The sequence below is a fragment of the Culex pipiens genome, chromosome 2 (genome assembly GCF_016801865.2).
Source record: "Culex pipiens pallens isolate TS chromosome 2, TS_CPP_V2, whole genome shotgun sequence".
NCBI classification, from domain to species: Eukaryota; Metazoa; Arthropoda; class Insecta; order Diptera; family Culicidae; genus Culex; species Culex pipiens.
In genome coordinates this window covers 42844216-43132573 of record NC_068938.1, presented here as the reverse complement: position 1 = coordinate 43132573, position 288358 = coordinate 42844216, and the positions used below count along the sequence as shown (strand labels likewise).

At 36.0% G+C, this 288358-nt stretch overlaps 4 protein-coding genes, 2 long non-coding RNA genes and 2 pseudogenes across 7 annotated transcripts; 3 read left to right on the top strand and 5 right to left on the bottom strand.

Moving 5' to 3' along the window:
* Window positions 1-53917: 53917 nt before the first annotated feature.
* Window positions 53918-55911, bottom strand: LOC120420897 (uncharacterized; annotated as a pseudogene).
* On the top strand, window positions 53936-54397 carry LOC120420896 (uncharacterized; annotated as a pseudogene).
* A 33876-nt stretch (window positions 55912-89787) lies between the features above and the next one.
* Window positions 89788-90528, bottom strand: LOC120420889 (uncharacterized). The gene is made up of 2 exons (XR_005605912.2): window positions 90098-90528; window positions 89788-90031 (listed from the first exon to the last, which is right to left on the bottom strand). It is a non-coding gene; the product is annotated as an uncharacterized LOC120420889 (long non-coding RNA).
* A 42014-nt stretch (window positions 90529-132542) lies between these two features.
* LOC120420903 (uncharacterized) lies at window positions 132543-133114 on the bottom strand. The gene is made up of 2 exons (XR_005605913.2): window positions 132883-133114; window positions 132543-132776 (listed from the first exon to the last, which is right to left on the bottom strand). It is a non-coding gene; the product is annotated as an uncharacterized LOC120420903 (long non-coding RNA).
* Window positions 133115-155963: 22849 nt separating this feature from the next.
* On the top strand, window positions 155964-160023 carry LOC120420891 (protein transport protein Sec61 subunit alpha). Its single transcript, XM_039584013.2, has 2 exons — window positions 155964-156153; window positions 158112-160023. Exons 1-2 carry the CDS (start codon window positions 156147-156149, stop codon window positions 159533-159535), a joined length of 1431 nt encoding a protein of 476 aa, XP_039439947.1. The 5' UTR covers window positions 155964-156146; the 3' UTR covers window positions 159536-160023.
* Window positions 160024-163436: 3413 nt separating this feature from the next.
* Window positions 163437-191385, bottom strand: LOC120420890 (uncharacterized). 2 transcript variants are annotated; one of them, XM_039584011.2, is made up of 8 exons: window positions 191197-191385; window positions 180112-180308; window positions 179864-180051; window positions 179689-179784; window positions 172524-172751; window positions 167689-167855; window positions 167183-167623; window positions 163437-164183 (listed from the first exon to the last, which is right to left on the bottom strand). In XM_039584011.2, the coding sequence occupies exons 2-8, from the start codon at window positions 180287-180289 to the stop codon at window positions 163850-163852; spliced, it is 1632 nt and encodes a 543-aa protein (XP_039439945.1). In that variant the 5' UTR covers window positions 180290-180308; window positions 191197-191385; the 3' UTR covers window positions 163437-163849. The 2 variants fall into 2 exon arrangements, with proteins under 2 accessions (XP_039439945.1, XP_039439946.1); XM_039584012.2 differs by lacking the exon at window positions 191197-191385 and adding an exon at window positions 190513-190850.
* Window positions 191386-196383: 4998 nt separating this feature from the next.
* Window positions 196384-271891, bottom strand: LOC120420900 (ubiquitin-conjugating enzyme E2Q-like protein 1). The gene is made up of 5 exons (XM_039584022.2): window positions 271851-271891; window positions 206633-207737; window positions 197687-197822; window positions 197278-197627; window positions 196384-197191 (listed from the first exon to the last, which is right to left on the bottom strand). The coding sequence occupies exons 2-5, from the start codon at window positions 206974-206976 to the stop codon at window positions 197107-197109; spliced, it is 915 nt and encodes a 304-aa protein (XP_039439956.1). The 5' UTR covers window positions 206977-207737; window positions 271851-271891; the 3' UTR covers window positions 196384-197106.
* Window positions 271892-285136: 13245 nt separating this feature from the next.
* Window positions 285137-285885, top strand: LOC128092638 (angiopoietin-related protein 2-like). Its single transcript, XM_052706894.1, has 2 exons — window positions 285137-285708; window positions 285768-285885. Exons 1-2 carry the CDS (start codon window positions 285137-285139, stop codon window positions 285883-285885), a joined length of 690 nt encoding a protein of 229 aa, XP_052562854.1.
* The last annotated feature ends 2473 nt before the right edge of the window (window positions 285886-288358 follow it).

The window sequence follows — 288358 nt, the reverse complement described above, 5'->3', positions numbered from 1 at the left end:
CATTTTTGCCGATTTACATGTATGTAACCCCTTAAATGGAGACATAAACTTTGACAAAAAATATATAATTAACGGATTTAGATTTCTTTAGCAAATGTTTCAAAATATTCCTGGAAGTTTTTTTTTATTAAGGACATTCCAACATTTTTTTGTTTTTTTTCTTTTTTTTTTGAGCACCCTTATTCAAAGGCGGATTCCAAAACGCTTTAGAATAAAAATAATTTGGAGCTTTAAAAACACACAAGACATGCAAAAAAAACTTGCTGTAAAAAATGCTTTTTTCATGTACTATCAAAATCAAAGTCACCCTTAAACGTTACATCACTACTTTGGCGACCGAAACCAATGATATTATTGAGATCGGTGCTCAAGCGAACTGAAATGTGTTGAAAGGATAACGTTAAAGCCATGAACCGAATAGCTAATGGAGAAACAGGTTCTGGCAAAGAGTCACGTGGCAAATTCCTTGATACTTTTTTTGTACATGTTATAATTTGTGCATTAAAAACTCGTTTTGGTATGTTTTTGTTGTTATTATTTATTATTGATCTGATAAAACTGATCGCTTTCATTATCATTATCTTTTTTTAAGCTTAACTTGAACGAATCCATAAACAATTTGTTTTTAATGTTTCGAATATTGGATTATCACCTTTTTATTTTATTAAAAGTGTAGTCAACCCCAATCACCCTTGCGTGATTGACGGTCTAATGTTCTGAAAGACTATACTCACTCATATATCTTAACCCATCGTACATAATGTTATGGGCAAAGTTATGCACCAATATCATTACGATGTGCGATGATTGATCGGCACATTGCGCCCACTCATCTGGAGAGGGTAAATCAACAGATGTTTCTTCCATTATTGGATAGATTAGGGTGCCCCTAGTAGTATTAAAAAGTACTTCTTATGCTCAGAAAAAAATCACATGAAATGAGTGTTACTATAAACTGTATTTTATTTGAAAATAAAAATTTGAAATATAAGTTATCCTAAAAAAAAACTCCAAAAATAGCTTGAACTTTATCGATTTAGACAGAAGAGAAAGATCACCGCTGATGTGATGGGAAAATGTTCCCAAAAAGAAGATAAATGTATGCCAGCTTTGCGCCTCCACCCTCGAACCTTCTCGCCCAGATGAGAAGCATCAATTTCATGTCGATATTGACCCTCGACAGGCAACAACCTCTTCTCGGCGTTGGCAGCATCACCATCATCATCCAATGGAAAACGCATCGATATAATGACGCGCGTATGGGAACACATTATAATATCAAGTTTACCCATAAAAGTCATTTATCATCCGCATGGATCTGCTTCTGCTCCTTGCCGTGGCGTGAATCGGTAGCTGTTCCACGTTGGCCTAGGAAAGCTCTGAAACATACTATAAAATTAAAAAAAAAATGTTTGCTCAAATTAAATGACAAAAATAAAAAAAAAATCTATTTTCACAATCATTGAAAATATTTCTGAATCATTAAAATTATTTCCCTCCGTGTTTGCACTGGAAACTTGATGCTGCATTACACCCATCAGTCTGCAGTCTGCACACTCACCGGCCCTTAGTTGGAGCCTTTTATGGCATATTAATTCAAAATTGCATCAGGAATTGCTTCACCGGAACCAACGCAACGGTCCGAAGAGCATATGCTCAACTAGTGGGACGGACGGTATTGATGATGTTTACCCACTCGTTTAATATCGTTATGCTGTATGAAGAGAAGGTTTGAATGTGTGCAGTCGTATGCATTTAGCGAGCATTTAGCATGTATCTAGTGAATTAAATGTGTTATTTAGTTTGCTGTTAGATTCAGTTTGACTTCAGTGTGTAAGATGTTTTAAAAAGTAAATTTATAATGTTCCCCTCTATTTTTTCTTCAAAACTGCGTTGGTTAGAAAATTGATGGGAGGCAGCCATTTTATTTTAAGAATATATGTTATGATAATTATTTCACGTTATTTTGTCTTATTGCTAGTGTAACTTACAATGCCTTATTTTTGATTAAAAAAAATAATCCACATCCTTTTTTATTTTTATTTGTAAGCTTGATTTAAAAAAGTTTAATTTTTTTGTGAAGGATTCCTAAATTTCACACAAGTTTTATTGTTGCCATACGATTAAGTTTTATCAAGGTGTTTTCAACCGAAATCAAAGATCAATAGCAAGAAGTGAATTAATTTACATCGAACTTTTAGCAAAATAATTTGCTTAAATAGTGGAAAAAGAAACAAATTATTATTAACCAGCCAAACATATGAGAACTTACACTGAGTAATTCTCGCTGAAAGTGGACCACTATTTACACAAGGTGCTCAAAAATCAAAAGCAATGTACTTTTCCAATAGCCCCCACCAAGTTATGAAAGAAACCATGTTTGGTTGGTTAAATTTGTCCTTACCTCGGCGCCACGAAGCTAAAACATTTTTTTAAATTGGTATTTTTGTGACATAGACGCGTCCACAAAATTGCTCATAACTTTGCAAAACTCCAACGAACCCTTGATGTTTAGGGGTGTTTCGGAAAGGAAATGAGCAGAGCTTTCGAATGCACTTGTCAGAAAAATACCGTTCCATACATTTTTTAGCCACAAAACACCAATGTATTTTTAAAAGTCATTTTTGAAGGCCGGCGCCCCGCTTTATCGAAAAACTGACAAATCCATTCGAAAGCTGAGACGATTTCACATAAAGGACCAATAAATCTAAGGTGTATGTTCCTCCTATCTTTTTTAATCTAATTTTGATTCTGCGAGCGCAGCGCTCCGTTCGCATTTCGGGCACCCAAAATGTTGCAATTTGCTTGCCCCATTTTAAGGTTTTGTCAAACAATATAGGTGCTCACTTTTTAAATGATAGTTTATTGTCCAAGGATCAAAATGCACTTTCGATAATTGACCAATATTTATGTTTTTGGGTTCTTCTAGGCAATTTAATGTCGAAAAATTGTTTTTTTTTACTTTTTTTTTGTAAAATGCTCACTTACAATTGGGTGGACTTTTTTTCAGTAGAAATAATGAATGTAGCATGTAGGAAATTTCACCACGGAAATTTTTCTTTAAAAGAAAACGTAATTTCGATACTCCAGTGCCAAGATATTTAGTTTAAGTGAGAAAAAAGTGCCAATTTTACAAATTTCTCAGAATAACCAAGCACGGTCTATTATTTACATGCGGCATATGTTTTGGAGGCCAGAGTATGGTTTCTTATAGTTATTTTGGTCGCTCAATTCGGATCTGGAATCAAATTTCAGATTAACAGTTAAATTTAGAGCCACGCCCAAAAGTTATTTGTGGTAATATGCTGTAGTTTTAATCGCTAGTGAATTCGGTCATATTTCATCTTTCGCTCACCTTTAATTGATATTTAAATTACGGATTATTTAATGGAGATTGTTTTTTTCAACTTCTGATTGTTTTGAGAGGCCTCGTGGCGCGGTGGTTAGCGGCTTCGGCTGCCGATCCCTAAGAGGCTATGGGGAATACATGCAAATAATATTTGAGCGTGGCTAAAATATCACTGTTCACTGCTTATCTAAATTTTGATTCCAGATCCGAATTGAGCGACCAAAATAACTATAAGAAACCATACTCTGGCCTCCAAAACATATGCCGCATGTAAATAATAGACCGTGCTTTGTTATTCTGAGAAATTTGTAAGATTGGCACTTTTTTTCTCACTTAAACTAAATATCTTGGCACTGGAGTATCGAAATTACGTCTTCTTTTAAAGAAAAATTTCCATGGTGAAATTTCCTACATGCTACATTCATTATTTCTACTGAAAAAAAGTCCACCCAATTGTAAGTGAGCATTTTACAAAAAAAAATTAAAAAAAAACCATTTTTCGACATTAAATTGCCTAGAAGAACCCAAAAACATAAATATTGGTCAATTATCGAAAGTGCATTTTGATCCTTGGACAATAAACTATCATTTAAAAAGTGAGCACCTATATTTTTTAACAAAACCTTAAAATGGGGCAAGCAAATTGCAACATTTTGGGTGCCCGAAATGCGAACGGAGCGCTGCGCTCGCAGAATCAAAATTAGATTAGAAAAGATAGGAGGAACATACACCTTAGATTTATTGGTCCTTTATGTGAAATCGTCTCAGCTTTCGAATGGATTTGTCAGTTTTTCGATAAAGCGGGGCGCCGGCCTTCAAAAATGACTTTTAAAAATACATTGGTGTTTTGTGGCTAAAAAATGTATGGAACGGTATTTTTCTGACAAGTGCATTTGAAAGCTCTGCTCATTTCCTTTCCAAAACACCCCTAAACATCAAGGGTTCGTTGAAGTTTTGCAAAGTTATGAGCAATTTTGTGGACGCGTCTATGTCACAAAAATACCAATTTAAAAAAATGTTTTAGCTTTGTGGCGCCGAGGTGAGTACAAATTTAACCAACCAAACATGATTTCTTTCATAACTTGGTGGGAGCTATTGGAAAAATACATTGCTTTTGATTTTTGAGCACCTTGTGTAAATAGTGGTCCACTTTCAGCGAGAATTACTCACTAGTTAGTCGTAAATCATGGTCGCATGACAGCCGCAGAACAAATTCCCGGTTGTGGTCAAAGATAGCGTTGAGTTTCCGACTTAGTTTTCGAAGACTTTGGCAGCCAAATTAATACTGAATCTCACTTCAACTCGAAGTCGAAACAAAAGGATACTTGATTTTATTTCAGAATTAGGCCGTTGCAAATATTTTTCAAAGTTAATGACAGTGACAAAGTCATGCGGATTGCATTATATCAACTGAAAAAAAAATCTTTGTCGCAATACCTGTTTTGAAAGTGTAAATCAGGAGAAAAATCTTACCGGTTAAGTAATATTTTAATTATTTATTTATTTATTTTCTTAGAATACTAAACAATATCTCAAAATGCTTCAAAAAATAAGGGAGCAAAAAATATATTTTTTCATAAACAATCACAATACAATTTTAAACCAAACAAAATGAATCTAATAAACACATTTTTTAAAGTAATCTTTGTTTTTCTGTCTTAAAATCAATATATGAAACTTATTTGCAACACTAGTTTATTTATTAAAATTATTAAAATAAAAATAATTTCATGAAAAAAATATTTACTTTTTCATCTTCCATCATCATTAGTTCTGGCCCGCGGGGCCAAAAGGATTTGACGCCCCTGATCTATAGCTATGTTTTTTTTTTAATGTCTGTATTTATCGTTAGAAGCTATACACGGCGTGTTTTCTGGGCAACCTTAAGGAGAAAAAATAGTCATCGCTACTTTCAATTGTGTCTTATAGGAAATTTTCTCAGCTTTCCAATGCTTCTAAGAGCGAAATGTTTCATCGAGAAATTTCTGAGATATCTTTATTTTAAGTTTTTTGTTTTACATTCCTTTATCATTTATTGGAAGTTTTTAAAAACAGTTCAGGAAACTCGCAAATTATGTGTTTTATGTGTCATTTACTCATTAAAATTTGCAAAATAAGACAAGAAACAACTTTGTAATAGGAAGCAAATCGCTAAACATTTTAAAAATTAAGTTTTAATCGAGTTTTTTGAATATGCGAGATTTATTCAGAAATTTAAATCAAAAAACCGTATTAAAATATATGTTTACAAGAATTAAGAGATTATTACATAATTTTTGTGTACAAATATCAGCCGTCTGCTCTGATTTAGCTTGGATTTAGCTGATAAAACCGAAATTTTTGCAGGTTTGAGATTGTTAAGGGTAATTAGATTTTTATGAATAAATATCATATTTCATATATAGACAAAACAAGTTATTAACTCGAAATTGAACTACAAATTATTGTGGACAGTTTTGGGAGAAATACTATTCATGAGTATTAAAGGTTTTTTTATTTATTTTTTTGGTATGAAATGATCAAGGAATCAGCAATATTATAGAAGTCTTATCTGTTTTGAAAACGTTTTACAAGTACCTTGAGTTTTGTTCAAATATTTTGTAATGGAGGCTTCTGTTTGATTTTTTGTTAAAATTAATATTTTATTTTTGCTTCAACCAAAAAAAAGTTTGTGAAGGTGTTTTCAACATTCTCAGTTGAAACACACGTATTTTATTGCTACTTTCAAATGCATTTTCAACAGTAAAACATTTAAAAAATATATATTTTTACTTTTTACTCATGAAAATATAACTTTTGAAGCATGCAACAGTAATTTGTAGTACATTTCGATTTTAAATCATGTTTTGTATCTCTGTTCCTGGTTTATGTTTGTTTAAGGAAATATCATATTCATTCACAAAAATTCAATAATACCCTAACCAATCTCACACATGCAAAAAAATTGTTGAATTAGCTAAATCAGAGCAGACACGTCATATATGTACAAAAAAAATATGTAACAATCTATTAATTCTAGTAAAATTTTCATTTCAATACGGTTTTATGATTTTAATTACTGAATTAATCCCACAAAATCAAAACTCAGTTGAAATATAATTTTCGAAATGTTTAGCGATTTGCAACCTTCTACAAATTTGTTTATTGACTTATTTTGCACATTTTTTTGAGTAAATGACCAATAAAACACATCATTTGACAAGTTTCCTGAACTGTTTTTAAAAAGTTTATAATAAATTATGAAGGATTTTAAAACAAAAAACTTAAAATATGAATATCTCAGAAATTTATCGATGAAACATTTCGCTCTTAGAAGCATAGGAAAGCTGAGAAAATTTCTTATAAGACACGTTTGAAAGTAACGATGACTTTTTTTTTCATGATAAGGTTGTTCTAGAAAATACGCCGTGCATACTTATCACCATTATTTTGCGTGAAGGCGATCAGAAATTGGTTCAACCGTTCCGGAGATAAATATGATTTTATGAAAAACAAGTCTTGCCCGACCAACTTCGTTCTGCCTTTTTTCGTTTGTTGACATTTTTAACTTTTTTGCTTATTCAGCCTCCTGTGATCAAAATTTAATTTTACGCAGCTTTTCCCATACAATCTGCAGATTTTCCGGAATCGGTTCCAGAGTTGCCAAAGTTGTAACTTTTTGGCGTAAGAACCTTCCTTGGACTTATACGAACCCAACGCAACAATAACCACCTCGATCCGACGTTCCGTGTTGAATTGATTCGCGTTCGAACAAAACCGTCGAAATTTTTTATATATGATGTGTTTTTTGCGAAAATCGTCAGAAAGTGCCATTTTTTACCACACTGGTTTAAATAGGACCACCCTTATCGTAAACCAAAACATTATGAGTGTTATGAGTGTGTGTTATTTTGGCCATGAAATTTCGATGCCAAATTTTAGCAAAATCGGAGCACTGTTGATCTAGATCTAGTTGATTTGATGTGGAATCACTGTTATATAAAAATGTATTTGAGGACCGTATCTCAGCAACCACGCTCTTGCGTGCACCAGTTCATAGGGAAGGCCCCTACAAAGTTTTAGACACATCTAAATATACAAATAGATCAATTTCCGGTTTTGGTGGAGAATTGTCTAGCCAAAAAAAAATAATAACATAAATCCACACAGCTGGAAATGAAATCTGTATGCTGCAGTGTTTTAAAAGTCTGAACGTTACAGACAGCTATCAAACGAATTTTCTTCAATACAGTAACGTTAACTAATGTATTATTTATCTTTCCAATATCGCAGCACGGATTGCATCTCTAGACTTTTGCTTCTGTTGAGCCAACGCGTATGAGAAAAGTTCCTCGCCTCAGCACTACAACTTTTCAAAGATTTCAGAAAAGCACTTCTCTTTTTTCACTTCAAAATTTCTGTTTAAGTTTCTGAGTTCAAACTAACGCAAACTGCAAACCTAACTCAAAGCCAGAGTAATGCTCGGCTCAACTCAATCTAACCCACCGACCTTTCCAACCGGAGTCAGCTGAACCAAATCTATGAAGAAAAATGTTTCGAGAAACAAAGCTGCACCAACAACCGTTCGGTTGGTGTTCCAAAGTTCACCAGAAGACATCTGGACTGAGTGGAGGGGAGCATTGTTTAAAGTGCATCGGGCCTGCGGCTTGAATTAATGACCACCACCAGAATCGCTTCCCGCGTCCGTGAACTGGCGGGAATCCGGAATCCGTCCGGGGAACCCTTGTATGAGTTATGCCTTATCGCTAATTTATGACCCCCTCCCCTTGAAAAGAGAGACACTTTGTTCGGTCACATTTTTTGGACCTTGGAGAGCAGTTTTTTTTGGCTGTAGGGGAACTCCTCGTGTTTTCGATGCAACTTTTGGAAATATACAACACGAAAATATTTCCGTAAAAAGGAGAGTAATCCACCGAAATTAAGTTAGTGGGAAAATTATCGCGCCAGATTTATAATCTGTACATTCGTGAAAACTGCACAGCAAAGCCAGACGACTGTGCAGAGCACAGTAGAACTGCTCTAGAGGCGATAAATTTTGACTATGAAGGATGATGCACTCTCAATTGTGGCTGGTCTAACCACTGTTAGGATTGTTTTAGTGCACGGATGATTCATACTTTTGCTCGGTACAGCTGTGAAAAATTGTTTTGATGGAGCGCAAAAAAGTGCAGGTTTTCATTTACAAGTGTTTAAGAATCCAATTTACGTGCTGTTGTTTCATTAATTGTTATTTTTGTAGATAAGATGCCGAAACGATCAAATACTTTGTTGTAATTCTTTCCTCTTCGCTGTTCACTGAGCTCTACTTTTGCCACTTTTTAGTTTCTTTTGTTTGTCAAAACCATAATAGAGATCTAAAGACGTGTAAAATTTATAAGTTGTGGCGTCATGCTAAGCAGAAAGTAAAAAAAAACTAATTTACACAGCTAAAACAAACTGATCACACTGCTTCGAACCTTCAAATACCTCACAATTTTCCCCATAATCCCAAACCAGATCCATAATCCAATTAAACAAACTTTACCTCTTCTGAAGCGATGTGGTGCCACGTAAGGGTGTGCGGTACAGGACTAACGACTCTGCTAACGAACCCAGCCAGCTTTCCTGAAGCAACGTCGTCGTCGTCGTCGTCTTGGTCACCCATATAATCTGGCCAAAGCCCTTCTCGGCGGAAATTGAATTACGCCACCCAATCCTGGTGGGAAACTCCTTTCACCACAGCTCACCACTTTCCAAATTCCAAATCTGTCCGGGCACAATTGTGCCCGAAAGCTCTCTCTACATCTCCGGAAGTCCTTAACGAGCACCTCTCGATTTGAATTTACTTTCCAACCCGTTCCACCAGAGTTTGCCACGGCGAGGAAAAAGTTCGGTCAACCTTTATTTCCAAATACTTCGTCGACGAAGACCATTTACCGCATGTCAAGTTTGGAAATGCTACCTATATTTTTTTTAAAGGAAGTTAAATATCCTAATGGAAACAAAGCGATCATGATGATTCTTCGAATTATGAACCAAAATTTAAAAAATAAACATTTTTTGCAGTGCTCATAGTTTAGTACCAGGGTGATTCTCTACCAACTCACACGAAATCGGGAAAAGTTGCCCCGACCCCTCTTCGATTTGCGTGAAACTTTGTCCTAAGGAGTAACTTTTGTCCCCTTACGAACCCTTCAATTTTCGAACATGCGAAAAAAGACATGTTCTTTTTCAATAATTTGCAGCCTGAAATAGTGATGAGATGGAAAATTGGTGTCAAAGGGACTTATATGTAAATTTGGACACCCGATTTGATGGCGTACTCAGAATTCCGAAAAAAAACGTATTTTGCATCGAAAAGAAAAAAAATTAAAAAGTATTCAAAAATATGCCATTTTCTGTTACTCAACTGTAATTTTTTTTTTTTGAGTATGTCATTTTAAGGGAAAAAAAAGTTTTGAAAAAGTTGGTCGTCGTCGAAAATGGACGTTCACGGTCACCCGCAACAGACACGAACAACGAAATAAAGAGAAACACAAAAAGTAACTTTTTCAAAACTCTTTTTCGTAAAATCGCGATAACTCGTGATGGTTACAAGCAAACCCCTTATATTTATACATTAGAGTGTAACAAAAATTACTTTTTGGCGGGCATTCAAGGGTTTGTTCCGGTGGGCATACTAAGCCCAAATCTAAAATATGAGCTTGATTGGACGTAACAGGAGCTGGCGCTCCGCCCTTCAATTTTAAATGGGATTTAACCCGTAAAAAAAGATTTATGCAAAAGAGATATGCGTCGCGCCTCGCGACGCCCTAGACGCCATTTGATTTTGCCGAGACCGATTTTTCGAAAAAATGCCAAACTTTGAAGGTCTGTACCGAGCTCCAGGGTGCTCCAAATTTCAATGTTATATATACCAAAAGATGCGCAAGGATCTGGCCTACACGCCAATGATGTTGAAAATAAACGCTTCAGTGGCCAATGCCTCCAAAAGTGACATTTTTGAAAAAATCTCTTTTTACGGGTTAAATCCCATTTAAAATTGAAGGGCGGAGCGCCAGCTCCTGTTACGTCCAACAAAGCTCATATTTTAGATTTGGGCTTAGTATGCCCACCGGAACAAACCCTTGAATGCCCGCCAAAAAGTCATTTTTGTTACATCCTATTATACATATACAATTTTTTGTAATTGTCTGTTCTACAATTTTGTAGAGCAATAAAACAACAAAAAAATAACCCTGCAAAGTTAGAAAAAAACACGAAATCTCAAAATGAAAAATTTTGTTCTAAATGAAAATTGACCCTAGATTCGAAAAGTACATTAAATTTCCCTTAAATTAACATGTTCCAAAAAATTTTACAGTTGAGTAGCGGAAAATGGCAAAGTTTCACGCAACTCGAAGAGGGGTCGGGGCAACTGCTGTGTGAGTTTTTGGAGAATGACCCACTAAGGAAATTTACTTTTTCACATAGAGCTTTCCCCCTCACTATTCTTCCATTGATGGCGGCTAAAAAGCCGTTTAAAGTTATCCTGTTTTTCTCTCAATTTCCGCCGATACTGGAGAATGAATGAAGCGGTTTCACCATGGCATTGCTGCCGTACATCCCAGCAACAACAAAAGCACGATCTTCATGTTTGAAGATTTTATGTGGATTGCGCTTTGGAAAACGAGATTGCTGCAGTCTGCCAACGGTCCATAAGGTCCGAAAGCACACCGGACAAGCTCCATCTTACGATGGGGCTCTCTGTGTTGAGCCAAAGCGGTTATCTCGATGCAAATCTATTCCGGAAAATTTGTGAAATCGAATGCATCACAATGCACTACGATTGGATTGTAATGGATAAGGATGGATTGATGAGAACTCGTCCACACTGGCGGTTGATCTTTGAGCAATTGAATGCAGTAGAAAAAGTTAGCATAAGCGCACAGTAAATAAAAATATTATTACATCAACGTTATTCCATGTGGTCTATTTTATTTTTTCTAATGTGCATCGAAGCCAAGAATGGCATTAACGCCAATCCCATAAAGCTCAAAATCGTTTTCACCGTACAATGCAATGCAGCGCATTCTTGAGCTGTTAACTTGACCCATTACAGTAAATGGAACAGCCAACATGGTTAGATTGTTCGAACGACTATGATTCCCATGGCTTTAATTTCGTGGAGCAACTTTGCATTCAACTGTAGATGAATTGTTTCAGCTCTTGATGATAAACGTTGAGAAACTTTAGAAAAATGATAAAAATTGATTTCAATTGATTTTCTTTTATTCGATCCAACAGTGTTCGGCCTTCACGTCCTAAGGCGCACCCATACAGTTTTGGCAGATGTCCAATACTACACAGAAATTTGAATAATGTTCGCTGTTTTCAAGATATAGCCATCTAATTTTTTTCTAACTAAAAAAAAACGGCGTTCAACTTTTGCCTTCCTCACTTTACTGAGGAAAGGCTATAAAAACACTCGAAAAATGAAATTCCTAATTCGACAACGTAGACCCACCTTCTCGTATACCTATCGACTCAGAATCAAATTCTGAACAAATGTCTGTGCGTGTGTATGTCTGTAAGTCCGTGCACCGAAAAAAAATGCACTCGATTATCTCCGATCTGGCTAAACCGATTTGGACCGTTCTGGTCTCATTCGATCCGTCTTTGGTTCCCACAAGATCCTGGTTAATGTTATGAAGTTTTGTTAAGTACTTCAAAAGTTATGCTAAAAAAACGATTTTAGCCAAAGTCCGGAAGATTGTAAAAAGAGTGGTTTTGTAAGATAACCCGTCATATTATACATTTTTAGAAAGGAATTTAAAAGAACTTTCCAATGAGCAAAAAACATCGAAGATCTGACAACCCTATCAAAAGTTATCAGCACTTAAGTGTTATTTATACACTTTTTTGAGGCCGGATCTCAGATATTTCGATGAAAATGATGTCCGGGTCCACCATGTGACACGTCGTTAGTTACATAAATGAAACCTTTCAAATGAGTTCAAAACATTGAAGATCTGATAACCCTATCAAAAGTTATGAGCACTTAAGTGTTGTTTGTACACTCTTTTGGAGACGGATCTCAGATATTTCGATGGAAACGGTGTCCGGATCAATCTTGCAACCTATTGTTGGATGCATAATCAAAAGACCTATCCAACGAGACAAAAGAAAAATAAGGATTTGACAACCCTATCGAGTAATGAGTATATGAGTTTTATTTAGAGGACATTTCTTGAGTTTTTTTTTGATAAGGTCCTATAAACAAATGTAAACATTGAGTGTATCCCGCTTACTCCGATGGGCTTTGACATAAGGTGTGAAAGGGATACACTCAATGTTTACATTTGTTTATAGGACCTTATCAAAAAAAAGTCAAGATTTGTAGGTTAGACATTTTTATTTTACAAAAAAAAAACTATATTAATGTGAGGAAGGCATCAACCACCTTAGGTGGATTAAGTAACGTTTTTTAAATAGTGTCCTTGATGTTGACTAAATTTAGTTCTAAAAGTTCAGAAAATGTCCTATACATTTGTTAGCAAAACACTAAAAATTGGACCTCTGGTTGCTGAGCGGTTAAAAGAGACTAACATTTCAAAAAGGCGTGATTGTGAAATTTTGGTATTTTTGAAATGTTTGTTTTGAATTTTCCATCTTCGAAATATTTTTCACGAAGCGTTTCAGTTTTTACATGAAATTAGATTCCAGATTAAAAGTCATCGGCCAAAATTATTATAAGATAGTATACTTTGGCCTTTAAGTAATAGGTAGGCTTTACTTGTGAATTCTAAGATATTTTGAAAATTTGCACTTTTTTCTTCACTAAAACTCAAATATATAGAGTATCAAAATTGCATTTTCTTTGAGAGAAAAATGTCCGTGGTGAAATTTTCTACAAGTTGCATGTATTGGTTCTACTGGGAAAAATGGGCTACCCAAATTTATAGAGCTTTTTTGACACAAGTTTTTAATTTACAAAAAAATAAAAAGTTTATTTTTTCTTTCTTTCAATTAATAAATTTTACACAAATTCTAAGAAAATTAAAGATCAATTTGCAGTAGCAGTAATCATGTTCATAGCATTTTGTGATACTCCAAAGTATTGGAAAAAATGCTAATTTTCCTAATTGTTTCTCAGCATGAACTGTAACTATTGGATAATGATAATAATAACGATAGTGATTTTTATACTTAGAACGATTACATCTCAACCCAAATTTTTAAATCCGGTGTTTAGGAACCCAGGAATCAAACTAGAACAGCAAAAGGCACAGTTCACGACAACAGGCATATCTTATAATGTTAGAGCTTTCAAATGAAAGCTTAAGCTACCAGTGCAACACATAAATTCCATCCAACTAAGTTCACATTTGGAAGGATGTGTAATTTAATCCAAGATCAAATTAATTATCTTTACGAAATCGGACAGCACAATATATAATAGCATTCAAGGAGCAGCCATCGTTGAAGCTCACGAACCGGTGCAGAGATCTCTGACCAGGTGCAATCGTACTTTAAGACTCGTGTTCAAATCACTATAACTGTTGTTGTCAGATCTAGAAAATAGCAAGGCTGCGGAGTTGGGTACATTTCGGAGGTTTCGCAACTGCGACTCTAAGCCCTGGAAAGTAATACAACAACTTGTTTGCATGGCTGTTGATGACAACAATTCGTCGCCGTCGTGCTAACTTGTCGTACGTGCATTTTGGACCAAATTGAGTTAATAACGCCATTTTGTGCAGCTAACAATGCCGATTCCAATCCTGAGATATTCAATAAAAGCCGAAAAAACTCCGTGCATTGTTGTCGCTCTTCATATTAAAGAAGTTTCAATCTTGTCGTGCTATCTTGTCACTCCCTGGAAATTTATGTAAGTGCGACAACTGGCCAAAGGGATTTCAGGTCAGAACGCGTTTGACGCACGTACAAGTCAAACTACCGTAAACATTTGTAATTATAACTCGGGACTCCAGCAACCAACTTCAACCAAACTTCGGTACAATGCACAGAATGGTCAGCCAAACAAAACGTGTTTGTTATTGTTTACAATGCGTGCTCTGGTTTTTATTTATTCAAGGTCAAACATTAAAACGCGTTTTTCTCGGAACGTCAAAATGGCGGGTGCGACAAGATAGCACGACGACGTCGAATTATCACTCGATTGCTACCACAATAGTTTGAAAATTTAAATAAATGAAAATAAATCTATGAAAAAAAATGTTTATTTCAATTCTAATTTAAAATAAAAATAAAAATTTGTATGAATTGCAGCTAAAAATAAACAAAAAACTTTTAAAAATGTTATGAGATTCCAACGAAGAATCAATAAATTCAATTTACTCAGCGGCATTTTCAAACCCGATGAAGAGTTCAATTACGGTCAATCAATTCCAAACAGTTCTGACGCAGGTTCATTCGGGGAAAAGTAAGCACCACCAGTCCGGTCCAGTCTAGTCCAGCTAAACCCCCAGATCAGCCACCAGATAGAGATAACGGTCGAAGGGTGAAGCCCCGACAAGGGGAGTACAGATGAGCGGATTACGTTCTGGTAAGCCTCACCGAACCATAACAGTATCATTATTATTCATGATGAGGAGGAAACGATAAATATCAAGTGATTTCCCTGATTCAATCATTTATTGGTTTTAGCTTGTTTGCTCCCTCTCTGTTGTTTCTGCACTAGTTGAGAGAGTGGGGTTTTCCGATTGGATTTGAATGTTGTGTGAATGTTCTTGGTTTGTGATATTGGTAAAATGAGCTTGATAATTCGAACAGAGACTAATTTGCAGTCGAGTATGTCGATAGCAAATTAATCAAATTTCGTGAAAAAATGTTCACAACACACAATCAAAACTCAAGTGATACACCCTAGTTGACATACCAATGAATCAAAATTAATTGGCTAACATGCAATCGACACGTGACAACTTAAGCTCGTACTATATTAGTTAAATCATTATTGAATTGCATACAACAGCATGCTTGATATTCCTGGAAAGTGCCACACATGTACCCGCAATCCGCACTCCGTTCAAATGTTTGCACATGATTGGAATTGCAGTCAGATTGATTTACAAGCTCTTTTGCAAGCCCTCTCCTCGGCTAATGAAGAGCAAACCTTTGCTAGCTGGTATGCAAATGATCTTTAGAAATGCAAAGTATCACCTGAATTGCTTTCCTAATGAGATAACAATCTATAACATCAAGTGGAGGTTCTTTGAGTAGGTATTGAAGTTAAATAGAAATATAAACACAAGAACCCTTTGGATATCAAGCTAATTGGAAGGTGTGGTTTAAAGATGAACTTACTTAGCTTTTTCGCGGTGATAGTGTTAACGAAATTATGTGTCATGATATATAGATGAAATTTTTTCCATGTAATGAAACAATAAGATTTTTTTCAGGAAGCTTTTTCAGACTTGTTGAAAATTTTGTATTTTAGCGCCCCTAAAAATAATATTAGAAATTGCATATAAATTTTGTATTTTAGCGCCCCTAAAAATAATATTAGAAATTGCATATATTGAAACCGTTAAATAACGCTTTTATGGCATTTTCCAAGAGCTGCCTGGAAATTAAATATCATCCTCCACAATCAACAACAATCAAATTCTCAAGATCATCACCACTGCCTTCCCAGAACCCAAACAGGACAAATAGAACAAAATATGTTTGAATTGGTATTTCATACAAAAAGTCATATCGCCCCAACTGTGTCGATGAATATTCATAAACTGGCCATGGGACGATATTATATACGGAGTTCCACCGCCCCCCACAAGAGTCATTCCTTATCGAAGATCCAGTCAGCATCAACGGCCTTCGGATGGTTCCGACGACACAACCACCACGTGTCTGTTCCGTCCGAAATAGACTTTTTCCAAGGGACATGCTCTGTGTTATTGCATTCCACTGCCATCAGAAAAAGCAGAGGAGCTTCCGGGCGCAATGCAACCAGGGTCAGGTTCAACGTTCCCCGAGGGATGTGTACACTTTGTGTCCGGGCACACGTACCAGGGTCCAACCACACTGAACGGCACTGGGCTGGGACTGGCAGGGGAATATACACACAATAATGTGGGTGTTGCTGGTGTCCCTGAAGAGTCCTCTTCTCCAGCGGAGATTTGAGCGCACAAGGAATGTGAACTTTGCAGGGAATCAATTTTATTGCCTGCGAATAAATCCAATTAAAGTATGCTTGTGAGTGCAACGGGGTTATTACTTTCACAGTGCAACAAAATGTGAAAAATTTTAGACCCTTTAAGGGCCTTACATCGTGTTTAATAAAACAATAAAAAAAGGTCCTATAAGCTATTCTGTTTAATTTGTTTAAAAGACTTTCAAAAATAATTCTCCATAAAAATTTTCTCAAGACCTCGCTCCACAAGCTGAATATTGTTCCTTGGGCTATTTTAGGACTCTGGGCCAAATAAGAGCAAAATCGGTCAACATTTACCCATTGATACTCGATGATGAAGTTTGTATGGGAAAAATCGAAAAAAAATTATGGAAAACCCAATTTTCTTACAGTTTGGCGATACTTCCATCCAAATATTCCCAAACGTGAGATTCTTGTTGAAAATTTAATGCTTTACAACATTGTAGAACACACCAAAGCTGTAAAACTCGATCCTGAAAAGTTATTAGCAATTTAAAAAAGTCATTTTTGTAAGAAAAACATTTTTTTCACCAACTTTAGGCTCGGGTATTAATGGGTTAATCTCAACCAATTTCGCTCAAAATTTGCACAGATGCTTAAAATAACCCCAAAAAAACCATTTTTTGCTTGTGGAGCAGGGGTCATTTTTTCTGGGCACCCTACTGTTCATACAAAAATGGTATGTAAATATTCGAAAATCTGTAAAATTTGAAAGAATTATGTGATCGATTTGATATCTTCGGCAAAGTTGTAGAGTATTGATGAGGACTATTCAGAAAAAAATAGGTACAGGAAAAAACTTTGTTTGTTGATTTTTAAATTAACTTTTTCACAAAAAATCAATTTACGAAAATCCATATCTTTTAATTTTTGGATTTATCATAGAGGAAAAACCCCAATTTTTGAGACATAGAGAAGTAGGGACGCCAAGTTATAATTTAATGAAAATTATTTTGTGGAAAAGAAGAAATTTTAGTCAACCAATATTTTTGACTTCAGTTTTAATGTAAAATCAAATTGGCAATCAAAAAGTATTTTTGAAGATTTTTTAATAAAGTTCATCGTGTTCAAGATATAGCCACTTGAAGATAAATGTTAACTGAAAAATACCCGTATTTCGATTTTTTCGAGATGTTAGTCTTGATTCCAACATTTTTAAAATATTTCTTCGACAGGATTATAAAATTTCACAAATGTTTCATTTTTCAACATTGAAAATTGGACCTCTACTTGCTTAGATACAATTAAACGAGCCCAAACAAGCTAAATATGATTATAAACACAGGAAAATGCATTTCTAATAGTTTTATGTTGATTGGACTCCTATTTCCATTCAAATTATTAAGTTTAAGAAAAAGTATTTATTTTGTCCCCTGGTCAATTTTGAGGGTGCCGGGGAGAGGGAACCCAAACAGGGGTAAATAACACGGGAATACCAAATTTTGGTATTACTTGGGCTAATAACAGCGACCAAAATGTGCCCTTGGTTGCCCAGTAATAGATGGTAAAATAACATGAAATCATACCAAAGTCTTGTATGTGAAAGGGCACAACAAAACCAAACCATGTTATTCCAAAGGTAAAATAATACCACAAAATAAAATCATTTCAATACCAAGTTGAGGTCTTCTGGATTTTTGAACATTGCTTGAATACCAAAACTTGGTATTGCCATGGTTTTATTTTTAGGTATTCCCACGCCCTTGGAAAATCAGATTTTGGTATTCCTGTGGTCTTCCACAAACATGATTTTGGTATGATTTCATGGTATTTTACCATCTATTACTGGGCAACCAAGAGCACATTTTGGTCGCTGGTATTTGCACAAGTAATACCAAAATTTGGTATTTTCTTACCATTTTTAGTGCAGCAGTTGCAGTTTGTGAAAAACGGAAATGATCCATATGCAACAGCCAAATCTACTCACCTGTTGATTCCATGTTGTTCTTAGTGATATTCTTCACCAAATCGAATTCATTTGTCATTGATGAACGGCCTGTGCTTGAAGTTCTTGAAGCTTCTGAAAAATAACAAGATTGAAAAATAAGTGTTATTAAAATGAAACTGGATTGAAATTCACCAAAATTCAATAATCTGTCGATTAACTCGTTTTTCAAAGTATTTGGTTATCCCGACTTAAAGAAATTTCAACGTTTTTGAAAAAAATATTAGTGAGTATATCACAAAAAAAAAATCAGCTATAACATTTTTATGTTTCAAGTCATTTTAGCGAAAAATTAATTATCTCGCCAAAATTTTTAAAAAATTTCCATAGTTTCAGAGAAAATTGATGAAACCTTTCAATACCAAAATGTGGCATCTTGACTTAGAAAATTTTTCACAATTTCAAGTCATTTTGTAGAGGGTATATCAAAAATGTTTAAAATCAAGTTTGAAATTTCCGGTTTTCAATGAAAGCATTCGCTTTGAGACATCATTTTAGCGCAAAATTAATTATTTTGTCGAAATTGGTCAAAGTTTTCCTATAGTTTCAGAGAATTTGATAAAATACTGTAATACCAAAAGAATACCAAAATGTGGTGTTCGACCATTGACAAATTCTGCAATTTTGCAATATCAAAACAATACCTTAAATTGGTTTGATACCACATTTTGCTCTTGCATAATCCTTAAGACAAATTTTCAAGGGTACAGGAATACCAAAATTTGGGATTGATACCAGAGAAAGGTATTATTATGCATTTCCCTTGTTATTTACCCATGCTCGGGGAACGACATAAATTTTGAAAAATATTTGCATCGGTCTAACGATAATTATTTTTTTAAAACATAGCAAACATCACAACCATCATATTTGTCTTACTAGCAAAAACATTTTGTTTCAATTGTTGACTAGTGTAGGGTTTTAGAAATCCTATCATTTACCAATCTTTGGATTAGATTAATGTGAGATTTGACGAAAACAGAAATAATCAATTACTTTAAATACTGACTACAAATATTTTCAAAATATCGAAAGGTTTCCTAGTGTAAATTAGTACATTTCCAACGAGGTTTACCGAGTTAGATAAATACGACGAGTGCTGAAAAAATCAAGTTTTGCAGCTAGTTCCATACAACATCTTTTGCAATTCTGAAAAATACCTTTTAGATGTAACTTTAAGACAACTGTCTATGTGTTTGGTCGATTCACCGATGAAATCAAAACAATATTGAAAAGTATAACTTTTCGATACAAGCGCTGAAAAGTTCAATTTTTCAGCACCCATTTTTGTGTTGAAAAGAAGAACTTTTCAGCAGTTTTATCGAAAAGTATTACTTTTCGATTCTTTTATTTTTAGTAGAGAAAATAAGACCTTTTCGTCATGCGAGAATGACAGGAAAAGTAATTAGTTTCACAGTGGTCCAGGTCACAAAATTAAGTGGAAAATTGATTTTCCGAAAAATGATATAGTTTTGGAGCTTTGGTGTCTTCAGAAGAGCTGTTGCAAATAAAAAGGGGCAACTTTTGGTTTCGTTGAAATTAGGGTGGTTCACGATTAGGGTGATTTTGAAAATCTAACTTTCCAGGAATATTTTTGGGATTTTTTTCGTCTTATAGAAAGTTGTTGGATTTGCCAATTAAAGCAACTTTTTCGAAAACACCAAAATTTTACCTTGTAATCTACGCCTCCTACGACCAAATTTATACAAAGCATCTGAGCAAACCTTCAAATATCAGTTTTTTGAACGATGATAATTTTACATAGAAACCCAAAATATGACCAAAAATCGATATTTTGAAGATTTGGGTCAATTCCGAAGGCAGAATCGGATGCAGCGGGCAAAATTACATGGAAAAACATATAGTTGGACAATTTTCGAATTTCGTTAGGGTGGCCCCATACACTTTACCTTTGAAAATTAGACATTTTCAAATCAAGATATCTCGAGTTTAAAGAAAAATACCCCTGGGTTTTTTCCTGCGTTTGTAGTGCTAGATATTCCCTTTCGAATGCAATGCGGCGCTTAAAATTTGGCCTACGCTTTTTAGAGATATTTAAAATTTAAAAATGCATCTTTTTTACCTTTAAATGGCTGTAACTTTTGACCCTGAAGTCCAAATTGACTTGTCAAAAAATAAAGATGTTTGTTTTTCATAGCTCTAAAAATGGTTAGAACTTCACTTTTCTCGGAAACTTTAAACTGAATTTTGAAGGTTCGCTCCGATACTTTCTCTTAATTTGGTCGTAGAAGGCGTAGATTACGAGATAAAATTTTGGTGCAAATCCAACAACTGTTTAGATGACGAAAAAATTCTCAAAATATTCCTGAAAAGTTAGATTTTCAAAATCACCCTAATCGTGAACAACACTAATTTTCAACGAAACCAAAATTTGCCCCTTTTTATTTGCAACAACTCTTCTGAAGATACCAAATCTCCAAAACTTAACCATTTTTCAGAAATCAATTTTCCACATAATTTTGCGATCTGGACCACTGTGCAATGGAATACACTCAAACCCCGTTGGTTTGACACCAACTGTTGTCAAACGAATGGGGTCACTTTTTAGTTTGACACCCCTTTTACACGGAGTTCACACATACTACCAAACGTTTGTTTTGATAGTGTGCGTGAGCGCCGTGTAAAAAGTGACAGTTCGTCACTTTTTAGTTTGACTTTGACCAACCAACGGGGTACAAACTAAAAAAGTGTCAAACGAAAAAGTGACCAACCACCGGGGGTTGAGTGTAGCAATAATGTATAATTTTATTTTTTTTTTTTTTTTTTTGCTCAGCAGATTATACAATAGATTTATTTGTTTTATTCGTATTTTGATACATATTTATCTTTCGTGCCCCCTGACTTTTGTAGATTATTTCAAGAAGCGAGGAGATAAAAATATATTGAATAAATTTATTAGAAAAAATCTTACCAATATAGAAAAAAAACGACGAAGTTGACCTTAAAGCTGTCGGCAACCATTGCTAGTACCAACCACTAGTGTCTTCCTTTTTATCTACAAGGACTTCGCCGCCCTGGGCTCCTATGTGTTTGAAAGTATGGCACGGAGCGACGGCGCCAAATACCCATATTTACACAAAGAATTTTAGAGCGCTCGCCGCGGGATTCGAACCGGCGAATATAGAGAAAAAACCTTACTAAAAATAAGCATTACTAAGCATCAATAAGCTTAACAAAAAAGTTAAAAAAAATAATTCTGATGCCTTATCCTGTGATTTAAAAGCTAATCAATTAACATTAAAATTAATATAAATGCAGTCATTAATAAGACGGAAACACATCAAACAGATGAGTTTTAACAATATACATTAGTGTGAACCCAATCTGCAAGTTTGCAGATCAGTTTGTTCCCAACGAAGTAATCAAGTGTAAATTTCAAAGTATCATACTAGCAGTAATTTTTGCCCCCTTGGAGAGGTTAGCGCCAGGTGGGAAAGCATCCGAGAAAAGTTTATTCTTCCAAAACACATGATCTGGAAATGCCAGACTTCCGAGCATAAGAGTTGAACCGACTCATGGCATTTGGCACATCACTATAGGGAACACTAGCATACGGAGTGAGCTGTTCACACACACACACGAATTGAATGAACTAATGCCAGTACAGCTGTTTATCGCTTCGATGAGCTTCAGTTATACCCAATGGACTCGTGTCATTCACTGAGGGAGGGAGGGTTGAGTTCGAAACCAGATCCCAGAACCCAGTTAGATTGAGCGAAAGTATCGTCGGTTTCCAGGTCAGTGCGGTTTGGCTGGCCGAGCATTTGGGGAATTGGTGTGTGGCAGTTGGTGTTTTGGCAAATAGAGCTTTTGATGATTTGCAACATGTGCTCTTTGGTGATTGGATTAACTTTTGTGAAATATGAGATATTTAAGTACTTTTTAATATTTATTGACACATTAGGTTGTTCCTAAATCATGTTCAATCTTCCGAAACAATAATCCGATTTTTCTCAGATTTCACCCAAGCTTGGATTGCTCCTTTGGTTTCTTTTATTTTTGGGTTCGTTTGTTTGCCCTAACCAACCTTACGCCAAGTTTGTTTTTCCCTGAAAAACTCCGTAACCGGTAAACATTTTTCCCATCCGATAAATCGACCGATGGCCGCACGCCTGGCCGAGCACACGCCAGAGCTTTACCGAGGCAATAAATTCTAATCGAAAAACAAACAACCACCCCGAAAAGAAGTCATGCATCATTAGCCAACAAGGCACCAAAAAAGGAAAAAAGGGGAAAAGTTTTTCCTTTTTGGCCCCAGCCCCAGCTGCTGCCAAGCCCCGACTCAACTCCACCCAACAACAACCGATCAACCAAGTTTGGTAGCGAAGAATCTTGTGAATTTCAATTAAAAACTCGTTTGATGTCCTTCGGTGCCAAATCGGGTTCGGGAGGCCTTCCCCTAGTTGCCTGATGCTTGAAGTAGCCTACCTTCGGGGGCGACTGGCAAAAGTTTGCGAATCTGGCTGGACATGAAGCATGAAATGTGTTTGGAAGTGAAATTTGGACCGAAAAAAAACTTGTTTCTATTTAAATTGTGACGAGGGTTAATACGAAACGTATCCCAACATATTTGTGTTGTTCATTTTGGTAGGCTTTAAAAAGTTTGAAATATTTTGTGTGCAAAGGTTAAAAAAGAGTAACTTCCCGAGCAGGGGTAAATAACACGGGAATACCATATTTTGGTATTACTTGGCATAATAACAAATACCAAAATGTGCCCTTGGTTGCCCAGTAATAGATGGTATAATACCATGAAATCATACCAAAAAACTGTATGGGGAAGACCAAAGCAATACCAAAACGTGCCATTCCAAGGGCAAATTAATAACAGACAAATTACAACTTTCCGGGTAAATAAAAATCTCGTTGGACAAAAAACAATGAGAATTCTCTATAGAATTACAACGGGAATTCAATTTGGCTAATGGGATTGCAATGAGATATGGGTAGAATTTTGATGCTATATTTAAATCCTTCGAACAGGCAGGAAAACGAAGTCTTGCTTGGAGAGCCAAAAAATATCAGGTAAAGAAAACTAGAGGAATACTGGAATCGAACTCATGACAGGTAAGGTGCAGACACCATTTTAGTTACCCGTTTACCAACTGAGCTATCAACGCTTGTTGAAAACGTGCTGCTGCTGCATCAACATGTTTTAGCTGCAGGCAAAAATATCAGGAAATTCAAAGAAAGAGAAACAAACTAAACCAGAACGAGCAAGGCTATAGCCCAGGCAGCGTGGCATTTTTCGTGGGATTTTTGAGGATGCATGATTCCAACTGAATAGGATTCAACACAAATTCAATATTAAAAGGATTTTAGAACGAAGTTCGAATACCACATGCATACCAACATTTTGGTATTGAAAGAGTTATTTCATCAAATTAACAAAGATTGACATTATTTTTTTGAGTTTATCGATTATGACGCAAAATGCACACAATGTTAAATAAAATCCATTCAAAAATTTTATTTTTTTCACGTTAAACCTATTGTTGTCGTAAAGTTAATCGTCTAAATATATAAATGTTTTTCTTATCAATTTCAAATGTATCAGCATACTTTGAAGAATGTTAAACATCATTTAAAATAGTTTTTTTTATGAATCACCTTTATTTTATAATTTTTTATTTAAAATACCTTTACAATACCAATGTATGGTATTCCCTTAATTTATAAAGATCATCAAATGACTTTTTTAGACCAAAATAAAAAAATTGGCTTTAATTTGGAGTGGATTTGCGTTTTAAAGTATGTAAGTAAGTAACAGTATGTCAAAATTCGATTTTTTTCTAACATTTGCTCAATAACAAAACAATACCAAAATTTGGTATAATACGACAGATTGGTATTAACTTACACTTCTAATCTAATCTAATCTAATCTAATCTAATCTTATTAACTTACACTTTAGACATTTTTTCAAGGGCTCGCGAAAACCAACATTTGGTATTGATACCATTTAATGGTATTATTTTGCATTTCCCTTGTTATTTACCCATGCTCGGGTTAATAGTAACTTTTTTACATGAACAATGTGGTAAATTTTTTTTCTATATGCTACGAGACTGAAGGAAAAATATATTTTTTATTATTAGGCTTAGTGATTTTTCACGCTCGAAAATAGCAAATTTCACGGGGACCTCAATTTCAATACACAAAATTTCACGCAAATTTCATGGAACGTGAAAAATGTTAAAATAACTCTGAAAATCTTTTGTTAAAATAACAGAAACTACTTTTTATGCTTCCTTATATTTTATTCTTCAATAAACTAAAAAAATCTTCACTGAATTTGAACGTTATACAATAAAAAATTTCATAACTTTCAACCAGTTTCCACCTGGTTTATGGATGAGCTCTATTTATATTTTAAAACAAAATGCAGGGCATGCGTATTAATATCTATTGAACTACTTTTTTAATATTTGAATAATAAAGCAAAAACGTTTTCGCTGAATTGCTTCTGTTTTATCAGTTTACATTTTATTGAATTTCATATCAAAGCAAGATTCAACGATCTTGACCAGCCAAAATGAGTAAAATAGTTTGAATTTTCTGCGACATTTAGCCCATTCAAAATAATTTTTAAGGATTTCATCTCTCTTTTCAAAAACTTAATAAGGCTTTCTAGACCCAGTGAAAAAAATATAATTTAAACCAAAAATGACAAACTTCTCGTCACAGTGTCCTGATGCAAACAATGATCGAGCTCGAGCTGTCACAGCCCTGCGAAGTATGTTGGCTGACATATCGGGCGGTCAGTCAAAAAACCAAGCTGGAAGTCGCCTGACAAAAAAAATCTTTTGCTGGAAAGAGATAGGAGATCTGATGCAAACAATCTCCCAGCAGCCATGTAAACATTCTTTGAATGTGTTGGTAAATTTCTGACAAGAAAGCCTTATTTAAAATCAATAGGCAAAAGTAATATAATTTGTAACAAAATCAAGAACAGAAAACAAAAAAGGCGGAATTTTTTAACTTTCACGGGAGTAATTCCAAATAATCAAATATCGTTAAAATTAAACAGAACTTAGAAAAAAATCTGAAATGTTTTTAAAAGGTGATTTCAAAGATAAAAAATACTCTTCATTTAATTTTGGATAAAACAAAGCTTATTTCTTTTAATTTCTTCTGAAATTTAGTAGTAAATTTTTTACTAAAGCAAAAAAATTACTAAATTTTGTTAGTTCCTTAATAAACTGAAAAATCTAAACAATTCTTCAAATGGTTCATATAAAAAAAATACTTAAATCTCGGATTAGTTTTCAAAAAAGCCGTAAGAGCCAATGGTAAACAAAGCCTTTTTTGCATCGGTATTTGACCTACAAATTTCAAAAATTCTTAAGACGTCTCTCAAGTGCCTCAAACTAAAAATAAATGAAATTTTGTTACAATTGGTAGAAAAACAAATATTAGTGCGGGAAGTCACGGTGGCACGGCTTTTTGAAAACTCATCCGAAAAATAGTCTTTATGGTTGTAATATACATGTGATTTGAAAAAAAAAACAAATTTGAGAATATTTATAAATTTCAAGAATTTCACACCGTCCGCCAAATCATCAAAATTAATTAACTCGATATTAGGAATTGAACAAGGGTATTTACTCGCTCAATTCTACAGTAGTTCTTTAAATTATTTTGTTTCCTATTTGAGTTTGATAGAATATTTTGAGAAAAATCGTTACAGTTTCACACAAACATAAAATTTCACGGGATTTCGCGTAAAAAGACACATTTCGCGAATTTTACGCAGTCCGTGAAATCGTGAAATTTCACTAACCCTAGTTATTATGTACCCATTATCAGTAGTATTTTACCTGGAAGAAGGGCGTGAACTTTTTAAAGCAAACTAACCTCGCCCTCACCGTCAACCTAGAAGCAAAATTTGCAAGATTTTGCACACATCCTTCAGGCAGCTTAGAGGCAGCACTGACTGGCTCAACAACTCTCGCAAAAGTTTGCAATTGTTGCTGCAACCAGACCTTGCTTTATGGTTACCACGACTTTTCTCTGCAACAGAGAATGAAGCCAGAACGTGTTCTCCGGATGGCTTTTGGGTGCCGGAATACGGTTCCGGGAAATTAGTTACAACTTTACTGAGAATATCTTTGTTAAATTTGTTTGAAACAAATTAAAAGCAAAATTCGATTTTTTCAGCACCCTTCGTATTTATCCAGCTCGTCAATACTTGGAATACTTGGACACTGTTACGAATAAATTTTAAATTAAAAAAAAGCCAGAACTGGTAACCCCACTCGTATTTACACCCCGAAAAGGGTGACTGCGAAGGGCGGGTAAAAAGCCCAGTGACGAACCCCCCTGGGGTGGAGATGGCGGAAGGTAGTTTTGCTTGTTTTCTGATGTTGTGCACAAAACAACAACTTTGAGCAAGCGAAATGTATGTTATTTGCACCGAGGTGTGACACAACATATGTTGCTGCCTAGGGCAGGAAGAGAAGTAGGAGTTGCCTCTAGGCCAAAGACCCCCCACACAGCAGTTTAGAACGAAACCTGGCCCGGGTGTTGTCTGATGTTATGCCGGGGACGAACGTCGACGGAAGCGACAAGGCCGGCATGTTACGTGTCTTCTAGTTTCTAGAATCAGTTTCGACAAAATTTGTCTTCTGGGAAACAACGGCCCCAACAACGTCGTCGTTGCCACACCGGCCGGGGTGGGAAAGTGAGGGCGAACAGTTTGTAAAAAATGGGTAGTTTTACGCGCAAAGTTTGGCCCCGAACTTTGTCACATGGCTGGAGTGAATTGCCGGTCCCTGGGTTCCTCGGGGCCACTTTTAAGCTAGACTGCCTCACTGCTGTGTAACGTATAAGTTTTCAGCTGTTGAACTCACTGACACCTCATGCGCTAGATTTCGTTTTTAAAGTTTTGAACATTCGCTCGATGAACTTTGTTGGCTTGAAAATAAAAATTAAATTCATGCAATAGTAGTTTCAATAATAAATTCAAAGCTTATGCTTATTAGAAAGTTTCTAACATTTACTTTCAGTGAAACTATTTATATATTCTCTTGGCTGCTTGCATCGATTTGAATTATGAGAAAATTTGCATTTGTAGTGTTATCTATTGATTCTTTAGCACATTTCTCAGAAAAAAAAAATGCTGATGTAGTTTTCGGCAACCCTCTTAATATGTTACATCAGATTTTTGTGAGAATATCCAAAAAACTATACAATTACATCAGTTACATTATTTTTTAATGTTTCGATAACTGAGTCATTCAACCTCAAGCATTCAAAGCTATTAACATCAACATTTTCTGAGGCTTCAAACATTTTTTTAAAGAATGCGAAACTTTTAGGTGGTGTCAACACGAAGTGGCTGGTCTGATTTGGAATAAAATCAAGATTCTTGCTGGTTTTAATATTATCAACCACCAAATTTAAACTTGATCAAAATAGCTGTTTTTTTTAAACACAGAATCATCTTGTATGCTTGTTTTAATAAATGAGAATTGTAATGAATTTATCAATTCACTTACAAAGAGTCGAAAATAAAACTAAAAAAAAGGCTTTGCATCTGGATCTGCATCAGCAAGTCATCAAATTCGAAATACTCATATCTCGGAATAAAATTTCTTTAAACTACTGAAATTTAAAAAGTCTTTATAAAAACTAGTCTAACTAAAGACTTTATAAATAAGAAATAACATGTTTAATGGAATGCATCTCAGTATCTATAACTGCAAAATATCTGATTTTTTTACAATCATCAAAATAAAGAAAAGCGAAAAAGTTTGAAACAACATTTAAAATAGGCTTAAAGGTAAAAACTACATGAGCAAACCTTCTGTTACTTATCCCAAAGAAACTCAACAAGTGCGTCCATCCCGAGATAACCCAGGATAGATTTCTAAGGATTTTTCCGAAACTGGGAATTCCTGAATAATATTTTTTGTCCAATTTTCCAGGAATTGAAAAAAAATTGGCCTGATACATAAAAATTCGCTGTGAAAAAGCAGAATTGATGAATATTCAGCTTTCCACAGGAATATTGAAGTATTTATTTGTTTAATGGGCGTATATCAGCATTAATGGCTTATTACAGAAAATTGCTGAAATTTAAGTGTACAGATCCACAAAAAAGCTAAAATCTTTAAATATTTTCTTTGTATGTTAATTTATTTTTGAAAGAGTGGGTTTTATGTATACTCATGTTCATGTTTTTCAATTCAGAATATTTTTTTTGTATTTTTATCATTTTTTTCTGACATCTAGGCCGAATCAAAACACTTGTAGCGAACTGGAACGGCTGTTGAAGCCATATTTTTCAAAAAAATATATTTTTGATTGATTTCAGTTAAAACAAGTCAACAAAATTAGTATACCGATTTGCTGATTTAATATTGAAAAATCTACTGGCTCTTTACATTACCTAAATGGAAATAAGAAAAATTAAAAATGATATTTAAAACACAATTATTGAACTTATCTTTAAGTTAAAATGTAGCTAAATGTAATTTTCTTTGATTTTATTTCTTTTCTTTTTTCAGACATTATCGAAGAGATAAACAAGATATGTTCAAGCTTGTCAAGTAACGTAAAAAAGTAGATAATCAAGATTTTTACAAATATTTAAATATTACTATCTCATTTAATCTTAATCTTAATCAAAATGAAATTAAATATGTAGTTGATTTTAAGTCCAAAGCACAGCAAAGTGCATACTAATTTGAAATTAAACAAGCTTTTCAGCTCCCGTCATCGTGACATTGTTTTTTTGTTATTTGGAGCCATTTTGCATCAGCTTTTTTTCATGCAAGTCTCCATATAGTTTTGAAGGTTGGTCATACAAAAAAGCATTGTGATCGTTCGAAAATCTGTATTGAGAATGCATTTTCTGATGCATTTGGTGTTTGGGAAAAGTTGTTTTTGCACTTTTTAGAAGAAATAGAAATAGGAAAAACTCACGACTGTTTTTCTTATTTTTGAATACTAAAAGTTTAATTCTCGAAATAAATATTTTAAAGTTTTCGATTCTGTTTAATGTTTTAGGAGACCATAAAATGCAACTTATTTTTAGAATTAAATTTGCAATCAAAAACTACTTTTTGATAAATTGAATCCAAATCATGGGTATCAAAAGGTAAACAATCAAAAACTGCTCAGTTTTTGAAAATTTGCACTTTACTATAAACATAATTTCTGACTTACAGAATTAGGAGTATCATTTTTAGAGTACTTAAAACACTTATTTTGGACATTTTCATATGTTAAGTTAGTAATAGGCGTCATCCATAAAGTATGTCACGCAAAAATCGGCCAAAATAGAAACTGGATTTCACTTATTTGCATAAAAACTTTGTCCGGATCTATCATCCGATACATCGTTCCAAATGAGTCTAATATATCCAACCTTGTCTGAAGTTATAACCACTAAGGTGATATCTATGTATTTTTTGTACACGGAGAAAAAAAAAGTTTCCAAAATCGTGAACACCCGTTCATGAAATTGGGAACCACGAACAAAGTGTTCAAATTCCATGGTATGTTTTTGAAAATCGTACCATGGCATTTGAACACTTTGTTCGTGGTTCCCAATTTCATGAACGGGTGTTCACTATTTTGGGAACTCTTTTTTCTCCGTGTAGCCAGATCACGCTTTAAGTATGAAAACTATGTTTGGATCCATATTTTGACATATCGTTAAATTGGTCTGGATCTGGCGATCTAGACTCAACATATAACCAGTTACATTGCTTTCGAAATAATGTTTGATGTTTTGACTTTGAAATTGTATTATTGTTAAACATCACTTTACAAAAAAATACTGTGTTTTTCTTGTTCTCCTTGTTTTTTTTTTAAATGCTATCTTCTATTGTGCTGTTTCGTAGCCTGCATTCTTTCTCAATCAAAACAATCAATCATTTTTTCAGCATTATAGAATGAACCCATCGCAAATATAAAAAAAAAAATATCATTAAAATACACATAAAACTGAGCAGCTTTGCATAACATTTCTTTTATTCTTATGAAAACATATCTATATCAAAACTCGGCACAAAAGTCTTTTTCTAACAATCGGTCCCCTCTATGTTTACCATCAAAACACAAAATTTTCCAATACCAATTTCGCCTGTTTTCCCCGAAACCACAGTTGCAGTCCATTTATTGCTTTTGCAACGGCAAACAAAGTTACCTCGTGCAAACACACTCCACAAAACCATGAGCAAACACACACAATCCACCGCCAGGCGCACACGTGGCTCGGACGACAAAACCTAGGGCTAGGATTATTAAGTTTCGGCTAAGCCGACAAATATTTCATTCAACCGTACCATAAAGCACGGTGCCATTGTGTGGAGCTCTGGTGCAGCTGGCTTGCAACATTTGTTGGAATAAAAGGGGAAGTTGTCTCATTATTTTTTAAAGTCTTTTTCAAATTAAAAAAAACCTTCTTTTAAATCTGATGAAATTCAAAGTTTTGTTTTGTTTTGAAATTAGTCAAGAGAACAAGCAAAGGTGATCTTCCCCTAGTCAAATTCAATTCAAATGAACTGCAATTGAGCATCTTGTAAAAGGACATTCGAAATGCGCAGTTGAACGCACCGAAATCCAATAATGCACACACACAGTTCATACAGCAAATGATTAAACCTGCACTCCCCAGAGGGGAACCGTGCCTCACACTGAATAAAGCACTAAGACGAATGGTAATTTCATTCAATTAAATGTTATTTAGCACTGGCATTCATTTAAATAAAATTAAACAATCTAAATGTAGATGAAGTTAAATCGAAAATGAAACCAAACTCATTCGCTTTTCTCTTCTGCCTACATTTGCCAGTGCACCAACTCCACGTGACAATCTCCAAGGAGCACCTCATCCGCAGCCCCAGATTCCTTCCCCTCCCCACCCCCCGTACAGTGACAATAAAACGAACCGTTCAAGTCAAGTCGATAGCCACGTGAGGCAGGGGGTGAGGGGCTGACTTCCTGGGGGTGAAAATTAACACCACCCACCGGACCACGGGACCTGGCTGGCGTCTGTCAGGCCACCACCAAAGAGGCAGCAGATACCCCGAGGGAGTTGAAACAGGAAAAACAGGACAGGACTGACTGGAACGGGACCATTGGAATCGGAGCTGGTTCGGAACGGGAAATCGGTGGTGGTGGTGGTATCATGGACGAAACTAGAGAGCTATAGCGACATGACAATTTTATACTTGTTGGTAATTGTACACCATGTATTCCAGCTAGACAGGACGTTGTTGTTGGTTGCTTGGGATAGTGTGGGGAGCCAGATTTCTTTCGAGGGTTGGAAGTGGTGTTTTGGGAAGGACAGCATGAATTAAAGATAAATAAACACAATTATACAAGTTGTGTAAAGGCACTTTATTTCGTTGATAGATTTTCTGATCACTTTCGTATCTGTTTGTGAAACTTTGAAGTGATGATTCCTTTTGTTTTTTTTTAAACGAAGTAATTTTGAGCAACCTCTACTCTGAGAAAAACCAATCTAATCCACCTGTGTTGTCGGTACCTTCCTCGTAACTTACTAAAAACATCTTTATAGATCTTAAAACCAGAGCTGCCCAACCTTTTGACCCTACGGGCCAGATCTGATATTTCTGAAGCAGTGGTGGGCCGGAAAAAAAAACGTTTGATAAAATAAAAGAAAAACAAATCAAGGTGTTTTTAAGATCGCTAAGCGTTGAGGTTTCCTGTGTTAATAGGACCTTTTCCAATAAAGCTCTAGAAATTAAACGAAATAATTTAGTACCGTTCCAAATAAGATTCACATATTTTAATTTTACGAAATTTGGTATATTTGGGTTATTTCAAACTTGTTTTGTAGAAAATTGTATTTGTTAATTGCAATGAAAAAACCCTGATATCATCAACTAAACAATACTAAATCTTATTTTGTCGTTGCAAATATTTCTGCTCCATGATTTTTAAAGCCATTTTAAATCTTTTAAAAATATTCTCAGCGATCTTGATTTTCAAAGTGGGTTAAAAGGGTTGTGTAGGGGACATCTTAAGATGACTTCGCTGAAAAAATCTCGTTCCTAGAACAAATCCTGTCATTTTGGCAGCAGTCGAAAGTTGAGGTACGTTTTTGGCCAAAAATGGCATCTCAATAAATTATTTTTCTAATATTTTTGTTGGAATTGCTTAAAAACTACCCAAATGTTTGAAAATCTCCACTTCAAACATTGTAGTATGTCAATACGATTCCCTCGAACAAGAAACACTGTTGGATGACTTGTTTTTACCATATCGTTGTATTGGAGCATCATTTTAGTTTCATTTGACCCAATGTCACCCCCTCTAAGGGGTGAGATTGGGTTAATTTTCAAACTATTGGCATTTAAGGTAGTGTTCATCAAAATCCACCATATTTTGGGAAAATGTTAGTAAACTATCTAAGAACAAATCTACGTTGAAAGATTTTAGATGTTATTTAAATTATATAACGAAGGTGTATCGTTTTTTGACCCATAGTCACCCCCACTGACGGTACCATAAAAGCGAAAATTTAAATATATTTATTTTGGGATTTCAACTTTTAGTTAAAAATTTTAATCTACTACTTTACCAAAGACACCAAATAAAATAGATCAAAAAATCTCATCTCAAGATACAGATTTTGATATATTTACGTACCCATTTCGAATGACCTGCCCTAAACATTTATGGAGACTAATATGGAAAAACTAATAATGCAAAATTGTTTCTTTTGACATAGGAAATGTATGGTCAAAGTTTCAACGAAATAAAACAAATATAAACATCATGAAAAAATTGCGAAAATCTGGAAAACTCTTCACTTAAGATTCAGTTTCCCCCTGGGAGGGAGAAGCGAAAAATATTCCTATTCATTTTCTGGTTGTTGTTTTTGTTTTTTTGTGCAAGATAATTTCTTTTCCTATTTAAATTTCCAGTCAGTCGTCATCTGCCCTTCTTGACAATAAAAATTTTCTTGCAGCACATTTCAAAACAGTGCTCAAGATCGTGCATGATTCATGTGATGCAACTTTCTCCGCCAATTTTTTTTTCTCATAGCTTATTTTTATTAGGTCCTCTTCGGTTCCAAGACGAGAGTAGGACCGGAAATCATGAAAGTTACATAAAAAATAATGAAAATATTTTTTCAACTAATGACAGCAAGGGTCATTTCACACCATACTTGCAGGACATGAAACCGATCACTTTTACTTTATCTGGGTGGGTTTGCTGCTTTTCAACTGGGTGCTGAACTCGTTGAAGATCTGTCATTCTCCATTCTGGTTGCAATAAAATGCAAAACCCGAGCTGTGGAGGAAGTGAAGTGAATTCGCTGTGACATGATCATTCCTCCGAGATTCCGGCTTTGCAGAGTGATTGTTTGAAAAACGGTGGCTTATGTTAAATTGAACGATCTTAATTTTTAGGCAAATTTTACCAACAATGACTTATTTCCAAAAAAAAAAAACAAAAAAACAAAACGTTCTCCTTCCTTTCTATTCATGTCAACCTCCAGCTCGCCGTTTTTTCCCTCTTTGTTCCTATTTTCGTCCAGAGAATTTACTTCACTTCCTCCAGAGCTCGGATTGTACTGAACGATTTATATATTTAAACACATTGACTAACTACTCCTAACTTAATAAGTCTTATAGTTTAAGCACATGTATGTAAGACATAACATTGTTTGATTTATGGTCATATTGGAAATATATCTCATAAATACATATTTTCAACTAAATCTCATCAAAAATTTGCAAAAAATTTAAAAATAAATGAAGTTAATTATTTTATTTTCGTCTCTTTTGTATTTAATGAATTGTCTCAGTCCAAAAAAGCATTTGCTAATATAAAAACTTTTTTAAATTTATTTTCCTTCAAATACAATACTGCTCTAACCAAATAAGAACAGTAACAAAAATTGAAGGCGGCTCTCACTGACAGTTCGCAAGTGGCTGACACTGACAACTAGGTGCATTTTTCTCCGCCCGACTCAGGTTTCCCCCAAATAAAATAAATAGCCTTTCTTACTCCTCACAAAAAATTGGTCAAATAAAAAAAAACCGTAAACAATTGACGTCTGTCATCAAATTTGGTTTTCCCTTCCTTACCTTACTGAGGCAAAATTTGACCTCCTAGACCCGCCTTCACGCATACATATCGACTCAAAATCTTTTTTTTTCTAATTTTGTGTACGGTGGGCAGTGCTGTCAACCAGCGCGGCGCTCATTTTTGGTTCGCGGCACATTTTTCGTTTGTAGTGCTTTTCAGTTACGGAATTCGACAAAATGGTGTTCGAAGCACTTGTAAAACTCACCAACAGCAACATTTCTTTAGAACATTGTACAGCTGTAAAATTCATACGCAAAAAGTTACAAGAAGATTTCAGACCTCAGGACCAAATGGTTCGCGATGCTTTCGTTTGCCTAACGCATTTTAAGTTGTAACTTTTTTTTTGTATTCATCAAAAATCAAAAAAAAAATGTGCCGCGAACCAAAAATGAGCGCCGCGATGGTTGACATCAATGGTGGTGGGATGTTGATCAAAATAATTGCACTCGATTATCTCGGGACTGACTGAATCGATTTTGTCCGTTTTGTTTTCATTCGATTCGTCTTGGGGTCCCATAAGTCGCTATTGAATATTATATAGTTTAGTTAAGTAATTCAAAAGTTATGCTAAAAAAACAATTTTGACTAAAGTCGGGAAGATTGTAAAAAGGGTGGTTTTTGTAAGAAAACCCATCATGCCATACATTTAGAGTGGTTACTATAATACCTTTCCAATGGGCCCAAAACATCGAATATCTGACAACCCTATCGAAAGTTAAAAGCACTTAAGTGATATTTATTCACTTTTTATAGACCGGTTGTCAGAGATTTTGATTAAAACGTTGGTCGGATCTTTCAAGCCACCTATCATTGGATGGGTAATCAAATACCTCTAAAGAGTCCAGATGAATGCAAATCTGACAACCCTGTCAAAAGTTATAATTTCTTAAGTGTTAGTTAAGCAGATCTCAAATATTTTGATGAAAACTATGACATGCTACCCATCGTTGGATGCATAATCAAAAGAACTTTTCAATGAGCACAATAGATTGAAAATGTCAGAACCTTATCAAAACGTTAGTAACGTTTTTAGTATAGAACCACTAAAACCAAAAGAGGCTTGAAAAGAAAACAATTATCCCTTAAGTGGGAAAGACTTTAGACATGGTAGCCAGACCTTAAAAATTTGAGTCTTGCTTGGAAGCTCTTTTGTTTATTTATCCAACAATCATACGACCGATTGAATAAAACATAGTTTTGATACAGATAACACCGACCAACAAAATTTCTAGCAGACTCAACTGGAAGGGAAGCATGAACTTTGGGTTCACCAGAACCACATGCACTTTGAATTTTTCAAAAATATTTAGACAGGGCGGAATGGTTTTTCTCCAAAGTTTGTATGGAGAACCAGTGTTGTTCGGTTCTCCCACACACAGTCGATGGTCGATTTTTAGGGCAAGATTACGGATAACAATAAAATTGATTTTTAATTCACGAAATACCTATCAATACCATAGCAAACCACATCTTCCCACCCCAAACGCCTACGATTTGCTTGTTCAGCTGTATCGTCTTGCGTCGCGTTGCATTGTAGCAGCAGCAGCAGTCAGTGTTCGCTTCGAACTCCACATAAACGAATGAGTGAATGACATTTTCTTCGCTCTACGACTATGTTGGTAGTAAATAACGATGCGTCAGATGTCTCAGCAGCGCTCGAGTACTGTGCAGTATAGAGACCAACTTTCGAACCCAGTCTGCCAAGCCAATCAGGAATCGAGTCGGAGGCTTCCGTTGATAGTGATAGTGGCGAGAGACAGCCGGGTATGACACTTAACTTTTATGTGCCAATGGAGCGAACACTTTTGCAGTCGACAGGAAACAGCATGACGACAACACAAATAAGCTTGCCGGAGCATATCACGACACAAGGCCAACTAGGAAAACGTTGACAGTTTTGTCAGTGAGGAATCAGAGCAGAACTTGTTCTGGAAACTCGATCAATGGAGACAACAATTGGCATAAAATGCCTTGCATAAATTTGTATGACTTTCGCTAAGTACGGTATTAATTGCCTTCGGTGAACTCCAATCAATTGAACAGATTAGCTCGTCAACCTTAATTGGCTCGGTGCACGAACCGTTCGGAATCATTCGTGAGAAATTATCGGAAGCTTCCCGGTAATGACGGTTCCATCATCAGCTGCCAGAATGTCAGCCCTGGCAGTCGCTTCCGGGCAGAACGGTTTTAGTCCAGGGGGGAGGAAGCGCGTTGAAGCAGTTCCGCTGTAATCCGGCAATTTATTTCCAGCCCAGCGGGATACCTCCGCCAACCGACCGCCGATCTACCGAAAGGAGCTCATCCTGCAGCTGGACTGGGATGGGATGCGATGAAGAGCTCATCGTCTTCGGTTGTGGCAGCTGTGCTGTGCGGTGCAGTCGAAACGGAACGTGAGTCCGGTGGTCTGGGGCTGAGAACCCTGCCAGGACCCCACGGCCGGGAATGGGAAATTAATTTGTGTTGGGTTTTTCTTGCCAGTAGTAGGAATTCATACAAAATCGGTTTTTTTTTATTTTTCGTGTCGACGACCACGACAGGTCTTCAGAGGGTCACCGTTGAGCGGCTATTCCTATGGCGTTTATTCCCCTTCAATCACCGACAAGGCGCACCAGGAATGGTCGGCGGTTGCGGTGGGCTGGCGGCTGCGTGATGAAACAAGTCCTGAATTATGAAGCCACCGACTCGTGTTACAGACCCAAAGCGCAATACGATTCCCCGGCAATGCCGTGCAAGAAGCAGCGCGGAAGAAACGGAGCAGCTGTGGTTCTGAATTATGAAGCAGCTCAAAAATTTCGGTCCGGATTAGTGAGTTCAACTTATTACATCCAATTTATCACTTGGCCTTCCTCAACCCCCACCAGCAGCGCTGGCTGCCCGGACCAGAAAAAGAGCAACGAGTTGTGGCACTGTACCGAGTAGGTATGTGCCCGAACCTATCTTTTTCTGGTCAAATTTGGCAGCTGGCTGAGGAAAATCATCTCCGGAAGAAACGTAATTTTACGCTGGGATGGCTTTGGCACTTTTCGAGCAGTGACTGCATTTCACACGTGCACTTCCAACCGGGCACAACCGTAATTCCGTAAAGTTATGCTTTTGCTGCGCCGGAAATGAATGGTGTTGGCCAGGTCCGTGTTCAAAAGAGGTGGAAAAATGCCCAGATTAAAAACTCATTTCAACAGTCAGTGTGACCCCCTGGAAAGGGTTGTTCTGTGCTGTGTTTCACTTCTGTGAAACTTGCCTCATTGTCAATTCAAAAGGAGCAATTGTTGTTTGCCACCACACCCCATTCCGTGCAACTCGTGCAACTAAATGGCTGCAATTTTTGATGCTGTAGTTTCTAAAAAGACGAGCTTAAAGTGGAATTCCAGCATGGAAAGAATGAAGTTGTACGATTTAATGAAACAAGTTGTTCTATATTCCTGTTTAAATGTGACATAAATCCATAAACCTTGGAGGGAAGAGGGGGTGGTTCAGCGATTGTCCGCGCTCTATATTTTGGAGCGATTGTCCATGAGGGAGGAAGAAGGGGGGGGGGGGGGGGTTATCGTTTCAAAAAGTGTCCACGTGGATTAAGGATGGTCCTTTGATAACAATATGGAAAAAAAAATTCACGGTCAGATCTTTAATGCACGGTTTCAAAGGTTTAGAGAAAAACATATTTCAGTTTGTTAAATACAATAACGGTTATCTTGTTTCAATATAAAATGTTTTTTTTTTTCGGAAATAGAAACAAGTTTTGAGGTTATGACATGGTTCTATCCCAAACAAATGGAAATATTTGACTTATTTTACTTAGAATAATTTAATTATGGTTTGAAACTCTATTTATTTACAAATTTATTCCGGCATCCTAATTTTTTGACATTTGTTCAATTGTGATCCTAGCTCAATGGTTCTCAACCTTTTATATGCATTCTTCCTCGGCAATTTTCACGAATTCTATTTTCATTTTGCAATAGGTATCAGTGATTTAGGTTTTCATAACTATAGTAAAAAGGACTCCTATTTTTTTAACGCACAGAACAATATTCAAAAAAGATCAATATTTTTTTAGAAGATCTGATCATATTTGAAAGAATGCAAAACTCACAAGAAATAAATATTAATATTCTAAAACATAAATCAATGAAAAACTCACAAAATATATACTATTATTTTTGCAATTCCGTCGTAAAACTATTTACTTTTCCTGGCATTCTTAAACGACAAAACGGAATACTTTTCGTTACCAATGGAAAATTAATACCTTTCAATACCAGTGCTGAAAAGTTCTACTTTTCAGCATTGAAATGGGTGCTGAAAACTTGAACTTTTCAGCACTGGTATGCCCACCCATGGATGTTTGACATACAATTACATTCAAAGAGCGTTTTTCGGACTTGCAAAAAATGTTGTGAGCAACTAGTTGCAAAATTTGATTTTTTCAGCACTCGTCATATTTATCCAACTTGGTAAACCTATTTTAAATAACTTTTTCAGCACGAGTCGTATATTAATACAACGAAGTTTACCGAGTTGGTAGAATAAGACGAGTGCTGAAAAAATCCATTTTTACACATTTTTTGCAAACCCGAAAACGCATTTTGAATGATTTTTTTTTGTCGAACATCCGTTTTTTTCATAAACACGCCTTGAACGGTGAAAACAATTAAAAAATGTTATTTTTCGATACTAGTACTGAAATGTTAAATTTTTTTGATTTTTTGTTTTTGAAAATGATGCCAATACATTCAAAGTGAAATTGTTAAAAATTAAAACGAACACAAATTAATCTTCAAAGAAAATGTCTTCTAGGTACCGTAAACCAGGGAATATTTCGGAGTAATGTTTTTTTATTTTTGAATATTTTCCAACCGGTAAGATTGTTTGCAAGATTATTATTTTTAAAACATTTTCTGGGGTAGGCAACACAAGGTGTATGCATCTATTTCTGAAAAATGTATTTTTCGAAGGTATTTGGGTAATTCTCTACCAACTCACACGAAATCGGGAAAAGTTGCCCCGACCCCTCTTCGATTTGTCCCTGATCACGAATCCGAGGTCCATTTTTTGATATCTCGTGACGGAAGGGCGGTACGACCCCTTCCATTTTTGAACATGTGAAAAAAGAGGTGTTTTTCAATAATTTGCAGCCTGAAACGGTGATGAGATAGAAATTTGGTGTCAAAGGGACTTTTATGTAAATTTAGACGCCCGATGTGATGGCGTACTCAGAATTCCGAAAAACGTATTTTTCATCGAAAAAAACACTAAAAAAGTTTTAAAAATTCTCCCATTTTCCGTTACTCGACTGTACAAAATTTTGGAACATGTCATTTTAAGGGAAATTTAATGTACTTTTCGAATCTACATTGACCCAGAAGGGTCATTTTTTCATTTAGAACAAAAATTTTCATTTTAAAATTTCGTGTTTTTTCTAACTTTGCAGGGTTATTTTTTAGAGTGTAACAATGTTCTACAAAGTTGTAGAGCAGACAATTACAAAAATTTAGATATATAGACATAAGGGGTTTCCTTATAAACATCACGAGTTATCGCGATTTTCTACAACTACAACTACAACTTTGTTGAATATTGTTACACTCTTAAAAATAACCCTGCAAAGTTAGAGAAAACACGAAATTTTAAAATGAAAAATTTTGTTCTAAATGAAAAAATGACCCTTCTGGGTCAATGTAGATTCGAAAAGTACATTAAATTTCCCTTAAAATGACATGTTCCAAAAAATTTTACTGTCAAGTAACGAAAAATGGGAGATTTTTTAAAACTTTTTTAATGTTTTTTTTCGATGAAAAATACGTTTTTTCGGAATTTTGAGTACGCCATCAAATCGGGCGTCTAATTTTACATAAAAGTCCCTTTGACACGAAATTTCTATCTCATCACCGTTTCAGGCTGCAAATTATTGAAAAACACCTCTTTTTTCGCATGTTCAAAAATGGAAGGGGTCGTACCGCCCCTCCGTCACGAGATATCAAAAAAACGGATCTCGGATTCGTGATCAGGAACAAAAGTTACCCCTTAGGACAAAGTTTCACGCAAATCGAAGAGGGGTCGGGGCAACTGCTGTGTAAGTTGGCGGAGAATTACCCATTTTGAAAAAAAAAAAACAGTTTCGTTGAAAATTCTCATTTTGAATTCCGAGGTTTTTTAGTTTTTCTAGTTAAAATCAGATTTAAGGTGTTCAAATTTTAATTTTACGTCAAATGCAAAATCACTAAGCTTGCTGATACAGGTTATGAGCAATTTCGGTCATTTTTATTTTTTAATCCGGCAGAAACTTTTTTGTTGCCTTCGGTATGCCCAAAGAAGTCATTTTGCATCATTAGTTTGTCCATATAATTTTCCATTCAAATTTGGGAGCTGTCAAAAATCTGTATCTTTTGAAGGAATTTTTTGATCGATTTGGTGTCTTGGGCAAAGTTGTAGGTATAGATAAGGACTACACTGGACGAAAAAATATACACGGTAAAGTTTTTTTTTGTGGTTTTTAATTTCAGTGTTTGCCCATGTTTGCCCACCTTTGAAAAAAATATTTTTGAAAAGTTAAGTCTCACCCAAACAACCCATCATTTTCTAATGACGATATCTTGGCAACTGATGGTCCGAATGTAAATAAAGGAAAAAATCGTGAATTTTCCGATCTTTTCGAAAACAATATTTTAATTTTTTTAGATCAATACTAATATTTCAAAAGGGCGTAATATTAAATTTTTAGCGCTTTTGAGATGTTAGTCTTGTTTTAAAAAAAAAAATATTTTTTTTCGAAATGATCGGAAAATTTTGCGAATGTTTCATATTTTAACTTGAACTATTCAGCACAAATTTCGAAAGGAACATTTGCCAATATTTTTTACAATGAATTTACTTAACTCATGGACGTTTGACATAAATTTCCATTCATAATGCGTTTTTCGAAATTACATAACATTTTGTAAGCAACTCGTTGCAAAACTTGATTTCTCCAGCACTCATCGTATTTATTCAACTCTGTAAACCTCGTTGGATAAATGTGCGACTCGTGCTGAAAAAAATATCACATTTTTGTTTCCTATCACGATCGAGAGTACTAAGTAGCAAGGAAAGTAATTAATTTGACTTGAAACTTTAATTAGATTTTTATTTCTCAATTCTTAAAACTGTCTGCGTAAAATTCATTTCAACGAATTAATCTAATCCTCACCACTGGTACTTAAACTCCACGTCGCAAAAAAAATCCAAAAACCCATCTCAACATCTTCCATACACGCCCGGGTGACACTTTTTATTCCACCGCTAATGAATAATGTATTCGCTTAATCTCGAAAACTCCGTCAAACACATTTGTAGCTGTCATGTACGGCAGTCCTTTATGTGTCATTTTTCGCCTCCCAAACTCCCCCCCTTCCCCACTTTTCTAACTGTCCTCGTCATATCACGGTGGCTGTACGGCGACAAAGACGACGGCGGTGGTTCACCAACTTTTGAAGCTCAATTTCTCAATTAGTATGACTAAGACGACAAGTCGAGACAAGCGCCGTTTCGTGGAGAAGCTTTTGACTTCACTTAATCAGTAATGAGTACCGGAGCAGGGAGGGGAGAACGAGGAGTTCACTACCCCTCTTTTCTTATTACAAGTGTCAGTTGGGGAGGGGAGGGGTCTTTTTAATCCCCGCCCTCCCCCCACAGACAAGTGAAAAGCCGTCAACGCTGCTCATCTCACTCATTGTCCTGAACAAAAGCAACTTGGACTGGTGGAGGTGGCTGCTGCCGGTGATGATGGTGGAACAAAACGAAAACTTTATGAGAAGAGAAACGCTCGTTATCTGACAGCTTTGAGAGTGAAAGAAAACCGGGAAAAAGAGGGACATTAAAAACTTGCCACTCTTTTAACCTTGTCTGCAATGCGGAGAGGACATCAATGGGAAAGTTATATCGTGAAATTTACTGGACGATCGCGTCTGATGGAAACTCGCAGTTTGTAACATTGTGACATTTTACGAGTCGAATTCATAATTTCAAAACAATGTCAGGAAAGAGATATTGTACAAAAACTTCATCTAGTACCTTCAATGTAAAATTACGTTTTTCTTTACTAAATGTAAAACTAAAAGTTTCGAATTTCACATTGTTTCAATTATTAAAAAAGATTTTTAAATTCCACAAGCAAAGAAATAAAGCGAAAAAAATGTAAAGTAATGGACTCTTTCAAATGACTTTTTTATAAGTCATATACATATGACATTATAGTAAAGTGAATTCCTTCAAACGAATCAAGTAATTACATCAAACGCAGTATTTCAATTATTCGTCGAAACACATCACCCAATACAATTTGCTTGATGAGATTCATTCTCATTTTCCGAAAAATCGCACGCACAAACAATCAATTCTCAAATGACAAAATACCAAACAGCAAAAAAAAAACAAAACAATTGAAGCGTTTGTTAAACTTATTTGCATGCATCCAACCCCTTTTTTGTTGCATCGCTCCTACCCGAAAAAAAACCCCAGAGCTTTTCCCTCACGTGGCCAAAATGAGGCGAAACGTCGACGGCCAAAAATCAAAACGATAACGAGTCGGAAAAGCCAAAACGTGACTTTGCTCGAGTTTGCTTTTCGTTTCGTGTGTGTGTATTTGTGTGTGTGTTTTGCATTTGACGAGATGTGCGGGTATGCGTAAAAGTCACTTTTTTTGTTGTTGTTAGCCAAATGAAAAGTCCTCTCCACGGGCCGAATGTACACCCTCATGTTAAACAACAATTTGTTCGTTTGGTATAAGCATTGAGTGGGGTGGTCATTTCAAGTTTTCAGGATTTTAAAATGTTAAAAAAATCACCTGATTTACCTTAGGGTGGATGGTATCTTTCTAAAAATAATTTTTTTTTCTAAAATAATAATTGCCGACCTAAAAATGTATTCTAAATTTAACTTCTTGTATTTGTAATTTTTATATGATTATCACTTCATAAATATTTTGAACTCGATTAAAAAGTCTTTTGATCATGATTGATCCAGACATAATTTTCATTAGATTATCTGACTTATAACAGGTGTATGAATGCTCAAAACTTTTGATAGGGTTGTCAGAACATTAGATGGTTAATATACGATGATTAAGACCCCCCTTGATCAGGTAGATGATCAGGTCATCACTTTCGGGAGTTTTTGGATGACCCATAAAAATCCAACGTACCCCAGAATATCCATCGCGGTTCACTGAAGCTATCGGAAGCTATACCGATGGTTAGTTCACCCATATAGACCCCCGTTGATCAGGTTGATAGCTAGGGCATGACTTCCGGGAGTTCTTGGATAACGAGATTTGTGGATGGCTCCTTATCCGTGTTTTGTGGATGACCCCTTATACAAATGTATCATTTATATGTAAAAAAAAAAGTACATTAAAAAAGAAAATGGGGTTACGCCAAAACCCCGCAATAACGCTCCCCCGATTTGCGCCAATTAGAGCGTTATTTGGGGGGAGCGTTATTTCGGGGTTTGAGCTCAATTCGGGGGGCGCAAAACGGGGGAGGCGCAAATGGGGGGAGCGTAATTCGGGGATTTAGTGTATTTATAATCTTCCCAGTTTAAAACCAAAACGTTATCTAAGCAAAACTTGATGATATTCAAGGAAGACTTATGGGACCTGAAGATGGATCAAATGACACCAATATCGGTTAAATCGGATGAAAAAAAGATTGATCATCCATACACACACAAAAAAAATTGCCCAGAATTTGATTCTAAGTTGTATGTACACATGAAGTTGAGTATAAAAGGCCCATTCAAGAAGTTAATTTTACGATTGATTTCAAAGCCTCTCCCAAGTGAGGTGAAGAAATAGAAAAAAAATAAAAACATTATTATATTAATCGTGAGTTTAAATATAAAAACTAAACTATAGATTTTAACAGAGATAGAATAGTTTGAGCATTTTTTATTAAAAGCTTTGAAAGCATTACAGTTAAATTTCACAATGTGTGCAGGCGTTACGTTTTGTATTTCTTCGATTACTCTAAAATGAAATAATATTTTTGCAATCTCGTTGAAGCTAATTGTAGATTGGAACAAGACGAACAAATTGCTCCAAAATGATTGCAAAAATATTTAAAAAAAAATAGGTGTAACTGTATTTTTCAATTCCGTTTATTTCATTGGTAAATAATCAATTCACAATTTCGTACTTAAGTAAAAAAATATTAGAAAAAATTAATAAATCAATTCAATCAACTCATGATTACGTATTACTTATAAACTAATAGAGATTTGAAGTTCTTTTCAACTATGATTTGTCATTGCTCCGGCAGAAGTCTCAGCGCGTAGTCGTGTTTTTTCGTGCTCTATCGAGTTGTGTTTGGCGCGTTTTTCACGGCGATTCCGAGGCGTGTGCGAGCGGACAAGCCCGTTCCGGTGGTCAGAGGAGCCACAATCTGGTCGTCGTGGACACGGCGGCGGTGCAGAGGCGGAGAAGGAACGAGTTCCCGAATCCGAGCAGCAGCAGCAGGAGGAGTGAGCAGCAGCGGCTGCGGCGGCAGCTGAGACGAGAGACGGTCGTTGGTCGGTGGAATCGGCCCCGGAGAGTCGACTGCGGTCGGCGGACCAGTTTTCGGCCAGGCCAGGTCGGAGACATCCCCGTTGTTTACGTGGCTGGCAGCAGGCAGCACAACAACAACAACAAGCGCGCGAAAACGAGCTTCCCGCGCATCCCGCTGCGGGCGGCAGCCAGTGCGGCCAGTTCGGCGGTGAGTGTGAAAGGCGAGTTTTTTGTTTGCTTTTAGTTTTTTTTTTTTTCTCATAGTTTTTTTTTGTTAGTCATATTTTTTTTCTCTTCTTCCTTGGGTTTTTTTTTTCTTTTTCGCGTAAATCTTGATTAGCTTTTGTATTAGTTTTTCTTTCGTTTTTCATTCCAACCATGGATCCGGATGAGGACCAGGTGGAAAAAATGTCCGAGTCCGAAGACTGGGACACGGACAACGAGGGTGAAGTTGATCCTCTCCCAGGAGTGCCTTCTAACCAAACCGCGTTGGAACTCTACGGAAAGGACACCAAGGTCGTTGTGAAGGGCACTGGTGGGCGCAAGGCGAAGAAACGCAAGTCTCGACTGTCTCCGAAACCATACCCAAAACCTGATCCCACTTCCCCTCCAACACAAAAACCGGATCCAGCTCTTCCACTGAATCCAAGTCCTCTGGTCCCAACAAATCCAACTCCTATTCCAACGAACCCAACCCCTCCGATCCCGCCAAATACGAATCCAATTCCACCGGCTCCAACCCCTCCGATTCCGCCAAATCCGAATCCTATTCCACCTCCAAATCCAAATCCACCAGGTGACAAGGAAAGACCAGTTCAAGCTCGCGCTCGCCAGTACGTGGGGGGCTCGCAGACGGAGTGGGTGGTCTTCTTCCGGCCCAAACAAAAACCCCTTAACTTCGTTCGGATCACAAAAGATCTGCATAACCATTATCCTGGGCTGGTACAATGTACTAAGCTGAACAAGAGCAAGCTCAGCGTGATCGTGAACTCCGCGGAGGAAGCTAACCAGATCGTGAAAGACATTCGGTTCTGTGTCGAGTACCGTGTTTGGATTCCGGCCCACAAAGTCGAAATCGACGGCGTGGTGACCGATGACAGTCTGTCGCTTGTCGACCTCTCAAGGGCGGTGGGACGCTTCAAGAACCCTAAACTTCCAGCTGTGGAGGTACTCGAGTGCCGGCAACTGGGCAACGTCACCACCGAGGGTGGCCAGAAGAAGTTCATTCCTTCTGCCTCGTTTCGGGTGACTTTTGCAGGGTCAGCTCTGCCGGACTACATTGAGCTGTACAAGCTTCGGCTTCCAGTTCGATTGTACGTTCCGCGTGTGATGAGCTGCGAAAACTGCCAGCAGTTGGGACACACCAAGACCTACTGCAGCAACAAGAGCAAGTGTTCAAAGTGCGCAGGCCCCCACAAGGACGTGGAATGCCAAAAGCAGGCTGAAAAATGCCTGCTTTGTGGCGGGGAACCGCACAAAACTCGGCAGTGCCCAAAGTACAAGGAGCGCGAGGACAAGATGAAGCGATCCTTGAAGGAACGCTCCAAGAAGTCCTTCGCGGAAATCCTTAGTCAGGCGAACCAATCCAATCGTTTCGCCCCCTTGGCAGATGATTCGGGGGACGAGGAAAACGAGGAGGAAGTCCTCTTCCGGAGAGACGAGGAAAGTGACTCTTCCGGACCAAATCCGAAGCGCAACAAGGTTTCCAAGTCCACAAAAGCCGCTGGCGGCAAGGGTAAGGAAAGTGACTCGTTGAACTTCGAGGAGGATTTTCCTTTCGGTCCGTCGGGTAAGCCCGCTCCGAAGCCCGCTCCGAAGCCGACACCGAAGCCGGCACCGATTCCTCTCAAGCCGCTGAAGCCCGTTCCCAAGCTGCCAAAGATCCCCCTAAAACCGGTTTCTCAACCGAATCCGATCACCGATGCCTTCAAAGGAGTCCTTCCTTTTTCCACAATCGTGGAATGGCTGTGCTCTTTTGTGAGTGAACCGACGCGTTTAATCATAAAGCGGTTTGAGCCTCTCGCTAGACACATCGGGAAACAGCTTGCTACCACGATGCCCCTCTTGTCGTTCATTTCCTTTGATGGGTAATACACCAAAAACGAAAAATGGCATCTCCTTCCTACAATGGAATTGTAGAAGTTTAACCCCCAAGTTAAACGATTTTCAACAATTCGCATTCGAACGGGACTGTGATGTGTTTGCGCTGAGCGAAACGTTTCTTATCGGAGATGAGACGCCAGCTTTCCGGGGGTACAACATCATCACAGAGAGCAGGGCAGGACCAAATAGAGGTGGAGGCGTACTGATTGGGGTCAGGAAATGCCACACTTTTAGAAAGGTCACGCTCCCGAAGCTAGGAGGAATCGAAGCAGTCGCAGTACAGGCCAGGATCAGAGGACTGGACATTTGCATTGTGTCCGTCTATGTTCCCCCACAGGTGTCGTTAACTCGACAAAAGTTGTGGGGTATGCTTGAGCTGTTGCAGGCACCGCGACTGGTTCTGGGTGACTTTAATCTTCACAGCACCGAGTGGGGAAGTCACAAGACAGACCCTCAAGCATATCTGATTCATGAACTGTGCGACGACTTCCAGATGACCCTCCTAAACAGGGACAAGCAAGTTACGCGGATTGCAACACCACCAACGCCAACTACGTCCGGTACGAAGGCGAGTGCCATCGACTTGTCGCTCTGTTCCAACAGTTTGGCAGTTCTCTGTGACTGGAACGTGCTTCAAGATCCTCGTGGCAGTGATCATTTGCCGATCGCTATTCTGGTTAGCCATGGCCCACAGCAATCGACAACGGTGGAGATGCCTTACGATCTGACGCGAAATATCGACTGGAAACAGTACGCGGAGGCAGTCTCCATTGGAGTTGAGTTGCGAGCTGGGTTGGCACCGCTTGAAGAATATGCGTTTCTGGCTAATACGATCTATGACAGTGCGTTACAAGCTCAGACGAAACCCGTCCCGGGACCATACATCCGAACGCGCCCTCCACTTCCCTGGTGGGACAAGGAGTGTACGGATCTCTCGGCGGCCAGGTCTGTAGCTTATGTGGACTTCTGCAAGTGTGGAATCCGAGCGAACTTCCAAAAGTACAGAGCTCTTGATCGCAGGTACAGTAATACTCTGAAGCGGAAGAAGCGAATGTACTGGCGGGAGTTCGTTGAAGGACTACCAGCAGATACGTCCATGAGCACTCTGTGGCGCGTTGCGAGGGCCATGCGTAGAGGTTCCGTTCCGAACGAGAGTGTGGAAAAATCGGACAAGTGGATATTGGATTTCGCCAAGAAGGTGTGCCCGGACTCGGTGCCGACACAACCATCATTCGACGTTGTTGATGGGAGCGATGCTAATCCTCCCTTCTCGATGGTAGAGCTCTCCATAGCACTATTGACGGGCAACAACACTGCTCCTGGTCCGGACAAGATCAAGTTCAGCTTGCTGAAGAATCTTCCGGACGTCGCCAAGCAGCGTCTGTTGAATCTGTTCAACACGTTCGTGGAGCAGAACGTAATTCCACACGAATGGCGACAGGTCCGGGTGGTTGCCATTCAAAAGCCCGGTAAGCCGGCGTCCGACCACAACTCGTATCGTCCAATCAGCTTGCTGTCGTGTCTACGCAAGTTGCTGGAGAAGATGATCCTCGACCGCCTCGAACCATGGATGGAACGAGAGCACTTGCTGTCTGACACGCAGTATGGCTTCCGGAGAGGCAAGGGAACAAGCGACTGTCTAGCCTTGCTGGCCACAGGGATCGACATAGCCCGTGGTAAAAAACAGCAAATGGCTTCTGTCTTTCTAGACATCAAGGGTGCATTCGATTCAGTCTCCATCGATGTGTTGGGAGTAAAGCTGCGGCGGAGCGGTCTCAATCCGACGATGTGCAACTTCCTCATCAACCTGTTGTCAGAAAAACATATGCACTTTGTGCAAGGTGATCTGGCAATCACCCGGATAAGTTACATGGGTTTGGCACAAGGCTCACGCCTTAGCCCATCCATGTATAACTTCTACGTCAGCGACATCGATGATTGCTTGACCGGAGACTGCACCCTTATACAGTACGCAGATGACGCAGTGGTTTCAATCGCTGCCAAGAAGGAAGTCGATCTGCTAGAACCCTTGCAAGATACCCTGAACAACTTGGCCCATTGGGCAGTTGAAAAGGGTATTGAATTCTCTCCGGCGAAGACGGAACTGGTCGTTTTTACGGGGAAGCATGAACCGCCGCAGCTCAATCTTTCTCTCTCGGGAAAGACTATCGAGCAGTCGGACCACTTCATGTACATGGGTACCATCTTCGATCAAAAGGGAACATGGGGGAAGCACATTAACTACCTGAAGCAAAAGTGCCTGCAAAGAACTAATTTTCTGCGCAGTGTCTCTGGCAACCGGTGGGGTGCTCATCCTTCTGACCTGCTTCGACTGTACAAGACAACGATACTCTCGGTGCTGGAATATGGCAGTTTCTGCTTCCAGTCAGCTGCGAAATCACGCTTGTTGGTTCTCCAGCGGATACAGTACCGAAGTCTTCGCATTGTCTTGGGATGCATGCACTCAACTCACAACATGACCCTCGAGGTCTTGGCGGGAGTATTGCCTCTGCGAACTCGTTACTACGAACTGTCTTACCGGTTCCTGATCCGGTGTGATTACAGGAATAAACTGGTAATTGACAACTTTGAAACGTTGCTGAACCTTCACGTTGAGTCTCGGCGCATGCTTCTATACTATGACTTTATGTCATCGTGGGAGTGGAGCCCGAGCACAACGGTACAGCGCACGCCTCCGTTAACCAACAGCACCCTGATTGGCTTCGACACGTCCATGAAAGCCGATACTCGCGGTATCCCAAACCATCTTCTGCGGGGAGTTGTACCGTCGATCTTCGCATCAAAGTACAACCATGTTCCTCCAAACAACAGATTCTTCACCGATGGCTCCAAGCTCGACGGCTGTACGGGCTTCGGTGTTTATCATGAATCTTATCAGCTGTTCTTTAAGCTGAAGGACCCGAGTTCGGTTTACGTCGCAGAGTTAGCCGCGGTTTACTGCGCACTGCGAATCATCGAGACCATGCCACCTGACCACTACTTCATCTTCACCGATAGCTTTAGCTCTGTTGAGGCTATCCGGTCTCTGAAGCCGACCAGGGAGTCTGCGTTTTTCCTCACGGAAATACGCAAGACTTTAAACAACCTGGCGGCTCAGTCCTTCAGCATCACGGTGGTGTGGGTCCGCGCTCATTGCTCGATTCCGGGTAATGAGAAAGCGGACTTGCTCGCCAAGAAGGGTGCTGAGAGTGGAGACATTTTTGAAAGGCCAATTAGCCTACAAGAATGCTACGGTTTGCCGAGGCAGCGTGCGCTCCTGGATTGGCAAAAACAATGGGACGACGACGCCAAGGGACGTTGGATGTATTCCATACGACCTAAGGTGCAAAGAAAAGCCTGGTTCAAGGGAATGGACTTGACGCGTGGATTCATCAGAACGATGTCCCGCCTTATGTCGAACCATTACTCGTCCAAGGCTCATCTTTACCGTATCAACATGAGTGATACAAACTTATGCGACTGTGGGCAGGGTTATCAGGACATCGACCATCTCGTATGGGCGTGTCCAGATCACCAGGCTCACAGAATTAAGTTGAAAGATACCCTCAGGGCCCGAGGAAGACCACCAGAAATCCCGATGCGAGACGCGTTATCTCAACTAGACCTTGATGTTCTCTATCCGATCTATCAGTTCCTCGTAGATTCCAAAATATCCATTTAGTTTTCTTCCAGTTAGTTTTCCTTCAGTTAGTTTTCCTTCAGTTAGTATAACTCGCCTTCACACAAAGCCGTCGTTTCTGGATTGCACCGGAAGCAAAGCAAGAACGCCCCAGCAGCTGGACACCGAGTTGCGGCTGAGGACAAAACGCAAAGGCCAGAAGAGCCAACCAAGACCCCTACACAATCCCCCTTCCCATCCCACGCCTTGTCTTTAACATCAATCCCTTCCCTACTAACCCCGAGTAGGCCGCGGGTAATCGGCTCCCCTCCCACTAACATTTACACACAAGATCCTCTGTAATTATTAAGTCAAATGTAATTACAAAAGCCGACTCGGTCCTAACCAGGTCCCAGTACCGAAAAGGACCTAATAAAAATAATTTTATGAAAAAAAAAAAAAAAACTATGATTTGTGCTTTAGTTTATTTTGATGTAATTGGATATTCTAATAATGGATTTGAAAAAAGATGCAAAAGTGAAAAAACTTTTGAATAATAAAACCTTCAAAAAATAATACAGAGAAACCTCTTTTTACGCGATGCGTTACGTTTTTCTAATTTGTCGATTTTTCTGGAACGACACAACATTTTTGCAATCTTTTAAAAGCAATTTGAAGGTTTTGTTCAGATCTACAAAGCGCGTTTTGAAGCTTGCAAAAAAAAATGTATGGTTTAAGAGAAATCGACGAAATAAAAAACGTAACGTCACTGCGTAAAAAAAGATTTCTTTGTATTTTTTGCAATTATAAAATGTTTTATGAGGGAAAAACAACCCTGTAAAAAATGATATGCTCAGAAAATTTCCTAAATAAATTGTTTATTGGACTGATAAAAACAATTTTATTACCATCCGCACATTTGAAAAATCTAAAATAGAATATTTTGGCTCTAATATAAGGCTAAGTTTTAAATTAAATAATATTTTTTAAAACAACAGACAATTTTTAAACAGTTTCAATTTTGAAAGTCAAAAATCGTAAAAATATCCAATCGCAGTTTTTTTTTCAATTTGGAAACTTTGTCGATGCATTTCCTATGTCAAAAGTTGGAATACCTTTTATATGCCTTGTTCAGTTGTTTTGCAATCGTTAGTTTTCAAAATATGGGTCATTCCACCTGAAGTGTGCAAGAAAAAATGCAAATTTGAAAATTACCATCTCCGATTCTGCTCAAATTTGGCAGAGCTGTTGAGACTATCAAAACATGCAAAAATCCCGAATTTCATCCAAATCGGACCACTCCCTCCATTTTTGTACCCTCCCAAAAAATCGACTTTTTGGCGATTTTTGATTGAAACCCCTATCTTCAAACGACGATAACTCAGGAATCACAAATCTTAGAGGGTCGGTCTTAGACTCAATTTTGAAGGAAATTGGACGTAGAATCCATTTCCGTGATCAAAATTTAGATTAAAATATGTTTTCTACCTGTATTGCGCAATTGAAAACTTCAAATGGCCGTATCTCAAAACAGCCCTATTTATTTTTTAAATTTGACCTCACCATCGTATTTCCCGGCCAATTTTACATAAGAATCACTTATCGACAGAAAGGAATATGTTTCGTTCCAGAGATATCGAATTTTAAAGTTTTAAGTATTTGAGATTACCTACATCAGCTACACTCGCCGCATCTGCTAGAAGCACTCAGTCGTTCTGATCAATAATTGCTACCTGGGGTTCGGTAAGATGAATTATTTTTATAATTTTATACGACTTTGAGACAATCAATACCTTGAACAATCTATGTTTTGTTTAAGGAATATTTATTGGGTAATTTTTAATGCACTGTTTTTCCTGATCTCAGTGTTATTGAACCATATTAAGTAAAATTTGAACTTTTATTTTTTTTGCAAATGCTATACCGTTTTTACAATACAATGTTCAAAAATTTATCATTATTTAACTATTATTTTTATATTTTTTTTAATTCCTCATTTCTTCTCACTTTATCAAATTATTTCTTTTATTTCTTGTTTTATTTGAAGCGAGAACAAATGTAGAGCTGGCTGTAGTAGATGAAATAATGTTCATGGGTTCTAGAGCTTTTGCCATGTGCGGTAGCGAAATAGTGCCATTCAGCAAAAACCCCAAAATCTGCCTTACGGTTTAAAAGATTGGTCATATTAAACCGATTTTTTATATTGTGAGCAATTTTCATCTGATAAATTGATGATTTCTTTCAATTCTGGTACATTTAATTTCAAAAACAAAACTATACACTTCTGATACATGTGGACAGCAGCTGTATCGTTTTCCAAGATTTCGAAATGATTGACAAACAAAAAAGATTATTGTTCGGACAGTGTCGAAATCAACACAACTGAATTTGATCTTCATCTGGTAATGAATCAGATTAAACTTTGTGATTTTCTTACATTTTTCAGTTTTATACTTTCCAGCAATCCTCCTCCTTAATCATGCTTCACGAGAGTTTTATTCATGTCAATTCATAATGTTTAACACGATAAGGTTTCGTACACTTTTTCTTAAGTGATACTTACAAGATCAATTGCAATTTCCTGCTAGCTCTGCGGGAATTCCATTCTGCCCTGTATTGCGTGCACGAGGTGGTCACTCTACATATATTTCCTATATGGCATATGTTGATCCGTAGTGCATCCATATTTACGGTCATGCGTGATTCCTACATGCGATTTTTTTCAGTGTGGTTCTCTCAGCTGTCATTGACATGGCGCGTATTGTTTACAAATATGAAATTTATTGGAAATAATTTTTCATCGAGGTACTCCGCCGGTTCCCTTGCAATCCTTTTACTGCGTAACGACAAGCGGACAAAAAAAACGACAAGCGGACAAGCGCCACGGTAGACCAAGCCTCGGTTGCCCTACGGATCATTACCCTCACCCTCGCGTCTTCCGAAAACCGCCAACTAGCTCGAGCAAACAACATCAACCAATTCGCCGTCACGCAACAGCTCAATCTCCAGGTCCAGCTCGCTTAATCAAACCTCCGGCGAGGGCATCAACAAATCCAACTACGTGTGCTGACCGTCGGAGCACCTGCAGCACCAGCAAGAATCCTCAGTGTTCGTACTGCCACCACGCCAAACTCCAACTTTTTCACAGCAGCAGCAGTTCTGCCAATCCGATGGCCACTTTGGATACGACTCCCACCGACGCAAATGCCACCCCGCCACTCACTTTCCGGGATGGTGGTGGAAACTTCCCGTCTGCCGTTTCATCAACGCTGTCGCAGTTGCGCTTCCGGCAAGCGTTCAACCAAGAACTTGCCGCCGTGCAATGTGCCAACACCACGCCCAACCGGATCGAAGGAGGCCGTGCGGAAGATCGAGGAGATGAGTCGCCAGCGGTGCTGGAGCGGCCTGCCATGAAGACTAACTGCTCCTCCGGGCGAGCGCTTCGTGGAAAGGCCTTCTACAGGACTGTTTTGTACTCGAGATTCTAGCAGCCTGAGGAAAAGTATGCAATCTGTGGCCACCTCATCATGAAAATGATCCTGCAGGCAAAGGGCAAACTTGAGGGCAAGTCGTACCATTCGGAATGTTTCCGGTGCAGCATGTGCAATGAGATCGTGTACGGCTACCTGTAACAGGTGGAGGTGGACTTTCAGGTCTACCGCTTCAACGATTACCACAGCATATTTGCTCTTTTGCGAGCTGCGGAGAAGGAATTAATGATTGTGATAATTTTGTAGAAAAAAATGAATCATTTCTTATAATTTTTCAAAATAATAAAAAAAAATTGGTGGCGGTTGGCTATTTTGACTGCGTCTTCGCGCTGAGCACGAAGAACTCTTGAGGAAATGGGTTATGACCCGGAACGGTGATTGGTCCAGGATGACTACTGATTGGGAACGGTTTGCGCATTGGTTTGCATCCGATCTTTCTAGGCGTGCGGCTAGTCTCTTTTCCGCTTCTTGAACAACTTTGATAGGGCTTCCCCAAGAGCGCTGCAAAACTGGGCCTTCAATACCGACTTCAAACGGCACAGGTGACGCCCTAGTACGGTGGCAGGTAGGACGCGAAACGAAGCGAGAACTTTTTTGTGGGTATGTCGCGGTACGGGACGGCACAGAGCGTGTGTTCGTCGGACTCGTTCATCTCGCACGCTTGGAGGATATTGCGGACCACTTCGAGACGGGGTCTTAGTTCGAGGAGGCGTCGTGCGAAGGAGTCTGAGGTTTTGTAGTTTTTAAACTTGAAAAGAGGTTGGAGGTTGACCTGGGTGAAGTAGGCGGCCAGCTCGCAGAATCGCTTCTGTTCGCCGAGGGTGTGTAGACTGACGACGTATTCGCGACAAATGGTTAGGAGTTGTTGGGCTTCGGCAATTTTTTGGCGGGATTCGACAACGAGCAGGGCGTGCAGAGAAGTATGTACTGGTGATTTTCGTTGGTTGGACATTTAGTTCCTTCCAGTTTCGATGGGGATGGGCTGTAAGAGGAACGATCCTGAACGGACATCATGTCCGGCGAGTTGGGAGTTGATCGATCACATGTGGGGCGGTGGAAGTCCTCTCGGAGGTACGGCGTAGAAGCCTTTGTCACCGGCGGTGCTGGTGGAAATCTTTGCCACCAATTCCTCGGGCAGTTCCAGGTCTTCGTCTCCAACATCCCATCCGGCGACTCCACAGCCTACGGATCGTCATCGTCCTAGGCGTTCTCGAACAATTCGTCGACACGCATCCCAACCGCCTTCGTCGGCAGCTTCGACGATGGTATCCGTTGCGGCCAGCGCCTTGTGAACGGTAGCAGCTCCGCGCGGAATCATGGTTCCCTTGAAGAATCCCTTCAAATCCGTCAACAGCGGTCAGTTGCTTTCGGACTGCTAGATCGAAACCGGTGGGTGGAGGAACTTGGCATCCACTTGAACCTGCGGAGATTGTTTCGGCCAGCGCAGTCGCGTCCTCCTCCAATCCGTACGTTACAGCCTTAACCGACTCACGTTGTTTCTGTTTTGGTTGTGACATTTGCTGCTGATGTGTAGAAACGTCACATTCCACACTGATCAAAATTTCGTTCAAATTCTCGTGCATGCCGTAAATACGTATTTACCAATATTTACGGTAGTCGCTCCGTATTCCCTACGGATCAACCATGTGCCCAACCCCGTGATTGCGTGTCGTTCTTGCTCTGTCCTGTGAGCTAATTTGCTAATGATTATTTGGGATGAAATCTTATTTCAATAAATAAACAGGTAGCAGCTATTGATCAGCGCACCCGAGTGCTTCTAGCAGATGCGGCGAATAAAGCTAATTTAGGTAATCTCAAATACTTAAAACTTTAAAATTCGATATCTCTGGAACGAAACATATTCCTTTCTGTCGATAAGTGATTCTTATTTAAAATTGGCCGGGGAATACGATGGTGAGGTCAAATTTAAAAAAATAAATAGGACTGTTTTGAGATACGGCCATTTGAAGTTTTCAATCGCGCAATACAGGTAGAAAAATGTTTTATTCATGATTTTGATCACGGAAATGGATTCTACGTCAAATTTTCTTCAAAATTGAGTCTAAGACCGACCCTCTAAGATTTGTGGTTCCTGAGTTATCGTCGTTTGAAGATAGGGGTTTCAATCAAAAATCGCCAAAAAGTCGATTTTTTGGGAGGGTACAAAAATGGAGGGGGTGGTCTGTTTGGATGAAATTCGGGATTTTTACATGTTTTGATAGTCTCAACAGCTCTGCCAAATTTGGGCAGAATCGGAGATGGTAATTTTCAAATTTGCATTTTTTCTTGCACACTTCAGATGGAATGACCCATATGCGTTTATCCTCTCCATTCTTCATCGGTCTGATGTCCGAGCGGGCTAAGGCGCCAGTCTTTACTGTTGGTGCTGGGTTTGAATCCCGACGGTTGATACTTTCTTTGTGTTTACAAAAATTGTACATGCAACTTGTAATATTAAGTGCCTTTATGAAGAAGGTGATGTGCATGCTTTTGCATGCGATTTAACTATCGGATTTTTTGCTGTGTAAGGCTTAATTTTGAAATAAAATAATATTTTAAAACAGTTTCAATTTTCAACGACGAAAGTCGAAAATCGTGAAAATATCTTATCGCAGTTTTTTTTCGATTTGGATTTTTTATATTGGGATTTGGATATTTTTATTTGGATAAAACTTTGTCCATGTATTTCTTATGTCAAAAGCTGGAATGCTTTTTTTTTAGTTTTTGTCCCTCGGCTCTGGTCGCGGGACAAAAAAATCAAAAAAAATGAAATGACAAGCCATAGTCTCAACTTTTAGATGAAAAAGTGTTTGAAAATGCAATATACACTTGTTCAGTTAAGTTCAGTGTAAGATTTGACGAAAACAAAAATTTTGAGCATGAGCATGGTTGACTGCCAATGAGCTGCTACTCCGTTATTGACAGATCAGCTGAAGTTAAACAATGAATCAAAAATGATCGGTGGGAGCCAACCATCCGTTCACTGTTTAACCTCTGAAGATCCCTACTTTATTAGTCAATACCGGCGCCCTCCCAAGAAGCCTGAAATTCAACGAAAGGGAGGAATGTTAGTCCGATAATTGAAGTTGCAGACTCATCAAGCATACAGCTTTTCGCTATATACCTGTTGATACCGCATGAGACCGTTGAATCCAAAGCATCTCCTTCAAACATCACGTGATTAATTTTTTGTTGGGTTAGTAGGATAAGGTATTGGCTTTTCGATGCCTCCCGAGCTACGATGCTATGGGGAGGACTTTCATAACAGACCCGTCGGCGACTTTTTCTGGTTAACACACAAAATCACTCACACACAGTTATTTTGCTCCACTATTATCTCGACGTTGCAAAATGTCAGCGCGTCTTTCGATCATTATATATAAATGGCTTTTTCACCGTAAAAAAATAAAACCTTATTATAAAACTGGGAAAACAATTTACCCGACGCCGTGCCTTCCGATCAACGTTGATATAGAAAGGGCTATAAAATCACAAAACAGTTAATTAAGATTACACAAGCACATAAAACACGAATAACCCAACGAAAATGACGCTCAAGACGCAAATATTTCAGTAAGGCAAGAGCGTGGCCTCGTCGCAACACACAATTCACGACAAAAATACGAAACAAAAGGCCCACAAAAAAAATTCACTCCGAATATTTTTTTACGACAACGCGCTCCCTTTGCCAATTATGCCACTCTCATTCGATTACCACAATCACTCACCCCATAAGAACAGCGACACAAAAGCACACAAAAAAATTAACCTGAATAATCACGACATCGCGTCCCCACTTCCAGCGCACCACTGATGCTGAGATTTGACGAAAACAAAAATTTTATCGAAAAAAAAAGTTTCTGTGGTACTGTACATCGAAAATTTACAATAACTCTAAAGATTTTTGAATAAACCCAAAGATCTTAAAAATTATCCTAAACGAATGGAAATGCATTTTTAATTGAATTTTGCACTTGTATTTCCATCAAAATATTGAAGTTTTTCATGTGTACCGGAAACATGACTTAAAAAATATTTCTGGAAAAAATCAAAAAAATGTAAGACTTAATTTCAAAACCATTTTCAGATGAAAAAATCAAATTTTCAATCGAAATTTACTGCAAACATTTTTTGATAAATTGCACAGTTCCAAAATTATAGGCATTGACGTGAAATTTTTTGAAAATAATTCAATTTTTTTTTTGCGCGGGTGAATTTTCCTCGAAACTATATTGAAAATTAAAAAAATCTAAACATTTTTCGAAAAAAAAATCCCTGTAAATACTAACTAATCGTCGATGTCGTTATATTTTCGTGTTTCCAATCCATCCAACCACCCTCACGCAACGCACGTGTGCACGGGGCTTGGCAGTCATGTCACATGTACGTCGGTCCGTTTTTGCGCAAAAGACTAAAAAGCCTGGCGTAACAGCACAACATCAAAAAAAAGAAGGCTCCTTCTCATAATGTCATCTTGCCGAGGTTAGGGTTGCAGAACCTGCCCCGGCCGCGACAAAACGTGTTTAATCCCGACGGCTTTTGTTTATTCCATTCGCTGTCGAGATTTTGCTAATTTTCCCCTGTTTTTCTCCTTTGAGCTTTTTTTTGTTGATGTATTGTGAGTGGGTGCGTGTGTGTGTGACATTCTCTCTTGTTTCTGTCTTTTATGAGTTTGTTTGCGACGGCGATGATGCTGATAATGATTTTGGTGGTGGTGGTGGTGAGGGGAGGGGAGAGGCACTTCTTCGTTAACGCACAAGTTTTGTTTGAGCAAAAGTTTTCCCTCTTTTCTGCAGTAACAATGGCAATCAAATTGGTTGTTTCTCTGCGTGCGTGTGTGTCTGGGATTTGTCCTTTCATAAAAATAAATCACATCTGGAGCAATAAACTACACTAATTCAAATCCGATTCCCGGTACGGCAATATATTGCAGCTCAACAAAACAATTGCTTCCAAACGACTGTACCATTAAACCGGTTTTCTATTTCACAAATGTACGCAATAATAAACCATCAATCAGTGTTGTGCACACAGCTAGTTTTAATTGCCATGTTTTGAAAAATTGAAAATATTTTTTGCTCTAACTATTTATTATACAAGCAATTATTTATGAGCTGATTAAGTTTGTAAACATTTTTTACAGAATTTATTATAAATTTATTTATACATTTCGTCAACCAGATATTGAACTCTGCCGGTGACATGTCGATTCAACAAACAACTCCAGAATGAATGGTCGCTTTAATGGGTTGCAGTGATGGTCATAAATATTAGCACAAATCTGCCCTTTGCTTTTGGTGCATTAGTTCACTCAAATGCAAAAATCGTCGAATCGAAATGGGACTTTAAAACAAACAACTTGCATTGATTAATGGATTGCCACTCTCGGGGGGATTTGGTGTCGTTTGTTTGTCAAACAGGTTAAAATTTAAGCAGAAAAAAAGGGTTGAGGTTGTTGTTTGGTTTGGTGAAGAGTGACTAATTGATTGGAACGCGTACCAGCTGATGCATGAAAGAAATTGTATGTCAAGCGTAACCAGTCCATTTTTAACCTTATACTATGTTCTATTTATGTTTTTTTTTGCTTTAAAATTTTGCAAACTTGTTTAAAAAAAAGCTGGATGCAAGAATATATTTATATGCAATCGTAATTCAAATCACAAAATACTTCTGCTTTTGACATACAGTTACAAAATCTGTCGAACACAGAGTGCTGTCCAGAGTAGAGTGCATCAATCAAATGTAAATTCCTATTGTGACTAGACAATCCGTAAAAAAACATCGGACTGGAAACATCAACACATTCCACGTAGCAATTAATTTCACATTTATTGAAAAGAGAGCTGCAGAAAAGCTCCATTGTGACGCCGGACAATGTCGAATGAACGTCAGTGAAGCTTTATGATTTTGCAATCTGCAAATGGAATCCTTTTATCACTCTCAATTGCAGTAATGTACTGAAAATCCATATTAAATACCCTGGCAAAGAACAAAAAGAGTCTGACATAATGTCGACATTATTTACATTCAAGTTAAAACCATCCGTCATGAAGCACACAAAAAAATCTTTACAAAATTAATATGTCGTGATTGATGATTTTAATCCATTTTGCAGCGTACCCGATAAAAAAAAAGCCATACGAATTCCCCTCCTCTCGCCTTCTTCCTTCGACGACAGGCCCCGAAACCCTGATCGCATAAATCATTCCGTGATTCTTCACCGCCCAACAAAACCCTGCTGGAAAATGTACCGGCGAAGAGTCCCCAAATTCAAACCTGCCAGGCTTGATTATTTGTCTCTTTCTGCACTTTCTAAGACGAATTATTTACGACTTTCTAGGAAAGCTCGCCTTACCTCGCCGCACCCAGCATTTCTTTAGGGCGGGGAAAAGGGGGCTGATCCAGTAGGACATCTCGTAGCCAAATCTGACAGCTCAAGTCGGCACATAACATTTCGGGGAAGTCAATTGCTTATCCTTTTGGAGAGCATTTACTTGAAATTTAGTTCTTTGAATGGAGCGGTTCTCTTAAGAATCAAAAAACTGTTAGGTTTATTAAAACCGTTTATGTTTCATAAAAAAATCAACTGAGAAAAATTTAATCAAAATTACAAGCAAGCAGAGGTTATGATGTTTAATATTATACCATCAAGATTACCTTGTTTTAATGTGTAATCCTTGATTAAATGGGCTTTATTTTTTTATTATATAATATTTCAGCAACAGCATTGATCATATTTTGGGTTTTTATGATAATTTTACATAGAAACCCAAAATATAATCAAAAATCTTTTCTTTTTTTTAACACCTTGGCTCAATTCTGAAGGCAGATTCAGATCCAGTGGGCAAAATTACATGGAAAAACATATAGTTGGACAATTTTGGAATTTGGTTAGGGTGAACCCATACACTTTTTCCTTGAAAATTAGACATTTTCAAACCAAAAAATCTCGGCTTTAAAGAAATTTCCTCTGAATTTTTTTCAGCATTTATAGTGATAGGTCTCCTCTTTTGATTGCAACCTGGCGCTTACAATTTGGCTTGCGCCATTTCGAGATATTTGAGTTTTAAATTTGCATCTTTTTTACCTTAAAATAGCTGTAACCCATTTCTACGCTGGCTAGCCGAGCGCGAGGTACCTCAGCTTTTATCGACAAGCCCCACCCTGAAGAACTTTTGCATCCAACGTTATTTAGAACTTCCAAACCCTTGTCAAATGGACAAGGACCCAGCCCGTATATAGTTTGACAGTAACAGTATTCCTAATTCCAGTCATAGCTTACCAAGCCTTGATTGCCTAGTGGTTAGCATTTTTGCTTACCAATCCAAAGGACGGGGGATCGAACCCCGACTCGAGCGACTTTGATTTTTCGTTCATGTTCCTATACTTTCTCGTTGGGAGCAGATGAGAATCGAACCTAGGACAATTCGCTTACAAAGCGAACACCGCAACCAGTCAGCCACGGCCGCTCCTTCGTTTTTTAGAGCTCTAAAAGTGCCTCCAACATCACTTTTCTCTCAAACTTAACTCTGAATTGCTACGTTCAAAAAACTGATTTTGGAAGGTTTGCTCAGATGCTTTCTCTAAATTTGGTCGTAGAAGGCGTAGATTGCGAGATAAAATTTTGGTGTCTTCGACAAAGTTGCTTAGATTTACGAGCCCTTTCTAAAACTTTCTAGAAGATAAAAAAAATCCCAAAAATATTCCTGAAAAGTTTGATTTCAAAATCACTCTAATAGTGAACCACCCTTATTTATAAAAACCAAAAGTTACCCTTTTCCATTTGTAACAACTCTTCTGAAAACACCAAAGCTTCAAACATCACCATTTTTCGGAACATCCATTAGCCACTTAATTTTGCGATCTGGAAGTAGTTAACAAGTTATGCATAAAATGTGTTTTCGTAAATATCCGGATGTCACAAAAGTGATCTATCTAACGCCATCCCCATCATATTATATATCATTGAATAGATAATTGAAAGACCTATGCAATGAGTCATAAACATTGAAGATCTGGTCATCCTATCGAAAGTTATGGTCACTTAAGTAATATTTATGTACCTTTTTGAAGCCGGATCTCAGTAAACTTGATGAAAATGATGTCCGGATCTATCTTGTGACACATAATTTGAATAGGTAATTGATTGACCTATCCAATGAGTTATAAACTTTGAAGATCTGGTCACCCTATCTAATGTTATGGCCACTTAAGTGATATTGATGTTCTATTACGAAAAGGTAATCGATTCTATCACTCGAACCAAGGTAATTGAAAGACATTTCAAATTAGCTAGAAACATTGAATGAACCCGAATCGTTATAATTCTGATGACCTTAAAGACCAAATTCATTATACGACTCATCTTTGTAAAGATTTCAGGTCCATTGACAATCAAATTATTGTTTAACATTAATCTCAACTTAAATTATTGCAATGTGAAAAGTGTGAGGAAGGCATTTACCACGTAGGTGGATTCAGTTAGTTTTTTATGTATTATTACTAGTACTTTTTATCTGTTTTTTTTTTTGCAGCTGGCCATGCAGAAAAATGCAAATATTTAAAATCGGTAATTTCAATAACAATTTTCGGCTCGATCTTGGGCAAAGATTTAGGGTTTGTTTAGAACTCTTTAGACAAAAAGATTAGACTTTTAAAATATATTAATATTATTAGAGTGTTTGTAAATGCCTTTCCGATAACTTTCCAACAATAACTTTCCAATAATATGATTTGGTGTCTTAGGGAAATGTTTTTAGTTGTGCCATGTGCCATATTTTGACTAACGGATTTGGCGAATAATCTACCTAGTTGTCAAATAGAATTTTTTTTTGTACAAAATTTTGTTTTGACTTCAGTAAAATTGTTCCAGAGACCATTGAAAAAAACTTCGTCCAAGACACCAAAATGTTATCTCTCAATGGTGACTTTTAAATCTTGTTAATTTTCTATCAAAATTTAAAAAATAGTCCAAAATCAGCTTACCGATTTGCCAGAGTTTCTCGGATGTATCGCCCGAGCCATCGACCGGCGGTCCTGTGACGGTTGAGGTTACACACTTTTCCAACAAACCCTTTTCAACGGGAGCGACTTTCTATAGCCCAGAATCAAGACGCAATCGTACGTTGGAAGATACGACGATAACCGTTACACCCCTCGTCACTGGGAAGCAGTTTAGACGGAGGGGGGGGGGGATGAGCCGAGTTGTCACCGTGTTTGATATATGCGAAGAAGTTATCTATGTTTCGGATTGGGGGGAGTTGGGTTGCCAAGGTGAAGAACTGGCTTGCCTTTATCACAAATCAGTTCAACTGAAAAGCGACTCACTGAATGTGGGAAATCGTTTGGGGCCGAACCACACGCACCGAGATTTTCTTGGCTTGCGTGGGATAAATCTATGGAAAAGGGTGATTTTTTGGTTCTTGGAAGAGATCGAATAATAACACATTAATCAAAGCGTCGAATAAAGTACGACTCAAGCAGCTGTCAGCTCGGTGAACGTGGGAAAGGTAGTGAGGATTTTGCACAGACATGATAAATGTGGGAGTCTTTGATCAGGTTGTAGGAAGCTTTCGACCGAGTTCATTGCTTGATTGTTGGATAAGATTAGGCAATCAACTCTCAGCTTTATACAAAATACGCATCTTATCTCATATGAAGAAAATTGTAGTATTTGCAATAAATGCAATGTTTTGTTAACTTAAACAATTAAATCAGCCAGAAACAATATTTGAAAATTTATTTTATCTCTACTACTGTACACTGCTTTCGATAATCCATAGTTTCCATTTACAATATACTTAATATCGATATTTAAAAGCTTGCACAAAATTTTCCAATCCGCATTTACAAAACGACCTAATCTCCTTCCAAAATTGGTTTAATGTTTTAATCTTCAAAGTGTTTCGAAAAGAATCATACGCACAAACGCCCAGGTAGTTCTTCATAACGTTTACCTCCAGGGAAAACATGCGCCTCGTTAACGAGTTTAAGGAGAACGATTTTTCATCCCTCCCATCAACATCAAGGATTGCTTGCGCTTCTTACCGTGCCGGTATAGTGCTGCTTTCCGCCGGAAAAGCTCCCCTCAAATCCGGCGAGGAAGAGAGAAAAAAAAGAAACTACCCAAAAGAAAAAAACAATGACTCCGAATGATCCCACTCAATTTAAACTTTAATTCAAGTGCGACGGAAAACGGAAGCCAACTTGAGATCATCTTTCAGTTTTGCTGTTTTCATCTTCATTCGTTTTTTCACTGTTTTGCTCTTTTTTTCTGACAACCTCAGCAAAACAGAGAAAAGCCCGCACGCATAGCTTCGGGTATGATGAGGGAGCTTTTCTGAGAGGGGTCAGTGGGTTAAAATTTGACAGCTTTTCATTTTTGTAACATTAATTTACAGAATTTGAAAGATTTTTTATGACTGTACTAATATTCCATACTAATATCTCCTTCATGACCCAAGTTACCCCAAATACTATCAGGGTAGTATCAGTAGTAGCATAAAACAATTTTCTTCCCCTTATCCTCCCTCCCTCACAAGCAATTGCACACCGCGATGGAAAAAAATGGCAAGGGGTCTGCCAAAGTTGAGGAGAAGTTTGCGAGAGGTGGAAAACTGGGAAGGTAAATGATCCTCTTTATCTTGGCGCTATTTTATTTCCAACTTTTACGAATATCGTCTCCTCATTTGGAAGGAAAGTTTTATGGCTCGTAAAAATAAACGATACCTGAAGCCCCAAGTACTTTTTTTTCCTGTTGGTCCGAACTGGCTGGGCCCGGTTGTTTGTGCTCCATTATCGGGGTGCTAGTTTTCAGACCAGCGGTTTTTTTTTCCACCAGCATTCCTCGAGGCTACCGGGGCTTCCTCAAGGACCTTTTTCCAGGGGGCTGTGGACGGCTGGAACAGGTTGGAGTAGCTCAAAAAACACATCTATGAGCGTCAAGCAGACGGAACGAGTCTGTTGATGTTATGGGAGCTGGTAGGGATGTTAAAGATATGTTTAAAATACGAAATCCAAGTTTTTTATTATGAAATTTATGAAATTTGACGAGATTTCTAAAAAAAACCTGCAATAAAAATACAAGCTTTTTCTTTGAGATTTTCAGATTTTAAGTTAAAGGCAAAGGTATGAGAAAATGGACGAGCTTTCCGTTATTTTTGTTAAGACTGGAAAATCAAGTCTCCTGTATGATAATGACCAAAACAAATCAAAAAATTGCCAAATCCCCTGTTTTCAATATTTATTTTTCAAAATCACTGGAGCTATATCTTCCAAAAGATGGGACTTAGAACAATGGAATGGAGACTGTAATGATAAAACCGCTCAGGAAAACCGCTTTCAGCACTCGGATTTTGAATATTTTAAGGTATCCAAAATCGAAAAAAAAATAAAAATTTACTTAAAATGTTTACTTTCCAAAACTATGATTTTAATAAATGATTTTGTATTTTTCGAGAAGATTCGAGATTTCGAGGAGCAACATACCATCCTGGATTTTCGGGAGACTTTTTTAAACAACTTAAATTCAAAAAAAGAGCGGACAATCGTGGGCTCACCTTTAAATTTTACTTTTAGTTAAAAATTTCATAGAAATAGCGTGTATTAATATTTCAGTCTATTTTTCAGGAAACTTGACAAACTTCGTATAGATTTTCTATGACCACATTTTGATACTTTGCAATAGCTTCTAGATATGAGAATTTTAAAATGCCGCTGACTTGAAGAGCTCCTCTTCAAACTTTTTAGTACTTGGTCTGTTTGGCGTGGAACTGCTCTTCAGTTTAATTATTCATAACATTAAATTAAAATCATGTCCACATTTATTCAAAGAAAGTTAACATTAACAATCGTGAATGATTTCAGTTTCAAATAAAATTTATTTTAACTTTTTTCTGAGCTCTTCACTTAAGGAGGGCAATAAATAACAAAAAAGGATACATAAAATTGAAATGTTCTATAAAATACAATTTTAAAAATGAGCAATTCTCTACAAAACCAGAAATGGATTTTATATGTATTTTTTGATTAGGCTCAAACTTTTTGGGGGACTTCCCTATGACCACAGAAGCTATTTTGTGTCATTGGTTCAACCATACAAGTCTCCATACAGTTTTAGCAGCTGTCCATTAGGGTGGTCCAAATCCGGACTTTTTTGGGGCTACCCCCTGAAATCAAAGATTGACCCATCACTAGGCTAAATTCCAAATTTGAGCTCATTCTGACCACGGGAACCCCTCCCTCCAATTGCTTAAAGTTTGTATGGGAAAAATCGTCAAAATGTATGGAGAAAAGCAACTGTTTTACTTTTTTACCTGTGGAAGGCGCCATAATTATCCGATTCTTTCCATTTCTCAAATGTAGAACCTTCATTAAATTTAGAACAACTTTCCCGATGACACCATATTTTTAGGATTTTTTCCCGCGAAGTTATTAGCGCCCAAAACTGACCATTTTTGCGCGGCCAGCTGTAAGGGGCTACCTAACAACGATGTTTATTTCCAATTCGTACACGCACGTGCTCTCTCTCAGGTTCAAACTCTCTCACAAGCTTGCTCGCCTGCCTGCTTGCCTGTTTACCTACAAGCGCGCGCTGTTTCTCTGCTTGGACTTTTGTCGTCGTCGTCGTTTTCGTTTGCTATCCGCTGCGCTGCGTTTCTGGCATGTTTATTATAATTTTCAACTAAAATAGCAGGATTGTTTTGAGATATATTCAGGATATAAATTCTTAAATTATGTCAAAAATAAAAAATTAAAACCGCGCTGAAAAAAATAGTTTAAAGAAAAGACAGCTTAGGCTCGATTAAAAAATTACAGCAAATGTCATAAGAACAGGGTTTGTTTGTTTTTCCAAGCATTACACGCAGTTTTTCGTATATGCTAAAGAAACATGATAATGATTCAATTATTTAAAAAAAACCTTCAGGTAATACAAATGTTGTTTCTTTAGGTAGTTTGCTTTAACAAAAATATACTTTAGTACAAATCAGAACAAATCAAGGCAATTTTACAATTATTGCTGCAAATTTTCATTCATACTCTCTAAAATTATTTTTTTATTCTTTCTGGAAATTTCTTTCTGTGTTCCTAGACCACCTGCAACAAATATTGCAACTGTTTATCATTTTTTGTCAGTTTACCTGTAAATTTTTCGATTCAGGAAACATCTCTTTCTGCACAATCGTTAACTACCTTCAGATCTTGCAGTTGCGGCCTTCCTTTAAGATACTCATTTGGATTCAGTTTAAAAAAAAATCTAAAGAAAATTCCTTCCCTTTTTATCAAAAAAAAAACTGCATGGTATTTCTTGTAACAAAAGCAGATAAATTAAAATCCAAAACGTTTGCAGTTACACAGCTAAAAAAGTAGTAATCCAGCTGCGTGTAAAAGGCCTGGGTGTAAAATAAATATTGCATTATTTTATGCAATTTTATGTGATTTTACACCCTGAAATATGTAGCCCAGGCCTGCCCAACGTCCGGCCCGTGGGCCGGATCCGGCCCGTGCAGCCATTTTATCCGGCCCGCGACGGCTTTCAAAATATTTCTATGATCGGCCCTTAAGGCTGTTCATGAAGTATTAAATAAATAAATTTATTGTCTGAATTAAAAAAAATTAAGCATGAGATCAAATTTTAACATATTCATTTTAATATATTCATGTTTGAATTTAATTCTTATAATTTTTATATTGATATTTTTTAACTGAAAAATTGTGCAGGAAAACAAAATTATCCATTTCGTAAAATTGTGAAATTTATGAAAAAACTTGGATTGTTGTCTTAAAATTTACAAAAAGAGACTAAATGTTATTTCTTTCAGTTTTAACTGTGTTTACTTCAAATTGAAGTATTTTTCTATTTTCTTTTTTTAAATAAATAAGTTAGCAAAACTAATGGATTTTTCCAGAACAACTTTTCAGTAGAAAGTTTTTTTTTAAAAAAAGCTTAAAAAATCAAAATATTCATACTGAAAATAGATCGCTGCAAAAATTTAAAAATATTTAAAAAATATCAAAAACTTCAAAAAATTGCAACGATTATTGAAATTTGAATGTTTTTTTTTATAAAAAAAAATTTCAAGGTATTTAATTGCAATCGTCAAAAACAATATCTATACAATTTTAAACAAACAAAAATTAAAATAAGTCAAATAAACATATTTTTGAGTGTTATATTTGTTTTTCATTCTTAAAATCAAGATATATGAATCATATTTGCAACACTAGTTCTTTTATGTATTTACTTTAAATGAACACAATCATAAGAAAATTGAAAAAAATGTGTTTACTTTTTCAACTTTTATCAAATATTAGTTCCGGCCCGCCACTACTTCAGAAAAATCATATCTGGCCCGCAGGGCCAAAAGGTTGGGCACCCCTGATGTAGCCGATCAGTATGGGAAACTTACTTGACTTAAATGTCAAGCTCATATATGCGTTTATCCTCTCAGCTTTTCATCGGTCTGATGGCCGAGTGGGCTAAGGCGCCAGTCCTTACTGATGGTGCTGGGTTTGAATCCCGTCGGTTGCAACTTTTTTTTGTGTTTGCAAAAAATGTACATGCAGTGTGTAATATTAAGCGTTTATTTTGACGAAGGTGATGTGCATGCTTTTGCATGCGATTTTACCATCGGATTTTTTGCTGTGTAGGTTTGGATCAGAACAGATGACGATTCATGGATGAACTAATTCATCAAATTTGTATTCTCTCTCACACGCTCTTATAATATGATATCTATTGTTGATGACATATTACATTAAATTTTATATCTCAAAACAAACCTGGTATTTTAGTTCAACATCATAATAAACATGTCAAGAACGCAGCGCAGCGGATAGCAAACGAAAACGACGACGACGACAAAAGTCCAAGCAGAGAAACAGCGCGCGCTTGTAGGTAAACAGGCAAGCAGGCAGGCGAGCAAGCTTGTGAGAGAGTTTGAACCTGAGAGAGAGCACGTGCGTGTACGAATTGGAAATAAACATCGTTGTTAGGTAGCCCCTTACAGCTGGCCGCGCAAAAATGGTCAGTTTTGGGCGCTAATAACTTCGCGGGAAAAAATCCTAAAAATATGGTGTCATCGGGAAAGTTGTTCTAAATTTAATGAAGGTTCTACATTTGAGAAATGGAAAGAATCGGATAATTATGGCGCCTTCCACAGGTAAAAAAGTAAAACAGTTGCTTTTCTCCATACATTTTGACGATTTTTCCCATACAAACTTTAAGCGATTGGAGGGAGGGGTTCCCGTGGTCAGAATGAGCTCAAATTTGGAATTTAGCCTAGTGATGGGTCAATCTTTGATTTCAGGGGGTAGCCCCATAAAAGTCCAGATTTGGACCACCCTACTGTCCATACAAAAATGGTGCGTAAATCGAGCAAAACAATATAAATGGGCCAATGTCGAAGTGTAAACAAGGAGTCTATCCTGCTCACGTCAGTTGATGTTTACATTAGGAACGAGCAGGATAGAACCTTTGTTTACACTTCGACATTGGCCCATTTACATTGTTTTGCTTGAAATATTCGAAAATCTGTAACTGCTGAATGAATTTTCTGATCAATTTGGTGTCTTTGGCAAAGTTCTAGGTATTTCGGAGGAACATTCAGAAAAAAATAAGCACACGAAAAAAATGCCGATTTTTTCATTAACTTTTTTTGACAAAAAGTCAGTTACCAAAATCTGCTTTTTTTTATTTTCGAGATTTTTTTATAGTTATAAGGTATGATTTTTTTGAAAAATAGTGATTTTTTGAAAAAAATCAAAGTTTCATACATAATTTTTTTGATCTAATTGTTTTTTTTTTTTTGTAAAATTGAATTTGCAATCGAAAAGTACTTTAAGCTTTTATAGCCACCATTATTAGCAGTTTTTTTTTTTTAAGTTTTTATTTTATTTTAAAAGTTCGGAAAATTTGCTACATAATTGTCTGAGAGATATTGAAGATTGAAACTCTGGTTGCTGAGATACAGCGGCTAAATGAAAAAGAAACAGGAAAATTGGTGTTTTCTAAGTCTCACCCAAGCAACCCTCTATTTTCTAATGTCGATATTTTAGCAACTAATGGTCCCATTTTCAATGTTGAAAAATGAAACATTTGCGAAATTTTCCGATCTTTACGAAAACAATATTTTGATTTTTCTAATCAAGACTAACATTTCATAAAGGGATAACATTGAATTTGTCATAACTTTAAAAAAAAAGGACTTTATTAAAATGTATCAACACGTGTAAAGTGAACTACTTGAAGATTTTTTTCAAAATATTGACAGAAACGTAAAATGTATGTCCTTGTATGTTAAATTATGGCCTTGATGCAAGTCATCACCTTTGATATTGATTTAAATGTACAAAAAATAAAAAAAACCAAAAGTGCATAATTCACGATTGCTTAACTTAAAGGAAATTACTTGTAAATTTTTGAATTGTGCAATAAATCAAAATTAAATATTATCAAAAAAAAGTTGATGTCACACAATTCCACGTCCAATTTACAAAAAAAACAGTGGTCGATGGATCTTCTATCAATTCAATCTAGTTTGAAAAAATGGGTTTACGAAAAAAAATACTTTAAAAATTTACCTTAAAAATTTAGGCCATTTCGAATTTACAGAGTTTTTTTAATGTCCAATAAACAAAACTTTTATTTTTTGCTTATTTGTGTTTTCGAATACCCCTGACTTAATTCGGTCTCAAAAACACCCAAAAAGGAAAAACTTTAAATTCTGAAAGCTCTAGTTTAAACTTTATTAATATTCAGTAATCAATATACACTGACAATTTTCCAGCATCCCTACATCGTTCCCCAAAACTAACCCTCCTCTTTATATTTTACGCTTTTTGAGGACTTAACTCTTGCGATGCCGTACACCACCCTGACCCCAGCATGAATCATGATAAGTGTGTGAAAGTTTTCGGAAAAAGTGGATGAAACTCCCCAGGTGATGCACAAGATTAAACCGAACACACACAGTCTTATGAAAGCAACTCGGGCAAGCAAAGCAAAAAAAAAGGTCTATTTGACCGTCATTGGCCTAGGGTTGGGTCCAGGACATCAACATTCCGTACCGGTCCGGTGTTTCGTGCCTGCCAGAATGCGACTTTGAAGAGTGGTTGATGTGTTTTTCGGCAAGCTGCATGCTTTTTGCTCCGAATCGGATGTGGATTCAGTGCGGCCACGTGTTGCGCGCTTCTAGTTTTGAGTTTTTGCTGCTGGACCATGGCCATGGCCACAAAGTCCGGGCCTTGCTGCAGTGGCCCCGACGGCGGCAGGGGGACTAATCCACCCTGGAATGGGAGCTCGGATTCGGGACGTCCCAAACCGGACGGGGCGGAGTATATTGATTTGAAGATTTGATGAGGATTCGGCTGGGGATTTTATTTGCTCGTAAAAGCCAATCGGTCCCTGATTGAAGGGCGTGTTTATGGACCGGAGGGTGCTCGCGTTGGGTTTGCTGGAACCCAGCTGGACCGGGCTGCGGGACCACACTCATATGACCGATATCGGGAAATGTTGAAGAGCGAGAGGGGGACTTTACAGCTAAGGCTAGACAAACATGTTTGTAAATACGGCGAGTGGATGTGATTTAACGTTGACTTCCGATGGGATACAGACGGGGTTTAAAATTTGCACAATTTATTTGAAGAACCCAATTGCAAAACCTCTGGTTAATAAAAGTGTTTTATATAAATACATTATATTTAAACAAAATTGTAGTGTATTAGGACAGCTTGGCAAATAGGACGACTACAGACTACAGCAAATTTTATCCTCTTTAAAAAAAAAGAGAGAGTGTTCATATGAGAAATGAACTTAATATCAAAAGAATTAATTCTGAACAAACCAGAAGAGAGAAAAGTTTTTTGCCTTCCTCACTGAGGTAAGGCTATAATCCTGCTCGAAAAAGTAACTTTTGAAAAACAGCTCGTAGACCTATATTCATGTATACCTATCGACTCAGAATCGAAAACTGAACAAATGTCTGTGTGTGTGTGTGTATGTGTGTGCGTATTCCCCTTGGTGCTCAAAATTCTTGCCAAGTTTTCTCGGCACTGGCTGATCCGATTTGAGTCAAACAAGTTGCATTCGGTCCGGTTTGGTGCCCCATACTGCACTATTGAATTATTTGAAGATCCGATAAGTAGTTCAAAAGTTACGTATAAAAAAGTGTCAAAGTTGCGAATCGGGTGCTGGAATTTTGATGCCGGATCTCACTTAAATGCATTTAAACTATGTCCGGATCCATCATCCAACCCATCGTTGGTTAGGTAATCGAAAGACCTTTCCAATGATTCTAAAACATTGAAGATCTGGCAACCCTGTCTCAAGTTATGACCACTTAAGTGATATTTATGTACTTTTTTGAAGCCGGATCTCACTTAAATGTATGTAAACTATGTCCGGATACATCATACGACCCATTGTTGGTTAGGTAATCGAGAGACCTTTCCAATGAGTACAAAACATTGAAGATCTGGCAACCCTGTCTCGAGTTATGACCACTTAAGTGATATTTATGTACTTTTTTGAAGCCGGATCTCACTTAAATGCATGTAAACTATATCCGGATCCATCATCCGACCCATTGTTGGTTAGGTAATCGAAAAACCTTTCCAACGAGTCCACAACATTGAAGATCTGGCAACCCTATCTCGAGTTATGACCACTTAAGTGATATTTATGTACTTTTTGAAGACGGATCTCACTTAAATGCATGTAAACGATGTCCGGAACCATCATCCAACCCATCGTTGGTTAGGTAATCGAGAGACCTTTCTAACGAGTCCACATCATTGAAGATCTGGCAACCCTGTCTCGAGTTATGACCACTTAAGTGATATTTATGTACTTTTTTGAAGCCGGATCTCACTTAAATGCATGTAAACGATGTCCGGATCCATCATCCGACCCATCGTTGGTTAGGTTATCGAGAGACCTTTCTAACGAGTCCACATCATTGAAGATCTGGCAACCCTGTCTCGAGTTATGACCACTTAAATGATATTTATGTACTTTTTTGAAGCCGGATCTCACCTAAATGCATGTAAACGATGTCCGGATCCACCATCCGACCAATCATTGGTTAGGTAATCGAGAGACCTTTCCAACGAGTCCACATCATTGAAGATCTGGCAACCCTGTCTCGAGTTATGACCACTTAAGTGATATTTATGTACTTTTTTGAAGCCGGATCTAGAGCGTCCAATTTCCCGTCCCGGGAAAAAAATTCCCGGGAATTCCCGGGATTTCCCGAAAAATAATATTTCCCGTTTCCCGGGAAATTTGTAAATTTCCCGGGAATTCCCGAAATTCAAGCGGAAGTACACATTTTCCATACTTTTTGGTCCAAATTTTTTGAAAATTTACACAAAAAAAATGAGAGAACCTAACATAATTTTATTCATTTTAATCTACTGTGCATATTGAACTAATAAGAAAAAATCAGGTTCATTTCAGGTGTATTTCAGATAATATTTATTGTAAAACGGGGTAACAATGATAGGATTTCATTCTGTTTTTATATTTTTTTTTCCAACTGGTAAGGTTTGTCTCAAGATTATTATTTTGTAAAACATGTACTGGGGTAGGCCACACAAGGTCCATGCACTATTGTTGGAAAAAATGTTTTTCAATAGTATTTGAAAAATAGTGGCGTTGAAAATTGTATTTAGCATTTTGGGGTGACTTTGTACAAAGTATTTGTTGTTAAAATCAGATTTAAAGTGTTCAAATTTTACACAATCACTAAGGTTGCTGATAAGTTTTTAAGAAGGAAAAAAATCAATGTGTAAATTCACATAACTTAGTTTATAAGCTGTTTAACATAATACATATAAATTTTAAGTGAAATTGATAAAAAGTCAAAATTTTGCCTGGAAATCGTTAAAATGAGTTTTGTTGATAAAATTACGGTCTAGAACAAGTTATTTGCCATGAAAAACATAATTTCTACATGATTTTTTTTTGTGCTTTATGAGTCAACGTTATTCTTAAACATAGTCTCTTGAAATGGTAACAGAGACAAATTTAAAAGCATTTTATGGTTGAGAAGCTTGGATTTTACTCACTGATTCAAAATTTGATTTAAAAAATAATACTTCTCAACAAAAAAAAAATCAATAGATTTTTTTTGATTTGGTAGGAGTTGAAAGATAGCATATAAAATTATAAAATTTCAATATTTTTATAAGGTTGTATGATTTTTAAGCCATTAATTGACCCCCACACTCATTTTGAAGATTAAAGTTTCTGTTCTATACAATTTTGTAGCAAAATATCAATCAGAAGCAGGATAAGATCAATTTTCGACAAATTTAAAATTTCCCGGGAATTCCCGGGATTTCCCGGGAAATTTGTTAAAAATTTCCCGTTTCCCGGGAAATTTGTAACCCCGGGAAATTGGACGCTCTAGCCGGATCTCATTTATATGCATGTAAACGATGTCCGGATCCATCATCCAACCCATCGTTGGTTAGGTAATCGAAAGACCTTTCCAACGAGTCCACAACATTGAAGATCTGGCAACCCTATCTCGAGTTATGACCACTTAAGTGATATTTATGTACTATTTTTGAAGCCGGATCTCACCTAAATGCATGTAAACGATGTCCGGATCCATCATCCAACCCATCGTTGGTTAGGTAATCGAGAGACCTTTCCAACGAGTCCACAACATTGAAGATCTGGCAACCCTGTCTCGAGTTATGACCACTTAAGTGATATTTATGTACTTTTTTGAAGCCGGATCTCACCTAAATGCATGTAAACGATGTCCGGATCCATCATCCGACCCATAGTTGGTTAGGTAATCGAGAGACCTTTCTAATGAGTCCACATCATTGAAGATCTGGCAACCCTGTCTCGAGTTATGACCACTTAAGTGATATTTATGTACTTTTTTGAAGCCGGATCTCACTTAAATGCATGTAAACGATGTCCGGATCCATCATCCGACCCATCGTTGGTTAGGTAATCGAGAGACCTTTCCAACGAGTCCACAACATTGAAGATCTGGCAACCCTGTCTCGAGTTATGACCACTTAAGTGATATTTATGTACTTTTTTGAAGCCGGGTCTCACTTAAATGCATGTAAACGATGTCCGGATCCATCATCCAACCCATTGTTGGTTAGGTAATCGAAAATCCTTTCTAACGAGTCCATAAAATTGATGATCTGACAACCCTGTCTCGTGTTCTGACCACTTAAGTTATATCTGTGTACTTATTTTTCTGGACCTAAAAAAAATAGCTGAAATATGTGTCTAAACCACTCATATTACCCATTGTTGGTAAAAAGTGAGGAAGGCATCAACCACATAGGTGGATTAAGTTAGTTTTTAAAATGGCGATAACTCGTTATGGTTACAAGCAAACCCCTTATGTTTAGGCTGCATATTATTGAAAAACGCAACATTTTCGAATGTTTCAAGAGATACAGAGAAACCTCTTTTTACGCGGTGGCGTTACGCTTTTTGTTTCGTAGATTTCTCTTAAACCATACAATATTTTTGCAAGCTTCAAAAACCATTTTGTAGATCTGAACAAAATCTACAAATTGCTTTAAAAACATTACAAAAATGTTCCGTCGTTCCAGAAAATCGACAAATTAGAAAAAAAGTAACGCACCGCGTAAAAAGAGGTTTCACTGTATCAAAAAAGAGCCTCGGATTCCTGATCAAGGACAAAATCACCTCATAGAACAAAGTTTCATGCAGATCGAAGAAAGGTCGGGGAAACTTTTCCCGATTTTGTGTAAGTTGGCAGAGAATAACTCATAGATTCATCAGTATCTTTTTATATTTTGTGGAATATTTTCGGGGGGCAATCTAGACACACTTTGAAGGATTGACTGATCATTTGATTATGTGAGCATATTTTTTTCTTTGAACTTGATTGTACTTTACAATTTTGTTTGCTTGTAATTTGCTCATAGAATTTTCGCAACAATTTGTTTTTAACAAGATTTTTATATAACATTATTCCTTAAATATAGATTAAAAATGAATAAATTTCTAAAATTACAAATTCAATAAATCGAATGATTGAATTATGTTTAACACTTTAATCCGGCATTAGGCAAATGTTAAAACAAAATATATAGAGGTGTCTGAATCACCCAAATGATTCATTTTGTTTGTCTACTTAAATGCTTTCTGATTACTTCTTATAAGTGTAACGCGAAACTTTGATGAGTTAATTTAATGAAAAAGAAATTAGGTTTGCCTTCTTGGTCATAACTATTATTGTATTGAATAGCTACACACTAAGATTTTTTTAACCAAATTCGGTAGTTGAAAAATCAGAAAAGTTTAGATCGGTAAACCAGCTGTCAAAATGAACAAAAGGTGAATGGGCGGATTTGGTCCAAGGATGTACACAAACGGGAGAAACTTTATTCAAAAGATCTCGCCAAGACATGAAAAAAAAGTCTTCTGGACGAACTCTCTAAGCCCCGGGGTTCAAAAGTTACATGTTGTTGAAGTTTGAGTATTTTGGGTTAAAAAGACCCACAGATCTTAACTACAGGGAGTCCTAAGATGACCCAGGACATTTCAAAACATTAACAAAGTAGTCTACCATACTACCTGAAGCTATGCGGTTATAATTAGTGGTAAAAAATCACTGACCTCTTGCTTGTTACGGCGGTAGACCCACCGGTCTTAACTTCAAGGAATTCTTGGATGACCCAGAACATCTCAATAAGTTGTTACAACAATGCACTGTAGCCTTCCATACTAACTGAAGCAGTCTGGGTAGGATCCGTTTTCAGAATCTTCAAGTTTCGACTTGTTTCTATGGTAAGTCTCATGTTAAACGGTTCAAACGTAGAAAGACAAGAGAAGTCATATTTCAATCATGCTAAAACATATCAGAACTTATAGTTTTTGCTGATACGCGTCGAATGAAGTCAAGATGATCGAAATCCATAATAAAATAAGGATGTTATCAGTGATTTTAGAAATAGCAAAAATAATTTTTTGTACATTTTAACCCAAAATACTCAAACTTCAACAACTTGTAACTTTTGAACCCCGGGGTTTAGAGAGTTCGTCCAGAAGACATTTTTTCATGTCTCGGCGAGATCTTTCGAATAAAGTTTCTCCCGTTCGTGTACATCCTTGACCAGCTCCCATACAAATTTGCCCATACTCCTTTCGGTTGTACGAAAACAATAATGATCTTCATTACCGAAATTCGTTTTTTTCGACATTTTATTTTACATAAATATAAGTTTTAAATTTTTGTTGATTTTATTATACATAAACTTTACAACTAGCATAATCAATTTAAAAATGTCAATACACAATCTGGTAAACATTTGTTTACCAGAATTAAGGCCGTTGCAAATATTTTTTGAAGTTTATGTCCCTCGGCTCTCCGTGGCAGTGCGTGGCCGAATGGTTACTGGTAAATTAAAAAAAATATATTAAAATTTAAATTACAAGCCGAGGTTTCAACATTTGAATGCTAAGATTGTTTAAAAATGCATTTTACAGGCGTACAGTTGCTTTCTAATCTTTAATTTTGAAAATATCGAGGTATTGACGGAATTTTTTTGTTCGCAAAAAAAAACTTTTCGTGGGACTATACATTGGTATTTCATGAAAATTTAAAATTTCAAAGGAGTTCAAACATGCTGAATATGATTATAAACGCGGGAAAATGCATTTTAACTGATTTTCAAATGATTAAACTTAAATTTTCATTAAAATTTTATTTTTTTTTAGGAAAAAAAAAATTTTTGCCCTCTGATTATTCAGGCCAACTCTGAAGGGGGGGGGGCGACATAAACTTTGAAAAATATTTGCAACGGCCTAATTGTTAAGAAAAAAAAGTACCGCAGGCTTGGAACCATAGAGAAGCATGAACAAAAATGTTGTCGCCGATTTATGATTTGTAGAAAATAGAAAATTGAGCAATTACAATTTATATCATTTTTTAATGCAAAATCAATTTTGCAAACTACCCGTTTTTAAATTTTTTAAAATAGTTTCCATGATTGTCCATTTCTGAAATATTAGGCAAAATATTTCATGGTTGGCCCTATTGAAATGTTAGTCTTAAATCAGAAATTCACTTTTTTTCGAAGGGATCATCAAATGTCACAAAATGAAACATTTCAACATTGAAAGTTGGACCATTATTTGCTGAGTTATTGGTAGCTCGGTATTTAAAAAAAAATCGAAGCACGTGAACTTTTCAGGAAACTTTAAGTGGCTTTATCTTGAAAACGGTGCACTTTATCAAAAAATCCGTAAAACAAATTTCGATTTCAAAAGTTATTTTAAAATAAAATCTGAAGTCAAAAAGAATGTTGACCAAATTTTATTTGTTTTCCAAAAAATACTATATTTTTCAGAAAGTTATAACTAGGCGGCGAAATATTTGTCCAAACATCTATATGGCTCCAAAGCTGTTTCTTTTATCCTCTAAAACATATAAAAATTTTAGTCCTGCTAAATACCTAAAATAAAACTTTGCCGCAGACACCAAATAAATCAGAAAATTCCTTCAAAAGGTTTAGATTTTCGAAAAATTTCCTACCTTTTTTGTATGGAAAGCTGCCAAAATTGTATGGAGCCTTGTATGAGTGAACAAATGACGCAAAATGGCTTCTTTGGTCAAGTTTAAACCATATCAAAAAAAATATAAACTAAGATCCATTTCCGGCTCAGGGGGACCAAAAATTCACGGAAAATTGCAACGTAATTTATGAAATGGGCCTCATTTAAAAAAAATCTAAGTTTGTTCCTTTGCGTGATGAGTGGTAGTAAATAAAGATTTCTCCTGAAAAAGTGGGAAATCACATACAATAATTCCTTTTTTTAGGAGCTTTCTAAATCGGTTAGGATTTGAGAAAGATCCAGGAGTTTGGGGTTGTGGTCTCATAGTAGCCAATATGTCCCAGAAAATGTCTTCAGAAATAGCTGATCTCAATTTCAATTTTCTATTCACTTTATTTATTCAGTTTTTCCAATATTAGTTTTGAAGATACAGTACAATGTTTTGCGGTATCCTTTCAGCTATGAATAACGCATTTATTTCAATGTTTGCAAACAAGTTGGTTGTAAAAGGAAACAGAAAACAGTAAAATATCAGTTAAATTTGCCATCCTAAATTTTTGGGACGCAACGACTTGCAATTCCAGTTATGGTTTAAGGTGAAGCCGTTGATCATTTTCGAAGAAATTTGATCATCACTATAAAATATTCTGTATTAAATTCAATTTAACGAATTTCAGCACCAAAATGAATCAGCATGTGCCGGTTGTTGCCATCTTGAAGCCACTGAAGGAATTTTTGATCTAAATCAATTGTGCTTCAAAATTTATATAATTTTGTGGCACAGTCATTGACGTCCTAGTTGACAATCATTGAATAATGACGATTTCCATAACTTTACAAGGAATGGGATAATCGTTACCAAAAGGAATCAGCATGTGTAGGGCACTATTCTAAACAACTTGTTGATGGAATTTTGTTAAAATATTGAAAGTGACGCAAAATTTATATCTTTGAACGAAAAATCATGACAATGATGGAAGTCTTCACGTTAAGCACATGGTCAGCACAATACTTTAGCAACGAACAATTTGCTAAAACGTCCATTTTCAAAAACGAACTGAGAACTCAATGAAACCATCAACCAAGCTTTCTGAACCAGAACCACTTTTATGTACTTTCTGGCTAAGTGCACTGATCCAAATCCTGCACGCTGAAGCTAATTAATAAAATAGAGAGCCGTTTTTTCTATCCTCATTTCAATTCACCCCCACCATGATACTTGAGCGGGAAAGTGCTGAAAGTGGTTCCCATAAATTTTCCCGCTCAGTGCTGTATTATGTGCATACATTAGAACACTAAAAACGCCATCATTAAAATGCGAATAAAATGGCGCATGAGATAGTGGCCCAGGCAGAGTGCATGTGAATCATAAACGAGTTATCTGCTGGCTGGCTGGATGAGAGAGAAGACTGTTTTCTGTCGTCCAACGATGCCGGCCGGATTCTGTAACGGAGGCCACGAACCATAAGGTGGCTGCCGGCAAGGTTCTTTGTCGTTCGGAAAAAAGCAGGAGGCACGATAAGGGTTGACACTGGGAAAACATTTTCAGACGTCTATAACTAATATAATTATTGCAAAATTGAGCAAAATGGTTTAACAGTATTATCTATTATCTAAGAGAAAATATTTGAGCTTTGAACCATGAAGTTTAAACATTAAAAACAAACTGAAAGTCATAATAGAAATGCAATAGTCAAAACGTTAAAACAACATCGACAAATTAAATCAACAAACACGATTCACTAACGCTCAAATATAAACGGTAAAATTCATAACTAAACCTACGAGTTGCGGAAACGCATCAAAACGATGGTAAATTTTCCCCCAACAAACAGCGTTGTGATTTCAACGGATCAGGATAAACAAAAGAAGTCTACTCGATTTGTGAGTTCATATTATACGAATTTGAACACTCAACATCAACATGGTTGCATCGTGCAAATTCAAACATTTACTGTTCGTTGCATCACTTATTGGTATAACTTTTTGTATTCAAGTTATATTTTTGAAGTTATTTTCCTAAACAAACAATTTTGCAAATATTTTCCGTGCACAATAGAGTGCCAAGAAGAAATGGCGGCTCAACAATCATTGATTTTTTTATGAATCTAGCATTACTTGTGATGTTTAGACTTGAAGCATGTCTTACCGACTTCAACTCTTCAAGAACCAATCGATTAATATTTACCTATTTTCTCCTATTCTCTAAAATGCCTATTTCTAGCTAGAATACCCCAATGTCAGCAATCAACTTTTGAGGCAAAGTTCGAAAACATTTGGCCATTTATTTCGGGCACCCTAGTGCACGTGGCACAAGCCACCAAAGTTGGGGCGCACATTTAGAGAGAATTTTCCCGCCCGGTTCGAACGGTACCAGCAAAACTACCGAGATACAGCTTTGGCGATAAGAAATGAGAAATTTTCATAATTTATTATGTGATTATGCAATACGCATCGGTTCTTGTCTAATTTGCTGCCAGCAAAGCCAACTATGAGAGCATTCTAACTTGGCGAATTCCCACATCTAGCTGCTTGCAGACTTGAAGTTCAAATTATGCATATATGTGACTGTAGGCGGTGAGCCAAGTGGATGCTGCTGGTTGGCGGAAAGTTCGGTGGTTTGTGCCTAGTTTTGGCAAATAAAGCAGCTGTTCGAAGAAACGTCATTATCGCGTTTCGGAGGGTATCGGTCAGGGATGTGAGAATTTTGATGTTTTCCTAGGTATGCTTTCTTAAAGAAAATGTTATTTGTTTTTTTTTTTCAAGCAATTATCAAGAAGTTTAGTAATTTTTTATGGATTAAATTTATTTATTTATTTATTTATTTCTTCTCAACAGGCACTTATTTTGCCCTAATGATGCTCTTAAACTAAAACTCCAGGGCACCACTAGAAATAATGTAAAACGAAAAAAAATCTCGAATTTGCTCTTGGCGGGAAGGAGTAAACTAACTTTGACTAGAACACTTAATTTGAATTGTAAAATAAGACACATTCTCCGGCCTAGTATACAAGTGGGATAACTTTAAAACTTAATTCCATGGCAAAATGGATGTTGTGATTGGATTTTAATAAGTAGGTAAGGCTTATGAAACTGTATAAACTCCACTTTGACGCAAGTAAAGTATTTACTTACAATCTCAAAATACCATATTTTCAAGCTCCCCAATCACCTTAAAACCAAATTCAAGCAATTTACGAGCTAAAACAAGAGTTTGAAGGTTTATTTTTATGCAAAATTGGCTGAACTCTTCGAAAAAAAAAACTTTCAAAAGTACACGATTAAGGTTTAGGGGTAAACACTTTTAAAAACTAGTCAAAAATGGTCAAAGACATCTTTTTTTAAAACTCGTGAAGAATACATGCAAACCCCTTATGCTTCTATATCAACATTTTGGGTTTTGTCTGCTCTACAATTTTGCAGAATATTGGAGCTTCCTAAAAGTTACAAAAAAACCCGTAATTTTAAAATGATTTTTTTGTTCATAATGAAGAAAATACCACTCCGGGTTATTGCAGATAATTTCACATTCGATTTCCCATAAAATGACATGTCTCTCGATTTTTGACAGTTGAGTAATGAAAAATGGCAACGATTTTAAAACATTTTTTTTTATGAAAAAACGTTTTTTACCGATTTTTGAGTTTTGAGCTACAAATCACTGAAAAACTTGTTTTAGTAAAAATCCACAAGAATAAAAGGGGTCTTACTGCCTGACCATCACAAGATATCAAAAAATGGACCTTGGATTCAGGATTAAGGACCAAAATTACCCTTTAGGGTAAAGTTTCACGAATTTTATGTGAAGTACTATTCGATTGCAATATTGATTTTACATCTTAAATACAATCGAAAATATGCTCATTTTTAAATTATTTTTTTTTTTCAAAAATCAGCTCGAGATGGCAATTTTTGTCATCTTAAACATATCCAAATTAGAAATTTTGTTCGCGTAGTTCAATTTCAATTTTCAATTCAACAAAATTTCTAATTTGGATATGTTTGAGATGACAAAAACTGCCATCTTTCGGGCTGATTTTTTTTAAAAAAATATGTAAGATTGAGAATATTTTCGAATGATTATAAGATTTAAAATCAATTTTGCATCGGATAGTACTTGACGTAAATTTCGTGAAACTTTACCCTAAAGGCTTTTTAAAAAGGGTTTTAATATTTGGGAAAATCCGGGAAGACCTCAATTTTTTGATCGACTTACTGTCTTCGGCAAAGCTGTTGGTGTTGACGAGGATGAGGCTGATTGACCATTCCTGAATTTTTTTTCGAAATGTTCTGAAAATTTCCAATAAAGTTGCCGAAGCGACATTGAAGATTAAACCTCTGGTAGCGGATTAAAGGAAAAAAAAACGAGAAAATTTAAATTTTTAAATTCTTATCGAAACAGGTCCTTTTTTCTAGCACCAATATTTCTGAAAGTGATGGTCCTATTTCCAATGTTTAAAAATGAAACATTTCGATGCCGGTAAGCTCTTTTGTACTAAGCTTGCTGGAATTGCTATCTAGATAGAAAAAGAGAGCCCATGGGCATCGATTTGTAAAAAAAATGATCTCTTCGTTTTTTTGTAGCATTATGGAATCTAAAAAAACATTTCAAAAAAGTTGAATATTCAAAATTGCATTCTTTTTAAATGTTAGAGTTGATTTTAAAATAAAAAAATCGTATAAATAAGAAAATTTCCCAAATTATTCATGTTTTAACATTGAAAATAGGACCATAAATTACTGAGATATTGGCACCAGAGACTAAAAAGCTATTTGGATGAGACTTAAAAACTTCAATTTTCTTGTTTATTCTTGTTCTTGTTTATTAGTCTGTCCATACAGGTCAATAATTTTTCTCATGCAATTTGAGTAGAAATTTTCTGAACTTCTCGAACAAAATATTTATAGAAATGAACAATCATGGACACTTTTTAAAAAGTTAAGCTTTACGTGTTTATATCTTGAAAACGGTGCATTTTATCAAAAAATCTTTAAAATACTGTTCAATTGCAAGCTTGATTTTGCATTTAAAACTGACGTCAAAAACTTAATAGACTAAAATTTATATTTCTAACAAAAAACACACTTCACAGCTAAAAAAGTAGTAATCCAGCTGCGTGTAAAAGGCCTGGGTGTAAAATAAATATTGCATTATTTTATGCAATTTTATGTGATTATACACCCTGAATTATGTAGCCCATCAGTATGGGAAACCTACTTGACAGAAATGTCAAGCTGATATATGCGTTTATCCTTCCAACTTTTCATCGGTCTGATGGCCGAGTGGGCTAAGGCGCCAGTCCTCATTGTTGGTGCTGGGTTTGAATCCCGTCGGTTGCAACTATTTTTTTGTGTTTGCAAAAATTGTACATGCAGTGTGTAATATAAAGTGTTTATTTTGACGAAGGTGATGTGCATGCTTTTGCATGCAATTTTACCATCGGATTTTTTGCTGTGTTTTTTAAATCATGATTCGACTGCAATTTTTTCCCAATACTTTCTCATGGCTCAAAATTTGCGGTTTTTTGTCCCCTTGAACATATCAAACAATTAAAAAAAAAAACAAAACGGATTTTGAGAAGCTAAAGTTTTGTGAAAAAAAAGTTTATTTAAAAATCGGTAATAACATTTTTTCCGAGATACTTTTTTCTGATTAGTTCTCGTCAATACTTTAAACTTGTTATCCTTCATAAAACATTTTCAAAAGTTATAGATTTTTGAACATTTACGTACCATTTTTGTATGAACAGCTGCCAAAATTGTTTGGAGACTTGTATGGGTAAACTCATGACCCATAAAGACTACTTTGATCATAGAAAGCAGTACACACAAAGTTTCACCCAAATAAAAAAACGAAACTAAAATATAGTTTCCAAAAAATGCTGATTCTTTGGAGAATTGCTCCTCCGTATTTGTTTAAAATTTGACGATATACGAAATCGAAACTGCACGGTATACTTATTTGAAGCCCCGAGAGATTGAGCATAAACATTCTTCAGTTGTGGTAAAACTGACTTCCAAAAGAAAATATAGTTTTTATTATTTCAAAATTGAACTTTTCAGTTTTTTTTTTGTAGAATGTTCTGAAAATGTATGAATGAAGCAACATGTTTAAAACGAAATTGAGGTTTCCGTTTAACAAGAAAGTAAACTCTTTGGTAACTTCTACCAATGCTCGAAACAAAAAAAAATCATAACATTTTGGTTTTGATAAACCCAATAAACTGTTTTATTTTACCACTCATTAAATTATTTTCGTTATTTTTTTAGAATGGAAACGTAGCTATATTTTTTTTAATGTTTCTCTTTTTAACTAACGATATAGTTGTAATTTTACTGAATGAAGATAAATATTCCAGATTGCTCATTATCAGACACTTTTATTGTCAGGTATTTGATATAATGAAAAATCAAATTTATGTTGAAGGTGGCAATGCTATCAAACTATGTTATCTGTTTTGAAGCTATTTTAATGGAATTTAACAGTAATTTGGCTATCCATATCTAAAACGTAACAATCAAGAAAATCAGGAATCAGTTTAAAAAATCCATGTTTTCACCAAATTCTTCAAATAAATTCATTAACCTGATGATCCCCAAATGATTTCCATCTCTGCCCTCATCAAATCCACGAGCTAACGAGTCTGCACATTAGTCTTGCACGTGTACACTAGTACACCCCACACACCCACACACGTTCACAAAAGTTTCATCGAACTCGCTGGCTAGAAATTATCCTCGAAACAGCGCGTGGATCGTTCGATGAATTCAAAATGAGCTTTTTCCTCCGAAGCAGGGTGGGAGCAATAGTGTTTTCCTCCAAATAATTTCTCTACGCCGCACGTTCCGCTTCAATCACAAATAAATTCAATCTGGCATGAAATGACATTCAATTTTCCAAGAGCCACCACCAAAACAGAAAGGAGGAGGAGGAGTGAGTGCCGGGTGTCAAACGGGGAAATTCGCATTGAAATGCATTATTCTGTACCGTTGCTGCTTCTTTTCGATCGCACACCCAAAATGGATTCCGACAAAGAATCAAAAGTGTATAGAGTTGTGTGCAAAGTTCTCCGAGAAAGACGAACTGCACCCTTTTGGAAACAAGCTTTCTTTCAAAATAAGGGGAAAAATCGAGGGAAAAGTGGGTGAAGGGGAAAAGTGTTTGCATTCTGACGTGGAAATTGCATCAACCATCTGTGATGAATGTTGTGTGCGAAAGTTGGTTACCCGAGGATGGAACCGGTGCTATTCTTCCAACCGACCTGCCAAAGGACGGAATCTCGAATGGGAGGATTATTCCTGAAAAAAAAAACCCTCGTTGGAAAACTATCATGTCGTTGAACTTCACGTCAGAAGTTGAACGGCAGCGAAATTGCTCGTCACTCAATCAATTATGTTTGAAAAAAAACCCAAAAGCAAAGTTAGGTAAGCTGAAATTTTAATCACAATTAAATTAAGTTTGAATACTTAACATAATCTGTCAATTTAACTGCATTACACATTTAAAGCCTGTCTCCAATATGTCACTTTTTAAATGTGAATGTTGCTTTGGCCAATTTCAATTTCGACTAGATTGTTAAACTGATAAATGCATAATTTTTATTTTAACAAACTCTTGAAAAAAGCATGTCCCTCTAAACCAGCAACTCAAGCCTAAATGTTCCCAGAACACCACCAAACATTTCCGTTCGCAAACACTGGACCGAACAATCGGCCGACCGAAACATTGTCCTTCCACAAAGATTTCTCGAAAAAGTAAACACTCTTAGCGGGATTGTTTTTCTGCAGAAAAAGCTGCATATTTTAACATCGAACAATACAGCATTTCTTCACGGAAGGCTAGCTTTTGGGGGAGGAAAAGAAGGAAAAAAACAGAAGCAAACACAACATAGTCAACAACAACAGCAGCAGCACCAAAAGCCATAAGAAAAGGTCGAGGAAAAATCGCGCTCTTTCTTCAAACTCGAATGGGAACCGCTATGCTAACAAAGCGCGAAATATAATCAAACAAGCAAACAGATCAAGTTCATAGAAAATCAGCACATTTTTCATCGCATCGCATCAGCTTCAGCTGGGTGGGTGGGTGAAGAAAGTGGACAACAGCACGCTGTTCTATTCACCACCCCCCCTCAAAGAAACCGGAAAAGCTTCCTTATCGTGCTTTCGGAGCGGAGCGACCCAGAGACAAGATATAGCGGAAGCATGACAGGCGATAAACTGTGCATAAATAACTTGAGAGAATTCTGAAATTATTTATCGATGCCATTGTCACCTATAACACGGTCTCAGGAGGGAAATGAGCAACCGAGAGCCGAGGCTGAAGAATGGAACCCTAGATTAGAATGGAAGGGGCGCAGTGGTGGCAATAGATTATTTCGAAAAAAATATCTGCTTGAGCAATTCTCTACCAAAACCGGAAATGGATTTTATTTGGATTTTTTTATTTGGCTCAAACTTTGTGAGGGCCTTTCCTATGACCAAAGAAGCTATTTTGTGTCATTGATTCGCCCATACAAGTCTTCATACAATTTTGGCAGCTGTCCATATTAAAATGGTACGTAAATATTCGAAAATCTGTAACATTTAAATGAATTTTCTGATCAAGTTAATTAAAAAACGGCAATTTTTTTCCGTGTACCTATTTTTTCTGGATATTCCTCAACACTACCTACAACTTTGCCGAAGACACCAAATTGATCAGCGAATTCATTCAAAAGTTACAGATTTTCGATTTATTTACGTACCATTTTTGTTTGGACAGCTGCCAAAATTGTATGGAGACTTGTATGAGTGAATCAATAACACAAAATAGCTTCTTTGGTCATAGGGAAGGCCGCCACAAAGTTTGAGCCAAATAAAAAAATACAAATAATAAAAATATGTCACGGATTACTTAAATTTCTCAGGATTACTTGGAATATCCAGAAACTATTTTGGCTTACTGTCTAGCTCTAGCTGTCATTATATACCTATTTTTAATTAGTCTTTTCAGAACCTTGACAGCCGTAAAAAGCATGCTTGTATACTTATTAAATTCTATTTTTGATGCTTTATGTTCTATGTTTTCTTAGATTTTTTTTTTCATTTTTATTGTTGGAAAATATAAACTTTAGAATGCATAATAAGGTATTAAATTTGGGTAATCCTCCGCCAACTCACACAGCAGTTGCCCCGACCCCTCTTCGATTTGCGTGAAACTTTGTCCTAAGGGGTAACTTTTGTCCCTGATCACGAATCCGAGGTCCGTTTTTTGATATCTCGTGACGGAGGGGCGGTACGACCCCTTCCATTTTTGAACATGCGAAAAAAGAGGTGTTTTTCAATAATTTGCAGCCTGAAACGGTGATGAGATAGAAATTTGGTGTCAAAGGGACTTTTATGTAAAATTAGACGCCCGATTTGATAACGTACCCAGAAATCCGAAAAAACGTATTTTTCATCGAAAAAAAACACTAAAAAAGTTTTAAAAATTCTCCCATTTTCCGTTACTCGACTGTAAAAAAATTTGGAACATGTCATTTTATGGGAAATTTAATGTACTTTTCGAATCTACATTGACCAAGAAGGGTCATTTCGGTGCCCTCTCCCCGTGCCCATACCTTCACACTTAGGAGACCCGGGAGGCGGAGTCTTGTCGCAAAAGGAACGATACAAGCCTGTGGATCCGTTGACGAAACCGCAAGGTTTAAGAGGGCCACATTATAAGGTGTTACGTCGATTCCATGAAAACTGTCTTCATGCTTTTTTGTGTGATATCTGTGTATAACAATTTTGCCCGTTACTGACATTTACCGACATTATTGACGGCTGTTTGATTGTATTGCAGAAAAAAATCTTAACAGAACAAGGATTGAACCATATAGTTTTTGGTAGTTGATCCGACACGCTGCCACCACGCCTTGGAGCGCTTGATGACGTGAGAGGACAGACCACAAACATATTCTTCTTTCTGAACAGTTGCTTGAGTCTTGTTGGCTTGAGAATGTTACATTTTGAATTTACAGGGAAAGAAAATGAGACGGTTCCAAAGACACTTTTTCGTGTGAAAACAATAATTATGTTCGGACCACGTCGCTTTTGCCTCCATTCTGTTTTCTGTGCTGCGTTGAGCCTAGCAAACTTTGGGGCTTGCTAGCAGCTCGAAGAAGCGGCGTGGCCAAGAAAGTCCTGTGCACCCCCAGGTTCCCAGGTGGGAAGGCAGAAATTAATTTGTTTCGAAACATGAGCGAATATCCATTAATTCCGTCGTCGAGGGCTGCTCCTCCAGAATGATGGCAAATTGTTCCCACAATGATCAGCCCACCCCCACACTCGAACACGCATAGCTTCGGTGACAAACACAATTTCACGAGCGCACACAACATTCGAAAACGAGCAACACATTATCTAAATATAAACAACGCGCGGGTAAATTAGGGAAAATTAATTATTTATTAGAGGAAAACCGTGTGTCTCCCCGCGTCGACAAATACAAAGCTGATCATCGAAAGTACACATACAAACACACAGACGGTGGCAATCAACGAGGGAAATTAGATTACGCCGGAAATTGAGGATGTCACACTGCTGCAAGATGGAGCCCAGCAGTGTTGCCAGCCAAAGTTATATCTCGTTGTACACATTAACGGTGCGCGGGGTGTGCGCAGGCAGGGTAAAAACGAGCGGTTGGATTGCGTTGCCAGATGGGACCAGGATTTGTAATTTATTATTCATTGCCTTTGCCGAACCACTGGCTGCCAAGTGACTGAAAATGGGGAGGCCCATTTTTCGACGGCATCGTGGGATATTAATATTATCTCTCCTTTCTCCCCGTAATGCGAAAGCGATCTGAAAAGCTGTGTAATTTATGCAACGTCTCCAGGGTCTCCAGGCAACTGGTGAAAGATGTTAATAAAACTTGTAAATACCATTAACGGAAGACGAATTGTTTAGCAAGAGTATGCTTGTTTCAATTAAAAAGACCACATTTGACTAGAACTGTAATATGACCGACTTTATTTAACTCTAATATGACCGAAAATGTCCTTACATCTAATATGACCGAATTGAAATTTCTTAAAGGCTAACGTATGACCGGTTTTCGACTTGTCAGCATCACTGCTTGCAGCTTCCAGTTTGACAGCAGCACTTGCCCGATTCCTGCCTGCAGCTGCAGTTGCACTCAGCACTGCAGGGCTTGTTAGGTCCACACTCGGCAGTGCATCGGCAATCTGTTATGAAATTAAATTATTTTCAAAATTCAAATAAATAAAACAAGTTTGTCGAAAAAAACTCACCATTTCCACAGCATTTGCAAGGCATCTTGATCGGCTATCTGTTTCAAACGTTCCAACAAAAACACCAACAATTCTTATCTCGAACTCAAATGGAAGCTCGTTGCAACTTGCTCAGACTGATACCAGAACATGGCCGGGGTGTTGAGTTTTATAGACAAGTTTAAAGCGTGTGCAACACCTGTCCCAGTCCGGGGTGTGTGCCGTGTGCAAAGACGTTCTCTGTAGACCACGTACAAGCGGTGAATCATCGTTCGAGACGGTCTTATCAGCCCTCGCAGCTATCAGTTTTGGTATGATGCCGGGGTGTCACGTTTGAAATTTAATTCTGTTTTGATTTATTGATATATTGATGGAAATTGTTCAAGAATGATCAAAATATAATAAATCAAATAAAACAAACAAAAATTACCATTTTGGACATCCCTACAACATTGCTAACGTCGTAAAAGAGAAATCTGCAGCAAACAGCCCTTATTTACGTTTTATAAAAATGTACGTCGCAGTTCGAACTACGATAAGAAAGGTTTAATTCGATAAGATACTTTGTATTTAGGGCTCTACAAGCAATTGTTAAAGCATTTATACATTTTTCGGTGTAGGCAGAAATGATGGGATCTTTAAAATAACTGCTGAAAACTATTTGTCTACAACTAACTTTTACAAAAAAATATCAGTTTCGTTTTCAAAACGAAGAAATTGATGGATACTTCAAATTTCGAATTGTATTTTTTTCAACAATTATACAAAATATTTTTTATTATATTTTTAACATGTCAGGAAAAAAATAACACTAAATTCATTGGGATTTGGAAGTTGTTAAACAGTAGCACCTTTATAATTGTTAAAATACATGCTGTGTTTGAAATTTTAAATCATATTTTTTTTTATTTTTTTCAAAATATGACAGGGCCAGTTCTAGTAAACGTATAAGAGTATAGAAAAAAAACAAAATAGTAAGAATAGGTCAAGAAGTTTCGGTGCAATCTCCAAAAGTTTCCGAATGCATAGTTGCCATTGTACTGATTTTAGTTATTGTTTCAGACAGGAAGTTATTTTTATGAGGTCAGAAAATGTTATATCATACGTATCTCTTCTTTTAATACCAAATGGAAAATTATCGTTAATTATGCCCTGGGGTTTATTGAACATGACTTTTAAGATATTTCAGACATACCTGAATGACTTCTTGTCAGTCGAAAAAAATCGAATTCCAAAATATTGTTTGAGTTTTTGGAGATTTTTAAGAGTCAACACTAGAGAAAAATGAAACAAGATGAACAAAAGTGCTTATTTTTGGTACTAAAAGTACCATGCTACTCCATCGAAATGAGTTCCCAGTACATTTTGGTGAAGACGCATGGTGCTTTATAATGAAAAAATGTACCGAATTTTGATTTTTTTATATTTAAAAGAATCATATTTCAGAATCCTGTTAATAGATTTTCACCATTTTGGATATTTTACGTAAAACATCCTGAAAAATATGTTCAAGCTGTTAGCTCTTAGATCCCCAGACCTTCAAATTACCAAACAAAGTTTTCATTCGATCTGTAACTGTATAGGGACCATCCATAAACCACGTGGACACTTTATGGGAGGGGGGGGGAGGTTTGCCGATTGTCCTCGCTCAATACAAAAAAAGTTTTTTTTTGTTTGAAAATTGTCCTCGATGGGGGGGTTGCGATTTTCAAAAAAGTGTTTACGTGGTTTATGGATGGTCCCATACAGCAATATACTGAAAAAGGCCTAGTATTTTTTATTAAAATCCCAACTAATATAATTTCTTTTAAAACGTGGTTAGCTGATATTGAGTGGCGGAGATATTTTTGGAAACTTTTGGATTACCCGAGCAGATGGAAATAACTTGGGAATAATATTTTTTGATATTTGAAAATACTAAGCCAATTACATTTTATGTTATTTATACAGTATTGCCTCGGTTTTGCACGCCTCGGTTTTGCACTGCCCCGGTTTTGCACCGTTCAGCTGCCTCGGTTAAGCACGGCCCAGTGCTTAACTGAAGCACAGAGCTTATGGGATTTTGGCTATATGGGAGACATTGGCTATAATTCTATGAATAATCATGCAAACATCAAAAAATTATAGTGTTTTGGAATCGGGATGATGTCAGTTATCCATTAAAATTATTATTTCATGACAATTTTCACAAAAATACGTATTTTTCATGTATTTCGAAAATGCATTTTTTTTCTCTAAAAAATCCAAAAATATATTGTTATAGCAATATGGGTATCAAATGATCAGGTTTTTTTAATACATTTTGGATGTAATAACAACGTTTGATACCCACATTATAAAAACGGAAATTTTGAGTATTTTTTTCGAAAATACGTAGTTTTGTGAAAATTTTGAGTATTTTCTAAAAATGTTGTTATAACATTCGAAATGTATGAAAAAATCCCGATCGTTTGATAGCCATATTGTAAAAATTGAAATTTTGAGTATTTTTTTCGAAAATACGTAGTTTTGTGAAAATTTGGAGTATTTTCAAAAAATATTGTTATTACATTCAAAATATATGAAAAAATCCCGATCGTTTGATACCCATATTGTAAAAATTGAAATTTTGAGTATTTTTTCGAAAAAAACGTAGTTTTGTGAAAATTTTGAGTATTTTCTAAAAATGTTATTATTACATCCAAAATGTATGAAAAAAATCTGATCATATGATACCCATAATGCAATAACAATATATTTTTGGTTTCTTTAGAGAAAAAAATATGCATTTTCGAAATACAGGAAAAGTACGTATTTTTGTGAAAACTTTCATGAAATAATAATTTTAATGGATAGCTGACATCATACCGATTCCAAAACACTATAATTTTTTGATGTTTGCATGATTTTTCGTACGATTAAAGCCAATGTCTCCCATATAGCCAAAATCCCATAAGCTCTGTGCCTCGGTTATGCACGCCTCGGTTTTGCATCCCCCATATGCGGTGCTAAACCGAGGCACGACTGTAACAAGATTTGTTATTCGTCGCTATGATTTTTGTTGTTATTGGATTTTTATTATAATAACAGACTAAAAACATTTTTAGTTATTCTTCGAACAAATCTTTGTTATTCTTTTTTGTTATTTTAACAACTAATCCGATAATTCCAATAACAGATGCTTTCATAATAAATTTTTTTATTCCAAAATTGTTTTGGCTTTCAACCAATATCAAACCAATAACAAATTTTGTTATGATGACATAAACTGTTATTAAACCATTATTCAAAAATGGATTTTTCAGCAAGATTACATAACACTTTCTGTTATTTTAATTTTGTTATTGAAATGGCATGAATTTTGTTATTACCGTCAGCCCGGGTACCCTATTTGGATAACTAAAATACGGGTTAATTTATTTTGGCCAAGGAACTCCCATGCCAAATTTTAGCCAAACTGGAGCACTTCAGATCTTGAGTTTGCTGTTCGACGTGAAATTGCTGTATTAATTTCTTCAAGATTGAAAATCATATGATAAAACTGGTTGATAACATGAACTCTAGTTTTGGGTGATTTAAAGAAAAGTCTTCAACATGTTTAGGGCAAATTACAAATCGAATTAAAATTTTGGAGCGGTGTTAAAAATGACGGAAAAAAATATCGTTTCAAATTGATTACTTTATTTGAAGACCTTGAATTTCCGTAGAAATTGGTTTCCCGGGCAGACGGTAATAACAAAATTCATGCCATTTCAATAACAAATACTGTTAAAATAACAAAAGTGTTATGGATTCTTCTTGAAAAATCAACTTTTGCATAAGAGTTGAATAACAGTTTATGTTATCATAACAAAATTTGTTATCGGTCTGTTATTGGTTGAAAGCCAGAACAACTTTGGAATAACATTTTTTGTTATGGAGGAATACCGCCAACTGTTATTGGGATGATCGGATAAGTTGTTAAAATAACAAAAAATAATAACAAAGATTTGTTCGAAGAATAACTTAAAATGTTATTAATCTGTTATTACAATAACAATCCAATAACAAAAATATCATAACGGCGAATAACAAATCTTGTTATAAATAATATAAAATGTTATTGGCCTAGTATTTTCCAATATCAAATAATGTTATTCCCGCGTTATTTCCGTCTGCTCGGGAATCCAATAACAAAAAAAATCATAACGACGAATAACAAATATTGTTATAAATAACACAAAATGTTATTGGCCTAGTATTTTCAAATATCAAAAAATGTTATTCCCAAGTTATTTCCGTCTGCTCGGGTTAGATAACCCGGGCAGACGGTAATAACAAAATTCATGCCATTTCAATAACAAATACTGTTAAAATAACAAAAAGTGTTATGGAATCTTCTTGAAAAATCATTTTTTGCATAAGAGTTTAATAACAGTTAATGTTATCATAACAAAATTTGTTATTGGTCTGATATTGGTTGAAAGCCAAAACAACTTTGGAATAACATTTTTTGTTATGGAAGAATATCTCCAACTGTTATTGGGATGATCGGATTAGTTGTTAAAATAATAAAAAATAATAACAAAGATTTGTTCGAAGAATAACAAAAAATGTTATTAGTCTGTTATTACAATAACAATCCAAGAACAAAAAAATCATAGCGACGAATAACAAATCTTGTTATAAATAACATAAAATGTTATTGGCCTAGTATTTTCAAATATCAAAAAGTGTTATTCCCAAGTTATTTCCGGCTGCTCGGGAAACAAAAAATATTTTTTTTGAAACTTTTTTAAATCAAATTAAACTAGAATCCAACAAAGAAGTACATTAATATTTATACCGAAAGTTTTCTAAAAGAATGTAGATTGCAGTAAAATCGTTTAAAATATAGTTAAATAGTTACTCTTCCATAGACTCCCCTGTTCAAACATTACATAAACAATACAACAGCCCTATTTGAACAAACTTCTTAGAAAACTCCCGAAACTACACTCTGCAAAAAGTTCTTGAATGGTTCTCTACGCAAAAACCAATCAAAACTGGACTGGACCAAGAAATGGACCACCCACAACTCACAGTGTGTACCATCATCGTCCACGAGTGCCTCCCAGCGACCATAACTTTAGTTCGACCATCAGCGGCTAAGCCCTAAGCATTTCCATCGGCAAACTTTACGCAAAAGCTTTTGCATGATGAAATGCAGACAAAAAAGGTTTACCGGACTGAGTTTGTTTTGCGGGGGCGGATTGCATCGGGCTTGGCCGTTTTCTGGAGTAAAGATGGAGTGGATGCAAGCAGTTCCCAAGAAGACAAAAAAAACCCTCTAAAACGGCCATAACCAAGAGCACAAAGTTAAATATTAGCTGAACCATCCACCGCAGCTCAGCATCGGGATGCTGGAAAGTAGCCTCGGTATCTGCTTTATTTTACTTTTTCCCGGGGAGCTCTAGCTGTCTCAAACGTTGTAAAAGTGATCCTCTCTCTCGCTCTGGGTGCTCCTGGTGCGTTCTGGAGCGCCTTTCATTTCTCAACTTTAATAATGCTTTGCTCAAACACAGTGCACACTCTCTGCGGCCCATCGATGCGAATGCAATCCTCAGCAAAATTAGCACTTTATGTCTTGGTGTTTTGTTTGTGATTGTTTTTGTCCCTATTCAAAAAGCCATTTGTATCATAGTTTGACCGTCAAAAATTCTCCCCTATACAAAAAAAAACATGATTTTCAACCTATTGAAAGTAATTCTTAAACTGCATTGAAAACGCATTTATGTTACACACTCTGTATATTTTGTATTTATATTGATTTTTAACATTAAGACCAATTCTTAGCACTAGTTTACCAAGCAGTCATTTCTTCAAGTTGAACTTTGGATGGATCTGATCATTTTCCATGTTTTCCAACTATTTGAAACACACGAAAAACATATTTTTACACTAAAGTTCTTATTCCAAACATATCTGTGAGCAGAAGTTGTAAAATGAATAAATGCTGGAATTTTTTATTTTCCAAAATAAAAAAATGCAGGTAATTAATCATTCTAAACGGAATTTTATAGTAAAATCCCAAGTAACCAAACAGCACTAAAACAAGTCATTGTTTAGCACTACAAGCGCTTTACCAGCTGTGGGTTACAGCTAAGAAGTTTTGACATCTGCACTAAAAGCGCTTTTACAGCTGATTTGCAGTCGGTTTTGGACTTTATATTTCTGATTTCCATCTGGCTTCTACTGTTGTTGATCCAACTCTGCACAAAAAGTCAAAAAATTGGGAGAAGCAAAAATGTTGCTCTCTCTCCCTCATTTTATATTTATTTTTATTTCCGTTTGCTTAGTTCTCTCTCTTTCACACCAAAAATACAGCAGTGTTGCTAGCAGTAGCATTAAAACAGCTGCATTTCAGCTTATACTACAGCAGTTGTTTTAGAGCTGTTTTATAGCTAACTTGCTGTTGAATGCTAATAAACAGCCAATTTATGATTTTTCTTAGTGCTGGATGGTTACTTGGGATGACTCTTGTATACATTCAAACCCCGATGGTTTGACACCAACTGTTGTCAAACGAACGGGGTCACTTTTTAGTTTGACACCCCTTTTACACGGAGTTCACACGCACTACCAAACGTTTGTTTTGATAGTGTGCGTGAGCGCCGTGTAAAAAGTGACAGTTCGTCACTTTTTAGTTTGACTTTGACCAACCAACGGGGTACAAACTAAAAAAGTGTCAATCGAAAAAGTTACAAACCACCGGGGGTTGAGTGTATGACCTCATATTGACAAAAGCCGAATCTGCAAGTATAAAATTATATATTAAACGGGACATTTAAAAAGAGCGTTGTCCCGTCTCGAAAAATTACAATTGTTTAGTTGACAATGATTCGTGAAATCCAATTTTCATCATATTTCGGATTCTCTTCGTATTCCAAAAACCCCTTAAAATGCTTCTTAGAAATTGTATATTGGTCAAGAGGAATCAGAGTTACGACTGACGCAAGCTTGCGTTGTCCCGTCACGTAAATTTTTGGGTCAAGGTCCCGAACATGGGTAAATAACAAGGGAAATGCGTAATAATACCTTTCTCTGGTATCAATACCAAATTTTGGTATTCCTGGACCCTTTAAAATTTGTCTTAAGGATTTTGCAAGTGCAAAATTTGGTATCATACCAATTTAAGGTATTGTTTTGATATTGCAAAATTGCAGAATTTGTCAATGGTCGAACACCACATTTTTGTATTCTTTTGGTATTACAGTATTATATCAAATTCCTCTGAAACTATGGGAAAATTTTGACCAATTTTGACAAAATAATTAATTTTGCGCTAAAATGATGTCTCAAAGCGAATGCTTTTATTGAAAACCGGAAATTTCAAACTTGATTTTAAACATTTTTGATATACCCTTATAACTTTTTTATAAATTTTGACGAGACAATTAACTTTGCGCTAGAATGACTTGAAACCCAAAAATTTTAAAGCTGATTTTATTTTTTTTATATACCCACAAAGATTAAAAAAAAAACGTTAAAATTTCTCTAAGTTGGGATAACCAAATACTTTGAAAAACGAGTTAATCGACAGATTATTGAATTTTGGTGAATTTCTATCCAGTTTCATTTTAATAACACTTATTTTTCAATCTTGTTATTTTTCAGAATCTTCAAGAACTTCAAGCACAGGCCGTTCATCAATGACAAATGCATTCGATGTGGTGAAGAATATCACTAAAAACAACATGGAATCATCAGGTGAGTAGATTTGGCTGTTGCATATGGAACATTTCCGTTTTTTCACTAACTGCAACTGCTACACTGAAAATGGTATGAAAATACCAAATTTTGGTATTACTTGTGCAAATACCAGCGACCAAAATGTGCTCTTGGTTGCCCAGTAATAGATGGTAAAATACCATGAAATCATACCAAAATCATGTATGTGGAAGACCACAGGAATACCAAAATCTGATTTTCCAAGGGTGCGGGAATACCTGAGGTAACATCAAGTTTTGGTATTCAAGCTTTGTTCAAAAATCCAGGAGACCTCAACTTGGTATTGAAATGGTTTTATTTTGAGGTATTATTTTAACCTTGGAATAACATGGTTTGGTATTGTTGTGCCCTTCCACATACAAGACTTTGGTATGATTTCATGGTATTTTACCATCTATTACTGGGCAACCAAGGGCACATTTTGGTCCCTGATATTTGCCCAAGTAATACCAAAATTTGGTATTCCCGTGTTATTTACCCCTGCACGGGTTTCCTATGTATCTTTGCCAATTTTGAGAGATATCCGTTAACAGTTAGGGATCACTTCAAAAATAAGAATACATTTTAGTTTTTTTTTTTCTGAAGTTCTTATTTCACCGAGAATTCTTCACATAAAAGCTTTCCATCGACAAACGGGATGTAGAAGTTTCCCACCCCCCGATGGACGGGAAGTAAGCGGATTTTCCGTACGGTACACAGTCCGAAATGCACCGGCACTTTTCCCCGGTACCGTCAGGTCAAAGACGAGCGATGGCATTGTTGGAAACGCAGCAATTTAGAGGGATTCCCTCAGCGAAGATGAAAAGTAAATTTGTTTGCGTTAGAGCTATTGCCAATAAAGCGAAGGAAGAGATTGATGCATTGGTTTGAATCGAAGGAAATACAATAACCATTACTTGACATAGTTGTAAACTTAGCCAAAATAAAAATAACTATAAAAATAATCAAATGAGTCCCAAATTATTTGGAATAAAAACAAGCAGCAATTCTTCACCGAAATAAACAGGAAGAAATTTAAAATGCTCATCTTCTTATCTTTCTCCACTAAATCGCCTCGTTTCTGGGTCAATGTGAAAACTTTCTAAAGTATTGACTCTTTTAATTAGAAGCAACTTTCCATACAAATTTTGCCCTCCCTCATCCCTCGGGGCCCAAGCCATCCGCGTGCCACCAAGTAGTGGGGCACTAGTTGTGAAGTCGTTGTGAAAACCAAGTTGTTCCGAGCGCTGCATCTTCTTGTGCCTCACGTTAGTGCAAAATAGGAAAATACAATTAAAAAGTTTTATCTGCTCCCGGTCGTAGTTCTTGATAAACTTTCCCCGCCCTCAGTTCCATGGAAAAACGAGCGAGTGAAACAATATTTGTCTTAGAATCGTTTCTTTTTTCTCCTCTGGTTTCTTGGCACTGTTTGGATCCAATGTGGCTTAAGGTGGAAGGTTTCTGGAAAGAAACGTGGAAAGGGGTAAGTTGAAACAGTGATTTTTCTAATGGGATTAAAAATCCAAGTTCCCGTTAATTAATATCTACCATGAACCATATTCTTACAAAGTATTCTACATGTTTTTTTTTCTGCAATACACTAATTATTTGCGACGTCAGTAGTGTGAACAGACTGAAATATTCTAAATTTTTGAACACTGATCCGGGTTCGCAACGACTGATTATTTTTTAATCTTTCTGGTTTTGGCGAGCAGTCTTGTCGAAAAAGAAAAACAGATTTTCTCTACTTCACCGACGTTTCGGCCTTTATTTTGAGGCCTTCTTCAGGACAACTATAAACCCCCTGAAGAAGGCCTCAAAATAAAGGCCGAAACGTCGGTGAAGTAGAGAAAATCTGTTTTTCTTTTTCGACAAGACTGCTCGCCAAAACCAGAAAGATTTTTGAACACTTAAAAAAAACTCTGCCAGGACGATCCACTCAACTCATCAGTCCTCATCATCATTTCACACTAATAAACTGTCACACTTGAGAGGACGCAAAACCGAAACGGGAGGGTGCCAAATGATACTTCAAACAGAGGAAACCGAAAACTTTCAACCCCTCAACTGATTGTTGAACATTTTCGGGGAAAAGTGCTCTCTCCAGGGTAGCACTGGAAAACAAGATCCTTGAGAAAAACTTTTTCGAGCAGCAGCAGCTTGGTTTGCGCCAATTGTTGCTTGTTTGAAAGTTTTATAGGGGACTGTTTAGTTTGGATGCGTTCGATAAATTTGAGGAAATAAAATGCTATAGGATTCGTGACTAAACTTTTCCAATTTCGGTGAATTTAGGTTCAAAATGGCAACGCGTTTGAAGACATAATCGTGATAAGAATAGTATTATTTTATTTTTAGCAATCTTATCTTTTTATAACTCTCCATAACAGAAATACGAGCAATACTCAAGATTTTTGCAAATCTATTAATCTCAGTACATTAATTTCCTATGTCATGTATGTTTTCCATACACGCTTCCTAAAAAATTTGTGAGTTGATCATACAAAAGAGCATGTGAATATTTGATAATCTGTAAAATCAAAGTATTTTTTCAATCGATTTGATGTTTCGGCAAAACGCGAGAAGCATCTATTTATTTAACTTTATATTACAAACAGAGAAAATCCACCCAAACAACCTCATTTGAAATGTTAGTCTTGATTCAAAATATTAAAAAGTACTGTTTTCGAAAAGATCCGAAAATTCCACAAAAGTGTCATTTTTGGCTTTCAACCAATATCATACAAATAAAAAAAATATTATGATAACATAAACTGTTATTAAACTCTTACCCAAGCAGACGGAAATAACTTGGGAATAACTTTTTTTGATATTTTAAAATACTAGGCAAATAACATTTTATGTTATTTATAACAACATTTGTTATTCGTCGTTATGATTTTTTTGTTATTGGATTGTTATTTTAATAACAGACTAATAACATTTTTAGTTATTCCTCGAACAAATCTTTGTTATTATTTTTTTTATTTTAACAACTAATCCGATCATCCCAATAACAGTTCGAGGTATTCTTCCATAACAAAAATGTTATTCCAAAGTTGTTTTGGCTTTCAACCAATATCAGACCAAAAACAAATTTTGTTATGATAACACAAACTGTTATTAAACCCTTATGCAAAAATGGCAGTGGTGGCAGTGCGTGGCCGAATGGTTACGCTGTCCGCTTTGTAAGCGGATGATTCTGGGTTCGATTCCCATCTGCTCCAACCTTCCATCGGATGAGGAAGTAAAATGTCGGTCCCGGCCTTGGGCTTCATCCATAAAGTACGTCACGCTTAAATCAGCCAAAATTTACCCCCCCTCCCCCCCTTTGTCACGCTTTTCCTATACTTATAACATGCAATGTCACACTTGCTCAGACCCCCCCTCCCCCCCTAGAGCGTGACATACTTTATGGATGACGCCTTGGTTGTTAGGCCGTTAAGTTATTCCAGGTGTAGGAGTCGTCTCCATGCCATAAGTACAAACAACACACCAAACCAAGCCTACTCCGGTGGAATCGCTGGCGGCGGTTGGACTCGCAATCCAAAGGTCGTCAGTTCAAACACTGGGGTGGAAGGTTCCTTGGAGTAGAAAGAGGTTTGAGTGCTCTCCCCATTCAAGCCTTCGGACTCCTAGGTTCGAGCAGAAACTTGCAATAGAGACCACAAAAGACCCGGGGGTCGTTAATGTGGATGGTTTGATTTGATTGCAAAAATGGATTTTTCAAGAAGGTTCCATAACACTTTCTGTTATTTTAACAAAATTTGTTATTGAAATGGCATGAATTTTGTTATTACCGTCTGTCCGGGTGGCTATTTACAGCAACCAATAAGCATGGGCTGATTTAAAGGTTCTAAGAATTGTTTATGCCTCGGACATAAAACCTGGTGCCAATAAAAGCTAAATGGCTTTCAATAAGGATTTGTGAAAGTTTTAAAAGAGTCTTGAAAACCCGATGGCAATGTCATGCCAAACGGTTTTATTGAGTGCTACTTTAAAAGCAAGGGTGTTTTAGCTGTCATGTGCCATTAGGCATGCAAAAAGCTTACAAAAAGCGGCCAAATAGCAATGCATAAATATGGCGCTAAACGCGTGGTCTAATTGAATGTGATTGACCGCCATCTTGGTAGAAAAACAAAAGCAATAAATTTGTTTACTATTTGAAGAAACCACACATTAATGCTGAATTTCTGACATAACTAGTACAACCATCAAAGTTCAAAAATATGTTGATATTTTTTTTCGAAAAGTTGCACAAAAAATTTTTTACTAAAAAATGTTATGACAAGAGAATTATTTTTGATGAAGCGAGTTCATTTTTTTTTTTTTTTGCTCTAACTCCCCCACATTTATCGATGAAATTTTAACCGCAGCTGAAATTAAGCCACCAACTGTGAAACATAATCTTATTGTAATTAGCTCCAAAACATATTTCGTATTTCGTCATCGCCATTTTTGCAAAACATCGCCATTATATCATTTGGCATGACAAAGACTTATTTTTTGCCAAAATAAAGCCTGTCTGACATAAGACATTTAAAGACTTATGAAATGTCATTGTCATGTCAACTCATGTCTGGGTTTTAACAAAGGTTTTATTAAGACTTTGAGAAGGTTTTAAGGATTAAATTGTGAATCCTTGAATTCCTATGTAGGTTTTATCAAAAAAGACCGTGACAACCTTTTGTGGGTGTCCTTTGGGTCCAGAGATTTTTGGGATTTCAGACCCCCCCCCCTCCCCCCTGTCACGCACTTTTCCTATACCTTTAACATGGGCTGTCACAAACCCCAGACCCCCCCCCTATTCATGGACGTAATTTTTGAACGAACCCTTTCGGGTTTTAAGAGAGGTTTATAGAGGTTCTGGGGAGAGATTTTGGGAAATTTAGTTTTTGTGAAAAAAAATAAAACTTTGCCGAAGGCACCAAATTGATCATTAAATGTCTTTAAAAGTTACAGATTTTCGAATATTTACGTTCCAATTAACGTGCCAAAATTGTATAGCGACTTGTATGGTTGAACTTATTTGATGTAATCAACTCAATTTTTACAATTTTAGTCTACCGGGTGACATTGATACAAATTCATTACAAATTAATTTGTTTCAAAGTCACCCCGGTTGTGCAGTTCGAATAAATAAAATAATTTATAAATTATTTTTCAAGAGTTGACATTTTTAAAATTAGCTATCCCATCCATGATGAACAGTTCTTTGAAAAGTCTGAGTTCTAAAAATAATTTTAGAGATTTTCAACTCTTTAAATGCAAACTTATCTTGATGGTTGTAGTTTTTTTGTGAGTTTTTTTCTTTCTAATGTGTTTTGTTTTTTTTCTATTTTTAAAAACAACCTTTTTTGTGAGTTTTTCCATTCTTTGAAACATGGGCAGTTTTTTTAATCATGCTTTTAAAATATATTGTGTTTTTTTTTCGATTTCTTAAAACATACGCGGTTCTTTAAAAAAAGTTCTACTTCTAAAATATTTTGTATGTTCTTCGACGTTCTGTCCATCCGATTTTTTGTCCATTTGACCCTATATCCTTTGACGTTATGTCATGCATTCGTAAGACAATTTTATCAAAAAATAAAATTGTAATATACACGGCAAGGTTAATTTATAACCGCACTACACTTAAAAGTTCCAAAATAGGAACATATATCCTGTCTTGAGAATAGTTACCCTTAAATTTTTAGCTAATTTTGTTTATCCAGTCTTTAGATATCGAAGAACATGTAGATAAACGAGGTATTGTCAGAAAAAAAAAACAAGAAACAATTTTGACAGTTCAACTTCAACTAACTTGATAACAAAGAATATCAATCAAGTAATTTGTCACATGTGTTGCTTAACAATTTCCCCACCACTAATTAAATCAATCCCACATCTCTCTCTCATTTCAACCAAAAGACCATCCTAAACTATTCATCAGTCTCGCCGGCTCTTAATTACAATTTCTCCAATTTGTCTCGTCTCACAGCATCTTATCACTTCATTCGAGTTCAACCCGTCGACGACGTCGATTTCAACGGCGTCTCAGCCGCGGTGACGCAATTAATAAACCTTCCCCATTTGCGGCTTCCCGGTGCGGTGCCCCAACGAAGAAGCGATTATCTTCCAGCTGTTCTCTGTTGGCCAAATGCTTCCCTCCGTGTCAGTCCAACAACTCAGAAGTTGGAACATTAGCCTTCCACTAAGCATTCCACTTAGCGCTGGATGTATTTTTGCTCCTCTTTTTTTTTTGGAAGGAAAAATCTAATCCGCGCTGTATGTGCTCTTGGAAAACTAATATAAAAATTCCATTTCCAGCATGAGTGGTTAACGGGAGGAATCTTTCTCTTACTTTTTGCTTTCCATCCCATCGACTACTTCACAATTTTCTTCGGACCGTCTTAAGAAAGTTGGCCTGAAGGGAAAACGAACCCCGACTTCAGCGAAGAGATGAGCTTTTTTCTTCTGGAGAAAAAAATAACACAAACTCGTGCTGACCAGTTTCAGCACACAAAAAAAAAAGGTCACCAAGGGTTCGCTCGTGACCGAACCCCGATGGCCACCCCGGGGCTTGGACCCGGATCATCATAAGAGCACCCAAATGCAACGAATTGGTTCTCGAAAAGTTGAAGACTGAACGATTCGTAGCAATAGACTTATTTATTATTCAGCAGAAATTTTCAAACGATGTGCATTTTTATTAATCCAGCTCAACTTCTAAAACATTTCAAATGATTAAACTGAACTTAATATTCAAGCACATAAAAGTTAGATGGTGTACATTAGAAAACAGAAAAATGCCCAAACTTTCTCCCAAAACTTTTGCAAACGCAAAACACTTCGAACACAGAATTTAACCGGCAAAAGTTTCCTCCGGCTTTCGCCAGCAAAAAAATCGAAAAACTGCATCGATTCGGGCGTAATCTCTGGCCTCGAAAATGTACCCAAAGAAAACAACCTCCTCGCCACCTCGCTCGAGATTGTTCAACGAGTAGCTAAATATTTTATGAGACAATTAACTTCGGAATGCTGCCCCGAAAACTTGAGAACACAAATCTCCAAATCATGGAACACCACTAATAAAGCGACGACGGCGCCACGCCAGCAAAACCCCTTCTCTTGGACCTTGTTCGAACTCGCGTTCGCCATCGACCACTAACGGCCGCGCCTCCTCCCTTTATGGGTAGGGGAGAGTGGTCACTGATAGTGAAGCGCATTTTATAAACTCTTTTTTTAAGCCCTTCACTACCTTTGACTTTCCTATACTAAACTGCTGGTTGCTAAGTTACTGCCACAAGATTGCAAGTTTGCATTTTGTTTAAAAGAAGTTTATCACATCTAGTTAGCCCTCATTTTTCAATTCGCGATATCTCGGAAACTATTGCTTAGATTTACAATGTTCGAGATCAAAAAATCAAAAAATGTCTAAAATAAACACTTTACCTTGATTCTAAATTTTCGGAATTATTCTTATTGAAAAGAGCAAGAAATTCAAAAAAAGTGTCATTAAATGACCCCAAGAAAAAGTCGACCTTAAATATGAGTAGAAGCCTTAAAGAACTTTCGGAGTGAATTAGAATTTTATGATCCAACATGGCGGCAAAAATGGCGGAGATGATACATTAAAGCAATTCTCTACCAAACCGGAAATGGATTTTATTTGTATTTTTTGATTAAGCTCAAACTTTGTTGGAGCCTGTCCTTTATGTCATTTTTACCCAAAACAAGTCTCCATACAATTTTTTGGCAGCTGTCCATACAAAAATGAATGAATTTTCTGATCAACTTGGGCAAAAATGTTCGTATTGTTACATAGGTACACGGAAAAAAATTGCCGATTTTATACCTTAACTTTTTTTTCACAAAAAAACAATTTCCCAAAATACTATTTTTTGATTCTCAAATTTTTTTGATATGTTTTTGGGGACTAAACCCGCAAGTTTTGAGCTATGGTGGCGTTCTTTTTGTGCTGTATTCGTGATCGTGTTCATATCATGCATACGGTGAGGGGGGTCATTGTGCTAATGAATATTATTGCGCGTCAGTGTCGTGTGAGCAGCAGCGCCGGGAAGATGGATTTTTGTGGCGTTCTTTTTGTGCTGTATTCGTGATCGTGTTCATGTCGAATTATGTGGAAGGTGCGAAGCCGCGTTTTAGGATTCTTGTGTCTTTGTTGTTTTATTTGTGTTTCCATCTGGAGTATTAGTTTAAAATTATTTTCATTTTTTACAGCTTCCTGGAATTATTTTAAATCAAATGTTTACATGTAAATTTGTCTACTCACTGTATGATTTATTTAAATGTTCATATTATTCCTTATCCTATTCCTTTCCTGTAATATAACATCTCCTCATACCATATATGATCAAATTGCTTAAATTAACGAAACTTTCTTAAACACCATGGGAACCATCTGGAGCATTTATATTTTAAATAACTGTTTTTTTTACAGCTTCCTGGAATCATCTTGATTGTATTTATTATAATTATTATATTTATTTTATTTACTATATTTATTATATTTATTATTTATCATTATTACAAAACTATATGCTTATTAGATAATACACTACAGACTCACATTCACACTTACAAACATTCAAATCATTAAATACATTACGCACTCAACCATTTTCATCGGCCCGATGAAATTCCCCTAACCCCCATTCCAAACCTCCCAAAAATATTCCGTTCACTTTTAAAAGTCGCATGGGTTCCCTGCACTTTTGCCACTAGTGAACAACAAAAACATCCCCTCCCAAATCCCCACGGGACTGTATGGGCGTAGCCTTGGAGCACAGTGTGGAAATTTACGTTCTTAGATATTCTTGGTTGTACCGGGCAGCAATCAAATTGTCTAAGAATATTGAATTGACCATTGTGGCATCCCCTACAGCGTGGTGCAGACCCGTTATGCTATACTATGCTTAACCCGCAAGTTTTGAGCTATACAGAAGTATGGTCAAAAATTCTGCCGCCAAATTAAAAAAAAAATAGTGAATTTTGAAAAAAATCGAAATTCCACAAAAGTTTGCAGTTTTTTTTTATTTTAAAAAATAGTGACCATGAGTGACCATTTCTAAAAATATTTTTTTTTTTGAATAGTTCTGAAAATTTGCTATAAAATTGTCTAAGAGACATTTAAGATTAGACCTCTGGTTGCTGAGATACAGCGGCTTAAAGAAAAAGAAACAGGAAAATTGAAGTTATCTAAGTCTCACCCAAACAACCCTCCATTTACTAATGTCGATATCTCAGCAACTTATGGGTCAATTTTCAATGTTAAAACATGATACATACGTGAAATTTTTCGATCTTTTCGAAAACAATATTAAAAAAAATGAATCAAGACTTACATTTCAAAAGGGCCAAACATTCAATATTACGCCTTTTTGAAATGATAGACTTGACTTAACAAAAAATAAAATTTATGTCGAGTACGCCATTGCATTTTACGTCAAATCTTCATCGAATTTTGCTAACTAAACAGTTGACTTTTTGTTGATTATTCTCTTAGGAAAATGCATTGCAAAACAAGGTTTTCCAAAAATCAAAAAAGGGTGGTGCCAGGAGTGCGGGGGTGTACCAAATGTCCAAATGTGCAGTAATTAACCTAATCTAAGATATGGGGTATCTTTGAACAGCTTACAAATTCAAACGGGGTAAGAGTTAACTGACACATATGAGAGCGAATTGAGCAGGAAAGGGAAAGAAAGTTGCAAAATAACTTTCGAAATAGCAAATAGATGGGGGATAGTAAGAGGACGCAGAAATAAATAACTTATTTTGAAAAAAATTATGAAGATAAATGAATCTCTTAAACACATAACAAAAATTCATGGCAATGTTAAATATGGAAATGAAAACACATTTTTGTCTTTGAAAAAAAATATTATTGCCTGCCCGGGCAGACGGTAATAACAAAATTAATAATATTTCAATAACAAATCCTGTTAAAATAACAAAAAGTGTTATTATTTTAACCTGAAGTTCAACTTCAAGAAGAAAAAATAATAACAGTTTCTGATAAAATAACAAAATTTGGTATTGAAGTGATATTATATTGAAAATGTTTAATAACACGCCAATAAGAGGAAATGTTATACATTTCAAAAACTCTCCTAATAACAAAATTTGTTATTCGTTCGGTATACTGACTTAGAAATAAAATTACCACAAATCGCACAAATGGAAAAGTTTCTAAGTGTCCATAACACAATCTGTTATTATTTTTTCTTTTGTTAAATACATATGTTTAGATCTTTGAGATAATTTTGTCTAATTTCGTCGGGGTCAATATTTTGGCCATGAAATGGGGTCCTTAAGCTAAAATTATTCTAAAAAGCTGAAATTTTGAAATTTGATTTTTTTTATTATTTGATATACCCCCTAAAGGACTTAGTTTAAAATGGTTAGACCTATGGGATAATTTTGACCAATTTCGTCGGGGTCATTATTTTGGCCATGAAATGGGTTCCTTAAGCTAAAATTTTTCTAAAAAGTTGAAATTTTGAAAGTTGATTTTTTTAATTATTTGATATACCCCCTAAAGGACTTAGTTTAAAATGGTTAAAACTATGGGATAATTTTGACCAATTTCGTCGGGGTCATTATTTTGGCCATGAAATGGGGTCCTTAAGCTAAAATTATTCTAAAAAGTTGAAATTTTGAAAGTTGATTTTTTTAATTATTTGATATACCCCCTAAAGGACTTAGTTTAAAATGGTTAGAACTATGGGATAATTTTGACCAATTTCGTCGGGGTCATTATTTTGGCCATGAAATGGGGTCCTTAAGCTAAAATTATTCTAAAAAGCTGAAATTTTGAAATTTGATTTTTTTTATTATTTGATATACCCCCTAAAGGACTTAGTTTAAAATGGTTAGAACTATGGGATAATTTTGACCAATTTCGTCGGGGTCATTATTTTGGCCATGAAATGGGGTCCTTAAGCTAAAATTATTCTAAAAAGTTGAAATTTTGAAAGTTGATTTTTTTAATTATTTGATATACCCCCTAAGGGATTTTACTAAAATTAGCTAGAACTATGAAATAATTTTGACCAATTTAATCGGGGTCATTATTTCACCATGAAATGGGGTTTCAAGCTAAAATTAATCCGATAAATTAACTTTTGAGAATTCTTTTTTTTTATTTTTATTTTGTTATATTCCCTAACGGAATTGATTTATTTATTGAGAATTTTTGAAGTGTGAATAACAAAAACTGTTATTATTTTCACAGAGCCAGGAAGTCGGAGCTGACGTTGAAGTTCGAGCTGGAGTGGGACCTCGGAGACTGCATCGGATTCATCTAATTTTCAGCAACTTTTACTTGGAGTCGGAATCTGTGAAGTCGGGTATTTTTGGAGAGCTAAAGTCGTCGTTGACGTCATATCCTGCATCCAGTGTCGGAGTTGTCTTCAAAGTATGGATTCAAAGTCGCTTGGAGGTACCCGACTCTGCAGCCCTGACTAGTACAGAGGAGTTATGGCAACTGCAGGTTTATTTGCAAATTACAAATAAACCAAAACAATAACTTTTTTTGTTATGGAGACATACCAGTTCAATAACATTTTTTGTTATTATGCTGCTCCACCTCTCCGCACAAAATAACAAATCTTGTTATTCCTTCATGATTCCTTCTGTGTTATTGGTTTGTTAATGCAATAACAACATAATAACAGTTTAAGTTATTCTTCGAACAAATCTTTGTTATTGATTTTTGTTATTTTAACAACTAATCCGATCATCCCAATAACATATTTCGATCTTCTCACAATATCAAAAACTGACCTTCCCAAGTTATTTCCGTCTGCTCGGGTGCACAATTGTGGTTTTTTCTACTTCAATTATTATTTTACAAAAAAATATATAAAGTTAGAGTTTTATGTGAAAAGCTCCTTCAAACACAGGATATTTTACAGCTTATAACCATTGAAAAAAATCTCTTGAACTGCAAACTTTGAACTTTTTTCCATAAAAAAAAAAGTATGTTAAAATGTGAAAAACATGTTAAAATGCTTGAATAGAGAAGCAAAAATATAGTAAATTGAATTTATCCTGCGGAATTTCAAAGTATCTCGATTGTAAAATACTTAAATCAAACTTAGTTTAAGTATGTGAAACCTATTAAAACATTTAAAATAGAAAGCTACTTTCCCCTAGCTTTTCTTATTTTCCATGAAATGAAAAACGAAGCAAAAGGTTCATCGGTGCGGCCGTCGTCGCCGATGGTTTTTGCTACGGAGAGTGCTTAAATTTTACAGCCCGAGGGCCCGCGCAGACCGTTAAGATGTTCCATTTCAGATATGTTGGAGGCTAAGCTGCTGCCGTCTCCTCCACCTTGAAATGCTTGAAATTTCGCTGCCAAAACGTCGTCGAACCGGGCTACGCAAGAAAAGCTTGCTTTAAATAAAACTGAGATAGATTAGAACATATTTTGCGGGCTTTAATCTCCGAGTTGGTTTATTTTTTTGGCTTAAATAAATGATGTCTGCGTGGAAACTGCTCTCAATCATTTAGATTTTTAATTGAAAGTATTAATTTAAGCATCTTTTCAACGTTCATGTTACAAAAATGTGTGCTGTTGACAGTAATGTTTGCTCAGCATACCGCATAATCAATTATTCAATTAATTAACATGTTGCCTTACGTCCACCTGTGGCGCCCTGTTGTTTGAACTGAATCAACGTTTGATGAGTTTCCAATTATTGCATCAATGTGATGCTGTACATTTCTTGGAATTTTGTAAACTATTGCAACAATATCCATCAACCACAGCACATTGAATGGGCAAAATTTATTACGGTTTCCTGTTGCGAAAAATATCAACAATAAATAAATATAAATGTCTGAACATGACAAGGCTGACACGATGGATGTGCAATTCGTCGCTGTCGTGCTAATTTGTCGTACGTTCACAGATCCCCAAAATTCGATCGCAATCCTGCATTTTTGTCACTTTTCAGATGAAAGAAGTTTTAAACCTTGTCGTGCTCTCTTGACACAGCCTGAAAATTGATGTAAGTGCGACAATTGGCCAAAGGGATTTCAGATCAGAACGCGTTTGACACAGGAACGAGCTCGGCTACCGTAAACATTTGTAATTATAACTCTGGACAAAATTCAACCAAACTTCTGGACGATGCACAGAATGATCAGAATGAACGTCAAAACGCGACGTACGACAAATTAGCACGACGGTGTCGAATGTGTGCAGAAATGTGTTTCAATTGATCGCAATATCTCATATGAAATTGAACATTGCATTGTAAATATTTTTTTCAATCTAATGGAAGGCTGAAAGGTATTCTCCAAAACCTTAGGCACTCTACTGTTTATCATGAAATTATTACAGCAAAATTCACGTTTTATACTAAAGTCCCAATCACAACCCAGGAATCATATGATGCCGCACAACTCAAACAACCAATATCTCCCCGTCATTGTGCTACTTAGTAGCACCTTAGAAAGCGCGCCAAAAAGCCGTCTAATAAGCCGAAAGATTACATTTTTATTTGCTTAGTCGCTTTTTTGTTCGCGCAAGACGCCATCATGTAAGCTGGGTGGAGGGCGGGAGTGTACTCCTGGAAGCTTAATTTTCCACTGAAAAGCTTCCACGCTGCCATCGTCTCCACATTGTGGCCTCCTTGTTGAAGCTTCTCCTTCCAGTCTGATAAGCTTTCGCGTAAACACAAGCAGCCCTTGGCGGAAAATAATGGCCGCAAGGTACTCACGCGCACACACAGATCTGCTTCGTCGGTTCTTCTCGGCATTATCAACAATATTCTGGCGCCATCGCGCTATCTTGCCACACGTGGATTTTAAGCCTGAAATTACCTTAGAAAATAAACATAAATCATTAAAGAAGTGTCAGCCGTCCAAAATGCATGAGAATTTGTTTTTTATCCATGCTTAAACATGCAAACACGTAGGAGCAATTCTCTACGAAATCGGTATTTTTTCCTCAATTTTAATTTTTGTATTTTTTAATCCGGCTGAAACTTTTAAGGTGCCATCGGTATGATCAACGAAGCCATTTTGCATCATTAGTTTGTTCATATTATTTGCCATACAAATTTGGCCGCTGTCCATACAAAAATGATGTATGAAAATTAAAAAATCTGTATCTTTTGAAGGAATTTTTTGATCGATTTGGTGTCTTGGGCAAAGTTGTAGGTATGGATAAGGACTACACAGAAAAAAATTATACACGGTAAAAAAAAATTGTGGTGGACTAATTTTTTTTTTGCGTTTCTCTTTGTTTCGTCGTCCGTGTCTGTCGCGGAAGACCATGAACGGCCATGATCAACGACGACCAACTTTTTCAAAACTTTTTTTCGTAAAATCGCGATATCTCGTGATGGTTACAAGCATAATTGTCTGCTCTACAACTTTGAAGAACATTGTTAAACTCTTAAAAATAACCCTGCAAAGTTAGAAAAAACACGAAAAAAATACCCTTCTGGGTAGAAAAGAACATTTAATTTCCCTTAAAGTGACATGTTCCAAATAAATTTATTGTTGAGTAATGGAAAATGGCAGAGTTTTTAAAAGTTTTTTAGTATTTTACGTTTTTTTCGCAATTTTGAATACGCCATCAATTCGGGCTTCCAATTTTACATAAAAGTCTCTTTGATCTCAAATTTCCATTTCATCACCGTTTCAGGCTGCAAAATTATTAAAAAAAACACCCCTTTTTTCGCATGTTCAAAAATGAAAGGGGTCGTACCGCCCATCCGTCACGAGATATAATTTTTTATATATATATATATATATATACAGCAATTCCCCACGAAAACAGCATGGAAAAAAACAAAAGTCCTCGGATCGGGCTCAAAATTTTTCTGGGGGTTCCCTGGCCGAAATAATTAGACCCGTATTTTTTTGTTTGGCCATTAGGGTGACCTACGCCGTGTTAGGGTGGTCTAAAAAATGGCCATTTTCGTCGATTTTCGCAAAAACCCCTTTTTTCGAAAAATCATAACTCCTCGCCATTTTAACCGATTTCAATTGTCTTATACGCAAATGAAAGGTGATAAGTTGGCCTTTCAAAGAAAAATAGTAAGAAGTTTCAAAAATCTAGCCTAACATATGAAAAGGGCGTTAAAACATTAAAATGCCGTTTTGACGGTGTCTGGACCGAAGAGCCTATGTCTGGAAATATTTTTATCGGATTCCCCGGACATTTTTACATAACATACTAAAAAATGGGAGGAGTTCATTAACAGGATTCCGAGATATAATTTTTTGAAAATAAAATCCGTGTTTTTTGACGCGCCGTGCGCAAAATCCGGAGAATGACGAAATTGGCAAAAAATCAACTTTTTTCACTAAAACTGCAATAACTTTAAAATTTCAGCGGTGACCTATACATGTCTGGGTACCAAAAGTTGCGTCTTTTAATTACGAAAATTTTGGTACCCAAACATCTATAGGTCATCGCTGAAATTTTAAAGTTATTGCAGTTTTAGTGAAAAAAGTTGATTTTTTGCCAATTTCGTCATTCTCCGGTTTTTGCGCGCGGCGCGTCAAAAAACACGGATTTTATTTTCAAAAAATCATATCTCGGAATCCTGTTAATGAACTCCTCCCATTTTTTAGTATGTTATGTAAAAATGTCCGGGGAATCCGATAAAAATATTTCCAGACATAGGCTCTTTGGTCCAGACACCGTCAAAACGGCATTTTAAAGTTTCATACGCCCTTTTCATATGTTAGGCTAGATTTTTGAAACTTCTTACTATTTTTCTTTGAAAGGCCAACTTATCACCTTTCATTTGCGTATAAGACAATTGAAATCGGTTAAAATGGCGAGGAGTTATAATTTTTCCAAAAAAGTGGTTTTTGCAAAAATCGACGAAAATGGCCATTTTTCAGACCACCCTAACACGGCGTAGGTCACCCTAATGGCCAAACAAAAAAATACGGGTCTAATTATTTCGGCCAGGGAACCCCCAGAAAAATTTTGAGCCCGATCCGAGGACTTTTGTTTTTTTCCATGCTGTTTTCGTGGGGAATTGCTGTATATATATATATATATATATATATATATATATATATATATATATATATATATATATATATATATATATATATATATATATATATATATATATATATATATATATATATATATAATATATATATATATATATATATATATATATATATATAATATATATATATATATATATATATATATATATATATATATATATAAAATATATATATATATATATATATAGATATATATATATATATATATATATATATATATATATATATATATATATATAAAATGAAATTTGCAATCAAAAAGTACTATGGTGAAATTTTGATAAAGCGCACCGTTTTCAAGTTATAGCCATTTTAGGTAACTTTTTTGATTACAGTCGAGTTATTCATTTTTTTAAATTAGTGCACATGTTTGCCCAGTTTTGAAAAAAATATTTTTGAAAAGCTGGGAAAATTCTCTATATTTTGCTTCTTCGGACTTTGTTAATACGACCTTTAGTTGCTGAGATATTGCCATGCAAAGATTTAAAAACAGGACAATTATATTTTCTAAGTCTCACCAAAACAACCCACCATTTTCTTATGTCAATATCTCAGCAACTAATGGTCCGATTTTCAATGTTGAAATGTGATACATTCGTGAATTTTTTCGATCTTTTCGAAAACAATATTTTCAACTTTTTGAAATTAAGACTAACATTTCAAAAGGGCGTAATATTGAATGTTTCTGCCCTTCAAACACAGGCTGACTGGGTGAGAGACAACCACGCTTACCCCTACACCACGGGTCCCGGTCCCATAAAGTTTGAGCCAAATAATAAATACAATAATAAAAAATCTCTAAATCGGCCGATTTCGAAGCTCATATTCATGAAAAAATAGTTAATGAATTTTGATCAAATTACTATTTGTATACTTCATTTTAAATATATATTTTTTTTTATGAAAGTGAATAAGATTATGTAAACTTTGACGCCCAATTTTACGGCGAACTCAGAATTCGAAAAAAAATCTTAATTTTTCTTCGAAAAAATTACAAAAAATAGTTTCAAAAATTCTTTCATTCCTCGTTACCTGACTGTAAAAAATGGGTCATGAGGAGGAGGGAAAGGGAATTTTTTTATTTAGAATAAAATTGTAATACATCGTGTTTTTTTATAATTTTGCACGTTTTTTTTTAGAGTGTAACGTACCGCCCTCCGTCACGAGATATCGAAAAATGGAGCTCGTATTCGTGATCAGCGACAAAAATTACCCTTTAGGACAAAGTTTCACGCAAATTGAAAAGGGGTCGGAGCAACTTTTTCCGATTTCGCGTGAGTTGGCGGAGAATTACCCATAAACAAAATTCATAATCCTGAAAAAGAAATAAAAGATCATTAGAATCACTTCAAAGTAAAATAGTAAAAAACCATATCTCCACTTAGGGCCATTTCCATTTGCAAAAACCACCCCCAGGACAAAAAAATATGCTGGTCACTTCTACTCTGCAGGTTGGTCACGTTTCCCGATAATGTGTTGGGTGACGCCGGCAACCAAGGCTTCTGGGCTCGTGAAAGCTCAAAGACCCATAATTACCATCAGCGGCAAAAACAATCAATTAGTTCGACCTTCCGGGTACCGGGTAGTGTGGCTTGAATTGATCAGCCGTCAAGGGAACCCAGCTTAGGGGGTGACCGATTAGGCCCATCGGGAGGATTAGTCACTTCTGAGAATGCTAGGCAATTGTTTTCTAGGGATGGATAGTAATTACACGCTGGGGATAGAGTGTTGTTGGGTCATTTGTATCGCAAGTATTGATAACGGATTTAAAAAGTGTAGAAAAGCGAGCAATTGATAAAACAACGTGTAAATTATTAAATAAAGTTTTGCTACTTTAGTATAATCAGATTACATTTAATATCTGCACTCGGAAAAGCTGCTTAAATAAAACATTTAACCTATTTGTTGCGACTAATTAGTCATTATAATTCCGTGATTATACGTCGATCAAAGGTCCCACAACCACGTACTTTTTTATCGTCACGTTTACTTTGTCGCGTTCGGCACACCGCGGTGCGTGATTTTTGTGAATTTCCCTGATGAATTATTCAAATATTTTACAGCCGATTTTTCCCACAACCACCCAGAGGCAGCGCCGGCAACAGTACACCACAGCCCCCAAAACATTAATCAGCCTGGCAAAAGGCAACGCAAGCAAAAACCTGCCCCCGAGAGAGAGAAAAAAAACAAACCACGTGCACGAGGACGACGACGTGTTACTCATATACTATTCAAATGAGGGCATAATGTTTTAATTGTTCATCCGCCCATGCCGTGGTGGGGGGAGGTAACCAAATTAGACATTAATGACTTAATCGCGAGTGCTGCTGATGTGAGTCCTGAAGTCCTGAAACGTGCAAAGGCAGTTTACTCGATAAAAATTAGGCAGATCTGCATGAAACATGAGTTGTACTGTTTTTTTTTCTTGAAGAATAGCAATGAGGGTTAGGTTACAATAATGTGATTAATTGGAATTGTTGGACGAAGTTTGTTTTTTTTATGATTTTTACATTTGCAAAACCGGAAATGGATTTTATTTATATTTTTTATTTGGTTCAAACGTTGTAGAGTCCTTCCCTATGAACAAAGAAGCCATTTTGTGCCTTTGGTTCACCCATACAAGTCTCCAATTTTGGCAGTTGTTCGTACAAAAATAGTAGGGTCATTCCACCTGAAGTGTGCAAGAAAAAATGCAAATTTGAAAATTACCATCTCCGATTCTGTTCAAATTTGGCAGAGCTGTTGAGACCAGCCATGCCAGATATACAGATAAATCTGTATTTTACAGATTTTTCGATCCCAAAAATCCCAAAAATCTGTATATACAGATTTTTCTAAAATGGTTATATTTGAATGTTTCAACAATTTAGTAATTAATTTATGCTTTAATATGATTAAAAAGCCTAAATCTGTTGTTATAATTTCTAAAATGTCTTCTATGGCTTCGAATTCGACAAGATACAGATAAAATACAGATTTATTTCCAAGAAAATACAGATCTACCACAAAATAATCTGGCAACGTTGGTTGAGACTATCAAAACATGCAAGAATCCCGAATTTCATCCAAATCGGACCACCCCCTCCATTTTTGTACCCTCCCAAAAAATCGACTTTTTGGCGTTTTTTGAGCGAAGCCCCTATCTTCAAACGACGATAACTCAGGAACCACAAATCTTAGAGGGTCGGTCATAGACTCAATTTTGAAGGAAATTGGACGTAGAATCGATTTCCACGATCAAAATTTATATTAAAATATGTTTTCTACCTGTATTGCGCAATTGAAAACTTTAAAGGGTCATATCTCAAAACAGCCCTATTTATTTTTTAAATTTGATCTCACCATCGTATTCCCCGGCCAATTTTACATAAGAATCACTTATCGACAGAAATGAATATTAGCCCGGGTCAAAAAAAAATAAAATTGCTCAAATCAAAAAGTATATGAGATTGTCCGAAAGAGTACTCAAAATGGGGCCTCCAGCCCAAATTTCAGCCCATTTGGTTGAAAATTGGCTTGCCTTGAGCAGGAACAAGTTTAAATGGGAATTAACCCGTAAAACTTGAGCAATTGGGTACATTGCTCTGTACAAGTCTGTCGTTGAAATTTAACGACTTTTGCATACCATGGGGTCCTAGGGGATGGTCTGGGGAACAATTCCTCTGAAGGGTGCAAGATGATCCGAGGCCTCTAATCTTGCCTAGAAGCAGATTCATTCCTGCGTCGCCGAAATTCTCATGGTCCCAGCAAAATGTACAGGGATAAATCAAAGCACACTGAGAAGGCTGCCTCGATCAGAGGACGCCACATGTCAATCAGCCACCACGTGGCAGGAGGGTTTCTCCAATTTTGGCTTTAAAAGTGGTTCTGTCAATGTTATAACATTTTATTTAGTGAGATATTTGTGCAAAAACACTTCATAAACGTCAAATATCATTTTAAACTCCATTTCCCACGTATCCTCCTGCCACGTGGTGGCAGATTGACATGTGGCGTCCTCTGATCGAGGCAGCCTTCTTAGTGTGCTTTGATTTATCCCTGTACATTTTGCTGGAACCATGAGAATTTCGGCGACGCAGGAATGAATCTGCTTCTAGGCAAGATTAGAGGCCTCGGATCATCTTGCACCCTTCAGAGGAATTGTTCCCCAGACCATCCCCTAGGACCCCATGGTATGCAAAAGTCGTCATTTGTTAACGGCTGACTTGTACAGAGCAATTTACCTAAATGCTCCAGTTTTACGGGTTAATTCCCATTTAAACTTGTTCCTGCTCAAGGCAAGCCAATTTTCAACCAAATGGGCTGAAATTTGGGCTGGAGGCCCCATTTTGAGTATTCTTTCGGGCAATCTCATATACTTTTTGATTTGAGCAATTTTAATTTTTTTGACCCGGGCTAATGAATATGTTTCGTTCCAGAGATATCGAATTTTAATGTTTTAAGTTTTTGAGATTACCTAAATAAGCTTTATTCGCCGCATCTGCTAGAAGCACTCGGGCGCTCTGATCAATAACTGCTAACTGGTTATTTATTGAAATAAGGTTTCATCCCAAATAATCATTAGCAAATTAGCCCACAGGACAGAGCAAGAACGACACGCAATACAGGGCAGAATGGAATTCCCGCAGAGCTAGCAGGAAATTGCAATTGATCTTGTAAGTAACACTTAAGAAAAAGTGTACGATACATTATCGTGTTAAAAATTATGAATTAACATGAATAAAACTCTCGTGAAGCATGATTAAGGAGGAGGATTTCTGGAAAGTATAAAACTAAAAAATGTAAGAAAATCACAAAGATTAATCTGATTTATTACCTGATGAAGATCAAATTCAGTTGTGTTGATTTCGACACCGTCCGAACAATAATCTTTTTTTGTTTGTCAATCATTTCGAAATCTTGGAAAACGATACAGCTGCTGTCCACATGTATCAGAAGTATATGGTTTTGTTTTTGAAATTAAATGTACCAGAATTGAAAAAAAAATCATCATTTATTCAGATTAAACTGGCTCACAATATAAAAAATCGGTTTAATATGATCTTTCAAACCGTAAGGCAGATTTTGGGGTTTTTGCTGAATGCCACTATTTTGCTATCGCACATGGCAAAAGCTCTAGATCCCATGAGAATTATTTCATCTACTACAGCCAGCTCTACATTTGTTCTCGCTTCAAATAAAAGAAGAAATAAAAGAAATAATTTGATAAAGTGGGAAGAAATGAGGAATTAGGAAAAATATAAAAATAATAGATAAATAATGATAAATTTTTGAAAATTGTATTGTAAAAACTCTATAGCATTTGCAAATAAATATTAAAAGTTCAAATTTTACTTAATATGGTTCAATGACACTGAGATCAGGAAAAACAGTGCATTAAAAATTACCCAATAAATATTCCTTAAACAAAAAATTGATTCTTCAAGGTATTGATTATCTCAAAATCGTATAAAATTATAAAAATAATTCATCTTACAGAACACCAGGTAGTAATTATTGATCAGCACGACTGAGTGCTTCTAGCAGATGCGGCGAGTGTAGCTGATGTAGGTAATCTCAAATACTTAAAACTTTAAAATTCGATATCTCTGGAACGAAACATATTCCTTTCTGTCGATAAGTGATTCTTATGTAAAATTGGCCGGGGAATACGATGGTGAGGTCAAATTTAAAAAATAAATAGGGCTGTTTTGAGATACGGCCATTTAAAGTTTTCAATTGCGCAATACAGGTAGAAAACATATTTTAATATAAATTTTGATTGCGGAAATCGATTCTACGTCCAATTTCCTTCAAAATTGAGCATAAGACCGACCCTCTAAGATTTGTGGTTCCTGAGTTATCGTCGATTGAAGATAGGGGCTTCGCTCAAAAATCGCCAAAAAGTCGATTTTTCGGGAGGGTACAAAAATGGAGGGGGTGGTCCGATTTGGATGAAATTCGGGATTTTTGCATGTTTTGATAGTCTCAACAGCTCTGCCAATTTTGAGCAGAATCGGAGATGGTAATTTTGCTGAGATGGTAATAAATGCTGTTCCGCTTCAGATGGAATGACCCAGTATGTAATTTCGAAAACCTGTCAATTTTGAAGGAATTTTCTAATCGATTTGGTGTCTTCTTCAAAGTTATAGGTATTGACGAGTACTATTAAAAAATAGTAACAATTTTGCGATTTCAAAATATGCATTTGGTTTTTACTGAATATTTCTGTTCTAATAACGGGAAAATCATTACATTCTTCTTCAATTAAACATTAATTCTATGAAAACGCACATCCAAAGCTACGCCCAAGTCTTTATCAGTATGCTTCCTGTTCCTGCAAAAGGGAAGCACCAGAGAGCAGAAACTTTTCGAAATACCCTGAGGTACCATCGATGGTGGCAAAAAGTTTGCCCAGTGGCTGTTTCCAGAACAGTTAGTTGCTTACAAGCCCTGACCATATAAAACACACACAGAAGACGAAGCGCACCGCACCGAGGCTGCAACTGTCGAACTTGTTGGTTGAAAAGTTGAACTGAATCGATGTTGACAGCTCGCCCTACAGTTGCCAACTCAGGCGCCCTTTGATGGCCAAGTGGCGTCAGTGAATTGGGAGATTTCTTTGGAAATTGTATTTTCCACCGTTGAAAAGTGGCGTTTGCGTCATCCGGTAGAAATTTATCAACTGCGTGATGAAATTTAAACTTTAGTTTCAATCAACTAATTGAGTTCTGTTTCGGGATAGTTGGAGGAAAATTATGGTACAGTTGGATCTAATCTATTTTCGTATTTTCTTACACAAATTGATTGGCATTAGTTCAACTATGTAGGTGCGCTTTTACTTGCTGGAATTAGATGTCCCTTCAAAACTTTTGAATTAGTTCAGGAAACTGTAAGTTCTTTTAATTTTATATAAATTTTCAAGAGTGAAACTGTATTCAACCTCTTAACAACTAAGTGTAACCAATTAAGTCAGCTACCTTTATTGGCCCCATCAATTGTTCGCTTAATCCACCCTAAATCGTCTCCCGGTTAGGGAGGCTCGACCCCTCCCTGGAACCTTTTACGACCGTAAAACACGCCACTATTAACTGACCAAGGCTTGTGGCCACCAGCGTCAAAGCGTTCGCCGTTCAAGTGGCAAATTCACACATTTTCCTTCCAATTCTGCACCATAATACATCCACTTTGATCTGTGGCTGGAGATAAGCCCCTGCGGCCTAAGAAAGGGGAATTGCCCTCGGGGTCATTGTGGGTTGTGGATAAATTTCTGGGTTAATCCTTGACCGGTTCGGTGTGCTGTTCTGGTGGGGGGACTGACCGACCGCACGGTTGTGTTTTTTAAGGGGATGGAAAATTTAATTCCATTTAGTGATGATTGTGGCCAGAATTGGTGTTGTTTATTGGATTTAGGTAACTTTAACCGAAATTCGGTGATTAGTCACCAGTGTGACCTGAGTGTTTACCGGAATAATACCACTACCGTTCAAAACAATTAGGAAAAGCGGGTTTTAGAGTTGAAGTCACCAAATATTTTATAATGTTTATAATATAAACACGGACGTGATATAAAGTAGAGGATTAAACTACTGAAATTACTAGATCTGCAAATATTAGATTTTCGTCCCAGGACCAGAGAAAATGGTAGACAAAAAATAATAAAAATCAAAGTTAAAAAAAAAATTAGAAGCTGCTTTTTTGCTGGTGACATCTAGTATCCTTGGAAACGAACTTGATTTTCGTTGACAGAGAGTGCTCATGTTTTGGCCAGATGCTAATTTTATTCGTACAAACAACTCCTGAAAATTTCAGGCAGATTGGTGAGGTCCAAACGACGTCCCATACAAAGGGGTATGCCCTGTTCGTGGACTCGCTCTTAAAATTTAAGCGATGATCTATACATGCTTGGGTACCAAAATTTTCGTAATTAAAAGACGCAACTTTTGGTACCCACACATGTTAAGATCATCGCTTAAATTTTAAAGTTATCGCAGTTTTAGAAGAAAATAATCATTTTTCCCGTTTTCGTTATTTCCCGTTTTTGCGCGCGGTGCTTCGAAAGACACGGTTTTTATTTTCATAAAATTGTGTCTCGGAATTCTGAAAACATAACTTCACCATTTTTTTAAATGATATGTAACATTTTCAGAGATAGGCTCTTTGGTCCCGAGACCTTCAAAACATTATTTTAAGTTTTCATTCTACCTTTTCAAATGTTACGCTAGATATTTGAAACTTCTGACTTTTTTTCCTAAAAGGCTATCTAATACCCTATCGTTTGCGTCCAAGACAGCTAAAATCGGTTGAAATGGTGCGGAGTCATGATTTTTTTTTTTTAAAAAAAGGTAGCTTTTGCAAAAATCGACTAAAATTGCCATTTTTTGGACCACCCTAACACGGCGTAGGTCACTCTAATGGCCAAACAAAAAAATACGGGTCTGCGACTTACAAAATACAATATTTCAAATCATGCCTATTATTATACAAAACACTGATTTCTCAACTTATCAAATGCTTGACTTAAAAAGTGGAATTTATCTCGAAAAATCTATTATTTTTTCTGTTTAGAAAAATAAATTCATTTCACAAAGTATCAAACAACCAATAACTATTCTTCCTGGTATGATCAACCAGTACAACATCCGCCAAAGCAACACTGACATCTCAACAACAACAACAAAAAAAACAACATTTATTTTCCTTCGGTGTTTATACTTTTCTTCGTGGACTGCTTCCAGCCATGTAACGGAACTCTGGGAGAAAACTGACATTCGAATCTAATGAACTTAGACCCAGGCGGAGAAGAACAAAATAAATAAACTATGGAGTAAACGAAATGGGCAAGATTTTTTTCTTGTTTTTTTTTTTCTGCGTTTCGAATGTTCATAGCGGTGTATTTGTTTTCAAAGTAAGACATTTTAAACCAGTATTTTTTGTAAATGCTAGACATATAAATTCATGTTGAAAATAAAGATAAAGCATAACAAATTCGTGCCAAATAATTTTCAAACAAAAAAATTCTACTCAGAATCAACAAAGATTTATTGAACAAATACACAGCAAAAAATCCGATGGTAAAATCATATGCAAAAACAGGCACATTACCTTCGTCAAAAAAGACACTTACTATTACATGTTGCATGTACAATTTTTGTAAACACAAAAAAAAAAGTTGCGACCGACGGGAACCCAGCACCAACAGTAAGGACTGGCGCCATAGCCCGCTCGGCCATCAGACCGATGAATATTTGAATGGCATATTCCAGGATGTAATATTACATAGAATTTCATAAAATAATGCAACATTTATTTTTCACCCAGGCCTTTTACACGCAGCTGGATGACTACTTTTTTGCTGTGTACAATGAAATAATTGAAAATAATTTAAATAAAAAATTTAAAAAAATCAGCTGATAAGAAATAATCCTGAATAAATAGTATTCTAATCTAATCTAATCTAATCGAACACAAGCGCAGCCAGTCCGAAGCAAGCATCCTGGAAGAACTTGTGGTAAGATTACGCCTCAAGTCCTTTCTTGTCAATATTAATGATTACAGTACATCCGAGTTACCCCGAAAATGTATAGCAAAAATTAAAGCGGCCAGGCCTACTGCGTTGCATTAACCGCAGAGACAGATTCTGTGAACGGATCACATTTCTCAGAATCATCAGGGGAGGAAGGATGCGTGGACATACCGTACCAAACGCTCCGAATCAGTTGTGGTGTGGTGTGTAAGTGTAATTTTGGCAGTTTAAATATTTAGGGGAGGGGGGGGGGGAGGGGAGGGGGAGAAAATAAGAATAGGAGAAAGGGAAGGTGGGAAAGGGATAAAATGGATATATCATTTGATCAATAGAATATTTTGTAAAATAAAGGAAAAAAAATCATCAATCAAATAATGATAGATAAAATGGATAGATCTCACCAAATCGAGATTCTACAGCTCCAGCGGGGTTTGAACTTATCATCAAATGCCACTTGAATCGTAATTCTTCTGAGACTTCTGGACTTGAACAGGACTACAGTAAAGTAGCGGGCAGCAACAATCAAGGTTAAAGTTCTTCCAGCAGCAATCCTGGTACTGCTTGACCGGCAGCAAAGGCATCGGACGCCGCAATTTGGTACTGATCACCACACGATGCATTTAGTCTGCTACTGCTGGCCGGATTGGTAGATTGGAATAGGAGCATGATGACCACTTCATAAAGTGCTCCTGCTGTTGCTGATCCTGCCTTCTTGTTCGTGTAATCGTCATCCCCATGAAGAGCATCAAGCCGACGAGAAGTTGAAATCTGGGTTTTGCTATTCCACTGACACTAGCTCAACCGCTAAAAAATCAAATTCCAAAAATATGACAGCGAAAAAAATATACGTCTGTACACGCTCTCAGATTACTTCGATCCCCCTGAATAAATAGTATTTTTCAATTATATCAAGCATTCGTTTTTTAAATATTGAGACATTGTCAAAATTGCATGCAGATTTGAAAAAAACATTCATTCTACGTAATTCTTCCTACTCTGATGTTGAAAAACGACCGAATTTAGTCAGCTTCTTATCAACTACAACTTTTTAACTCCTTGGTGATTCTCTTGCGTAGCGTTTGATTTTTGCGAATTCGTCGAAAATTGATATCATCAATTGAATTGGATTTTTAGTATAGCAATTTTAAACCATTTTTGTCCAAAATTTTGATGCTTTTTATTGGTTTCGTTTCAATCAGACTCAAGGTCAATAAAGTTTCAATTTTACCCCATTTTATCCCCCGGCAAAAACGTCACATCCCAAAAACGAAAAAGGAAACGAAAACTTTTTCAAACTAAAAATGTTCAATAAAGTCTGTTTCCGAGCTCTAGTTGCTGCTGCTAGGCCCGGCCTTCCCAGGAATCTTCTTCACGAGGGTGCCATCCCACGCCTGGGAATGTTACCGATACCGGAGCAATGCAATACTCTTGCCAAAGTTGCCACTGGAAGGCACGCGTACACTCGGGCGGTGTTCCATCATATTTGTTGGTAAAATATACAAACTTTCTGCTCGGTTTGCTTTGATGAGAAATATTTTAAAATTAAAATTATCGAACTTGAAATTTCCTGGAATTTTCAGTCACCCTAGCAGAAGGCAACTGTGCTGATTCCAAGAATGAAAAAACAGAAATGAACATTTTCGCAAAACTTTTACAAAACGGAAAAGAAGTTGGCAAAGAAACACAACTTCAGGTGTGTTTGTGTGTATTGTTCTGGGAGGAAAGGAGATTCCCCGGAGGAAACTATGCCATTTTCCCTGAGCACGACGCGGGAAAAGTTTCGCTCTGTTGCCACCCTCGTGATCTCTTGGTTGTATTTATACTCTTGTTTGTTTGGACTTTCAAGTTGCACCCCGACGACAGGCCAGAAGAATGAACTTTCTGACCATGGCCGGGACTTTTGACCGTGTTGCGCTGCATGGTGCAACATATTTGCGAATCTGTGGTTTGTGGGTATGTGTTGAATTTCACACATACATAAACTTGCACACACAAAAATGTATAAACACACATACAAAGAGTTTGCCAGAGCTTATCTAGATGTGGCAGATAATGTTTGCCTAATTTTGAAGTAGATTACACGGTGGCTTACCGATCATGAATCAAACTGTAGTGGCTACCTCTACGGTGAGTATTAGCTAACAATGTTAAAACCACTATTCATCATAGAAATAATTTATTACCAAACAACCAAAACCATATAATTACATGCAATATTTTCATGTGGTGATCTGTAGTGGCACCCAACTGCAATTTTGACCTGCGTTATTTTTAATAACTAATTTGATACGGGTCATTTATCAAGTGAACCCTTAAATGGGTAATTGTAACAGGATTGGGATTACAACAAATCTCTCTAAATATACATTGTAACACCTTCAGAAACAGGTGCGTAAAAAGCAATTAAAACAATATCAATTTAAAAAAAAATCCATCTCACTTAAAAGTTTATACGCTGACCTCAATGCTGGATCAAAACAATTTTTACACCCTAAGCGAAATATTAATTGCATTCCGTAATTGTTGCCACCAAAACCCCATTACACACGTGATGTAAACCACCGATTCAATTACTAATTGATGTTTTTATTTCCAAAACGCGGTGGGTGTGGTGAACCTCAGCGCTTTCATGAGAGCATACTTTGTTTTGCAGTGGCTTCAGTTGACCTGTTTCAGTGAACGTAATCATTCGTTTGTGCTGTTTTGAAGTTAAAAAATATATTATGATTTTTTTTTTTGCAAAATTAAATTACATTATTTTTTAACAAATAAATAAGCTTTCAACATATCGTCGCTTGTGTGCTATCTTGTGACACGTGCTATCTTTGTACAGCAGACGTTTCACAATGTGGGAAATTCTCCGTCTACTCATCGTGAATTGTCGTAATTTGTAATTTTTGTCCCTGATCAGGAATCCGAGCTCCATTTTTCGATATCTCGTGACGGAAGGGCGGTACGACCCCTTCTATTTTTGAACATTTGAAAAAGACGTGTTTTTTTATAATAATATGCGGCCTGAAATGGTGGTAATTTGGAAATTTGGTGTTAGAGAGATTTTGCATTGAATTTGAATTTGCATTCAAATATCAACGAAGACCAAATTGAAAACGTATTCTACCAGGACTTTGTTTACTACAAAAAATTCAGATAATGAAAAAACACACTTTGAAAAACGGTTCAGTACGAATGAATGTAATTTTAAAAAACATACATTGTTATGAAATGAAAAACAAAAAAATATGTTTTGCAAAACATTTGAATTAAAAATTTGTATAACATTGAGTAAACAAAATGCAAAAGAACAAAATTTAAAAAAGTTTTTGCAGCTAAAAAGCGTAATTTAAACTCTTTGCATAATTGAAAGAAAAACATACATAAAAACAGTTTTTCACAAGATTTTCTTTAAAAAATATATTTTATGAATGCCTTAATCGTTCGTTAGAAAGAAAATATTCATGGAATTCAAGTAAATTCAAAATTAAAAGAGTAGGATACTGCAGTTATTCTTCTAGCCAACATGATTTGAATTTCATTTATTTTTACCTTCTTGTTTGTTAAGATCTTTATTTTATTTGATTTTAGAGTTTTTCAATCTGAACTATTTTAATAAACTTTACAATTAAGTTGCAATAAGTTCCAAAAGATTTATCTCCTTTTGAAATAAATAGTTTATTTGTAATGCAATTCTACCAATGTACTAATGTCTATTTAGGGCATTTTTTTCTTCGAAAACTTACTAAGTTGAATTATACTTTCATTATCTATAATAACAACTTGACTACCATTTGATTTTGATGGTAGAATTCCTAAAGAAATTTAAACAGTTCGCATAAAAACTAAGTTGGTCTTGTTCTTCTTATTTATAAAAAAAAAAAACACTAGATTTCTACGCACTTTAAATCCAAAAAAAATCAGATGAAAATTCTGGGGAAGATACCCCGGGTCTAACCTGTTCGCAGCACCAAATAGGACCTAATAAAAACAAGTAGGCCGTAGCAAAGATTTTGGAGGGGAAGGGGGCAAAAAAAAACAAAATTTAAATTACAAGCCAAGGTTTCAACAATTTGATGAAAAAAGTATTTTAAAATGCATTTACACCAGTCCTGAGTTCAAACATGCTTAATATGATTTTAAACGCAGGAATAGAAATTTGAAACGATTTTCACTTGATTAAACTTCTATTTTCATTGAAATTTTGAAGGTTTTCGAAAAAAAGAGATATTTTGGCCTTTTATTTTAAGGCTGACTTTGAAGGGGTGGCTAGGGGGGAGGGGGGTTCGGCATAAACTTTGAAAAATATTTGAAATGGCCTTATGGAGAAAAATATCATAGGTTGATTAAGTTATTCAATTTTTCATCTAGCTGAAATTAATATTTAAATAAAACAAAATTTAAAATGTTAAGTTAAAAAAATATCGATATTTGCAAAACATTTTGATTACCGCAGCAGGGGTGACATTGGTTCTGGGGGGTGAGATTGGGTCATATAAATTTCATTATTTTTGTATGAGCCTATCTCACCCCCAGACCCAATGTCACCCCTGATGACGGTATCTGTTAATATTTTCCCAAATTTTATTTTTTTCGTGTCATTATTTGATAATTTTATTTGTTAGGACACACGCAAAAAATGAGTTCGCGTAAACGTGAACAGAGTTCATGCCAACGGAAACCAGGAAGAAAACTGTTAAACTTTTATGGTGAAAAATTCAAAATTGCACCATGAAAGTTGAACAGGTTCTTTCTGGTTCTCGCTGGCATAAACTCTGTTCACGTTTACGCGAACTTATTTTATTTTTTATTTTTTTTTGAGCGCAACCAAAACTGTACTGTCGAGCATAGCTCATCTGCCGCAGATATTATTAAAGGTTTAGATCAAACAAACCCCACAGTAAGGATATTTACTCACATAGTCAAACGAAATTTCATGGAGTGATTTCCAAATTCTTCATCACAATGCATTGCAATTGCATTCGGATGCCTTACTTGAAAGACAAGTCGTTCCAGAGATTTTTCCATTTATTTTGATGCCTCTCGAATCACAATTCGATGTTTTTTTTCGTGTTTCGTACGCAAAGAGTTTCCCACTTGAGCAAAAATTAATTTCGGTGTTCACGTGGCTTCCGATTTTAATCCGAAAAAGTCCTCTTCCCAACTCAACCTCCAACCCACTCCGCAACCCACAACCGAGGAGGCTGACTTTTCGCCTTTGTTTGGTGGGCTTTGGGCTGACTTTTCATTAATTTTTGTCCACCACCCCGAATCTGACCAGAAATGCATGCATGCACATCAGCACTCAGGTCAACGGGGCGGTGACGAGTTCGGAAATCGCACGTGCGGTCTTGTTCACAACAATTTCACGAACCAACCCCGCCCCCTTGGCCAGCGATAAAGATAACGTTGAACCAAAATAAACTGCTTTTAAATCACGTTTCGCGTTTTTGCTGAAATGGTGCTTTTTTATTTTGTTGTCGCTTTTGCGTCCTTGTTGCATCGGAACAACGCCCGAAATGGTGACTGCACTGCACCCGGGGAACACTCTGGCCAGTAATAGTGTTGATCCTGGGACCGGTCGTGCGAGCTTAACCACCAGCAGCACCGCCGCTGGTTATCTGGGATCGATGGAAATCCTCCGGGATATATATGAACCGAGCTTGCGGGGCGGTAAATAGCGGGCGGTGTGAAAATTGGAAACTTGTTGAGGAAATTGTTTGGTTTTTATGAATTTTTTTAAATCAAGCTTTTCTTTTGAAAAGGTCCACAAATAGATAATTTTCTTAATTTCCCCGAGCAGACGGAAATAACGTGGGAATAACATTTTTTGATATTTGAAAATACTGGGTCAATAACATTTTATGTTATTTATAACAAGATTTGTTATTCGTCGTTATGATTTTTTTGTTATTGGATTGTTATTGTAATAACAGACTAATAACAGTTTTAGTTATTCTTCGAAAAAAAATTTGTTATTATTTTTTGTTATTTTATCAACTAATCCGATAACATTTGGAAATATTCTTCCATAACAAAATATGTTATTCCAAAGTTGTTTGGCTTTCAACCAATATCAGACCAATAACAAATTTTGTTATGATAACATAAACTGTTATTAAACCCTTATGCAAAAATGGATTTTTCAAGAAGATTTCATAACACTTTCTGTTATTTTAACAGTATTTGTTATTGAAATGGCATGAATTTTGTTATTACCGTCTGCCCGGGTCGTAGATTAGACCAAATTATATACATTTTTTTTAATATTTTTATTGAAAAGATCAAACGGAGCGTTTGGTACGGTATGTCCACGCATTCCTCCTCCCCTGTAGATTATGTGGTATGTGTTTCGTTCACATAATCCTCTCTGTTTGAAACACAACGCAGTAGGGCTGGCCGCTTCAATTATTGTAATGCATATTCGGGTGTTCTAGGATGTACTGCAATTATTAATACTGACAAGAAAAGTGCTTGGGGCGTAATCTAATCACAAGACTTTCCAGCATGCTTTCGTCGGACTGGCTGCGTTTTTGATAGATTAGATGGGGAGGATGGGGAAGTAAATGTTGGCCCCGGACTAACCTAAAAAGGTTAGGTCGTTAGCTCAGTCCAGGTGTAGGAGTCGTCTCCCTGGGTCCTGCCTCGGTGGAGTCGCTGGTAGGCAGTTGGACTAACAATCCAAAGGTCGTCAGTTCGAATCCCGGGGTGGATGGAAGCTAAGGTGTAAAAAGAGGTTTGCAATTGCCTCAACAATCAAGCCTTCGAACACCTAGTTTCGAGTAGGAATCTCGCAATCGAGAACGCCAAGGCAATGCTGTAGAGCGAATAATTTGATTTTGAATTTGAAGGTGAAAACTGTACAAAAATATTTTTATCGACTTGAATTCTTTAAACTGTTGCCCGATTTTAGGTTTTTTTTTAGTAATTGTAAGTAATTTTCTCAGCGTTGGAAAAAACATTTTTCAGGGGTGCTTTTCTTTTAAGAAGTATTTTTGAATTGCATAAAAATTAAAAGAAATGGAAGATTTAAACAATAAAATTAAAGAAGCTATAACTACAAAATTCATTTCATTCGACGAAAACGTCACATTTTATGACATTTTTCGCAGCAAGCCCGTAGATCATTTTTGCCCGCGTGTAAACATTTCAGCGATCTGCAGTTCTCACCAACACATATAATTCTGGTGCGTCCCCGAGCAACACTCCAGAAAGAAGAATATGTTGGTGCTCTTTCACTCACAATTCATCAAGCGTCCATGGCGCGGTGGTAGCGTGTCGGATCTATAACCAAGGAGTTGGTGGTTCAATCCTCGTTCTGCTAAGGGTTTTTTTTTGTGAAATACAACCAAAAAGCCGTCGGTAATAATTGTCGGTAACGGGCAAAAATGTCATACACCTATATCGCAAAAAATGCATGAGGACAGTTTTCATGCAGATTCTGATATACTTTTATGCCGTCATGCATCACAATCTTGCGACCGCCGTTTGGGTGTATAACCTACAAGTTTGCAGAAGACACCAAGTTGATCAAAAAATCCCTCCTCAAGATACAGAATTTTATACATTTACAGACTCATTTCGTTCGATCAGCCCCAAAAATTGTATGGCGACTCGCATGACAAAACAAATGATGGAAAATTGCTTCATTTGACGTAGGGAATGCATGGAAAAATTTCATCCAAATCAAAAAATGAAAATTAAAGAAACGCGAAAAAAATTACAAAATCGTAGAAAACTAACGTCATGATTCGAATTCCCTGACGCTTCGAAACCCGGACACCCCATCTTGTTTTATCAATTATTTAAATATAAGTTTGCATAATAATTTTCAAAACTGTGTTATTTGATGAATTCTAACACCAACTTTCATTTCAAATTGGTTTGGACACTGTAATGCCAAAACAATTAAATAAAATAAAAATACGAGTTTACCAAAAATGAGAAACATTTCACTGAAATATTTCAGAGGCGTGCGAAGCACCGGGAAGGCAAAGCAGAAAATTATGGTTCTGATTTCTTTAAATTCTAGTAAAATTCTATACAAAGTTTCGATTGTTTTGATGTTAACAGCTTATTTGAGACCTAAAGAATGCCATTCACTAAAATTTCAATCCAAATTTGTGCGATTCGTAAGAAAAAACGAGTGTCCGGAATTCGAAGCAAAAGTGTCCGGATTTCGAATCAGCTTCTTTCAGTGTCCGGGATTCGAAGCACATCAAGTCATTTTAATTTTAAAATTCGGATGAAAAATTGTTAGAAAATACATATTTTGCATGATTTCTCTTAAAATTAACTGTTGATTGACAACTTATTTCATGATTTTTTGCCCGCTAATACAAAAATGATATGCTACAAATTGTCCGGATTTCGAATCATAACCTTACTCTTAACTGTAACTTCGAGTGTCAGATAAGTTTTTTTTTTCCAAAAATATCCCAGACAAAGTTACCGAAAAGTGTCTCCGAGCAATGTTTATCCCGTGTGGAAAACTGCAATGCTTTGAATTCGCACATGGTGTCTGCTTTGTCAAGCTGGTCTCTTCGTGCCAAAAGTACGTGATTTTTTCAAACACACATTTTTATGTCCAACTGTTGGACCGCGGTGGATTGGATCGTGATGGTTGTTTTCAAAGTAGCTGCCCTTAAACAGGGTGAATCCATTTGGAAATTGAAAGCATCACCGAGTAGTAAAAACAACAGTGTGCTCTGTTTTAAATCATGTTTAAAAAATAAATATGACATCCGTTACACTATTTCCTTTTCAGAACATTAATTAATTATTTCCCCACCCGCACTTATTCATTAAATAAAACCGTTCCTGCGTTCCGACTACCGCATTCCACATTCATGCAAATTCCACTCATTTACTTAGTTCCAAACTTGATACGTACGTGGCGTTACTTATTAACGCAATTGTTCTCTCAACAACCATGTCTGGTGTACACTTTTGGCACTCTGTAATTGAATTAACGTTCGCTCCCAAAGTTTTCCCAAAGCTCGCCTGCTTCTCCGCCCCCTCACTGCTGCTGTCAAACCAGCTAAAAATAAAAACTCTTCGACTCGACATGCTAATGCTGGTATACGAGCCAAAAGGAAGGTTCCACTGAATCTACGAGGGTTTTCGGCGTACGGATTTCCTTGGCTGCTAAAAGTGAGGGTGTTGAACCCTTAAAAGGCCATGGTTTGAAAATAATCAAACACATTTGATAACTTGTTTGTCAATTTATTTTATTATTATTTTTTCATTTAAAATTTTTTTGGGCAAATTATTAAAATTTAACTTAAAACTCAAATATGACCGACCAAATTTGTTGAAAACCTTCTGCATCTCACTTCTTGCAAGTTCCAGTTTGGCAGCAGCACTTGCCCGACTCTTGCTTGCAGCTGCAGTTGCACTCAGCTCCACAAGGCTTGTTTGGTCCACACTCGGCAGTGCAACGGCAATCTATAAGAAATTATCGAGATAAAATAAAAAAGTTTATTTTTGAATCCAAAACTCTCAAATGTAAAGTTGGACCCTTAATCAAATTAATAATTGAGAAGTAACTTACCATTTCCACAACATTTGCAAGGCATTTTGAAATCTACTACTACGCTCCGAGAATCACCAACAAACCAAAACAATTCTTATCTTGTAAACAAAATGCTTGCCCACTGCAGCTTCTGTCCGACTGATACCGGAATACTTCCAAAGTATTGGGTTTTTATAGGTGATTTAAAATCGTGTGCAACGTCAAATACTTCCTCCCAGATAAGGTGTCGTGTGCAGCATTATTCTTTGTAGACTGCGTGCGGACCATACCACTGAGTCACATATTGAGAAGGTCTTATCAGAAAGTAGCGTTATCAGTTTTGTTGATTTAGAGTTGTCTGAATTTTTTAAATGAAATTGATTTATAAGTGATTTTTTCTACTTTTTCCATCATTTTATTTAAATGTGTAAAGAGCACAGATTCGCTAAAACAAAACAAAAATCATAACTTTTTGGAACATCCCTTTCTCTATAAATGCTACTTTTCGTGAGTGTTCACTTAAAATTTCATCACAATTGGCAGCACTAAGCAGACCCAAAAGAGCGCTGGAAGAAAAAGAACTATGCTGAAAATAGAAAAATGGGTCTGGCCCTTTGCGTTTTCGTCTGATTAGAATAGATTTGGGAATTTATTTTTTTAAATGCTGAGCATTTCTCTACGAAATCGGTCTTTTTTCTTCAATTTTAATTTTTGGATTTTTTAATCCGGCTGAAACTTTTTTGGTGCCTTTGGTATGCCCAAAGAAGCCATTTTGCATCATTAGTTTGTCCATATAATTTTCCATACAAATTCGGCAGCTGTCCATACAAAAATGATGTCTGAAAAGTCAAAAATCTGTATCTTTCGAAGGGATTTTTTGATCGATTTGGTGTCTTGGGCAAAGTTGTAGGTATGGATACGGACTACACTGGAAAAAAATGTTACACGGTAAAAAAAATTTGGTGATTTTTTATTTAACTTTTTGTCACTCAAACTTGATTTGCAAAAACACACTATTTTTAATTTTTTTCATTTTTTGATATGTTTTAGAGGACATCAATTGCTAACTTTTCAGAAATTTCCAGGTTGTGCAAAAAATCTTTGACCGACTTATGAATTTTTTAACCAATACTAATTTTTTCAAACAATCTAAATATTGGTCGCAAAATTTTTTCAACTTCATTTTTCAATGTAAAATCAAATTTGCAATCAAAAAGTACTTTAAGGAAATTTGGTAAAGTGCACCGTTTTCAAGTTAAATCCGTTTTTGGTTGACTTTTTATCGCAGTTTTTCATTTTTTTTAAATTAGGGCACATGTTTGCCCAATATTTTTGAAAAGCTGAGAAAATTCTCAATATTTTGCTTTTTTGAACTTTGTTGATACGACTTTTAGTTGCTGAGATATTGCCATGCAAAGGTTTAAAAACAGGAAAATTGATGTTTTCTAAGTCTCACCCAAACAATCCACCTTTTTCTAAAGTCGATATCTTAGCAACTAATGGTCAGATTTACAATGTTAAAATATTAAACATTCGTGAAATTTTCCGATCTTTTCGATAACAAAATTTAAAAAAAAAATTAATCAGGAATAACATTTCAAAAGGGCCAAACATTCAATATTACGCCCTTTTAAAATGTAATACTTGGCTTAAAAAAATATTTTTTTCGAAAAGATCGGAAAATTTCACGAATGTTTCATATTTTAACATTGTTAATCGGACCTTTAGTTGCTGAGATATCGTTAGTTATCATTAGAAAATGTTGGGTTGTTTGGGTGAGACTTAGAAAACATCAATTTTCCTGTTTTTAAACCTTTGCATGGCAATATCTCAGCAACTAAGGGTCGTATCAACAAAGTTCATAAAAGCAAAATATAGAAAATTTTCTCAGCTTTTCAAAAATATTTTTTTCAAAAGTGGGCAAACATGTGCACTAATTTAAAAAAATGGAAATCTTCGACTATTTTCAAAAAACTTACCTAAAAATGGATTCACGGTGCACTTTTACAAAATTTCACTATAGTACTTTTTGATTGCAAATTTGATTTTACATCGAAAAATGAAGTTGAAAATTATTTGCGACCAATATTTCGATCCTTTTTAAAAATCAGCATTGATTGAAAAAATCATAACTCGCTCAAAGATTTTTTGCACATCCTGGAAATTTCTGAAAAGTTGGCATTTGATGTCCTCTAAAACATATCAAAAAATGAAAAAAATTAAAAATAGTTTTTTTTTTGCAAATCAAGTTTTAGTGACAAAAAGTTGAATAAAAAATCATTAAAAAAAATTTCGGGTAACATTTTTTTCCAGTGCAGTCCGTATCCATACCTACAACTTTGCCGAAGACACCAAATCGATCAAAAAATTCCTTCAAAAGATACAGATTTTTGACTTTTCATACATCATTTTTGTATGGACAGCTGCCGAATTTGTATGGAAAATTATATGGACAAACTAATGATGCAAAATGGCTTCTTTGGGCATATCGAAGGCACCAAAAAAGTTTCAGTCGGATTAAAAAACACAAAAAAATAAAATTAAAAAAAGACCGATTTCGTAGAGAATTGCTCTTAGGGGAAATATACCCTTTCTAATCAAACACCTATCTTCGTCTAATGGAGAGTTGTACGGCTCGATTAAAGCTCCAAAATTACTATTGAGACTATAAACTTACCAGCAACAGCACCGCCTCGAGTAAGCAAATGTATGTCACTTACTGGCCAAAAAGATCAAATTTAATGCACTTTTGATCATAATTTATATTTTGCGAGACCATTTCTCATCATTTTGTTGGCACACACATCCACACGCAAGATGAGAGCTTAACTGCTTAACGAAAGTCGCCATCAATATCTTTTCACTTGCGCTAACGTTTTCAAAGCGCTTGAGATATGAAATTGCTTCCAACTACTGACAACATGTTCTATTGAACATTAGTTAGTCACTCACTTGAAAAATAATCCCGAAACATGTAAATAGTTAGCAAGTGCCATAAAAATACAAACGCGCCAAGTCTTTTGACGTTTGACTTTTGACGACCCATTCCAATCGAAGGCTGAAGAAAACCGAGCAAAAAGCGAAGGCAAATAAAGAACAAAGGGTGGCCACCAACACCACCAGCAGCGCCTGTTGGAGTGAGCCAGTGATGCCAGGAAACTTTCTCTATAAATGCTACTTTTCGTGAGTGTTCGCTTAAAATTTCATCACAATTGGTAGCACTAAGCAGACCCAAAAGAGCGCTGGAAGAAAAAAGAACTATGCTGAAAATAGAAAAATGGACGTGGCCCTTTGCGTTCTCGTCTGATAAGAATACACTTGGAATTTTTTTTAAATGCTTGTAAAAGGAATAGAATAATTTTTCGGAAAAGTGAAAATAAACAGAAATGTTGGTTTAAGAAAATTTCAAGGAACACTCCAGATTATCCAGCATCATTTGAACACGACCGCTTATTATGCATAAAATGGGTATATTTCCCCTATATGAAGAAAAAAAAATGGGTCACACTCTACTTTTTAGTAGTCCTAATCATAACTCAAAACTTTGCTGAAGACCTCAAATCGATTAGAAAAAATGATTCTTGAGGTCAGCGCCGTACCTAGGGGTTGGCGCGGTTGGCGACCGCCAAGGGCGCCAGCCCTTGGGGGGCGCCGAAATTGATGATTGAACAAAATTTTTATATCAACTATAACATCCTCATTAGATTTTTGAAACAGAAAGGGCGCCGAATTATGAAATAGAATTACAAATAACTAGATAATTTGGTTTAAAATATTAAAAAAAAATATTTAGGGGCGCCAAAATCAATTGTATGAATATTTCTACCGAAGTGTTATTTGAAAATTTATACTTAATGCTTAATTTATTTTTTCATCAAAGAAGGGGTGTTCAGGTGGCAGAAAGTTAAAGGAGTTCTAGTAGAGCTTCTCAAAATAAATACACGTTAAAGTTTGGACCGTTGTATAATGAAGTTTAAGTCATACCTTCCAGACTAAAAAATGACCAGCTATAAGTTAAATTCACGTTAATTTGGCTGTGAATCATAATCAGCCAAATTGTGAAAAAATACGGTCATATTTTGAGCTTCTTCTAAATAGGAATTATTTGTACATTCAAATATATACCTTTTTTTTGACATTTTTACGTTTTCGAGTAAAAAAATGGCCTTTGAAATATTTTCAGCTCGATTTCCCAGGTTTTAATCAACTTTGTGCATAGAAATTTACATATTTTTTTCAAAATGCTAGGGTTTTGAATATAGAAAACTGCTGTAAGTTTTCACCGATAAGACCAACATTATTTGTTCAGAGCGAGTTGTGGCGCTTTAACCACGGCAAATGTTAAAACAAAAAAATAATATTTTATCAAGGTTTAAAAACATTTGTATAGTTTTGCGCAAAAAATATTTTTCTGGAATATAAAATTTAATTTTACGAATCAAAAATTATTCAATGAATACTGATGAAATTAAAAATCATTGCAAAACATAATTTAAAAAAATAAATTTATGAAATACGGGCAAATTACTCGTCAATCCTTAGAAATTTTGGAAACTTATGATTGCAAAACAACTGGACAGGTGTATAATGCATTTTAAAACACTTTTTTTAATTCAAATGTTTGAATATTTTTTATGTTTTTGGTCAGAGTCGAGGGACACGAACTTCAAAAAATATTTGCAAAGGCCTAAATTGATTTTGACGAAATTTTATACTTCGATGAACTAAGCTTGCTGGGTTTCCTACCTAGATAGAACAAGATAGCACACGGGCATCGATCCTTTATTTTTTTCAATTTTGAAGAAGATTTTTTTCTTTTTTCGTTGTAATTAACAAAATAAAATCCAAAGCTAAATCAGCTAATTATTTTACGAATCCAGGAAAGTTCTTTGCTTATACATTCAAGTACTAGATCAGATCAAATTATGCAGGCTTAAAAATATAAAATTAGCTAACAAGTTATAGCAAAATTTATCATTATTGAGCTTTTAATTCTGTGCATTGATCTGAAAACAAATTTTAAAAAAAACAAAAACCTGCTATAATTATCGATTTTATGAAATCTGAGAAAATATTCAGCCAACTTAACTCCTATAATAAAATTTCAATTCAACTTATCTCATAATATCTTAAAAATAAAACATAAAATAACTGTGTTTATGATTGCAATTATAAAATCAAAATTCATATTGAAGCAATAATTGAAAATTAATATCAATTTATCAAAATGCTTGTAAATTTGGGAGGGGCGCCAAACTGATGCTTCGCCAAGGGCGCCGTGGACCCAAGGTACGGCTCTGCTTGAGGTATATATCACTAAACCAAATTGGTGAGAATGAGATCATGTAAACATTGCAAGTTTTTGCTGGCTCCTAGGAGTCCAAAGCACCCAAAATTGTAGTCGAAATAAAGGCCTATTTTTGCGAGTGAAAATAGACTACGATATGGCATTAGTGTGTCGTAAATAAATCTTAAATTTAAAATTTCAAGATTAATTTTCATAATTTTAAATCATAAAGGATCACAAAAAACTTAAGTTATTATCTGTAAGATATTAGCAAAATATCAATGAATGTATGTAAATTTGTGAAAGGCTTAAAAGCCCCTATTTGATCAAAGAATAAACGATATAGAACGTAAATTAAATAGTTTACAATCGATTGCACTGACTAACATAAACTAAAATAATAAATTTCACTGTCCTAAACAACAAAAATTATTCATTAAAAATAAACGGACCCGCAAGGGTTAAAACACTCGCACAGCGCGGAAAAATGGGGTAAGTTCTGCGGCAAGCACACAATTCATTCCGACGATGACGGCCGCCAGTCACTCTATATAGCATGGTGGTGGAGCCCAAATGAAGCCAAATATACGGGGAGCCAACGCAGAAAAGCCAAGTTCACCCGTGCTTGCAAAAGTCACACCCCAGCTGCTTCCACACACACCAAAAAGTGTCTGAAAGAAAAAGTTTCCGCAAGTCTTAAGTGAAATTAATGTGCATTTCGAGATTTCCGCTCACTCTTCTCCTTCCGCGCACTCCCATATAAACCGGGTGTTTTTTTGATGTGAGTGTTTGTATGGAAATAATTATGAACGGCGCCGGTTATTTTACCCTCGTGGGGGAGGTTTAACCATTGTTCGGAGAGTTGGAACTTAATAGAATATGGTTTGTTAGACTCTCATTAAGAAATCACAACAAAGGATCTACCAGGAGTTGAAGTTGAAGATTGAAAAAACTTTCCTTTGAATATTTAAACTTAAACAACAGAGAACTTTTTTATAATTTGAAGCAAATTGCCTGTTGTAAACAACATTTCTCATCAATTCCTTTAAATTAAAGCTTCATACCTGTAACTAACCAATTCAAATTCAAGTAAAATCCACGTATAGAATTCCAAAGCCCATCTAAACTACACAACAACCAGGTGTGCTAGTCCTCTACTTACTGCCAGCCTACGAGCAAACCTATGAAAAGTGTTCTCCAAAACCACAAAATCCTCGTTGCAATTTTCCACTTTTCCGCTGTGTACGCAAATATTCATTGCCAACCGACGCGCAGTCCGATACAGAAGCCTTGTTCCACGTGTACCAGTACACACAGGCACACATAAAATTTGAACCATGCGTTATTGCACATTATGCAACCCGCACGACACGCTGCAAAACCAGCCCATTCGAATTATCATAAAGTGATGGCAAGCACTGAATAAGCATTCTCGGCCTTCGTCGCTGCACAACCGTTAGGCAAAATTTAAACGCACCGTGAGAGCCGTTTTGACCCTTGGCTCAACTTTTCTCTTTTCTTATATTTTTCCTCTTTCTTCATATTTCTTTTTTATTTATTTCCATTTCTCTATCATTTACTTTTATCCTTTTCCTAATTTCCCTAATTTGATCATATTTCTGTAAATGTTTGTTTTGTTATTGCTTTTTGAGCAAAATTTTACGAATGCCCCTTGCTAGGGAGCAGTTAGTTCCGCTAAACGAGCTCCTCTGCGGTGATTGTTTGAACTTCTAGGGCTCCGCGCCGAAGCCTTCGCCAGCTCACACCCACGCACGTGGCCCCAGTCCAATCGAGCTGATGGATCCCCCGTCGCCGGTGGCAACTATTCCGAACGGGAGCGTGTGGTTCATATCCCGGGAACTGTATGCTTAACAGTCAATTTGGATTTTCTAATTTTCGTAGAGTTTTTCCAACGTCACTAAAAAAACAGCAAATGTATAGTTCCTAAGACTTCTTCAAAATTATACAAAACAAACAATAAAAAAATAACAGTTTTTAACGAAAATATCGCAAAACGAGATATTCACTGTGCTCGGGTAAAAGTGCATTATTGTCATTGTCGGCGTCCTTTTGCAATTATGTGATACAATACCGCGAGGATCGGCGACGAGGAATGGGGACTAAAGGGTGAAGATTATGCAACTGAATGCTTTTACACAGCAGCACAACATACCACATGCACATGCATGCAATGATCGTTTAACACACACACACACACCGCTAGTAGCCTTAACATCACAGTTGAATGCAATAGTTGCATTCCAGCATCATCAGTGCATTTGCGAGACTTATCCATAATGTGATGCTCAGGGCAGGGAATAAACTGTGAGGTGGGGATGGTTGAAATAAAATTTCATAAACAATAAATGCAACAATGAATAATATTAGTTTTAAAAATGTCTTTTTTGGGCACCATAAAAAATTAGGAGGAAAACTGTGAAAACATTCGTTATTGTATTTTCATTCATGTTTATTTAAAAAAAAAACACAATGTGTGTCATTCCATGTCAACTGGGTGCACGCTTGAACTCGACCCTCACCAATTTCTAACAAACTTGTTGGGAACGTTCATTTATCGATAGTTAACAGAAGCCCCAAGTTTGACGATTTTTTTTAAAAAAATTTTTTTTCTTTTACTCGAAACTTTGCAACTATAAGACCAAAAGTTTTTTCAATCCTCTGCCAAAAAAAAAAACAATAATATAAGCAGAGATATACCCAATTTCATAAAATAAAAGAGACTTTATCCACAATTTGTAGATTTAATTCCCATTCAAACGATGAACACCCCCAACTGAGTTTTTTATGATTCTAATAAAATATTTTCAATAAATTTCATCAAAATTTTATCTATGTTTTATTTTTCAGCAAAATGTTTTCATCCTTAAAAATATCATAGTAGGCAGTGTTCATCGAATGAATGGAAATTAAATCCACACATTTTGGATAAAGTTTCTTTTTGTTTTACAAAATTGGGTTTATCTCTGCTGAACCAAAATAGATAGTTTTTTAAATGTTGCTCTTTTCGACTGTGTTTATTAATTTTAGATGGATTAGAAAAAAAAAAGTTTTTTATGGAAATTGTTCAGAAAACTGTTCTCTACAATGGGATTCATTAGAAAATGTTTTAGAATATTTTAGTGTTGTATGGTAGAAGATTGAAAAAAATATGATGGGAACCTTTTGGGTAATAAATAGCTTTTAAATGAAATACTCTAAGTTTAGCAATGGTTTAAGCTCGAATTTGTATCCGGGCAATCTGTTGCTGTATTTTCATGACAAATTGTACAAAGAAAAGATTTTTATTTGGTCGTTTTGAGGTTTCCAGCTTGGATGTTGGGGTTATTTCATAGAAAGCTAGAAATCTGGTAAATTTGAGGTCAAATATGTAATTTAGAGTCTCTTGAGGCACATTCATAAGAAATTTTATGGATATGAACATGAACCCATCGATTTCTATCGACTTTTCTGAAGAAAAGCCCTATAAAATCGAAAAAAAATCTTCAAAAAAAAAGTTGGTCTAGACTCCCCGACGAAATATTTCACCGGACCCCGCAAAATGTCGGGAAAGAGCCCTTTTTCATGGTGCCAAATATCAGAGTTGCCGAATTTTTTATCTTAATGTTCTCGGAAAAAGACACCGTGGCCATGTACCAGTGCGTTGAATTGTAAACCCCTGAAAGTAGGCCTTGAGCAGAACCGTAGGTCACGTGCTTATTTTTGTATAGGAAATTTGGAGTTTTTATTTTTGGAGGGCTGTTTGGTTTAGGTTGATATATTCAATGATTCTTATGTAAAATTTTCCGGGTAACACGATGGTGATCAAATAAAAAAGAATTAAAACTATGGAATGGGTCAAAATCACGTTTTAAATCATAAACTGCAAAGAAACAATATTGGAAGGCATTTGACTGTTGATATTTTATTTTTAATGAATTCCTTGGTCAATTTCTTGTCTTATAGTTGGAAAGGTACGAGTAAAAGAATAAAAAGTTTTTTAGGTTTGAATTAAGTTGATATCTGGATGGAAGACTTTTTTATTAAACTTTGAAAATCTGCTATTTTTTCACGAAAATATAACAACTCCCTTCATCCCTCATTTTATTGCATTAATTAATTTTTCAGGTACATTTTTAATTTTGAGATTTATTTGAAATTACAGACATTTTAAGATTTTTAGGGTTATTTACCTTTCATAAATTATGTCCCGATTTGCCCTACTTCCCTTTGAGCTAGAGTGCTCTTATTTGGCCCAGATGCTATTTACCTATGTCCAAACAACCCCTGAAAATTTACAGGCAGAATGGTGAGGTCCAAACGTCCATGTCCTTTTCGTGGACACGATCTTAAAAATTTCTTCAAATTTATAGGCATTTTCTGTAAAACATGTTTCTATGTAAAAAAAAATCGTTTGGCAGCAAAAAAAAATTCTTAACGAAAAAAAAACCATTTGTAATGAATTTTGGTAAAAATTGGAACGTTTTATATATTTAACCTAAAGTGTATTTACTTAATCTGAAGTTTATATACATTTTATTACAATTTAATAAACTTAGTTAAACAAACATTTAAATGTGATTTTTCCAAACGAAACATTAATATTAAGTTTATTTATGGTAAATTTGAAGTAAACAATTCAATTTGCAAACTTTTAGGTTGATATTTGTATGAAACACAGTCACTATCAATGTCACCCGGTTTAAAAAAAAAACAAAAACTATTTTTCAAAGCAGTATTGAAAATAACGTACATGGGCAATGCGGGGCCTACATATTTTTAAAGTATAAATCTTGAGACCAGTCTTGCCATGTTAATTATATTTTAGAAATAAAGTGAAATTCTATCAATCTCGGTTTACGAAAAGAATCAATCATCACCACTTCGCTATTGTCAAAGGCACCTATCAAGCTAATCGATACCTGCGCTGGCTACGAACAGATCACAGGTAAAGTGGTGAAATAGCCATAAATTAGTAAACAAGGTTTTGAAATAATTTTTAAATTTAAAAAAATTATGTCCAAGTGAGATTTAAAACAACAGTTGATAAGAAGTAGAAAGGCAATCAAATACGAATTAATTAAACATCTGCCAAAACTGCATGCTGAGCACTTATATCAAGACACCCCCAAAATTTAATGTCCACCCCACGACCGTAGGATCGTAAAAGGATGTTGCTTGTGCTTCATGATGTTGCGCGCTTCGCGTCCCGACTACTGGCAACACTGTTCGATTCGAGGTTCACACTGAATAGTGCAAGCGGGGACTGTGCCAAGCGAGCCAGAGAGCTAGTAATACCGTTGTTTATGGCAATAATACACGCCAGTGCGAATAAATTGCACTGTTTTGCGCCAGCCAGCCAGCCAATATGAACCCCGAAAACGCATCATGTTTTATTGGATCAAATGCAGCTGGCAGAGGTGGCAACCGTTGCCACTTGCAACACTGTTTCCGGCCATCCGGCTTGGACCGTATGGTTACGTTCTCTGGTGGGGTGTTGCACGAACTTTCCGAATTTATGGTTCAAGATTTTTTAAGGCAACATTTAGAATCTAATTTCACCCCCCGAACGGTAAAGTCGTTCGAATATGTTGCCAGCTCGATAAGAGCAGCAAGTGACACATTTTAAATTGTAGAGGGGTTATTAAAATTATTACGCATCCATTCCGGATGTTTGCGTTTATACGTTTTAATCGATTCGGTTTTCGAATCGGCCATTTTCAACCGAAATTGAGTGCTTACGCAAGCTGAACGCAAGCCCTCCCACCCTTTGGTTTGAATTATGGACATTATGCGGTGTTGGGGTGGATTTAATTGCCCCATGGTTAACAGTGCCATTAAAAAGTGGATAACCCTAACACCCAGCCAAAGTCTTTAATACCCTTTGATTACTGACTGGGGGTGATGACACACTCGGGATTGCCGAAAGGAGGTTAAAAAGCCGATTTATAGCGCACCATGCAGAGTTGGTTAAAAACGATTAATTAAGCTTATGGTGAACGGTGTAATTTTTATCACTAGTGTCGGAGCGTTTTTTGCTGTTGTCTGCTTGATGCCTATTTTTATTATACAAAAAACACTGACGACAATATTTCTGCATATCCTTTATTCATGGGAAATGTGTAATACAATACATAGAAAAGAAAATTTATTTTTAGACTTTATAAAACAGTCACATGAAATGGATGTATTTAAATGTAACGTTGAAATTGAATGTAATCAGCCAATTATAATGTAAATTCAGATGATCGATTTGATTAGATGTTAAATTTCATACATCCATCCGAATTTTAATTGTTTTTTATGATACTTTTTGATACAAGATTCATATTGCAACTTTAATTTCTATGTAGAAGGTACGAAGACTAACGATAATAGCACAGATAAACCTCTTTTTACGTGGTGGCGTTTTTAATTCGTCGATTTCTTTAAAACCATACAATATTTTTGCAAGCTTCAAAATGCGTTTTGTAGATCTGAAAAAAAAATACAAATTGCTTTTAAAAATTGCAAAAAATTTTGAGTCGTTCCAAAGAAACCGACAAATTAGACAAAAGTAACGCATCGCGTAAAAAGAGGTTTCACTGTACAACATTAAAATATAACCATTCCGACCCTCCCTAAAAATGGGAAATTTAAATTACAGGTAATTCTTCTTTTAGTACTACAAATAACTGTGTGCTGTCCCATACAAAACAAAACATGTCGGATAATCGAATTATGAAAAAAAAATATTAAGTTTTTTTTAATTTGGTAATTTAACACCAAATTCGAGTTTTGTGTCCCAATTTTTGTCAAATTTGAGTGGTTGATTGCCTTTTAAATGAAAAATGTTTTTTTTTAATTTTTCATCTCCGCCATTTTGGCCGCTTTCTTGGATTAAAAAAATTCTAAATCATTTTAGAGTAGCTTATGGATCATAGCTAGGATTATATTCAAACTCGACAATCTAAAATAAGACAACGAAAAAAAATGTTTTCGTGATTCGATTATTCGAAGTAAAATTTTTCCGAGGCCTTCGGATAATCGAAGTTGTATTGTAAATTTGATTTTGGTAAACCGCGGTCAAGGCATGTAGATTAATAAGGTAAGGCAAGATTTTCCGGCTGTCAAAATAGTAAGCACAAAACCCGGATTTTATATGAAGAGAAAATTTTACCATTTTCCGGGCAAATATACCACATTTTTTTCTGTAGAGTTGTTAAGCATGCCAAACTGAATCGAAATACGCTTTTAAAACAAAAATATTTTTTCAAAAAATAAATTCAGCTAAACGCGTTTTACGGTTCAATTTGGCATGCTTAATAACTCTACAGAAAAAAATCCGTTGAAATTTGCCCGGAAAATGGTAAAATATTCACTGTTCTGAAAATCTCCATAAAAAATCCGGGTTTCGTGCTAACTATTTTGACAGCCGGAAAATCTCGCCTTTCCTTATCTAAGGGCTTTTGTTAATTTGATTTGGTTAACTGCGGTGGATTTTCTTGAAATAATTCGAACTACCACAGTTTTTTGTGTGATCAATGTGGTAGATGTTTTGGTGGATTTTTGACAGTTCGAATTATTTCAAGAAAATCCACCGCGGTTAACCAAATCAAATTAACAAAAGCCCTCTAATCTACATAACGTCATGATTCGATTTCCTGGACGCTTCGAAACCCGGACGCCTCATCTTGTTTTATCAATTATTTGGATATAAGTTCGCATTATGAATGTCAAAACTGTGTTATTTGATGAATTTTAACATCAACTTTCATTAGAAGTTTGTTTGAACGCTGTAGTTAATGCCAAAACAAATATATAAATAAATTTATAAGTTTACCAAAAATGTGAAACATTTCACTGAAATATTTCATAGCCGTCCAAAGCACGGGAAGGGAAGGCAAAGCAGAAAATTATTGTTCTGATTTCCTTAAATTCAAGTAAATTTTTACACAAAATATCGATTGTTTTGAGGTTAACAGCTTCTTTAAGACCTAAAATATCCCATTCGTTAAGATTCAGTCCGAATTTCTGAGATTCATAAGCAAAATCGAGTGTCCAAAATTCTAAGCAAAAGAGTCCGGCAAGGTGTCCGGATTTCAAATCAGCTTTTAACAGTGTCCTGGATTGAAGCACAAGAAGTTTAAAGTTATAATTTTAAAGATTCTGATGAAAGAAAAGATGACATATTTTACATGCATTCTCTTGAAACTGACGTTAATACTACATCCTGATGATATTTCTACATTTTCAACTTATTGCATGATTTTTTGCCAATTATAACAATTATGATATATGCTACTAAGTTTTATTTGAAAAAAAAAAACCATAATATTTGCAATTTTGTTATTTTTCAATTTTGAGTGCGTTTGTTTTTTTAAGTTTATTCGTTAAGTAAAAAATAAAAATCATTTAATGTTTAAAAAAAACATTTTAATCATGCAAAAATGCAAAAAAAAATGTTTCGCTTAAGCTTTGGTTAACAAATTTTGATCAAATTTGTAAACGCTTTGAACTTTTCTCTTAATTCTTTTAAATTGAAGTCAATCATCACCATTCAATTACGTTAACCTTTTTTTTTTGTCCACCTTAACCCTTGGCGCAGTAACCAAATTAGTACTGGCCATTCTCCCGTGGGGCCCCAAAATTGCCGCACATGAATTTTAATGGTTTCTATTAACAACCCTGCCCTCGACCACACGGCCTGTGGGTGGGTAGGGCACATGGCTGACCAAACTTTGGTGCCCAGCTAATTGCGGAAGGACGAAAGAACAAAAAAAAACGACGAACCGACTTGATGAGAGGTGCTAATAGTAAAATTTGAATAAATTTCATTGCCTGATGGTAGTGTCAAACTATGGCCAACCCACGTCTGCTCCAGTGGAGATCCCACAATTATCACCTCGTTCACCCGCCCCACCCCCGTCGTGGTTCTGTCCACGTGGAAAACCATTTATGCCAAGGCTATATTAGTGTGGTCTGGCCATCAACCTCGGTGGAGGTTTCGACAAAGAGCAACTTCGCGAGATTCGTGGTCGGGGGAAGAAAGCCACGGCAATGGACTCAAAATGAATTAGCATTTCTTGCGCATCTTTTCATTCTTTTGTGAAGCGGGGCTGGCCCCTTCCGGGGGAAAGTTCTTTTTTTTGTCGGTTTAAAATTGCAGAACGGGAAGAACAACCATTTTATCAGTGAAAACTAAGAGATAATCTTGAAAACATTTTTGCTTTGACGCTACAAAAAGAAAGTTTCCGCATTAAAAAGCAATCATATTTTTGTTCTTAGTTTTGTTTATGATTTATTCAATAAAACAATATTAATAAAATAAAATGAAACTATGCACCAAAGAAGACGATCTTTTGTCAAAAAATAGCCTGGTAAGTTTCATAAAAATTGAACAAAATAAGTATTGCATTTGAAGCTTTCATAAGACTTTTTAAAATGTTAGACTAGATTTTAGAAATTCCAAACTATTTTTACTTGAAAGCCAAACTTATCATCTCTCATTTGTGCCCAAGACAGCTAAAATCATTTAAAATGTCTTGAATCAGCCAATTTCGTGAAGCATTTCTCAAAACACACGATTTTCGGAAAATATCCAAAACTTTTTTGAACAAAAAAATTTGATATTTAGATGCAAAATCTTTTTAATCTAATATCAAATACAAAATGGAAACAAAAATAACGAAATTAAAATTTTGAAGATACCGTTCCAAACCCTCTCATCACCGCAGAAAACGGGTTTCTTCTTGTTTGCTTCAAACTAGCCACATTTCCCCTCGCGTTAGGCGGAAAAACTGCCCAAGACGACGATGGCGAGTTTTCCTCCAGTTGCATAGATATGAAAATCATTCCTATGAAAAACAGAACCCCCTCCCGGTTTCACCCCCGGTTGTAGTGGGTGATGATGGTGTTGTTGTTGTTGGTGGTGGTGGGATGCCCGTCCTAATTGAGTTTACCGATTACAGGATTTTGGTCCGGACTTTCCTACGTTCCTTCCTCCGACTGCAACCCGGAACAGACCGACCCAAATCCGGAGTTTCAGTAGCCAACGGACGCGTTTTGTTTTCTTTTGTGCGAGTGTGTGTTATACATAGTAACAACATAATTCTATGATAATTTTATGGAAATGATTAGCCGGAATAAATTCTGCCACTTTACGGTGGGACCGGCACCCGCCGAAGGGTATCCGAGGGTTTCTGCCTATTAAAGTCTGTTTACTGGGTAGTATTTATGCTATTTTAGGCGGATTTTGGGCGTTGTGGTTATTTTCTCGTCATTTTGATTCCAGTTATTGTGCTTTGGAATGTTAAGTAGAAGATTATGCTGGGTTAAATAAGCTCAATGGTTGTCTCTCAACTTAATCCAGCTATAAATTGAATGGTTTGATTTCTAATCTTAGGCGAAGAGACTGACCTACAAGTAGAACAATTATGTTCATAGTGGTTATTTTGATTGAATTTATCATTAAAAATTTGATCAAACTGAATTGGGGTGCTTTTTAGTACCCCAATTCAGTTTTTAGTTTTAGTAAATTTTCACGATAAAAACCATTTCTGATCACTTTTTTCATTTAACGCATAAAAATTTTAAAGACAAGACAACATTTTTTTGATCGATCAACTCTAGTCCCCTTGGAATGAACTGTCAAGTAGGACATTTTCTGTCAAGAAGGGCCGTGAAGTTATTTTTTTTTAAATTGAATTAAAAATCCATTTTAAATCCTTTGCGGTCGTTCAAAGGGTCATTGTACTCAGAAAAATAAGCTTTATCGTTGTGAACAATAATATCACAAATTTAAGCTTAATTTTAGGACCCAATTGGTTCATAAGAGGTTGAATTAAACTGTCAAACCAAAATATTTAAAAAATAACCAAAAAAGGCCACTAATAGGTGTTATCATGTAAATGGTTTTGATTTTTATACCCTAATTATTTTATATTATTTCTTGATAAACCTGAATTAAAAGTGCCCTCATGTGATTTAAAATGTGAAACATTACATTATGTGGTTACAATGTATTGCATTTTATTTATTATTTTTATTTTTTTATTTATTTTAAATTCATAATTTTAATTAAATTTTGTATTTTACTTCTGTTTTTATCGTTCAAAGGTGACAAAAATTTAGAAAAATATTTGATTTATTCTTATGAACTCTGTCTATCTTCCAAGGAAAATCTCGTAATTAATTTAATTCTTGAAATTGTAATTTTTCGTAATTTTACAACACTTTTTTCATAAAATTCCCATTGGCATTGCGGTGTTGATTCTACAGGCATAAATTACATGTGTTAATAAAAACAAGAGTTCGTTAGAATATTTGTTTTTTTTTTAAGTAAGCATTGTTATCCAGCTCCATCTAGCATTGTCCAGTAAAACTTTGATTATCCACCTGGCGGTCAGTAGCCAAATCCATACATTTTCAAGTCGCTTTGCTATCTCCAATGTATGGTGGAAATAGATGAAATATTTCTCAGGGCAGTTTTTGCGGATATCTGCGATTTTAAAACAATCGAACATGTTGTAGAAAGCATTCCACTCAGTTCGCTTTGAATTCTGAAACGGAAATCTTATAAAATTCTAAATGAATTCTGATTTAGAATTCGAATTGAACTGACTGGGAAGGCACATGGCACTATAATAATTATTACGTGACAAAAAATTAAATTAATTATTACGTGACAAAAAATTGAGGATTTTTAGATTCCTCCCCCCTAACTGCAAAACGTAATAAAATAACGCTAGGTGTTGGAACCCTAACATCTTTAGTGTTCCATTGTGTAAATAAGCGTAAACAGAAGCCCCCCGACAGCGGTGTGGTGAATACAGGAAAACGTCACCTGACGTCAATTTTGAACACAACGTAGGAATCTTTGTTATTGTTTACCTTTGATCTGTGATAATTTGAGTGTTGTTTGAATATTGTGAAATGTATTTAAGTTAAGTTTCGTGCAATAAACGACCTCTTTTACATCCAGCCTCCGTCCAGACAAGTCGTCTGGAGGAGCCACCAAAACCCAGTTGTTTTTACTCCCTCCGAACTCTGGTCCGCTCGTCCGCATCGTTGCTGCTTGGAAGGTTGGTCGCCGGTGGATCCGGTCTTTTCTGAGTCGGCCCCTGGCCGAACACTAGGTTTTTTGAAATACAGTCTAGACTCGATCATCCGCATGCCTTGGCAAAATTTCGCTTCGGATAATCGAATCACAAAAAAAATGTTTTTCGTTGTCTTGTTTTTGATAGCCGAGCTCAACCCTTAACTACTCTAAAGTGATGTAGAATTTTTAAATCCAAGATGGCGGCCAAAATGGTAGTGATGAAATGTTGAAAAAATCCATCTAGAGAGTTTTTTTTTAATTGGTCCTATAAACATATGAAAGACAATAGCCGAGACAATAGCTTATAGGTCCTTTTAAAAAAAAACTCTAGATTTTTTATTTAATGGGCAATAAACCATTCAATTTTGACTAAAATCGAGTCGCAGATAATAACAAAATGCAATTTTTTTTTTGTTAGTGATTCGATTATCCGAAGTCCCATACGATCCTTCGGATAATTAAACTTCCGATAATCGAGTCTGGACTGTACAAGTAACAATCTGTCAGACCAAAGGGCTTTTGTTAATTTGATTTGGTTAACCGCGGTGGATTTTCTTGAAATAATTCGAACTGTCAAAAATCCACCAAAGGATCTACCGGTGGATACTTTTCTACCACAGTTTTTTGTGTGATCAATCCCAGTAAGAAATACGGGGCCGATCGGGTCTGACCGTCAGAGCGACGATCAGACCTACAGGGGCCGATGCGGGTCTGATTTTGAGACACGCATCAGACCCGAATCAAGGTATTTTGCACCCGAAACGTCAACCTGTCAAGGTTGTTCGAACATCGCAAGAGGCCTACGTGCGGGGGCGATGTAAGAACGACGTAAAGGTGAAAAATCGGACGCGCATCAAGCTCTTTTTTTAGGTTCTTCTTCTTCTTTTCCCGTCATCTGTCATTAGGGTTTTGTTTTGATTGAAAGAATTTTGTGTTTTTGATCCAATTATTTTGCTTTGCTGCACTTTATTAATTATGTTTTTTAATAAATTCTGCGTAGTCACTATTTCTTCTGCATCTGTTGTGTTGTTTTCGATGGTCCGGAACGAGGAAGAGCGGGAGTGGGAGTCTAGTTGGCGCAGCTGTACACATTCAATCTTCCGGTGAATTGTTGACCTCACGGATCTCACCGGGTTCGTTTTCACTGGACACATCAAGTACGGTCGGCTGCAGCAGTTCCACCGAATGGCCCACAGCTACCGTTCGCCGAGCCTGATCCATCCAGAAACGTTCGAGGGACCGTGCTTGATGGAAAAGGGAGAAACGTTCGAGGGACCGTGCAGGGTCATGATCGTCTATCGAACCTATTCCTTTCAGCGTCGTTCCGAGGGAACTTGCAGGTTGGTGACAAGCAAGCCTGTTCCGTGCTGCCTCGTTCCAAGGGAACTTTGAGGTCCATTGCCGTGCCGCATGCCAATGCTGTATTCCATGAACCTAAAAGAAAAATAAAGAATTAGTGCACTGAATCAAGCGAAAGTTACAAATAATCTACCGAATTTTGAAACGCAAAAGGCCAGGAACGTGAACCGGATTTGTTCTTTCTTGACTTGGCGCGTCCGTGTAGCTTTTAAACTATCGTTCCGAGGAGCTGCTGGGCGACGACCCAAGATTGCCCAGGCTTGTGGACCGGTTCCGGTTCGTCAGGATTGCATCTGTCGTTCCGAGGGCACTTGCATGGCGGCGACCGTCCTTCGTGTAACGATTCCGTATGCATCAACCTATTTAATAAGAACAAAAATCTTTTCACTGAATTAGCAAACTTAACAAATAACTTACCGGAAACATTCGTTTTGATCAAGAAATGGCTACCCATGTGGCCGATGTTTCTGGAGCGTGGGCCGGTTGCAGAGATTCCCCGAGCTCCGTTAGTCTCGTGGCTGAATTTCGCTGGTCAAACGGCTGCTTTAGGCAAGATCCGGCAACTTCTGCAGCAGATTCTCCGGGTCAAGGGCAGACTCTGGCTGGGGCTTGTTCATGTCTCGGACGTTATTCTCCGTTCGTCGTGGCTCTGACGATGGAATCTAGTTGCAGAAGTGTTTCAGGGTTTTTTGTTGTTGTTGAAGTTCTAATAACGATCGGAATTGTTGAGCTGGAAAAGGGAGAAGGTTGATTTGGGCGAGAAGTTTTCAATGATGACAGTTTTACTTTTTTTTGCTTTTTATTACCGCCGACCCCTCGCGTACGCCAGATCAAAGCTTTGGCGGAACCCCACTCTGCGAGATTGTTACGACCGAGGTGCCATTTGTTCAAAGAATCGCGTCCAGCACGTTGCACCTAATGATGGATTTATAATACTATTTCACGCGCACAGGCTAGAAAAGGAGAAAAAAAATTGAATTTTATTTACTCTGAAGCCAAACGGATTACTTACCAGAAAACGGTAGGCCTTGGTTGAGATTTTGCTGTTGCGGCCGGCTTTTCTATTCAACCGGAAACTTTGTTATTCCGTCGTTCAGTCAAGTCATCATTCGACCATCTTCGTGCTAACTTTTGAGTCTGTCCCTCGTTCCGAAGGCATTTGTAGGGCCATGACTGATCCAAGTGCCAGTTCCAGATTGCAATAAGAGGACAAAGTTTTGTTGAGCGTGGACAGGTTCCAATTAATCCAGACCGCGATGGTAAGATCCAGGATCCGGAACATGTCTACGTCCAGAACTGCATGGTTGCTCCTGGCTCAGACAGCTCGGCTGCGGCACACGTTGCCCATGTCCTCTTCATCCTCGACTATTGTAGACGATGCCACACTCACTGACAGCCGTCACGGCTTTTTCGTCCGCAGTTGCACTGTTACGACGCGGCCACGTTCGCCGAAAATCGCCGGAACCATCAAACTTCCACATTTCCCTGACATCGACAACGATGGCATGTGACCGATGGATGCAGTTTGAGGTCAGCTTTTGTATCGCTTTGTTGACTACCGAGGACCGAGCTGTTTTGTTTTGAGAATCGCGTTCAAAGCGATGCCTTTTCGGCAGTCCCTGGGTGTCCTTCGGCCTCCCCGGCTCGATGGAAGTATCCTGGTCAACCGATCTCGTAGTTGGTCGTCTCATACGATTCTGCACCGCTGTGTTCAGCCATCCGGCATAGTGGCCATTTCTACCACTACGGAACATATCGCCGGGCGCAATTTCCGAGCCGACTTTAGTTTCTGGAGGTAACGCTCGAATTATTTGACCTGGAAGAGGGGGAGGTTAGTTCGAGTTAGAAATTTCAAGAAATTTATTTCACCTTTGCTATTGCAGCACCGGTTTTTCTGCCACCGGCTGCCTTTGGCTACCTCTCAGTTGGTTTCAGCCACGCACCGTAAGCTAGCTGGTTGGGAACAATACGTGGCGCGTCCGTGCAGCTTCTCACCCGTCGTTCCGAGGACACTTGTCGTGAACGTCTTTCGAATCTGTTCCGTGCACCGTTCGGCGTTACGATTCCGGATTGTACCTGTGTGGGGGTAACCGGTGCACCGGTTGTACTCCCTTAAACTCGCCCCACACGACCAGGCAGTCATTGGTGAACACCGGGTTTGTGCCGATGCCATCGCTAATTCCGGGAATGTATGCAGACTAGCTCGAGTCTTCATCCTCCTACCAGTAACAAGTCGAGCATTCTATTCGTCCTCCTCGGACTAACCTAAAACCTGTCCTGCTGCAGGGGTTCCGCGTGCAGCTCACAGACAGCCGTGTCATGCCGGAGGATGCCACGAAACCGGTGCGCTGAGCGGTGTTTAAGCGCTGTGGAAATTAATCGAGTTAATTTATGTATTTATGTAATCACCAGCTGTTAACTCACCACTAGTTAACTATTCTACAGTCCCATTGTCTTGCCGGGACGGGACACGACTTGCCTTTTGCTTCTCGGTAGACCAGTTTCTGCTGTCCGGAGGGTGGCATCGTTGTTGTTCCGACGTCCAGTCCAGTCATCGTTCCCTCACCTTCATGCTCGGTCTCGGCCCAGTGAGGTTGATATTTCCCGGTCGAAACATGACCTTGTAGGGCCATGACAGTCCTTCGAGTATGTTCCAAGCAGAGTCGTTGAGAGGACACTTGCAGGGCCAGTTCCGGTTGATCTGGACGAGGACGCTTCTCGTCGTCTCGTTTCAAGAGCATTCGTGAGGCCATGACTGTCTTTTTAATTTGTTCCCGTGCAGCTCCATGTCAGGTCAGGTACGTCATGATGAACGTGGCCGTGGAGGATTCCGGGTTGTGATTCAAAACCGAACCGCCGCCAGGAAATTGAGGAAATTGTTGGAACGACCGAGTGGAATTGGATGGCGATCAACCACCGCGGTTTGAACAGTGCCAGGTGCGGCAACTTCCCGTTAAATAATATTCTTTGTCGTGATTAGCCGACCGATTTCCCGCGGACCACATCGCAGGTTCTTGTTGATGGACGCCTTCTACAGTCGCGACCAACATTCCGGTTGGAATACGAAGTCGGCGGAATACAATAAAACCAAGCAAAGGTTCGTAAAATTGTGGGTGCCGGATTCTTCACCTTGGCAGCTAGCTCCGGGTGATACTTGGCCACCGGTTTTCTAAACAACCTGAAGAAACAACGCCGGCAGACCGCACGCCAAACTTTGAAATTCGCGAGAAAACGTGTTTTTTTTCGTTTGACAGCTCCGCCGAAATCATTCGGAAATTGGCAAAAGCGAGATAGCAAGAGAATCGAAACATCGATGAAAAACAAAAGCATGCTTTCCTTTTCTTTCCAACGCGCAGCATACAGTTCATCGAAAAAATCGAAAAACATCGTTGTCTTACAAAACATCGTGGGTTTACGGACTTTCGATCTGGGATGGTAGATGTTTTGGTGGATTTTTGACAGTTCGAATTATTTCAAGAAAATCCACCGCGGTTAACCAAATCAAATTAACAAAAGCCCTCAAAGCTCCAACTACGTCAAACATCAAAGTTGGGTGCAATGAAACATTTCACTCATCATCATGCACTCCGTTGCAGGATGGGAATGCGGCTCTAATCTCCAACGTGCAGAGATGTCAAGATCACAGAAAAAATATTAACCTTCAAAAAATGTTACAAATTATATCTTATATCACGTGCCCAATGTCATTTAACTGCCAAATATTTATAAAAATCAAATGGATAACGTTCAGGTACTAAATAAGAAGAATACACTAATTGGTTGCATGAATTTAAAAAATATAACAAACTAAATTAAATTGACATAATTTAATGATGTTTCTTTTTTATGTTCGTAAATTCATTCCAATACGGCAACGTCGAATCAATTGAATTTCTTTGAATGCATTTTGTGTTTCTTTTTTTAAACAGCTACGACAGCCACAGCATTTTTGATGATTCAACTCGATTTGGCAACCTTGTCGACGGCTCCGGCTGACAGCTGCGGTGAAACATTTCGTAAACAATGCTGACACGTCACGCCGCGACGGCGGCGTCGATCGATTTTTTTATGTTCTCTACCGCAGAAGCTGTCAAGCCGAGTTTTGAGAGAGCGGAGAGAGCCGAGAGAGACGTAATGCTGGAGTATTTCCTTAGCTGACGCCACGTTTTTTGGACAATGTTTAAAAAAATATTTTGGTGAAAAATGATAAAAATATACAACAGGAATAAATTGCGATTTTTTGCAAAAAGTTTATAATTTTGTCAAATAAAAGATAATTTACGGATGACCTCTCAAGCTTTATAAACTCTCTCACCAAAATCATGAAATGAGAGAAAATCGTAGAGAGAGCGTTCTGTCACGGATTTACTAGCGCCGCTCCGCTCTAAGCTCAGTGTTGTCGTGTCAGTGTTTTCAGCAAGTTCGGTTTCACCGTGGATGGAGAGCGCTTGGTGAAGATTTTTCTTCGGTACACTCCCTTGGACAACTATCCCTGGAACCGGAATCCGGAACCTGACGAAAAGGGCAACCCGGTGTTGCTAGCTGACGCAGAACACCTGATCACGGAAATCCGCTACAATCATGGGCAGTAAGTAGCGTTTCTGGTGCTGGGAATCGAACAAAATCAAGTGGCATTCCTCCCCCTGCCACCGGCCTGGTGTCGTCCAAGCTCTGGCTGGAGCTCCTCCACGTAGACAGCGAAAAGCTACGCGTTGGAACTTTCCCTTTCCACCTACCTGCGCTGATGACGGCAATCCGGGGCGCCGAAGATGGTGGCGGCTTCTTGAAAACAGGCCACAGATTTGCGGGATTTCAATTAAGAATTTTGAGGAATTGATTTGGTTTAGAATCTTCTAAGGGTTTGTTCAAATATTACGTCCAGTAATTTTCGGGATTTCAGACCCCCCCCCCTCCCCCCTGTCACGCACTTTCCCTATAGCTTTAACATGGGCTGTCACAAACCCCAGACCCCCCCCCCTCCCCCTATTCATGGACGTAATTTTTGAACGAACCCTAACATTGTTTTTATCAGAAATCAGATTGTTTGTTGTTTGTAGTTTTTAGAAAATACACGGCTGAAAAAAATGATATTGTGTGTACGCTTGTTGGTCTCATTACTATGGCATAATTGCAATAATGCTTCTTTTTTATGCTGAACAATTCGTAAAATTAATTAACTGTGCAGATATGAACTAGAGTGATATACCATTTTGTTGTTTGTACCTTTAAAATAATCAAATTCAAGAATTTATCTACATATTTCGTGGCTTTAAATCTGATCTAACAAAAGCAAACAAAATCAAACATCAAGAGTACTTACTTTCTGATATCTTCTACTTACGTGCCATGGATTTCCTACGCAGACTTATTAGTATACATTTTGATTAAGTGATATGAGCAATTCTCTACGAACGAAATCGGTTTTTTTCCTTCTTAATTTTAATTTTTGTATTTTTTAATCCGGCTGAAACGCCTTCACAAAGCATTCCTTGCGATAAACATTCTAAAATAAGCTTTGTTTGCCGGAGGAGATACAATCAAAATATCTGAGCAGGTGGTTTTAAAAAGCCTAAAAAACTCTAGATTTGCTCTGAATTCTATTATTAGTCGATTTGTATACGTGAAGGTGGGTCTTAGGCTTTCTAGTCAGACATTTACCAACACATTCAAAGTATGTTCAATTGGCAGCTGGGTATTTGTTTGCATCAGATATGCTATCTCTCTCTAGCAATTTTTTTTTTGTCTGGCGACTTCCAGCAGAATTTTTTTTTTGACTGATCGCCCGATAACAGGGTCTAGCTCATTTCCCCGAATGACATTTCCCCGAATGCCATTTCCCCGAAAATCATTTCCCCTAATTGACCACATCCCCGAATACCACTTCCCCTAATCAACCACATCCCCGAATGCCATTTCCCCGAATATCATTTCCCCTAATCGGCCATTTCCCCGAATGCCATTTCTCCGAAGTGACACTTACGCCAATTGCCGTTTATTTTAACTTTATTTTCATGAATTTTCATATGGGATCATCCACAAACCACGTGGACACTTTTTTGGAAATCTCAACCCCCCCCCCCCCCTCGTGGACAATTGTCCATACAAAAAAAAATCTTTTTTTGTATGGAGCGTGGACAATCGCCATCCCCCCCCCCCCCACTAAAGTGTCCACGTGGTTTATGGATGGTCCCTATCCCCTAATCATCATTTTCGCTAAAGCCTTTTCCATGACTAAAAATTATTTTCTTTCTCATTTTCACCAAACAAACAGCTTTTTCGGGTATGCTGTTGATTAAATGTTGTAAATTGGGTAGTAAAGCCTTTTGTCAATTTTTGTACTTAGAATTATTCATGTTATGTCTGTAAAAAATCTAAAAGACGAAAAGTTTTCGCATTTGATTGAGAACTGACAAAAGACGATATTTTTTTTTTTTTTTTTTGTGAAATAAGGCTGGTACAAATTTTATTTAAAGTTTTTGTCTCCCCCCCCACTTGTTTTTCCAAACTGATTCTAACTCTTCCCTCAACTTTCTCCCTCCCTTCCAGTTAAATTCTTGGAGGTCATCAAACCCTTCTGCAGCATCCTGCCGGAGATTGCGAAGCCGGAGCGCAAGATCCAGTTCCGCGAGAAGGTGCTATGGACGGCCATCACGCTGTTCATCTTCCTGGTGTGCTGCCAGATTCCGCTGTTCGGAATCATGAGCTCCGACTCGGCCGATCCCTTCTACTGGATTCGTGTCATCTTGGCGTCGAATCGAGGAACGCTGATGGAACTTGGCATTTCGCCGATCGTGACGTCCGGTTTGATCATGCAACTGCTGGCCGGTGCGAAGATCATCGAGGTCGGTGACACACCGAAGGATCGAGCACTGTTTAACGGAGCGCAGAAGCTGTTCGGAATGGTCATTACGATCGGACAGGCGATTGTGTACGTCATGACGGGGATGTACGGCGATCCGGCCGAGATTGGCGCCGGAGTTTGTCTGCTGATCATCATCCAGCTGTTTGTGGCGGGTTTGATCGTGCTGCTGTTGGACGAACTTCTGCAGAAGGGATACGGACTGGGTTCGGGTATTTCGCTGTTTATCGCTACGAACATTTGCGAAACGATCGTGTGGAAGGCGTTCTCGCCGGCGACCGTCAACACTGGCCGTGGAACCGAGTTCGAGGGTGCGGTCATTGCGCTGTTCCATCTGTTGGCCACCCGTCAGGACAAGGTTCGCGGTCTGCGCGAAGCTTTCTACCGCCAGAACCTGCCCAATCTGATGAACCTGCTGGCGACCGTGCTCGTGTTTGCGGTGGTGATATACTTCCAGGGCTTCCGCGTGGATCTACCGATCAAGTCGGCCCGCTACCGTGGCCAGTACAGCAGCTACCCGATCAAACTGTTCTACACCTCGAACATCCCGATCATTCTGCAATCCGCGCTCGTCTCTAACCTGTACGTCATCTCGCAAATGTTGGCCGTCAAGTTCCACGGCAACTTCCTGATCAACCTGCTCGGCGTGTGGGCCGACGTTGGAGGTGGCGGCCCAGCCCGTTCCTACCCGATCGGTGGCCTGTGCTACTATCTGTCCCCGCCGGAGTCCCTCGGCCACATCGTGTCCGATCCGATCCACGCCGTGCTGTACATCATCTTCATGCTCGGCTCGTGCGCGTTCTTCTCCAAGACCTGGATCGACGTGTCGGGCAGCTCGGCCAAGGACGTCGCCAAGCAGCTCAAGGAGCAGCAGATGGTGATGCGTGGCCACCGGGAAAACTCCATGATCCACGAGCTGAACCGGTACATCCCGACGGCGGCCGCCTTCGGAGGACTCTGCATCGGTGCGCTGTCCGTGCTGGCCGACTTTATGGGCGCGATCGGGTCCGGAACCGGTATCTTGCTCGCCGTCACCATCATCTACCAGTACTTTGAGATCTTCTTGAAGGAGCAGAGCGAAATGGGCGGCATGGGAACGTTACTCTTCTAGATCTGCATGGCTAATTCAAAACACTTTTTATTTGGTTTTTCCACTCTCTCACAATTTAAAATGAGAAAGATTAACTTAAGCGCGCGCAGTTTGTATTTGTGTAGGTGTGTGATGATGAGAAAACAGTGATCAGGCAGGTGAAATCACTACAATTTACGGTGACGCAAGCGAAAGTAAATTGTAACTGATTTCGTGAATTGTATTTAGTAGGGACTTTGGCCAACACGGTCGATAGACGAAGGTAGGGCGAGCAATCATGCACGTTTAGTTTAGTAGGTTATATTATCTATCGAGTGTGAAGAGGAAGAGAAGACTTTTTTTTCGCGAAACGCTATAAATTATCATTTAAACATCATACCTTTTTTGTTTTATTTTATTTCATTCCTTATCTGAAATTTGAATACTGCAAGCATGCAAGTAATGCAACACACACACGCTATAATAGCGCGAATGATGTCAATAAACGATGTGTAGAATATGAAATAAAACAGATTGCACGTGTTATTTATCCGAAAGTACATACCTTTATTATGACTGGCCAAAAAAAAATTCAAGAAGAATTTTAATATTCAACACAAATGGCTATAACTAAAACAGTACTTGTTAGCTAAACACCGCAGATCATATTGGCAATTTGGCCCAGAATCGCGGGCCGCACGTGAAATATAAAGAAAAATTAGTGGACATTGTAGTTCAAATTTGAATTTTGATACAGATACATATTTTTACAACTTTAAACATTTGATTTTTTGATTGTTTTCCATGTTTCAAAAATGTTAAATAACACTTCCAAAATAAGTTCAAATAATCATAACACTTCTCCAAATTTAAAGAACTTTTTAAAGTTTGGGTGGAAAATCTTTTATAAAACTTCAGTTGCAAACATATTTGGATCTAACGTTCTGTTTAACAAGAAACATATCGCCTTATTTAATATTTGTTTTGAAAATTTATAGAGTTTTCTAACTAACATTATAAATTTTTAATTCAAAATATGAACAATAATTAGGAATTTCAGATAAATATCATATGTAAAGAGATGTTACCTTTTGCTAAATAATCATTGTATCATTTAAGGTTCCTTTCACTATTTTATTCTATTATTATGAATCAATTGATTGGGAGCAGTTTTGAACAAAACTGTTTGAATAATGTAATGTTATGTTCTTTACTGTTTAAATTATCAAAAAATCTGAAATAAAAAATATCAATTGGTACATGCATTTGTTCCGTTTATGGATTAAAATAAAATAACTTTTATTTGAAATACACAATTTTTCATATGAGCTTCAAATTCGGCCCGCCGTTCAAAAACTTTGTGCTGTTAAACTTTTTTATGAATTTGGGTTTAAAAATGAAGATAAAGGTTGATTTCATTTATCGGAAAAAAAAACTTGACTAGCAAATAAAATCCAAACGTTTCTCGTATTCAATGAAATAAACCATTAAAAACTTTTTTGCCTTTTAAAAATATCAAAAAAATATTGAAATTGAAAAAAAATGATAATGTGTATTGAAGCCGTTTGTCTAATTAGTTTCTCCAAAAAATTCACAAAAATTTAAGGTAAAGTTCTTACTAAACTGGATTTTAAAATACACAACGTTAAAAAGGAAACCTGATAAAAAATTGCTTTTGATAAAATTTAGTTATTTAAACTTTTTGCCATTTTCCTTTATGTTCCTTTTAAAACCATAAAATTTTATGTATTTTTGAAATTAAAAAAAAAAATGTTTTTTTATTGTTTAAGTTTTTTCTTTTTGTCTAAATCATGAGTGCTTCTATACCTTGAGGACTTTTTTTTTTTGAAATGTTGTAAAGTTTCTATTTCATTGAACTTGTCAACAGATTGTTTTTTTTTTGCTATTTTTTTTTTAATTTAGTACGGCTCATAAACAGTTTTCGCAATCATTTTTTGGGTGAGAATTTTCGATTCTTTCAGGTTCTGGAAAAGACGGGAATTCCCCCCCCCCCCCCCCCCCCTAAAAGTTGACCCGAAAAATGAGGGGGCGAAATTTTTTTTTAAAAACAACCAAATTTCAATGGAAATGTAAGTGTAATCACCTGAAATTAAATTAAAATGCATTCCCCTGCGTTTAGAATCATTTTTAGCATGTTTTGATTGATTTAAAAATTATCTGAACTTTTGAAAATTTTCGATGTTTATGATCGCAAAAAGTTTTTTTTTTGGTTTTCGTCAAATTATACTTTTTTTAAATCTAATGATAACAAAACAACTGAACTAGTATAAAATCCATTTAAAAACACTTTTTCCATGCAAATGTTGAAACTACGGCTTGTTATATCAATATTTATATTTTTTTTGCCCCTCCCTCAACCCCGGCCAGAGCCGAGGCACAAAAACTTTGAAAAATATTTGCATCGGCCTTAATTTCAAATCAAAATTTCATTTTATCAAGTTTGAAAAGGGAAGGAGGGAAATTAAATTCGATGTGGCCATAGGCCGTTGACATTTCTTTCAAATTCCCTGATAAAACAAACGTGATTTTCATGATTCAAGAATTATTTATTTTTTAAATATGTGAATCAAGTTTGCTCATTCTCGTAGATTTTTGCTTGCTTGTTTTTTCTTCTTCTTCGATAATCTCTTATTTTCTGTTTTATTTTTTCCTCTTCTCCTCACATTTTAAAACTTTTCTCTTGGAGCAATATGTATGTGCTTTCTCTGTTTGTTTTTCTGCCAATTGATTTTCACTAACGAAAAATGTTTGTTCACGCTCTGCCTCCGCTAATCAAATCCAAACCCAGGTTTCTTTTTGTTTGTTTTTTTTTTTGGCAAATTATTTTAGTTTTTTCTCGTTACAATTTTACACTTTCTAAGGGGTTAGATTTTTTCTTGTTTTGTTTTCATCACATTCAATCAACTCACACAAGGGGAAGGGGGAAGGGGGTGTGTTGGTGGTGCTTAACAACAGAACTGTTTTGCCTCTCCTGGTTTGTGCAATTTGATCAATCATTTTAATTTTACGTTTGGCGCAACATTCCGTAGTTTTTTTTAATTTCAAACTTAAACGTCTACCAAATGAGCGATCGATTTCCTTCCCTGGGATTATTCCTAAACTCACATTTCTTTTTCCGCCTTTTCCTACGAGATCACAACTAAACTTTTTCGTTTTCACGCGAATAAAATTGACCTACTAGCCCTATTTGCCATTTGATATCACACTTGGCGCGGTTTTAATGCTTCTTTTTGGTGCCTCTAATTTTGTTCTAACCAAACGAAACTTTCCGGAAGGAAATCGAACTCAATCACCGCGTTCGCTCCCAATCACTTGATTTGTTGTTTTGTCTATAAATGTTAGTTGGCTTCATCGTTCTCTTTGAATCAACTCTGTTCGTTAACTAATCAATTGTTTATTTTTCTCTGTTTGATCTGGTGAATGCAAAAAACACACGCGATTAGATTATATAGAAAATATTTCTACAAACTTGTCACATTAAACAAACTATCGCAGAGAAAAATAGGGGGGGAGTTTCTAACACATTACAAAATATATAGTACGGTTTCAGTTTCGTCACACGCTTTTTTCTCACTTACATGCTACAAATAAGGTGTATTTGATTAAAAAATAAGTATCGCAAAATATAATAATTATATATTAATTGTTTTTTGATAATATCAACCATAACGCAAAGAGAAAGAAAAGGCTAGTTTAACAGAGGGTTGGGTGAGTGAGTGAGTTTGTGTGTATGTGTGCAGTGCGGTGTATGTGTGTAAATATGGTTTTTCGCAATTTCACGACTCTAATTGTAATATCAACCCAGTTGCATCTCAATTTGAAACAATAAATGCATCAATTTTTCGCTCTCAATTTTGTTAAATATTTGTTTTTACAATTACAATAAATTTATCTGAGGGGATTTGCCGCTGCTGCTGCAGTGTGTGTGTAAACTCGCCATTTGATCTCTTATAAAAGTATATATAAAAAGCTATTTATATACGTGTGTGTGTGTTGTGTAAGTGTGAGAGTTGTCGCAATATTCGCAAACTTTGCAGGACGCGGCTGCTCTTAAAACAAGTTTCAGGTATTGTTTTGGGTCGTCGTTAAATATTTATAAATGTGTGTGTGTGAGCGTTTCAAGCTAAACTGTGAATAGCTTCCTACCACCGCGTACGTCTCTGCGCTAAAAACAACTAACTTATTCGATAAACTTTTTCTTATCGACTAGCAAAAAAAAAAACCTAAACTCACGATGATGTCCTTTCCTTTCTGCTTTGCGTCGATTGGGGGGTTTTCAGTCACAGATATTTTTGTTTGTTATTTCTCACCTATCAACACTCGTTCGCTCCTCGCTCACTTGCACTCCACGTCCTGACAAATCGTGTTGAGCTTTTCGTGCACCCCGCTGCCACCACTTGTGGAGGCCGAGTGCAGATCCGACGCCGACGTCACAATGTTGATCGAGCTGACCTTGGCCCGCTCGATCGCCGTCACCGTGTTTTCGCCCAGCATCTTGAACAGGATGTACCCGATGATGATGGCGAAGCCGGCGACGAGCACGCGCACGAACGAGTCCTCGTTCAGCTGGATGATGACCCAAGCGCCGGCGCCCGTGATGCACATCAGCGTCACGATGATGATCGTCTTGGCCCAGTGCTGGATCGTGAAGCCCTTCTCCCAGTCGAGGCTGAAAAAAGAAATCGATATGAAAGTTATTCAACTCTTTAAACCTTCAATTAATTCAAGAAAATATGAAGTCCCATCCCAGAACTGTATTGTTGGTTGAACATTTATGCTCCGATAAAATCCATTACAACGAATCATCTTTGCGGTTAACTTTTTTCGCTATACTTCAAAACAGTTTTGGGGTTTAAAGCCCAGTTAACACTAAGATACAAAACAAATTTAATCGTTTTAAGGTTATAAAAATAATTACATATTTGTTCAATCTAAAAAAAATTAACTGTATAAATTATGTATTACTATCAGAAATTACAAAATATTTCCCGTTTCACGAAAAATTTGTAAATTTCCCAGGAATTCCCGAATCCAAGCGGAAGTACACATTTCGTTAAATTTTTGGTACAATTTTTTTTTTTTTACATATACAGCAATGAAGGAACTCAATATGATTTTGTTCAATTTAATTTACTGTTTATGTAGTCGGATGATCATAAAATTTCATGTTGAGATTTTACAACTTGAAATAGGAACTGAAACATTGCCTTCCTGTTTCACCTTAACCCTCTAACGCCCATGGTTACTCCAGAGCACCACTAATTTTTGTCTTCAAAACTAAATTTCTCTGCAACCAACCATTTTTTCAACCTGGTTCAACCTGCATTAGTTTATATATAATGTTAACTTATAACCACTAAAAATTCATCTAATTCTGTCAATCCAGTTACGAGTAATTGTGAAAAACGTAAAAAATCTCGATTTTACTCTGGGCGGGAAGGGGTTAATTGTATTCAAGAAATAACAATTTGAAGTTTAAAAAAATTTGAGCACTGATGCTACAATGGGTATTAGACGGTTTAATGTGAAAAAGTGAAAGACTGATTGTGGAACGATGTTAATTTATCGTATAATTTGAATCATCTTTGTTTGCTATAAAAAAACTTCCAACCAAAGTCATTCATAAAGTTAAAAAAAACCATGTTGCATAATAAAATCATACAAAAAGCGTTATAAAACGATACAAAAACCATAAAATCGCTGTCCTAAAAAATTCTGTTGCAAAATATTAATCAAGACCAACATCAGAACTATTTTCATTTAATTTTAAATTTCCCGTTCCGTTTCCCGGGATTTTTGTAACTCCGAGAAATTGGACGCTCAAGTTAATTGTAAAGTTTTAAATAAATGCATGCATTGACAACGTTTGGTTGCATGTTGTAAGTTTTTGCTTTTTTTAATTTCTTATAACTTTTTGTGATTTTCGATGCAAGGGAAAATATTTAGTTCCTGTGTAAAATTTAGAAATCATATTAAAAACCAATTAAAAAAAAAATAACAAATTAATTTTAGTTTGACGATTTTTTAAAACCAGCCAATTTTTTTTAGCTCCCTGCCTTTCTTGATAAAACGTTTCTTAATCCACCATTAGGTGGTTGATGCCTTTCTCACGTGTTCAAAGTAATTTAATTTAATTTCTAAAGCCGACTGGGTCCAAATCAGATCCCAGCACCGAAAATGACCTAATAAAAATAAGATTATGAATAAAAAAAAATATACCTTGCACAGACTTTTCCAGAAAAAATGCAGACTCTCATTTGAAGCAATGTGGCCACCGCATCTGGCGCAAAAAATCACCCTTTTTGTATCTACTAAAATCTGTTTCATAGCATAACTTCTCAAATACTTCGCTAAACTGAATAATTTTGAATAGGGTCCTACTAGACCCCAAAACGGACCGAATAAGGCTAATCCGACCAAAATTACAGTTCTGAGATAAACGTGTGGAAAAAAAACTATGTGTACACACATCCCCACAGACATTTGATCAGAATTTGAGTCTGAGTCGATATGTATACGTGAAGGTTAGGGTGCCCAGAATATGGAACTTTTTTTCAAAACCTCGCTCCACAAGCTGAATATTATTCCTTGACCTATTTTAGGACTCTGGGCCAAATATGAGCAAAATCGGTCATCATTTACCCATTGATACTCGGAGGTGAAGTTTGTATGGAAAAAATCGAAAAAATGTATGGAAAATCCAATTTTCTTACGGTTTGGTCTGTACGGTGCGCTACTTCCATCCAAATATTCCCAAAAGTGAGATTCTCATTGAAAATTTAATGCTCTACAACTTTGTAGAACATACCAAAGCTGTAAAACTCGATCCTGAAAAGTTATTAGCGATTTAAAAAAAGTCATTTTTGTATGAAAATCCTTTTTTTGCCAACTTTAGGCTCGGGTATCAATGGGTTAATCTCATCCAATTTCACTCAAAATTTTCACAGATGCTTAAAATAACCCAAAAAACCGTTTTCCGCTTGTGGAGCAGGGGGTCATTTTTTCTGGGCACCCTAGTGAAGGTATATCTAGGAGGTGTATTTAAAAAGTTCAATTTTCGAGTGATTTTATAGCCTTTCCTCAGTAAAGTGAGGAAGGCAAAAAGTAAGTGTTATGCCAAATCGTACAACAGGACAACAACAAATATTTAAAATATAGAAAAGGTTAAAAAACAAATTCAATAATAATATATAGATCTTTGAAAAACAAGACTTAGTCTCGTTTAATGAAGAATTTTTAAGACTTTGGTTATTTGAAAATCCTTTGGATCCCTGTCCCTTGGATATTTTATTGGATAAATTTGTTTTGTAAAGAATTTATAAAGAATAATTGATTGAAGATAATTGAGTAATGTTTGAATAATATTCATAAAAATAAAATAAAAGACTATTCGAACGAAAAAAAGGAGAGGCTTCACCATTCCTTGCCATTTATCACTGATTAGACGAAATTGATGAAATAAAAAAAAAAATTAAACAGGAATAATTTGAATTCATTGGATAGTTTTCAAGAAATTTCAAAAAGATTTTATTTATCGGAGCACTGGTGCTATAACGGGCGTTACAGGGTCTACCTAATTTCATTTGCGCCAAATATTAATAAAAATATCATAAAAATATCATTTTATTTTAGAAAATTGTAGCAATAAACGAATTTATGTGACCTCACCGATTGGACCGCTCGATCTCGTACGGCGACTCGCACACCTTGCACTTGAGCACCGTGTCCGAGGTGGCACAGCTTTCCACGAGCCACCGCCGCAGGCACTCGTGGTGCACCGAGCTGACGTCCCCGGTGCACTTGCACGGCTGGATCAGCGGTTCGAGCTTTTCGCTGTCGTAGCAGATCCAGCAGTCCTTCTTCGCCAGGAACGACTGGCCCTCCTCGGCGGTGGACGTGGACGCTTCCGGCTCGTCGCCGGCGGACCCACCGGCACCGGAACAACCCGCGACGGGGTCGATTTGGCGCGTCAGGAGTTTGCGTGGATTCAGAATCCACAGCTGTTCGGGGGCCATCGAGTTCCATAGACAGCAGGGGAACCAGAGCGCGACGCCAACCTCCGCCAGCCGGAACACGATGTCGTGCCAGTTGCGGGAGTACACGGGGACCCTGCGGCAAAAAATGAAGATGGTTATTAGAATCATCTTTTAACAATAGTCATTCCAACCACTTACTTCTTCTTCCAAAAGTCGCCCAACGTTTCCGACGTGAGAAACCCGATGATGACGATCAGCATAATCGCCTGGCTGAGCAGCCCGAAGCGCGACTGGTGCAGCTGGCTGGCGTTCACATTCTCGCTGTTCGGGACGGTGCCAAAGTCGTACACGAAACCGCCGCGTACCTGAGAGGGAAAGGATACAAGTTGAGTTGGATTAAAAAATATTAATAATTTAACAAAAATGTGACAAGAGAGCGGGATGCCGCTTTGCTAGGAAAAAAAAAGACACGAAATAAGCAATTAATTCTCCTAACAAGAAGTTTTCTTGTTTTGAACATTTTTATTTGTTTCTTGTTATTGCAACTCGACCAACGGTAACGGTCACCCTACAATCGTTGACAACTTCATAAAAAATCATACTACAAAACTTTACCACCCACAAAAAAATGAAGCAAATTGACGATAAACAACAAACCGTCCAGCGCCGGTAAACATGTGACATGGAGCTAAATGAGTTAGTCACACACCGCACCAGTAGTTTAATTTGTTATAATTTTCGCACCGCTTTGTCTGCTGTTGTGGATTGTGTAATTGATAGCTGCGCTTTAATGCACTTCCAGAGGGATCAGGATGGAAACATGACACTTAAAAATCATTTTAATATCTGCACGTAAGTTTCAATCATTTTGCAGCAATTCCATTTGAAAAGAGTATAAACCGAAAAAAAAGTTCTCCAATCGAGCTCAAAATTTTTCTGGGTGTGCCTTGGCCAAAATAAGTACTTTTTTTTTTGTTTTGCCATTACGGTGACCTACGCCGTGCTAGGGTGGTCCCAAAAACGGTAATTTTCGTCATTTTTTTTGCCAAAACCTTTATTTTTAGAAAAATCATAACTTCGAGCCATTTTAACTGATTTTAGCTCTATTGAACGCAAATGAAAGGTTATTAATTGGGCTTTAAAGAAAACATTTTTTTAACGTCCAGAAAGTGTAGCCTAACATTTTGAAAAGTCGCATGAAAACATAAAATCTCGACTTTTTTTTGATTAGGTCCTATAAACACATGAAAGACAATAGCTTATAGGACCTTTTCAAAAAAAAAAAAAAAAACTCTGGAAATTGTATATTGACCATTTCTGGAACAAAGGGTCTATGTCTGAAAACATATTTATCGGATTTCTCGGAACATATCTCATACTCATACTCATAATCCAACTCACACAACAGTTACCCCGACCCCTTTCCGATTTGCGTAAAACGTTGTTCTAAAGGGTAATTTTGGTCCCTGACCATTTTTTTAAATATCTCGTGGCGGTGGGGCGGTACGACGCCTTCCATTTTTGAACATGCGAAAAAAGACGTGTTTTTATGGAGCGGCCGTGGCTGACTGGTTACGGTGTTCGCTTTCTAAGCGAATGGTCCTGGGTTCGATTCCCATCTGCTCCCAACGAGAAAGTATAGGAAATATTAATCTTGAAACTCTGAACATGAACGAAAAATCAAACTCGCCCGAGTCGGGGTTCGATCCCCCGTCCTTTGGATTGGCAAGCAAAAATGCTAACCACTACGCCATCACAGCTTGGTGAGCTATGACTGGAATTAGGAATACTGTTACTATCAACTATATACGCGCTGGGTCCTTGTCCATTTGACAATAAATAAAATAAATAACGTTTGAACCCGATTGGTGCAAACGTTCTTCAGGGCGGGGCTTGTCGATAAAAGCTGAGGTACCTCGCGCTCGGCTAGCCAGCGTAGAAATGGGTCACCGAAGTTCGGCAGAGCTAACACCTTCCAAATGCCTATGCGAGTTATTTGCATGTATAGAATGAAGATCTAAAAATACATGGAAACAACTCAATTTGTAAGAAGCGACCGCGTGGTCCCGTTTGGTTGGTTGCACACACACACACACACATGCGAAAAAAGACGTGTTTTTCAACCATTTTCAGCCAGAGTTGTTTATAGTTTGGAAATTTGATGTTTAAGAGATTTTTATGTAAAATTGGACGCCCGATTTGATTGCGTATTCAGAATTCTATAAAAACGTATTCTCCATCGAAAAAAAGTATAAAAATAGTTACAAAAATTCTCAGCTTTTCGTAAGTAAAAATTGGGACATGTCATTTTATAGGAAATTCAATGAATTTTTCAAATCTGCAATAACGAAACGTATTTTTTCATTTAGAACAACATTTTTTATTAAAAAATTTCATGTTTTTTTCTAACTTTGCAGGGTATTTTTTCAGAGTGTAAAAATATTCTACAAAGTTGTAGAGCAGACAATTACAATTTTTTTTATAAATAAACATAAGGGGTTTGCTTGTAACCATCACGAGTTAAAGCGATTTTACAAAAAAAAAAAGTTTTAAAAAGTTGGTCGTCGTTGATCATGGCCGTTCAAGGTAATCCACGACAGACCGAACGACGAAGCAAAGAGAAACACAAGAAGTAAATAACTTACTCAAAACTTTTTTTTTCGGTGAAATTCACTGATCGTTTCAATAAAAATAATATCAAAATTTTAAAAATGAAGCATAACTTTTGAAAGGGTTTACAAATAGATAATTTTTCTCATTTCATATTTAGACCAAATTTAAAGAGCTTTGTGCTTGTCTTATTGGTCATGCATAACATAAGCATCTGCACCATTTTGTTTGCTGTTTTCCTTTTTTTGAAAAAAATGTTATTACTCTTAGCTTTAGTAAAAAAGTAATTACAAAAGCCGACTCGGTCCTAACCAGGTCACAGCACCGAAAAGGACCTGATAAAAATAATTTTATGAAAAAAAAAACGTTAAACGCATTTTTCATAAAGAAAACCTAAATGTATTACAAAAGACAAAAGAAATATCGGTCACAAAAAATTTTCAGCTTCCTTTTTCGATTTAAAATCGAATTTGCAATCAAAAAGCACTTTAGTAAAAAAAATTGATAAATTGCACCGTTTTCAAGTTATAGACATTCTAGGTAACTTTTTTGAAAAATAGTCGCAGATATTCATTTTTGTTTAATTTAGTGCCCATGTTTGCCCACCTTTGAAAAAAAAAAAATACTTTCGAAAATTCTCTATATTTTGCTTTTTTGAACTTTGTTAAAACGACCCTTAGTTGCTGAGATATTGCCATGCAGAGGTTTAAAAACAGGAAAATTGATGTTTTCTAAGTCTCACCCAAACAACCCACCATTTTCTAATGTCGTTATGTCAGCAATTCATGGTCCGATTTACAATTTTAAATTATGAAACATTCGTGAAATTTTCCGATCTTTTCGAAAACAATACTTTTTTTTCAATCAAGACTAACAATTCAAAAAGGACAAACATTCAATTTTATGCCAATTTCGTGGAGAATTGCTCATTTTTGTAATTTTACCTCTGAAAATATGTATTTTTAACACTTTTCTGGTGAAATGTCACTCTTTCATTCTAAATTGAGGTAAAATTACACCATTAAAGAGGTAATATTCAACCATCCAAAATTAAATATTCCAAATTTACAAACACGCATTGGAAAAAAAAAAGACGAATTGACTAAATTGCTTATAAATGTTATCACTGTATCAGCTATTGCGAATATATCTTTTTCGTTATTTGTTTCTGTAGATCGCAAATTGTAAGCTCGATTTTTTGCCACAAGCCTCGTTCAGATCTCCAGGATAACATCCTTTTTAAATTGGTTGAAAAGCTATTCAATATATTTCCTTTTTCCAAGAATTAAAAATATAATTAAATTTACGTAATGCATGAGGTTTTTATGACCACGGGACCCCTTCCTCTTATCGCTTGAAGTTTGTATGTTAAATTGTCTGGAGAATACCACTATCGGCTTTTTAAAAATTTTGACGTTTGGACCACATAAAAATACAGTTTTAGTAAATGATTTTTGTATTTTTTTAGGAGAAACCTACCATCCTGCATTTTTCGAGAGTTTGTCCGTGACATCTTAGCTTATATGCTCAAAAATTTTGAACGAAAAAAAAAATCGTGACATCACCTTCAAATTTAACTTTGATACTTAAAAATCGAAAAATCTCATAGAAGTGGCGTGTTTTTTTCTTCCAGTGTATTTTTTTTTTTTTCAGAAAGCCCGTCCAATTTTCTACAAGTTTGTCTTTGACCACTTTTTGATACGATGTTTGAGATACAGTAATTTTTAAATTACGAAATACAAAAAAAAATAACTTAGGCCCTTCTCAAACATAATTTTCAAGTGCAACTGGCTCCATACACACAAAAATGGCTCATACAAGCCTAGGATGACATTTCTACAAAATTTCATTGAAATCGGAAAGGGTCGGATACAAAAGTACCAGAAAAAATCCTGATTTTTTTCCTGCACATTTGCTTTCTTGTTGCTGACAGTAATTTTTACAGTAAACAAAAATATTTGTCTTGGCCTCTCGAAGCTCATTATTTCCATGTCGTCAACAGGGCGGCTTCTTTAATGAAGTGTTCCGACTTACGTTAGATAATCCTTTTAACGATTGAACCTTGTTCCGTGCCGTTCAGAAACCCGTACTTGAAACTGAGATTTGTTAATTTGTTCCATTACTGGTGAAATTAGGTCGTGTTTTTTAATCACAGATTCGTTGAAAATTCAAAATTTATAAGCCACAGTATTTAATTTTTGTCCAATTATGGCGACATCAACCCTTTGGCACTTTTAAACTCTCCCACAGAGTGCACCCGCACTCGGCACTTGTTATTTCCTTCGCGTTCTCACACTCGACCCACGGACGACACACTTGACACAGTTTTTTGTTGTATTCCTTTTCTCAAAAGAACGCCACCGCCGAGGACTCGTGCACTTGCTTCGTGTAGGGTAGCTGCCCCCAACCTCGACCACACTCACCTTGAAAAACACCTCCACGCCGTAGATGAGAAAGAAGATGACCACGATGAGCAGCAGGGCGGCGTAACAGCCGTTGAAGAAGTTGGTGCTGCGGCCGGAAAACAGGTGCGAGTACGCAATCTCCGCCAGGAACAAACTGTACGGCAACAGGTTGAACGCCAGGAAGCCCAGAAAGCTCTTGGACAGAAACTGGGACCGCTCCCAGCGGATGTCGCGCAGGTGGAAAATCTGGTGGAAGAGAGGAGAAAGATGATTTTTAGAAATTATTTATAAAAATAATCATAATTAATCATACTTATGAAATGTCTAAATTTAGAACTCGAAAATTAGCTACTTTTCAAAACGACGATCGGAACCAAAGTGACAACAGGCTGCCGTATCGAAACCCTTTCGCTTGTACCGGAAAGAACTGACAGACTGTGACCTCGCGCGTAAAACAGGCACCGCCTGCGCTACCTGCTCGAAAGCACTTGGTGGACACGGACAATAATGACAAATGGCCAGCAAACAAATGTGAAGTACGCGGCGTGTGCGAGCGCGGGACAGGACAAACGATTTGCTTCATCACTGACTGGCTGATGAATGGGTGGCCGCCTGCCGTCGCCGCTGGTCGGCCCTTTTTGGTTGTGGGAAAAAGTGGGTGGCAGGGGGTGAAATGGTAATGGTAAACTGCTACAGAAGCCATAACAAAATTAGTATTGTTTGCTAAAATTAATTTTAATATTAATTAATTGCAAAGTAATATGATACCGTATACAGTCCAGACTCGATTATCCAAAGTTCGATTATCTGAAGGTTTGTATGGGACTTCGGGTAATCGAATCACGAACATTTTTTTCCGTTTTTTTTTTCTTTTTTCTTGTTTTAAACATCAAATTCTTGTTCTGCGACCCCATTTTAGTCAAATTTGAATAGTTGATTGCCTTTTAAATAATAAAATGCGTTTTTCAATATTGCATCACCGCCATTTTGGCCGCCATCTGGGATTTAAAAATTCTTAATCACTTTAACGTAGTTTAGGGGTCAAACTTAAGCTCGACAATCAAAGATAAGACAACGAAAAAAAATTGTTTTTAAGCCTTCGGATAATCGAGTCTGGACTGTTTTGTCAATAAAAATATAAGATGCATTTGATTGATTGAGCTCAATACACAAAGCTTGGGTGGCACTTTTTGAGCTATGGAAAAAGTTTTAATTGACAAAGTTAATTTTAAAAACAGGTATGTTAGTCAATAAAAAACCAAATGCCAAACAAATATATTTTTTTATTTGGATGTATTAACTTTGTCAATTCATTCGCTATCTCTAAAGAAGTCATTTTGCATACAATTTTTGGGGTTGTTCATACAAAATGGGTATGTAAATGTATGAAATTATGTATCTTGAGAAGATATTTTCAGATTGATTTGGTGCATTGGGCAAAGTTAGGTAATTTTTTTTAATTTCACTTTTTATAAAAGTTGAATTTCCAAAATACGCATTTTTTTAATTTTTGGATCATCAGCAAAAAAAAAGACAGACCAGGAAATTACTCGTTATTTTAACTTCAAATCCAAAGGGAAAATAATTGAGTATTAAAGTTCTTAAAAAGACATCTTTTGAGTAATAATGTGCGAAGGGGCAAAATGTTGTTTAGGACATATGTAAACATAATTTTTGAAAATATAGTGTTTTTTGGAAAATTTCAGATATTCGGACGAAAAAATATAAAAATGTTTAAAACCAAAATTAAATTTGCAATCGAAAACTTCACAACTTTTGTGGAACATTTTCAAGTTATAGTTTCTGTTGGGTATTTTTGATATTTTATTAGATTTTTTCAGTTTAAAAAACAATTCAATGAAAAAGCACGTCTGAAAAAGTATTTTCCAAATACTGAGAAATAAATTGGTGATAATTATGAAAAAAGTAAAATTATTCTGAAGAATCTTTTCAATAGAAAAGCTTCATTTTAAATTTTTTTTAACTTTTTTTCATTCAAAAAATCAGAAAATTTCGAAAAAAAAACCAGTTTATAAGATTGAAATTCGAATTAATAGTTTCCGAGATATTGTCAGTTGAAAATAACAAGCTAATTAGGAGACAGTTTGACCAATTCATGTGTGAGGCTGTATCTTTCAAACTAATTGTCCGATTTTCAAAGTTTTATAAAGAAAATTATAGGAAATTTCTCAGCTCTTCAAAAATCTTTTTTCAGAGGTGCTTTTCTTTCAATAACTATTTTTTAAACTCAAAATGCCAAAAAATCGAAAATTTTACCTAAAAGTAGCTTTTTCATGAAAGCGGTAAACTGCTTTAAAAAAATCGTTTGAATAATTTTATTGTCCATCGAAATTTTCTAAAAAAACCTTTTTTTTTTCAAAAAATCATACCTTTAAATTATTTTTTTTTTCAAAAAGTAATATCTTTTAACTTTTTTTTCTTCAAATAATCATATCTTTCAAATCAGATTTTGCACCATCACGCACATGACTGAAAAGATGTCTTTTTTAGTCCTCTTAAAAAATATAAAAAAAATTCTAGATTAAAAAAAGTTTTTTTTTGGGAATTTAATTTTTTGTCATAACAAGTTAAATAAAAAATGGGAAATACTTTTGGCTTTGAGATTTCTAGAAAAGTGTCCACTTGGTTTATGATGGCCCCATTTCAAAATGGAAGCCGAAAAAATAAAAATTTTCCAGCGTAAATATCACAAAATTTATATTTTTTAACGCATTTTTAAATTTGAATCAATTTATTATGTTTGATGTGAGAAGAATTAAACAACCATTTTAGATTGCAAATAAAAACATAAATGTTATGCAATGTATCCTTTATAATTAAGAATCGATTGCGCTTTTTCAAATGGAAGTTGAAATTAAAAAAATCTGCCCTTTCTTTTTTGAGAAAATTTGGAATCATGACTTGCTCAATACCAAACATCCGGAATAAACTTTGAATTGAAAAATAAATAATAAATATGATATTTATTGTGTGCAACTCCCATAAAATATATGAATAGTTTGTTATGTACTGTATTTTGTGCTGAATAATTCAGTTTCTCATTTCACCGCAATGCTCCCTTCCGAGTCGATTATGATATGATTTTTTGAAAATATAGTGTTTTTTCGAAAACATCAGAAATCTAGACAAAAAAAAATTTAAAAAAATATTTTCAAAACCAAAATTTGATGAGCAATCGAAAATTTTACAATTTTTGTGGACCTTTTTCAAGTTATAGTTACTGTTAGGTATTTTTGATAGTTTTTTTTAGGTTTTTTCAGTTTAAAAAATATTTCAAAGTTTCTCATTTCACCCCACTGCTCCCTTCCGAGTCGGGAGGAAGCTAATTGTCTGAACCAGCAGCACTTTGTACATATGGCTTTGTTTACCACGGCGTGATGCACCATAAAAATACCTGATGCTTGCCCGCGCCATCGCTAGATAGCTTTCTTGCTGATTAATACCGAATGTCACCGGCTTGACGCAAACATACTTATGGTCTGCGGCCGCACTTGCTAGGTTGAATAATTGATAAATTGTGCTCGCGTAATAAGAAATGGAAGAAAATATGAGTTTATTTTCTAATGGAAATTCATCAAATGAGATGCCGGAAATATACTTTTGCTACTGTTGATTGCACTCAAATAAGTAATTACAGATCAGCTAAATTACGCAATAACGTTCAGGGAAGTCAAAATACGACAATATGATCTAGAACGTGAACGTAACAAGGAATAGTCTAAGATTGTTCAAAATTCATTTTATCGTCAGACATTTAGTTGTTACCACAATAATAATATGTTTCAAATTAAATGCAATTCACTTGAAGCTGCGAAGCATGACCGCCGAGGTAGACCAATGAACCCCCCAAATTAAGAAACAAAACAAAACTTTTGAGAAAATCAAGGAACAGAAAGAGACACACGCATAGATAATGTTGTTTACTGTTGCGTGTCCTCCACCACACGAAGTAACACAATTCTAATTGTCTACCTTCTAAGGGAGAACGATAATGGGCAGTTATTACCAAAAAAAAAAACACTCAACGTGATTTTATCTGGTGAATGTAGGAAGCAATATTGGGATTGTTGGTAGCGAATGTTTTTGGAAGAAATATGAGCTGTGGATCATCGACAAACAATGTAAATAAATAAAACAGAACTAACCATGTGTCAATTTCGAACAACACTTTTTTGAAGCGTTTAAATTTTCTCTTAAAAATGTAAATGTGTAAATGTGAAGAGATAATTTCTTGTTTATGTGTGTATAATAATGCAGGAAATGCTTCACTTTTTCCATAAACATCTGTGCAAAAAAGTTGAATATGAAGTGGTGCACTAGAGCCAGGAAAATTAGCACCCTTTTTTTTGAAAACATTCAATTGTTTAAAATATGTTTAGAAATATGTTTAAAACTATTTAGCTTCCCTTTGAAGACAACGATTCTAAAGTATGAAACAAAAATAATGCAATTCTTTACACTTTCAGATTTATCAGATTTTTCTAAAAAAAACACTTGGTTTCTTCTAAATGAGAGGAATAATTATAACGTCGGCCTTGTTATTAAGTATGCATACTTTTGTTTGGATAAAAATAAGGTTTTCCTGTCATTTAGAGAAAAAAATTCCTAAATATTAAGTTGCTCATTTGCCCAGGTGGTTCTCTTATGCACCAAATAAAGAAAGCAGAAAAAGTGGCAAACAATTTTTAAAATTACAATTTTGTTTTAAAAATTGTTGATTTTGCAAATTTTTACAAGCTTTCGAAAAAGGGCATATTTATTCATTTTCCGAAAATTTGCCCATTTTTGTTTACCTACCGCCCTGTAATTTTATTTGCTAGCATATATTTTACATGAACACTAGTGTGTCCCAAAAAAGGCTATGTGGCGGAAACCTTCGGGCTCACCCGGAATTCGATAGGTTTTTGCCTCAGGAACAATGTTTTCATATCACGAAAAATTAAAAAAAAACGTTTGAAATTCGCGATTTCCTGAAAAATGATCTGATTTCATAAAAAAAATATCATATTTTGTTCTAAAACATTGAAAAATGCGTTCAAATTGCCCAGTATTTCACTTTAAATCATTTTAAGGAGTCATGCCAATAATTTTCTGTATTCATATTGATCCTGGAAGTCGTGATTTTTCATTGGCAGCATGTTAAAAAGAAAAAAAAATTTTTACCTGAACTTTTTACGAATTTCGCTCAAAAAAAAACATTAAAAAAATGCCATAAATTTTTTTTTTATTTTAGTAAAATAAATATAGCGAATTTTCAAATATCTCTATGAAAACCTTATTTTAACACTTACATCACTGATTCAGCTACTGTCGGCATTGTTAAATTTCCAAACCTTTTTGCATTGTTTTAAAAACGCAATTTACAAACAAGATCAATAATATTCATTGATTTGACTATGTGACATAAGCGACATTACGGTAAAAAGAATTTTAAATTAACCGCCTTGAGTACCAGAAATTAGTAGTTAAAATCACTTTATTTCCAATTTCAGTTGAACTCTTGAGATGTCTCGATATTTATAAAAAATGACTTAAATATTGTTATTTGCCATTTCGGTCATGTCTACGACATAAAAGAGCAATTCTTTAGCTTTTGGCAAAAACTCGCGAGTGGTCCATCGATTCCTTATTTCCAAAAAAGTTATTTTGCATAATGGATTTCTCCACATCATTCCCCAAATAAAAGGGAAAGCGTTCGATAACTTCGTAACTGGGGAAGGGATTTTTATTTGGTATGTTCGGCAAAGTTGAAGGTTATGATTAGGATTTATTTTATTTTTCGTATTTCATATATTTTAGTGAACTGAAAGTGCCAACTTTTATGCAATAGATTTTCAAATATTATTTCTAGTTTGTAAATTGAATTTGCATTTGAAAAGTTCTTATGCGAAAAAATAATATAGAGCAGTTCTCTACGAAATCGGTCTTTTTTTTATTAATTTTAATTTTTGTATTTTTTAATCTGGCTGAAACTTTTTTGGTGCCTTCGGTATGCCCAAAGAAGCCATTTTGCTTCATTAGTTTGTCCATATAATTTTCCATACAAATTTGGCAGCTCTCTATACAAAAATGATTTATGAAAATTCAAATTTGATGGCCTCGGCAAAGTTTTAGGTGTGCATAAGGACCACACTGAAAAAAAAAAAAAAAAAATCGAAATATTGGTTGTAACAAATTTTCAACTTCATTTTTCGATGTGACTTCAATATACGATTCCTATTAATCGTATAAAAAAACGAACTTGCAATCAAAAAGTACTTCAATGCAATTTTGATAAAGTGCACCGTTTTCAAGCCATTTTTAGGTAACTTTTTTGAAAATAGTCATTTTCATTTTCATTTAGTTTTTCATTTTTTTTTTTAATTAGTGCCCATGTTTGCCCATTTAAAAAAAATATTTTTGAAGTCTGAGAAAATTCTCTATATTTTGCTTTTTTGAACTTTTTGATACGACCCTTAATTGCTTAGATATTGCCATGCAAAAGTTTAAAAACAGGTAAATGATGGTTTCTAAGTCTCAACCAAACAACCCATCAAGACTAACAATTCAAAAGGGCGTAATATTGAATGTTTGGCCCTTTTGAATTATAAGTCTTGATTTAAATTTTTTGAAAATATTGTGTTCGAAAAGATCGGAAAATTTTACTTGATTGTTTCCCTTGCTCTAAATTGGAAAAAATCTTAATTTTGCCTAAGAAATCTTAAAAAAAGTGGCATCTAAGTTTTTATTAAATTTCCCATTTTACTGGTTAGTCTAATGGACAGTTGCGAAAATTGTAGAAAAAATCAGTGTGGGCGAACTAATGGCTTTGTTAGTCTTTGGTCATAGAGAAAGTACTCACAAAGCTTTAGCCAAATTAAAAATTCAACTATCAACAAAAATAGCTTGCGTTAATTTGACCATTTTCAAAAAATTTCATAATAAATTCAATCACTGAAATCGCTTGATATTTACAGAGAACCAATTTTGCTGGTACCTCAAGATATGCGCTATGTTTTGTGTGCTGTGCTTAAAGCCTACCTGAAGGCGTTTGTTCAAATTACACCGTTTTAGGTCACTTGCGTTCCAAGACCACAATCGCAGTACTTATCAGTACAACGTATACTTCCATATCCAGGAACCTTACCTAAGAAGAAATTGAAAATTTAGAAAAAAAACTCACCTCAGCCCACAGGCAGACGACGAGCGAGGCGCAGGTCATCACGAGCGGATAGTACGCCGACATAAGATAAGAAACCCACGCCGGTTGGAGTGTTTCCTAAAAACGAAAAGCGAGAACGAAAAACAAAATTTAGTTCTTCCGCCAGTAGATTTCACTCTAAGGTGGTTCTCCTTACCGGTGTGGTAAAGTACGCCCCGCGCAGCACCGACGCGATAAAGACGAAAAAGTAGAGCAGCTTCTGCGTCGTGAGCCGGCAGGCCCGCAGAAAGCTGGGCTGCTTGAGCCGCTGGTACTCGGCGATGATGCAGATCATCAGCTGGACCAGCGAGATGAACGCGACAAAGTAAAACACGGACGAAATGCCTGCGGATTGGAGATTTTTGTTAGGGAAAATTGCAAGGAAAATTACTTGAGGACTCTTACCGGCATGGTACGGCAGATTGAACCCGGAACACTCGTCCCCGCTGTAGCGGATCTCGCAGAGGCAGGTTCCGTTGAGGCAGTCACCCCGGCCCGAGCATTGCGTGTTGTCGTCCTCGGGCGGGCTTTGTCCGAGCGGGATCGAGGCGCACCCCATTAGGCGTTCGAAGCGTGATACCATAATATATTACATTAGAAGTCTGTCGGAAGAGATGAAGATAAAAGCGAGTGGTTATCAGGTGCCAGGTAAAAGGTTCAACCAGTTAAAAAAGAAAAAAAAACAGTTTTCGAATTGGCATTGGCGCGAAAATAAACACGAACGCGGTTTCGGGTAGCAGCACGAAAGTGAACTTTACTCTTTTCACCGACAAACAGACCTTAAAAAATAGAGAAAAGAAATCATGTTGATTCCGTCTTCAATAACCCAAGTCCAATGGTCTAGGAAAGTTCTAAGCAAGGTCACCACCGGCGCACGTGGTGGCGCGTGAGCATTCCAAAGTGGTCTACTTTTATGCTAATTTCCTTGCTACTGTTGAGGATAAACGTAAGGAGAAATGAGAATTTCCTAATCTTGGCTACTGCTGCTGGTCGGCAAGTTATTGCTTGATTTGGATTTATCGCTGGAAAGTGTGTGCTTAGCAGTAAGGGAAATAAATGGGTGTTTCGAAGTAAATAAAGTCTCACTCTCTCTCGGTCTCGGGAGTCGATAATTCTTAGAGTTGTGTTCATTTGAAAAGAATTTTGATTTGAAGTTAGATTATCTGGAACAACCTTGGTAAATAATACGTTGATGGATTGTGATAGTAGTGAAAATATAATAAAATGTCCCTGTTCTGTTGTTTTTAATAGCATTATAAAAAGGTTACAATTTAAATTTAATCTATTTTTATTCTGAAAATATATTACTGAAAAAGACGATTTTCTAAAGAATGCATTTTTTTCAATTATCATAAGAATTCTCTTAAAACGCAAACATGCCTTTAAACCAACACCTGCATCGAAATCCAATTAGTAAAGACACCCGCAGGGGGAGTTCCCAATCATAACATGACTTTTTCACACGTCACGGAGCACACGTCATAGTTCATCAATCAATTCGCACACACGCTAATGCCAGTCTACCCTATGCGTCACTCCACAACATCAGAGATACTCGCAGGTGTGCTTGGCGTTGCCAATCCGACTGCTGGACTGGCGGTAGATCAATACGTACTGCGGTACTACCTCCAGGGTATCGAGTTCACTTGCACCGTACCCCGTCAGTCACCAACGCCAATGAACTTGTTGGCTTGTTGTGGCGATTCTCCACACTTGTGTGTGTGTCCGCCCCCAAGTCTGCGTTTTCTTCAAAACAGTTCAGAGACTTTGTCAGCACGGCAGTGCAGCTGTACTCGTTGGCAAAAGGCCAAAGTACAACTTTCGCATTACGAAGGCGACGACGTGGTCACCACACCGCAACGTCATACTTGTGGCCGGCCTAACTGATGCTGAACTCGTTGCGCATCACCCACTGCAGTGCTACTACAGAGTAACGCTGAGGTGGTACACGACGCTGATGCCAAGGCATTAGTCATCTATCCGCCGAGGGTTTGATGCTCTCTTAGCATACAGTCATCAAAACAATAGCGATACAGCTAATAGTACGTGCCTCGTTAAAAAAATACTGAAAATCAATTAATTTATATTGAAAGATTTCCATCATTACAAAACATATCACGAGATCTTTCAGATCGCTCTGGTCGTGCTGTCTTGTCGCACGTCACTTTTTGATGCAATTTTCAGGGTGTGTCAAGTTAGCACGACAAGATTGAAACTTCTTTCATATGAAGAGTGACAACAATGCACGGAGCTTTTCCGGTTTTAATGAAAATCTCAGGATCAAAATCGAATTCTGGGAATCTGAGCAGGTCAAAAGATGAGGCATTGAAAGCCGCACAAAATGGCGTTCTTAACTCAATTTGGCCCAAAATGCACGTGCGACAAGGTAGCACGACACCGACGAGATGATATAAACAGCCGTTATACCAATAATTTTCCCATGTTTTGAGAAAAACTTAATTAAATTACTCAAAAGCTTTTCTACACATAATTTTCATTTATTCGCCTCCAACACTTATATCATTTTCTCTTTGAAACGAAACAAATTCATTATGAAGAGCATTTAAAATACGTGCAGATGAACAATTCAAAGCATTTTTGAATTTGATCAAAAACAAAATCAGAATTTATAATTTCTATGTTTTGAATTTTGAGTATTAAATTTAATAATTTTGAATTCTAAATTTTTAGAATTTGTAGTTTAACTTTTTTATTCAGTATAATTTCAGATTTTGAATATTAAAAATTCAGAATTATAGAAACATAGAATTTCAGAAATTGAGAATTGAAGAAAAAATTGAAAAATTTAAAATAAAATAAAATTGAAGAATGGAAGAAATGAAGAATTGAAGAAATGAAAAAATTTAAGAATTGAAGAATTGAAAAATTGAAGAATTGAATAATTAAAAAAATGAAGAATTAAAAAATTCAAGAATTTAAGAATTAATGAATTGATGAATTGAAAAATTGAAGAATTTTAAAATTGAAATATTGAACAATTAAAGAATGGAAGAAATGACGAATTGAAGAATTGAACAATTGAAGAATTCAAGAATGGAAGAATTGACGAATTGAAAAATTGAAGAATTGAAAAATTGATGAATTGAATAATTGAAAACTTGAAGAATTGAAGGATTGAAGAATTGAAAATTGAAGAATGGAAGAAATGACGAATTGAAGAAATGAAAAATTGAAGAATTGAAAAATTAAAGAATTGAAAAATTAAAGAATTGAAAAATTAAAGAATTGCAGAATTGAAAAATAAAAGAATTGAAGAATTGAAAAATTGAAGGAATGACGATCTGAAGAATTGAAAAAATGAAGAATGCAAGAAATGACGAATTTAAGAATTGAAGAAATGAAGAATTGAAAAATCAAAGAATAAAAGAATTGAAGAATGGAAGAATTGACGAATTGAATAATTGAAGAATTGAAAAATTGAAGAATTGAAAAATTGAAGAATTGAAGAATTGAGAAATTGAAGAATTAAAGAATTGAAGAATTGAAAAATTTAAGAATTGCAGAATTGAAAAATAAAAGAATTGAAGAATTGAAAAAATGAAGAATGGAAGAAATGACGAATTCAAGAATTAAAGAAATGAAGAATTGAAAAATTAAAGAATTGAAGAATTGAAGAATTGAAAAATTGAAAAATTAAAGAATTGAAGAATGGAAGAATTAACGAATTGAAGAATTGAAAATTTTAAGAATTAAAGAATTTTACGATTGATGATTTAGATTGGAATTTTAGAATTTTAGAATTTTAGAATTTTAGAATTTTAGAATTTTAGAATTTTAGAATTTTAGAATTTTAGAATTTTAGAATTGTAGAATTTTAGAATTGTAGAATTTTACTATTTTAGAATTTTAGAATTTTAGAATTTTAGAATTTTAGAATTTTAGAATTTTAGAATTTTAGAATTTTAGAATTTTAGAATTTTAGAATTTTAGAATTTTAGAATTTTAGAATTTTAGAATTTTAGAATTTTAAAATTTTAGAATTTTAGAATTTTAGAATTTTAGAATTTTAGAATTTTAGAATTTTAGAATTTTAGAATTTTAGAATTTTAGAATTTTAGAATTTTAGAATTTTAGAATTTTAGAATTTTAGAATTTTATCTATTTTGTTTTTAAAATGGTCATTTTGAGACTTTTACTAAATGATCAACAAGTATATAGGCACTATAGGTAAGTTTTTTTTTTCAATAAAACCCGGACCGGATCAAAGACTACGATTAATTACGGCCAGAGAGCTCTAAAATGACAAATAGTCATCCCTTTAGTGGAGAACTTTGCGTACGACGTACAAATTCTAAGTCTCATTTTCCTCCAACTGAAGTTTTTTATTTGTGACGTCATTCACGATCAAACCCCCTCTCCCCTTCGCGGGCAATCACTAATTAGTTTGCACTTGCGCCATTTTGCTGGTGGTGGTGATGTTCTATTCACCCGCAAGCAAAACACACACCCAGGAGGCCATGCGGTGAACGCGAGTGAGTGCAAGTAAATACTTAGTTCGCGCGCCGTTGATAAGTCTCGCTCCAAACAGGTTGGGAGGGCGTCGCTTTTGCGCACGTTTTTTCGCCCATGAAACTGAAGCCGGACAGCGGATGTGAAGCACTTATGGTGCGGCGGGGTGACACATGGAAATGAGCGTTTCGAGCATTTACGCTTGGTATGCGGTGCACAGAGCTGGACTAGCTTTTGAAAAGGGTTAAAAAGAATTAAATTGATATTTTTGGATCAAAACTTCAACATTTCCAAGGTTTTATAAATTTAGCATTTTATTATATTTTGAATACGTAATTATCGAAACATAACCCTTCAATATTGACATGTACCGATGGATGAACCGCCGCCGGGGACATTCCTAATAAAGACGCCACACCACACCATATGACTATGGAAATAAGGAAATATTCGCGCGACTGCTGGCAGACAACGTGCGACGAGCTTACAGTAATGCCTTTCTGTTTTTGTTTTGGAAGTGTCGATATCGCCGCATCAGGAAGGAAGTCATAAATTGTTGCAGTTTCACGATTGGAAACACTTTACTTTTTTTTCTTTTCTTGATTTCGGCAACTTTTGAAGGATTTTTAGAAATGCCATAAAACAAAATAATAAATGAATCATCAAAAAAAAACTTGGTCTTAAAATCACAAAACGAAAACTTACTAAGAGCTTCACCGCAACCTTGTGTCAAAAGACTGATTAAAACTAGCAAATTCTGTACAAGCCAGAACAACGCGAATAACTTTAATGAGTTCATCACATTCAACGAGCTTTCAATTTCAACCTACTCTTCTGCGGTACATGGTGCAAACCCTTGTTAGTGATAAAGGCCAAGCTAGCAAGTGTTTGTAGTAGAGAGGAACTAAATATACTATTGTTGAGAGAAGAAGCGGTTGATTGCATGTGGTTGTGATGAGCAAAGTCGACGATCTGATGCCGATGGTTTTCCGTGTTGCAAACGTTTTTTCAATCATTTGTTAGCATTTAATTCATACCATTAGTTGGAAATGCACAAGTATCAACGATGACTGTGAACTTCGCTGCAAAGCACCTTCACAGTATACCAAACAAAAGATAATTTTACAAATATTTTTTAAATATTTTGCAAATGAGCAGTATTTAAATCATTCTGCATCGTTTTGTAAACAAAAACATTTTTTCCTTGATGGTCCCTTCGACATTGACAACCAGAGAGTAAGACTGTACATTAGAGTGCCAAAAAAATTATGATTTTTTTTTTAAGCCGGTAGTTCGTGTTTCAAATTTCTTAAAAACTGAAATTGACCAGGACCTGATTCCAATTTGGTGAGCCCGTTCTGATTTCGTACTCATTTATTACTGCATTTCAAATTACTGATATATACCAACCAATGCCCACTACTTCATTCGTCGGTGAAGTATCCCTTCAAACCCTTTCCCCTCCCAAATCCGGATATCTTGGAGGTCGTCTAAGTTCTTAGGCATCTCTATAGGGCAGTGTGGCCACCAGATTTCGATTTTCAATTTCCCGGGTTTTTCCCGGTTTTCTCCCGAGACCAGAAGGAATTTTCCGGACGGTTTTTATACCAAATAACAATGTTTTTTTAGGCTAACGTTGGTATCAACATACTTTTGGAACGCATACATTTGGTTCAAAGTTTGAGTTCCTCAAGAAAGCTTTCAAATATCTTGAGTACAAAGTAAGTAAGTTGAAAACGAAGCCGTTTTTTATCTGTTTCCAATCCAAACCTCTAATTTTCCTAATGATTGGGATATTTCATCATCATGCTCTATAGATTTTACAAACTAAAAATAAAAAAAATCATTTTTATTTTTTAGAATAACATAAATTATTATTAGAAAACAGGAAATGGCATTTACAATTTATTAATTTTGTAGAAAAGATTTGCAAAAATACATTGTTATCAACATTTATATAAATGCTCGTAAAGTTTCTTTGAAAAAAGGTTTTGTGTATTCAAGAAGAACGATTCTTCCAAGAATTATCAATTTCTGTGAATTAATTATTATTTTTTGGTGAGTACTTTCTTTTTAACCAAAAAAGTCTTTTTGAATCATTAGTCCAAAAAAAACTGTATACACTTTGGCAGCAGTGCAGGAAAAGTTCCATACAAATGAAAAAAAAAATCGGTAGCTTGACACTTTTTTTATCGATTAAGTATCTTCGGTAAGTTGATTGATGGTATAAATTTTCGAAAATAATTTTAATTAAAAAAAACTGTCTGAAAAACCCAAAACACAAAATGGTAAAAAATCATAAAAAATGATCGTGGTGCGATTTTTTCAACAACACATAAGGCTGGTACAAATTTTATTTAAAGTTTTTGTCCCTCCCTTCAAAATTCAATAAATTTCATTGGAAAATTGAGTGCAATCAGCTGAAATCTATTTTAAATACATTCGCCTGCATTTAGAATCATTTTTAAGCATGTTTGGGTTGATTTAATAATCTTTTGATTTTTTTTTAATTTTCGGTCTTTAATATCGCAAAAAGATTTTTTCCGTACATTTTTCGAAGACTAATGATTGCAAAACAACTGAACTAGTGTAAAATGCATTTTTAAATACTTTTGCATTCAAATGTTGAAACTATGGCTTGTTCTTTAATTTGTTTTTTTTACCCCTTACACAACGTCCATGTACATTTCTTCAAATCAGTTTTCTTAGTAAAGCTTCAAAATAAAATGTATTTCTGTATTTCTACTATCTAACTATCTGCTGAAAATGCCAATAAATTTGGAGATATTCTTTCTGTAAATTAAATTTTCATTGACTTTTTTTCTGTTTTTTCTATTATTTTCTCTTCCATATTTTTTTTTAAATTTTTAATTTTATATAAATTTATGATGACCGACGAATTGTTTTTGGAACAGAGATTTTTTAAACTGCCCAAAATATACATTTAAAAGATTTTCAAAAACTGTTTTGATTTCAGATTTAAACATGCTATTTAATAGTATTTTTTAGAAGTTGTAGCTATTTGCAATAAAAACTCATTCTATTTTATCTTTAAAAATCGAATGGTTGAGAAAATTCTTTACTGCTTTCTTTGATGGAAAAATCTTGATCTTTAAATAAAAAAAAATCCTGATATTAATTTTATGCAAAACTAATATTTTAGCAAAGAAAGGTCGAATTGACAATATCCAAATAATGAAACATATGATTTTTTTACAAATATTTTGAATGTTTTAAATTAAATGGTAGTAGGCACAATTCACAAATTTGAAACAAATATTCGTAGAAAAAAACAAAAAGAAAAAACTCTAAAAAGGTGCACTCTATTTTAAAATATTAAAATTTCTTAACGAATGAAAATTATAGGTTAATCATTCAAATATTTTTTAAACATTTTCTGATTGGTCAAAAATAATTCGCCCGTAATTCACTGCACCTTAAATATGGTTGTTAGCTTTTGCTTCAAATCAATTTGTTTTTTTTCTCTTAAATATTTCGTTTGGGGGGTTTTTTTCCGGACCCCCTGAGACCGCTCGCGGTACCCACAGGGGTACATGTACCACAGGTTGAGAACCGCTGCTGTAGAGGAAAAAAATGCTAGTTTTCGCGAATTCTTCATTTAGAATAACAGTAATAATATTCTTTTTGAGAAAAGAACATATTGAATACATTAAAGAGGGGCTTTTGTCAAATTTTAAATAAACTTAAAATATTTTCCCGATTTGTGAGTCGAATTCCCGAGTTTTTCCCGGTTTTCTCCCAGTGGATAAAAATCCCGGGTTTTTCCCGGTTTTCCCGGTTTTTTCCCAAGGTGGCCACCCTGCTATAGGGTATCCAATCATCACATCCCTCCCCCCATTCCCCGTAAAAGTTGTTGAAAAAAAATCTTTTCATACAAAAACTTCTTCATTACATTGCTAGTTTCTTTACATGATCAACTCGGATCGCTTGCACTCTTGGACAAAATTGTAGAGCGTTAAATTTCACATTAGAATCTCACAATTGACGAAATTTCGACACAAATAACAGCACTTTCCGGAAAAAATCGATTTTTTTGCTTTTCTCAACTATGGAAATATTTAACAATCTAAAAATCCTGGACAGTTTTGATCACATTTACATGTTTACAAATTCTTTATTTGTATTGCATTTTTTGTTAACGATGTATTTCAGCTTAAAATTTGTTAAATACCGTCTCAAAAATTAGAGCGACACACTAAAATGCTTCGAAAGAAATAAAAAATCAATATTTTTATTTTAATTTAATGTTCAGATTTTACATACTAAGTATTTTCCCAACAAACCAATGAAAAATAATATTGTGTTATGTTTTACAATTTATCAAACATCGCTTTAAAAAAGTTGTTCAAAAAGTTTTTCAAAAAATCATAACTCTTCACCATTTCAACAAATTTTATCTGAGTAAATCTAGAGTTTTTTTTAAAGGTCCTATAAACACATGGAAGAGCTTAACATTTTCAAAAAATACTCTTGAAATAGGCTTATGAGGAAAAATAGTTTGAAGTTTCAGAATCTAGCTTGACATTTAAAAAGGTCGTATGAAAACTTAAAATCTAGAGTTTTTTGTTTGAAAAAGGTTCTATAAACAAAATTTGTATAAGATAGTTTAAAAAAACTCTAGAAATGTTGTTTTGAAGGTCTCGGGACCAAAGAGCCTATGTCTGAAAATATTTTATTAAGATTCCTCGGGAAATTTTACATATGATATCAAAAAATGGTGAAGTTACAATTACAGGATTCCGAGATACTTTTTCACTAAAACTGCGATAACTTTAAAATGTGAGCGATGACCTATGCTTTTTTGGGTACTGAAATTCCCGTTATTGAAAGACGCATTTTTTTATTTTCTAAAAATCAACAGAAAAAAAACAAGCACGATCAGAGAATGTTTTTTTCGAATCATGCTGTTTTAGTGGGAAATTGCTGTTTTTCGAAATTCATTTGCAAAATCTTTTCAATAAGCCAGAAATATTGAAGATCTGACAACCCTTCCAAAAGTTATGAGCACTTAGGTGTTAGTTTCACACTTTTTTTAGGCCGGATATGAGATATCGTCCGGATCTATCGTGTGAATCATCATTAAATGGCTAATCGAAGGACCTTGAAGATTTGCTTTTTTTTTCAGAAGTTATGAGTTGTAAATTAAAATAAAAAAGGGCGAATTTTGCTACTTGCCATCCCCTTTTTGGCAGCACGACGTGATTTTTATGATGCCAAAACAGGGATGTTGTCAAAATCGAGAAAACTTAAAAAGTGTATTTTTATGAAAAAGCTACTAATATTTGTAGAATCATCAAGAAACATCGTTAACGAATCATAATGACGGGTGTGGTTTAATGGAATATTCATGTAATGAACGAAATAGATGGTTTTTGGACCTTCAAAAAAAAAAAAATTGATCTATGATAAAATATATTAGTTGCAATAGAAATAATTATATTTTAAGTTGTAACTAATTCATTTATATTTTGAAAGTATGACGAGACCAAGAATATCAAATTAATTTGGGTAATGCCAAAATCGGGAATAATTGAAGAAATGGTAACCAAAATCTGGTGTTCTTATAAAAACGTATGTTTCTTTTCCAAAAGAAGAGAAAACTTCTTTTTTTAAATTTTCAGATGTTAATTTCGTACAAATTTACATTTATTTTAGTAAAATAACAGCAAAATTTTTTTCTGAAAAATGGTTCATTCTGCTCACAAGCAGAAGTTTCAAGGATCAAATTCTGGAATCCAGGATCCACTTTGGAATTTCGAGACAGAAATTGAACATAGAATAGGCACATAAAAAGACTAGAATTTTGTGAGATTCGAACATGCACCTCAGGATTTCCAGTGAGAATGGGACAGTACCAATTTTACAATGTTTTTAATTTCACTTTTCCACAAAGAACAAAAAATATTGCGAAACATGTACATGTACATGTAAAAAATAAGTTTTGAATATGTTCAAATAAAGCAATCTGGATTGCTTAACGAAAATTCTTCAAATCTGCCTAATTATTTGTGAAAAGACAGTGTTAACAGATAGCACAAACTAAATATTTAGCATTTTGATGATAATTAGCCGAAGATGAATTCATCTTCAAATAAAGAAATGTGTCTTGACAGAAACAAGTGGAGAAACTGCTCTAAAATGTTGATGACCTCCCTTTTTTTGGTTTGTTTAGGGTTTTATATTTACCATAAAACGACAACTGGAATAAAACTCCTTCAAAAAGATGCTGTTTCCAATGAAAGTCAAACAGTTTTATTTGACTGCAAGTCAACATTCAACGTTCCCCCTTTTTTCAAATGTTTTACCTTATCTCACCTAGTCTTATCAGCAACTCCCACTATAAATATTAGTTCAGTTAATGCTAGAAAGCTTCAAATACACTCTTCTTCAACACACTGTCACAGAGCACCCACTCTAGAACGATCCAATTAATGACGATTCCATTCTAAAATTAACTCTCCGTCCATTTGTTGCACACAACCGCAGTCACTGTCCACCCGAAAACGTCATCGAGATTCGCTTTCGTCGCGAAATTCCTCCACCATTGCGAAAATGAGGACACTCCGAGATTACGACGGGGGAACCATCCGTCCCTTCCGTTCCTCCCTCAAAGGTAATTAACGTGCTCCTTCTCTCGTTCAATCTGTCTGCGCCGTCAGTGCATCTCTGTCTCGCTTGTCAGCTTGAATCCGGACCTCTTCCTCCTATGCTGCACTTCCAGCCAGCCCCCCCTTGGCCAACTTTGATCTCCGCGATTCAACCTTTCTTCACCTTTTTCAGAGACAACAACAACAACAAATTTGCACATTCACCGTCGATTCCGTCGAAACGGAATCGTCATTCCGGATTCGCACTTCTCTCCCCAAACAACTAAAACTATTGAAAAAGTTGCCCACTTCATTGTTTCGCTCCGCTGCCAATTCGACGATGAATGAGGTAAGAGAAAAAAAGAGCCTTCCATTGTGCAAAAAAATATGAAGCCAGCAGACTCTATCTTACCAAAATAGTTGGTATTTTCTGGTTGCCCCTGGAAAAATAGCTTGATTTCTGTGTCCACCGTAACGAACCACACGAACACCCGCGGACACTCCGGAGTGGACCAGTTTTTAGCACGCACACTTCAACTCCGAAACTGGGCAATTTTCACAACCAAAATAACGCAAATCCGCGAACCGTCGTCACCATTTTTCCACTTGCGATTGAATTTTTGCTTGAATGAAAAACATTGACAGCAGCAGAAAGACGTTTGCGCGAGAGAGCTCACAAGAGAGAGGAATGATAATGACAGCTGACTGTTTGTGGGAGAGCGAGCGAGCGAGCAGTGGTGCCAGATGACTGGTTTGGGATTATGAATGGAAGTGCCCAGTGAGATGGGAATTGTGCGAATTGATGTGTAGTTTTCGGAGTAAATTTACAGTGACGCATCGATTTTTCGTACATAAATAGTTTTGCTGGAATATATTTTATTCGAAACTTTTGTTTTTTTTTGTGCTGTGGGACAGAATTAGAGTTTTTCAAAAGGTCAAAAAAAATTTTTTAGTTTTTGCATTTAATGTGTTTTTGAAATCGTCTTTAGCAAGCTATTCAGTTTATTTTGAATGTTTAGATGTTAATAAAAAAAAACTTTTTGCGGTACTACACATTGGTAAATTTTAAATTTAAATAATCAGAATAATAATAGTTTTTCGAATCCAGAGTTTTTTTTTTTGAAAAGGACCAATAAACTATTGTCTTTCATATGTTTATAGGACCTAATAAAAAAAAACTCTACAAATGTTTTGATAAATAATATTTCAAATCACCTGAAATCCATTTAAATTCCATTCATCTGCGTTTAGTATCATATTTGAGCAATTCGACGGTAACATTTCAAAATGCATCATGTACATTTTTACACTTCCTGGGTTATTGCATATTCTGAAAGTACTCCTAATAAGCTACCTCTCCACCAAAAATTGAGCAAAAGTTACTTCAGTAAAGTCTGTTTAATCATGATTTGAAATAAAGTAACATAAACAAAATCTCTGCCATTAGCAGTCCCTGTTTATATAGCCCTATCAACATGTCAAATAAAAGACTACATGAACCTCGTGACGAAAAAAAAGCATCATGAAAAAAGCGCCATGTACATTCGGCGAAGAAAAACGAATCATAACCAAGCTTCCCTCTCAATGACAGCAGGGTGATATAGACATTGGTGATTTCAAAAGAAGTTATGTTTGTTTTTCTCAAATAAAATTACGGAAATAATGTTTTATTGAATTTGAATGATCAATTATCAATAAAAGCAACGTTTTTCATCGTTTGTTATCATTAGAACATCTTATTTTACTTTTATATTAAAATGGCAATTGAAAATGGATGTTCAACATTCAAATGCGTTTTTCTCAAAACGCATAGTTTGTACATGATGCTTTTTGAAATCGTATTCTCCACCAAACACGGAAATGGATTTTACCTCGGATTTTACTTATATTAATATCGACGGTAACATTTCAAAATGCATCATGTACAAACTATGCGTTTTGAGAAAAACGCATTTGAATGTTGAGCATCTATTTTCCATTCCCATTTTAATATAAAAGCAAAATAAGATGTTCTAATGTTAACAAACGATGAAAAACGTTACTTTTATTGATAATTGATCATCCAAATTCAATAAAACATTATAGCCGTAATTTTATTTGAGAAAAACAAACATAACTTCTTTTGAAATCACCAACGTCTACATCACCCTGCTGTCATTGAGGGGGACGCTTTGTTATGATTGGTTTTTCTTCGCCGAATGTACATGGCGCTTTTTTCATGATGCTTTTCTTTCGTCGCGAGGTTCATGTAGTCTTTTATTTGACAGGTTGACAGGGCTATATAAACAGAGACTGCTGATGGCAGAGATTTTGTTTATGTTACTTTATTTAAAATCATGATTAAACAGACTTTACTAAAGTAACTTTTGCTCATTTTTGGTGGAGAGGTAGCTTATTAGGAGTACTTTCAGAATATGCAATAACCCAGAAAGTGTCAAAATGTACATGATGCCTTTTGAAATGTTACCGTCGAATTGACTTGGTTCAACATTTGTGAGGGCCTTCTCTATAACCAAAAAAGTCATTTTGTGTCATTGTTTCGCCCATAAAAGTTTCTATACAATTTTGGCAAGCTGTTCATTCAAAAAGGTAGGTAAATATTCGAAAATCAGTAAATAATTTTTCAAGGAATTTTTGATTGATTTTGTGTCTTCGGCAATGTTGTAGGAATTGATGAAGACAATCGACTCGACAAGTACTTTACATTTTTTTTATTAAGTGCACCGTTTTCGAAATATAGCCAATTAAATTTAAATTTTGTCCGAAAACTTCCGTTTTTTTAAACATTGGAACGCCCAACGCATGTCCAACTTACACGGACGCCCAAGCCTCCCAAAAAAGTTGGAACGGTAACTTCAACTCGCTGGTTCTCGGGCATTACTCAACCAATCGGGAGGATTCTTGTTTCCACTGATTTGTAAGAATGTCTAGATGATTCTAGAACTTTGCAGAACTTAATTTGATCAAATCTGTAATTTCTGCGACCGAAAACATCGTTCCACCTTTTTTTAAACGACTGCCTCCGCGGAATTTCTGGCGATTTTTTTTTACACGCGAAAAAAAAAGTTGGAACGATGTTTTTGATCGCAAAAATTACAGATTTGATCAAATTAAGTTCTGCAAAAGTCTAGAATCATCTAGACACCCTAACAAATCACTGGAAAGAAGAATCATCTTGATTGGTTTAGTTATGACAGAGAACCATTGAGTTGAAGTTACAGTTCCAACTTTTTTTGAGCCTTGGGCGTTGGAATGTTAAATAGTGTCCATGATATTTTTAAGGTTCAGAGAATTTGCTATAAAATTGTCTAAGACTTTTCAAAAAAAATATTTTCAGGAATGGACAATCATGGACACTATTTTAAAAGAGTAAAAAAAACGGAATTTATCGGAATTTAAGCGGTGCACTTAATAAAAAAAAATGTAAAATACTTTTCAATTGCAAAATCGATTTTACATAAAAAAATGAGGTCAAAAAAATTTAAGTACAAGTTTTAATTTTTTTACAAAAATCACTATTTAAAAAAAATATAACTCGTCGGCAAAGTTTCGGTCCATACTTCTGAATAGCTTTGAAAGATGCGGGTTTTTGCCCCTCAAAATATATAAAAAAAAATTAAAAAAAATTTTTTGTTAAAAAAGGTAATTTAGAAATCACTTTTTTCCGTGTAACTATTCTTTCTGAATAGTACTTATAAATACCTACAACTTAGCTGAAGACACCAAACCAATCAAAAATATCTTTGAAAACTTGCTGATTTTCTAATATTTACGTACCATTTTTGTATGAATAGCTGGCAAAATTGCATGGAGACCAAGGTTTTTAACGATAAAATTATCGAGGCTCGTTATCGTTATTTCGATAATTCTATCGGCGATAATCTTATCGCCGATAATGGACGATAACTCATTTTTAAAATCTTTCTAAAATCGATTAATTCAACCATATCATGTTAAATTTTCAATGTTTTCACTAAGAATATATTTTTTTGGAAAATCTAGTAAGTTTCAAAGTAAAATATGTACTCAAAACTGTTCACGAAGTACCGTATTTTTTCGAAAATACTCAAAAAAAAACAAACCATCCACATAAACGACCCCCGGGTCTTTTGTGGTCTCTATTGCAAGTTTCTGCTCGAACCTAGGAGTCCGAAGGCTTGAATGGAGAGAGCACCCAAACCTCTTTCTACTCCAAGGAACCTTCCACCCCAGTGTTTGAACTGACGACCTTTGGATTGCGAGTCCAACCGCCGCCAGCGATTCCACCGGAGTAGGCTTGGTTTGGTGTGTTGTTTGTACTTATGGCATGGAGACGACTCCTACACCTGGAATGACTTAACGGCCTAACAACCAAGGCCGGAAACGACATTTTACTTCCTCATCCGATGGAAGGTTAGAGCAGATGGGAATCGAACCCAGAATCATCCGCTTACAAAGCGGACAGCGTAACCATTCGGCCACGCACTGCCAAATACTCAAATAATCATAATTTGAAAGAATGAAAGATCAAGCGATGCAAAATTTTGCATGCTTTTTTTACTTTATTAAAGTTTTTTTTATTGAAAATGCAAAAATTTTCCCTGTGATCGTATTTGGTCAATGTGGGACTGAACAAGGTATTTTTCTCTTTATAAATGCCGAACAGCGTGCTTCAGAATGGGATAAATGATTTTTCGCCAAAATTATTATCTTTTCATCTGTTAACTGTCAAATCAAAGCGTGCAAATGTAGGTCCTTACATTTTTCGTTAATTTTTTAACCATTTTATCGATAACAACGTCCCGCCCGTGTGGATCAATCGGATCGCGCACTGGACTTACAATCCAGAGGTTGCTGGTTCGAATCCCGCGGCGGGCGCTCTAAAATTCTTTGTGTAAATATGGGTATCCGGCGCCGTCGCTCCGTGCCGTACTCAAACACTTAGGAGCCCAGGGCGGCGAAGTCCTAGTAGATATAAAGGAAGACACTAGTGGTTGGTACTAGCAATGGTGGCCGATAGCTATAAAGTCAACTTCGTTTTTTTATATCGATAACAACGTATATTGACAAACGGTAATTATATTGACTATGTATACCCCCTAGATTGAAGGTGTCTCACCAGTTCAGTCTGACGGTATGATTCATAAGTAAAACCAAGCAATATTTTTTTACGAGGTTAGATTTGAAAAGATTTCTTTTAAACATTGTGGGCATGTCATCATTTAAGTAAAAAACTGTAGTTTTAATATCTTCCTTCCATAATATTTGTTTTATTCTACACTACTAGCAAGTACACGTCGATTCACCTTTCGTCTTGGGTAGACATTAAGCTTTGACGCCGAACCAAGCTTTTCTGAATGCATCTTTTGTTTTTCTACATGTTCCGCTTAAACAAATGGAAAATAATAATTCTTGTTTTCACCATTTCTTTTTGCTTTTATCATACATTTGAGAAATGAAATTCGTCGTAAGATTTGAAAATCTCTTCAATAAAACAAGGTTTTTTTTCTGAATTTATGGCGGCTAACTTTAATCCGATTATGTGGTTTGTTACAATTACCGCTTAAACTAAGGGAGGCAACGAGATGACGAGTAGGGCTAAAATGGGTGAGGGGCGAAGTTTCTCTATCCGATAATGCTCTACACTGAGTTTTGACGAATTTACACTAGTAAGGTAGTAGTAGTACACAGTTTATCAATTGGTAAATAGCTATAAGCACGTATTCTACACACCCAGGTGTATGCAAGAGATGTGGTCTAGATTTTTTTTGCGTTCTAAACGAATCTAAATGTGAGTGATTTGATAAAGCGCCGATGAGAAACTAGATTTAAGTTTTTTTAGACTGTGATTTCCTAATCGTTCAACAGTTTGTAATCACAATTTTATCTATAAATCTGTTGACTGAATGTTTAAAAATTTTAGCACTTTTTCATTAAATCATTTCGATTTTCTGAAAAAATGCTTAAATTACTTAAAATGTCAATAAAGGTCGGAATTTTTGAACGAGATCATTATTTTGGCTGAGCACTGTTTTATCTGTTGTTCACTTTAAAATCTAAACGTTTCATTTTATCACAAAAAGTAAAATATAAATTCATTTGTTTCGGTTGAACAACAATCGTCAATCGGCTTTTAAAATGGCGAGTTCTTAGTGAATGTGTCTGTGTGTGTGTGCCGGTGTAGTTGTGAACACTTAAAAGACTAATATAAATTCCGTAACGATCTCTCGCGTGCGCGCATTTCTCCTCTCATTTAACGCTAATTTAGGAGTTTTGTTTCCTGCTGTTCAAATTGAGTACAGATTGAGCTATTGAGCACCACCCACAAATCTGCTGAGCCTGTCTAACCATCGTTCATCGCGGGCGTCACCCAGCCGTACTTTTCGTGCGTTTTGACTAGTGACCGGAAGGCTTCCTCGGCGGTTCGCCTAAAAGATAAATTATTAGTTTTTTTTTGTTAAAATCTGAACAATGGAAATTAAGAAAAAAAAAATAACAACTGTGTTCAACCAACCTGCTAAACTCCTTGGCGGCTTTGGGTTTCCGCGAGACGCGCCCCTGCCCCTTGACGAGGCTGGCCGCAAATTGCATCAGGACGGCTTCGACGGTGTACGCACTGGCCCAGCCCCGGGGCGTCAACAGCTCCATACAGATGGCCCCGCCCTCCATCACGAAGCCCTTCTCAATCCGCGGTTCGACGACGCGCATAAAGGGTGGCGCGAAGGGAAAGTTGTCCGGAAACACCAGGTGCAGCAAGATAAACGGGATGCCCAGCTCGACCAGATCTTCCGCCAGCGGCGAGTCCGGATCGAGCCGGTAAAGGCGCGCGTGCCACTCGTACAGGTTGTCGTTGACGAGTTCGACCTAAAAGTGAAAACAGTTTTATTAGTAATTCTTTAAAACAATATTTTTGTTAAAATTACTGTGAAGTAAGGTTCTGCCCGGGAGTGCTGCAACCGCTCGATTTCTTTGAGTTCTTTCATCAGTCGTCTGGACCGAATCGTCGTGTCCAGTGGCTTCGTTATAGGAACTAAGCTGGTGGTGCTGGGCGCGACGGAGCTGAAATAATAATGACTAAGTGTTATGTTTCGGAAATTTAAACTAATTGTTTAAATAATTGATAAAATCATTTAACCAGTGTTTCTCAACCGGTGAAGAATTCTTCCTGGAGGGAATTTGGCAATTCTTGAGGAGAATTAGGATGCATAAAAAATCCAATGTCTTCAAACATGATTTCATTTAACTTTTTATGTTTACCAATAAATCAGAATTATTTTAGAATGAAAGTTATTTCTCTCTCTAAAATTGCATCTTTATATTTTTCTTGCAAGGTATCAAAAATTTAACACTCATGAACGTTAAAGGTTATTTCTTTTTATTTAGCATGAGCAGTTCCATTATAAATATCTAGGATTTCATAAATTGTTTTCTATGAGTTTCACAGTTTCAAACATTTGCATTTCTCCATTATTTCTGTTGAGCTTTCTTTCTATAAGTTCAAACACAGCTTTATACATGAGCAGATCTTGGAAATGTGGAAGAGATTTACTAAATATTTTCTAGATTCTTTGATTTTGTATTTTCGAATTACTTAAGAGTTTTCAAATAAGATTATTTTGATTGATTTCTGTAAGTTTTGTGTTAATGCATTCGATGAAACCTAATTTATAATTTTCAGATTTTTTTTTATGGTTAAAACATGTTTTTAAAATAATATACATTCTTCGTTTTTTTTTTAGAGGTGGGAATTATATTCTTGCCAATTAATCAAGTTGAAATAGAAAGGAAAGGTTGAAGACCGCTGATTAAAAAACAAATCACTTTAAAGCAGTTTAGGGGTCATACTAAGAATCCACGGTCAAAAAGAAGAGAACGAAAATATTGTTTTTCTATGGTTCGATTTTCTAAATTATCGACTGTTCAAAGTGTTTTTTTTTCAATGCCTTCGGATAATCGAGTCTGGACTGTATAGGGAAATTGTAAATAACCAAACTAAACAAGAGCAAATATCATTTGATGTCTTCTTGGCCTCATAGCAAACACCCCAAAATTTCGGACTGATTGGTGGAATCCCCAATTAGCGCATCGCATTTTATGGAAATCTTTATGAAAAAAAAAATGTTTTAGAATTTTGATTTTTGAAATTTTTTTTGAGCACTTTTTTAAAACAAACACAAGAAATAAAAGATAAAACAAAACTACAAAAAAGAGATCTTAAAGTTGTGCTGCAAATAAGATTCCATTGATTTTAGTAGGGTTACTGATTTTTTACGATTTCGAGGACAACGTGAAATCCGTGAAATTTAACAATTTTCTTAAATAAATGCTTTGAAATATCAACTTTTATACACAAAGCCATTTATGAAAATTATATTAGTTTTCAATTCAGAAGCGTGATAAGAAAAATTCTACCTTAAACGGAAAATTGATTCTACTTATATTTTTTAATTTACTCAAACTTTTTCGGGACCTTCTCTATGATCAAAATGCCATATTGTGCCATTGGTTCACCCATACTAGGCTTCATACAACTTTTGCAGCTGTCCATCCAAAAATTATAGTAAACATTCAAAAATCTATATTCAGAAAAAGTTGGTACACGGAAAAAATTGCCAATTTTTAATTATCTTTTTTTTTACAAAAAAGTAAAAGTACTTTACAGGGTTTTTGATAAAGTGCACCGTTTTCAAAATATAATTACATTTTAACTGAAAAATAAAAGTTTTTCGATTTAAAAAAAAACAGTGTCCATGATTGACCATTCCTGAAAATATTGTTTTCGAAAAGTTGAGCAAATTTCACAAATATTTTTTTTTCCAATAAAATTTCCAAGATTAGACCTCTACTTGCTGAAATACTGCAAATAAAAGAAAAAGAAACAAAAAAGGTTATATTTTTAGTCAGCCTTTTATTTTCTAGTACCAAATTGTAAAATTTTCTGATCGAGACATTTTTTTAAAATTTTGGAATCAACTCTAATATTTCAAAAGGGAATAATTGATCTTTTTGAAATGTTATTCCTAATGCCAAAATAAAATAAAAATTCAAAAAGAATTTCAATAAAAAATTCAAAAAGGGTTTTATTTTTTAGTTTTGAATATTCGATCACGCAGCTAAAAAAGTAGTAATCCAGCTGTGTGTAAAAGGCCTGGGTGTAAAATAAATATTGCATTATTTTATGCAATTTTATGTGATTTTACACCCTGAAATATGTAGCCCATGAGTATGGGAAACCTACTTGACCGAAATGTCAAGCTCATATATGTGTTTATCCTTACAGTTTTTCATCGGTCTGATGGCCGAGTGGGCTAAGGCGCCAGTCCTTACTGTAGGGGCTGGGTTTGAGTCCCGTCGGTTGCAACTTTTTTTTTGTGTTTGCAAAAAAATTATATGCAGTGTGTAATATTAAATGTTTATTTTGACGAAGGTGATGTGCATGCTTTTGCATGCGATTTTACCATCGGATTTTTTGCTGTGCAGTTTTTTTTTTCAAAAAAGTAATAAATCCTCGGCAAAATATGTTTTCATAATTTTCTATGGCCTTTCAGGTTTGCGGTTTGTTGTCCACCCATACAAAAAAATCCAAAAATTTAAACATGGATTTTTGGAAAAAAAAAATTGTGAAAAATCGGCATTTTTTCCGTGTTCCAATTTTTTTCATTTTTTTATGAACGAAAACATTTTTGTATGAACAGCTGCCAAAATTGTTTGGAGCCTTGGATAAATGGCTTCTTTGGTCAAAAAGTTTGAGCAAAATAAAAAATATATAAAAAATAAAAATGCACGAAATCGGGCGATTTTGCATAGAATTGTTAATTATGTTTACTTTTATTTCTTAAAATATTCAAGTTTCCAATAGCATTAAGGTAATATTACATCATTAAAGAAATCATTAACCAGGGCTGCGGAGTCGGGTCATGTTTTAGATGACTCCGACTCCGACTCCGACTCCGGCTTTCTGAGTAAAGCCGACTCCGACTCCGACTCCGGCTCCGGCTTTCAGTTTCATACGACTCCGACTCCGACTCTGACTCCAGCCTGCCAACTCTAGCCGACTCTGACTCCGACTCCGACTCCAGCCTTTAACAAATTGTTGACTCCGACTCCGACTCCGTATTAAGAATATCTAAAAAAATGTTTAAATAAAATCTCCATTCATCTTACTATCCCCCACCTATTAGCTTTTTGAAGGTTATTTTGTAACTTTCCTTCAGTTGACATAGACGATTGTATGTATGTATGTATGATCCCCATACCCGCAGGCAACTTGGTCCTGGAACACATGTGAGCGCTAGGTGAACAATTCGATCATCTTTTACTCCGTAATCTGTACACCCACGTGCACAAGTTTTTTTGCACGAATTTTAGTGCTACAAATACCGGCGCATATATCAAAATGGTTTCCCTCTTCCCACCCCAAGCGCCAGAAATTTGTAGCGGGTGTAGGGACACTTTGCATAGACGCCCTTGCTCCCATCACGTCACTGAGGGTATGGAGCGACGAGAAATTAATAAGCATGCCCCCTCAGTCGAACCTTCATTAGAGAAGCAGGCAATCCACAACTCACAACGAACGACCAAGGGAACACCCTACCGCGTATATAATATGGTTGGCGTAGTTGTCTTCAGTGAAATGTATGAATGTTAGAGTGGATGTAAGGGTTATTTGAAATTTAAAAATGGAAAGCTCTCACCAAAAACACGAATCCTTCTAAAACGGCTCAATCCTAATCGTCTCGTTATGTTCCACTCGAATCTTCATTTTTCTTGTATTCTCGTTTTGAATCTGTTTGATCAGCAGAACTCCCGGCAGTGGACATGGTATCCCACGATATGCGGCAAGCGTCACATGACTCTGAAGTGGCCAGACGATGAACATCACCCACACCTACTTCAGTCATTCTTGATTGACGCTGTTGTCGGCAAGGCCATCCAAAACACCCCCAACGCCGTCCTGGATCTTATGTGGCAGGAACTGGAACTGGACACACAGGAACTCTTCGTTAAAGGTCACTTTTCGAATGTTGTTCCTGCTTTTTTTTGCTTCCGTAGTCGTGGAAGTCGAATTTCCAATTTTCCTCGAAATTATCTTCCGACGCACTTCCACCAGTTCCGCTGTTACTGTTTGGCACCCGAAATAGTAACAAAGTCTTCTTATTTTAACTAATTTCGCACATTTTAAAGAAAATTTCAAAGATAAACGGGAGGTCAAAAAATGACAGCAAACAACAAACGCGTCCGACCACAGGCACAGTTTGCTTCGACCCTCCCTCCTTCAGTTGACATAGACGATTCTTTAAGAACCTGCAAACTCTGTTCCCATCTTTGAATTAATCAGCTGTTCAAAGGTCTCAGCTTAAAATAACTTCACACAAGTAATGCTTAAACAGCGAAATAAATTAAATTTAATGAAAAGTATTAATAACATCACTCACATGTATACCTGTAAACCGGGGTGACATTGATAAGTTGTAGTTTTTTTTTGCAAAATGATAGTACAAAATGATTTTGAAAAATCAGAGTACCTCAAGAAGTATAATTGGATTCTGCTTTTAGAATAATTAGAATTTTTATTTAATTTACTGAAAATTTACAAAAATCAAATCAAATTATTCGCTTTACAACATTGCCTTGGCGTTCTCGATTGCGAGATTCCTACTCAAAAGTAGGTGTCCGAAGGCTTGATTGTTGAGGCAATTGCAAATCTTTTTTACACCTAAGCTTCCACCCCGGGATTCGAACTGACGACCTTTAGATTGTGAGTCCAACTGCCTAGCAGCGACTCCACCGAGGCAGGACCCAGGAAGACGACTCCTAAACCTGGACTGAGCTAACGACCTAGCCTCAAGTTTAGACCGGGGCCAACATTTACTTCCCCGTCCGACGGAAGGTGTGATCAGACAAATCTCGTCTCGAAAAATGCCACCGGAACCTTCTGGGATCGAACCCAGGCCGACTGGGTGAGAGGCTACCACGCTTACCCCTTCACCACGAGTCCTCTGAAATTTACATTACTTTTATTTAAAAGTTTATAAACTAGTTAAAAAATATTTAACTGTTATTTCAAAAAAAAAGGAGACCTAGCCTTCATAATCGATTTGATATAATATATAAAAATTCAGGCTGTAATTTGTAAGACACAAAGAAACTATCAAAGTCACCCTGGTTAAAATAAACAGTTTACGTAACTATATTGCAAAGCTCTACTGAATTTATTTGAAAATACATACATGGACATTTTGTGATCCAGCCCAGTACATGGTTTGAACATATAAATCATGATAAAATTCTTACCGGTTGTATAATATCGGAAAAAATCAAGTTTCATCAATGTTACCCCGGTTTATGTCATTTAAAAAGAAAGATTTTTTAAGATTTGTTCAACGATATTTTAAGCATCCACACTTTCAAATTATTGTAGAGAAATAGTAAACAGTAAAAAAATAAAAAAAATTGGTATATTTAATAAATAAAATAAAATAGATATATTTAATAAATTCAATGATGATTTCACAATTAGTTGCAACTTATTTTGATATTTTCTGACTGTTTCAAATATTTACAACACGGCCCTTTGATTTTTTTTAAATTTTATACGAAATGCGCATGTTGAGTTCCAAGTAATAGATTGAGATACCTAATAGTTGATAATTTGATGGCCAATTTTACCAATGTTTTAAAAACGTTATGATTTTAGTTAAGGACTGATGGTGAAATTTGAATCGAAAGAAAACATAATTAAAAGCTAATTGAGGGAGTCAAGCATCAACTGAATATTTAAAAAAAATGACTGCCCAACCAAAATTGTTTATAATTGTATGAGTCATGATAGTACAAACATGGGTAAATGAGGGGAAATTTATCATTTACTGATCATAGTGAAATAACAATGTCGGAGCTATCCAATCAAATTGAAAATGCTACAAAAACATAATGGCATCTGATAAATCTCTTGACACAACCCATACATTAACTGAAAAAAATCAATACTAGGTTTAAAATAAATTAGGCACATAAAAGTTTTGTAAATAAATTTGCATTATAACAAAAACTGAACATTTAAAAAGTTAATAAAGTTTATTGAATTTTAGATAACTCCGACTCCAGCTCCGACTCCGGGTTTATCAGAAATTGTCGACTCCGGCTCCGACTCCGACTCCAGCTAATAAAATTTAGCCGACTCCGACTCCGACTCCGACTCCAGCTATTCGAGTTTTGACGACTCCGACTCCGTCTCCGACTCCAGGTCCCCAAAAAGACCCGACTCCACCGACTCCGGCTCCGACTCCGACTCCGACTCCACAGCCCTGTCATTAACCTTGAAATTTTACATTTTCCAAATATCCAAAATGCATAACTGTGCAGCATGTTCATCATAAGAAATTAAGCTTTACAGAAATAGTCTTTTCAGGGATCGAACATGAATCACGTGTTCTTAAATTTAAATTTTACAGCTTGCCACAAATACAGAACTTTCAGGCCCAAAACCTAAACTATAGTATAGTCAGGAACCAGCGAAATCTACTGAAAACAGCATGATCAATATGCCAAACAATGTACATCAGAACAAAAAAACACAGTCAGTCAGCTGTGTCGGCAACGTAGAATGTAAACAATCCGAAAATACAAATGGCTAGAAGGAGAAAAGCAAGAGAGAGAGCATTTTATTGCTCTCTCTATTTTTGACATTTTGCAGGGGTTGGACACTAACAGTAGGGGCCCTGCACTAAAACAGAAATATAAAGTCCAAATCCAGCTGCAAATGCGCTGTAAATGCGCTTTTGATGCAGATGTGAAAACACTTTAGCTTTTACCCGCAGCTGGAAATGCGCTGTTAGTGCTGTACAGTGACTAAATTTAGTGCTGAATGGTTACTTGGGTAGTTTGTTCTACAGTTTTAAATAATGGGCAATTCTAAATTTATTTCAAGTTTTAAAGTCTTTAACATTTCCTTAAAAAATCAGAAGAGAAATTGAATTACTGCCAAAAATTTAAATTTTCATTGAAAAAAGTAAATAAAAAGTTTATTTTTGTATAAAAAAAAATCGTTTTGTTTATTTGGCTTTTTACAAAATTTGACTTTCCGAAAATAGACCCAAAATTTTGGATTTTTCATTACACTGCTGCATTTTTTTTAAAGTTTTTGTAACCCCCTTTAAAATCGAGAGACAAAAAATATTATTATTGCAAGAAACTTCATAGTTTGAATGAAAATTTAAGTGTAATCAGCTGAAATCAATTTAAAATGCATTCCTCAGCGTTTGGAATCATTGTTAGCATGTTCGGTTTTATTTAAAATCATTTGAATTTTAGTACAGTTTGGATGTGCAGTACCGTTCAAGGTTTTGCTTCGATTTTTTGTCAAATATTACATTTCTAGAAAACTTGTGATTGCAAATCAAATATACGGGTGTATAAAATCATAAAAATGTTAAAATTGAAGCTTGTAATTTCAACTTTTTTTTTTGCTGGACAAAGTCAATGCTGACCAACAAAAAAAACCCTCTTTTTCCAAAACATTGGGAAAGTCACTTCATTTTACTACATAATACTTTAAAAAATCTTAATTGAGTTTGCTGAATACTAACTAAACATGCTATAATTTTTACAGAGCTTACTATTTTTTAGTTGTATTAACCCTTTTTTAATCAATCCCAACGAATAATTGGTCACATAGAAAATTATTCAATCGATTGTTGGATTTAGCCTAAACAATCTCTGGCTATTCATGAATACCGTAAAACGGGGTGACTTTGATAGCCGGGGTGACTTTGATAGGTTTGCGATTTTTCCGCAAAATGAAGAGTACAATTAAAATACGTAAGGAATGGTTTAGAAACATACTGACCGTGGTAGAGAAGTGTTCAAAGTACTACAAGAAGAACTTTTCATAAAATTTTGACAAGTTTAAAAAGTTAGTTAACTATAGTTAAGAAAATGTTGATGAAAGTCCATTATTTTAAACTTCTCAAAGTGTCATGATTTTCTCAATGAACATGATTTTTAATCGGATAACGGAATTAATTTTCGGATTCTTTGGACAATTTTCCACTAAGAGAAGGTTCAATAAGTTTGTAAATAATAAATAATATGTGTATATGAAACACAATTAAAAAAAAAAATTCCAAATTTATAGGCAATTTCAGTTGAACAAATTTCATGTAAAATGTGAAAACTTGTGATTCGTGCTTCGAATTCAGTATAAAATGCAATATTAATCAATAATTTTATAAACAAAACTAGTTTTAAAAAATTTCAGGCAAAATTCCGACTTTTTAACAATTTTACCTAAAATTTATATGTATTTTGCTAAAAAGCTTATTAACTAAGTTAACTAAATATAAACATTGATTTTTTTTTCTTAAAAACTATATCAGCTACTTTAGTGATGGTACATTTAGCGTACAAATAAAGTTTGAACATCTTAAATGTGATTTTAACAAGAAAAACTATGACTATCAAAGTCACCCCGGAATTAAAAGTAAGAATTTTTAACGTAACTATTTTTCTAAACATTATAGACAAAACAAATTTTTCCCTAATAGTGCATGAACTTTGTGTGGTCTACCCCAGTACATGTTTTAAAAATAATAATCTTGAGAAAAACCTTACCTGTTGGAAAATATTCTAAAAACAAATTGAAATCCTATCAAAGTCACCCCGGTTTACGGTACACAGAATCTTGACCATTGATCGAGTTTTGAGAAACTTTGCCAAATATAATTCAAAAATTTAAAAATAGCATATAACTTGTTTTGAATGCTAATGGTCAATTAACTGATACAATGCCTAACGTTCCCAAAATTAAAATCACAATGAACAAAAGAAGAAGAAAAAAAACAACAATCATTTTTGTTTACAACACTCACCATCGCAACCTCCGCATCGGACTATCGGTTCCGTTCGTTTTACTGCTCGCGTTTCCACTCCCACTCCCACTTCCCGCTCCTCCACCCCCGTAATGATGATGTGAATGGTGATTACTACTACTACCGCTTCCTCCTACGCCTCCCCCTCCTCCGGCTGCACTCCCCACCCCACTCCCACTGGGGACAATGGCTCCGGCCACCGCCAGCACCATCGGATCCCCCGCCGGTCCACTCGCCGCCCCGTCACCACCTTTGTCTTTTTGGGCCGCCTTTTCCTTCTTGTCCGGACTCTTGAAGAACTTCCGGATGGCCGCGGCCATCTTGTCCTTCGACCGGGAGGACATTTTCGTTTTTTTTAGGTTACGGTTAAGGTTAAGGATGCACACGTGGTTGATTTTGACGACCTTCTTCTTTTTTTGTTTTGCCTCTCAAAATCTGCCTTTCCGGGTTCGTTTCCGCCGGCCAACGTTTTTCCTTCTGTTTTTATCGGTTCTTGGCGGTTCTGTGGCGAACACCATCTGCCCCGGGGGATGAAGGTCGCTGCCAGTGCCAGGTGGTCACCACCAGATTTCCGAACCCACGTTGACGACGGTGTTTATTGGTTTGTTGGCTCGTTTTGGACCCTTTTGGCCATGCTGTGGGATGTTTCTTTTGCTTTTCAAGGACTTTGGTGGGATCCGTCTAATAAGGTTGAGCCTTTTTGCACGTGTTCAAGTGGGCGAATGTTCTCAATTTAATGGACTTGACGAAGGACAAATCAATTCACTCCACAAAGAACTCGGTTATCCATTCGGCCTAGTTGTCTCTTTCAGGAAGTTTCCTCAACAAAAAAAAAGGACGAAAACTTTTTCCTTCCAGAACCACCCTCGCTGCCACGGATTTGGGATCAGTTGTCACGTGGGCCGACACAACTCTGGCGAGGAAAACTTTTGTCACGACGAATTCTACTCCACCTTCAAGCGAAAACTTTTTCCCGATCAACCGACCAGCAGTGAAAAGTTTTCCTTCCGCCTTGGGTTGGTTTTATTTGATTTTGTCGTCCCCCAGCAGCAGACTCGGCTGAATGCTGGCTGGATTTGAGAGTTCCAAGATTTCCACGAGCTTCCTGCAGGAAAAAGATTGAGAAAAAGAAAAACACATTTAAATACTGGGCGCGTTTTGTTTGAATGGCGCGGGAAAATTGGAAAAGCTGGTCCAGCAGCTTGGGCCGGAAGGAATGACGTGAGAAAAGTTAAATAAAAAGAGGAAAACTCGCCGCGGGGTGCAGACTTTTCCTCAGCGAGAGATGCAGTTACATAAATATTTGTCAGCGAGCTCTTTTTTCCTCGCTTTTTATTAGATTTGAGACAGGATTTGTTCGAGATGAACTGCTACCGGTCGGGCGCAGCTGCAGCAGCAGCAGTGTTTTGCGAGAAAAGTTGGGATTATTGTGCTGGCTGGGACTGACTGTTTTGCATCGGAGAGAAGGATTTTAATGAAATTAAATAAGTTTATGGGAGTGTGCTTGGGGAATAAATTTAAATAAACATGATATTTCAAACTTGCAACCTTAACATATGAAAGTGTTTTTGGTTCTGATTTTTTTATGATTTGAGTAAGATTTTTTTCAAAACCCTAAAGAGGGGAACGTACCATTTTTTAAATTTAATTTTTAATCATTCTGGTTTGGCGAGCAGTCTTGTCGAAAAAGAAAAACAGATTTTTGTATCTACTTCAGCCTTTATTTTGAGGCCTTCATAACACATCATAACCAAGGTTGTTATCGTTATGGTTATTCCGATTATTCTATCGGCGTTAATCTTATCGACGAGAACGGACAATAACTAATTTTTAACTTCTTTTTAAAATTGATTTAATCCATCCTATTAAGTTAAATTTTCAATGCTTTCACCTAGAATATATTTTTTGAAAATTTAGTAAATTGTTGTTTTTGTTGTCGATTTTTTAAGGGGAACCCGAGCAGACGGAATTAACTTGGGAATAACATTTTTTGATATTTGAAAATACTAGTCCAATAACATTCTATGTTATTTATACAGCAATTCCCCACGAAAACAGCATGGAAAAAAACAAAAGTCCTCGGATCGGGCTCAAAATTTTTCTGGGGGTTTCCTGGCCGAAATAATTAGACCCGTATTTTTTTGTTTGGCCATTAGGGTGACCTACGCCGTGTTAGGGTGGTCTAAAAAATGGCCATTTTCGTCGATTTTCGCAAAAACCACTTTTTTCGAAAAATCATAACTTCTCGCCATTTCAACCGATTTCAATTGTATTATACGCAAATGAAAGGTGATAAGTTGGCCTTTCAAAGAAAAATATCAAGAAGTTTTAAAAATCTAGCCTAACACATGAAAAGGGCGTATGAAACATTAAAATGCCGTTTTGACGGTGTCTGGACCAAAGAGCCTATGTCTGGAAATATTTTTATCGGATTCCCCGGACATTTTTACATAACATACTAAAAAATGGGAGGAGTTCATTAACAGGATTCCGAGATATGATTTTTTGAAAATAAAATCTGTGTTTTTCGACGCGCCGCGCGCAAAAACACGAAAATGACAAAATCGGCAAAAAATCAACTTTTTTCACTAAAACTGCGATAACATAAAATTTTCAGCGATGACCTATACATGTCTGGGTACCAAAATTTTCGTAATTGAAAGACGCAACTTTTGGTACCCAGACATGTATAGGTTATCGCTAAAATTTTGAAGTTATCTCAGTTTTAGTGAAAAAAGTTGATTTTTTGCCAATTTCGTCATTCTCCGGTTTTTGCGCGCGGCGCGTCAAAAAACACGGATTTTATTTTCAAAAAATCATATCTCGGAATCCTGTTAATGAACTCCTCCCATTTTTTAGTATGTTATGTAAAAATGTCCGGGAAATCCAATAAAAATATTTCCAGACATAGGCTCTTTGGTCCAGACACCGTCAAAACGGCATTTTAAAGTTTCATACGCCCTTTTCATAAGTTAGGCTAGATTTTTGAAACTTCTTACTATTTTTCTTTGAAAGGCCGACTTATCACCTTTCATTTGCGTATAAGACAATTGAAATCGGTTAAAATGGCGAGGAGTTATGATTTTTCGAAAAAAGTGGTTTTTGCGAAAATCGACGAAAATGGCCATATTTCAGACCACCCTAACACGGCGTAGGTCACCCTAATGGCCAAACAAAAAAATACGGGTCTAATTATTTCGGCCAGGAAACCCCCAGAAAAATTTTGAGCCCGATCCGAGGACTTTTGTTTTTTTCCATGCTGTTTTCGTGGGGAATTGCTGTATAAATAACATAGAATGTTATTGGACTAGTATTTTCAAATATCAAAAAATGTTATTCCCAAGTTAATTCCGTCTGCTCGGGTTCCCCTTAAAAAATCGACAACAAAAACAACAATTTACTAAATTTTCAAAAAATATATTCTAGGTGACCTATACATGTCTGGGTACCAAAATTTTCGTAATTGAAAGACGCAACTTTTGGTACCCATACATGTATAGGTCATCGCTGAAATTTTTAAGTTATCGCAGTTTTAGTGAAAAAAGTTGATTTTTTGCCGATTTTGTCATTTTCGTGTTTTTGCGCGCGGCGCGTCGAAAAACACAGATTTTATTTTCAAAAAATCATATCTCGGAATCCTGTTAATGAACTCCTCCCATTTTTTAGTATGTTATGTAAAAATGTCCGGGGAATCCGATAAAAATATTTCCAGACATAGGCTCTTTGGTCCAGACACCGTCAAAACGGCATTTTAATGTTTCATACGCCCTTTTCATGTGTTAGGCTAGATTTTTAAAACTTCTTGATATTTTTCTTTGAAAGGCCAACTTATCACCTTTCATTTGCGTATAATACAATTGAAATCGGTTGAAATGGCGAGAAGTTATGATTTTTCGAAAAAAGTGGTTTTTGCGAAAATCGACGAAAATGGCCATTTTTTAGACCACCCTAACACGGCGTAGGTCACCCTAATGGCCAAACAAAAAAATACGGGTCTAATTATTTCGGCCAGGGAACCCCCAGAAAAATTTTGAGCCCGATCCGAGGACTTTTGTTTTTTTCCATGCTGTTTTCGTGGGGAATTGCTGTATAACAAGATTTGTTATTCGTCGTTATGATTTTTTTGTTATTGGATTGTTATTGGATTGTTATTGTGACTTATAATATTTTTAGTTATTCTTCGAACAAATCTATGTTATTATTTTTTGTTTTTTTAACAACTAATCCGATCATCCCAATAACAGTTTGAGGTATTCTTCCATAACAAAAAATGTTATTACAAAGTTGTTTTGGCTTTCAATCAATATCAGACTAATAACAAATTTTGTTATGATAACATAATCTGTTAAAACCCTTATGCAAAAATGGATTTTTCAAGAAGATTCCATAACACTTTCTGTTATTTTAACATTATTTGTTATTGAAATGGCATGAATTTTGTTATTACCGTCTGCCCGGGAACTTAAAATCTTAAAATACCGTATTTATTTCTAATAAAAATAAACTAAAATATATACCAAAATTTTCATAATTTGCATTGTGGGTTCTAAACGAAGCGAAATTTTGTATGCTTTTTTGCTATTATAAGAGTGTTGAGTGAAATCCTAAAATGTTCACAATTTTTTTTTTCGAAATATTGATTTTTTCTTAATTTGCAATATGGGTACTTAACGAAAAGAAATGTTGTATGCTTTTTCACATTTATTGGAGTTTTTTAAACACTAAAATAATCACGAAATATCGTTTTTTTTCGAAAACACGGAAACTTTTATAACTTTTCATTAGAGTTATGGGTAATTCTCTACGAACTCACATGAAATCGTGAAAAGTTGCCCCGATCCCTTTACGATTTGCGTGAATCTTTGTCCTAAAGGGTAACTTTTGTCCCTAATCACGAATCCGAGGTCCGTTTTTTGATATCTCGTGACGGAGGGGCGGTACAACCCCATTCATTTTTAAACATGCGAAAAAATGAGTGTTTTTCAATAATTTGTAGCATGAAACGGTGATGAGATAGAAATTTAGTGTCAAAGAGACTTTTATGTAAAATTGTACGCTCGATTTGATAACGTACGCAGAATTCCGAAAAAACGTATTTTTCCTTGAAAAAAAAAACTCAAAAAAAGTTTTGAAAACTCTGCCATTTTCCGTTACTCAACTGTTTAAAAAAAATGGAACATGTCATTTTAAGGGAAATTTAATGTCCTTTTCGAATCTACATTGGGTCAGAAGGGTCATTTTTCCATTTATAACAAAAAAAATATTTTAAAATTTCGTGTTTTTTTCTAACTTTGCAGGGCTTTTTTTTTAGAGTGTAACAATGTTCTTCAAAGTTGTAGAGCAGACAATTACAAAAAAATTGATACATAAACATAAGGGGTTTGCTGAGAAACATCGCAAGTTATCGCGATTTTACGAAAAAAAGTTTTGAAAAAGTTGGTCGTCGTTGATCATGGCCGTTCATGGCCCCCCGTGACAGACACGGACGACAAAACAAAGAGAAACGCTAAAAGTAACTTCTTCAAAACTTTTTTTTCGTAAAATCGCGATGTTTATCAGCAAACCCCTTATTTATATGTATCAAATTTTTTGTTAGCAAACCCCTTATGTTTATATATCATTTTTTTTTAAATGTCTGCTTCAAAACTTTTTTAGTGTTTTTTTTCGATGAAAAATACGTTTTCGGAATTCTGAGTACGCCATCAAATCGAGCGTCTAATTTTACATAAAAGTCCCTTTGACACCAAATTTCTATCTCATCACCGTTTCAGGCTGCAAATTATTGAAAACACCTCTTTTTTCGCATGTTCAAAAATGAAAGCGGTCGTACCGCCCCTCCATCACGAGGCATCAAAAAACGGACCTCGGATTCGTGATCAGGGTTGTCCCCCCCCCCCCCCCCTTAGGACAAAGTTTCACGCATATTGAAGAGGGGTCGGGGCAACTGCTGTGTGAGTTGGCGGAGAATTACCCTTATAACTTGCCATTAGAGTTATTTAGAGATTTTTTATTAATTATTTTTTGTTGATTGCTTTTGTAAATTGTTTAAAAAGTTTATGTCGCATAATTTCGGTGAAAGAATCTACCAAAATTTCACTACGTTTTCGAAATAGGAAAATAATGGCATTAAAAATCTTCAAATTCTTCTAAGAAGCACAATCAAATTTGCATTCGAAAATTCCTTTACATTTTTTGTTGACAAATTGCACCGTTTTTAAGTTTTAGGCTTATTTATGTTAATGTTTTTAAAAGATTTTTAATATTTATAATTAGGTTAAAACTATCAGCAAAAATATAATTTCGAATTGCTGGTTTTTTTTTGTGACTTCGATGATGTCGATTCTTTATACCAAAAGAATGTATTTTTAATTTTAATGTTTTTGTGAACAAAAAGTTCCAACTTTTTAGCTATAGGGTATAACGGAAGTTATGTTTTAAGCCAAGTTATGATTTTTTGAAACAAAAGAGATTTTTGGAATATGTCAAAAACTCCCCCGAAAAAAAACTAAAAGAGTTGTAAACAATCTTCAAAAAAGAAAACTGTAGAAAATTTTCCCAGCTTTTCAAAGATGGACAAGGATCGAAACTGTTAAAAAAATGATATTTTTTCTTAAAATGTCCTCCTCAAAATGGCTTTAACTCAAAAATTGTGCCTTTAATCAAAAATTCACGATATTACTTTGTGATTCCAAATCCAAATTTAAAAAAGATTTTTGGCATTTTTTTCGGGAAAATTTTCGATGCGTTTCGAAAATCACATTTTTATTCTTCAAAAATTGTCCACTAAAACACTACAAAAATTAAAAATTCTAATCGGGTAAAGTTAGTCAAAATCGAGTTTCGAGTTTCAATAACAAATACTGTTAAAATAACAGAAAATGTTATGGAATCTTCTTGAAAGATCCATTTTTGCATAAGGGTTTAATAACAGTTTATGTGGTCAAACGGTCAGTTTGATCAAGTTCCACAACCCGAGCATAGGTAAATAACAAGGGAAATGCATAATAATACCTTTCTCTGGTATCAATCCCAAATTTTGGTATTCCTGGACCCTTGAAAATGTGTCTTAAGGATTATGCTAGAGCAAAATGTGGTATCATACCAATTTAAGGTATTGTTTTTATATTGCAAAATTGCAGAATTTGTCAATGGTCGAACACCACATTTTGGTATTCTTTTGGTTTTACAGTATTTTATCAAATTCCTCTGAAACTATGGGAAAATGTTGACCAATTTTGACAAAATAATTAATTTTGCGCTAAAATGATGTCTCAAAGCGAATGCTTTTATTGAAAACCGGAAATTTCAAACTTGATTTTAAACATTTTTGATATACCCCCTACAGAAATGACTTGAAATTGTGGAAAATTTTCTAAGTCAGGATGCCACATTTTGGTATTATTTTGGTATTAAAGTGTTTAATCAATTTTCTCTGAAACTATGGAATTTTTTTTAAAAATTTTGGCGAGATAATTAATTTTGCGCTACAATGACTTGAAACATAAAAATGTTAAAGCTGATTTAATTTTTTTATGATATACTCACTAATATTTTTTTCAAAAACGTTGAAATTTCTTTAAGTCGGGATAACCAAATATTTTGAAAAACGAGTCAATCAACAGATCATTGAATTTTGGTGAATTTCAATCCGGTTTCATTTTAATAATACTTATTTTTCAATCTTGTTATTTTTCAGAAGCTTCAAGAACTTCAAGCACAGGCCGTTCATCAATGACAAATGCATTCGGTGTGGTGATGAATATCACTAAGAACAACATGGAATCATCAGGTGAGTAGATTTGGCTGTTGCATATGGATCATTTCCGTTTTTTTCACTAACTGCAACTGCTGCACTAAAAATGGTAAGAAAATACCAAATTTTGGTATTACTTGTGCAAATACCAACGACCAAAATGTGCTCTTGGTTGCCCAGTAATAGATGGTAAAATACCATGAAATCATACCAAAATCATGTTTGTGGAAGACCACAGGAATACCAAAATATGATTTTCCAAGGGCGCGGGAATACCTAAAATTAAAACCATGGCAATACCAAGTTTTGGTATTCAAGCAATGTTCAAAAATCCAGAAGACCTCAACTTGGTATTGAAATGATTTTATTTTGTGGTATTATTTTACCTTTGGAATAACATGTTTTGGTATTGTTGTGCCCTTTCACATACAAGACTTTGGTATGATTTCATGGTATTTTACCATCTATTACTGGGCAACCAAGGGCACATTTTGGTCGCTGTTATTAGCCCAAGTAATACCAAAATTTGGTATTCCCGTGTATTTACCCCTGCTCGGGAATAGGGTTGGGAAAAAGAGCCTGCGGTTTCGCTACCTTTTTCTAAGTAAGTTTAGCATCAACACTTCCCGTGCTCCTAATCCTTATTCCTGCCCCGGTGAATGGTGGAGATGGGAGCGGCCGGCAATGGATGGCTTTCATGGTGCTGGCTGTCCTGTCTTGGTAGAATTGGTTTTAATTCCTTTTAATCAATTTCTAAGCAACCTGGGCTGGATATTCATCACACATACATGAAGAAATCCAGTCTGCAACCCGCTAAGATCACCATCTCCATGCGAATGCGAATGCGAAAAGGGTTTAATAACAGTTTATGTTATCATAACAAAATTTGTTATTGGTCTGATATTGATTGAAAGCCAAAACAACTTGGGAATAACATTTTTTGTTATGGAAGAATACCTCGAACTGTTATTGGGATGATCGGATTAGTTGTTAAAAAAAAAACAAAAAATAATAAAAAAGATTTGTTCGAAGAATAACTCAAAATGTTATTAGTCTGTAATTACAATAACAATCGAATAACAAAAAAATCATAACGGCGAATAACAAATCTTGTTATAAATAATATAAAATGTTATTGGCCTAGTATTTTCAAATATCAAAAAATGTTATTCCCATGTTATTTCCGTCTGCTCGGGAAGGTCAGCCTTCAAATTTGTATGGAGACTTGAAAGGAGAAACCAACTATGCAAAATGGCTTATTTGGACATACAGAATTTTGGGAAACTGCTCATTTAGTAAATGGTCTTAATATATATATATTTTTTTAATTTTATTCTGCTCATTTCTCAACCATCGTCTGTAATCGAACTGTCAATGAATCTGTAATTGATTTTGTGTTAACAAATTTATGAAGAATCATAAAAGTAACAACAATCACGATTCCAACTCTCCCCGCGAAATCACCGTCGCCAAAGGTCGACCCGTCCCAAACCCAGCCCAGAACACGTGCAGAAAAGCTCGAACAGTAATTTGCATAAAACCAATCATGGATAAAGTGGGCGAGCGCGGCGAGCTTTTACAAACAAACATGCAGCAGCGAGTGCAAACCCAGCCAACGACCAACAAACCACCCTCTCATGGCGCCTCGCCGCTGCAATAACAAAACACAACTCTCAATGGGTTTGGGTTGCCCGTGCGAGGGTGGTTGCAGAAATTTATGCAACCAGACGAACCCTAGCCTTACTTGCTAGGGTGGTCCTTCTGCATTGCAAAGAACTAAAACGTTTCAATTTTGAACTCAAGTGGAACCACCCTAGCGCCACGTGGCCAAGCGACTATGAGAGCTGTCCCGTCGATTTGCATTTTCACCCCGAACAACCGCGATTTGACAAGACAAGTGCAGGCACCAGAAAAGAAGAAGAAGAGTTGCAGGGCAATGTTCACAACCCTGCTCCAATGAGAAGGGGGGGAAAGTTGCTGATGTGCGATGAAAGGAAATTGCTTACTTAATTAATATGTCCTACGAAGATGTGGTGCGGTGTGGGTGGTGCGCTGCACACCCTGCACAGAAATGAAAAGCTGGAAAACTTTTTCTAGTGCTGTGCTTGTCCAACAGGAAGTCTGGCAGAAAATTATGTTCAGGATAGTTTGCGAAGGCAGTTTTAATTTGTAGCACGGAGAAGTTTGCTAATGGTCAGAAGTTGAAAATTAAACACGACAATGTTGGTCGAAACAAATTAAATATGTTTCAGTTTTTGTTGCTTGTCCTACATTTTATCGTTAAATTTTATTTAAAACTGTTAATTTTGTCTAACTCAAATATATACACCCAAAACTGGGCATCGGCATACGAGAGGATAAAGCGCATGGTTCGGTAGTAAAATGCAGGGCTGCGGAGTCGGGTCATGTTTTAGATGACTCCGACTCCGACTCCGACTCCGGCTTTCTGAGTAAAGCCGACTCCGACTCCGACTCCGGCTCCGGCTTTCAGTTTCATACGACTCCGACTCCGACTCTGACTCCAGCCTGCCAACTCTAGCCGACTCTGACTCCGACTCCGACTCCAGCCTTTAACAAATTGTTGACTCCGACTCCGACTCCGTATTAAGAATATCTAAAAAAATGTTTAAATAAAATCTCCATTCATCTTACTATCCCCCACCTATTAGCTTTTTGAAGGTTATTTTGTAACTTTCCTTCAGTTGACATAGACGATTGTATGTATGTATGTATGATCCCCATACCCGCAGGCAACTTGGTCCTGGAACACATGTGAGCGCTAGGTGAACAATTCGATCATCTTTTACTCCGTAATCTGTACACCCACGTGCACAAGTTTTTTTGCACGAATTTTAGTGCTACAAATACCGGCGCATATATCAAAATGGTTTCCCTCTTCCCACCCCAAGCGCCAGAAATTTGTAGCGGGTGTAGGGACACTTTGCATAGACGCCCTTGCTCCCATCACGTCACTGAGGGTATGGAGCGACGAGAAATTAATAAGCATGCCCCCTCAGTCGAACCTTCATTAGAGAAGCAGGCAATCCACAACTCACAACGAACGACCAAGGGAACACCCTACCGCGTATATAATATGGTTGGCGTAGTTGTCTTCAGTGAAATGTATGAATGTTAGAGTGGATGTAAGGGTTATTTGAAATTTAAAAATGGAAAGCTCTCACCAAAAACACGAATCCTTCTAAAACGGCTCAATCCTAATCGTCTCGTTATGTTCCACTCGAATCTTCATTTTTCTTGTATTCTCGTTTTGAATCTGTTTGATCAGCAGAACTCCCGGCAGTGGACATGGTATCCCACGATATGCGGCAAGCGTCACATGACTCTGAAGTGGCCAGACGATGAACATCACCCACACCTACTTCAGTCATTCTTGATTGACGCTGTTGTCGGCAAGGCCATCCAAAACACCCCCAACGCCGTCCTGGATCTTATGTGGCAGGAACTGGAACTGGACACACAGGAACTCTTCGTTAAAGGTCACTTTTCGAATGTTGTTCCTGCTTTTTTTTGCTTCCGTAGTCGTGGAAGTCGAATTTCCAATTTTCCTCGAAATTATCTTCCGACGCACTTCCACCAGTTCCGCTGTTACTGTTTGGCACCCGAAATAGTAACAAAGTCTTCTTATTTTAACTAATTTCGCACATTTTAAAGAAAATTTCAAAGATAAACGGGAGGTCAAAAAATGACAGCAAACAACAAACGCGTCCGACCACAGGCACAGTTTGCTTCGACCCTCCCTCCTTCAGTTGACATAGACGATTCTTTAAGAACCTGCAAACTCTGTTCCCATCTTTGAATTAATCAGCTGTTCAAAGGTCTCAGCTTAAAATAACTTCACACAAGTAATGCTTAAACAGCGAAATAAATTAAATTTAATGAAAAGTATTAATAACATCACTCACATGTATACCTGTAAACCGGGGTGACATTGATAAGTTGTAGTTTTTTTTTGCAAAATGATAGTACAAAATGATTTTGAAAAATCAGAGTACCTCAAGAAGTATAATTGGATTCTGCTTTTAGAATAATTAGAATTTTTATTTAATTTACTGAAAATTTACAAAAATCAAATCAAATTATTCGCTTTACAACATTGCCTTGGCGTTCTCGATTGCGAGATTCCTACTCAAAAGTAGGTGTCCGAAGGCTTGATTGTTGAGGCAATTGCAAATCTTTTTTACACCTAAGCTTCCACCCCGGGATTCGAACTGACGACCTTTAGATTGTGAGTCCAACTGCCTAGCAGCGACTCCACCGAGGCAGGACCCAGGAAGACGACTCCTAAACCTGGACTGAGCTAACGACCTAGCCTCAAGTTTAGACCGGGGCCAACATTTACTTCCCCGTCCGACGGAAGGTGTGATCAGACAAATCTCGTCTCGAAAAATGCCACCGGAACCTTCTGGGATCGAACCCAGGCCGACTGGGTGAGAGGCTACCACGCTTACCCCTTCATCACGAGTCCTCTGAAATTTACATTACTTTTATTTAAATGTTTATAAACTAGTTAAAGAAATATTTAACTGTTATTTTTTTAAAAAAAAAGGAGACCTAGCCTTCATAATCGATTTGATATAATATATAAAAATTCAGGCTGTAATTTGTAAGACACAAAGAAACTATCAAAGTCACCCTGGTTAAAATAAACAGTTTACGTAACTATATTGCAAAGCTCTACTGAATTTATTTGAAAATACATACATGGACATTTTGTGATCCAGCCCAGTACATGGTTTGAACATATAAATCATGATAAAATTCTTACCGGTTGTATAATATCGGAAAAAATCAAGTTTCATCAATGTTACCCCGGTTTATGTCATTTAAAAAGAAAGATTTTTTAAGATTTGTTCAACGATATTTTAAGCATCCACACTTTCAAATTATTGTAGAGAAATAGTAAACAGTAAAAAAATAAAAAAAATTGGTATATTTAATAAATAAAATAAAATAGATATATTTAATAAATTCAATGATGATTTCACAATTAGTTGCAACTTATTTTGATATTTTCTGACTGTTTCAAATATTTACAACACGGCCCTTTGATTTTTTTTAAATTTTATACGAAATGCGCATGTTGAGTTCCAAGTAATAGATTGAGATACCTAATAGTTGATAATTTGATGGCCAATTTTACCAATGTTTTAAAAACGTTATGATTTTAGTTAAGGACTGATGGTGAAATTTGAATCGAAAGAAAACATAATTAAAAGCTAATTGAGGGAGTCAAGCATCAACTGAATATTTAAAAAAAATGACTGCCCAACCAAAATTGTTTATAATTGTATGAGTCATGATAGTACAAACATGGGTAAATGAGGGGAAATTTATCATTTACTGATCATAGTGAAATAACAATGTCGGAGCTATCCAATCAAATTGAAAATGCTACAAAAACATAATGGCATCTGATAAATCTCTTGACACAACCCATACATTAACTGAAAAAAATCAATACTAGGTTTAAAATAAATTAGGCACATAAAAGTTTTGTAAATAAATTTGCATTATAACAAAAACTGAACATTTAAAAAGTTAATAAAGTTTATTGAATTTTAGATAACTCCGACTCCAGCTCCGACTCCGGGTTTATCAGAAATTGTCGACTCCGGCTCCGACTCCGACTCCAGCTAATAAAATTTAGCCGACTCCGACTCCGACTCCGACTCCAGCTATTCGAGTTTTGACGACTCCGACTCCGTCTCCGACTCCAGGTCCCCAAAAAGACCCGACTCCACCGACTCCGGCTCCGACTCCGACTCCGACTCCACAGCCCTGGTAAAATGGTACGAACGAAGAGGATAAATCCCGAAACTACCGAGAGTACTTTACTCGTGGGTTCATTTTCCAAAAAAAGTTCATCATTCAAAAAAAGATACCGAGACTCGAACCCAAGACCTTCGGCATAGTAAACCGTGCCTTAGCCGTATCGGTTACCATGGTTCGGTGACTAAGTGGTGGTCATTTGTCCATGTAAGCCACTCAATGGGATGAACTGTTTCAATGAACGAATGAACACGATTTTTTGTTTTTGTGAGCGCGAGAGGTCTTTTCTCTCGCTTAATAGTACTTTCCTCTCGTTTCTTTTCGGGAGGAAAATTCGCTCGGTCTTTAACTTTAGGTGTATAAAAAGATAAAAATTACACTTTATAAATCCTTCATCATCAAAAAATCTCCATCGAGCTTCGTTTCCTCATAGAATGGTAATAGTCTGAACGAACATGGTCGTAAATTACGCTACAACCTTCCCAAAAGCCTGTTGGCAATGCTGTGCTCTACTCCAAGTCCATATAAAGGCAACGTGACATGAATTATGCCAAAGTTCAGCTCGTTGTTACTTTTGGGTGCAGTGATAAAGAATATAATTTGAAAAATCTTTCTAACTTGTTTTTTTTGTTCATAAATCTATAAAAAATTAGAAATATTTTTTCTTAGTTTTCAAATCCTCAGGACACCATCTCTATCTTCTGCAAAATCCCACGTGTGAGAGATTTCTCCCCTTCTTAGTAGGGAGTTACTGGGAGAACTAGGAAAAGCGTAAAAAGGAAAGATGAGATTAACAGAGAACGTGTTTGGATTGACAAATCGACCCCAAGCGGAGCGAAAGCGCCTCCGGTTGACCTTTAACTTTTCTAGGTGAAGTCAATTTTCATGCATCCTTGGGAATTTCTAAGTTAGGATCCAAACTTCACAGTAAAAAAAAACATGGCAAGTTTTATGTGTAATTTCACTTTTTACACATTCATATAAAAATACACCAAAATGAAGTAAAATTACTTACATGTCATTAATATAATTTTTATTAATTATCATATTTTACACATTTTAGGTTTAAAACTTTTTAACTGTGTAGTGACGAGCGTTCAACACGTCCGACGACGCTTTACTGGAATGGCTGGTAAAGATTGCTGATTCTGTTTGCTTTCCACACTTCATTAGGATTTACGTTACGTGCTGGTGGAAATTACGATTCTGGATTTCGGTTATGGTACCAGTTACAAAGAAACGGATGACATATTTTTTTTTATTTAATTGATTTATCAAGTATTTTTTGTGTTTAACATTTTCTTGTATATTATATACTGCCCATGTTCGCATAAATGTCCCATATGCATATTTGTCTATTTTGACTTAGATATTGGAATGGCTTCGTTTTTTGTGTTCCTTTAAGCTAAACTAATAATATTTACCACTTTATTCCAGAAATTCAGTAATCAACGACAAATTTATTTGTCCCATCTGAAAATTGTTCAAATATGAGTCCCATCGTGATAATGTTCACTAACCAGTCCCTCTACAAAATATTATGTCCTGAACATACCTTTCGGATACTCCAATCTTTTAAATATAGTCAGCAATTATACAGACCGGCCATCTTGAAGGGTTTTCATCAATTTCACGGTCACACAAATCTCTCAAATGGCTGATTGAATCATTTTAAAAGAATGCAAATTTTCTCCATTTTCTGCTGAAAAATTTGTTTACTACTGGGGTTACCTAGGCAGCATGCTGCGATCGGGCTGGTTTGCGAACATATTGATGCACTATGTAGAAAATGTTCACATACCAGGTCCCATCCTGCGTACTTTTTTGAATTGAAAGAGAAAAATCAAGACTAATTTCAATACAAACTTATCAAAAGCATAAACAAGAGCATGTATGAGAACTATGTTGAATGATTTTTGAGTATACTGGTTGTATATTTAAAATTAATGAGAAAACGTTTTTCAAACTTCCAAGCTCGTTTTCTCAACTTGTTGAAAATGCATATGGGACATTTATGCGATCATGGGCAGTATAGTAATTTTTTGGAAAACAAAAACATAAAAAAACAAAACAATAAAAAAATATTTTCAAGCCTGATTTTCAAAATTTTAGGCGAAAATTATCACAAAGTGCTTTTACATTAAAGCAGTTCTCCCAGATTTCGGTAATTCGATTTTTTTTTGTATTTTTTAATCCGACTGAAACTTTTTTGGTGCCTTCGGTATGCCCAAAGAAGCCATTTTTCATCAATAGTTTGCTTATACAAATTTGGCAGCTGTCCATACAAAAATGATATGTGAAAATTCAAAAATCTGTATCTTTTGAAGGATTTTTTTTCATCGATTTGGTGTCTTCGGCAAAGTAGTAGGTATGGGTACGGACTACAAAAAATCTTTGACCTAGTTATGAATTTTTGAATCAATACTGATTTTTTCAAAAAATCGAAATATTCGTCGCAAAATTTTTTCACCTTCATTTTTCGATGTAAAATCAAATTTGCAATCAAAAAGTACTTTAGTGAAATATGGATAAAGTGCACCGTTTTCAAGTTAAATCCATATTTAGGCGACTTTTTTGAAAAAAGTGGCAGTTTTTCATTTGTTAAAATTAGTGCACATGTTTGCACACTTTGAAAAAAAAAAAAATATTTTTAAAAAGCTGAGAAAATTCTCTATATTTTACTTCTTCGGACTTTGTTGATACGACCTTTAGTTGCTGAGATATTGCAATGCAAAGGTTTAAAAACAGGAAAATTGATGTTTTCTAAGTCTCACCCAAACAACCCACCATTTTTCAATTTCGATATCTCAGCAAGTAATGGTCCGATTTTCAATGTTAAAATATGAAACATTTGTGAAATTTTCCGATCTTTTCGAAAACAATATTTTCAAAATTTTCAAATCAAGACTATCATTTCAAAAGGGCCAAACATTCAATATTACGCCCTTTTAAAATGTTAGTCTTGTTTATATGGACAAACTAATGATGCAAAATGGCTTCTTTGGGCATAACGAAGGCACCAAAAAAGTATCAGTCGGATTAAAAAATACAAAAATTAAGATTGAAGAAAAAATACCGATTTCGTAGAGAATTACTCATCTTTAACCGATCTGTGTCACCAAAGATTCAATGTTTGTAAAAAGCTTTAAAAGGCTTTATTTGATTACACGGATATGCATTATGCAATTTACTCTGAATAGTTTAAGTCGATTTTACAAGTTTTTTCAATGATTTTAGTTTTTGGTGAAATTGAGGGGGAGAACAATTTGAAAAAATAACAATGATGTTTTATACATTATTTTGTTTTCTTTAAATAAACATTGAAAATTCAAAACAAAAAATCATGCCTTACCTGAACAAATATATTTAAAATGATATAGTGTTTGCCTGATATTCAACCTAAAAAAACTTTGGTTAAAATACGCAATGTTTAAAAATTCTGAATACATCTTTTATTATATATTTCACATAAATTTGTGATTTTTACCACTTTCACGATGTAATTTAATCTCATTTTAAATGAAAATCACCAACAATCCCTGAGTTTTTAAACTTTATATTTAATTCCTTATGTATTTTTCAATGTTCAAAGTATTTAAACCTTAGTGTTAATTTTTTTTTACAGTGTACATGAGAAGTTTTGATAATGAATACCGATGAATTTTGCAGTTAAAAAAAATCTTGTATATTCATGTGTTAGGTTTATTTAAAAATTTGGTGCTATCTTGATTTCGTCATAACAAAAAACCGAAATATTTCAGAAAATAGCAGTTTTTAGAAAAAAATATCAATATTTAAATTATATTATCTTCAGAAAACAGTTGGAATATGCAATATCAGCTTTCCAAATTGAAAAAACAAAAAATGTTGAGAGATGATAAAGTTTGTATCAAGATTCCTTTTTTTATTTTAAAAACGATAAATAGTTTGATGGTTTTAAAAGTTCAATGAAGTTTGAAAAACTTTATATTCTATGATTGATCTCAAATTTTGTTGGCGCTTTGATTTTTTTTTTCAAAAGAACAATTAAAATGTGAAAAAATGGCAGTTGAGCAATTCTCCCGAGAATTAGCATTTTTTTAATCGACTTGTCACTCAAGAAATCTATTTTATATATTTTTTAGAAAAATGCCATCTTTTGAGCTATATTCCAAAAAAATCATGATTTTTTGAAAAACGTGGAAAATGCAAAAAAAAAACATTTTGACTATAATCTGAACCTTAAAACAAACTTGAAATAGAAAAGTACATTACATAAATTTCAATGCTGTGCAAAGTTTTACAGTGATAACTTTTATGACTTTTTTTTAAAGCGTGACTTTTTTATATGGAAAAGTCATGACCGAGATTGGCCAACCATGACAATGTCAGAAAATTAATGTGTGAAAGTTTCCGAGTTTTCGATTGAAAATAATTTTTAAAATTATCAAATTCACCCTTACATTTGATATGGTTGAATATTAATATTTATGGGCCTTATCAAATATTAGGGTTGATGTGATTTTTTTTTAAATATTTTTATTGGAGTGATCGAAAAATTTCACGATAGTATATTTTTTGTCATTTTAAACTTATCAAAAAATGGGTAAATTTGATTTAGAGTGCAGCATTTTTCTCTAAGAATTCCTAAGCAATGTCTTAAACATTACCGAAGACACCAGATTGATCAGGAATCCATTCTTAAGCTACAGAGTTTTGAATATTTTAGTAGCCTTTTTGTATGCAACACTGCCAAAATTGTATGAAAACTTGTATAGATAAACTAGGATGTAAATGACTCCTTTGGTCATACAAAAAGTTAACATAAAGTTTCATCCAAATCAAAAAAACGGAATCGACGTAACACCTTATAATGTGGCCCTCTTAAACCTTGCGGTTTCGTCAACGGATCCACAGGCGTGTATCGTTCTTTTTGCGACAAGACTCCGCCTCCCGGGTCTCCTAAGTGTGAAGGTATGGGCACGGGGAGAGGGCACCGAATACCTATACTTTACACTTAGAATTTTTTGCGTCCGCCTCGGGATTCGAACCGGCGACCTCTGGATTGTGAGTCCAGTGCGCGGTCCGATTGATCCACAAAGGCAGACCAAATCCAAATCAAAAAGTACCAACAATAATCGTTGTCCAAAGTTTTAGAGAATTGCCCAGTTCAGCAGTGTAATTCCTTCCTTTTCCTGTAATTCTCGAATGACAAAACGGTCTTCTTTTCATCGCCAAAAATACCTTTCAGCATCCCCACTTTTTGGAGATTTTCAACTCGACTTTTAAGAAATTTTATTTTTAGTGAAAAGTGAGGAATAATTATCGCATAAAATCCAACATATTCCGTTACTCTACACAGAAAAAAATTGGGTAAATTTTGAAGCTTTAATTTTGGAAGGTTGAATATTACCTCTTTTATGATGTAATTTTACCTCAATTTGGACTGAAAAAGTGACATTACAGCAGAAAAGTGGTAAAATTAAATATTTTCAGAGGTAAAATTACACCTTTTTTTCGACATAAAAGATGTACCCCTTCCGAGATGTAATATTACCATGATTTTTTTTTCTGTGTAGTCACTTAATCAACAAACTGTTTTGTTTAATTTTTCTAGCTACTTATTGTAGCAAAACATCTCATCTCTGCTTTAGATTTTATACACCCTAAGAATATTTAGTTAATCAACAAATAATTCGAAAATAGGCAAACAGAAATTGGCTTAAAATTGTATTACCTCCAGATCATTGAAAACATTTATTTTTTCAATCCCAAACCTGCACCTGATATGCCCTGTCATCCCAGTTTCCAACCGTTTTCGTCTCCCAGGTGGCAAGTGGCCATTTTCCGGGCTCCAGTTCACTTGATGGTGAAATCGAGGCTAACCAAATAACCACCGGACCCGAACCGGACACCGCCCCAGCCACAACTATATACTAGTGGACTTTACCCAAACATAATAAGATGTGTACAACATTTCCTCGTCTCGTCGTCAACGTCCTTGGGGAAGAAGCATATTTTCCGGCCAAGTGAGCAGAAGGAAAACGCTTTTCCCGGGAAGGGGGGTTGAAAAGAAAACTTTTCTGCAATCTATGCCTCTCTGCTGTGATGATGGCAAAACGCACACAAACACACCGACACAGTTTGCACAAGAAACTTGCGGAATTGTGGCACAGGCCAAGGAATGGCAAACCATCAGGAAAAGCTCTTTCTCCGGTGGGGGAAAATTTCCCTGGCAGTGGCAACGAAGGTAAGATGTTTGCACTAGCATTTTCTCTGGTCTGGTAAGCTTCGCCCGAGGGCGGGAAAGGAGAGAGAGAGCAATCCACTCAAAAGTGTGAGGCGTCGCGGGGGGAAAATTCAACTATTTGTGGAATGTTTTCGCAAACGAAAAGCTCAAGCTTCTTTTTTGCGTGCTTGAGGGCGGAAATTTTTGCAGAAATTTTGTTGCCCTCAAGTGGTTAGCACTTGCCGGTAGGCACAACTTGCAGCGCAGCAATTATTGTGAAGTTTTTATTTCTGAAAGGAGTAGGAAATAAAAGTTCTTCAGCTTAGAGGAGGAAAATGGAAGCAAATCACTTCGAAATTGCCCTCTTCTCAGCAGTTTCGTTTCAGTTGTTGAGGTCGATGATTGAACGAACGTATGGCATCGGAGTTTCAACGGTGCATGGGATTGGAGTCTGGAAGGTATTGTTAGTGGGCTGGTTTTGTTTGGAAATCCGGAACTAGTTTGATTTCCAACTGTGTTTGTGATTGTCAAATAGTTATGCATTCATGATATTTTTTGTGATTGTTTGGTTGCTTTGAACATTATCTGACATATTAACATAAACGTAAGAAAATAATGACTTGCAGTTAAAAATATCTGTTGTTTGGCGTTATGAATTTGAACTACATTGACCCAGGTAATTGAACACAGTAATCAGTTTTTGCCTGTTTTTCGGTTTTTTTATGGCTGCCGAAAATATTTTTTTTTGCATAAAATAGCTTTAAAAAGAAATGTTTTGAGGAAATTGCTAACATTTTTAAATTTTTTGTTCCCCCTCCCTCGAACTTTCCAAAAACAAAAAAAAATTCAGCTAAAAAAATTGTACAATTGATTAGAAACTATTTTAAATTAAAATTATTGTCAAATACATTGTATACCGTTTATTTTTATATTTTAATAAAATAGGACACCATAATACTTTAAGCTAACTTTTAATTTTGGGAATTTTGGACACATACCACAGATCGGAAAAAGACATAATACCTTAGGTAATTTTTTTTCATAAATTCATTGATAATATTTTAAATTTTCAGTAGTATCATAATTATTAACAAAATTTGTATCAGCCTTATTATTTTAAATAAAGTTCTCGTCGATTTTTTTTTTAGAATTTAGGTTGGTGCAAAAACAATGTTAATCTGACTGCAGTTTTGAAAAAAATATGTTATTGCCTAAAATTTCCAAGAACACGGGATTAAATCAATTTTTAAGCCCTTTTCAAATGATAGTTTTGATTTTTATAATCTAATTATATTTTTTACAAAAGTTGTGAAAATTTTACGTGAGTTTGATTTTTCATCATTAAAAATCGAATGAATAGTTTTCAAGACAGATACCATTGAAAATTGCTGGCCAACTGGGTAGCACTCAGAAAAACTCATTTTTCGTAATTTTAATGCTTTGCAAGGACATATCTCTGCAACCAAGGGTCGGATCAACAATGATAAAAAAGGTTATGTAAATGTAATTATATAATTTTCCATCTTTTTAAGAAATGGACATGAATCGACAACATTTTGAAAATGAATAAGATTTTTTTTTCTTAAAATTGTATACTAAAATGGCCAGTCGGGCGAAGTCGGGTCATATTTCAAGCGACTCCGACTCCGACTCCGGCTTTCTGACATTAGCCGACTCCGACTCCGACTCCGGCTCCGGCTTTCAGCTCCAACCGACTCCGACTCCGACTCCAGCTCCGGCCTACCAACTCTAGCCAACTCCGACTCCAACTCCGACTCCAAAAAATTCAAAAAAATGTTGGCTCCGACTCCGACTCTGACTCCACATATTTTTTAATGTTTCAAAAGTTAGTTAACAATTGTTTCGGAAACATTGATAAATAGGATTATTTAAAAACTCTCTATATGGGAAAAAGTATCTAGTTTTATAAGTATACGTAATTAAAACAGAAATCAAAAAATATCTCCAGTTTTGAAGCCAGAACAGTTTGGTAAGTAAATTTGGATTTATTTACTTAACTTAAAATTTTCATTCAATTTATTAAAAGCTATAATATTAAATTTTTTTTTTGAATGATCATTAATAGAAAGCTGGCCTTTATGATCGATTAAACATATAAATTTAATTTGCTCATTTTTAGGCTGACATTTATAAGAAGCATAGTGACTATCAAAGTCACCTTGTTTTGATTTTATAAATAACTATTTTAAACGAAACTATTTTTTAAAGTTCCATTGATTTTTTAACAAAAAATGGTCCCGCGCCCATCAAAATATAATAAAATACTTTAAATTTGATAATAAAATAAAAATCTACAGGTAAAATATATTCAAGGTCACAGATATTTCAAAAGGATCCTTAAGCTACCATTCCAAGAAGAAATTTTTTAGGTACAAATAGTTGCAATGATAATCACCTTCCGTCATATTAGCGTGGGACAAACATTATGAGAAAATTCTTACCGGTTGAATAATTTTTTGAATTTCATTATTTTGAATAATATTTGAAATATAAATTAAAATCCTATCACTTTTCTATGCATTTTTTTAACCTTGAAATTCTGTCCTATCCTGAAATCTTGAGATTTGTTCAACGATAGTAGGCGACAATATCAAAATAGTTTGCCTAAGGATCCACATTCTCAGATTTTTGTAGAGAAATCGATCGAAATAATCGGTAAATTTAACATATTCAATGATTATTACAAAACTATTTGCATTTTTTTTATAGTTTTTTGTCAGTTGCAAATATTTTAAGCTCGACACTTTGATTTTTTTGTACTTAGTTATACACAAACTGCGCATGTTGAGTTCCAGGTAATAGATTGCAATAATCGTTGATTATTTGTTGGAAGAGTTATACTGTCGGAACAACTCGTCTCTTTGTATTCATAGTAATGTATTCTGCTAAAACGCTCAACCAAACCACAATTGTCGGAGAGTTTTTTTTTTTTCGATTTTCATAAATAGTGATTATAGTTTTTTGTCTTTTAATGTACCTTGTAACTTTTTTCCTGAAAATTGATTTACTTAAGACCTCCAAGATATTCGCTATCAGGGTATGGGGTGACTGTGTGTACTTTTTTCAGAAAGAACTGGATAAAATTAGGTCTAATTTGAATTGAAAGGGTATATCAATATCATCAATATTTTTTTTTAATTTTTTGATGCTACATACTTGGGTAAGAGTGGATTAACAGGTTATCATTTAATGATCATAGACCTCCAAAAAAAATGGGAACGCAGCGCATGCGACTTGAAAAACAATTAAAAATATAAAAAGTTTTGTAAATTAAGCTGTTTTATAGCAAATACTGAAAAATAATAAAAACATATTTTTTGTTGAATTTAAGATAACTCCGACTCCGACTCCAACTCCGGGTTTTCAGAAATTCACGACTCCGGCTCCGATTCCGGCTCCGACTCCGACTCCAGCTCATACAATTTAGCCGACTCCGACTCCGACTCCACAGCCCTGAAAATGGCATTTTCAGAATGCAACGGTGTATTTAAAGAAAAAAATACAAAAGTACTTTTATATTCCAAGTTTAATTTTACATACTTTACAAAAAACACTTCGAAAAAAATAATATCTTGGCGAAAAACTAAACTTCCGTCAAACGTCAGCTCAAAAGTTGGCACTTTTTTTCCACTAAAACATATCAAAAAATGAAGAAAAAAGGAAGGGGATAAGATTGGCAAAATCAAGTTTTTGTGTTAAAAATTGTGTATTTTTTTCGTGTTCCGTTCTGTTAATAACCCACTTTTGCGATTCAATCAGAAGATTCCTTCTTTAGGCACAGATTTTCTAATATTTGCATAGCACCCTTTTATGGACAGCCCCAAAAATTGTATGGAGAAACCCCCAAAATTGTAAATGAGCAATTCCAGCTCAAATCAGGAATTTTTCTGGTACTTTTGTACCCGACCCTCTCCGATTTCAATGAAACTTTTTAGACATGTTATCCTAGGCCTATATAAGCCATTTTTGTGTATATGGAGCCAGTTGCACTCGATAATGACATTTGAGAAGGGCGTAAGTTATTTAAATATTTTTGTATTTCGTAATTTAAATATTGCTGTATCTCGAAGCCGTTGCATCGTATCAAAAAGTGGTCATAGACAAAAAAAACGAAGTTGGCTTTATAGCTGTCGGCCACCATTGCTAGTACCAACCACTAGTGTCTTTATAATGTTGGCAAAGGTGAATGTGAATTTTGTCTTAACGCGGACAAATTAAAAAAAAATACGTGCTTCCCCCAGCTTCTCCGAACCGTTTCAAAGTGATTTTTTTTGCACTTTTTTTTTCTGAAAATATGAAGCAATATTTTCATTCGAGTGGAGGTTTCTGCAGGTAAAGTATCTAATTTACGCAAATTAGGAAATTACCTTTTGATAGTGACAAAAATTATTAAGCTAAGAGGTGGAAACAAAACCAGGTTCCAAGTGTTGTCTTTTTCCCGTAATTTCACATGGTGGATTCCGTTTTTACAACATTTTAAAAGAGGAAAGAATTTAGACACCAAATTTTCATATTAGCACCAAGCACCGCACTCGATTTTTTTTAGGTGCGGTGCTTATCAAAGTTACCTTACTTCAAGTGCGGGTTCTTATTTCCCTTCCCTGATCAAGACCTTAAGAATTCTCAAAAACTTAAAATGCTAAAAGAAATATATTTAAATTGAACCAAAATAATCAAACGAAATATTATTGGAATCGATTCTAAGTATTAATCTTAAAACCAAAAACATTACCATTTAAGTTACCAAAAGAAAATTAACACAGCATTAATTTTCCTCAAATGTCCCTCACAGTCTTCCTCCTCATTCCCCAACCCAAAAAACAGAACCATCATCAACTAACATAGAACCACTCAGTGCTGACAACTTGACTGTGTGTCGTGGCAGCACATTACTGTCCTCGCCTCGGTGGAGGCAATTTTCAAGGCTATACCAGTTAGTTGGTCACACAAACAGACAAATACACACGTACACACACTTTTGCACCCTCCTACTGTTTGCTGTCGGTGGGTTTTTCCAAGAGAAAAGAAGAAAATAAAAGAGCACAGCATGAGATATGGAGTCGCGTGGTAATTTTCGCACTGTCGTCGTGGAGCTTTCGCCATTTTGTTGGGGGAGGGGAAATTGTTAAATTGTTATCTGTAATATGCTAGGGGGGGAATTGTACTGTTAGAAAATTGTTTAAGAAGAAACATGACATAGTTTGTTAGGAGAGTTTTGGTATTTCGTTCTAAAAATATCTTAGTGTAGAGCTTTTTTCTACTAAGCAAATGATTTTCTAAAAATCTGAGCATCTCTAGCAGAAATCTGGCCAAAACATTGCTGCCATACTCAGGGGGGTCGGCAATTTAGCTGACCCCCCATGATGATGACAAACAGACACACTGCGGGAGTGAGTGTGTAAATCGTAATCTATGTTGATGTTTCGATTCAATGTACTTGTTTTTATTTTTCCGGTTTGTGGGCTCCGAGAGAGGACACGACGACTAATATGATGCTTGTATGTGTGCTCAGTTACGGATGGCAGTGCTTTTGCGCGTTTGGTTTGCTGGCGCCAGACTGTTTTGATGGGAAAATGGACAAGTGAATCTTTCCTGTCCTGTCTGACCGGCGACTGTCTGAATGACTGTTTGTCTGTCTGTGTTATTTGTTGTGGGGGCAAGGAAGGAGAGGAAAGCTTTTGCTTAACAACTATTGTTGCAACGAGACCTGACCACCCATTTGTCTCATTTGCATGCATGTGCAGAAAGAGAGTCGTAAAATTGGTTTTCATTTTTATTTGCCTGCAACCTTGTCAAATAAACAAATGAGTACTCTTTTTATTGTTTTATTTGGGTCAATATTTGCATATTTCTGACATGTGACCGGGATAAATTGTGTCTGCGTAGTGAGTAAGGACAGCGATTGAATGTACTTAGAAAAATACTCTCACTTAAAAAATGAGCCGTTTATAGAAAGCTGTGTAAGGTTGTGTTTAATAGGTTTACAATTTGTTAATTAAGTTCTATATTTTTAATAAAACATGGTAGATCTGCTCAAAATAAGTTTCAATAGATATTCCCCCTTTGCCATCAGTCAAGCATCGAGCTCTGCAGATCCAATGGCAGCCTCTAGTCGTCGTATGGCTGCCACCAAACTAAATCTCTCCGTCAAGCAATAGAATACCCACTAGGCTGAACCAAATCCGGGAAATTCGCGAAAATCCCTCACTGCCAAAATGTCACCGTCATCAATTCGCCCTGTCCATGCTTCTAGTCTTGTCCATGAATACACGCATGATTCCGGGGGAAAGCCCGAGAGCACATTCCGATATCGAATTCATTAAGCGATCATCCATCTTGCGCGTCAGACATTCCTGGGGAGGGCGAGGACGGGAGGGAAGGGCCGACGACAGGTTCAATGTTGTCGAAAAGTGACGACCATCTGTCGGGCGGGCGGGTCTATATGCGATGTCACTCTTCCCCCCTTGGAAGAAGGGGTGGCGGGGTGACTTTTCCTGGCCTGATGGTGGCAAAATTTATGTGATGCGAATGACATAAATTGGATTAATGCGACCGGAAGATTTATTCTGGCGTGGAATTACGCGCTAAATGAAAAGGAAGAAGCCCGGGGAACATTATTTACTCGCTGCTGGAAGGATTTAAAATCAGCAACACTTTAATTAATTAGTTGTTGATTCATTAATTAAGGATAAACGTCAGGTGATAATGAGTAAGTATGGGATTGATGATTCGTGGTATTGGGTGAGCATGAAAATTTAATGTGGTTTTATATTGATCCGATTTTCTTTTATGGTAATCGGTTTGAAATAAGCCATATGCATTACGGGTACATATACTTATTTTCAGAAAATGCTTGTTTTATAGCTGGATTTTTTTTGTCAACATTGAAAACAATCTATATCTCCACATTGAGATGCTAGATCAACTTTGTAGATATGTTATCCTAGGCTTATTTTTGTGTTTATGGATCCAGTTGCACTCGACAGGGACATTTGAAAAAGCGTAAGTTATTTAGAAAAAAATGTATTTAGTTATTTAAATAATGCTGTATCTCGAAGCCGTTACATCATATCTAAAAGTGTCAAAAGACAAACTTGTAGGAAATTTAATTATGATTCTACTAATTTGATTATGATCCTACGATTTTTATCGCTCAACCTTTTTGTGGAAATATCCTAAGATGTTTCTCTTGGCATGGTGGTATGTCTCTTAAGAAAACTATCCAAAGTAGTTCCATACAACTTTGGCAATTATCCATACAAACATAGTACCGTAAAACGGGGTAACTTTGATAGATTTGATATTTTTCCGTAAAATGAAGAGTACAAATTAAATACGTATGGAATGCTATGGAATCATACTGACCATGGTAGAGAAGTGTTCAAAGTACTTCAAGAAGAAGTTTTCATAAAATTTTGAAAAGTTTAAAAAGTTAGTTAACTATAATTAAGAAAATGTTGATGAATAGCACTATTTTAATATTCTCAAAGTGTCATGATTTTCTCAATGAACATGATTTCGAATCGGAAAACGGAATGCATTTTCGGATTCTTTGGAGAATTTTCCATTAGAAGAAGGTTTTTTCACCGCAAGGAGCGGCTGTGGCTGAATGGTTACGGTGTTCGCTTTGTAAACGAATGGTTCTGGGTTCGATTCCCATCTGCTCCTATCGAGAAAGTTAAGGACATAGAAATACTTGAAATGCTGAATATGAACGAAAAATCAAAGTCGCTTGTGGCGGGGTTCGAACCCCCGTCCTTTGGATTGGTAAGCAAAAATGCTAACTACTAGGCCATGGCGACTTGGTGAGCCTAGTCTGGAATTAGGAATACTGTTACAACTAACCCGCAACGCCTTTCGAGGTGTATCCTAGGGTTCTACCTCTCCTACTAACATTGAGTCCAAAACCTCCCTACAAACATCTATACCACTAAGGTGACGTAGGGGTCCTTGCGCACTTTAGATAGGTGTTTACTAACGCTCCTCCCCTTCCCTGAGGATAGCTTGGACCCGGCCTGGACCCCCTTATGCCCTGGGCTGTATTACACACTCATCAAAAGATGAAGACATGGTATCTCCCGTGTTGGATTATTGTTCCGGATGAGGGTCTAATACAACCACACCAAACAGTGGGATAAGCGTTGTGGAGTAGCGTGGCTCACGGATATATGAAAAAGACAAAAGTGTTCAATTTCGAACGCCTCGACCGAAATTTTGTAGCATTATAACCGCAGAAGCTAGCCTGAAATTTTGAGCGCATTTTGTTAATGTTTAGTTGTTCCACTCTTAATCTGAAGTTATAAAGAAATTTCAATAAATTTAATTTATTTATTTTCAACTTTTTAACTCTTCTTCGAGAAAGTTTTCCTATGCCGTATGATTTTTTTCAGAATAGAGGTTTCTTATAGGTTTTGATCCGGGGAACAACTTTGTAGAACATCGCAAAGCGCTAGGAATTAATCCCGGAAAGATACAGACAAATTTTTAGAGAACGTTGAATTTTGTTTCCGTACTCCAAAAAATATCCTGTATCTTTTCGGGATCAATTACTAGCGCTTTGCGATGTTCTACAAAGTTGTTCCCCGGATCAAAAACTATAAGAAACCTGAGAATAGGAAATTTTGATTGGGTTTTGGGAAACTTTCTCTATGAAGAGGTTAAAAGTGAAAATTTCCCATAGTAAATTTTAAGAAGTTCCATACTAACTTCAGGTCAATGGTGGAAGTACTAAACCTTAACCAAATACGCTCAAAATTTCAGGTTATGTTCTTGGGCCATATTGCTACAAAATTCCAGTCGAGGCGTTCGAAATTGAACACTTTTGTCTTTTTCATATATCCGTGAGCCACGCTATTGTGGAGCCTTCCGGTGGTGGGGCGTCCTCCAAATGCTAATGCTAATGCTAAGGAGAAGGTTTTTTCACCGCAACTATTCTTAAAGGCACTATTGAAAATCTTTTTTCAAAGATAGTGCATGAACCTCATGTGGCCTACCCCAGTACATGTTTTAAAAATAATAATATTGAGAAAAACATTAACAATTGGAAAACATTCCAAAAATAATTGAAATCCTATCAATGTTAAAACTCGAAAATCTGTATCTTGAGAAGAAATTTTCTGAGCAATTTGATGTTACCTATTTTTCATAATGTTTTAATCACTTAAACATAAATTTAAATAAAAGCGTTTTTGATTTTTTTATTTTTTATTTTGATATGGTTTTTGATGTGAAGACAAAAAATGCATATTTCAGGCCACATTATGGGTAAAATTTTTGCAGCCGAGTTCTGTTTTTTGTTATAGAAATATTTTTTTTGATAAAATTTTAAGCTTAATAGGGTTTTTAAATATACTTTGAAGTAAATTCTATTTTTTTACTTCTCTGAAAATGTTTTTTTTTTCAGAAAGTAGAGAAATGTTTTATATTTTTTTATGAAACATCATTTTTGATAATAAGCCCTGCAAATATAAGAAAACAATAGAATTGATTTATTTCAACTCTCAAGTTTTAAATACTGATAGCTGATAGCTGATAGATAAAAAAATGAATCATAAGTTAAGATTTAAATATTTTTAATATTTGTAAACCAAGAATAAAGTAAAGGCTAAAAATAAAACATCACTCTATTCTAAAATGTCTTAAATTTTAAATATTTAAGGCATTTTTAATTTCAAATGGATTAGCACAATTGATTCATTTTTAACATTGACCATAAGATATATTGGCATTTGAAAGTAGAGTGCATTTTGGGTGACTGTAAAAACTTCAATTTTATTGTTTATTTATGGTCTTCTCAGGAAAGACCAAATTTTCAATGTTTGTTGAACAATTTTATAGGAAATTCACAAAATTAAAAAAAAATATTCAAGAGTTGGGCACTTCCTTACAAAATATTGAGGTTTTTCTCAAAACTGAACTTGAATGTGCCATAACTAAAAAATGGTGCAATTTAAAAAAATGTTAAGAGCTTGCAGATTGCAAATTCGATATTACATCGAAAAATGATCTAAAAAAATGCTTGAGAGCAATTCTCTACCAAAACCAGAAATGGATTTTATTTGTATGTTTTGATTTGGCTCAAACTTTGTGGGGGCTTTCCCTATGACCAAAGAAGCTGTTTTGTGTCATTGGTTCACCCATACAAGTCTCCATACAATTTTGGCTGCTGTCCATACAAAAATGGTACGTAAATATTCAAACAGCTGTAACTTTTGAGTGAATTTTCTGATCAATTTGGTGTCTTGGGCAAAGTTGTAGGTATTGTTGAGGACTATTGAGAAAACAATAGATAAACAGAAAAAAATGTCGATTTTTTTATCAACTTTTTTTTTCACAAAATTCAATTTCTCAAAATACTTTTTTTTTAATTTGCGAGATTTTTTGATATGTTTTAGGGAACAAAAATCCGCAACTTTTGAGCCATAGAGAAACATGGTCAAAAAATCTGCCGCCGAGTTATGATTTTTTAAACAAATAGTGAATTTTGAAAAAAAATCGAAATTTCATGCAAACAAAATTTGACCTCATTTTTATGTAAAATTGAATTTGCAATCGAAAAGTACAGTACAGATTTTTTGATAAAGGGCTTTGTGTTCAAGATATAGCCACAGAAAGATTGATTTTAGCGAAATATTTGCAGTTTTTCGATTTTTAAAAATAGTGACCATGAGTGACCATTTCTGAAAATAATTTTTTTGAACAGTTCAGAAAATTTGCTAAAAAATTGTCCAAGAGACATTGAAGATTGGACCTCTCCACCATTTTCTATTGTCGATATCTCAGCAAAATCTTAAAATATTTTTTTCGAAGAGATCGAAAAATTTCGTTTATTTTCAAAAATCACTATTTTTTCAAAAAGTCATAACTTGGCGGCAGATACCATACTTTTCTATGGCTCAAAAGTTGCTGATTTTTGTCCCCTAAAACATATCAAAAAATCTCGAAAATAAAAAAATACGTAATTTGGGAATCGGCAATTTTTTTTTCTTTGTACCTATTTTTTTCTCAATAGTCCTCAACAATACCTACAACTTTGCCTTGGTGTCTTGATCAGAAAATTCACTCAAAAGTTACAGCTGTTTGAATATTTACGTATCATTTTTGTATGGACAGCTGCCAAAATTGTATGGGTGAACCAATGACACAAAATTGCTTCTTTGGTCATAGGGAAAGTTCCCACAAAGTTTGAGCCAAATAAAAAAAATACAAAAAATAAAAATGGCCGAAATCGGCCAATTTCGAAGAGAATTGCTCTTGAGCTTTTTTCTCAGGATGAATAATGATAAATTGGAAATTATTGGTTCGATTTTCATTGTTTAAATTTTCAAAATTAAACTTTGTGACATTGGCTGCTCTTTTTCAACAAAAATAAATAAATATCTAAAATGTATTGTGGAATTTTGTATATGGTCAGTGTTTAATATTTAATATTTCGGATTTTTTTTTACGCGACCAGCTTTGCACCATCCTTAACTTAAACGCAAAATATGACTTTTTCAGTTTCCTTAAACTAAACAATCTCCGAAAAATACGTATTTTGGGATTTCATTTTTTAGTGAGTCGAACCAATCATCGATTTTCATGAAATAGACTTTAAAATATTTAAAAAAAAAATCAGGCTAATTTTACAAACTTAAAAGCACCATGCGTCTACATGAAAGTGTGACTTTCCATCAATTCCATGGAGAAGCATGGTGCTAATAGTTTGTTTGATTTTTCTTTGTAGAATATTTGAATTGTTATTTTCCCGTTATTTTTTCCATCGTTTGCGGTTTCATTGGATATAATCTGAAAAATCATTTGAGACAATTGTCAAACTGCACAGAAAGCTGAACATTTATTTTAAATGAAAATATCAGAAACAAAAAACTTCTTACTCTACTCGATACCCCAGAATCATTCATTAGCCAGCTTATTCCCATTTTCATCAGCTTCCAAAAATTAAGGCTAATGGGCCACCCGTAGCCAAACCAACTCAAGTCCAACTCTACCGAAAAGCTCACTCATTTCCAACTCACTTCCCCGAAACCGCCGAGATAATGCCCGGAAGCCATTTCCATCATCAATCTTTGATTGTTACCGCTTTCTTTCCCTCTACTTCTTGCAGCAAAAGCTCCACGCTCAAAATGGACTATCTTTCGAACCGTTCCTTCAGGATATTCTGTCTTTCTCTACTCTCTGTTTCAATCATCGCCCGCCAGACCGGGCGCGCTCTGATGAGCGAACGGAATTCGATTAGGGGCACACTTTATTTGAATTTTAATGAGAAAATCTTTTCATTTTCCGCAACTTTGTCTCTGAGCAGCAGCAGCAAAGCCATGAAAAGCCAAAAGTGGAATCAATCAATCAATCTAGCTTTTGGGGGAGGGGGAGGTAAAAGAGATTTTCTTCCCGTTCTTCTTGCTGCATACTTTGGGGCGTTTGAAGATGGACAGGGGCGTCGCGGTTGCATATGTTCGGGCGAAAAAAGCTTCCTAGAAGTAGGCAAAATCGAATTTCGCCTGTGTAGATGGCGCCAGCGGTAGAACAACCAAATGATGAACGTTGGAGGGGTCTTGGTCGGAGCCGAGGGGGCACGGATGCCAAGGACAAAATTGGAATCCTTTTCACGTATGCTTTTTTTCCTCCGTTGTGCCGTGTGAGTCGGGGCGCAACTCGTTGGTGTAGGCTGAAAAACGAGGCTTTTTCATCCATTCATGCAGGAAGTGAACATTATTGGATCTTTCGATGAGACTAGAGGAGAGAGAAAAGGGGGGGAGGTTGATTTCCTCTATCCCGTTAGAACCAGACGGTTTCATTAGCTTGGCTGATGTGTACGAGAAGTACCCTCTCCTCTTAAATCTGGAAAGGGATTTGGGCTGATGGAGTGGTGGCTTGAGTATGAATGTGCCTTAAGGGTTGATTAGTAGCACGGTTTATCGGAAGCAGCATGTGTAGATCTGGCATTAAGTTAGGGTGATTTGGTAGAAAAAGTTGAGATTTGTTCAAACTCTCCAGAAAATTAAATTTGACGCAATGATTATTTCTTCGAAATTTTATTTTAAATTAATTGTATTGCATTTTTCCAACTATGAACCACCCTTACCATTCGTTCGATTTCAACTTCTAAAGAGCAGAGCAACGATGTTCTGCGCCACGTCACCGATGGGAAAACAAATGAGACCGGGAATTGAAAGGAAATGGCAATCAAAGCCGAAAATGAATGGCACATGTCGTCATGGGTGGAATTACAAAGATAGAATGCGATGTCTTTAGTTTGAGCTGGGTCTGAAATAAAATGATATTTGGTCGATTTGTTCACCTTGAATTTTGAAAATAAATTTTCCTTAAGTGAGTAAATAAATAAATCTATAATTTTCTATCGTGTAAAAACAGAAAAAATGATAATAAAAATACATCACTTCAACAAACCTTTTTTTTGTAAACATTCTCGGTCAATAAACTTAACTCTAACTTTCCATTGTCGTTCAGAAGCAGCTATAAAAAACTGCAGCAGTTTTGACGGTGGAGTGGGGCAACGACGTAAGTATTTCTATAAAAATTGATATTGTTTGTAATCATTCACAATAAATAAATTCAATTAGAAATTCAGCCTGCTTCATCTAGTTTAATTAAAAACATTCCGTGAAATCGTGACATTCAACCATGTTACTAATTTTCAGTACACAACTTTCAACGACAGAGAAAAAAACCCTCACTTTTTACCAACGAGAACGGACGACCTTTAATTACAAAATGCTTTTATGGCGATGAGTCCCATTCCGCATTTCCATTTTCATCACGTTCCATGTTATGATACAATCGCCATCCGGGGGTCGTTGCAGAGGGGTCTGTGATGTGATGTGCCTGGAAGTCTTCCGGTTCTGTGACATCTGGGCCACCGCATCGATGCGTTGGTTGGTTGTTTTATGGGTATGAATGCATGGCTTGAGGTTAGGGAAATGTTTTTTAAGCATGGAAGTTTGATTTGAGTTTAATTTATAGCAACTTTGCAATTATATCAATTTCGGCAATTAATGCAACTTGAGTAATTTTAGAAATTTTGGCAGTTAAGTACAAACTGCTGCTAAACAGCTAAATTTTTAGAAATTTTAGCAATTTTAGCAGTTTTAACAATTTTAGCAAATTTAGCAATTTCAGCAATTTTTGTAATTTTAGCTATTTAAGCAATTTTAGTAAAATTAGCATTTTTAGCAATTTTAGCAATTTCAGCAATTTTAGCAAGTTTAGCAATTTTAGCAATTTCAGCAATTTTAGAAATTTTAACAATTTTAGCAATTTCAAGCAATTTTAGCAATTTTAGCAATTTTAGCAATTTTAGCAATTTTAGCAATTTTAGCAATTTTAGCAATTTTAGCAATTTTAGCAATTTTAGCAATTTTAGCAATTTTAGCAATTTTAGCAATTTGAGCAATTTTAGCAATTTTAGCAATTTTAGCAATTTTAGCAATTTTAGCAATTTTAGCATTTTTAGCAATTTTAGCAATTTTAGCAATTTTAGCAATTTTAGCAATTTTAGCAATTTTATCAATTTTATCAATTTTAGCAATGTTAGCAATTTTAGCAATTTTAGCAATTTTAGCAATTTAGCAATTTTAGCAATTTTAACAATTTTAGCAAATTAGCAATTTTAGCAATTTTAGCAATTTTAGCAATTTTAGCAATTTTAGCAATTTTAGCAATTTTAGCAATTTTAGCAATTTTAGCAATTTTAGCAATTTTAACAATTTTAGCAATTTTAGCAATTTTTGGCAATTTTAGCAATTTTAGCAATTTTAGCAATTTTAGCAATTTTAGCAATTTTAGCAATTTTAGCAATTTTAGCAATTTTAGCAATTTTAGCAATTTTAGCAATTTTAGCAATTTTAGCAATTTTAGCAATTTTAGCAATTTTAGCAATTTTAGGAATTTTAGCAATTTTAGCAATTTTAGCAATTTTAGCAATTTTAGCAATTTTAGCAATTTTAGCAATTTTAGCAATTTTAGCAATTTTAGCAATTTCAGCAATTTTAGAGATTCTAGCAATTATAGCAATTCTTTAAAAATTTTAGCAATTTTAGCAATTTTAACAACTTTAGCAACTTTAGCAACTTTAGCAAATTTAGCAAATTTAGAAATTTTAGCAAATTGAGCAATTGTAGCAAATTGAGCGATTTTAGCAATTCAGCAATTTTAGCAATTTTAGCAATTTTTGCCATTTTAGCGATTCCAGCAATTCCAGCAATTTTAGCAATTTTGACAATTTTAGCAAATTTACAAATTTAGAAATTTTAGCAAATTGGCAATTTTAGCAAATTGAGCGATTTTAGCAATTTAGCATTTTAGCAATTTTAGCATTTTTTCCTATAGCAGCTGTTATAGAAATTTAACGAATTCAAGGAATTTAAGGAATTTAGGAATTTAAGGAATTTTAGGAATTTTAGCTATTTTAGCATTTTTTCCTATAGCAGCTGTTATAGGAATTTAATGAATTCAAGGAATTTAAGGAATTTATGGAATTTAAGGAATTTAAGGAATTTAAGGAATTTAGGGAATTTAAGGAATTCCGCAGTAACAGTTCAATAGGGCGTATCTGCGTTTGTAAACAAGCAGTCTATCCCTGTCTTACTTGACGTGAACTGTCACTTGAGGAAAAGGGATAGACTGCTTGTTTACAAACGCAGAATCGCCCTATTGAAATGTTACTACGGAATTTAAGGAATTTAAGGAATTAAAGGAATTTAAGGAACTTAAGGAATTTAAGAAATTTAAGGAATTTAAGGAATTTAAGGAATTTAAGGAATTTAAGGAATTTAAGGAATTTAAGGAATTTAAGGAATTTAAGGAATTTAAGGAATTTAAGGAATTTAAGGAATTTAAGGAATTTAAGGAATTTAAGGAATTTAAGGAATTTAAGGAATTTAAAGGAATTTAAGGAATTTAAGGAATCTAGGGAATTTAAGGAATTTAAAGAATTTAAGGAATTTAAGCAGCAATTTTAGCTATTTTAACAATATTAGCAATTTTGGCAATATAAGCAATTTAAGCAAAAGAAAAATTTTAGCATTTTTTCCTATAGCAGCTGTTATAGGAATTTAATGAATTCAAGGAATTTAAGGAATTTATGGAATTTAAGGAATTTAGGGAATTTAAGGAATTCCGCAGTAACAGTTCAATAGGGCGTATCTGCGTTTGTAAACAAGCAGTCTATCCCTGTCTTACTTGACGTGAACTGTCACTTGAGGAAAAGGGATAGACTGCTTGTTTACAAACGCAGAATCGCCCTATTGAAATGTTACTACGGAATTTAAGGAATTTAAGGAATTTAAGGAATTTAAGGAATTTAAGGAATTTAAGGAATTTAAGGAATTTAAGGAATTTAAGGAATTTAAGGAATTTAAGGAATTTAAGGAATTTAAGGAATTTAAGGAATTTAAGGAATTTAAGGAATTTAAGGAATTTAAGGAATTTAAGGAATTTAAGGAATTTAAGGAATTTAAGGAATTTAAGGAATTTAAGGAATTTAAGGAATTTAAAGGAATTTAAGGAATTTAAGGAATCTAGGGAATTTAAGGAATTTAAAGAATTTAAGGAATTTAAGCAGCAATTTTAGCTATTTTAACAATTTTAGCAATTTTGGCAATATAAGCAATTTAAGCAAAAGAAAAATTTTAGCATTTTTTCCTATAGCAGCTGTTATAGGAATATAATGAATTCAAGGAATTTAAGGAATTTATGGAATTTAAGGAATTAGGGAATTTAAGGAATTCCGCAGTAACAGTTCAATAGTGCGTATCTGCGTTTGTAAACAAGCAGTCTATCCCTGTCTTACTTGACGTGAACTGTCACTTGAGGAAAAGGGATAGACTGCTTGTTTACAAACGCAGAATCGCCCTATTGAAATGTTACTACGGAATTTAAGGAATTTAAGGAATTCAAGGAATTTAAGGAATTTAAGGAATTAAAGGAATTTAAGGAACTTAAGGAATTTAAGAAATTTAAGGAATTTAAGGAATTTAAGGAATTTAAGGAATTTAAGGAATTTAAGGAATTTAAGGAATTTAAGGAATTTAAGAAATTTAAGGAATTTAAGGAATTTAAGGAATTTAAGGAATTTAAAGGAATTTAAGGAATTTAACGAATCTAGGGAATTTAAGGAATTTAAAGAATTTAAGGAATTTAAGCAGCAATTTTAGCTATTTTAACATTTTTAGCAATTTTGGCAATATAAGCAATTTTAGCAAAAGAAAAAAAAACAAAAATAAATGTAACTTGTCATATTTTTGTGACATACTTTGGAAAAATGGTTGCGATATAGGTATAGCTATCCAGTGTCAAAAAGGACGTTTCTCGATGCTGTACTCAAGAGCTCCCCCGTTCTTGACTATTCAAACCGAACAAACCATCCCTAGAGGGGTATGCACGATGTACAACATCCCGGCGAGGAGGCTGCTGCCGGCTGATGATATGCGCAAATGCATTTTTCAAGGATTTTGAGTAACGCACTCGGAAATTGGCCAAAAGTGGTACACTGTACATTTCCTGCCGTTGGTACGTGTCTACACAGGGGAGTTTTGCGTACCCAGGAACATGTACCCCGGCGTACAAAATCCCTCGAGGGGGGACCAAGTTCTGGTCCTCGTCGCTGCTGGAGTGCACCCGTTCATGGAAAAAGGTCCTCCTGGTGGCGGCAGATAGGACACACTCGCACATCCTGGCTTATTTTATTATGTTTGATTTGGGATGTATGTGGTTGGGGTTGTGGGTTTGGGCTCGGTTGTACCTGGATGGTTTCCAGCCATGTGTGCAAGACGAGCTTTCCAGAGTGATTTATGGTGGCCATTAATAAGACATGCTTCGTTTGTGGTTGAGGTATTCATCATGTGCATGCTGTTTGAAAAGGTATGCTTAAATGATGCTTCGTTAGCAGGAAAATGTCTCTTTCCAGGTTGACATGTGTGCTTGAATTTGCATTTTTACTTCTCAAGACTTAGAAAAACTTTGTAAACATTCTACGAATTCATTTAGCTCTCAGTCACAACGTTCAATCTCATTAGCAGAACCAACAAAGAAGCTCATTTGAAAGGTCTACGACACACTCAATCAAGTCGGCAAATACAGTCAACAATAGCGAAAGCTCTACACCTAATTCCACCCAGCAAACAGCAACAGCTTCTCGGGGTGACTACATCGTTACATCCGCCGCCCACTGGGTCCGAGGCTTAGGTTCTGTCAGTCGGTGACGACCACCACAACAGCGTTGGCAAATTGGCCCTGCACGTGGCAGCAGCCTGCCAGACACTGCTGTTCGAAGAACTCTTGCCCCTTAATTGGCACTGGCAATCTAACCATCTTCATCAGCGTCAACGCCACACAGGATTCCGGAGGAGTTGTCCGTAAAATGCGTCCTAATGGCTGGACTTGTTTGTTTCTGTTACGAGCATACAATGTATATGGCAAATCCGACACGTTAACCCTCAACTGTCGATTTTTTTTCGATTATTTATATTTTGTCAAGAGTTTTATTTAAGTTTAGTTTATTTTTTATTTTTTTCGAATTTTGAATATTTTTCGCATTTGGCTAAAATAAATATAAACCGCTCTAAAGAAGTTCTTCTTTCCATTTTTTTTAATTAAAGATAAAAAAGCCGGAGCTGGGCTGTAGAGGGTTAAATTATTTTTAAGACAAAAAATATACATAAATTGAAAAGAACATCAACGGTCTGTATCAATTATCACCACCTTCGTCAAAAAAAACTTCTTTGAAATCCAATTTAAACTTTTACCCAAACACCCATACCAATAATTGATAAATTTGTCCCTCTAGAAACGCTTCTCTCCTAATGCTGGCAAAGTAATTTGAACATAATGAAGAGTCTGCACTTCAAATGTCGGGCTGGAAGGGTGCGGCGGGGGCTTGTTTTAACAACTTTACCGCAAACTTTCGCCGAGAGGAGGGGATTTCAAGAGGATTACACACTATCGTCACTACTCTCAGCAGCAGTAAAGAAGTACTTAGTTTTACGTCAAAGGAAGATAGTTCTAGCGAATCGCAAGAGTTTAAAACGGTAAGATCTGACGTGATGACGACAGGGATCAACTTTACATATATTTGCCTGGCTGTTTGTTTTGTCACAGTACAAAAACATAAAATTGTTTGTTTTGCTTAAAAAAATATTTTGTTTTAGCTAACCTTGAAAAATTAATTATTTTGCAAATTCAGGTTTTAATAGTAAATTTGAAACTGTGCAATTTCCCAAATGTTTACTGGTACGGCTTTTCGGTGCGGTTTTAAAGTTTTATCATTTACATAATTCCAGCGAAATCGGCATGCTGGGAATCATGCTCGCATCGTGTCACGATGGTAATGGAAAGACGACTGTCAACGGTATGTGGCGGGTGAAGGTGGCTTTCCAAGAAGGAATTTTTGCGGGAAAGGTCGCCGGATCGGGAAGGTGAGGGTGACACTTGCTTGATTGCTTACGGAAAAGTTTGAGGATATTGAGTTCTGGGTGGGGTGACGAACGTGTGAAATATTTATTTACTTTGAGGCATGGTACGAATGTGTAAGTATTGAATTTTAGCATAATGACATGAATGATAGTATTGTTTTAATTTTTTAAAATTGAAACAGTTTTTTAGATTTATAATTTCAAAGAGTGTTTAATTTATTTAATAAAATCAAATTTCCGAAACAACTTAGAACAACACAAATAACCATTTCCCAAAAAGTTCTGAAATGCTTCATTTGTCAAAAATGCAAATAAACGAGGTAATTTTGCATAATTTCTCAATTTTTTCGAGATATTTTATTTTATATTTTTACATGAAATGGATCAAACTTTGTCCATTTATTCCCTATGTCAAAAGAAGCTCTTTTGTATCATTCGTTTTTCCATACATGAATCCATTCAATTTTGCGGGCTGGTCTTACGAAAAAGACATGTTTATCTTTGAAAAACTGTATCTTGAGAATGAATTTCCCCATTGATTTGTACCTGATTAACGTGAAGCCGCATGATTTTTCCTTCAAAGATATAAATTTGCTTCGCTGTAAACATTTTGACAAAATTTCTTCTAACAGTTGTTAATAACAACGTCGTGATACCTTATGATGACTATTTTTAATTAAGAGTGATGATCAGATTTCTTTGAAAAATAATTGACAGCTTCACCTTAAAACCATATTTCCCGATACTTTTAACGCCTAAACTTCATGCTCGATAAAAAGGGGTAATTTCCATACAAATTCCCCCTTTTTCTCGTGCTTGGGAGTTTAGGTGTCAATATCACTTTTTCTTTTTTTAATATTAATGATTAACTTGAATTCCTAAAATTCATGTTTTTTTTCTATTTTCGATTTTTATATTTTTAAGAGGACTAAAAATCATGGTGAAAAATCTGTTACGGTAAAAACATTATTTGAAAAATTTTGGTTTTTGGAAAAAGTTAAATATATCGTTAAAGGAAACTTTAAAAATCATTCAATTATCATTTAAATTTAGAGATTTTTTTCTTCGCTTAGCGTGCACTATTTTCAAGTCATAGACATATTTGGGTAAAATTTCTCAAACAAAAAAAAAGATAAAAAAAATATGCCCTATAAATTAAAAGCAGCTCTGCAAAAAAAAAATTGTTTTGCGTCTAAGAAAATTGCCTTCAATTTTCTATGTTTGCCTTTGTTTTTTTTCTCAGTGTCACCTTGTTTGCCCTTATTTTTCAACTGAAAATATCTCGGAAACTTATGATTCGATTTGCAATGTAAAAAATATGAAAATTTCAAAAAAAAATTTTTTGGACTTTATAACCGATTTGAGCAAACAATTTCTTTTTTGAAAATTATCATTTTTTCAAGTTTTAGAGGACCTAAAGAGCTATTTTTATCAAGGTTTAAAATTTATCATCTGATTTTTAAAGATAATCTAAACTCTAATCTCATTTAAATTCAATCGAAAAGAACTTAACCCTCTACTGGCCAAATTATTTTTTCGAAATTTTTTATTTTTCCCGTGTTCTGTGGGTCATTTTGAGCAACTTTTGTGTTACAAAAAACTTAACTTCTCTCGTTTATAGTTATTGTTTTGTTTGATTTTTAGTATTTAGTATTTGTTTGTTTCTGATAGTAGGTGGCTTATACTACCATCTCCTATCATTACCTATTTCATACTTATTTTTAACATATAATAAAGAAAGTATTGATAAAAACATAGCCATTTTTTTAAACATTGGCAAAGTTACATAAAACAAGGCACACTTCCAACCCCTTAAAATTTTTTAAATGCCACTTGAACCAAAATTCCGGCTACACTCCTGTATCATCACAATACCACTCTTTTAAAAATGTGCTATTAAAAGCATATTTTTGTAGTTTTTCAGCTCAACTCTCTAATGCCCAATTTTCTTCGATTTTACATTACGATTTACATTCATTTTGTTTAGTACGTTCCTGATAGTTTTTGGCTTATTCTACTACCTCCTATAGTTACCTTTTGCCTTTTTAGTTTGTCATGTTGACTGTACATTTTTTTCAATTTTAGCTTGTTTTTTCCTAAAATAGAATATATTATATTTTACTATGGACTGGAAACATTATCATTTAAATTGTAAAAAATGCGTAGAGGCAGTGGACATAACAAAAGTTACTGCAAATTAAATTCCACAAAAAATATACGAAATGTTAGTGAAAAATATAGCTAAAGTTGACCCATAAAAAAACTTCATTGGCAAAGTCACATATAACAAGTCAAACTTACGGCCCTAAATTTTTCTGACACTTCAAGATTTATTCTTTCCAATGCTGAAGGGGCAATTCTCTACCAACTTACACGAAATCGGGAAAAGTTGCCCCGATCCCTCTTCGATTGTCGTGAAACTTTGTCCTAAGGGGTAACTTTTGTCCCTGATCACGAACCTGAGGTCCGTTTTTTATAACATATAAATAATTTCGACGGTTTTGTTCGCACACGAATCAGTTGAACACGGAACGTCGGATCGATGTGCTTTTTGTTGCGTTAGGTTCGTGTAAGCCCAAGGAAGGTTTATATGCTGAAAAATTGCCACTTTGGCCAATCTGGGACCGATTCCGGAGCATCTGCAGATTGTATGGGATAATTAACGTAAACTCAAATTTTGATCACAGAAGGCTGAATAAGCAAACATGCAAGAAACGTCAGGAAACAAAAAGGGCAGGACGAAGTTTGCCGGGAAGAGCTTGTTTGAAATAAAATTGATTTCATTTTTTTATATTGCTTTATCTCGACGAAAATCTGAAAGTTCATGTTTTGTCTTGGTCCTGTATAGAGGGTGACGATTCTCGAAATTTTAAATTTCCCGGGAATCGAGAGTTGAGTTTTGCCATTTCCCGGGAATTCCCGGGACCCGGGATTTTTTTTAACTAGCCAATAGTATCAATAACTTAAAAAGAAAAAAGAAAAAAACGTTTCTTTTTAATGAATTCAGATACAATTAATTCATACTAATCCAATGAAAGTGAATTTGAGTAACCTCATTATTGTGAGGAACTATTTCTACATTTTGATTTTTTCCCTCAATCTACAAATGAGCAATTCTCTGAGATTTCGGTCATTCGATTTTTTTTGTATTTTTTAATCCGGCTGAAACTTTTGTGGTGCCTCCGGTATGCCCAAAAAAGCCATTTTGCATCATTAGTTTGTCCATATAATTTTCCATACAAATTTGGCAGCTGTCCATACAAAAATGATATGTGAAAATTCAAAAATCTGTATCTTTTGAAGGAATTTTTTGATCGATTTGGTGTCTTCGGCAAAGTTGTAGGTATGGATATGGACTACACTGAAAAAAAATGATACACGGTAAAAAAAAATTTGGTGATTTTTAATTTAACTTTTTGTCACTAAAACTTGATTTGCAAAAAAACACTATTTTTATTTTTTTTTTTTTTGATATGTTTTAGAGGACATAAAATGCCAACTTTTCAGAAATTTCCAGAATGGGCAAAAAATCTTTGACCGAGTTATGATTTTTTGAATCAATACAGATTTTTTCAAAAAATCGAAATATTGGTCGCAAAAATTTTTCAACTTCATTTTTCGATGTAAAATTAAATTTGCAATCAAAAAGTACTTTAGTGAATTTTTGATAAAGTGCACCGTTTTCAAGTTATAACCATTTTTGGGTAACTTTTTTGGAAATAGTCACAGTTTTTCATTTTTTAAAAATAGTGCCCATGTTTGCTCACTTTTGAAAAAAATATTTTTGAAAAGCTGAGAAAATTCTCTATATTTTGCTTTTTTGGACTTTGTCGATACGACCCTTAGTTGCTGAGATATTGCCATGCAAAGGTTAAAAAAACAGGAAAATTGATGTTTTCTAAGTCTCACCCAAATAACCCACCATTTTCTAATGTCGATTTCTCAGCAACTATAGGTCCGATTTACAATGTTAAAACATGAAAAATTTGTGAAATTTTCCGATCTTTTCGAAAAAAATATTATCAAAAATTTTAAATCAAGACTAACATTTCAAACGGGCCAAACATTCAATATTACGACCATTTGAAATGTTAGTCTTGATTTAAAATTTTTGATAATATTTTTTTCGAAAAGATCGGAAAATTTCACAAATTTTTCATGTTTTAACATTGTAAATCGGACCATTAGTTGCTGAGATATCGACATTAGAAAATGGTGGGTTGTTCGGGTGAGACTTAGAAAACATCAATTTTCCTGTTTTTTAACCGTTGCATGGCAATATCTCAGCAACTAAGGGTCGTATCGACAAAGTCCAAAAAAGCAAAATATAGAAAATTTTCTCAGCTTTTCAAAAATATTTTTTTCAAAAGTGAGCAAACATGGGCACTATTTTTAAAAAATGAAAAACTGTGACTATTTCCAAAAAAGTTACCCAAAAATGGTTATAACTTGAAAACGGTGCACTTTATCAAAAATTCACTAAAGTACTTTTTGATTGCAAATTTAATTTTACATCGAAAAATGAAGTTGAAAAATTTTTGCGACCAATATTTCGATTTTTTGAAAAAAATTGTATTGATTCAAAAAATCATAACTCGGTCAAAGATTTTTTGCCCATTCTGGAAATTTCTGAAAAGTTGGCATTTTATGTCCTCTAAAACATATCAAAAAATAAAAAAAAAATAAAAATAGTGTTTTTTTGCAAATCAAGTTTTAGTGACAAAAAGTTAAATTAAAAATCACCAAATTTTTTTTTACCGTGTATCATTTTTTTTCAGTGTAGTCCATATCCATACCTACAACTTTGCCGAAGACACCAAATCGATCAAAAAATTCCTTCAAAAGATACAGATTTTTGAATTTTCACATATCATTTTTGTATGGACAGCTGCCAAATTTGTATGGAAAATTATATGGATAAACTAATGATGCAAAATAGCTTTTTTGGGCATACCGAAGGCACCACAAAAGTTTCAGCCGGATTAAAAAATACAAAAATTAAAATTAAAGAAAAAAGACCGATTCCGTAGAGAACTGCTCAAATACAAAATCATTTCTTAAGCCTTTTTGGGACTCAAATTGCAGTTTAAAATGTTTACGAATCTTCATTCGCACTGATTGATTTTTCAAAAGTTGCATAAAGTTTTTGTTGAACTTGATATTAGATTTTTTGAAAGTAAAAAAATAACTAATATATAATTTTACATTTATGCAATATGGCATTCTGCAATTTGATAAATAACGACTCAAAACAAAAACTTTAATTTGGTTTTCTCCTTCTTAGATCAACTGTAAATGTTCACATTTAGCGGACTTAGTGTCCGCTTACAAATAATGCCTGATTTTTATTCCCAAAATATAATTTAATATGCAAAACACAAAATGACTTATTGGCATCAAAAAAGGTAATTACCTCGATAAAGCGAAATTGACTTACTTAGAATTAAAAAAAAAATAGACTATGAGTTTTGCTATGCTCGAGAGAGAATATGGAAATTAGATTTATCTTGAAAAGGCTTATCCCTCTTAGAAGTAATAAATATTTCATTTATGGTGTGTAACTGCTAATTATGCTTCAAGGTTAATTTTGGGTTCCACATTTTTTGGTTACACTCAATTACAGTTATTGAATTTTTTGAAAAGTTAAAATTCACACTTTTAGAATAAGAAGATTAGAGAAACATTGATCAATTCAAACTTGAAAATCGAACATTGAACATCCAATGTTCTATACAATTTCGATTAAAATAAAAATCTGATTAGTTTATTAATTTTTTCCCGGGAGTCTCGACCAAATTTCTTGGGAATCGAGAGGTCAAAAAATGGCCGATTTCCCGGGAAATTTTTCCCGGGAATTCCCGCTCGTCACCATCTAGTCCTGTATTTCATACTTAAAATATTTATTGAAACAAAAACAATAGTGATTCAAAACTACTTTAATTTGAAAGAACTAGGTACTTGCTGGTCATAATCAGCGAAGCAATCATTTGAGCACTTTTCACTTTATCAAACATGTAAAGCCGGAACCAGTGACCCGGAAATTCTACACAGAGAAAAAAGAGTTCCCAAAATCGAGAACAAGCGTTCATGAAAATGGGAACCACGAACAAAGTGTTCAAATCTCATGGTACGATTTCGAAAAACGTACCATGACATTTGAACACTTTGTTCGTGGTTCCCATTTTCATGAACGCTTGTTCACGATGTTGGGAACTCTTTTTTCTCCGTGTACTTAAAAATACCAACTATACCAGCCGGAACCACTTGAAGTGAGTAAATCTGCTCAATTCGCTTGAATTTTTTTACAGCCATTGTTTCACGTGCACTCGCGTCACCAGAAGGTGTTGAATCGAAAGTTTCCCCACTACGAGTAAAAAAAAAATTTGCACTTCATTTTCTCAAAATGAAGCTTCATTGTTGGCATTGTGGTTGGTGTGGATGGGGAAAAACCACAAAGTATAGAAATACGTCACAGAGGTGAAAATTTCGTTAACGTAGGTTCGTTTTGAAACAAGTACGTTTTCACATCACTGTCATCAAAACCTTTTTCGGTCTCAAACGGGAAGAATGCTGAAGCTACTGCAGCGGAAGTAATGTTACATTTAAATTTCAAATTTTTCCCTCCGGAAAGGTGTGAACAACTTCTCTGTGTGAGGTAGGAAAAAGTGTAAGCTTACACGAGTCGTACCTGCTGCTGTTAGGAGATTTTTGAATTTGAAATAAAAAAGTTCCCCCGATCGAATGAGGTGGCTAAAGAGGAAAAGTTCTCTTGTTAAAGATTTCCACATTTGATTCCACTTTACGAAGCGAACCGAGTTACCGGGATTTAAGCTCAAATCCTCTGCTGATAAAATTTCGAATTTTTTCTTCGATTTTTCCCAATCAATCGATGGACGAGATTGGATTGTACCAAAGAGAAAAAAAAATGGAAAAACTGTACCTTCACACAGACGCGCACAAACACAACGTGAAGCTACACAGAAAAAAATCAATTCTCGAAACCGTGAAGTCAGTTCACGATTATGAGAACCACGAAGGAATATATTCACGTTTATGGTGCAAATGCACCATACTCATGAATAAATTCCTTCGTGGATCTCACATTCGTGAACTTAATTCACGATTACGGGAATTGATTTTTTTCTGTGTACTTGTTTCGGGCGTTTGTTAAGGTTGTGATTCTCTTTGATGATATGCTCGAACACATCGGATGATCAAGAGTGGATCCGATTTGGCGGGGATTTTCGACGCGGCATCCGGTTCTGCGAACGGAGCCAATCTGGCTTCTGGCAATTTGCTCCGGTAGAATTGGCCCGGTGGTCATTCGAGCACTTTTTTTTTGCTTCATGCAAATTTGCTGATTTGGCGGTGGAAAGAAAGCTCACCGGTTGCGGAAAGGGGAACTCTGTTGACACCAGGGCTTGAAATTCTTAACCACTTGAAATCGACACTTCAATTAGCACTCGATTTTCACTTGCGAGCTGGCGGAAAGTCGTTCGAATGCAGGGGATTGCATGCTTTCTGCTGTGGTTTCAAATTTAAGAAATTCTTGAGAACATGCTCTGAACCATTTTGCTGCCTCCATCACCGCCGAGTTAACCCCCTACTGCCAAAATTTTTTTTTCGAAAATTTTATTTTTCCCTTGTTTAGGAGGTCATTTTGAGCAACTTTTGTTCTACGAAAAAACTTTACTTCTCTTGTTTTATGTTTTTATTGTTTTATTATAGTATTTTAATTTGCATTTATCTTGTTTAGTTTATGTTTGTTTTTGGTATTATTTGGCCTATTCTACCACCTCCTTTCATTACATTTTGCCTACCTATTTTTTCATGTTTTATCAGGCACTTTTTCAATATTTTGCTTGTTTTTCACATTTTCTGCTATAGAATGGCACCATTATCATTTAAATTGTAATAAAAATGCGTAGAGGCATAGTCTGGGACACTACAAAAATTACTGCATACTTCTTTTTATTAAAATATCGGAAATGTTTGTAAAAAACACAGCCAAAGTTTGCCCATGAATTATTTTTTTTAAACATTGCCAAAGCCACATAAAACAAGTAAAACTTACAACCCATAAATTTTCTAAAATTTTAAGAGTTCTTCTGTCCAATTCTTTTTTTTTACATCAAAAATTGGTTGAAAAATTGATTTTTGGCGATTTTCTAGATCGAAGCCCGTCTAAAGGCGGGGTGGGGTTGTAGAGGGTTAAAAAGCAATCATCTTATAAAAACCAACTCCGACTCAATCAATTTAGCCCGTTCCACTAAGAAAGTGCACGACATCCCCACCTCACCCAGATCAAGCTGGGAGGAGAAGCTCCGTTGCCGTGGAGCCTCAATTTTCCTCGGAAAATTACCCCCGTTGGAAGCAAACTGCGGATAATATAATTTAAAATAAATAAGACATAAATTGATCTGCGCTGACGCGCTTCTGCCGAGAATGGTTTGTGCTCTTTTGCTTCAATTTCAACCCCTCTAGAAACTTTCGATCCATTTCCAGCAACCGCCAAGATGAAGTGGCCATCTTCGGGGCTGACCTTTCGATTGTGAAACGAAAAACGTTCGCTCTGGGCCACTTAACAGAGACCGAGAGAGAGAGAGAGAGGTCAGGCCACAGTGCCAGTGAAGTAAAGAGTGTGCTGTCCGATAATTGAAGACGAAATTGAATCATCAACGGTCCGAAAAATTGGAGCAGCGTGTGCACAAACGTGCGATAATGCAGTTTGCTCAGATTGGGACGAGTCCGGGGAAGGTGTTTGGAGCTTCCAGAGACGATACGAGCTTTTTGTGCAAAAGTTGGAATCCACACTTCAAATAGATTCAATTATTTTGGGTTTCTCATATGAACTCAAGGTGTTCAACACTTTGAGCAATTTTAAGACAATCTCGCACTAGCACAAATTGTGCACATTAAAGTTTCATGAGCATACAAGTCGTCATCAAACTCGAAAACGCTTCAGGTATGCTCGCTTTTATTGTTGTTGTTAACTTAAGGTAATCCGACCCCACCCCACCCACTGGCAAACACGTGCATCAAAGTTCACGTGTGTGTGAGATGGTTGATAAAACTTTGGCACAAACATGGCTGCTCACGTGCGGATTGAGTCCTGAAAACAACAGTAATTTTCCACCTGCGGTATCATCTTTAGTGGTTGAACGTGCCAAAATTGACAAAGTTTGGCAACACCGAAGAGCGTTTCGGAAATGATAGAGTTTTTCAAGTTGATAGAGCGATCATTTTGATTACATTGTTGGGAAGTTTAAGTTTGTTTCATTTTATTAATTTTGGAGATCCTTTAATCGGAAAACTAACATTTGACCGATTTTTGGAGGACAGAATTCAGAAGGCCGAGAAACAATTTTATTAAGTTTAGAGTTTAAAAAGACTCAAATTTATTTGACCGAATGTCTTGGAAAGGAAAAACCTCTTATTGTTCAGACCAAATTAGACTCATTCTCCTCTTTCTGTTTCAAGAATTCAGTGACTTGAAATGTTGTTAAACCAATGCAAATTTTTTTTTTAAGTGTAATCTTTACGTTTTCGCAAATCACCTTTTCTTGTAGGGCAGTTAATGACCAAGAAGGTTAAAGCTGCCAGAAATATATAAATTAACAACAACAACCTTTTTTTTTTGTGGTTGGTTTTCTAAACAAATCTCCATAAAAATGAGAGGGGCTGACAATACAAAATGAGTTCACAAAAAAAAGTTAAATTTGAAAGGTTGGTGATTTTGTTTATTGAATATAAACTCTTCTTTGAGTAATTTTACCTAAATAATGTGTAAAAATGCGTAACTGATTCAATTTGCACCAGTTTCTCATGGGAAACACACAATCTGTCACCATTCCCTGACGTAATATTAAAAAAAAGACTTTAAAAACTTCTCATCAAATTTCGTAAAAACAAATCACGGGAAAAATCTTAAAATCGTAAAGGCCTGATTTTGAAGAACAAAAATAATTCAATGAAGCTTTATTTATTTTACCTTGATTTTTTTTTCAATATTTTCACTAAGTTTGTATAAAATTAACTTCGAAATAAGATAATAGTCAAATTGACCGAAAATTCCGAAAATGTTTTCTTTTTTTTTGACTAATTCTCTTCTAGTTTTCATGCTTGTTTTTTTTTATTAACGTGATTGCTATGAAATGAGTGCCATTTCATAGCAATCACGTTAATAAAAAAAATCAACATTTCATAGTAAATGTTGCTACAATTTTATTAAGTAAAATTAAGTTTAAGTTAAGCTTTTCAATACAAAATTTACGTTAAAACGGCTTTGTCGATTAAATGTTTGATGAATGTTTTTATTTTCAGGCAAAATGTAAAATTTTACAATATTTCACGGAATTTTCCAAATTTTACGAATTTTACAATCATGACAAAACTGTCAAAAAAATCTGCATCTTAAGAAATTAATGTTCCATTTGATGAGGTATTTTCAGAAAAGTCAAAGATTATTATAGGGACTTTTCAGAAACAATAGTTACATGGAAAAACATAATTTCTGATTATTTATTTTCGTTTTATCGCTTATTTCCCTGAATAAGTTTTTCAATTTTTTTTAATCTTTTGAGAGGCATCTTTTGCACTTGAATTTAGGATTGAAGAATAAATGGAAAATCAAATTTGCTATCGAAGGTGACATCACAATTGATTTTATAAATGTTTGTAGCACCCCTTTAAATACCTCCGAACAGCTGAGAAAATTTTCCACATTTTTGTATTGGTTTCAAAACTTTAGATCTTTAATTTTCTACAATCCAATTCCGCCTTTAGACGACTTCGACTTAAAAATTCTCCTAAATCCATTTTCAACCAATTTTAGATTTTTAAAAGCATTGGAAGGAAGAACTTTTAAAAGTTTAGAAAATTTTAGGGTTGTATGCTTGACTTTTTCTATGTGACTTTTGAATTTTCCGTTTTTGTATAACACAAGCTGCTCAAAATGACCTCCCAAACACGGGAAAAAAATTAAATCCTCGATAAAAAATTTGGGCATTAGGGTATATGACCCTATTTTGGACCTAGTACCTATTTTGGACCTATTTTTATGAATCGAGGTAGTTCAGGCTTTTAAAGTACGAATTCACTGAATCCAACCAACAGAAAGTGTAGGCAGGATCGTTTTGTATCTTACCTCTCCCAAAAATGTTAACATTTTTGATTATTTCCGCTTTTTCAGCCACTTTTTCCAACGCCATTCGAACTTCCTTTCATTTTCCTAGCACATCGATTAGGTCCAAAAATTCCGGCCTCGTTGCTTATCAGATTTGGCTCGCGACACCATGATGATTTTTTCTGTTTTGCACTGACACCAAGCAATTTCGTCCGGTTTCCGAGCAATGTAACTGTTGTTTATTTAATTCTTTCTTGTTTTCCGTCACTAAACCATTGAAATAACTATTCTATTATCGAAAAAAAACTCATTTCAAAATATTTTTTCAAATCAGCCGCGTTGGATCAGTTTTTGGAGCTACTTTGCCGTCGGTTCAAGGCTATCACCAACACATGCATAACAAGGTGTTGCCAGTTTTGTTATCAATTTATTTCGATATTTCATTGAAATTGATTGAAATTTTTTAATTTAATATTTTGAATTGAATTTCTTTACTGTAATTATTTGAATGAAATCTAAGCTTTAAAAAGCAAATGATTAACAGAAACAATGAAAATATGTTTTTTAAACGATAAAAATGCAAATTGATGCTAGAGATTTAGATGATTGTTAGGACCGATTGCAAAGTATCCCAAAATTTAAACTGATGTTGATTTATTTTTGTCTTAACATCATTATCACCAATTTAGCCGCATATATTTTTAATTTTTGCTTAAAAAATGCAAACTGGCTACCCTGTTGGAATTGAAAGGGAAACGATTGAAAAACCTAAAGGGTCTAGTTCATTAAATCGTCAGCTGTCACCGTGACAGGAGCTGTCAACATCGCTTACGAGTGGTTTTTGAAAAAGTCGTATGAATTAAATTTAAAAAAAATCTTGAGTTAGTTTTAAAAAGATCCTAAGCGCTAGTTGTAAACAAATCAATTTTTCGATTAGTTCTCGATCAATTTACGAATTATAAATAAAAAATGCTTTGAATTATCATCTGCACGTCTTTTACTTTACTGGAAAACAAACAAAATTTGGTTTGGTTCAGAAAAAAATCAAATAAGTGTCGGAGATCGTGATGGCTTTTACGACGTATTGCAAACAAATCAGAGAAATATACATATGGACAATATATTTTTTGTAAGTTTTAACTGATTTTTGCATATTTATCTATATATAATTTTTAAAAATACAGGTATAACTTATTTTTTCACAATTGGCAGCGTTGGTTTATAATAAATTACACTTTTAAATTTTACCGTGTCAATCATGTTAGAAACACAATTAAACCAGCTGGAAAAATAAAAATCTTCGAAAAAAAAATTAGCATAAGAGGTTAATGCGATGTTAACATTATGAATTTTATGATTTGAGACATATAGCCGGGGTGACTTTGATAGGTTTGATATTTTTCCGCACAATGAAGAGTACAAATTGAATACGTACGGAGTGGCATGGAATCATACTGACCGTGGTAGAGAAGTGCTCAAAGTACCTCATGAAGAACTTTTCATGAAATTTTGAAAAGTTTAAAAAGTTAGTTAACTATAACTAAGAAAATGTTGATAAATAGCATTATTTTCATCTTCTCAACGTGTCATGATTTTTTCAATGAACATGATTTTTAATCGTAAAATGGAATGCATTTTCGGATTCTTCGGACAATCTTCTACTAGGAAAAGGTAAAATAAGTTATATAAATATTATTAAATATTATTTGTTTTTGAAACATAATTTAAAAAAATCTCATAATTTAAAGGCATTTCCAGTAAAACAAATTTCATATAAAATGTGAAAACTTTTGATTCATTCTTTAAATTCAGTTATACATGTAATATAAATCCATAATTTAATAAACAAAACTAGTTTCAACGAATTTCAGGCAAAGTTCTGAATTTTTAACAATATTTCCTAAAATTTATATGTATTATGTTAAAAAGCTTATAAACATAATTAACTAAGTATTGACATAAATGATTTTCTTAAAAATTATATCAGCAACCTAAGTGATGGTAAGTTCGAAGTAAAAATAATGTTTGAAAACCTCAAATCTGAATTTAACAAGACAAACTATGACTATCAAAGGCACCCTGGTGTTCAAACAAAGATTTTTTCAAATATTACATTGTTTTTCAAAGTGCAACATGTAGTTAAACTTTTTGTCAAGCAACTGTAAAGTTTAACATGACAGATGAGAAAGTTTCACACCAAGTTACAAGCTGTAATCTCCCTTTAAAATTTCTTGATTGTTTAATAATATTTGAACATAAGCTCTGCGTAAAATTTAGAACCTTTTTTCATTGTAACTTGTTATGTATCTGTGTCATTCATTTAATTTTAAGATAAGGTGTTTTTATTGCGAGTAATAACGGGTTGTCTTTTATGTTCTAATGCTTGAACAATTAGGTCGTAAGAATATGCAAATTGTAAATAGGACAGAGACCTGCTAAAGATGCGTGAGTTTCCATTCAATATGATTAAAACACGTTTTCAAATTCAAATCCATTGTTTCATCATAATTATTTAATTTCTGAAATAAATATTTTCCAAATTATAATCGTGGATAGGCCCTTTGGTTTATCAAACCGAGTTTTTGTAAGTGTGCGTGTTGCCGCCGCACGCCGCAATTCGAGTTGTCCAAATTTCAACCAATCAGAGTGTGGGTCCAAAATAGGTTCAGCGATGTCTCCAAAATACATTCAATAAGTCCAAAAAGCATCCAAAAAATGTTTTACTTGAAATGCTTATTACAATGGAATGGTTAAATTATTTTAAATTTTCAATAGTACACTTTGTTAAGCATAAATTAAGGCACAAAACAATCCTGAAACGAGCCAAATTAGTTAGACCGTTCCTGAGAACTATGCGAAATATGTTGACGCTTTGCATAGTAGGTCCAAAATAGGGCCATATACCCTAAATTTGTTTTTTTTTTGATAAAAATTATCGCAATAAAAAAATTATGCCAATAATTTCGAAAAGGCTTTTATTTTTGTTTTTCGCCCGTTTCAAAAAGTGCTAATTATTGTCGATTGAAGATCGATTTTGCATTTTATAAAGATTTTTTTAAAATTTGCGTGGCATTGTTTTCTCAAAAAAGTATGGCTCCGGTATCAAATTTTCTGACATCCTAAACTCTTTCGCAGAAGATGCTTTTTTTGTCGTTTTCATAAATCTCGAAAAAATAAATAAAAATCCAACTTTATCAATAAAATATAAAAATAAAAGAAATGTATTTTCCGTGTAGCCATCTTTTCTCGGCAGTACAAGTCATTACCAACAAATTTAGTCAACCCACCAAATCGATCAGAAAGTTCTTTTCAAGGCACAGATTTTCATATTTTTACGTAGGCGTCATCTATAAGGTATGTCACGCAAAAATCGGCCAAAATTAACCCCACTCCCCCCTATGTCACACTTTGTCACACAAGGTTGAACCCCCCCTCTAAAAGTACGTCACATTTTGCCAGACCCCCCCCCCCTTGTTTTCGATGGGGTTTTTTATAGTCTTTTTTTGTAGTCTCCTGCCCGTGTGGATCAATCGGACCGCGCACTGGACTCACAATCCAGAGGTCGCCGGTTCGAATCCCGCGGCGGGCGCTCTAAAATTCTTTGTGTAAATATGGGTATTCGGCGCCGTCGCTCCGTGCCATACTTTCATACACTTAGGAGCCCAGGGCGGCGAAGTCCTTGTAGATAAAAAGGAAGACATTAGTGGTTGGTACTAGCAATTGTGGCCGACAGCTATAAAGTCAACTTCGTTTTTTTATAGTTTTTATATTTTTAAATTCTCATAGTTTCGGTATTTTTGGCAGTTTTAGTATGAAAAAAAAGTCAGATTATTCAGTTTTTAGAATAAACATTGCGATATAAAAAAACAGTTTTGTATCTTTTAATAATTAGAAGACTTGGAATAACATTCAAGTATTAAAAAATCTTGAAAACTGTTTTTTACAGCTTTGTATATAATAAGTTCAAACCATTTATAGCAGTTTTCTTATGAACACCCTGCTTTCAAAGCATTTATTTTTCTCAAGCAAGAATTTGCAAAATATTGAAGTTTCAGCTGAAAAAAAAATGCGACGATATAATAAATTATAACGTGAAACCGTCATCAGGGGTGACATTGAGTCTGGGGGGTGAGTTTGGGTCATACAAAAATGCAGAAATTTGTATGACCCATTCTCACCCCCAGACCCAATGTCACCCCTGATGACGGTATTTCTAAATAGTTGTAAGCAAACAATTTTAGAAAAGGAGCAGTTCTCTACGGAATCGGTCGTTTTTCTTTAATTTTAATTTTTGTATTTTTTAATCCGGCTGAAACTTTTTTGGTGCCTTTGGTATGCCCAAAGAAGCCATTTTGCATCATTAGTTTGTCCATATAATTTTCCATACAAATTTGGCAGCTGTCCATACAAAAATGATATGTGAAAATTCAAAAATCTGTATCTTTTGAAGGAATTTTTTGATCGATTTGGTGTCTTGGGCAAAGTTGTAGGTATGGATATGGACTACACTGAAAAAAAATGATACACGGTAAAAAAAAATTTGGTGATTTTTAATTTAACTTTTTGTCACTAAAACTTGATTTGCAAAAAAACACTATTTTTAATTTTTTTTATGTTTTGATATGTTTTAGAGGACATAAAATGCCAACTTTTCAGAAATTTCCAGAATGGGCAAAAAATCTTTGACCGAGTTATGATTTTTTGAATCAGTACAGATTTTTTCAAAAAATCGAAATATTAGTCGCAAAAATTTGTCAACTTCATTTTTCGATGTAAAATCGAATTTGCAATCAAAAAGTACTTTAGTGAATTTTTGATAAAGTGCACCGTTTTCAAGTTATAACCAATTTTAGGTAACTTTTTTGAAAATAGTCGCAGTTTTTCATTTTTTAAAATTAGTGCCCATTTTTGCCCATCTTTGAAAAAAATATTTTTGAAAAGCTGAGAAAATTCTCTATATTTTGCTTTATTGAACTTTGTCGATACGACCCATAGTTGCTGAGATATTGCCATGCAAAGGTTAAAAAACAGGAAAATTGATGTTTTCTAAGTCTCACCCAAATAACCCACCATTTTCTAATGTCGATATCTCAGCAACTATAGGTCCGATTTACAATGTTAAAACATGAAACATTCGTGAAATTTTCCGATCTTTTCGAAAAAAATATTTTCAAAAATTTTAAATCAAGACTAACATTTTAAATGGGCGTAATATTGAATGTTTGGCCCATTTGAAATGTTAGTCTTGATTTTAAATTTTTGAAAATATTTTTTTCGAAAAGATCGGAAAATTTCACGAATGTTTCATGTTTTAACATTGTAAATCGGACCTATAGTTGCTGAGATATCGACATTAGAAAATGGTGGGTTATTTGGGTGAGACTTAGAAAACATCAATTTTCCTGTTTTTTTAACCTTTGCATGGCAATATCTCAGCAACTATGGGTCGTATCGACAAAGTTCAATAAAGCAAAATATAGAGAATTTTCTCAGCTTTTCAAAAATATTTTTTTCAAAGATGGGCAAACATGGGCACTAATTTTAAAAAATGAAAAACTGCGACTATTTTTAAAAAAAGTTACCTAAAATTGGTTATAACTTGAAAACGGTGCACTTTATCAAAAAAATTACTAAAGTACTTTTTGATTGCAAATTAGATTTTACATTGAAAAATGAAGTTGAAAAATTTTTGCGACCAATATTTCGATTTTTTGAAAAAATCTGCATTGATTCAAAAAATCATAACTCGGTCAAAGATTTTTTGCCCATTCTGGAAATTTCTGAAAAGTTGACATTTTATGTCCTCTAAAACATATCAAAAAATAAAAAAAAATAAAAATAGTGTTTTTTTGCAAATCAAGTTTTAGTGACAAAAAGTTAAATTAAAAATCACCAAATTTTTTTCACCGTGTATCATTTTTTTTCAGTGTAGTCCATATCCATACCTACAACTTTGCCGAAGACACCAAATCGATCAAAAAAATCCTTCAAAAGATACAGATTTTTGAATTTTCACATATCATTTTTGTATGGACAGCTGCCAAATTGGTATGGAAAATTATATGGACAAACTAATGATGCAAAATGGCTTCTTTGGGCATACCGAAGGCACCAAAAAAGTTTCAGCCGGATTAAAAAATACAGAAAAAATCGAATGACCGAAATCTCAGAGAATTGCTCAAAGAGGATTTAATTTAACCCTCTACTGCCCTATTTTTTTTAATATTTTTATTTTTCCCGTGTTTAGGAGGTCATTTTGAGCAACTTTTGTTCTACGAAAAACTTTACTTCTCTTATTTTATGTTTTTCTTGTTTCATTTTTAGTATTTTAATTTGCATTTATCTTGTTAAGTTTATGTTTGTTTTCGGTAGTATTTGGCCTACTCTACCACTTCCTATCATTACATTTTGCCTATCTAATTTTTTCATGTTTTTACAGTAATTTTTTCATGTTTTTCACATTTTCTGCTATAAAATGGCACTATCTATCATTTAAATTGTAAATAAATGCGTAGAAGCATTGTCTGGGGCACTAGAAAAATTACTGCATACTTCTTTTTACTTAAAATATAGGAAATGTTAGTAAGAAACACTGCCAAAGTTGACCCCTAAAAAATGACATTTTTAAAAACATTGGCGAAGTTACATAAAACTAGTGAAACCTCCAACCCATACATTTTCTAAAATGTTAAGAGTTCTTCTTTCCAATGCTTTTTTAAGATCAAAAATTGGTTGAAAAATGGATTTTTGGCGATTTTTTTTAAATCGAAGCCCGTCTAAAGGTGGGGTTGGGTTGTAGAGGGTTAATTGTGTATATTTCGAATTAATATTGTTACAGTCTCGCAAACCCCCCCCCCCCCTTCTCCCTTCGTCACATCTTGTCACACCTACGGTAACCCCCCCTCCCCCCCTAAGAGTGTACGTACTTTATGGATGACGCCATGCCAATTTTGAATTATCAGCCTACACATTTGTTGGGGATTTGTAAGGAAAAACTTATGATGCAAATTGGCTTTCATGGACAATGTTAAATGTTGAAAAATAATATAATAAAAGTAAATAAAACATAAAAAGGCACAGCTAGAATAAATAACAGAAAAAAATGTTCATGAATTTTTGTTCTTTTTTTGTAATTTTAATCGGAATCAGTGTTTTGTAATATTCAAAGCTTTTAAATATCAAATAGTAATGTTGAAATATGAATTAAGTTTTTTTTTAAAGGAAAAAATAAACAAAACCATCAAACTTTTATTTATGGCTTCGCAACAAAAATTGCGTTGGTCAAATCAATATGTGAATCATTTTGGATTATTTCAATATATGAGAACATTGCACGGGTGAGTTTTCAAAAAGCCGTAAGAGCCACCGTGACCTTCGACACTGATTTTAATTTTTCTCCAAATTCAAACAATATTTCATTTGTTTCAAGTTTGGGGCGCTTGAAGGACGTGTAGATGAACAATCTCAAGCATTTTTGAAAATGATTCTTCGTAAGTACGTTGATTTCCGGTGCAAAAAGGGCTTTGTTTACCAATGGCTTTTACGTCTTTTTGAAAACTAATCCGAGATTGGTCCTGACATCATAATCTATCATTCTAAGGATAACAATGAGGTTATGACAAATTTGGGTAATTTTTTAAGACATCCTAAAAAAAAAAATCAAATTGTTCGCTCTACAGCATTGCCTTGGCGTTCTCGATTGCGAGATTCCTACTCGAAACTAGGTGTCCGGAGGCTTGATTGTTGAGGCAATTGCAAACCTCTTTTTACACCTTAGCTTCCATCCAGCCCGGGATTCGAACTGACGACCTTTGGATTGTTAGTCCAACTGCCTACCAGCGACTCCACCGAGACAGGACCCAGGGAGACGACTCCTACACCTGGATTGAGCTAACGACCTAACCTCTAGGTTAGACCGGGACCAACATTTACTTCCCTGTCCGACGGAAGGCGTGATCAGACAAATCTCGTCTCAAAATTTGCCACCGAGACCTTCTGGGATCAAACCCAGGCCGACTGGGTGAGAAGCAACCACGCTTACCCCTGCACCACGGTCCCGGTAAGACATCCTAAGAGGCAATTATTAGAATGAAACCATGAAAATGTGTGAATAATCTGAGGAGGATGAGGACAATTTTTATATTATTTTTTTGTTTAAATTGAACTTAGAAAATTTTCCAAGGTAATATATTTTTTTAAATATTTAAAAGCATAGTTCAAAATGTATTTTTTTTTATCAAGATTGGTGGGTTCACTATCCTTGGACAAGGTTAAGCATATTATGGGATTTACATTTCTAAACATGCTTTATATTTTCGAATGCAGTACAAATGTTTTGATAATTACCTCTATGCGTGATTAATTAAATACAAATTTTACTTCCTCGAATTAAAAGCTGTAACAAATCCTTTCTGTCTCACAACCTATACAAAATATAAACTTCAGCTCTCATCTTGTTCAATCTTACATAAAGCTTGCAATTTCGTTCGCACACTCCGATGAACAGCAAATCCGATCAACCTTGGCGTAGTCTCGAGCAGCTTTAAGCTCCCCCCTGGGCTTAAGGACGAAATACATAGCTAAATATCTTACTTGTGTATTGTTTTGTCCGTATCGTGTGCCAGCAGCCAGAAGGCAGCGTGCCGGCAAAGCAAGAGAAAATGTCCGAGTCCGACGCGTTGCTGCATTACAGCAAAGCCGTATAAATCTTGAAAGGTAGTTTAATTTTTAATCACTTTGGAGAGCTCTCTGGATTCTCGTTTGAAAAACAAAAGTTTCTTTTGTACTGTTTCTCAGCAAAGATAAAAGTTTTATATGACTGAAGTTTTTTTTTTCGGTGCTGCAGAGAGTTGACTTTTTTTAAATCGATAACAGTACCAATCGAATTGCAAATCCACGAGCATGAAAAAGGCCATCTCGCAGCGAGTTCAACTCACCTGGATTGACTGAGTTTTAATCAACAATTTTAATTGATTTTCACTCTTTGGCAAAACTGTGGCTGTGGCAACCACCAAAAACCCGCATCAACGCTTTGACCGAACGCTAGAAACGGTCTACCGCCGAAACTCGATAGGACTAATTCAATCGGATTGGCAGCAAACCGGGGGGCTGCCCGACCGTGGGAATACCGTGGCCAGGTACCGGCGTGCCGTGCTAAATGATGGTGGCCGGTCAAGTTCGGTTTTTGCGGCTCGCAGAATCATGGAATGCCGCATCACAGAACAGATAACTAATCAAAGGATGCAACCCCTTCTTTTTGGAGTCACTCAACTGGTTGGTGGTGGCTTGGTTCAGATTGGAGAGTGACTGTGGGTTGTTGAAATGTGGATGGGAGGAGTACCCTACTAAACGAGATTTGGGGTATTTAATAACGATAGGTCAGTTACACTAACATTTTCACTCTTAATGCCGCAGACCGGCAGCGAAATTATTGGAAAGGATAATTTGATTCTGGTTTTACAGCGTATCTCAGTCCCGTGTATAAGGTTCAAGGTTCATGAAATGTTTACCTAACTGAGCTAAGTTATGCTAAAAATGGCATCCCAGATGCCGGCAAAAAAAGTTCCATCATATTCTTGTCACCGACGTCCTACAACGTTGGTTCCTGTTTCCCGAGCTTAATCGAACGTGAAAATTGAATCAAAGAACGGGACGACGCACTTTGCCAACGGCCAACGTTAGTTTCACTTGACTGTGTCACACAGATCTCACGGTTTGAGAAAAATTGATCCCAGCAAGACAGAAAGTAAGGCGCATTACTGCGTGAAATTTGATTACGTTCAGCGCCGTTGAAAAGATTCACCGTTCGTCCGTTTGCAAGACGATATCTTGCGTCCCTTTTTTTTGCAACGCAAAATCTTTGAACTTTTTCACCATCAAGTCTCACTTTTGGGTGTTCTGCTGATGACCTGCCATACTGTTGCGTGTCCTGGTGGCCATTTCTTTTTCTCTCGCTGTCAATTTCCTCGGGGATCAAAGCAAATGCTGATTCACTGCCTGCTGTGTCGTCACACCGGGGTCGCCGGTGCCTGAAACCTGACAGGCGATCTGGCACATTTGTACGTATTTGTAGGGAGCTGGCGGCCAAAGGGACCTGCTGCTGCTGTTGCTCGATACTGGTCTTCGTGCAAGGGTCTTCTTGTGATGTTCACTTTTTGCTACGCGTTTAAGGGTGCACAGCAACGAAGGAAGTTGTTGTCTTCTTATACCAAAATAGTCAAACTTACGGACCCAATCCTGCAATATTGGGACTGTAAAATTAATCAAACTTTGTTGTATATTACTTTGTGGGCCGTATTTTAGGGGATGAATAAAAAAATATTTCGATAGTACCCGTAGTTTTGAAGATAATAAAATGTCTGTTACAAAAATCTGGGTGCAAAAGCTCTGGTTGATGTGCACCGTTAATGTAAGTTGGTTCAAATTTTTACTTTTTTTTTAACTTGAGAACTTTCTTTTGTTATTGTTATTATTGCTTTAAATTTATTTAAGAAGAAATATGCGATTTGTGTGAACTAGCCAATGCCTTAGCTTTTCAACGAAAATAATAAATTTTAAATTTATTATTTTTTTACAAATGAGCAGTTTTCTCAGATTTCGGTCATTCGATTTTTTTTGTATTTTTTAATCCGACTGAAACATTTTTGTGCATTCGGTATGCCCAAAGAAGCCATTTTGCATCATTAGTTTGTCCATATAATTTTCCATACAAATTTGGCAGCTGTCCATACAATAATGATGTATGAAAATTCAAAAATCTGTATCTTTTGAAGGAATTTTTTGATCGATTTGGTGTCTTGGGCAAAGTTGTAGGTATGGATACGGACTACACTGAAAAAAAATAATACACGGTTAAAACATTGGTGATTTTTTATTTAACTTTTTGTCACTAAAAATTGATTTGCAAAAAACACTATTTTTATTTATTTTTTTCATTTTTTGATATGTTTTAGAAGAAATCAAATGCCAACTTTTCAGACATTTCCAGGTTGTGCAAAAAATCTTTGACCGAGTTATGAATTTTTCAATCAATACTGATTTTTTCAAAAAAATCGAAATATTGGTCGCAAAAATTTTTCAACTTCATTTTTCGATGTGAAATCAAATTTGCTATCAAAAAGTAGAATAGTGAAATTTTGATAAAGTGCACCGTTTTCAAGGTAAATCCAATTTTAGGTAACTTTTTTGAAAATAGTCGCAGTTTTTAATTTTTTAAGATAGTGAACATGTTTGCCCACTTTTGAATAATTTGCTTTTTTGAACTTAGTTGATACGACCCTTAGTTGCTGAGATATTGCCATGCAAGTGTTTAAAATAGGAAAATTGATGTTTTCTAAGTCTCACCCAAACAACCCACCGTTTTCTATTGTTGATATCTCAGCAACTAACATGAAACATTCGTGAAATTTTCCGATCTTTTCGAAAAAAAATGTTTTCAAAGTTTTCAAACCAAGACTAACAATTTAAAAGGGCGTAATATTAAATATTTGGCCCTTTTGAAATGTTAGTCTTGATTTAAAAAAATTGAAAATATTGTTTTCGAAAAGATCGGGAAATTTCAGGATGTTTTATATTTTAACATTGTAAATCGGACGACGGACGTGGGTTGTTTGGGTGAGACTTGAAAAACATCAATTTTCATGTTTTTAAACCTTTGCATGGCAATATCTCAGCAACTTAGGGTCGTATCAACGATGTTCAAAGAAGCAAAATATAGAGAATTTTCTCAGCTTTTCAAAAATATCTTTTTCAAAGGTGGGCAAACATGTGCACTAGTTTAAAAAAAATGAAAAACTGCGACTATTTTCAAAACAGTTACCTAAAAATTGCTTTACCTTGAAAACGGTGCACTTTATAAAAATTTCACTAAAGTTCTTTTTGATTCCAAATTAGATTTTACATCGAAAAATGAAGTTGAATTTTTTTTGCGACCAATATTTTGATTTTTTGAAAAAATCAGTATTGATTAAAAAATTCATAACTCGGTCAAAGATTTCTTGCACAACCGGAAAATTTCTGAAAAGTTGGCATTTGATGTCCCCTAAAACATATCAAAAAATAAAATAAAAATTAAATAGTGTTTTTATGCAAATCAAGTTTTAGTGACAAAAAGTTAAATAAAAAATCACCAAAATTTTATTTACTGTGTATCATTTTTTTCCAGTGTAGTCCATATCCATATCTACAACTTTGCCCAAGACACCAAATCGATCAAAAAAATCCTTCAAAAGATACAGATTTTTGAATTTTCATACATGATTTTTGTATGGACAGCTGCCAAATTTGTATGGAAAATTATATGGACAAACTAATGATGCAAAATGGCTTCTTTGGGCATACCAAAGTCACCAAAAAAGTTTCAGCCGTATTAAAAATTCAAAAAAAAAGTCGAATGAGCGAAATCTGAGAGAATTGCCCAAGTATGGTCAAGAGTTGAAATTTTACTATTTAAGAATTGTTTTTTAAACATTTTTTATAAAAAGATATTTCTCGGATAAGTTTCAAAAAGACGTAAGAGCTAATGGTAAACAATGCCTTTTTTGCATAGGTATTTGACCAACTTACGAAAAACCAATTTCAAAAATGCTTAAAATTGTTTATTTTCACGTCTTTCAAGTGCCTCAAACTAAAAATAAATGAAATTTTGTTACAATTTGGAGAAAAACGAATATTAGTGTCGTAGGTCACGGAGGCTCTTACGTCTTTTTGAAAATTCGCCCGAGATTTTTAAAATACAGTTTGTTATGGATGGAAAAAATAGACACACTTTCACTAAAACAAGGTTGTTAACGACAAAATTGTCGAGAATCGATATAGATAACGATAGTTCTATCGTTATCATTATTTCGATAATTATATCGGCGATAATTTTATCGCAGATAGTGGACAACAACTTTTTTTTTTAAATTCTTTCTAAAATTGACTTTAATAAATTATATCATGTTAAATTTCCAATGCTTCCACCAAGAATATTTTTTTATGAAAATGTAGTAAGGTCGTTGCAAATATTTTTTAAAGTTTATGTCGCCCCCCCCTTTCAAAATTGGTCTGAAAAATCAGGGGACAAAAACATTTATTTTCCAAAAAACTTCAAAATTTCCATGAAAATAGAAGTCTAATCAACTGAAAACAATTTAAAATGCATTTTTCTGCATTGATAATCATAGTTAGCATGTTTGGGCTTGTTTAAAAATGTTTTGAATTTTTATGAAATTCCAATGAAGAGCACCGCAAAAATTTTATTTTCGCAAAAAAAAAGAAATTTTCGTCAATACTTAGATATTTTGGAAACTAATGATGGCAAAACATATGAACAGGTGTATAATGCATTTTAAAACACTTTTTTCATTAAAATGTTGAAACCATGGCTCGTAATTTAAATTTTTAAACTTTTTTTTTATTTTTTTGCCCCTCCCCCCCCCCCCCCTTGACTTTGGTCAGAGTCGAGGGACATAAACTTCAAAAAATATTTGCAACAGCCTCAGTATAAAAGTATAAATACTCCAAATTGTTCACAAAATACCATATTTTTCGAAAGTATTCAAATTTTCGTGATTTGCAAAATTGGTATCAAACAAAGCGAAATTTTGTATGATATTTCACTTCTTTATAGTTTTTTTTATGTGCTTAAATTTGAATAAAATACTGTAAATTCTCAAATTTTCTAAATTTACGGTATCAAACGAAGCAAAATTTGATGTACTCATTCACATTATAAGAGTTTGTTTTGAAAATATTAAAATTTTCGCAAAACAGCGTTTTTCCAAAATACTCAAATTTTTAAAAAATCGCAATATGAGTATCAAACGAAGCGAAATTTGGTATGCGTTTTCACTTAATTGATTTTTTTTTGAAAATATTCAAATTTTCAAAATGTGTAAACGAATCGAAATTATGAAATTTGAAAAGGTACAAACATGCAAAATTAGGACCTTTTATGCTCTGATGCAAAAAAAAGCTTCAGAGGACATGAGCAATATTGTACTAGATCTTATTTCAATACAACGTTATTTCACAGAGTTTAAAGCACTGTGAAATGGTTAAATTATTTAAACTTTTTATCTGTATTCAGCTTCTTCCAAGTTTAGCACCCCCAAAATCTGAACCAATCTAACACTAACCAAAGAACAATTCCGACCTCCTGTGATACCCACGTCTTGCTCGCAACGTCCGACGGACTTCATCAAGCAAAATTGTTAGTGTGTGTGCGTTTCTACGTGCGTTTACCCAGGTTAAACGAGTCTTCCGTTGCACTCCCGGGGGGATTGCTCCTGTGGACATCGTGCCCGTTTCGCACACGATAATTGTGTTTGGTCTTGTACGCACAGCCAAAACGGACGAAGCTTTCTCGGAACCTCAGTCCGGCGGCACTGATAAAGGAACAACGCCCCGTCATTCCGGTGTGCCCGGGAATGCCCAATCATCGTCATCAGAGCGAGGGGATGAGGAGGTCCCACCGGAGAGGGGTCCCGTGTGTTTCTCCGTTTGTTGTCACATCCGAGTGACGAATAATTGCTTTCTGTGTTCGAAAGGAGAAGCTTTGAGGAGTTGGCCGGGTAATGGGACATCTAAAATATTAAACTGGCAGAGACAGAGGACAGGGAAGGCCCCGGAACCGGAGAAAGCAATTTCCGTCTCATTGTGATAAATTGTACTTTGTCCGGAATCGACGGGGCTGCCAGTGATGACCAGCGAGCGAGGACGTTGACGCTAAGCTGCTAGATTATGGATGGAATCTGATCTATTAATGGTGTGTTTGTGTGTGTGCCTATGGGTACGTTTGAATGTGCGTAGTTGCGGAGCATTTCTGTTTGGTGAATGAAACGGAATGAAATGATTTGGTTTGGGAGCTGAATACATATTTGAAAAGGGAATTCGTCTGAAGTACTCACCAAAAATGAGCTGATAAGATTGTCAGGCAGATTGATCTCCGCTGCAAAAAAAAAAAAAAGAAAAAAAGAAATTTGTTTGTTGTTTGATGGAGAAACATTGAAATTTCGATTTGGAGAAACATTGCTTTTCGATTTGCATGAAACTTTGTCTTAAGAGGTAATTTTGGTCCCTTATCACGAATCCGAGGTCCATTTTCCAGTACCTCGAGACGGAGGGGCGGTACAACCAGATCATTTTAAGAGTTATTCACTTTTTGAATCAGCAATAACTAAAAAAGATCATTTTATCGCAAAATTAAGTGAAAAATTGAAAAATTCACGATTAGGGTGATTTTCAAAACCAAACTTTTCAGGAATATTTTTGAGATTTGTTTGTCTTCTAGAAAGTTGTTGGGCTTGTCTAAGCAACGTTGTCGAAGACACCAAAATGTTATCTCGCAATCTACGCCTTCTACGACCAAATTTAGAGAAAGCATCTGAGTGAACCTTCCAAAATCAGCTTTTTGAACGTAGCAAATCAGGGAAAAGTTTTAAAGAAAAGTGATGTTCAGGGCACTTTAACAGCTTTAAAATGCGAACATTTTCATTTTTTACAGGTCAATTTAGACTTAAGGGTCAAAAGTTACAGTCATTTTAAGGTAAAAAAAGGTGCAGGTGGTTATGTTCTACATGACCAATAGGACAAAGAACTTTGTACAAAACTCCTAAAAAATATTCTATTTTATTTTATATTTTTAAAACATTGCCTATGTATTTAATCCTAAATAATTTATTCCTATAAAATGTTTTCAATCTTTGGCACCTCTGTGGAAATAAATTGCCAAAACAAGTATGATTCGGAAAATGTCCAATCAAAATGATAATTTTCATGTCCAGTATCAAAAACCATGAATTTTGGTACCCATATTGCCCCAAGTCGAATAGTTCGATTAATGTCCCCCCGGTAGAACCTTCCCGAGGGCAATTGCCACTCCGGGTGTGGCCAATCCGGTCAAAATGGCCATTTTCATTACCAGTTTCAAAAATCATGAATTTTGATACCCATATTGCCCCAAGTCATATGGTACGATTAATGTCCCCCCGGTAGAACCTTCCCGAGGGCACTGGCCACTCCGGGTGTGGCCAATCCGGTCAAAATAGCCATTTTCATTGCCAGTTTAAAAAACCATGAATTTTGATACCCATATTGCCCCAAGTCGTATGGTTCGATTAATGTCCCCACGGTAGAACCTTCCCGAGGGCACTGGCCACTCCGGGTATGGCCAATCCAGTCAAAATGGCCATTTTCATTACCAGTTTAAAAAACCATGAATTTTGATACCCATATTGCCCCAAGTCGTATGGTTCGATTAATGTCCCCCGGTAGAACCTTCCCGAGGGCACTGGCCACTCCGGGTGTGGCCAATCCAGTCAAAATGCCCATTTCCATTACCAGTTTAAAAAACCATGAATTTTGATACCCATATTGGCCCAAGTCGTATGGTTCGATTAATGTCCCCCTGGTAGAACCTTCCCGAGGGCACTGGCCACTCCGGGTGTGGCCAATCCTGCCAAAATGGCCATTTTCATTACCAGTTTCAAAAATCATGAATTTTGATACCCATATTGCCCCAAGTCGTATGGTTCGATTCATGTACTTCCGGTAGAACCTTCCCGAGGGCACTGGCCACTCCGGGTGTGGCCAATCCGGTCAAAATGGCCATTTTCATTACCAGTTTAAAAAACCATGAATTTTGATACCCATATTGGCCCAAGTCGTATGGTTCGATTAATGTCCCCCCGGTAGAACCTTCCCGAGGGCACTGGCCACTTCGGGTGTGGCCAATCCGGTCAAAATGGCCATTTTCATTACCAGTTTAAAAAACCATGAATTTTGATACCCATATTGGCCCAAGTCGTATGGTTCGATTAATGTCCCCCCGGTAGAACCTTCCCGAGGGCACTGGCCACTCCGGGTGTGGCCAATCCGGTCAAAATGGCCATTTTCATTACCAGTTTCAAAAAACATGAATTTTGATACCCATATTGCCCCAAGTCGTATGGTTCGATTAATGTCCCCCGGTAGAACCTTCCCGAGGGCAATTGCCACTCCGGGTGTGGCCAATCCAGTCAAAATGCCCATTTTCATTATCAGTTTCAAAAACCATGAATTTTGATACCCATATTGCCCCAAGTTGTATGGTTCGATTAATGTCCCCCCGGTAGAACCTTCCCGAGGGCACTGGCCACTCCGGGTGTTGCCAATCCAGTCAAAATGGCCATTTTCATTATCAGTTTCAAAAACCATGAATTTTGATACCTATATTGCCCCAAGTCGTATGGTTCGATTAATGTCCCCCGGTAGAACCTTCCCCAGGGCACTGGCCACTCCGGGTGTGGCCAATATCCTATAAATGTGGTCCCAAGCCCATTGCCCCAAATCATTCTGGTCCGGTGACTGTCCTTGCAATCTTCATAAGAACAGAATTCCTCCCAATTTAGTGCACAAACTGTGTCTTTCAATGTGTGCGTGTGTGTGTGTGTGTGAGCAATAAAATTACCACCGTGGATCCGCTTTTGTCGAAACCTGGTAAGGTACTGAATTTTTCTGAGGCCATCTGTTAGCTTAAATAGTTCGCATGAAATGTGGCAACATGGTGCAAAATTTTGCCTCCTCTCCTGTTTACGTGGAACTGTCACGCGAGAATGTTGCACCACTGTTGCCACATTTCATGCGAACTATTTAAGCTAACAGATGGCCTCAGAAAAATTCAGTACCTTACGAGGTTTCGACAAAAGCGGATCCACGGTGGTAATTTTATTGCTCACACACACACACACACACACACACGCATTGAAAGACACAGTTTGTGCACTAAATTGGGAGGAATTCTGTTCTTATGAAGATTGCAAGGACGGTCACCGGACCAGAATGATTTGGGGCAATGGGCTTGGGACCACATTTATAGGATATTGGCCACACCCGGAGTGGCCAGTGCCCTGGGGAAGGTTCTACCGGGGGGACATTAATCGAATCATACGACTTGGGGCAATATGGGTATCAAAATTCATGGTTTTTTAAACTGGTAATGGAAATGGGCATTTTGACCGGATTGGCCACACCCGGAGCGGCCAGTGCCCTCGGGAAGGTTCTACCGTGGGGACATTAATCGAACCATACGACTTGGGGCAATATGGGTATCAAAATTCATGGTTTTTGAAACTGGTAATGAAAATGGCCATTTTAACCGGATTGGCCACACCCGGAGTGGCCAGTGCCCTCGGGAAGGTTCTACCGGGGGGACATTAATCGAACCATACGACTTAGGGCGATATGGGTATCAAAATTCATGGTTTGGCCACTACGGGTGTGGCCAATCCGGGTGTGGCCAATCCGGTCAAAATGGCCATTTTCATTACAAGTTTCAAAAACCATGAATTTTGATACCCATATTGGCCCAAGTCGTATGGTTCGATTAATGTCCCCACGGTAGAACCTTCCCGAGGGCACTGGCCACTCCGGGTGTGGCCAATCCGGTCAAAATGCCCATTTCCATTACCAGTTTAAAAAACCATGAATTTTGATACCCATTGTAACTTACGGTTCAGCCGAGACCTTCCTCAGTACAGGGACTCTACAAAAACACCTCAAGGTCGGCACGCTTATCCACACTAACTTTGACGGATACAGGAAAACGCTTAAGCTACTAAACGAAACACCACATTTATTCAACTTTTGTGCACACTTTATTCTCCCACTTTTCTCCTACTAACTTTCCTCCTTCTCCTAACCTCAAAACTGTCCCACTTTCTTATTCTATCTGACCTTTTCTTCTGCTTCTTGGGGCCCCACCAGCTCGGCCTCGTCACCTCTGCTCCATCCACCAGCTTCGGCCGCGGTCTTGGATCTGCATCCTGGTGCTTGGTAGCGGTTCTCGTCGCGCGCTGGGTGGACCCATCCGGTTGTCCTGGGCTCTCCCGATGTGTTGACGGATCGGGACTTCGGCCGGTGTTGGCAATTGGCCGGAACATTGCCCGTAGTCGAGCGCCAGGACGTCGGACATTCCAGCGGGTTGTTGGGGTTCCACTGGTCATCTCCGGGGCATCCGGGATGAACCTTAAACAAAGGTTGAGGGGTCCTGCTATCCGACTGACTCAGGCACTGTCAGTCTGTTCGGTTACGGGTCTTCCGGGCAAATAGCCCGAATCCCGGTTCTTGCCTTTGCAAGTCATCTCCGATATTGCCGCCTACCAGGCACCTGTCATCCGCTGCTACCAATCGGTTACCAACGCCTGTAGTCTCGTTCTAGTGGGGTAGCAATCGTGGGGGTATGGAACTGGCTGCGTACTGCTAGGGTGTCTTGGCTTTTGTTTGCCCTAGCCAGTGGGAGTAGTGAAGCTCCGCCCAATAACTTAAGCATTTTCCTGCATTTTAGCACATATATTTAACGCGAAACAAACAGAGCCACAGTAACGATTGGGTCAGGAACTGCCATCGGTTACACCATATTGCCCCAAGTCGAATAGTTCGAATAATGTCCCCCCGGTAGAACCTTCCCGAGGGCACTGGCCACTCCGGGTGTGGCCAATCCGGTCAAAATGCCCATTTTCATTACAAGTTTAAAAAACCATGAATTTTGATACCCATATTGCCCCAAGTCGAATAGTTCGAATAATGTCCCCCAGGTAGAACCTTCCCGAGGGCACTGGCCACTCCGGGTGTGGCCAATCCTGTCAAAATGCCCATTTTCATTACCAGTTTCAATAACTATGAATTTTGATACCTATTTTGGCCCAAGTCGTATGGTTCGATTAATGTCCCCCCGGTAGAACCTTCCCCAGGGCACTGGCCACTCCGGGTGTGGCCAATATCCTATAAATGTGGTCCCAAGCCCATTGGCCCAATTCATTCTGGTCCGGTGACCGTCCTTACAATCTTCATAAGAACAGAATTCCTCCCAATTTAGTGCACAAACTGTGTCTTTCAATGCGTGTGTGTGTGTGTGTGTGTGAGCAATAAAATTACCACCGTGGATCCGCTTTTGTCGAAACCTCGTAAGGTACTGAATTTTTCTGAGGCCATCTGTTAGCTTAAATAGTTCGCATGAAATGTGGCAACAGTGGTGCAACATTCTCGCGTGACAGTTCCACGTAAACAGGAGAGGAGGCAAAATTTTGCACCATGTTGCCACATTTCATGCGAACTATTTAAGCTAACAGATGGCCTCAGAAAAATTCAGTACCTTACGAGGTTTCGACAAAAGCGGATCCACGGTGGTAATTTTATTGCTCACACACACACACACACACACACACGCATTGAAAGACACAGTTTGTGCACTAAATTGGGAGGAATTCTGTTCTTATGAAGATTGCAAGGACAGTCACCGGACCAGAATGATTTGGGGCAATAGGCTTGGGACCACATTTATAGGATATTGGCCACACCCGGAGTGGCCAGTGCCCTGGGGAAGGTTCTACCGGGGGGACATTAATCGAACCATACGACTTGGGGCAATATGGGTATCAAAATTCATGGTTTTTTAAACTGGTAATGAAAATGGCCATTTTGACCAGATTGGCCACACCCGGAGTGGCCAGTGCCCTCGGGAAGGTTCTACCGTGGGGACATTAATCGAACCATACGACTTGGGGCAATATGGGTATCAAAATTCATGGTTTTTTAAACTGGTAATGAAAATGGCCATTTTGACCGGATTGGCCACACCCGGAGTGGCCAGTGCCCTCGGGAAGGTTCTACCGGGGGGACATTAATCGAACCATACAACTTGGGGCAATATGGGTATCAAAATTCATGGTTTTTGAAACTGATAATGAAAATGGGCATTTTGACTGGATTGGCCACACCCGGAGTGGCAATTGCCCTGGGGAAGGTTCTACCGGGGGACATTAATCGAACCATACGACTTGGGGCAATATGGGTATCAAAATTCATGGTTTTTTAAACTGGTAATGAAAATGGCCATTTTGACCGGATTGGCCACACCCGGAGTGGCCAGTGCCCTCGGGGAGGTTCTACCAGGGGGACATTAATCGTACCATACGACTTGGGGCAATATGGGTATCAAAATTCATGGTTTTTTAAACTGGTAATGAAAATGGCCATTTTGACCGGATTGGCCACACCCGGAGTGGCCAGTGCCCTCGGGAAGGTTCTACCGTGGGGACATTAATCGAACCATACGACTTGTGGCAATATGGGTATCAAAATTCATGATTTTTTAAACTGGTAATGAAAATGGCCATTTTGACCGGATTGGCCACACCCCGAGTGGCCAGTGCCCTCGGGAAGGTTCTACCGGGGGGACATTAATCGTACCATACGACTTGGGGCAATATGGGTATCAAAATTCATGGTTTTTTAAACTGGTAATGAAAATGGCCATTTTGACTGGATTGGCCACACCCGGAGTGGCCAGTGCCCTCGGGAAAGTTCTACCGTGGGGACATTTATCGAACTATTCGACGTGGGGCAATATGGGTACCAAAATTCATGGTTTTTTAAACTGGTAATGAAAATGGCCATTTTGACTGGATTGGCCACACCCGGAGTGGTCAGTGCCCTCGGGAAGGTTCTACCGGGGGGACATTAATCGTACCATACGACTTGGGGCAATATGGGTATCAAAATTCATGGTTTTTTAAACTGGTAATGAAAATGGCCATTTTGACCAGATTGGCCACACCCGGAGTGGCCAGTGCCCTCGGGAAGGTTCTACCGTGGGGACATTTATCGAACTATTCGACGTGGGGCAATATGGGTACCAAAATTCATGGTTTTTTAAACTGGTAATGAAAATGGCCATTTTGACTGGATTGGCCACACCCGGAGTGGCCAGTGCCCTCGGGAAGGTTCTACCGGGGGGACATTAAGCGTACCATACGACTTGGGGCAATATGGGTATCAAAATTCATGATTTTTGAAACTGGTAATGAAAATGGCCATTTTGACCGGATTGGCCACACCCGGAGTGGCAATTGCCCTCGGGAAGGTTCTACCGGGGGACATTAATCGAACTATTCGACTTGGGGCAATATGGGTACCAAAATTCATGGTTTTTTGAAACTGGTAATGAAAATGGCCATTTTGACTGGATTGGCCACACCCGGAGTGGCCAGTGCCCTCGGGAAGGTTCTACCGGGGGGACATTAATCGTACCATACGACTTGGGGCAATATGGGTATCAAAATTCATGATTTTTGAAACTGGTAATGAAAATGGCCATTTTGACCGGATTGGCCACACCCGGAGTGGCAATTGCCCTCGGGAAGGTTCTACCGGGGGGACATTAATCGAACTATTCGACTTGGGGCAATATGGGTACCAAAATTAATGGTTTTTGATACTGGACATGAAAATTACCATTTTGATTGGACATTTTCCGAACCATACTTGTTTTGGCAATTTATTTCCACAGAGGTGCCAAAGATTGAAAACATTTTATAGCAATAAATTATTTAGGATTAAATACATAGGCAATGTTTTAAAAATATAAAATAAAATAGAATATTTTTTAGGAATTTTGTACAAAGTTCTCTGTCATATTGGTCATGTAGAAAATAACCACCTGCACCTTTTTATTTTCATTTTAACTTAAGAATTTTTTAACAAAGTTTTATCAACTTTGTGAAATAGTCTACTTGCAATTTAAGACTTCCCCTTTCGTTTGGTGGATAAAGCATGCAGATTGCTTGAATTGGGTGGAAGATATAAGCGTTTAAACAATTACACAAATCGTTACACTTTCGCTTCGCGAAATTTTGGATTGACACCCGTAGACAGTGCCCTTAGGACAAAGTTTTTTGTCAAAACCATGAATTTTGATACCCATATTGCCCAAATTTGTATGGTTCCGTAAATGTCCTCCCGGTAGAACCTTCCCACAGGGCAATGGCCACTCCGGGTGTGGCCAATCCTGCCAAAATGGCCATTTTCATCACCAGTATCAAAAACCATGAATTTTGATACGCATATTGCCCCAAGACGTATGGTTCCGTAAATGTCCTCCCGGTAGAACCTTCCCTGAGGGCAATGGCCACTCCGGGTGTGGCCAATCCTGCCAAAATGGCCATTTTCATTACCAGTATCAAAAACCATGAATTTTGATACCCATATTGCCCAAATTTGTATGGTTCCGTAAATGTCCTCCCGGTAGAACCTTCCCTCAGGGCAATGGCCACTCCGGGTGTGGCCAATCCTGCCAAAATGGCAATTTTTATCACCAGTATCGAAAACCATGAATTTTGATACGCATATTGCCCCAAGTCGTATGGTTCCGTAAATGTCCTCCCGGTAGAACCTTCCCTCAGGGCACTGGCCACTCTGGGTGTGGCCAATTCTGCCAAAATGGCCATTTTCATCACCAGTATCAAAAACCATGAATTTTGATACCCATATTGCCCAAATTTGTATGGTTCCGTAAATGTCCTCCCGGTAGAACCTTCCCTCAGGGCACTGGCCACTCCGGGTGTGGCCAATCCTGCCAAAAGGGCCATTTTCATTACCAGTATCAAAAACCATGAATTTTGATACCCATATTGCCGAAATTTGTATGGTTCCGTAAATGTCCTCCCGGTAGAACCTTCCCTCAGGGCAATGGCCACTCCGGGTGTGGCCAATCCTGCCAAAATGGTCATTTTCATTACCAGTATCAAAAACCATGAATTTTGATACCCATATTGCCCAAATTTGTATGGTTCCGTAAATGTCCTCCCGGTAGAACCTTCCCTCAGGGCAATGGCCACTCCGGTTGTGGCCAATCCTGCCAAAATGGCCATTTTCATCACCAGTATCAAAAACCATGAATTTTGATCCGCATATTGCCCCAAGTCGTATGGTTCCGTAAATGTCCTCCCGGTAGAACCTTCCCTCAGGGCACTGCCCACTCCGGGTGTGGCCAATTCTGCCAAAATGGCCATTTTCATCACCAGTATCAAAAACCATGAATTTTGATACCCATATTGCCCAAATTTGTATGGTTCCGTAAATGTCCTCCCGGTAGAACCTTCCCTCAGGGCAATGGCCACTCCGGGTGTGGCCAATCCTGCCAAAATGGCCATTTTCATTACCAGTATCAAAAACCATGAATTTTGATACCCATATTGCCCAAATTTGTATGGTTCCGTAAATGTCCTCCCGGTAGAACCTTCCCTCAGGGCAATGGCCACTCCGGGTGTGGCCAATCCTGCCAAAATGGTCATTTTCATTACCAGTATCAAAAACCATGAATTTTGATACCCATATTGCCCAAATTTGTATGGTTCCGTAAATGTCCTCCCGGTAGAACCTTCCCTCAGGGCAATGGCCACTCCGGGTGTGGCCAATCCTGCCAAAATGGCCATTTTCATTACCAGTATCAAAAACCATGAATTTTGATACCCATATTGCCCAAATTTGTATGGTTCCGTAAATGTCCTCCCGGTAGAACCTTCCCACAGGGCACTGGCCACTCCGGGTGTGGCCGATATCCTACCAATTTGTTCCCGATCATTTCGGTATTCCGGGGACCGTTCTGGCTACCGTCAATAACTTCTTGGACCTCCTCTCAAGTTCATGCACCACCTGCGTGTGTGTGTGAGAGCAATAAAATTCCCAACGTAAGGTCCGTCTTTGATGAAAGTCTGATGGACACTAAATCCTCCAGAGGCTAACTTTTAGCTTAAATAGTTTTCACGGCATCTACGCAACAGAAACAGAATGTCACGCCGAGGGCTTGCGACGGTAACGCTACATTTTCGAAAAATTTTGCATTGACACCGCAGATAGAGCTTTAAGACAAAGTCCTTTGTCAAAAGAAGCAATTTCAAAACTTAAATATCTCGAAAAATCGCAAGCCAAATTTTTAAGCGCCACATTGCATTCGAAAGGGGGGATCTAGCACTACAAACGCTGAAAAATCTCAGGGGTTTTTTCGACAAAGTTGCTTGGATTGGCAAGCCCAACAACTTTCGAGAAGACAAAAAATATTCCTGAAAAGTTAGATTTTGAAAATCACCCTGATCGTGGACCACTCTAAATTTCAACCAAATTAAAAGTTGCCTCTTTGCAACAACTCTCTGAAGATAGCAAAGCTTCGATCTGGAGCAGTGGAAAATTTTCTCAACTCCTCGAATTTTTTTTTTTAGATAATTAAAATCACGATTTACATTTCCAAAGGGCTTTTATCATATTATTAGGCCCAATTGAAATATCGTGCTTTTAAAATTCAGAAAGTTTTTTTTTCGTCAAAGTCATTATATAAAAAAAAATTGTTAAGATCAGAACATTTCCTACAAATATTCTTCAAAGAAATTGGTGTATAAATTCTCAGCATTCTATGTACATGAGAGCGCAGCAGCATCGATTTGCTGAGAATGACGAAGAGGAAAAATTTGGTTTAAAAATTTAGTGAAACTCAAATTACGCCAAATATTCAAAAGACGATATCTCAGCAACTTTTGAATTAGTTTAAAAAAATAATTTCATATGGTAAATATTAATACAATCAATATTTTCCAACAGGTCTAATTTCTGAAGCTATTGTTTTTTTTCATCTTTTCAAGGCACGTTTGGTACTTGTTTCAGATTTGAAAGATGGGTAATTCTCTACCAACTCACACGAAATCGGGAAAAGTTGCCCCGACCCCTCTTCGATTTGCGTGAAACTTTGTCCTAAGGGGTAACTTTTGTCCCTGATCACGAATCCGAGGTCCGTTTTTTGATATCTCGTGACGGAGGGGCGGTACGACCCCTTCCATTTTTGAACATACGAAAAAAGAGGTGTTTTTCAATAATTTGCAGCCTGAAACGGTGATGAGATAGAAATTTGGTGTCAAACGGACTTTTATGTAAAATTAGACGCCCGATTTGATGGCGTACTCAGAATTCCGAAAAAACGTATTTTTCATCGAAAAAAACACTAAAAAAGTTTTAAAAATTCTCCCATTTTCCGTTACTCGACTGTAAAAAATTTTGGAACATGTCATTTTATGGGAAATTTAATGTACTTTTCGAATCTACATTGTCCCAGAAGGGTCATTTTTTCATTTAGAACAAAATTTTTCATTTTAAAATTTCGTGTTTTTTCTAACTTTGCAGGGTTATTTTTTAGAGTGTAACAATGTTGTACAAAGTTGTAGAGCAGACAATTACAAAAATTTTGATATATAGACATAAGGGGTTTGCTTATAAACATCACGAGATATCGCGATTTTACGAAAAAAAGTTTTGAAAAAGTTACTTTTTGCGTTTCTCTTTGTTTCGTCGTCCGTGTCTGTCGCGGGTAACCATGAACGGCCATGATCGATGACTACCAACTTTTTCAAAACTTTTTTTCGTAAAATCGCGATAACTCGTGATGTTTATTAGCAAACCCCTTATGTCTATATATCAAAATTTTTGTAATTGTCTGCTCTACAACTTTGTAGAACATTGTTACACTCTAAAAAATAACCCTGCAAAGTTAGAAAAAACACGAAATTTTAAAATGAAAAATTTTGTTCTAAATGAAAAAATGACCCTTCTGGGACAATGTAGATTCGAAAAGTACATTAAATTTCCCATAAAATGACATGTTCCAAAAATTTTTACAGTCGAGTAACGGAAAATGGGAGAAATTTTAAAACTTTTTTAGTGTTTTTTTCGATGAAAAATACGTTTTTTCGGAATTCTGAGTACGCCATCAAATCGGGCGTCTAATTTTACATAAAAGTTCCTTTGACACCAAATTTCTATCTCATCACCGTTTCAGGCTGCAAATTATTGAAAAACACCTCTTTTTTCGCATGTTCAAAAATGGAAGGGGTCGTACCGCCCCTCCGTCACGAGATATCAAAAAACGGACCTCGGATTCGTGATCAGGGACAAAAGTTACCCCTTAGGACAACGTTTCACGCAAATCGAAGAGAGGTCGGGGCAACTGCTGTGTGAGTTGGCGGAGAATTACCCAGATGAAGATGCAAATTTTGATTTACAAAAAGTATAGGTTTAATACGGAATTGCTGAAAGAACATGAACTCATTTTTTAATATTTTCAGGAGAATTTTTAGAGTGACTTTCTTATATTTTTATTCGAAATATCATATAAATCCTCTGCTCTAAATTTTTTCTGTTGAAAACTTACTCATGTAAATTTAAAAAATCAGAATTAAATGTTGCAACTGTTTTTTTTTTAAATTTGGTAAATGTGTAATGATAAAATATTCAAAATTATTGAAACATGCTCAATTTTTGCTAATCATCTAGAACAAAATAATATTTAAAAATGTAAAATGACTTAAAACATAAAAAATATAAATTTGATTCTAAAAAGTTAAAAGAAACCATCGAAAAGCCAAGAAAACCATAACGATCGCACTGAAAGATGAAAAGTCCAAAAAGAAAACACACCCGGCATAGAAATTGAATACGACGCCGGCTCTAATTGAAACTAATGATGCCGGGTTTCCCCCGGCCGAAATGGAGCCCCTGGCGGTTCCGTCTTCTGAAAAGGCGCTCGCTGCTATTAATTCAAAGGACTTAACGCGGCAAAATGTGCAGTTTAAAACAGCCGGCTGTGGCATTAGAGTACACTTTGGAAATCGCTGCTGCTGTAATAAGGTGTAACGTAGAACAGAGCGCAGGTTATATTATACTTTGGGTAACTGCTGCTTGCTGCTTGTGCTGGGATGATTATAGTAATTGCTGGAATTAGTGCGTTGAAAATTTGAAATTAATGATCAACAGCTGTTGATTCGGGGGTTGTTTGTTTTAATAGTTTAACGAGTTTAAATTCTTTACTAAATGAAATATTACGCTTGATGTTGCAAAACGAATCCACAATATTGGGAGTCTCTGTTGTGTCAACAGGTCTTTCTTGGGTTTATCCTTTGCCGCGGGTGAGTTGTCAACATTGTTAGCTTGAAGACAGCGTTACCACGGTAGAGTGAATCCTCTTGTGGAAAGATATTGAAGAAGCTGGCGGGTGGGAATCTTGACGAGTTGGGAGACGACCATAGATGACGTGAGTTATTCGATTTATTGTAAGCAGGTTGGTTGTAGTGTATAGCTGCTACCTATTTAAAATGACTTCAGCTACCTATTTTTCTATATAACGAATGAATTGTTATCTAAATAACCAGTTTAAACAGATATTTTGACCAAAAAAATTGGAGTGAAGATGATTAAGGAGCTGTTTCAAATGAAAATTTCAACTGCCATGTTAAATTATAATATTTTTAACCAGAAGATGTCGCGTTTTTGTAGTAACCAGAGCTTCTTAATTCGTGTTACTTTTCTTAATCTCGTTTTACTGATTGTTATGTTGCCAATGTTCGGTACAAGCAATAAATCATTCAATAACTTGGACCGTTCAGCCACAACAAAATTACCCGACACGTGCGTTCCATCCGCTGGAGTCAACTCTGGCATTGAACTGATCCACCCCCAGCCTGGATTTCAAGACCCCTTTGAAGTGTTTTGTGATCAAAAGTACAAACATGGCGGATGGATCGTGATTCAGAGACGTTACCAAGGATCCGTAAATTTCTTTCGAGGATGGCAGGACTACGAGCGGGGATTCGGCAACATGAACGGTGAATTTTGGCTTGGTTTGCGGAAGATTCACGAGCTGACCTATTCCAACCGGTACGAACTTCAGGTGCTTCTGGAGGACTGGGATGGAACTCGAGCTGTTGCTCGCTTCAGTCACTTTCTGATAGCGGGACCAGAGGAAAAGTACAAACTGTTGAAGCTGGGAACATACAGTGGCAACGCCGGAGATTCGCTGGGTTACAGTCTCAACGCGAAGTTCAGTACCTTTGATGTGGATAATAATTACTATCTTTCGCACTGCGCCCAAGAAAGGTCGGGCGCTTGGTGGTATAAAAGGTGTTCTTATGGGTAAGAATCAGTAAGCTTTGAGTCATCTGTTTCCATCACTAAATAATTTCCTTCCGCAGAAACTTAAATGGAGCTCACATGAATGGAACCAGCTCGACATCAATGTACTGGACTTCTTTTAGAGACAATGGGCATGGACTTCGAGGATCAAAGATGCTGGTTCGTGTCGTGAATTAAATTGAATTCTTGGAAATAAACATCACCTTGTCAATATGAATTTAAAAAAATCCTGTTGGTCTCGGGAGAAATTTGTGAATTTTATTAGTGAAATCTGGTGGCCTCCTTGTTGTAAATGATCAAATCAAATTTTTCTTAAGTATTTTTTCAAAAGGTTGTAACTTCCTTGAACTTTTTATAACTTTGGAAAAATCTCGTAAATATTAATAGTTTTTGAAGCTTTATCTGTTGCCACCCCATCGCAACACACCCGTCACGTCGTTGTTTTGACGTCAATCACGAGCAGAATTTACAAATTTCCCAGTGTCAAACATCTTGATTTCCACCTAGTCGTCTCAACCAGCAAGAAAAAGAATCCAAATAAAAAAGACGAAAAGACTCACATTTACTCCCTGATGATGCATATGGAAATTTATCGGAATACAATTTCCACCCTCATCGTGTCCAAATCGTCGTCGTTTCTCGGAGCAAATTGGCTTCTGCGTTACGTAAGGAAGAAAAAAAAAAACGAATTTGCACTCTCATCTCTGTACATCTCATTTTTACGAAACATCATCGTCCCAAAGACGACGACGACGACGGTGGCGACGCTCGGCGGCGTCGTCTGCCGAAATTAGATTATTTGCTGGCTGTCATGATTTCGTGATAAATTACGTGAAACCAGTTGGCAATTCAAAGCGTGAGCACGCGAGATATGATTTTCAGACTCTGGGACTTGCAAATTGTGATGATTCTGTGGAATTGATTTTAAAGATGATTTTACATTTTCAGAAACGATTTAAGGATAGAGGTTAGAAAGTTAGGTTAAAATTAAAACAAATATTAAAGCAGAAATAAAACAACTTGTTGAATATTCGATAAAAGCAGTTACCTTTTTTGTTAAATCAAATAGAATTCGCAATTATAAACAAGGACGTCTATGTTGTAAACGCACCAAAACCCCCCAGGACCACCCTACAAATTTCCGGTGATAGTGAGCCCGACAAGCTTCAAATCCCGTCCGAAGTGTGAAATTCGAATCACGTTACGGCAACCATTTAACACTCCATGAAATGGGATAAATCCTTTCCCAGGAGCGATTTCGCGTGCGCTCGAGAGCGAAATCTAGCCCGGATGATGCTGGGTGATGAAACACTATCGGCGGCGAGTAATAGGATCCGCAGGTGCAGAGTCGAGCTGAGATATTGAACCCAGCAGCACTCATCGGGGGATTGGCCCGGTTTGGAGAGCGGCGGAGGACAGTTTCGGATGGGAATAATGATGCAGAGGCATTAGTATTATCAGAAAGTTGCTTCTGCTGAATTGGTTGATGGTGTACAGAGACGAGCTGTGCGATGGCAGACTATAAATAAATCCATCTACGTTGGAGCCGTGGAGTTTGATGAACATGGGTGAAGTTCGAGGAAGTCTCTACGAAATCGGTTCTTTTTCTTTAATTTTAATTTTTGTATTTTTTAATCCGGTTGAAACTTTTTTGGTGCCTTCGGTATGCTCAAAGAAGCCATTTTGCATCATTAGTTTGTCCTTATAATTTTCCATACAAATTTGGCAGGTGTCCATACAAAAATGATTTATGAAAATTCGAAAATCTGATCTTTGGAGGGAAGTTTTTGATTAAGTTGTAGGTATGGATAATGACTACACTGAAAAAATATGATACACGGTAAACATTATTTTGGTGATTTTTAATTTCACCTTTTGTTACTAAAACTTGATTTGCAAAAACAAAACACTTTTTTATTTTTTTTTATTTCTGACATGTTTTAGAGGACATCGGTTTTTGGATTTTTTCATATTAAAAAGACCACTTTTAGACTTTTTGCAAATTTTGAATGTTGACATCACAGTTTGGAAAAAGTTATAAAAAACTTGAAGATTTTTTGCTGCATAAATTAATTGAGATTTACTTATATAAATATTATTGCCGATGGGCATGGGGATGGGATTGTGGCATAATTGTAATAATTTATAAAGTACAAAGCATTTTTTAAAACTTTTGGCTATAAAATTTAGAAAGTTGAAATTTTGTCTCCCTTCCTACATTTCTTTTGACTCGAGCCGAGTAACAAAAATTTTAATTAAAATTTTTACCGGCCTTATCACTAAAAGATAAATTTCCAATTAAAAATAGAAATTTAATAGATTAATTTAATATGTTTAAGAGTATTTTGAAATGGGTAGAAATACATCTTTTGAGCTATAGTGAAGGATGGTGCAAAATTTGGAACCAAAGTAATGTTTATTTTAGAAATAAGAAAATCAATCTAAATATAGTTTGGCCAGAATTCTTAAATGATTATGAAGGTAAAAAGCTGTAATCGTATAATACTTTACGATTATTCGTAGATTTAGTTGTCAAGTTTCATGCATTTTTTGGTGAATCTTTTCAAAAGGTATTCAATTTTTCCATTATAATTATGTTTTTTTATGAAGGAAACGTTCATGCAAAAAAAAAAAAAAACATTACTGAACG

Bases quoted from the DNA above. Each gene is read 5' to 3' on its own strand.
- LOC120420890 (XM_039584011.2), bottom strand. From the start codon at position 180,289: ATGGTATCACGCTTCGAACGCCTAATGGGGTGCGCCTCGATCCCGCTC. The intron at 179,785-179,863 runs GTAAGGAGAACC...TTTCGTTTTTAG, and splicing joins GGGCGTACTTTACCACACCG to GAAACACTCCAACCGGCGTG. The intron at 167,856-172,523 runs GTGAGTGTGGTC...TTTCCCTCTCAG, and splicing joins GCGTGGAGGTGTTTTTCAAG to GTACGCGGCGGTTTCGTGTA.
- LOC120420900 (XM_039584022.2), bottom strand. From the start codon at position 206,976: ATGTCCTCCCGGTCGAAGGACAAGATGGCCGCGGCCATCCGGAAGTTC. The intron at 197,823-206,632 runs GTGAGTGTTGTA...TTATTATTTCAG, and splicing joins CCGATGCGGAGGTTGCGATG to CTCCGTCGCGCCCAGCACCA. The intron at 197,628-197,686 runs GTAATTTTAACA...TTTCACTTTTAG, and splicing joins GGGCAGAACCTTACTTCACA to GTCGAACTCGTCAACGACAA.
- LOC128092638 (XM_052706894.1), top strand. From the start codon at position 285,137: ATGTTCGGTACAAGCAATAAATCATTCAATAACTTGGACCGTTCAGCC. The intron at 285,709-285,767 runs GTAAGAATCAGT...TTCCTTCCGCAG, and splicing joins TATAAAAGGTGTTCTTATGG to AAACTTAAATGGAGCTCACA.